This window comes from Aedes albopictus, chromosome 1, assembly GCF_035046485.1.
Source record: "Aedes albopictus strain Foshan chromosome 1, AalbF5, whole genome shotgun sequence".
Taxonomy (NCBI): domain Eukaryota; kingdom Metazoa; phylum Arthropoda; class Insecta; order Diptera; family Culicidae; genus Aedes; species Aedes albopictus.
This window is the reverse complement of record NC_085136.1, coordinates 28,240,352-28,519,492: the sequence shown is the minus strand read 5'-3', so window position 1 is coordinate 28,519,492 and position 279,141 is coordinate 28,240,352. Positions and strand designations below refer to the sequence as shown.

Below are 279,141 nucleotides of genomic sequence, written 5' to 3'. Positions count from 1 at the left end.
CGATACGAGAACCAATCGAAGTAAACAAAATAGTTACAGCAGCACACCAAAGGGATGCGTTGATTTTCTCGAAAAAGTTTTAAACGAAAAATTGTATGCGCCCTACACGCTAACCCTCAGTTACCCAGATTGATGTCAAAGCGACCCAAATCGAGCAAATCTGCAGTTACTCTAAAGTGGGTAAAGGTACCTTTACTCAAATCTGGGTTACCGGTATTGGGTTCAAAATCTGGGTAAAGGTTACCCTGATTTAGACGTTTCTCATCGGGGTATTTTCTACCCATTTTTTAATAAATGAGTAAGCATGCATTGAACGGACTCCCCTAGAATTGTTGTTTCGCCGGATGAAAAAAAGTCCCAAGATAAAACACATAGGATTTATTAAGCCTCAACGAATACAAGAACATGTTAAGTATGATATAATAATTAAATAATTCCTTACAAAACTTATCCTCCAATAACGAAAATGCTCCAGATTTGAACGGACAGCTGCACCTCACATGTAACGCCTCACCCACATTGCAATGTAAAATTGTGTACATTGTGTGTATTTCGTTCTGCACCGGTTCCTAAATTATTTGGAAAATGTAATTAGCTTAATTAGCTATTGAATTATTAGATTAGCAGGTAAACTAAAAACATACCAGTCATGTTATTACTATTACAGTAGGTAAGCCACAAGTTTTCGCTTCGCGCGTCTACATCGAAGTACTTTTCCAAACATGTTGTAGCCGGACTAATGGCAAGAATATCTGAATAGCAAAGTTTATGATAAATACAAGCATGATATTATGGAAAATATGAATTACTTACCAGTTTGTAACTTTCGAAATCCGAGATTTTCCGAAGTTTTTCAGAACCTCTAACGGACTAAGTGAAAATTTTGACAAATCCCACTTACCCAATTTTGACATCAACAAACCACCAGAAGGAACTGGGTACCGAGATTTTCGCAAAGACCCGTTTACCCACAATCAGGGTGAAGGTTACTCTTTTGATGTGAGATCGGTTACCCGTATTTTGACAGCTTCTAATAACATGCAAATCCGGGTAGAAACGACCCATTCGATGGGTAGTTTCAGGTAAGCGTGTACTAGTCAATTCGTTGGGCTACACGGAAAAAACAGATTACCTAAAAAATACGTTAAAAGAACGCAAAAATAAGTAAACCGCTTGCACGGTTGTTTGAGAAAACCCATCGATGGGTAAAAAAATACTCATTTTTGAAAAGCATGAAGATCTGTCAAAACATGGGTGAAAACACGAAAACGAAACGAGTAAAAATATACCCATTTTAAGGATGCGACCATCTACCCATTAATGGGTGAAAAAGTAGTTAGGGAAATTCGGAAAATCGAGGGATTCTTCAGAATCTGTTGTTCGAAAGGGAATTCCCTTGTTTTTTTCAAGATTTTTTCTGCTCCCGCTTGCTGCAGATTTCCTGTATCACCGTCTAGATTACAAGCGCTGTATTCTACGCACAAGGTAAGTAACGCACATTGTTTTTATTACTGTCTATCGTTGTCAAAGACGAGGTCAAAGATTAATGTTCACATTCTTAACAATTTTTAGGTTACGTTATGGAGTACACAGCCAGCATAGCTTTGGGATAGCTTCAGCTTTCGGCAAGGCTTCCGGATTCCAGCAAGAATTATAAAGTGAATATAAATAACAAATTATAGTGGCTAAGAAGTGTACTATTTTTTTAATAAAGTGTATTAGGAATGACTATTGAGGGATTTGCACAAAAGTGCACGCGGCCTATCGCTTCCGAAATGTACATCCGCGGGTTTCACTCCCAGTTTACTTAATCCTTATGGGAAATAACATTGCGGCGTTTCCTACGGTGCGGCTGTTCCTTTCGAAAACGATAGACCGCGTGAACTTTTGTGCAAAGCCCCTTTTTGAAACATTTCAACGACCGCGCGGTGTTTACGTTTCAAGAAATCTGACAATATTTTCTGTTTGTTTGATTTGAATGCATTTAAAATTTACAGCTTACAAACACCATTTCAAAAATGGGTATTTTTTCACCCATTTACGGCGCCGTCGCTTTTTCAAAATGGGTAAATATTTACCCATCATTTGACGTAAACTGTGTCTACCCATTAATGGGTAAACAGTCTTTTTACCCATTAAATGGGGAGAGGCACTTCTAGCGAAAATGGGTGTTTTTTCACCCATTAATGGGTTTTCACAAACGACCGTGTGAACTTTTTACCGAGCTTTTTACCCTGCAGTGGGTTGTTTCCACGCTCTCCCGCTCGCAATGTTGTCAAAAACAAAGCGAGAAGCAGCTACACTGAACGGCGGCTTGCGGTGAAAATTACTATTCTGAGGGTAATTTAAATGCACAACGCCACTAAATTTGTGCAGACTGAGTTTCGTTTTAATTCAACAGAGTTATGTTTTCAATTTTACCATGGACTCGATTTTCAATTAAAAAAAGTTTCTGTTGGCAACCGAATTCGAACAAAGAACCTTGACATCACCAGGCTTGCACGCTACCACTCAGCTATCGAACCGGTTGATGTGCGAAGAAACAAAACGCACACAAGAAGCGTTGGTGGGTCGATTATCATGTTTTGCCATGGTAAATTTAAAAACATTTGTACACGCTAAGATCAGTTCTGGAGTTCGATTTGATTAGGTCCTAAGTAACAAAATTACAAAAATTGAGCTTTTCCTAGCAACATAATCGTCTTGAGTTACTTTATTATTCACTTGAAACAATGTATTTAATTTAACTCCTAGCGAAAAAATATAAGCAAAACTTTTAATGACGTATGTGCTAAATTTTCATAGCATCTCGTTTTGTTACTTACGTCCTTATCAAATAGCCGTAAATCACATTCTCTACAACGAAAGTCGAATGTTTGTTGTGGTTATGAAAAACTCGTTGATTGCGCTAAAACTTAATAGATTTGCTATGTTTGCGATATTATCACAACCGCAGTGCATTATTCACTAAATAAAGTACTTACTTGCATGGATTTATTAATAATTATAACATTTTTAAATAGACAACCGGTGGGTCGAATGTCCATCACCCACGAGCAGAGGGTCGTAAGAAACAAGATCAATTTTACCTAGCACAAAACCCCACTGCCGCTGCTCAATTACTTCTTTTTGTGAATAGATACATCACCGGAACAGTATACTCTTCATCTGCACGTAATTCACTGAGAGAACTTAGTTTAATTGTTAAAAAACTATAGAAAAGTAAAATAACTTAAGTGCACAAACACCGTGCAAGAGGTCGAATGAGCCTGACGAATGTAAACAGGAATCGATAAAAAGTCTTATCAGATTCTAACCTCAAAGTCGTAAACAACCTGTCAAGCTGCAAAGGGTCTGATCAGCTAGGTCGAATGTAAATGACAGTTCGGAAGAAGGTCGGAAGTGGCATTGGTTCAGATGGTCGAAAAAGAAATCTCACCGATCAAAGAGACCTAAAATTTTATTTCCAATCGATCGCACGTTATTTCTGTATAATTTGCAAATGCATAGCAGTTAGTATATTTGTTGGGATCAAATGTGTGACATGGGAGATTTTATGTGAGTTTAGCAGTTGTAATGTTAAATGAGATTTGATTTTGCTTCTCATAACTTTGCCTGCCATTTTCTCAGTTTGCCGTACATGTTACATTCGACCTAATCAAATCGAGCTCCAGAGTTTACCTTTTTTCCAAAAAGTGCACGACCACAAATATGCGTTAATGATACTCATATATAGGTAAACAAAACTCAAATATGGGTAATGTGTACCCAAATATGGGTAATTGTAACCCGAATATGTGTAAATATCACCTATAAATGCGGTTGTGCACTTTTCCAAAATATGAGTTTTATTTACTCATATTTGCGTAAAGTTTACGCAAATATGAATAAAATTTACCCATATTTTAGAAAAATAGGTAAATCGATCTTAGCGTGTATGCTTGTCATTACTACACCCTGATAAAAAATATCATAAAAATACGATAAATTTTATTGTTACAACACCATTCTTTCGAAAAATATTCACCATTAAACGTATTGTAATTTACACGGCAGACTCGCCATCACCCCTATTGTTCTATACCATTCGGCGAATGGTAAATGGCACTTTTACAATAAAAAATGGTGGTCGTTATGTATCTTAACCATAAAATTTTGAGAAAATTTTCATACACTTTTTCGCGAAAAACAATAGAATGTATTGTGTTTTTATGATACATTTTTAGGGTAATTTTCAAAAGAAAACAATATATCCTAATGTTTTTTCATTGGTTTTACAATACAAATACAATTAATTGAATGGCGTCAAATGAATCGTTGTTACAATAAAAATACAATAACATTTGTTGTTATTTGCAAGCAGTTTTCGCTTTTGAAAATCCATAGAATTTATATGTCTCGCTAACATTTATATCCAGCATTTACGAGCACCAACGGCCGCCAGAATTATATGCACATTTTATGATAAGAATCAAACACTCTGATGTCTGTATGGTATGTATTGCTTGGCAGCTGTTGATTAGATCTATCATCAATCTTTTCAAATAACTGCCAAATATCACAAGTCAGACCTCAGGTCGTATGATCCATACCATAAATCGTTCACAATTCATGTGGCCATTAGTATCTGTAAATGCTGGAGAAAAATGTTACCGAGAAATATTAATTCCTTGGTTTTTCAAAGGCGAAATATGTTTACATAACAACAAATATTATTGCATGTTTATTTTACCATCGGTTCAATTGACCCCATTAAACTAATTGTATTTGTATAGTTATCAATGGTAGTTTACTATTTACTAGGTATCTTTAATTAATTGGAAAACATTAGAAAAATCATTGTTCATCTTTTTCTTGTCGTAACGTCCTCACTTGGCTAAAATCTGCTTTTCAGCTAGTTTTCTATAAGAACTTCCTCAGTTATTCATTGAGAGCTTCCTCTGCCAACACGGCTTGACGTCTGCCAGTCGTTGAAGTTTAAGCGAATAACATTCGATAAACGAAACATCTACTGTACTCAAATTTAAAACGAAAACTATAAAAAAATGTGTCAAGTGATTTTGTATTTGATTATACAAACATTATCCAAGCAACAATAATATTTTTTAGACTATCGGGCTTTCGTAGGAGATAAGGAAAAACTACGTCTGAACAGTAGAACGACTTGTTTAATAATGATAACAGTAACTAAGCGTAACTAAGACATCTAATGAATAGCAAAGTCAACAGTTCCTTTGATTAGCTTCAACACCCCCTCTTGTTGACGTGCTTGAAGACTCTTCTACAGCAAACCAATCCTTCTGCGAAAATCCTCGAATGTTTTAATAGTCAATGATTTTGTTAAAATGTCTGCTTCTTGATCACATGTTGGAACATAGTGAATCTTGATTTTTCCTTGTCCTACCGCATCACGAATAAAATGATGTTTCACATCTATATGCTTGACACGTTTTGTTTCTTCTGTTTTTGACATAGCTATAGCACCTTGGTTGTCCTCCAAAACTTGAATTGGAAATACATTCTCCAATGGCATTAGATCATTTAACAATCCACCCAGCCATATTGCTTCACTTGTACAAGAACTCATTGCTACATATTCCGCTTCTGTAGACGACATTGCAACGGTTTGTTGCTTCTTCGATGACCATATTACGGTATTCCCATAAACTTTCATTAGGTATCCGGATACGCACTTTCTATCTATCTCATCACTCGCATAATCGGCATCAGCAAATGCATGAACAGCAGGCAATAGACGATTTTTCTGGTATGTCAATTTCATAGTTTTTGTTCCCTGCAGATACCTTAGAACCCGCTTTGCTTGCTGCCAGTGCTGCTCACCAGCCGCATCTTGAAAACGGGCCAAATATCCAACAATGTAACACAAATCAGGTCTTGTTCCCATCATTATGTACATCAAACCTCCGATCAGCTCTCGATAGGGATTCTTGCATTCGCCACTAAATTTCTCCAAATGAAGGTTAGGTTCAGCTGGGGTTTTGACAGGGTTGCAGTGTTCCATTCCAAAATTGAGTAATAGCTTATCGATTTGTCCGGTTTGGGAAAGTGTCATCAGACCTTCTTCCATCTTACGTTCCACTTTGATTCCGAGGAAATGGTGTACCTCGCCCATATCAGCCATTTCAAATTCTTTCTTCAATTTCTCTTGAATATTTCTCACTACTCTTGCATCTTTTCCAGCGATTAGTAGATCATCGACGTAGATTACAAGGTACACGGAATTCTCCTTTTCTTCCTTCACATATAGGCAGTAATCGTGACGGGAACGTTGAAAACCAAGACTGACCAAAAATTCATTAAACCGTTTGTTCCAGCATCTTGAAGATTGTTTGAGGCCATACAAGGAACGCTTCAAAAGACACACTTCTCCATTTCCAGTTGGCAGCCCTTCTGGCATGGTCATGTACACCTTTTCCTGCAACTGGCCATTAAGGAAGGCTGTCCTGACATCCATTTGAAACACCAGCAAATCCTCCGTATTAGCTATCGCCAGTAATGTCCTAATAGTTGCCAATTTTGCCACTGGAGCGAAAGTTTCCTCGTACAGTCGGAACCCGCTCGTTGAGCCACAACCTGCACCCAACCAACGAATTCGATTCGCTAGTTGGGTGAAGTGACAGCAGCACAAGGGGCGTGCGCATTGTTTTTTTTAAATCATGTTTAGGTTGGAAGCAAAAAGGAAAATTTTTCAATTTGTTTTACATTTAGAGCAAAACTGATACGTTTTGCAAGATACATATATGTCCAATGCGAGAAATAATTATTTTCCCCCATTTTCAGTCGGTGAAGTGAAAATATAAATGTTTATGAAACCACCCGGACCAAAAGCAAACACAAAACACTTTCAATGATCGACAAAATAAAGATTGCCGATGTTTTGCATTTGTTTCGAAGTAATTGTACATTTTCTTTTTTTTAAGAAATATGAAATAGAAATTTTTCTCGATTATCAGTAAAGTTTAAGAAACTAAAAACTCATTAGCTCGCCCCTCGGAATTTCAGATTGGTTGTCATTTTCAGTTTGACATTGAATTATGACATCCAGGTACTTTTTAGTTGGCTGACAGCTCAACTAACGGGGCCCCAACTAAAAAGCCACCCAACTATTAAGCCCCCAACCAGCGAGTCATGACTGTAATCCACGTGTTTACGCTGCAGAAAACCTTTTGCCACTAGCCTCGCTTTGTACCTCACAGGATTTCCATCAGCATCCGTCTTGATGGTAAAAACCCACTTGCATGGCACCAACCGCACTGCCTCTGGTCGTTTAACGAATTCCCATGTTTGGTTTTTGATAAGAGATCTCAGTTCGTCATCCACAGCCTTTTGCCAATCTGTTTGATTAGGGTGCCCTTCTATATCCGAGTATTTTGATGGAATCTGTGAATCGTTGACAGCGACAGAAAATGCTCGATAGGAAGAAACAAAATCATGTAACCAACCTGGTCTCCTGCACTCCCGGCCACTAGACCTCGGAACATTCTCCTCTTGAGAGTTCCCATTTAATTGTGGCGGGAGTGCGACTTGTTCTTCTTCCTCGGTGGCTGAAGTGTAGTCCTCATCTGCACATTCTCCATCTACTTGTTCTGGTTGTTCGCAATTCATCACACTAGCTTCAATGTCTGCTACAGAATCAGTTGACGGTGCCTTCGCTTGCATTCTTGGGATTTCAGCAGAAACGGTGATCCCAGGCGGCTGCATCTTATCTTCTTTGTAAGGAAATACCAGTTCATTAAACTTCACATCTCGTGCAACAAACATTCTGCGCTTCTCACGATCCCATAATCGATATCCGTTTGGAGAGTATCCCAACATCATGCATCGCTGTCCAGTTGGATCCAGTTTTCCACGTTTGGGCTTTGGTATCCAGGAAAATCCCAGGCAACCGAAAATGCGTAACTTGCCAACATCAGGTTTCTCTTCATTCCAGAATTCTGCAGGTGTGGCTGAACCTGACAATGCTTCACAAGGACTTCTATTTGTAACATATACGGAATTCAAAATTGCTTCACCCCATAACATCTTTGGAGCACCAGAAGAAACTAACATTGCTCTCATTTTTTCTACTATAGTTCGATTGAACCTTTCGGCTACCCCATTTTGTTGAGGTGTATATCCAACCGTAGATTCTACTTGAATTCCTTTGCTTTCATAGAAAGCTAACTGCTCGTTCGAAAAGTATTCACGTCCCAAATCACACCTTAAATGCTCAATTTTCTTTCCAAATTTAGCTGTGACCATAGCTTCATACACTTTGAAATATTGGAAAACTTCATCTTTGTTGCGCATCAGAAATACAACAGCATAATGGGAAAAATCATCAATAAAGCTTACAAAATAATGTTTCCCGTCGTACGTGGGGGGTGAAATTTTTCCGCATACATCCGTGTGAACTCTTTCCAATACTCGTTTTGTCGCTGGCCTGGAACCATTGAACGGCAGCCTCACCAACTTGCTTTCAGCACAGGGTTCGCAGAAAATTTTCTCGCATTTCTTCAACGTGTCCAATCCTAGAACCATCTCCGATTGCTTCAATTTTTCCAGATTTTTTAATCCAAGATGTCCGTACCTTTGGTGCCACAGCATAGTTTCAGCCTCAGCATCATTTTTCGTCACCAGAGCAGCATCCTTCCTTTCATTCCACATACGCAAGTAGTACAAATTTCCTCGAACTTCAGCTTCTCCCACTATTCGGGTGCCTTGCAGTATTACCGCTCTCTCTGCTTGAAAATCCACCTTTATTCCAACCTTCACGAGCTTCCTCAGAGATTTGGGACATAAACCACTTCTCCTACTCTGAATGCCACAGCCTTCCCATTGACTACTGATCTTGCTGATACGGTTCCTCCTTTGGTTGCCCACATACTTTCTCCATCTTTAGCACACTCTATCTTCACAGGTTCCGGTAAATCTTCAAGCACCTCGAATAAATCTTCATCATTGACCATGTGCCGACTAGCACCACTATCTATTATCCATTCCAGTACATTTTCTCCCAAGTTTGTCCTGTCAGAGCTTCTCATCATCAACGCAACTTCCCGATCTATTGGTACTTCAGCAACATGTGCTCTGCCAGTCCTTTCCGAAACCTTCGGGCATTCGAACCGCCTGTGTCCAAATTCACCACAACTAAAGCATTTTCCGGAAAAAACTGATTTGATCCTGCCTCTGAACGCTCCCAATCTTGCTTCATTATTTGAGCTCATAAAACCTTCATCTCGTCCATTTCGTCCTGATCGTGCAGCTAGAACGGCTTCACCGTTTACTGTTCCACAAGAATCATCTCGTCCTGCTCTCTTCTGCTCCTCGGCCAGCAATCTTGCTTTAACGATATCGATCTTGAGTTCTTCGTCTTTCAAATTCTCCAAAGCGGTTGTTACAGTATCGTACGATGATGGTAGCGTCATGAACAGCTGACTAATAACATCCTTGTCACACATTTTGGATCCAGCATTCTTCAATTGGCGAACTAATTCATCGAACTTGCAGAAATGTTCCTTCAATGATCCTCCTTCCGGCATTTTGAGATTGTGCAGACAGCGGCGAATATAATTCAAAGCAGCAAATCCAGATTTTCCAAACGTGCGCTTCAAGCTATTCCACATTTCTTTGGCTGATTCCATATCTCGTACATGTTCCAAATGACTATCCGCAATGTATGATACGATCAACGCCTTAGCTTTTTCATTACGTTCTTCATAACTTGATTTCACGTCAGCCGTAGCTTCGTCCGCTGGTGGATCATCAACGATTGCCTTCTTTACTCCATGCGCTGCCAGTTGCGTTTCGACTCGGAACAGCCAAGTATCGAAACCTTCTCCAGAAAATTGCGTAATTCCTGCCTTCTGTGCCGTAGACGCCATCCGATAAACTTCTCATCAACTCTTTCTTTTCGCAAAAACGTAGAACCGGGCCCACAACCTTTAGACTATCGGGCTTTCGTAGGAGATAAGGAAAAACTACGTCTGAACAGTAGAACGACTTGTTTAATAATGATAACAGTAACTAAGCGTAACTAAGACATCTAATGAATAGCAAAGTCAACAGTTCCTATGATTAGCTTCAACATATTTATTGTTATTTATGTGCTACGAATTGTTTTTAAGTGTAATTGAGAAATAAACTCTTTTTTAATAAAAAGTTCATGAGAACTTTGCATGCACTTTTGCAACTATATAAAAACAACTTAAATTATTTTTTACTGATAGTAACTTTAAATTATTATAGAACTATTGAAAAACAATCGAATCAATTAGTCACTGATAAAGCTAATGTTGACTTATTGGAACTATATGGGCTTGTTTTCTATTGTAAAAAGTAACAATATATCTACTATGTGTTTTATTGTGAACAATAAAACCAGTCATATGTTAATAATATTTACCATGTAATGAATGGTAATTTTTTATCCGGGCAAGGCTCCTTTCAGTGTACCTAGCCGATAATATCCGTGCGAGAAGCCAAATTTGAGTTTTTTGCCGTTTACCCAAAAGTGGGTTTATTTCAACCCACTAGGGTACTTCGAAATTCAACGCTACACGGAGAAACTGAAAAACTCAAAATTAGGTACTTTTAAACTCAATTTTGAGTTCTTTTTCATCTACCTTTTCATGCGCTCTTTCTGTTGTTGTCAGAGAGTGAAGAGAGAAACAGCCCAACTTTTGCAGTTCCGTGCGTCAAGACAACACTGAGTTTCTAGCACAGTACTCAAATTTGAGTGAAAACAACCTACACTCAGAAACTGGGAAAGTCAGAAAATGACTATATTTTATTCATTTGTCAACTATGTTCAATTTATGCATATCAAATACTACAAATTATGCATTAAGAATCTGAATTTAAGACATGTTATGAATAACTTCTGTTAAGTTTTCAAAAATGAGTATTTTTTAGAACGAATACATAAGCCCCCAGCCATTGCGACTTAAGAAGTTTTTTCGTGGAAATAAACTGTTGCAAAGGTAAGTATTTAAGTTTTCTACATTTATGAACCGTTTCAGTAGTTAAAATAAAAATATTTTGATTATTCATCTCAGAATGGGGAACCAAGCTGTTGTTCGGAGAGCCAACGACGCCGTAATATTCGCTTCGAATGTCTGATGTTTGGATTTCCCCGACCGGATGGCACTACCGTGGTCTAAACAGAGCGCTAGCATCTATGATTGGACCGTGTTATCGTATTTCGTGACAATATTTATTCTCCATTCATTATTTTCAAACCTATGTGGTACATGAGAAATAAAAATCCTGAAAATACGATGTAAATAACATATAAAATAATTATTTACTAAGCTTTAAAACAAATGGATCATAAAAAATTCCAAATTCTAGAATTTAGTTAGAAAAATCTAAAAAATAGTCATTATTAAACTAAACGGAATTAAGTTTAGCTAAAACTTTTCCCGATTTAGTCATTTTATGCATGAACCCAGTCGAACCGTCATTTTGCATGAAAAATATGCATTAATGACTTCTTTTATTTCTGAGTGTAGTTAAAATTTCGGTTGGGTGGAAAAAACTTAAAATTTGGTATTTTTTTCACATGGAAGCAAGCGGGAACAACCCAACAAAAACATCGATTCCATCAACTCAAAATTGGTTTGACGCACGCAACCCCGAAGTTGGATGGAAAGAACTCACTTTTGGGTAGTTTCGTCTCTCCGTGTAGGTAGAAAGAACATTGCGATGGGTTGCAATTTTCTGCCGGCAAACGGAAACTACCCACTCAGAGCTTTAACGCGGTATAGCCAAATTTGGGTTCTCGCACGGAAGAGCCGATATGAGTGAAAAGAACCTATATTTGGGTTGATTTCTGGTTCCGTGTATGTTTAGGTGGGCTTCGTTTTAACTGGGCGCCCGTTAGGGGTCATGCACAAATTACGTCACGCTTTAAGGGGGGATGGGGGGGGTTTTGCATAACGTGACGACCCATGCAAAAATTTTTGAGGTCTCATACAAAAAGTGTGACATAGGGGGGGTTGAAAAATAGATGGGCTATATGGGGCTATAGCCCAATTAAAACGAAGACAAACGTCACTTTTTGACGTGAAGCGCGATTTGGCGAGGTTGGTAGCCCTGAATTTCTATGAGCCATTTTACGAGACGTTTCGGATCAGCTGATCGCTCTTTTCATGAATGAAAATTTGACAGGAGGTTGCGCCCAAGCCCGTGAGTGTTAATATCAATATCAACACTGTTGTCGTTTCGTAAAATAGACTATTGTTGGAGGTAGTTTGACAGCTGAAAATTCAGCCCAGTTAGTGAAAGTGTTTCACTAACTGGGCTAAGCCCTTAATGAAACGAGCGAAAGTTGAATGTATAAGCTTCACCAAGAGCTTCACGGTAAAAAATCTTCACGACAGGGATGGAAAATGATGTAGATTACAGCTGAGCATACACAAACCAAAACAAACCTACTCGTGAAGGAGTCCGAAAATATTCGCGCTTTAAACAAAGCTGGCAAACACTCGCCTGTCATTCGCGAGGCTTCTCTGAGTTTGTTTTTTTTTTGAATTTTGCTGAGAAACACATTTTCACGACTGGCAGTGTTGCTTTTCAGGAACAATGAAGCATAAATCATTAGTTTATGATGAATAATCACTAGATTTGCTATTAGGCGCTGTCCATAAACTACGTAGACTCATTTTGGGCAATCTCAGACCCTCCTCCCCCACCGTAGACTTTTGTTCATACAAAATTTTCGAAATTTGTATGGAGCGTAGACTTTCTATTTTACCGTCTACCCCCGTTGGTTTGACCTCATCTAATCTGAACACTTTTTAATTTGACCCCCTCTAATCTGCACATCGTTCAAACTAAAAATAGTTCAAACCGAGGTTCAAACGTCATTCTGCTCATGGAACGGGGTGAAACGGAACGCAGAATCAAAACAAAACAGCAAAAAGGGTTGCCATCAGCGTGTTTTTTGATGCCCACAGGGTTACTAGAAGTTCAAATTAAAAAATGAACCTCGTTGGTTTGCATGAGGTGTTGTTCAAACCAACGGGGGTAGACGGTATTTCATTCGATTTTACATAAAACAATTTCTTGCACGTAAAATTATAAGCAAGCACCATACACTGAGGAGATTTTCCGTATAACTATTATGTGTGAAACTACATAATTTTTTGCAATTTGGCATCACCTTTAAAAAGTATGTTCGGAATCATAAATTTTATAAATTTACTTACACATGAAATTAATGCATGAAATCAAATGAAATTTATAGCGTGATGAATAAAATTTATGTTTGAGGTTTATGACATTTATGTATGAGTGGTATATAAAAATTATGTATCAATTTTACATAAAAATCATGAATCGAACCATAAACACACGAAAACAAACAATTTTATCAAAATATTGATTTTTTATTGAAACAAAACTAAAAGCAATACAAACTACTTATAATTGTATCCATTTTCGCTTTTCCCGCTGCTGGTAACTGATAATGCCCACTGTATAAGTATCGAGTCAATCCGGTTTAGTTTCCGACCACGGAAAGAGGTAAGGAATGAGGGGATGCTGTCTCTCATCACCGTCGTTCCAGGAGATCCTGTTTCCCACGTAGTCTTCCACATCGTTGATCCTGTGATGTTGCCCCATTCTGACAATATGAATCTGAAAATCGATTAATGAAAACCGATTGAGAAATAACAGTTGCATCAATAGCAATTACCTTCAATTACCTGATTGATTAGAAATGCCCGGATACTGGGATCGTTCGCAGTGCGGTATACCACCCGTCGTCGAAATGCATACGCTGGTAGTTGTACTTCTTACCTCGCCACCCCTTGAATGACGAGTGTCCCCGATGGAGTAGGCAGCCGACGGCGGAGCCGGAGGAGATAACGCTTAAAAATCCCATAACTCGCTGATCTCCGGACTGGTGGTGCTTCCTCCGGATTCCGTTCTTGTTGTAGTGCCGCCGCTATGGATTGATCCTTGCTCCTCCCCCGGAGCTAGAGCAAGCTTGTCGGCCTCCGCATGGTGATTATCTGAAAATAAACGAAAGTGTTCATATACATATGGCATACAATTAATCAGAAATAAAATACCTTCGAAGCTGGCTGCAATGGCGTTTGCCGAATTTTTAGCCGTTGCAAACTTGATTGGAAATCGTGTCTAAACCAAACATTATTCTTATGTGTGAACTTCTATAATTTTTAGCTATAACGAAATCTGTTATAATTGTTATGTTTGCGCAAACATAAACGATATAGAGTCGAACATACTACTTATTGACCAACTCATACAATATAAAATGCTCGACATAGTGGTTATAGCCAACCACATAAAAGTAATCTTCCGGGAGTCTTATGAATTATAAGGTTGGCAACTACATAATATTTAAGTTTGAATTTTTTTCGGTGTACATGACCATACTTCAGATAACCTGTTATTTTACAATCCGATGGAGAATTGTGTTGAAAGCGATGGAGGTCAATTATTATTTTGTTACAGCGAACTCGATGTAACAAATTTAAACAGCGTGGTTCATCTCCGCCAGTTTGAGCGATACAATTTTCGGTAAAACATCTACACTGAACTACAAATCAACCCAAATTTAAGTTGTTTTGACGCAATCCCGGTCTTCCGTGGATTAACTCAAATTTGCGTTAAACAGCGAAAGTGGTGAGTGAGTAGTTCTCGTTTGAGAGCGGCAAAAAAATTAACCCAGTGGTAAGTTATTTTCACCTATAGATAGTAGAGTAAACATAGATCCGCGGACACCGCTGACTCAAATGTTTCAAGCGTGTAAGTAGTAATTTTCAAGAGTGCGACGATTGAATATGACGTCATGCGCTCCATTGATGTTAGCCAAATCGTGACGTCATGCTCGTTTGGATACAGATTTTGACAGTTCGTTTGGATACAACGGATTCATCTCACGCGGATCTATGTTTACTCTACTATCTATATTTTCACCCAACGGTGTTGAAAAATGTGAGAGAGTTAGTTGATGCCCGGACCGCCCGACCTGAACTTCTTGTAATTATTACTGTGGAAATCTCCACCAGACGTAATCATTACAAGTGCCTTTCTAGGCAACCAAGGTGGACATCAACGATCAGAGAATGGAACAAATATTGTGGAAACCTCCACCTGAAATATTTGTCCCAGGACCCTTTAGTGAAAAGGAGAGTTCTTTCAGAGAAAAACTCCCAACCAAAAATATTGTTCTCGATGTTTATTTCACTTACCAAATGTAAGCTGGCATAACAGCGTGAGCAGGGATGCCAGATGTGAAGACATGTCTTCAATTTGAAGACATTTGAACTTCTGTGAAGACATTTATTTTTGTGAAGACATATTGAAGACATTTCAAATTATGTGAAGACTTTTGAAGACATTTGAAAGCTGAAATTAATATTTATATTGTGGATCCAACCCAATAATTCAATTCTTGGGACAATTTCAGATGAAATGCGTTTCAATTTTTGTTGATAAAAACTTTCAGGCCGGGGCCCGTGGCGTAGTTGGTCACACGTTTGCTTCATATGCGGATGGTCATGGGTTTGATTCCCAGCCCCGGCCCTTGCAATTTTTCGTCAGTTGCTTTTCCCCCGAGAGCAACTGACACTGACCCTCTTCTGAGCCCCATGGCTCAAACGGACCCGGATACCTGGACATCGGCGAACCGCTACTCATAATGGACCCCCAATCGGACTGGAAAGGAACAACGGCCATCCATCATCATCCTTGTGCTCATCATTCTACTAGGTACAAAGTAGAAAAAGTGAAAGCAGAAAGGCAAACCAGTTCGATAAAGTAGAATAGAATATAGGCGCTGTACAAAAGTGCAGCTGTCAATTGAAATTGCTCACGTAGTGCCCCAGTGGACAATAGAGCTGTAAATTAGGTTAAGTGATTAAGAATAAAAAAAAAACTTTCAGATTCCTAATTTTTCGGTCTTTATATTGGTAGAAATTTGTAGCAGTTTTTAGTCAAAATACATTTGAAATTTATCGAACACAATTTCTTGGGAATTTTAGGATATATCCTGATCTATTGGAATAATTTTAAATCCGGAATTATAAAAAGAAAGCAAAATTTTCAGGAATCAACCAACACATTCCATGAGTGCTTCAAGATGTCTTCCAGAACACTCAAATTTTAGTAAATAATATTTTTAATTTCAATCAAGAGTCATCAAAGATTCTGAAAGAAGTTGTTTTTAGATTTCTTTTGAGTCTCCTCGAGGAATTCATCTGGATATTATCCCCTAGTTGTTTTTTAAATCCTCCAAAAGCAGAGGTACTTTTTAAAAGTATCACCGATGTTTTTTTCGGAAATTCTCATCAGAACTTCGTTTGAATTTCAAGCAGAGCTACGTCCAGAATTTTCCGCAGATTTTTCCGAAGATTTGTCCAAGAGAGCTTGTTAAGCTTTCTCCATGAGAATCCGTGGGAATCTCTCCAGAAGTTCCACAGAAATTCCTTCAGGATTTCATATGGAAATCCTCTTGAAACTCATTCAAGAGTTTTTCTGGAATTCTTCTAGGAACACCTCGGAAATTCCACCAGAAGCTGTTCACAAATTCCGCCTGGAGTTTTTCAGGAGATCGTCGGGAAATCCTACAGGAATGTTCTAGGAACTCCTGGAGGAATTCCTCTAGAAGATCCTCAGGAATTCCTCCAGGAGCTCCTAGAAAATTCCTGTAGGAGTTCCAAATTTCTCCAGAAATTTCTCGAGAACTACAGAAGTTCCTCATGAATTCATCCAGGATTTTCTCGGAAATGTATCCTCAGTGGCGATTCCCTAACCTCAAATCTACCTGTTCAACGAATGCAAATTCTTGATTTCTCACAATAAATTCGCTTGTGATTTGTAGAAAATGACAGTAATAGCCGTTTCCGCCCAATTTCAATTTGATTCTGATCCTGAATTCTCCGCAAATGCAACTTTTAGGGTCGTTGAACAGGTAAAAAGTGAGGTTACGAGACGCCACTGTTTATCCTGAAGTTCCTTGGAAATTCCTCCTGGAGTTCATTGGAAATTCCTCATTTCTCCAGGAGTTCTTCGGGAATTTCTCCAGAAGATCCCCAAGAAGTCTTTTAGGAGTTCCTTGGAAGCTTCTTTAGGGGTTTCTTGGGAATTCCTCCAGGAGTTTCTTGGGAATTCCTCCAGGAGTTTGCCAAAAAAATCTTCGGAAGTGCCTTGGGAATTCCTCTAGAATATCCTCTGGAATTCTAGCAGGAGTTCCTAGGAAATTCCTCCATGTATTCCTCGGAATTCCTCTAGAAGCTCATCGATAATTCCTCCTGAAGTTCCTCGGGAATTGCTCCAGAAGCTCTTCTGGAATTTCTCCAGGAGTTCCTCGAAAATTTCTCCACGAATTTCTCGGAGATTCTTCCAGGAGTACCTTGGAAATTTCTACAAAAGATTCTCTCGTATACATCTAGGAGTTCCTCGTAAAGTCCTCCGTAAAAATTCAGTAGTTCCTCTGAAATTCCTCCACGAATTCCTCGGAATTTCTCCAGAAGCTCCTCATGAATTCCTCCAGAAGTTCCTCGTGGATTCCTCTACAAGTTCCTCTTGAATTTCTTCTTTGAGGAATTCCCGAGGAAGTCCTGCAGGAACTCCAGAGAAACTGCTTGAGGAATCCCCGAGGATCTCAATGTGGAATTGCCGTAGATCTCCTGAAAGAATTCCTAAGATACTTTTGGAAGAGTTCCCGTAAAACTTCTGGAAAAATTTTCGAAGAACTTGTGGAAGCATTCCCGAGGGTCTCCTGGAGAATTCCAGAGATACTTCTGGAGGAATTTCCGATGATCTTCTAGAGGAATTACCAAGGAAAACCTGGAGAAATTTCCGAGAACTTCCTGTAGGAATTCTCGAATATCTTCTGGAGGAATTCCCGAATAACTCTTTGAGGAATTCCCTAGGAACTACAGGATGAATTCTCGAGGATCTTCTGGAGAAATTTCCGGATTATTGCTGGAGGAGTTTCTGGTAGACTTTGAAGTAAATTCCGTGGAAATTCTGGATGAGATGTCCGGATAATTTTTGCGGTTAATTAAAAAAAATCATTGAGAAATTCCATGGGAAATCCTGGAGGCATTCTACCACAATTGCTGCAGGAATTCTTCGGTTACTTCTAAGCGAAATCCCATTGTATTCGCAGGGAATCTATGAAAGGATTCTTGGGAGATTCCTGGAGAAATTCTCGGGGACTTGTGAATAAATTTCCATGAAACTTCTAAAGAAATTTCATGGAAGCTACAACATATACTCTCGGGAATTTCTGTAGAAATCGCTTAGAAACTCCTGCAAGAATTTCTAGAGAACTGATGGAAGAATTCCCGAGGGTTTCCTGTAAGAATTTCCCGGGATCTCTCAGAGGAATTCCCAAGGTGTTCCTGGAGGAATTCTTCAGGAACTCCAGAAGGAATTCCCAAGGATATCCTAGAGGAATTACCGAAGAACTCCTGGAGGAATTCCCGAGGTACTTCTGGACGAATTCCCGAAGAAATCCTGCAAGAATTCCCAAAGAACTACTAATTCCCGTGTATCTCTTGTAGTTATTCCCGAGAATCTCTGAGACGAATTCTTATGGATCTCTGGGAAGAAATCCCGAGATACACCTGGAGAAGTTCCTGTAGAACTCCTGGAAGCATTCCCGAAGAACTCCTGGAAGAATTCCCGAGGAAGCCCTGGAGAAATTCCCGAGAAACTTCTGGAGGAATTTCCAAGAATCTCCTGTACGAATTCCCGAGGAACACATGGAGGAATTTCTAAGGAACTTCAGGATGAATTCCCAAGGATTTTCGGAAGGAATTTCCGGATTTTTTGTGGAACTCTTGGAAATAAATCCAAATTCCATCTTCTTGAGGAATTTCGGAAAAATCCGGGAGCTATTCGAGGGAAATCCTGAGAGAACCATGCATTATTGCTGTGGGACTTCTTGAAGAACTCTCTATGTAACTTTCATGGAAGTTCTTGTAAGGAGAGCCTTTCAGCCCTTACCTGCTGTTACCCGGCAGGGCGGCCTAAAGCAGGGTACCTCCACTAAATTTCGGGCTTCGGATGGAATTTATTCGTAAAATAAATAGTTTTTCAATTTTAAATACTTATATTTTAATCTAACCTTTTGCCCCGTTCTCCCCAAGGCACTTTGGCTTCGGTCGACTCGTTGGGGCCCTTGCTGCAGTGGTGGTGGTGGTCGTCGTTGGCTCCTCCGCTCCCGCACGGACTATGCGGAGCTTCTTCTTCTTCTTCTTTCTTCTTCTGCTTTACTTTTGGGCACTTTTGGACTGTAAAACAGTCGTCCTTGACGTTTAGCTAGGGGGAAGAGCGGGCTCCTTTGTCGGATCCCCCCTAGCGACGGTGGTGTAAAAACACCGAACTGCCTACTCGCCGTAGACAGTTCCGGCAGAAACCGCAGTTTCCAACCCAAGAATAGCACGCCCCTTTGTGCTTTCTTGCTTCGTCTTCCTTGGCAATTAGCTACACGGGCGAGACAAAGCTCTATTGGCTGTGTAGCGAAGACGGTGGGATATTGGACACTTTGCGAACCGCAATGGCGGTGGTCCTCACCCTAGCACAGCACTTTCACTGCACTTCACTGTGCCCGAACCACGGGCCGGCACAAATGTTCGGGGGAATTACTGTTCACTTTCCACTCCCGACGAGGCTAGGAACAACCATCTAGCCTACGGACAACGCGAAAACGGCACTAAATTAATTACTTCGGCACGTATTCCGCGGAGTAAAAAGATGCGTCCGTCGCGATTCGTGGTTCGACACTTTCTCCTCTCGCTTGGCTCGACCAAAACAAAACACCACACACCACATATCCACCGTATGCAATTGTTCTGCTGCTTGTTGTTGCTGATGTGTGCCTTTGAGTGGGGTGGGAGATTGGGGTCAAATGCCTCACCGATACAATGTATGCGAATTAAATTCCCTACATTTGGACAAAACTAATTTCAAATAAAAATTTATAAAATAAACGAATTAAATGATACAAAACACAGTGGTGTACGTAAATGTAGAACAAAATTGTAACCGCGGGTTACATTCTGGAGGAAATCTTCGGGTAATTTATGGAGTTATTTCCTGTCAAATCAAGGAGAAATTGCCTGGGTAATCCTGGAGGAACTCTTCAGAAGCTTCCATGGTATTCGTGAGGAAGCCATGGATGAATTCCTGGGAAACTTCTGTAGAAATTCTCGGAGACTCCAGGAGATATTTACCTAGAAACTTTGAAAGCAATTCCCGAGGTTCTCTTGGAAGAATGTCTGAAGAGCACTTAGATTAATTTTTGAGAAACTTCACGAAGATTTCCCGGTGAATTGAGTTATTTCTTAAGAAGCTCCATGAGTAATCACAAAAAATGGATGAATCCCAGAAGAAAGTATTGAAGGTATTCCAGACTCCTGGAGGAATTACAAAAGAAAGTCTTAGATGAATACCATAAGCAACTCCTTGAAGAATTATAAAAGAAACTCCTTGTGGGATCCAAACAGGTATGAAAATAATATTAAAATGTTTAAGTATTTCCATAGAAATTTCCTTAAAATCAGAATATTCGAAATCCCCTACAGTTTCTTGAGGAATCTGTTAATAAATTTACATATTTACATAAATAAACATTTTCTGTAAGTTTACGCGCACCGTTATTGTTTTTTAAGTTCATGTACATAAACGGTAAACTACATCATGTCGGCGTAGTGTGAACGCCTCTCTTGATATAGGATGTCATTACCAAGGTCATCACGCTATATTACTTGATTTAATATAGAGCGCAGTGAAAAAATTGCATAAATTTTGATTTTAAGCATTAATTATAAACAAAGCCGCAATATAGACTGTGAAGACATGTGAAGACATTTTAGCGTGCCTTGGGAAGACATTTGAAAATTTAACCTGGCATCCCTGAGCGTGAGCGCCTGAATGGATGAATCAATCTGTCTGAAAACTGCATGAGCCATGCCCTACCACTAAATGCATGGCGACCTAACTACTCTATCGATGCATAAGCCTGGTCGCACATCAGTGCATTTGTGTGCGTGAGCACTCCTAACACTCCCGCCACCTCTCTGACAGTTGGCTCTTTAACTCCTGTAAACAACCCGGGCCACGTGGTCACTGCCAGCATGGCACGGCACTGACAGCATTTTCCTACACTGAGAATAAAATACTTTTGAAATTAAGAAATGCTAATTTCAACAAACGGAGGCCTCAAATGACGCAAATTTGGGTTAATTCAAGAAAACCCAAATTTGGCTTCTTCCACGGAAGAGCAGCGGATGCGTCCAGGGATGCCAGGTCAATTTTTGAAAAATCTGGAAGATTTTGGAAGATTTGTCTGGAAATGTCTGGATTCGTGTGAAAACCTTACAAATTCCGGGCAAAAACCTTACAAATTCCGCGCAAAACCTTACAAATTCGGAAAATAAATGTCTGGATCTTCCAGACTTTTGTTAAATGAGACCTCAAAAATCTGGATAAATCCAGATAAATCTGGAAGGTTGGCAACGCTGGATGCGTCGGTGCTTCTCTCTTTGTTTTCGACAACATTGATTGATGCACCAAGCGGTAAGAAGAAGAATTTTGACATCCAAGCGGTGTGCCGTTTACATCCATCGACCAATCAGCGACGAGGATCTAATCGACGGCACACCGCTTGGATGTCAAAACTTCTTCTTCTTTTCGCTTGGTGCATCAATCAATTGCGGTGGGGCGAGGGAGAAAACAACCCAACTTTGAGTTAAAACTTTAAGCAGTTTAGCCAAATTTGAGTTTTTAAAACTTATTCTTTGGGTTATAATATTTTTCCGTGTATGATCTCACACCGCCTTCTTTGAGCACAGCGGCACGGAATGCATTTTGCGAAGAAAAAAAATGCATCTTTGACATTTGCCCGGTTTCAGGGCTGCATAAAATTCAGCAATAACATTTGAAAATCACCTCCTCTCCTCTCTTCTTGGCGTAACGTCCTCACTGGGACAAAGCCTGCTTCTCAGCTTAGTGTTCTATGAGCACTTCCACAGTTTTTAACTGAGAGCTTCCTCTGCCAATGACCATTTTGCATGTGTATATCGTGTGGCAGGCACGAAGATACTCTTATGCCCAAGGAAGTCGAGGAAATTTCCTTTACGAAAAGATCCTGGACCGACCGGGAATCGAACCCGTCACCCTCAGCATGGTCATGCTGAATACCCATGCGTTTACCGCCTCGGCTATATGAAAATCACCTATATCTGTTTTATTTTTGTAAACCACACGTTCCTGTTCCCGTGGTATATAGGGCCAATCTGGTTCCATCCGGGTCATACACGCAAATCTCGCGCTCCATAGATAGCTGAAGATTGCTCTTTTCTGTTAAAAAACGTATAATAGGTCTTAATGTGGATGAATGGATACAGAGTGTGACGTTGTTTACATCAAGCAGATTGACCCTTTTCAAATGGTATGGCTGAATTTTTAAATTTTTGTTGATGTTGCGCGTCGTCGTCGGTGTTCCTTATCGGATTAATCCGCGTAATCGTAACGATTTAGTATTTATCGGAATGTAATAAGATAGTTTGTGAGTGCAAAGTTAATATATTAGACTTATATTATTAGTATTCGGATCTTTGAAAATGGAAAACCAAGGCATCGTCTACAACCAGTGCCGCTTCTGCCTGAAACTTATCGAAGAGTTCGCTTCATTCTCAATTTTTTCCGCGAAGCCTCGAGCGAACTCATTGTATCTCTTCGTCCAGCAGATGTTGCGCCTAGAGGTATGGATTACCACGATATTTCTCTATTTAGCTGATTTTATTTGCATGATTCTAGTTCACAGCGGAAAACTCACACGTCTGTCGCGATTGCTTCGCCGTGTGGCATATGATCCAGGATTACGTGCAGGCTTGCGCTTGTGCGAATCAGGTTCTGGCCCTGAGCACGGGACTGACGGTACGGAAGGCATGGTTGGACAACGGTGAAGAAACCCAGATGCTGATCGGGGTTTGCCAGCGGGTGAAGAAACTGTGCCATGAAATGGGGATCCTGCTGAAAACGGTGAAGAATCCACCAAAGAGGCGCAGGAAACGACGGCAGAGTGATCCAGTTGCTCAGCCTTCGGAGCAATCCGAAGCACTGACACGTAAGGATGCGACGACTACTGAGGAGACTGGCGTTAAAGCGGAGGAGGCGGTTGAGATCGACGACTCGGATGCATTCCAGACAGATGATCCGCTAGAAGCGCGGAGAAATGATATGGAAGATAGGCTGTCGATGGAATCGGCTCCAGCAAACGTAGAAGCAATAGATGATCCTTCTGGAGATGCAAATGAATCGATAGACGATTCGGTAACAATCATTGAAGCAACCGTGGATCACATCGATCTCGTTGATAGCAGTAGCGAGGAGGAACTTGATGAAGATGAAGATGATGAAACCGACCAGCAGGTGGAAGAGGACTACTCCGGTGACAGTCTTCCCGCGTGGCAAAAGAAGGACATTGATATCAATGTGCTGAAGACCGTGTGTCAAATTTGCGGCGCTACAACAAACGACATGGCCAGCCACCTGGAGAGTCACATAATTGATGATCCGCCAGTGCCCAGAAAACCTCCGGCACCAAAGGTGCAAACGGAATCGGACAGCAGCGCTAGTGATGGCAGTTTGAAACCCAAGAGGAAACGGAACGCTGCCGTTGAAGAACAGGGAAAACCAGCACCATCCCAGCAGCAGCAGCAGCAGAAGCAACCGTTGAAGTGCGACGTGTGTGGGACGGAATTTGTCAGCTTGCTGGCGGCGAAGTTGCATGCTCGATCGCACCCGCTGAATTGGACAATTGACAGCAGTAGTCGAGCGTACGATTCAGTTAAATCAAGACCCGTGGTAAGGAGGGCTTACCGATAAAGCAATTGGTTGAAACATACATAAGTGATTAGAGTTGTTCCTGTTATCGCCGGGAGTATGATAGAGAAAGCCATTCTTTCATATACAGGGTTGTTACAACAGCGCGGATTTTGCGGATTTCGCGGATTTCGCGATTTTCGCGGATTTGGCGCGGATTTGCCACTAGAATTCGACCCTCGCGCGGATTTGGCGCGGAATTGGTTTTGCTATTCCGTCATGCAATTTTTTTGCATAGCTAGCACTCTCTCACCTTTATAAATGATTATCTGACATAACATATTTTATCTATGTATTGGATTTACAGGAATGAACTAAACTTTGAGCTCTACTCCGAATACTTGTGAGAAATTCCATAACAAAATGATGATTTCAAGGGTCTTCTTCAAAGTGCATTCCAAGAATTTATCTAAGGATTTCTTCTGATAATGTACTTAAGACCTTTGTTAATGAACTTTTATCTTTTTTTCTTTTTTGGATTAATGCTTTCACCTTAAAAAATCTCAAATGAATTGTTTCGTAATACTTGAAAATTTTCTATAAAAAATCCTGTAGTAATATCGAAAGAAATTACTAAAGAAAATTCTCGAAAGAGTTTATCTGACAAAACTATAAGAATTTGAATTGAATTGTCATGTGAAGCATTTCTGAATTACTGGAATTTCTAATAAAATTGGATGAAACTCCACAAAATATTTCTCCGGAGAAATTCTGTAACAATTTCTCCAAGATGATCATGCGTGTAACTACAACGCATTTATCTCCCAAGTTGTGCACGCTTACTGTAGTGCATAACAAGCACGCTCAGCATTAGAGCAGAGGGGACAAATGCGCTGTAGTTACGCATTATGGATATGGTACGATTGATCCCTTGAATACAAGTTTCTTAAACATAAAAATTAAAACATTCAAATTTGTTTCTGAGATTTTTTTAACAAATATTTCTTAGGAATCCATGGCTATAGTAATCCATCCATCAGAAGCCACTAAAAGAGTTCCCGTAAGAATAGATTTAACAATGGCATTTTCACAGTGGTCCAACACATAGTTCTAGAGGCATTTCTAGTAGAAATCCTTAGATCATTTTAGGGAAATCTGTCGAGACACCATGAAGGAAATTACATGTAAATCCGGGTGAGAATTATAGCGAAAAAATTGAAAAATAACACCTGGCGAATCTTTAAAGGAATTATTGACATTAGTATAAAGCGTAGACTTTGACCAGGCCACTTCCTGCCCCTTAGAGTCTATCCACTTATCCGCGAGCGGTAATGGCGGCGGCGGGCATAATTAACCGATTCGAATTTTGACGTTTCTTGGGGATCGCAATCGGTTGGCGCCACCAAACGGTGGGTGAAGGGGTGAGGAGGAGAATTAAACTGTTTTGACTTTCCCCCATGAAACGTCAAAATCCGAACCGGTTGGCTTTGCCCAAAGTATTTAAATACCCAAGGTAAGAGATTCCCGCAAATGTCAATAATGAGACTCACCAACACATCTGCGTTAGTTATGAAAAGTTGGCGTTTTTACACTAAAATGTCATTATTTCAGCAAAGTTTGTGAAGTTTAATTAGTTTGGATGTTTCTAAATGCTGAAAAAATATGTTTAGAACAAATTAAAAAAATTTTGTCATCGATTTTCAAATGGCGATATTTTCTGTTTTATAGCATGGAGGTCATTTTTAATCCAGTGAGATGCAATTAAATAATTGCATCTATGATGGGAGTGCTTAATTTCTTAAGAAAGTTAGCTAAATAGTGATGCGCCCATACAAATCAGCGCAAACTTCATAACTATTTTTTGCTTTTTTCCTTTTCTCACTAATCCATGAATTTTAGCGGGAATCTCTTACCTTAGTATTTAGATACTTTGGGCTTTGCCCACCGCCGCCATTACCGCTCGCGGATAAGTGGATTCGCATTAGTGGCCGAGAATTATCACTTTGAAAATTCGAGCCACATATCCAACATGGCTGCCGATGCTGATGATGCCGTAAAAACCCTTAAAGTATTCTACTTAGAATACTTATCTAAAGTTTTTTTTTCCAGAATGTCTCACTGAGATTCTTCAGACATTACTAAAAAAATCGCAAAGTTAAGTTCTAAGAACTACCCCCACAATATCCTACTAGAATTCATGCTCATTATCTTAAAATTTTCCGAAAAGGTTTGTATCAGGCGTTGTATTTAAAAACTTCAGAATTTTTTTCCCGTTTCATTCAGGTATTTTCAAGAGTTTTTAGGGATATCTCCATGAAAAAAATATTAGCAGTTTGTTTTTTTTGTTTTAGTTCTCCAATGTTTTCTTTGCTATTTCTTTAATCTTTCAATTTCAGCACCCTTACTTCATGCACTATTCTAGAGTGTTCAAATTAAATTTTCAATATATACGTAATAGGGGGATTAGGGGCATAATGGACACCCGGGGCGAAATGGACACCCCTGTTTTTGCCGAAACCGTTGACTTTTATGTCAAGCTTTCAATTCATGAGTGGAAAGGAACAAGTCATTGTTCTATTTTTCACAAGTACCCTTTATATTCCTTCAAATTAACCAAAATATCATTAAAATTGAAGTTCGTTTTTCATATGGTGGATTTCTTATAATTTCTAAGCAGCAGCAAATAAAGTATTACGAGTGATTGAGTGTGTCCGCCATACAAACAAGTGAATTGTTAGCTTATCTACATGTATACGTAGATTTAGCAATGGATGAAGCATTATATTTTTGATCAGAACACACTGAAAATAACAATTTCAATGTTGTAGTCTATTCGGGGCGAAATGAACACTTGCATTTCTGAATGGATATCCGGGCGTTGCATACTGTTAGGCGTTTTAGAGAGTTTGAAAATATTCAATCCAATTATTTTAGCCTAAAATTTATTTAATTAACTTTGAAGTTATGTAAACTCATCTAAGATGGAGTATTATATCTGTGGTATTGATCTCCGTTGGCAAATTACTTAACTGGTCGATATTCCCAAAGATACAGCATAAAATATGCAGGGGTGTCCATTATGCCCCGATGGGTGTCCAGTTCGCCCCGTACCTTTGCTGCCAGCCCCAAAAAACACACGGTTTTCAATTCATTATTTCTTCACAATAATGACATTCTACAAGCTGTAAATGATTGAAATACGTAGGAAACAAGTTGTAAGCCAACTAATAATATGTTAAGTTTTTGACTGTTATACAGGCCTAACATACTCATTTGCTTAGGGTGTCCATTATGCCCCTAATCCCCCTATAGGTATCAGGTATCAGTAGGTCGGCTCTAGAGGCACGTTCTCCTCCATTCGGGAAATTTGTGCCATCGCCATGAACACGAGCCTATTCATCATTTACCTGACGGAGAAGGGAAGGAAAAAGGATAGGACATGGGAAAGGACAGGTAAGGGAATAGGATCGTCATACTCGCAAAAGCGTACCACAATGGGTTCACATAGCGTCCTGAAAAGGACACTGTAATAACGCATAAGCGTGCCACAATGGGTTCGAACAGCGCCCTGAGAAGGGCACTGTGATAATGCATAAAGCGTAAAGAGAGCCTATAGCTCTTTACCACAGCGGGTCAAGAACAACAGAACGTCCTGAAGATTCAGGTTTCTGAAGTCAGTTTCACTTAATAAGTGTTTCCCGAGTATTCGGAAACGCAATTGCGCAAAAACTGGACAGTTACATATTAAATGATACGAAGTTCCATAATCGGATTTACAGCTATCACAGGCAAATGAATCAGCTTGCTGAATATTCGCCATGTGATAACTGAGTCGGCAGTGGCCAGTCAATGCTTTGACCAGCATGCTGCAATTCTGCTTTGACAGATTTGTTAGATACTTTGCCACCCCTAGAGATGGCTCAGTACAATACAATTTTGTTTGACGACATGACTCCAAACTATTCCAGTATTGTTTGTGCTGAGTGGCAGCCCAGGTGTCAATCTGAAGCTTTACCCAACACTTGGATACTGGCTCAGGGCCAATGAAGTCATGTGATGCTCCAGTGCGAGCTAACTCATCAGCCAATTCATTTCCAGCGATGGAAGAATGGCCAGGTACCCATACAAGGTGAACAGCGTTTGCTGAATTCAGCTCCTCGATTTGAGTTCGACAAGCGATAACTATCTTCGACCTGGAGTTGGCCGAAGCAAGTGCTTTAATAGCAGCCTGGCTATCTGAACAGAAGTATATTACTTTGCCCATTACGTGCTGCTGAAGTGCTGATTGCACTCCGCACATAAGAGCAAAGATTTCGGCCTGAAAAACGGTGCAGTGTCTACCAAGTGAATAAGACTGATACAGCCTTAGCTCACGAGAGTAAACACCAGCACCTGCTCGACCTTCGAGAAGGGAGCCATCAGTGTAACATACGATGCCGTCTGAAATACTTCTTTCCAGATAACCACATGTCCACTCTTCCCGGGAAGGGAATTTCGTGGAAAATGTCCTATATGGAAAATTACAAGCAATTGTAAGATCACTTGGAGCAAGGACAACTTTGTCCCAATTCACCAAAAGTGGAAACAACGAGGTGTGTGTTGAACTGCGGTTCACAGGAGTTTCCTCTAGTAAACCGAGTACCCATAGACGGTAAGTGCAAGAAAGTGCTTCTTGTTTGAGATGAATGTGTAGTGGGGCAACGTCAAAGAGAACTTCAAGCGCTGCCGTAGGCGTTGAAGAGAACGCTCCAGACATCGCCATTAGGCACATCCTTTGGAGATGGCCTAATTTTGATTGGACCGTTCTCACTTCGCCCTTTTGCCACCACACAAGACATCCATAAGCCAATATTGGACGAACAACAGTTGTGTAAATCCATTTGATATACTTGGGTTTAAGACCCCAAGTTGTACCAAAGGTTCGCCGGCATTGTCCGAAGGCCATACAAGCTTTCTTGATTCTGAACTCAATGTGAGGTGTCCAGGAAAGCTTGGAATCAAGAATGACTCCAACGTACTTTACCTGTTCAGTCACATCGATTTCAGAATCAAAGAGACGTAAAGATCGAACACCATTACGGTTTCGCTTTTCCGTGAAAAGAACAATAGATGTTTTACTCGGATTTACCGAAAGGCCATATTGGCGACACCAACCCTCAACTACCTGAAGGGCGTTTTGCATCAGGTCGAAAAGGGTGCTGATGCACATACCAACTAACAATGTTAGGTAGTCGTCGGCAAAACCATAAGTAGGAAAACCGCTATTATTGAGTTGCCTCAATAGCGTATCTGCTACGAGATTCCACAAAAGCGGTGATAAGACTCCCCCTTGGGGGCATCCACAAACACTCAGTTTCCTAATCCCTGCTAGACGCAATGTCGAGAAGAGATATCGGTTTTGAGCATTTGGTGAATCCAATTGGAAATCATTGGAGATATACCATGACTCCGTGCGGCTTCCAATATGGCATCGAAAGGCACGTTGTCAAAGGCACCCTCGATATCTAAGAAAACACCCAAACAAGATTGCTTTTGAGCAAATGCTTTCTCGATATCGTAAACAACCTTGTGTAAAAGAGTCACAGTGGACTTACCAGATTGGTAGGCATGTTGGTTCACATGAAGAGGCACGTTGGCCAGATGAACATCACGGATGTGATGATCCACAATGCGTTCTAAGCATTTCAGAAGAAAAGAGGCCAAACTGATAGGTCTGAAACTCTTTGCTTCTTCATACGACGCACGACCCACTTTCGGAATAAACTTTACAGTAATATCCCTCCAGGATTTGGGAATATACCCTGTAGCAAAACTGCAAACAAGTAGTTTTTTAAAAACATGTTTGAAATAATCAAATCCCTTCTGAAGCAAAATAGGATAAATCCCATCTGCCCCAGGAGATTTGAAAGGAGCAAAGCTATTAAGAGCCCACTCAATCGATTCTATAGTTACAATACCACCGACGAACCGACGTGACAGTGGCGATTCAAAAGTGTCCCCCCCAAATTTAACGGTCGACCACTGAAGCGAGCGATCGCTTCTGTCAAATCAGCGCAGACGCGAACCGTTTCCTATATGAACACACGGGGGTTCGGTGTCGAGCTATCAAATCACCGCGAGCCGTTATAGAGGTGGCGATAGTGTTCGGCTATTTTTCATCATGGCGTCGCGGGCAACAAATTTGAATTTATTTGTTCTAGCTGTCACGTCGGTTCGTCGGTGACAATACTCCGAGCCGAAGCTAAAGAATCATAACTACAAGAAAAGACATCAGGATCATCCGAAGATGTAATATCCACACATCCAGGGAAGTGTGTGCTGAATAAGCATTCCAGAACTTCCTCATCAGAGGAAGTCAGATCGCCATTTGGCAAACGAAGTTCGTTCACCCGGAAATCCTTAGATTTCGCAAGGATTTTGTTTAACCGACTGACTTCACTCAAGCTGGAAACATTTGTACAAAGATTTTTCCAGCCGGATCGTTCAGCAGACCGGAGAGCTTTCCTGTAGGCCTTGCGAGCCGACCTGAAAGCCTCCGAACCAGCCGAACGTCGTCTGTTCCAACTCTTTCTACATTGTTTCCTGAGTTTCGCCAGATCAGAGTTCCACCAAGGGGTTCCTCTTGTGATCTTCACAGACCGTAGAGGGCATGCTTCTTCAAAAGCTTCCATGATGAAGGTCGTTGTAGTATCAACGGCATCATCTAAATCACTTGGAGTGTCAATGGATGGTGAATATCCATGAAATTTGGCTGCAACCAAATCAGTATAAAGATCCCAGTTTGTTGACCGAGGATTCCTGAAACGCAATGTTTGCGAAGTAACATTTAAATGTTCAAAAAAGATATAGCGATGGTCAGATAAAGATTCTTCATCTGACACATGCCAATTGGTCAGCTCGTGACTAATTCTGCTAGAGCAAAGCGTTATATCTAACACTTCCTCTCTAGCAGATACCATGAAGGTTGGGCGGTTGCCTATGTTAAGTAATGCAAGATCTGTACTACTTAAGTACTCCATCAAACTGGAGCCTCTCAAGTTAATGTCTGAGCTGCCCCAGATGATATGGTGAGCATTAGCATCACTGCCAACAATTAGCGGAAGGCCTTTTGAAGTGCAGTATGCGATGACTTGTTTGAAAGCATCCGTAGGGGATGGTTCATCATGTGGTAAATACACAGAACAATAGACGTATTTCCTGTTGAGGTTTCCAACAGATACATCAATTGTGATAGCACATACATCTCTGGTGGTTAGTTCAGAGATGAGTGTAGCAACTATTGCGTTGTTGACAAGCACACAGGCTCGAGGCATGACACGCGAGTTTGCCATTTCATGTTTACTGAAAGTGGCAAACACCGGGTTCACAAGGTTTCCTAGATAGAAATTTCCCTTACGAAAGTAAGGTTCTTGTACCAAGGCCACTTGGGCTGTACCATTTTGCATAAGTCTGCAAAGATTGATCGTTGCTGTTCTTTTATGCTGAAGATTGATCTGAGCTATCCTAACCGTAGCCACTACCCAAACTAGGTAAGATTAAACTCTTCGCAACAGCAGCACAACAAAGAACAGCAACAATAAAACCAAATCGGTATCGATTGGAAAACGCCAAAGGCGAGGATACACAGAATACACTGTGTAAATCGCATAATGCGAAACCATATAGGTGAAAATTTAAACTAATTAACAACATCTTCATAATCCCGCCCTTATTTAGCCTCAAGTGAGACTAAAGAAGGGCAGCTGATTGTCTCGGAGAAACACAAGGTCCACTGCACCATTGCTCCGGTTAGCGCAGTAAGGGCTACATACTGTGGAGGGCGCCCTGGTACTCCACAGGCTCCGTTAGCGGTTAGGTTTTTATTAGACCCCCCTAGCCATTCATTCCTAGGCACGGTAAGCATAAAGCCGCATCACACCATGAATTAGGGGTCACCTGTTGGTGGATTCTTACCACCGGAACAGGCGGTCCGTAGTGTTATTCTTAGCCAATTGAGACAATCGCTACCGACACTACACAGCTATCTAGGCTGATCGAGAAAAGAAGTTAATATTGATGATCAACTTCATACGGACTCGAACAGCCGGTGAAAAAATGAAAATTCATTCATTCGTTCTTTCATATATGAATGCTATTATAGTTATGATGCTATAGCATGTTTAGATCGTGTCCCTGCCGGCGTAAGAAAGGTATGGACCTTAAACGGAATCACCCAAGTAATTTCCGTGCAATGCATCATTTTTCCTTGATCGGAATGGTTAAATTTTCCGCAGCAAGCTTCTGGAATCAAGAAAAATCAAATGCTTGCTTATTTCGTGAGCGACTTCTTGCTTGAATTTTCCATGCATCAACATAGAACAAGAAATTTCTTGCGATTTGCGTACCCTTTTTTTTTCTCTATTCGTTTTTTGTTTAAGAGTGACAATTTTTGCCCTTATAGATCTTCGTCAAAAATGATCAAATATTGGTCAAATAAATGACATTGGTTAAATACTGAAATCCTAGCTTAACCCTTTGGAGCCGGAGGGGTCATATATGACCCCAACATAGAAACGGCTGTATAAATTCACCCATTCGATGAAACAAAATACTGTCTACGGCGAGGTTGTTGCAAATTGAGTCTTCTATTCGTAAAAAAATGTGAATATTTGTATTTGAAATTTCATTGATAACCTAGAACATCCTGAACACCATGAAATTTGGAAAAACGAAATAATTGACATACCAGTTGTTCTAAAAGCTGAACTTGGTTGTGGGTTACGTTTATATGTATTCATTCAGCCTTCGTCAAGAATATGCAAAGGTGTTTTATATTCTGGGATGTTCTAGGTGTTCCAACCTGTCCTATTAGTGAAGTCCTTCAAATCTACAAGAATATTTTTTTTGCATTTTTGCCACAAATAATAGCATTGCATACCCTACTGGGATCCGTGAAACTCTTGACATCTACAATGTCATTTTGGGACACTTAAGGGATATTCCAGGTCAGCCAAACTACCTTGGAGTTCAGAACTTCAGGTCTACACTCGTAACAGTAGCCATATCTGTTATACTGAGTAACGTTGCATAATCAACCGCAGTTAGCGGAGCAATCTGAAATCTACTAGCTTATTATAACTCTATGGGACATTCAGGGTCGTCAAAGCTGTTATATAGTGCAGTCCTTTGATTGTACAAGAAAAACCTTATCTGCATTCACAATAAATAATAGCATAGCATAATCTGGTGAGATCCGTGAAGCTCTTGAAATCTCAAATGTTATTTAGAGACACTGTGAATGTTCCAGATCAGCCAAACTATCTTTGAGTTCAGAACTTAAGGTCTACACTCGTAACACCAGCTATATCTGACATACTGAGTAACGCTTCATTATTAATTGCGATTACTGGACCAACATAAAGTCTGATATATATTATTATGAACCTTTGGGACATTGAAGGGTCGTCCAAACTATCCTGAAGTTTAGCTCATGACAGTAACAGTAGGTTTTCTCACAATGAACTTTATACTGTATTCGGTAATCCCTCTGGCATATCATGAGTAATTTTAAGATAGTTTTGAGATATTCCAGATCAATAACACTACTCCGGAGACCATAGCTTGTAACATAATCCACTGTACTTACAAAGAAGTTAAAGGAACAATAGGTGTTCAGTGGCGTAGCAAGGGGGGTGCGGAGGGAGCAGTCCGCACCAGGCCCCCGAATTTAGGGGGCCTCCAAATCGGGGAAAGTTGCTCCACTAGTTTCAATAGAGTTCTTTAAATAGCGAAAGTTTCCCATAAGTTCAATACTTCGCAGTTCTGCTGAGAGATATGTAGGGGCACATTCGTAATTATCAATAGTTATTGGAATGGAACAAACAGATGGCTTATTTAAAGTCCAACTGTTAACTATTGTAGATGTACACCTTGATGTACACACATTATTCAAATAGTTAAGTTAGTTTAGTTTTGATTAGTTTGATGATCACTCTTTGTAGGTACCTACTGGGGCACCAAAATTACAAGTAAAATTCATGAGCATTGTGAAAACGTCCCTGAAATCCTAACCACAGGACCAAACACAGCTATTGACTTAGCTTAAAGTAGCAGCTGAAATTCAGGGGCCCAATTTTTGAAAATTCAGATCTGAACATATGTCACGTCCACACATGGGTCTCCAGTTAGGGAAGATTCAAATATTACGTCCATCAATTTTTGGGATTTCTAGACCCCCCCTCCCCCCTCTGTCACGCATTTTCCCTATACCTAATACACGTAGTGTCACACTTTTGTAGACCCCTCCCCCCTCCCCCAAATGTTGGACGTAATTTTTGAACGTTCCCTTAGCCTAGTAATTAAAGCTATGGATCGCCAATCCGGCGACGGCGGGTTCGATTCCCGTTCCGGTCGGGAAAATTTTGTCGACTCCCAGGCAAAGGAAGCCCTTCAATTAATAACTGTGGAAGCGCTCGAAGAACACTAAGTTGAAGAGAGGCAGGCCAAGTCCCAGTGGGGACGTAGAGCCAAAAAGAAGAAGAAGAACATGTAACGTTAAAACAGTTTGTCGATTGTTTTTGCTCTCATATGAAAAACAAGTGCAATCAGCGTTACTTCAACAATTACTTCAAAAACTTCTACAAAAAATTCTCTATGAATTATTTCACAACTTTTCTCAGAGATAGCTTCAGAATTTCTTCTAAGCATTGATTTAGGAATACTTACAATGATCCTTCAGGATATCCTCCAAACTTTTCTTCAGGAATTTCATCAGAAATTCTCTGAAGGTATTTTTAGGAATTTCTTTAAGCATACCTTTAGGAAAACTTCTTTGGATTCCTTCATAAAGTCCTTCAAAGATTCCTTCAGATGAACCTTAAGGAATTTCTCCAAGGATTATCTTAGAGATTTCTCCAAGAAGGGATCTTGCTGGAGTTCCTTATGGAAAATATCTTCGATGAATGTATGTGATCAAGCTTGGAGCCAGATTAATTTTCAAAGAAATCAAATGCGGAAACCCCAAGAATTCCTGTCAAATTCTTTGGTTCAAACAAAAAAAAAATCATCAAAAAAATTCTTATAGACTCCCTTGGATAAATTTATGTAAGACCCCCTGATGTAGTTTGTGCTGGAATCCTTTGGGAACGAATATGTTCATTCTTGAAGGATTATCTGAAGGAATTCATGAAAAATCTGAGATATCCCTGGAGGAATCTTTGTAACGTAGCTTTAAAAAAAATCTTTGGAGAAAAAGATTAAATCCTTACTGGAATTTCTTAAAGGATTCTTTAACGAATTGTGAAAGAGGACTTTGGACGATTTCCTGCATCAATTATTGGAGGAATTTCTGAAAAAAATCCTTGCAGGTGTATCTGAAGAATTGCTTGAACAAATTCGTAAGAAATCCTTGAAAGGACTTTTTTGGGAAATCGCTAAAGGGATCATGTGGGGCAGCGCCAAAGGAAACGTACAGCTGTGTTCATAAAAGAGCAGTGAAAGCTGTTTTCCATACAAAAAGGTCAAATTTGGCATGCTGTAACTTTTTTCTCCTATGAGGGATTGAGCTGAAAATTTAACAGCGAACTACAAATATGGTGAATATTGTTATAGCAAAATCTGAGAATTTTCTAAGCACGTGGAAAAAAGTTAAACACTATGTGAAATTGTTCAAAATAATAGCAGTGTTTGTTCTAATTTTTTTAATTTGACAAACAATTTTAAAAATTTTAAATTTGAACATTAACTTGTAATCAAGGCGGAAACTGTTCGAATAGCGTGCGAAAATATTTCTTGCTTCTTCAAGGTAAAGCTACCTTTTAATTTATTTACACGCTCATAGGAGAACAAAGTTACAGCATGTCAAAGTTGGCCATTTTGTATGGAAAACGGCTTTCACTGCTATTTTTATGAACACAGCTGTATGTGGAAATCTTTAGGACACTCTATGGATTTTTTGGGATTACATATTACAGAAGAAATTCCTCCAGAAACGCTTGAAGGAGTTCCCGAAGAAATCGCTGTAGCAACTTTCGAAGGACATCTTGGAGGAATTTGTAAAGAAGTCCATTAAGTAATTCCTAGATGAATCGTAAAAGATATCCAAGAAAGAGTTCTTGGAGTTCCTCCTTTGGAAACCTTAAGAAAAATTTCTTAAAAGTTTCGTGAAGGAAATCCGAACAAAATTGGTGTTGTCGCTAAAGAAATCTTTAAAGGTATTAATAGAAAAAAAAATCCTGATGGTAACCTTGGACGAATACTTAAAGGATTCATTGAAGAAATTCCAGTAGAATTTCTTGGAGGAGAATGCTTTCATTTTTTTATTTGAATTGCCGAAGTATTTCTTCGGAAATTTCTTTTGGATCTTTTTCAGTAATAACTTTGGACATCCGTTCAGCAATTCGTTAAGGAATATCTTTGAAAATTTATTTGGAAATCCCTTCGACAATTACTGTAAAAATTTCCTTCGGAAATTCCTTAGGGGATTACACGAGCCGTTTTTTTCTGAATTCGTTATTGAAAAAAATCCATGGCAATTCTTTTGAAAATAATCTCAGCTATTAGCAATTCTTTCTGGCAAAACTCTTCTGGAAACTTCTTCCGGGAAATTCATACGGGAATTTCCTGTGAGTAACCATGTGAAAATCTTTTATATTACCTTCGGCGGAGTTTTTTCGACAAATTCTTTGGAAATTTTAATGAGGTTCTTTCAATTTCGAAATTGATTTGGCAGGAACTTTGAAAATTTCGTAGTCAATTCGTTTGTGAATTGAAGTGGCGATTTCTGAAAATTTCTCCGCGAATTCCTCAGAAAATTCCTCTGGAAGTTTCTATTGATAATTCCTTACGGAATTCAGTCTATTGTTATTGTTGAAGTTCTATGTGATGCAATCTCACGAAATTAAAAAAAATCCAATAATTTACAACGGAACAGTGGAAGCAAATCATTGAAGAATTACCTAAGGAATTTACAAAAAAGGTGATTACCAGAGAACTTCATAAACAATTTCCCGAAAAAAATCACAAAGTAATTCCTAAAAATGTTTGAAAGTATCCCAGTAGAATTTCTTGGAGGATTTTTTATTGAATTTCTTGAAAGATTTCTTAATATTTTTTTTTAATCTCTAAAATATTTATGTTCCTTTCAATTATTGGAGGAATTTCTAAGGCATTTCTATCAAAAACGCCTAAAGGAAACTCAGGCGGAATTCTTAAGGAATTTCTTGGAGCAATTTGTCTAAGAATGTTCGAAAAAATCTAAAAAGTAATTGCATAACTACTCTAAGAAATCCTTGCGTAAAAGAATTCCCGAGGGATTTCTTGTAAAAAAAAGTATTTGTAAAATACCTGGGAAAATCAGGAATTAGTGAAATCAATTGAAGTGAAATCAATTTATGAGAATACTTATATAATGAATACATTCTGAACGAATCTATAGAGAAATCTCAAGAGAACTAATTGAATTAACTACTAAAGAAATCTGTGGAAAAATCGTGAGGAAGCATGGGAGGAATTTCTCAATGGCTCTTTTCCTTTTGGAATTTTGAAGAAAACCTTAGTAGAATTCCTAAAGTGATCCCTGGAAAAATCCCAAAAGTAATTCTCGGTGAACAAATTATACAAGGAATGCTTTATCTGGTTGATGAAACCTTCGCAGGAGTTCTTAACAAGATCCTTGAAGAAATTCTGAAAGAATCTGGATGATTTTCAAGTGATTTTTTTAAGGAATATCTAAGAAATTCTTGGAAAAATTTCCTTCTGAAGTATTTCCGATGGATATCTTCTATGAATGTTTAGCCTTGCATAAATCACTTAAAGGATACTTCTATGAATTCCTAAAGAATTCCTGAAGAAAATTATTTAACTTGATAAGATTGGGTATCTGTTCCATGGGTGCATATAGCATCCATTTTCATCCTATACACAAAACAAAGGAATGAAGCACGTTTTGTTTCTTATTTTTGAATTTTCGTTAAAAATAAGCACGAATGCTAACAAAATTTACGTAATCAATCGACGCCGTGTAATCGCTTTGTTTTCTAATAGGATGAATTTGGGATCGTAAGATTACTAAGGACACGTTGATTCTACCACGGATCCTCAGAGAGTTTTTTGAACGATTCTTTGGATGAATTTCTGGAGGAATCATGTATAAATGTAGCAGAAATTCATGACTGAGTTGATGGAAACTTACAGTATTTTTTCAAAAGGTTTCTCGAAAGAATTTCGAATGAATCTTATTAAAAATCGCAATATAAATTTTTAGAAGAGTTCCAAGACAAATGCTAGCAAAAATTCCTGAAGGAATCATTGACGAAACTCCTAGAGTAGCCGAATATTAAAGAATTCGTTGGAAGAATTCCAGAAGGATTTTTCAAAATAATTCCTACAGAATTCCTACAGATGTTTCTCTAAGAATATTCTAAGAGGAACTTTTGTAGGGATTATTGAAGTTTTTTTTAATTATTATCCAATGGATTCTTTGGAAATTTCCTTGAGGATTTGTTTTTTTTTTCTCGTTTTTATTATTTCGCTTTGAAGGAAGTACTAAATCGAGTACTAAAATTCATTCGCATGCACTGAACCGAATAATCAATCACTATTTTCTATAAAGATATTATATCATAGTACTCAATTTTATTTTCTTGCACTGATGAAACAATATACCACATACAAACAGACGTAACATTTCAAACACTTTTCGATCCAAAATATAGTCACGGAAACATAATCACCCAATGCTAAAACAACTAAGTTTGGCCAACTATGACCTAGGTGGCGGTAGTATGTAAACGTCAAACTCGAACAAAACTGACGTGAGCGCCACGGGTGGCCAGTTGGCCAACTATCATTTTTTCAAATTGGCGGTTAAATCGATGTACGATGGGAATGATTAGAGTGTTACGTCTGTGCGCTTAGTATTATACAGGCGTATCTACAATGATCGATTTCTCTTCATCGATTTTCTCTTTGGTAAATAACTTGATCGGCAATTCATTTTCAGTTATTTTTATTGTTCTAGATGCTATTCCTAGTCGTCCTGCACCGAAAAACATCAAGAGTTGATCCGAACACTAATCGTATTCCCCGGAAAAAATCCAAAGAGAAAATCGATGAAGAGAAATCCATCATTGTAGATACGCCTGTATGATACTAAAAGCGAGAATTTGATTATTTCTTAAAATATTTATCAAATTTAAAATTTTATAATAAGTTTGAGCTAATTTCCTTCACGCGGTCAAATTTAGCCAAATGGCTCCCAAATTGGGTTCTTTAGGGGTATCCAGATTATTTTATTATCGTATTCTCCGCCCAAAAATTAATCGAAATCCAAAATTTCATAATTTTTTAAGTCTGGGAACTATTTTTAAAATGCATTTAAAGTTTGTATGGGGAAAATTTTTTGTTCGGGTCGAACTGTCACTTTATCGATTGAACTGTCATTCTATCCACGAAAATTAAAACTGTTTTGTTAATTTAACCATCAAAACAAAGGTATTGAAATCCAATAAAATCACGTTATACTCAGAAAAATGAGTTCTTTCGATTAGGCTATAGAAAATAGCAATATTTTATTCACTAAATAACCCAATTGTTGTAAAAGCTTTGTTTAGTACCAAAAAAAATTCCAGGCGTTGTTACTAATCCCCATTTTGCGTAAACCAAAACAAAAAATTCAAAATAAATTGGGTTTTTAAATTAAGAAAAATGTATTGATTTTTTGATTTTATACGAAAGAGTACCTTTTTCTGAACCACCATGATTTTTTTCAGATTTTTAGAACTTCATTTTGGTACCTAAAATCGATTTCGAAGAGATTTTTCAAAATCACCTTTTGACAGCTGGCCAACTGCTTGACAACTCCGCCCAGTACAAAATGCGACGAGGGGTGATTCGACAAATCGCTCCCATACAAACTTCAAACTGATTTTTAAATAGGTTCCCGGGCACCAAAATTCATAAAATTTTGGATTTCGGCTCAGTTTTGCATGCAGATTCTGAATATGGAATTATCTCAACACCGCTAAAGAAGCCAATTGGCTTTCAAGGGCAAAACAAAACATACTGTTACCCATCTTTGTTTCGGTAGCGCAACTACCGAACTGATGATGTTTACCTTTTTTTACATACCTGTCAACATAATCTGTTGGGGGAATTATTTTATTTTTCCTACTTACAACCAACATCCGACCATTTTTTTAAGTGGGAATGGTAGAACTTTCAATTCCCTCGGTCGCACGTTAGTCTTTAGTCGTTAGTTTTGCATTTTGTTCTACCTTTTCCGTGAAAAATGAGATCCGGCTTGTGCAAGTGAGGAGTTGAGGTTAGAATTGTAGGATATTCTAGGTTAGATTTGCTATCCACTTCGCCTGAACGATTTTCAGACCCAGAAATATCGTACTTCTACTTAGTTTTCACTGCCGTAAAAAATACTGTTATGCTCAGAATAAACAGTTATACCTTCGGATCACACTCATTTACTCGTAAATCTCAATCTGACTGTAAAATAATGAATTTCTTTCCAATGTTTTGAAACCCCGAACGAATTTGACATTGCTTTCGGGAAGCATCATCACGACGACGACAACACTCCCAAGCGGTCGAATCGTCGTTTTGGGGGCGAATGGGGTACGTTCGGTGTAGTACTATAAATAGTATTGTAGTAGATTTGTAGTAATGAGCTGAATTTTAGTATGGTGAGAAGGTCAGTTCTCTGTTTCTGCAATGAAATGGTACAAAAAGCGTGGGTATTATAATTCCTTGCCTAATTTGATGCTGTTTGAGCAAAACTTTGGATAACTATGTTGTTTATGTTGCAAGAAATGGAGAAAACAACAACACTGTTGCCAAAAGTTTTGCTCAAACAGCATAAAATTAGGCAAGGAATCATAATACCCACGCTTTTTGCACCATTTCATTGCAGAAACGGAGAATTGACCTTCTCACCATACTAAAATTCAGCTCATTACTACAAATCTAGTACTTCACCGATCTGTTCTATTGACCTTCTCACCATACTAAAATTCAGCTCATTACTACAAATCTAGTACTTCACCGATCTGTCCTATTGTTATTAGCGATCAAATGTGAGGTTAAGTAACGCAAAATTTTCAACTTTGGAAGCAAAAATAACATATTTCTGGCCAATACATTGCATGAAAGTTAGGAGATTCTGCAATTATTTCACTTTTCTTCCATTTGTAGCATTAGTAATTCAGTCTTACACTCAGCGAAAAAAACTAGCGAAATTCATCAAAATACCTTATGAAAATTTGCTAAAATTAATTCTTATGCATGACATAAGAATACCTTATGAAAATTGATCGTACTTACTATGACAAATTTCATAAGATAGACTTATGAAAAGAACAAAAAAATCTTAAAAAGATGCAGACTGGATTCGATCCATGAACGTCGGGATCACCGAGCCCGTGTTTTATCCACACGGCTATCGACGCTTGAGAATACCATCTTGCTAAACATGAATAAAAGCCAAGCTGTGAGACGATTTTACGTCATAGAGTGACCTTATGAAATTCATCCGAATCATTATGAATTATTTAAAGGCCGTTTCATAAGTTGGGCCTTATGGAAATCTTAAGGTTATTTGGCTGAGTGTAGGGTTGGTAATTTACTGTTTACTTGTTTTGCGTTTGATGGTCAATAAAACAGAAAAAAAAATACAAGCAGTAGGTGGCAATATAGTTGCCACTGCCTTATGAAGGGTTAACGGCACAGCTTTTATTTCTAAATAAAGCCTCCTGTAGAGTGACAGAGATAGCAAAGAAAAACAGAGTGCTTTTAGGGGAGCGTGACCAGTGACCACCAAGTACCGTCTACCCCCGTTGGTTTGAACGACACCTCATGCAAACCAACGGGGTTCATTTTTTAATTTGAACTTCTAGTAACCCTGTGGGCATCGAACAACACACTGATGGTAACCCTTTTCGCTGTTTTGTTTTGATTCTGCGTTCCGTTTCACCCCGTTCCATGAGCAGAATGACGCTTGAACCATTTTTAGTTTGAACGATGTGCAGATTAGAGGGGGTCAAATTAAAAAGTGTTCAGATTAGATGAGGTCAAACCAACGGGGGTAGACGGTAGAGTAATGTTTTCTTTAGATGATCGTAAAAAAACTGTGAGCGTGTGTGAGTTAACTTTTACACAAACACAAACACAGCTAGACGCCTTAACCATACGACATAAGCGGAGATATGAAACTTATAGACACTATTGGTTGATGCACCAAGCGAAAAGAAGAAGAAGTTTTGACATCCAAGCGGTGTGCCATCGATTAGATCCTCGTCGCTGATTGGTCGATGGATGTAAACGGCACACCGCTTGGATGTCAAAATTCTTCTTCTTACCGCTTGGTGCATCAATCAATAGATTCCATAGACTCGCGGAGGCGAAGACAACTGTAGCCAAACGAACTGTCAGTTCGTGTAGCCAAACGAGCATGACGTCACGATTTCAATAGCGACAATGGATTGCGTGACGTCATATTCGCTCGGTACACTCTAAATTCACGACAAAACACACTAAAATCGTATTGCTCAACCATGTCTCCGCGAGTCTATGGAATCTATAGTGTCTATAATGAAACTGCCCATTAATGCGCTACGCCCTAATCAGAATGGACTCGAGATTTCTGTCCACCCCTGAATACTTTTCAATTTTACCTCCCGTCTGGCTAAACACCCCTGTTCGGTAAAAAGCGTCGCAAAGAAACGATGACGCACATTTTCACGGTTGTTTCCAACCCCCCCACTACTTGACAGATGAGCTCAGTTTCGCGTACCTACTTGCAAATCGCAGATGTCGCTACTGTACGTAAACAACGGGTCCATCCTTCACTGACGCAACAATTTTCGTCCATGCGAAAACACCTTTCTGTTTCGTAGTGAGTGGATGCCCAACAAGCCCAACAAGAGGCTAGCGTTTCGTATCAAAAGGACGTATTCAACAGAAGCGCAAAAATAGTGTTAATTAAATTCAAATCATTTTTATTTGATGCTGTAAGAAATGTAACAGAAACACTTGTTTAAACGGTATTGCATATTAATTTGTAACTGCGCATGCTAGATTGAACCGAGGATCAAACTGAAAAAAAATCTGATCTGATAATTTTTAACTTCCATTTTGGATTTGCCACCAGATATGCAGCTGTAAAATGTTTGCATAAGTAGTAATTTATTACTGGCATGTGCATAATAACCGCACCAGAGAAAAACATGAGTTTCTGATTAATAGTATGAAAGTCGACTATTTTGCCTTCAGCCGTTTTATAGATATAATTTTCACTTCTAGTAATCAATTTCATCATACCGCACTTAAATTGCATTTTTCTGTGCCAGAGAAGCAGAAACAACACATTAAGATTCTTGTTTAATATTTTAATATGTTTTGTGCGGTTTGTTATTCTTGGTTTTCGTCACTTTCAAAAGTAGCGCTTGCCGCTTTGAATCTGACAGTACCACCCGGACCAAAATTTTTAGGTACGCTGACGTTGTTCGGCAGCTGTCAAGAAGCTCCCGGGTTGGTTGTTTCCAAGCAGACGGACAAAGACAGCAGATCAAGCCAACTCTTCGATTTCGTATCTCAACCAGTTGGCGAAAACGAGACAGCGCGCGAAATCCGATCCCACCGAAAGTGCCTTTCTCTGTCCTAGCGTTCCGCCGCAAGCAAATTCCGACCCCATCGTCAACGACCACAAAAAAGCAGCCGTCGTCGTCGTCTGTCTGTCAGTTGTCAACTAGTAGTGGAAGAGAACGGTTCAAAACAAGTGAAACTCCCGTGTCGGTCGGAACTCTGTTGGTGTATGGTGGAGATTTTCCTCGCCCCAAAACGGACATTTATCGCGTCCCGTCGCCCTCTGGACCCGGACCAATCGCTACTGGAGCCCAGGAGGAACCGGAAAAGTGTACCCCCGGACCGGAACGGACCCATCCGTGGCTAGGTATTGGCAAAAAAATGGAAATAATTTTTCATTCCCCTTCGGACGAACGCACACACTCTCTCACTGGTGGCGATCCCGTCTTCGTCGTCGTCCGTCACTTCTTTCTCACCGTGGTCTCGTAGCCGTCGTCGTCGTCGTTGACCGAACGCGCGGGACACGGGTCGTCTCGTTTGTTCTGCTGCGTACGGCAGGGGGCTGGCGGGTTTCGATTGCGAAACAGCATCACGGTTTCGGTGTCGGTGAGACGCGAAAGAAAACGGGTTGAAGTTGGTTGAACTGCACGCGAGCAGTGAGAAGATTTTGCAAAATGTGAGATGTGAGCGGGATGGTGGCGCCGCGATGCGACTGATCCGAAAAGGAAGTGTGCGGGGCTTTAAAATGTGACATTTCGACGACGGAGTGTGTGTGTGTGTGTGTGGTTTGCGTCCGGGGTGGGCGTGTTGATATCGGTTTGTTTTGGCTGGTTTTGGGAGGGCGCCCTTGGGTTTCATGGATTTTAGTGTTTTATACCTGATTGTTCATTCAATTTCAAGTGATATATTTATTTAAATGTATGCGAAGATTTTTTCCTAATTACTTTTTACAACAATTTAGGAAAACCTGGGTTGCAATAAAAGAGCTTCTTAAACTGTCAGTATTATGTGATTGAATGTAGGCCTAATCACTAAATTGAGAATTATATATTAAAACTACGACACCTCATTTCAGGTCAGTGCCCCTTATACCTATTTATTATCTTTTGGATTATCAAGTTTTTTGCTAACATTTCTAGATAGATAAGACCTAATCGTTCACTGATTTATTGCAGGATTAATATGTAAAAACTTTACAAACATTAGGGTCTTGAAAATGGCCTCAAAGATCGGTCCCAATTATACGTCGTTATCCTTGAGAAGTTGTTTATGAATTTATCTACAATTCGTAGTTGATATTGTCGGATTTGTTCAAGAGTTTTCATGAAAATTATGACATATTTTTTCAAACCTTTGCTTAAACGTGGAGTTGTTTTATAATCCATACCTTGGGAGTTTCAATAATGTAGAGATTTCTGCCAAGAACTCGTTTCCTATTATCGATTTTATGATTTACTTAGAGTAGACTAACCAAATAGGAGGCAATCAGTGAAGTACTAGATTGAAAGTAGTGAGCTGGATTTTTGTATGGTGAGATGATCAGTTCTCCATTTCTGCAATGAAATGATGCAAACAGCGTGGGTTATATGATTTCTTGACTAATTTGATGCTGTTTGAGCAAAAGTTTTGACAACCGTGTTGTTGAAGTTGCAAGAAATAAATAATACAACAACACAGTTACCCAAACTTTTGCTCAAATAGCATCAAATTAGTCAAGAAATCATATAACCCACGCTGTTTGTACCATTTCATTACAGAAATGGAGAACTGATCATCTCACCATACAAAAATCCAGCTCACTACTTTCAATCTAGTACTTCACTGATTGCCTCCTATTAAATGGAAATTACATTGTTGAAATGCTTTGACATCCATGTGCACAACAGAAATATGCGCTCGATCGACGAATTGAGTTTTAAATTGCGAAAAAAAATCCACGTGCTCCGGAGGAAATTGAACACACGACTGCCAATGGGGCACGTTCGGTGTAGTACTAGATTTGTAGTAATGAGCTGAATTTTAGTATGGTGAGAAGGTCAATTCTCCGTTTCTGTAATGAAATGGTGCAAAAAGCGTGGGTATTATGATTCATTGCCTAATTTGATGCTGTTTGAGCAAAACTTTGGATAACTATGTTGTTTATGTTGCAAGAAATGGAGAAAACAACAACACTGTTGCCCAAAGTTTTGCTCAAACAGCATCAAATTAGGCAAGGAATCATAATACCCACGCTTTTTGCACCATTTATTTGCAGGAACGGAGAATTGACCTTCTCACCATACTAAAATTCAGCTCATTACTACAAATCTAGTACTTCACCGATCTGTCCTATTCGCTAGACGGACGCTTCTATTCATACAAGCTACGGAACCACTTGATCGTCTCCGTTCCTAAATTCGATTTCACTATCGCACATGGTTTGCCTATTTTCAAAATCTAAACCTCCTTCGGAAGGGATTAGATCAATACCAATCACCTAACTGTTGTGCACATGTATGTCAAATCGGGAGAGGATTCATTTTGAAATAGGACATATCGGTGAAGTACTAGATTTGTAGTAATGAGCTGAATTTTAGTATGGTGAGAAGGTCAGTTCTCCGTTTCTGCAATGAAATGGTACAAAAAGCGTGGGTATTATGATTTCTTGCCTAATTTAATGCTGTTTGAGCAAAACTTTGGGCAACAGTGTTGTTGTTTTCTCCATTTCTTGCAACATAAACAACATAGTTATCCAAAGTTTTGCTCAAACAGCATCAAATTAGGCAAGGAATCATAATACCCACGCTTTTTGCACCATTTCATTGCAGAAACGGAGAATTGACATTCTCACCATACTAAAATTCAGCCCATTACTACAAATGGGATTAACACAAAAGGCCGAATCACAAAAGGCCGAAACCAGTATAACTACCACAAAAGGCCGAAAGCACAAAAGGCCGAATCACGAAAGGCCGAAGGTAACGAAAGGCCGAATGTAACAAAAGGCCGAAGGTAACGAAAGGCCGAATGTAACGAAAGGCCGAAGGTAACGAAAGGCCGAATGTAACAAAAGGCCGAACGTAACGAAAGGCCGAATTACGGAAAACGCATATTCACTCGGTTTCCGTTTAGTCAAATACTCTATTAATTAAAAGAATGTATGTATGTATGTATGTTATAACCTCAAATTGAATAGTTAACAAAAAACTCCCCACTCCAACGTAAAATGCACATAAATGTGAACCATGCGGCGTAGCCGCATGGAGGATAGAGGAACTGAGGCGGCAGAAGGCCGCCGAAGTATCCGATATCCGATGCACCGTAATTGCGTCGACTCGAATCCAAGGAAAACAGCAGTTCCAATAGTATGCTAGGTATAATGCGAACAGAAGTTGTTATCTTTTTTTAAGTCCGACGAGCGTTAGCGAGTTCGGACAGCAAGCGTTTCCCTATATAACAAACGTAGTTGTTCGGCCAGCTATTTCGCCTTTCTATCATTTATGTGCTGCTGTTATAAGCTTATTATGCCATGTTATGTATAATTATCTCTATACATGTCACATTTGTAGACAACAATTCAAACTTCCAAAAAGATTTGAGTATAATGAATTTATGTTGGACAATATGTATTTGCTTAAATGTTTTTTTTTCTTGTTATATGGTAAAAGTAATGGAAAGGAAAGGGTTAAGTAATAAAATGGCTACTTTTGTAATTCGGCCTTTCGTTACATTCGGCCTTTCGTTACATTCGGCCTTTCGTGCTTCGGCCTTTTGTTACCTTCGGCCTTTCGTGCTTTCGGCCTTTTGTGATTCGGCCTTTTGTGATTCGGCCTTTCGTGATTCGGCCTTCCGTAGTAGTCCCCTGCCGACTCAGCGATCACATGGCGAATATTCAGCAAGCTGATTCATTCGCCTGTGATAGCTGTGAATCCGATTATGGTACTTCGTATCATTTGATATGTAATTGTTCAGTTTTTGCGCAACTGCGTTTCCGAGTACTCGGTAAACACTTATTAAGTGAAACTGACTTCAGAAACCTGAATCTTCAGGACGTTTTGTTGTTCTTGACCCGCTGTGGTAAACAGCTAATAGCTCTCTACGCTTTATGCGTTATCACAATGCCCTTTTCAGGGCGCTGTTTGAACCCATTGTGGTACGCTTATGCGTGTATGACGATCCTATTCCCTTACCTGCCCTTTTCCCTGTCCCATCCTTTTTTCCTTCCCTTCTCCTTCAGATAAATGATGAATACAATCACGAAACGCGACGCGAGATAAGACACGACACTTATGGTTTTTACAATCGTCAAAATAATTAAAAAATTACCTTAATGCCGACCGGTTTCGGGCTCGATGCAGCCAGGGATTGGCGGCATGCACCGTGCGGTGCGAAAAAAGCGTGTGCTTCACACAATCGCAAGTGCTCGTCTCCCGTTTTGCCGAGAGACAAGAGACGTATGAGTGAGAGCTTTCGTAATTGTGCGAGAGACAATCGCAGCACTAGCTCTACGGCGTAGGGAGTAATGCACGGTGCTTGGGACTGCGCTCGTCTCCAAACAGAAAAAATCAATTAATAAATTAATTGAAGAGTTTGTGTTTTCGGCAAAGTTGTTAAGCTTGTCAAGGGTTGACAAGTGATGGGTCGTTTGATTCGAAATTTTTCCAATCATGCGTAGTATCAAGCCAAATGCAAAGCACGGAGACAAGCACCGAGAGAGTGCATACGACAGAGCGTGAGAGACAGGAGAGCTCCAGCGCGCGGCAAAGTAAACGAGCAACACACAACCGATTGCGCGTACTCGTCTCCTTCCAGTTTGTTGTGCTGTCTCGTAGCAGAGTGTGCGGCACGCAAAGAGTTTTGAGTCGCACCCTATCCCTGGATGCAGCCCATCTACGGGACCATGTCCGACTGATTGCGCTGGTCCAAGTTGAGAGAGAGAGAATGCTACTGCTGCTGGTGGTTCGTGTCGACGAGATCGAATAGACTCGACATGATGGGAGGATCGTCTTCATTCATCAGCGGTTTTTGGGCATTGCTGATAAACATTGACTCCCATGCGTCTAAGTGGGAAGCTTTTCTTACAGTTTTAACGATCTTCGCACTTCCCCAATCTATTTCGTGGTCGGTTTCCACCGTATGAGCCGCCACGCTCGATTCGTTGCTCTTCTTAGACACCACGGCGTTCTTATGTTCCCTTATGCGGACTTTGACTTTTCGGCGGGTTTGTCCAATGTAAACCACCGGACAGTCTTTGCAGGGAATCTGGTATATGCCAAACTGCTCGTCAGGTGGAACCTTGTCTTTGAGGTTGCAAAGCAGGTCACGCAGAGTGTTCTCGCTTTTGTGAACAACGTGTAACCCTTGTCGATGAAGTGTGGTTTTTATGGGGTTCGTTATTTTCGGGTAGAATGGCAGGCTGACTCTTTTTACTTCTTTGGTGTCCGGCTGTAGGGTAGTTATACTGTTGCGCTGTGTTTTTCGCTTATGTTTTCGGATGATTTTATCCACAAAAGGCTTGTCGTACCCATTTACTTCGGCTGCTGAATAAATACGGTCTTTCTCTTCTTCAAACTCTTCCTTCGCCATGGGTACGTTGAACAACCGGTGTGCCATAGAGTGGAAAGCGGCTTGCTTCTGGGCACCGAAGTGATTGGAATCCGAAGTGATGTATCTGTCGGTGGAGGTAGGCTTGCGGTAGATCCCGAATTTCAACGTGCTGTCTTCTTTTCTACTGATCAACAGATCGAGAAAGGGGAGTCTCCCTTCTACTTCCTTCTCTACGGTAAATTTTATCGTATTGTGTTGGGAGTTTAACATGCTCAACGTTTGATCCAGGTATCGTTCCTTAACCGGAGCAAAAACATCATCAACGTTTACAGGCAAACCTTTGGGCTCAGTATGGGTAGCATACTAGCGTCCCCATTGCTAGCGGATCTCTTCATGAGCGATTTTGAGAACGAAGCTCAAAAGAAGAAGTTGTTTCCCAGGATCTGGTGGCGCTACGTTGATGATGTTTTTGCTTCGGTTAAGGAACGATACCTGGATCAAACGTTGAGACTTGTCGGATCAGATCGTCAAAGATCTTAAGATGCTCTTGAGCAGACGTCCGGGCCTTTAGACATTTTCAGCTTCGCAAGTTGTTTCATGATCAACAATGTTTGGGATGATAGTGACTTATTGGCATAGACGATATCAAAGATGCTCCAAATTTCTTTTGTCGTGCCTTTCTACCAGATGATCAGATTCGTTGCCTTACAGTCCTGTTCATTGATTTTTGGTAATTCTGCTGCAGCTGCTGAGGCTGGCTTGGTGAGGACTTCCAACAGGCCGACGGACTTCAAAAACTTTTTAACCCGAAATATCCAATTCTCGTATCCGATACCCGAAAACTGAGGAACGCCGTATACTGCTTCTTTACCAGAATCGCCCAAAACATTTTAGCACTGAATAGAGCTTGAGGGTTAACAAGTAACGCCCTTTATTACCTTCCGTATAGGTTGAGAGGTTGAGAGTTGCGAAAAGAATAACAAGAACAAATTACATCATGAGTATCGTCAGCTTTCCACCGATTACTATGATCTTGACTATGATCGCCAACAAATATGTTTAAGGTGAAATGGGAGCGCGTCCAGGTGCATTTTTGACTCGCATTTTCGAAACAACCGATCTTGTCATCCACAAAATGCCCGATAACGAAAATGCTACTCAATGTTTACCATGAGTGAGCAAGGCCTGAGAAGCAAGGCTACTCATTGCTTTTTCAGCTATGTTTGTTTATGCGAGGTATGCATTTCAAACGGAATCGCTCAAATAATTTTCGTACAGTGCATTATTTTTCCGTGACCGGAATGGTCAACCGAACCCCATTTGATTTGACCTTTCGTTTCAGCTCCGTACTAGGATCAAAGCGGAATAAAGCGACGCTCTATTATTTCTTGAGCGATTCCTTGCCTGAATTTTCCACGTATCGAGATAGGCCAAGAAATTTCTTGCGATCTGCGTACTACCCATTAGATGACGAGATCCGTGTTTTCGGTATTTGCAAGGCAGTTATTGTGACGGCCATCTTTGGATTCGCTCATATATGTCCTTAAATTTAACAAATTTAAGCTAATCAAAGATCAAATCCGGATATTTATACTAAGGTATTTTATCAATCAACAGTTTGGTGAGTTTTCCAAAAAATAAGCAGTTTTCTCTCAAATATTACTATTCGGTTTTGAAAAACTGTCATCGTGTTTCCATGGATCAATGGAATTAACTGATCGTTTTTGGGATTTCGTTTTTCAGTTTGATATGTATGAAAAGATTCCATTTCAAGATCAACACTTGAAAAGGCCGCGTCAGCATTGCGTAAACAAACACGTTTCTGTCGACTCAGGGCCTTCTGGAGTCCACCCAAGCATCTCACCACCATTAACAGAAAGCTTGATGTTTGCGCTTTCTGTTAGTAGTGGTGAGGTGTTGATTGATTGATTTGTCTTTATTAGAGAGACTTTCAGCCCTTGGCAGTGGTGAGGTGTGTGAGTGGAGTTCAAAAGGCCTCAAGTCGACAGAAACATGTTTGTTTACAAAATGTTGATGTGGCCTTTTCAATTGTTGGTCTTGATTTTTGATTTTTGAGAATGCGCCAATTTGATTTGCTTTTTCTTCTTTGAAGTATAGATTGTTATTTCAAGTTTTGAATATAGGAACGGATTTGGAAGAACAATAAACAAAGTTTCGAGCAAAGTTGATTAAAATCGAAGACGGCTAATAACAAGACAGACATCTTCCCTCTTGCTCCATATACCTTGGGAGCTACAAGCACACTAGCGCCACGAACGACTTCAGGGAACAACATCATGAATGAGTGTGCATGCGATGCTACCATTTCCGTGTACGTATTTGCATGTACACGCACACAATCATATTTTAATGTTCCTGTGAATCGTTGAGGGCGTTTCGACCATGTCGCCTGCAACGGGGTGGGAGCTGACTGTCTTGTTATTAGCCGTCTTCGTTAAAATCGAACCCTGAAGAAAGTCCAATCCATGGACTGAAACGTCGGCGAAGATTAGCTAGAATCAACGCTTTCATGTAAGATTGTACAGCCGAAAAACAACATTTCATAATACCAACAGTCGTTCGCAACAATTAGGGGTCGTCCATAAATTGCCGTTCTACGCCCGATTGTCCAATGTTATATGGGAATCCCATATAACATGGGACAATTATGCGTATAACGGCAGTAAATGCGTTTAGGGGGGAGAGGGAGTCCCTGAAATTGCTACGATCCATGCTACGTCATTTATGTACAGCCCCTTAATAAAAAGTTGATGTGAAATTTTGCTACAGACTTCATCAGACTTTTTTATGATTCAGCCTTCTGTGAGTAATGTATTTGTCATTCTCCTGGCTACCACCTTGAATTTTTGAAACATCGAAAATGAACACTCATGCAAAGGAGGTCCATAATATATCATATGGAAAACCTCTGCGCCAACAAGTCAGCGTCGTTATCAGGCGCCGTCCACAAATTACGTAACGCTCTAGGGGGAGGGGGGGAGTATGGGCAAGCGTTACGGTCCATACAAAAATTTTAGGATTTTCATACAAAAAAGCGTTACGGAGGGGGGAGGGGGGGGTCAAAAAATGTCGATTTTAGCGTTACGTAATAAATGAATGCTGCCTCAGTGCAGCACAGGAAACCCCTCGCGAGATTAGTGTACGGCGGAGACGCGATGCAGCCACGTTCATCGGCCCTTCTAATTTCTCTGTGTTCTAATGTCGGTAGTTTCGTCGGTGGTGGGTATGTATAGCATTCCATTACATTGGCAGTGCAATTGATTAGTAAGCACAGCCAGCACAACAACGATTGTGTTTGCTCCAACTCTCTCTCTCTAGGTCGGTTGCCAATACATACCTATCACGTCAAGTGTGTGGCTTCAGCTTCACCATCATTCATTCAGTATAGGTAGGGCTAGGAGCCCAAAGGGAGGAATAGGCACGACCAAAGTCGGATTTGCGATGAGTGTGAAGAAGAATGAAATGTAACGTAAACAAACCCCTTGTCGTGTGAATCGCGAGGTAGATGGCATAGGTACTGACTAGGGTTCGGTGCAAGGAGGTGGAAGCTGTTGTACTGCATCATATAGCATTGATGAAGTACGTACTAAGTGAGAGCAGTGGTTTTCAAACTTTTTCATATCGTTCAGTTGTGATTCGTAATTATCGAAAATCTGAAACATTTCGGAAAACTAGAAAACATTCTTATACGCACTACCATTGAAAAATAGTTTTTCGACAAACATCACAACATTGAAAGGTTGAGACGAGCTTGGTGGTCTAGTGGCTACCGCTTCTGATTCATATGCAGAAGGTCCTGGGTTCAATCCCTGGCTCGTCCCTTTCCTCCTACTTTGTATCTTTCTATCTACATTCTCTCTCACTCTCTCTCTCCTACATATACATACATCTCATGTATATTTGTATGTATGTATGTTTGTAGCGATCGCTAAAACCAGAAACGGATTGAAAAAAGCCCTTCCTTCCAACTTTCATCACAGCACAGTGCCAATGCATGATCCATGTGCCAAAAATAAACATTTCCCACCAACACACCAACATCCGCATGACCTTGTGCAGGCGCAGAGGATTCAACGGCCTGATGTGGGCAAGCGAGTGCAATCATCACTTCCCTCCCCTTCCCCATTGACCTGCAACCTGACGCAGCAGGCGCCATTGTCGCCTAATAATACAAGACCACCAACGCTCACACACTGAAGATGCCTGTTAGTCCCAAGCAGCTATCTCATTGGTTCCTTGTGTGAGTGTAGCTGATTTGGCGATACTGGAGTAGCAACTGCGGGCGGTCAAGCTTAAGCTCAAGCAAACATCACTACATTGAAAGGTTGTATATCTGAGTCCTTCGTTTTAAAAAGCCTTATAAATGTGCTTCATTCGCGTATAACCCTAAAACCTTACAAATGTGTGAAATTTGTTGCTGAATATCGAAATAATTCGTTAATATCTCGCAACATTTTCTGTTTCTTGGGCATGCAACGCCAAGTGGATTGTGTATGTGATGCAAAGTTCCAAAGTTAAGCAAAGTTCCATAAGTAATTGGACTGAGAGTGTTGAACCGAATAAAATAACAGCTTCCACTATGCAATCTACGGATTACAGTCGGGCCTCCTATTGATGGCACAAATTTCCCAAATGGATGAGAACGTGCCTCTGGAGTGGACCTACTGATACCTGATACGGGCCCTCTATAAGACACTTTCACCCACTCCAAAACTTCTGTAAGAGAAAATAATCTTTCAAGATTTTAGAGTTCTTTCAGACTAGATGGACGGGGATCACTTAAGGTTCTAGATAATTTGTAGAAGCCTTCACGTCCAACTCACTTCGGTTGGAGCCAGCTGTACTAGAGAGACGCGCGGGTACATACTAGGTATCGCCGTTCACGAGACAAGAAAGGCAATGGCATTGAAGATGGAAACCTGCACGAGTACGCTCAGCTCACCTCATCCACAGAAAAAGCGAGTGAGTTTCTCGAGTTACAGAAGATATCTCGCTTATAGAGTGACATGTGCAATGTTGCTGCGTTTTTCGGGTGCTCTTCTGTGTCATTCCCTAGCCATTGGCGTAGCTAGGGGGGGTTCCAGGGGTGCCTGGCACCCCCTAGAACAAATTTGGCACCCCCTAGAATTTTTCCTTGACAATCACCTAAAATTTAAAAATACACACAATAATTCCAATATATATTAATTGCACATTTGAACAAAACTTAAGCACACCCGGAATCACTGTTGTACATTTTGGCGTTTTGGATATTGGTAAGAACAATAAACAGACTTCTCCATAGATTCCTCCAGAAATACCTCTATTTATTCATACGGTGATTTCTCTTATGGATTCATCCCGATATTTCTTCAATAAACTTTCCTTAGGACTCTCCAGGCAGTTTTGACGGGGTTATACATTCAAGAAATTTACGCAGAGATTGATCCAGCAATTTCCCTTAGGATACTCTCTTGGAATTCTTCTAGAGATTCCTCCAAAAATTTCTAATGGGATTCTTTCAGGAATTCCTGGAGAGGTTATTCAAGACAATCTTCCTCGAATTTCTTCGGGAGATTTTTCCAGAAATGTCTCATGGAATTCCTCCAGAATCTTATATTGGCCTTCCTACGGGAATTGTGGCTAGGATTCCTCAAGCAACTCCTGCTGCGATTCTTCCAGCAATTTCTCTTAGAACTCCTCTGAAAATTCTTACTGTGATACCTACAGGAATTCTTCTAAGGAAGTTCCTCCGAATTTTTTTTCCGGAAAATCTCCCTGGGATTTTTCTAAAAATCTCTTCGGCGATTCTTCCAGAGATTTCTTCAAGGATTTATCCAGGACTTCCTCCAGAGGTTCTTCCAGAAATTCCATAGGAGATTTCTCCAAGAACTTCTAGTGATGCTGCTCCATGAATTCTAGCTGGAATTCTGCAAGCAATTCCCATTAGGACTCCTTTTGAAATACTTCTAGAGATTTCTCCTGGCATACTTACTTGCTGCAATACTTTCGGGAACTCTTCCTGAGATTCCTCCAGAAATTCCACTTGCGATTCCATCTGAGATTCCTCCAGTATACTTCTACCGATTTTTTCAAAGAGAACTGTTGGTATTCCTCCAGGCAGTTGTTAGAGGAACTTCTCTTAGAGCTCCTGGCATTCCTGATTCTAGGATTTCCATAGAAATTACTTCTATGATACCTCCCGAAATTGTATGAATTTCTCCAGATATTCCAGCTGGGATTCCTCAAACAATTCTTGCGGTTCTTCCTCCAGAAATTCTAACTGTGGTACTTCAGGAATTATGCTACGGACTCTTCTAGAGCTTTCCCATGGCTTTTTTGCTGGGATATTTCCTGGCGATCTTCCTGGAATTCTTGCATAAATTGCTTTGGTTGTTCTACCAGGGATTTCTCCAAGGATTAATCCAGGAACTCATCCAGATATTTTATCCGAAGATTCCTCCAGAAATTCCTCATGGAACTTTTTTTTAACCTTCCTCCAAGAATACCTCAAACAACTCCTACGGGTTTTCCAGCAATTCCTCCAGAAATTATTACTATGATACGTCCAGAAATTCTTCTAGTGATTCCAATACGAATTTAACCGAGCATTATGGCTGGAATTCTTCCGGGAAATCCTCCTGAGATTGCTTCAGAAATACCTCCTGCGATTCCTTCTGGGCGTTCTCTCTAGATTCTTCCAGAATACCTCTACCGGTTGTAGCAGGGACTTCTCTGGGTATTCCAAGGATTTTTTCTTTGGATTCCCTCAGGCATTCCTGATGGGGTTTCTCTAGAAATCCCTGTATAGTTTCCTCCAGCAATTCCTCCTAGGATTTCTGCTGAGATTTCTACAATAATAATAATACATCCCAGAATCCTTCTTTGAGAACCTTCTGAAATTTTTAAGTGATTTTTTCATAAGCTCTCCGGTGATTCCTCGCGAAATTTTTACCCAAGATATTTTACCCGAAGATTCAGGCACAAATTTCTTATGGAATTTCTCCAGGAATTCCTCTTGGCCTTCTTCCAGGAATTTCAGCTGGATTTCTCAAGCTATTCCTACTGTGGTCCTACCAGCAATTCCTCCTAGGACTCCTCCAGAAATTCTTACTGTTATGCCTCTCGGAATACTTCTAGGGATTCTTCCACGAATTTCTCCAGGGATTCCATCAAAAACTTGCAGGGATTATTCAGAGCAATCTTCCTAGGAGCCTTGCAGAAGTACGTTCGGTGTTTCCTCCTGGAAATCCTAAGATTTTTTTCCTGGGATTTCTCCAAATATTTCTCATTAGATTCCTCCAGGAACTCCTCTTATTTTTCATCCAGCAACTCCTCCTGGAATTCCATAAGCAATTCCTGCTGCTTCTAATATTTCAGGAACGCCTCCTAGGTCTCCTCCAGAAATTCTTACTGTGATACCTGCAAGAATCCCTCTAGGGGTTTCTCCTGGCATTCTTGCTGGGATTCATCTAGGCAGTTTTCCTAGAATACTTCCAGAAATGCCTTTTTTTCAGGGTTTTTCCTTAATACTCATCCAGGAATTCCTCTTAAGTTTTTATTCACGGATAACTCTAGAAATTGATCATGGTTTACTCCTGGAACTCCTCTTGACCTTCTTCAAGCAATTCGAGCTGAAGGAATCCCAATAGAAACGAATTTCGGGGATAGTTGGAATTTCCTGAGAAATCCTAGGAGGTAATACTAGAGAAATCTTTAGTGAAATCCTATAACAATGTAACTTGTAATTTATTAAAAGGCACAGAATGTTACCAATTGACAAATTGAGAGATGAATTTGTAAAAAAAAAATACGTTTTGGTAGGTTTCGAACCCACTACTCCTTATTCGGAAGACTGCAGTTTAGCCATTTCTTTGAGGGTTCCTTCGGCATGGTTGTTTTTTTTTTGAAAATTTCTTTGGATTTTTGTCCTATAATTTCAATGGCTATTCCTCTGAAATTATTCCAGCGATTTCTTTGTCAGTTATTCTGCGCATTTCTCAGGCAGTTTTATCGTGATAACTTTTGTAATTTTCGACATCATCAAAGGAATTTCTGAAGAAAATTTAGATAGAATTCCAAAACTAATAGCCGTTGAAGGAAATCTCCAATGTCGAATGAATTACCAAATACTTAACTAAAAGAATTCCCAAAGGAATTGCCTGAAGAGTAATTGGAAAATTTTAAAAAGCAAGTATCTATAAAATTGCTGACATTAACAAAACAATGCCAAATTGGCGAAAAACTTTCCAATGAAATAAAACCCAAATAAACTGCTAATAAAATTGTCGAAGAAATTTTCAAAGGATGCGTGAAAGATGTTCCGTGAAATTCCAAACATTTTCACAAAATTATTGTCAAATAAATTGTTAAAACATTTTCATTAAATTATTATCAAATAAATTATTAAAGAAATTACCAAAGGGGATACAAAGATATTACAGAAGAAATTTGCCAAATTCAAAGGAATTACTGAGTGATTTACACACACAGTGGTACAATTTCCGAGATTCACACTTCTAATTAATTCCCTGAAAATTTATTCGTGAGGACCTGATTGTTTTCAATCCACAAAACAAAGAGGTTGTCGCGATGATTGTTAAGTTCAAACTGAAAATTCAAATTCCATGTATGATACGCAATTAAGTTATCAAGTTTTCAAACCGGGGCGGGGAAAGTGTTAAATCAGTACAACGGTTCGGATTAAAAAAAAACTGTTCTTTAAAATATAGCACGTTTAAATTTGCGAGCTAATTTTTCCCGCGTTACAGTATATCATACACTAAGAAATTGAGGGTGGATCGGGATTTCCTTTTTCAAAAAAAAAAAGGAAAACAACCTGGAAGCCACTGAAACTGGCACCCCCAGGCACCCCCTAGGAAAAAATCCTAGATACGCCAATGTCCCTAGCTGTGACGAAGAATCATCGAACACCCCCTGCTGGAGACAGCCAGCACCGGAATAAGGAGGTGAAGCAGAAATGCTAATTGTTTTGTTGCCTTATGTTATTAAATTGGGACAAATGGTGCTGGTTGGGGTTGGGGATGGATATGGCATGTACGTGCCTCTGTGACCCCCCTGTTCCCAGGCCCGGATTTAAGGGGGGGCAAAGGGGGCAAGTGCCCCGGGCCCCCCGATGAAGGGGGCCCCTCAAGAATCCGAAATACAATTTATATTTTTCAACGAAACCATATGAAATTCACGTGAATGAGCGTTTATATTTTATACAAAGCCCCTATAGCCACAGCTGTTAAGGTGTGGATATTCAGCATGACCATACTAAGGGTGACGCGTTCAATTCCCGGTCGTTCCAAGAACTTTTCGTAAAGGAAAATCCTTGACTTCCTTAGGAAAAGAGTGTCTTCGTGTCTGCCACACGGTATGCACATACGAAATGGTCATTGACAAAGGAAACTCTTTGTTAATAACAGTTCCACAGTTACTGTGGAAGTGCTCATAAAACACTAAGGTAAGAAGCAGTGTCCCAGTGAGGACGTCACACTAAAAAAAGAACTTATAATAGTGTTCCTAAAGTTATCTAAACTATGTTTGGCCATTTATGTGGATTTTCTCTTAAGAATAATTCGAAATCAAAAGTTTCATAATTTTTGGTGCAGTATTTGAAAATATGCGATTTTCTCTAAAACCCTTGAAAGTTCTTATCGAGTGGAAACACTTTTCCGTGACTTCAAGTTGCTACAAAAAGTGTCTCTAAGCAGAGTGCAAGAAAGATTAAGCTTTTGAGTAATTGTACATCAATATAAATTTCAATAGTTTCACAAATTGATGTATTATTTCACAATGATTATACAATTATACATACGTTTGTTGATTATGATTATATTTTGGAAACAAATGTCTTATATTTATTTGCATCAGTTCGCTGCTATCATGAAAAAGAGAAGATGATGAATTCTGGAGATGTTTGGGAATTGAGGCTAGTTTTGAGAACCGAGTGTCCTGGAAACTGTAACTTTCCATATCTTTATGTTTGGTTTTACTGAAGATATTAAGATTTATTGCTACAGTTGCTCCCAAGAGACTAATCTTTATATAATCTGAATTTTGAAATACTCGTCGATCCCGTGCAATCTCAAATAAAGTAGTTGCATGTTTTAGTAGATTTTTAACTGAACGCTAACTTCTTAAGCTTGTATAAATGTTATCAATTCGGATGAAAGTTCAAAATATATGTACTATCTGAACGAGATGTCATTTACGCTAGCATTTTGACATTTGAGTCAAATATCAAATTAAATGTTCGAATAATTTTCTATTTGTCGGAATTTTGGAGAAGTTCAGAAATCAGAAGCTTTCAATATTAGGTCTAAAATAAGACATAAGATTAAGAAAAAAAAACGTAATTGCCATCTTGATTAAACTGGTGATCGAACGACTGTAAGGTTTAATCTTATGATTTTCGGCAACGCAGTCTTTATTGAAGTGTCGAAACGTCGGGCAGATAGCTTAAATTTCCTTTAATTCAATAAAGACTGCGTTGCCGAAAATCATAAGAAAAAACGTAATTTATGGTTCATTTTTTTTCGAAATTTTGATTCTGGGGGCCCACTTTTTAGGGTTTGCCCAGGGCCCCCCGAGGCCTAAATCCGGCACTGCCTGTTCCTGCACTTTGTTTTTGCACTTTTCTCCTCCGGAGGTGAAAGATAGTGGAAGTAGAGCAACACGTGCAACGTATGGTTAGCGCGAATTGCCAATCAAAGAAGACACGATAAAACGATGAACAACGCGTGTGTATGCGGGAGAGGTTGTGGAAATATTTAAATGGCACACCACAGTGTGATAAAGAACGGGCGCTCGGTCAGTGCAGTCATCACTAGTCGGATGAGCGTAGTAGGTATCTCACGACCGATGACGATGATGGTAATTTTAGTGCCTGTGCGTGTGATCAGCATAGGCAGCCGTAGGGTTGCGAAGTAAAAGGTAGCGACGAGTCTTTAGGAGGCACGTTCAGAAATGATTGCAGGATGCCCCCTGAGGTTCCCAGTCCTAGGATCAAGCCTTGGATGATTTTTTTTATATTTTTAATCAATAGATAAACCAGATTCAATAGAATAGAATTGAATGGTGAAAGCAGCACTTTGATGAACGCATGAATTACGCGATTGATAAAAGTACTTAGGGTTCAAGGCGACAATGGGTATGAACCAATAGGACAGATCGGTGAAGTACTAGATTTGTAGTAATGAGCTGAATTTTAGTATAGTGAGAAGGTCATTTCTCCGTTTCTGCAATAAAATGGTGCAAAAAGCGTGGGTATTATGATGCCTTGCCTAATTTGATGCTGTTTGAGCAAAACTTTGGGCAACAGTGTTGTTGTTTTCTCCATTTCTTGCAACATAAACAACATAGCTATCCAAAGTTTTGCTCAAACAGCATCAAATTAGGTAAGGAATCATAATACCCACGCTTTTTGCACCATTTCATTGCAGAAACGGAGAAATGACCTTCTCACCATACTAAAATTCAGCTCATTACTACAAATCTAGTACTACACCGAACGTGCCCCATTCCCTTAGAAGCTGATGTCATTCAACAGCTTAAAAGCAGTGAGCGAACGGTTAAGGATGGTTTTTAGACTGATCTTAAAAGAAGCTCTTGAACATGTGGTTCTGTTTGTTATATGTTTCGAAGCGTAGAACATACACAACAAGCCCATACTCCCAGGAAGCATAGATAAAGACGCTGCTCAAGACATGACGTCACGGAGACATAAATGCTCAGATATACCAGGGATAGCAGTGCAGGTTGACAATTAGGAAGTTCAGCGTTCAACAGCTAACGAAAGGAAAATGATCTTTCGTAATACCTTCTTCTAACTGGAGCCTGGAGATTACCACAGTAGATATGTACGTAAATCGTTCTACTATCAAATTCGATTTTGTAAAACGAAATATTTTGCATGAGTCGCTAATGTACACGTTAATTGATCAATTTACCTTTTGCTTCTTTGAAAAAAATATTTCCATGCTTAATGGTTTGCAGTCAAAAAAATCCAAAATCGTATATTTTACCCTATAGATAGAGGAATAGCTCAAAGCTCATTGTGACGTGCTGGAAGAAATCTAAGCCCGGATTCAGATTCAGCGGCCCAAAATCCGTTGGAGACACATAAGTTTAGTCTTGAGACAGACCAATAGTTATGTTTTGCCCGATGTCTTTTTCATGAACACGCTGCCACCTTTTGGAAGAACCGCGCGAGACACTGTCGGCCATGATGGGTTGCGATTTGACATTTGCCTAACACTCACAATAACTTCGACCTGAAGCTGTTTGCGGAATCAATGCAGAGGCTGCATCAACTATTGCAGCTTGTGACGGTGTTCAGCAACGACATTCGGATGGAGTTTGGAATTGACAAATGCCGGTCAGTCCTTCTTCGCCGGGGTCAAGTAGTGGACGCCAGCTATTCCCGCGTCAACGAACAGGAGGAGATTCGGAATATGGTTGAAGGCGAAGCAACTTAGAGGCATTCCCCACACAGCGATCAAGAAGGAACTGCAGGACAAGTTCTTGCACCGTGTCATCTGTGTTCTGAGGACCTTTCTGTAGTCAGCAACAAAGTAAAGGCGATCAACACGTTTGCTGTGCCCCTGTTGATCAACAGCTTTGGGGTAGTAAAGTGGACCAAGACTGACCTCAAGGCGTTAGAACGAGCAGTACGAGTGGCGTTCACCAAGCATCGCATGCGTCATCCAAAGTCGTTCATCGAGAGAGTCACACGGCCACGCGCAGTCAGAGGGAGAGGCGTCACCAATATCCAGGCACTATGTGTCTCCCAGATCCAGCAGTTGCAGGCATATTTCGTATAGAAAGTCAGAAACTTTATTAAATGTACCGCAGTGTATGTGAAGCTGACCACGGTTACAGCGCCCTGCATCTGGCGCAGGAGGATTACCAGCTGAACTGCGACATCAAGACCGTTGACGAGATGATCGTAGCGTGGAAGCAGAAGGAGTTGCATGGGACGCACCCTCATTAACTGGGGCTCGAGCACATCGATAAGGTGGCGTCAAACACGTGGCTGGTGCGGGGTGACCTTTTCTCGGAAACAGAAGGTTTCATGGTAGCCATCCAGGACCGGGTAATTGCGACGAAGAACTATCGTCGGTACATTTTGCACGAAGACGTGGAGGGCCGCTGCAGGGAGTGCAATTCAGTAGGAGAAACGATCGAGCATGTCGTTGCAGGCTGTTCAGTGTTAGCTGGATCTGGCTACCTCGATCGTCACAACGAAGTTGCCAAGATTGTGCACCAACAGCTTACTTTAAAGCACAACTTGGTCTTGGTCGATAGGTTTATACCCTACTACAAGTACCAGCCGGACCCGGTTCTGGAAAATAGTTGCATAAAGCGTGTACTGGGAATTCGGCAATCTCAGACCCCCCTCCCCCCTCGTAAACTTTTGTCCATACAAAAATTTTGAAATTTGTATGAAGCGTAGACTTTGGCCACACCCCCCTCCCCTCTACGTGGTTTATGAACACCCCCTAACCAAGTACCACGACCTAGCGGAGGAGTTGACGCAGATGTGGCACCTGGAGGACGTCCGTATAGTTCCGGTTATCCTCTCGGTAACCGGAGTTGTTCCTAAATCTCTCCTATGGTCCCTAGATGAGTTGACATTGAAGAAGGACCTGAATAGCATCCTGAAAGCGGTGCTTCTTGAAACCTTTAGTATAGTTGGGTGGTTTCTGAATCATCACAACTAACGAGTACATCCGAAGCAGAATCATTAGGCTATAAACAAACCGGCTAATGAGATCCACAGAGCCTAATCCCCTTTGGCATTCCGATTGCCTGGGATAGACGAAAGTTTTCAGCATTTTTTGCTAAGTCATCCATACAAATTTCCGTTCCAAACGAGGAGAAGATCTGTCAAAATTGGAACATGACGCCAATCTCCAGTCACTCTACTTCTGTGATTTCTCTCGGGATTCCTTCAGGTTTTTCTTCCGGGCTTCCAATAGAGATTACTTTCAAAACTCCTTAATTGATACGTCCCTAAATTTCGTCATTTATTTCTCCATGATTTTCGCCTGGAATTCCTACATTATTTTTTTCTTCTGTTTCCTCCGGGGATTCCTCTAATGATTGCTCCAGTGATTTCTCTAGGATATCCAAAAGGAACGCTCGTAGATTCTTTAGGAACTTCTTCAAGGAATTTTGCCGGAGTTCTTTATGAATAATTCACGGATTTCCTGTAGGGATGTCACTCAGGATTCTTCTAGGAATTTATACCAAACTTCTTTCAGGCGATGTTTCTGAGATTCTTTGCATACAGTTTCTACAGGAATCCTTTCAAAATTCCTTCATGAAGAATCATTGGGACTCTTCCCCAGGTATCTTCTAGAATTTCTTCCAAGATATCCCCAGGATGCTGGCAAAGAGTCCAATTATATTTTCTTATCATAGATTACTCCCGGGATCTCTGCTGGGATGGGATTCCTGCTGGATTTTTTCAAGGATTTCTTCAAGGTTTTCTTCTGGGAATCTTTCCGGGATTCCTTCCGGGGTTCTTCCCGGCATTCTTTCTGGAATTTCTTCTGGGACTCGTTCAGGGATTTCTTTCAGAATTGAGGGGCCCAGAATCAAAGGGGTGTAAGTGACCATTTTGTCGATTTTGAGATGAGCATATCATCAAATTCTTCAGGTTTCAAGCTTTCAGGAACATTTTTAAGATTGTTTCTACGATGATTTAATATATTACAATAAATCAGAGAAAATTGGGTTGATTTTGAAACTTCATACACTTTGTATGGGATGAAAAATTAATGGAAAACTTTAAACTTCATTTACTCAAAAGTGGGTTTTTGTCACTTACACCCCTTTGCTTGTAACCCCCTCAATTCTTTGTAGGATTTCTCGATTTTTTTTTTCTGATACTAGATCCATTTAGTAAATATTATCTTACGAGACTACTTGAAAATAAATATCAGATTGAAGAATGTTGCTGATAAAAAATTCATTTATGTTGAACCGGAGGCAATACAAAGCATGCAAATAGCTTTTATTTATAACACAACTGTGCCACTCGTTTGACAACTAGTGTAGAATTAGCAAATAGTTGAAATACACATAAATAAAAATAATATAGGTGTAAAAATGACAACTAAACTCTTTTTATGAAAAACACTAGCACCTCGCCTACTGCGATTGCCTAGTTGCTTACGTTTTTGCTACACATTGTTGGACCACAGTTGGACGATACATTATGTTGTGCAAGATCAAGTTAGCCTTGGATTATACTATTTGACAGATAGTGAAAAATATGTTTATTCCGTTTCGAATCTCCGTACAATACAGTTTGATTTCCTGTGCTATCACGTACCTGCTCAACAGGTTATGGTGTTCAGAGTAGCAGGGAATTGAAAATAGTGCTAGAGTGTTGAATCTTGTTGGTGAAAGCTTTGAGTAGTAGTATCTGCGATTTGATACACCATTCAAAAGCATGGAGTTCACGAAAATGGGGTTTCAAAGGCTCGGCTACGACAACCGCGAAACGTGGAAATTGCGTGCACGGCAAGTTTTGACGCGTGAAGGGCTATGGAAGTACGTTGAGAACATTACTTGCCTGACATGGAGGTTAGATCATCGTAATGGAAAACGAAGAATGAACTGGCTCTGCAGACCATCGGTTTTCTAGTTGAAGACACCCAATTGCAATGGGGCACGTTCGGTGTAGTACTAGATTTGTAGTAATGAGCTGAACTTTAGTATGGTGAGAAGGTCAATCCTCCGTTTCTGCAATGAAATGAAGCAAAAAGCGTGGGTATTATGATTCTTTGCCTAATTTGATACTGTTTGAGCAAAACTTTAGATAAATTTGTTGTTTATGTTGCAAGAAATAGAGAAAACAACAACACTGTTGTCCAAAATTTTGCTCAAACAGCATCAAATTAGGCAAGGAATCATAATACCCACACTTTTTGCACCATTTCATTGCAGAAACGGAGAATTAACCTTCTCACCATACTAAAATTCAGCTCATTACTACAAATCTAGTACTTCACCGATCTGTCCTATTGATTCAGGACGCGATAACTGCCAAGGAAGCTTGGAGTAGGCTGCGGACCTATTACATCAAGGACTCATCGGTGGGGAAAGTTGCTCTGATGAAGAAATTATCGAAAACAGAACTTTCCGAGGTAGGTGATTTGCGTCAACATCTGATGGATTTGGAAAAACTTTTCGAGAAGATAGAGTACGCGGGGTGTCGCATGGATGCGGATATCAAGGCGGCTTTTATACTTGCTAGTCTTCCGGAATCATACGAAAACACGGTTGCTGCGATACAGGGAAGAATGGAAGTATTCACGATGAATTTTGTCAAGACGAAATTACTGGAAGAATATGATCGGCGTACTCAAAAGGGCAAACTCGAAGATTCCAAAGCGATGGCGGTGAAATCAGTCCGGAAGAACGAAAACAAGCGATTGTGCTACGCATGTGGAAGCCCGGAGCATTCGATTCGTGACTGTGACAAGCTGGAAAATATGCGCGAGAAGACTTCAAGGAGCACTACTGTAGGTAACAGAACGCAAACAGCACGGTCAGCTCAAAGTGATGTTCATTCGGATAGTCACATCTGCTTTGCCGCGCTCCAGGCGAAGACTGATGAGCATTGGTATCTTGATTCTGCTATCAACCCACATGACAGGAAACACAAATAATTTGGATTGGTACCTATCGCAAGACGAAGAAGCAACGAGTGATTCTGGCAAACGAAGATGTGCTGCATTCTACTGCTGTATGAGGAGTATTTCTACCCGCTGTTGGTCCTGGTGAAGGATCAGTTGATGTCAAGCTGAATAACGTCGTGGTTGTACCCGAACTCTCCGCAAATTTAGTTTCAGTAGAAGTAATAACTAGTCAAGGGTATGCAATATTATTTAACTCAGATGATTGTAAGATATTGAAGGATGGTGAGGTTGTAGGTAGTTGTAGAGGTCACTAACTTCATCTTGAGGAGAAGTGTTGGACCACAGTTGGACGATACATTATGTTGTGCAAGATCAGGTTAGCCTTGGATTATACTGTTTGACAGGTAGAATGAAAAATATATTTATTCCGTTTCGAATCTCCATACAAGACACTTGGATTCCCTGTGTTATCACGTATCTGCTCAACACACATATGCAGCAATTTGAAAATTCAAATTGTAATACATCTTAGCCGTTAACGGGTTTTCTTTGGTAGTGTTCTGGGCCCATAACCTCTTGTGAGTTTGAAGGTCTGGTTTGGTGGACGTTTGCAGTGAAAATCCTTACTAATTACACCTGCTAAACAATCAGCTGCCTAAGGCACACTTTTCCAGTGATATAGAAAGAAGGGTGCATATATTTGCTGAGGAAAAAGATTGAGGTTTAAAATTCTGAGAAATGGTTTTCGGGGGAAACGTTATAGAGCCCCCTGCCTAGATCTGCCCCTGTAGACACACGGCGCAAAGCGCGTTTTGCTTCAAGAAATGCTCGCTGCGTGTTTCTCTTTGCTGGGAAGCGTTATGCCTCTCTCTAGGTAGTCATATGCCGTTGTTTGTTATTTTACATTTTTTTCTTTGCTCGTGGCGCTCCCAATATGTTTCGATCGTTCCGTTGAGGCTTGCCAATTGTTTTCTATCAAATATATGAAATTTAAAAAAGATCTATAACTAATTCCTTCAGTTTCTTATTTTCCGTTTCCAGATTTTACCGCCACCGTTGGTCCGCAATCGAAGCAAGCGTCTGTAGAGTTTCGCGCCAAGTCGAGTTCCAAGGGACACACGCCTACCGAGATCGGTTCGTGTAGCACGTGTTCCCTGGTTATCCGCACATGTTCACGTTCGCCGGCAGCCGTGCCAGAGATTCGCGGAAGGAATGATTTTTAAATCACCCTGCGCCGTGCCTTCTTCTACTGTAACAGCAGCAGATCCCTGCCAAAGGAGACGACAAGAAACAACCGCAACAATAGAAGAATCTTTTGAATTGAAAGAAGAGGAGGAGGAAGAGGAAGCAATCGGAGTGACACGATCGACGACGTCGTGAAATGACCATCATCCTGTTTTTGGTGGACACGTCGGCGTCCATGTGCCAGAAAGCACACGTCAATGGGGTCCAGAAGAGCTATCTGGACATTGCCAAGGGGGCGGTGGAGACGTTTCTGAAGTACCGACAGCGGTCGCAGGACTGCATGGGCGATCGGTATATGCTGTTGACGTTCGAGGATCCCCCGAACAATGTGAAGGCCGGTTGGAAGGAGAACCATGCCACCTTCATGAACGAGCTGAAGAATCTGCAAAGCAATGGACTGACGTCGATGGGCGAAGCGCTGAAGAATGCCTTCGATCTGCTGAATCTGAACCGGATGCAGAGCGGTATCGATACGTACGGACAGGGACGGTGTCCGTTCTATCTGGAACCGTCGGTGATCATCGTACTCACCGATGGGGGGAAGTATTCGTTTAGGAATGGGGTCCATCAGGAGATTATCCTGCCACTGCATGCGCAAATCCCCGGAACGAAGCTCACGAAGGAACCATTTCGGTGGGATCAACGGCTGTTTTCGCTGGTGCTCCGGATGAGTGGGAACCGGGCGGACGAACGGGTAGATGGTAAGGTGCCGCATGACGAATCGATGATCGAGAAGATGTGCGAGGTAAGCTAAGGGGTTCATAAGAGGATGAACCGTGATCAAAATGTTCTAAATTTGTCTCATTTCAGGTCACCGGTGGACGATCGTACAAGATCCGATCGCAATACGTGTTGAACCAGTGCATCGAAAGTCTGGTCCAGAAGGTTCAGCCGGGAGTGGTGATCCACTTCGATCAACTGCTCACGACCAACAATGGAGAAAACGGCGGAGGAGGGGCTGACCTGCAGTTCCAATCGATCAAACGCATGATCTACGTCCAGAAGCACCCCCAGCAGAAGACGTTCCCGGTGGGTTTCTGGCCCATTCCGGAGCCCTATTGGCCGGATCCGAAAACGAGTAACCTCCCACCGCGAGACGCACATCCGAAGATCAAAATAATAACGCCCTGCTGTGATGAACCGGTTATGCTGCGAAACTTCCCAATCGATAAGTACGAGCTGGAACCGAGCCCACTGACGTTGCAGATCCTGTCCAAGAAGGAAACAAACAAGGTGTGGCCATTGATGGTATCCAGCGGGATGCACGGGATCGAGATGCCCTTTGGGTTTCTGAAGCCAAGCAGCACGATGACGGTGGTCAGTTTGTATGTATTGCCGTACAATTATCAGACTTTTCTACCGTTGATCAACGACCTGTTCCACAAGTATAACCTCAATCCACCGAATGACTGGATTTACAAGTTTAGCAACTACGTGAAATCGATCCCGCAGTACTATTGTCCGTTCCTGCGGCGAGCGCTGGCCTCAACGCCGAATGTACCTTACCAGCTGGTGCAATACATACTACCGGAGACCCTGGACAGCTATCTGAGCCCGGCGGTGGCGAATTATCTCAAACAGATGAAGAACACGGCCAAACAGGATCAGGAGAACCTATGCCTGAGGGTGTTCAAGCAGTTGAAGCAACCGAAGCCGGCCTACCATCAGCTGGAAACGGTGAAGCTGAATCCGGGGCTGGCGCTGAAGCGGGATCTGGTGTCCCATCCGATGCTGAAAGATGCCTTCAACAAGGTCCATGCGGACATTGCCAGTTTCGATAACTACACGATCGTGGTACCAACTGTGATGAGACCGGCTTCGACGAAGAACTACCGCAATCCGTTCGATATCCCCCGGCGGGATCTGATCGACGAGATTGCCCGGATGAGGGAAAACTTCTTCCGGCTGCCCACAAGTGGGATCACGGTGTTTACCAAGGACAGTGGGCACTGTTTGCCAATCGCGGACATGGGTAACTACCAGGAATATCTAAAGAACAAGGACGCACCCCTGCGGGAGCTGGAACCGACCAACGTACGGCAGCACATGTTCGGTAACCCGTACAAGAAGGACAAGAACATGGTCATGGTGGACGAGGCGGACCTGAACGAGATTGCCCCGATGAAGGGCGGACGAGGAGAGATGGCCGGAGGTGCCCTGAAGAGTAGAGTCGATCCAAACGCAAGACTGAGCCGGAAGCGGAAAGCGGGACCAATTAGAAAGGATTACGTCTTCAAGCGGCGGTGCTTCGGACTGAGCATAAGCTCTTCGTCCAGTGTGACGTCGGAAACGAGTTCCCTGGCGGATTTCACCTCCGATGACGATAGTGCTTCCGTGATGAGCAGCATGGGTTCGGAGGCGGATCTCGATGACGACCAAGACGGTCGATTAGTGGTGGACTTTGAATTCCCCAACGACAAGGACGAGGAGAGTCCCATCAACGCCCACGTCCGGGAGTTTATCGAAGGTCCGGATGAAGGCGGCACAGGGCCACCTGTTCCGGACTCTATAAACATCGCACTTCCGGAGTATCCACCCGCCCCCATCACGCCGATGCCCAGCTATCATCATCACCATCATCACCCGCAGCATCCACATCACCTCCACCTGCACCAGGCGGCCCCAGGTCCTCCGGTGAGTATCGCCGTACCCTCCACAAGCACCAGTTTACCACTGACCGGAACTAGCAGCAGCAGCAGCAGTAGCCCCGCTTCCAGCTCCATCAGTTTAGCATCCACTAGCGCAGCGTCCAACAACGACATGAACGACGTGTTGGAAATCTCCAACATTCTGAAAACCTGCCACAATGGCGGCAACAGTTACGCTACCCCAGAAGAACCACCTCCCGAGCCGGAGCCCAAAAAACCTCACAAACCATCGAAACAGAGCAAAGCGAGCGAACATTCGACCTCAACCAAAACGGAAAGCAAGACCACATCCGCCGCCGCGGCCTCTTCCGGTAGTGACCGGATATTGCTGAACGGTGGAGACCACCTTCCCCCATCGACCCCCTCCAAAGCGCCCGTTTCGTCGACGGATCGAAAAGCCCCCCGGCCCCTTACCGCAGCGGAGAAGGAACGCATTCGAGAGGAAAACTACTCCACCCGGACCATCGTCTTCAAGGATATCCGAAGGCCCGGTCGGAACTACTCGCAACTGCTGGAGCATCTCCACCTCATCAAGGGTGACCTTCAGATCAAACAGGAGTTCATCGAGATGTGCGTCCACGAGGCGTTACGGTTTCGACGGCGAAAAATGGCCGACAGCATCCAGGAGTGGTGGGACGGCCAGCTGGAAACCATGAAACAACAGGAGGAGAAACTGCTGAAAAAACAGCAGCAACAGCAGGCCAAGGCAAATTGTGTTAACAATAGCGCTTATTCGAATCACCTCCAAACATCGGGACGACATTCGCGGTTATCCGGCGCCACCGCCGCCGGAAGTGGTACTAGTTCTGTGAACAGTAGTTGTACTAGCTCTAGCTCCAGTAGTAGTAGCAGTAGTAGTAGTAATAGTAAAAGCAGTAGTATCCTTTTCTCCCATCAGTCCCATCCCCCCAACAAACAGCAACATCACCACCACAAGCAACATTCGAATCATCAAAGCAGCAGCAGTAGTAGCAGTAGCAGCAGTAGGCTATGAGAAACGGCAGCGACCGACGACCGGTGATGATGCACGTGCGATCGAGAGACGTGTTGAATTGTACATTTTTTTTTCTTAACCCGAACACAGTTAGTTTCTTCTTGGAAAATTTTATTTGATCAATTATTGTTCAAAGTGTAGTTAAAACAAAACGCGAAAGGACTGAGATCGAAATGTTTGTTTTTTACTTTCTTCTGGTTAGCCAAGGTGTAAAAGTAGTTCCAAACAAAAATCTGGAGTTCTGAGAAAGTAGACGATGTGGTTGAACATAGTGGTGGTTCGATTGTGAATGTGTGTGTATGTGAGAGAGCGTAACACAATTTGTTCTACCTACACGCGAAAAGTAGTTTTGTTAATGTTTTCCCTCTTTTTAATTTTAAAAATATATGCAAAAAATGGATCACGCAAGTATGAAAATTTAAAATCAAATTGAATCACTCTGATAGCAGGCAGAAAAAAAAAACAAAAAAGCTAGCGGTAAGGACAAGAGAAGTTGAGTGTAAATAGATAAATGTTAAATAAATTGCCTAAATGATAAGAATAGGTTGGGTTTGTGGAGTTTATTTGCTAAGTGATGATAACCTTGTGCCCACTTTGATGGGCTATTGATAGACGGTTGGTTGTATAGCTGACTTCTTGGCCGAAGTTTGAAGAAATCTATGTTAGTCTTTGATTGTAACTGTGGTGATTCCGAATATTACTCAGTAACACTCTTAGGAACTGCGAAATTTACTCGATTGAGAGAAAACGTAAACGTGAACAAAATTGAAACGTATCTTGTATGATGATGATGTACCAGGGCATGTTAGTGGAATACCTGTAGTAAAACAAAATCAAGCAAGTTTAGCATTTGCATTTCCAACTGAGGAGTTGGAATAAAAAGGAACAGTGCCTAACCCGAGTTTCTTTAACGTATCTTGTAACCGTTCGTAATGCCCCAAAACGTCCATCGATTCTTTCCAGGACTCTACTAAGGGTGGGGAAGATCCTTTGGTATACCGCCAAATTCTGCCCCGCAAGACACAATACAAAACAAAGGCGGAAAAACTGCCTGTGGACCATTAAAACAAACAAACAAACAGCTCAATGACTCAAAGAAGCATAAAGTTTATTCAAGAAAACCTTCATCACGCAAAGGCAGCTTCAGCAATCTTAAGTAAAACGATGTGGCGCTTTTACAAGAGCCATGGACAAGAAACCGTAAAATATTAGGAATACAAACAACAGGATGTAAGTTAGTTTACGATGATAATCAGCTCACTCCAAGAGTTGCAATTCTTGTAAACAGCAATGTCAAATATACACCTATTACAGAATTCATCGGAAGGGACATTGCTCCAATTTCACTAGAGGTAACAACTGCGAAAGGAAAAACATTAATTTATGTAGCGTCCGCTTATTTTCCTGGCGATGTTGAAGATGTATCTCCTCCGGAAGTTGCAGCGTTCGTGGCCCATTGCAGGAAACAAAACAAAGGGTTCATCATCGGCTGTGATGCGAACGCCCATCACACTATATGGAACAGTACAGGAATCAACAGTAGAGGTGAGTCTCTTTTTGATTTCATATCTCAAAATAATATTAACATTTGTAACAGGGGTAATTCTCCTACATTTATTAATGCTATAAGAGAAGAAGTATTAGATTTAACTCTCTGCAATTCAAAACTATCGAACAGTATAGAAAAATGGCAAGTATCTGATGAAATATTCATGTCAGATCATAGACAAATTCTATTCGAATTCGGTGCAAGGCATTTACAAGGGGAAACGTTTAGAGATCCCCGAAAAACAGATTGGGAACTTTACAGTACTCGATTACAACGTCAAAATGAATTAACTTCTTTCAACATTGATACACCTTATGAACTTGAAAAAGCAGCAGACTGCTTAACTGCATTAATAACAGAGGCTTACAGCGAAAGCTGTCCAGCAAAGGTGCGCTCTACCACTAGAGATGTTCCCTGGTGGAATGATAGACTCGAAAAACTTAGAAAAAATGCTCGGAAACAATTCAATCGAGCTAAACGTATTTCTGATTGGTCCATGTACAGAAAGGCCTTAACAAACTACAATATAGAAATAAGAAGATCAAAGCGGAAAAATTGGAGACATATGTGCGAAGGCACAGAAAGTACTCCTGAAACGGCAAGACTTCAAAAAGCGCTCTCTAAAGATCATACCAATGGTCTTGGAACACTCAAAAAGAAAGATGGTTCTTTCACTGTAAATTGAAAGGAAACACTGGAATTAATGATGAAAACTCATTTTCCAGGATCTCTTCCTACACTCTCTGTTCAAACCAGAGATCAAAATAACACTTTTTGTAGCTTACCAAACGGATCAGGAATGTCCGATTCGGAGGCCACAGATCTAGCAAATCATATATTTACATATACTAGAATTGAATGGGCATTAGATTCTTTTGATCCCTTCAAATCTCCTGGTTCAGACGGAATTTTACCTGTACATCTGCAAAAGAGCAAGGTAAAGATAATTCCAATTTTAATGAAGCTGTTTAAAGGCAGATTCCTCTTAAGGTATATTCCTACAAAATGGAGACAAGTTCGAGTTGTATGTATACCTAAGAATAACAAAAAAGACAAATCGTCGCCAAATCATTTCGGCCAATTAGTCTTACATCTGTTTTCTTAAAACTAATGGAAAAACGTATAGATGAGTACATTAAAGTGGAGATACTCAAGGACAAACCTTTAACTAGAGCTCATTTCGCCTATCAAACTGGCAAATCGATAATATCGGCTCTTCATTCATTAGTTACTAAGGTTGAAAAAACCTTCGACACGAAAGAAATACTCTTGGCAGCATTTTTGGATGTAGAAGGAGCATTCGACAATGCAAGTTTTGCATCAATGAAAACTGCAATGAGAAATCATGGGTTCTCCCAAAGTATTATTGATTGGATAGAAGAGATGCTGTCGAAAAGAGAAGTATCAGCACTTCTTGGAGATACAGTTGTAAAGGTAATAGCTGTTCAGGGCTGTCCCCAAGGGGGAGTAATCTCTCCCATCCTCTGGTCTCTAGTTGTTGATGATCTTCTTGTAAAACTACAGCATCAGCATCAAGGGTTCGAAGTAATTGGATTTGCGGATGATATTAACATTATTGTCCGTGGAAAATTTGATAAGATTATTTGTGATCGAATGCAAGAAGCGTTGAATTATACTTTGACGTGGTGTAAAAATGAGGGGCTAAATATCAATCCTACAAAAACAACAGTTGTACCGTTTACTAGACGACGCAAAATGGTTATGACAGAGCTAAATTAGGAGATACTATGCTGTCTCTTGCTACGGAGGTTAAATACTTAGGAGTAATTTTAGATAGCAAGCTTTGTTGGAACAAACATGTTGAACAACAGTTAGATAAAGCAAGAAATGCTTTCTAGGGCTGCAAGAGAACTTTTGGTAGAAAATGGGGTTTAAAACCACAGATGATACTTTGGATTTATACGGTCATTGTGAAACCGATTATTTCGTATGCATCTATTATTTGGTGGAAAAAAACCAAACAAGCCACTACTGAAACAAAGTTGAACAAGCTTCAAAGACTTGCTACTGCTTCACTATGTGGGGCAATGCGTAGCACTCCATCTAAAGCTTTAGACGCTATGTTAAATCTTTCTCAATTACATGAGTATATACAAATGGATGCGGTTAAAAGTGCTCTGAGGCTAAGAAGGTCCTGTAGATTCAGTGATCTAAAGGGACATATGAGCATATTAGAAACTTTCAAAATAAATCCAATATACTCAATGAATGAAGATTATATGTTGAAACGTAACTTTATCGATCATCTATTCTATGTTCCTGATGTGACTCGTCAGGATTGGGAAATAGGAGAACCACCGACAAACCGACGTGACACTCTGTTTCCAAGATTGGCGAGAAATTCTAACCTCAAACCGTTTAGAAATCGTAACTCGTTCTGTCATTTTCGTCTTTTGACAAAAGAAACCTTGAAGAAGATGTCATAAAACAGCGCAAAAATTTCCAGCTGATCAATGTAAACATCACATACACTCTTATTTCCATCTCACCAATAGAAGATACAATCAACCATGCAATGAAGCTATTCAAAGAAATCCTTCGATACAGGAAGCAAAATAGTCAATACGTCCGAAATAAAATTTCCCAAACATAAAAACTTTCACCGGATGAAATTTCATTCCAACGTTCATAACGAAATATCTTCTGATTGGGCAAAACATTGAATGCAGGTTATTACTTAAAAATGTGTAAAATATTATGACAAGGTAAAGTTCCTGTACGCACGCACACATAAAGAGGAAGCTGTGTAAATCATCGCACAGATGGAGCTAGTGATTAAAAGGAGAACTTATTTGCCAAGAAAAATTGGAAAAGTTGTATGAGCTGGCACGTCGGTTTGTCGGTGGGAGAACCACACTTTCGACCTGGCTCTACAATTTTCTTCACAGATGGGTCAAAACAGGATAACATGGTAGGGGCGGGAGTATTTGGCCCTGGAGTTAATCTGTCATTACCATTGGGAACCTGGCCAACAGTTTTCCAAGCTGAAATTTATGCAATTTTGGAATGTGCCGACATCTGTCTCAAAAGGCGCTACAGAAATGCAAACATTTGTATTTGTTCAGATAGTAAAGCAGCGCTAAATGCGTTGAAGTCCAAAGTGTATACGTCAAGTCTAGTGTGGGAATGTATTGTCAGATTTCTTGAAACGTAAACACCGCGCGGTCGTTGAAATGTTTCAAAAAGGGGCTTTGCACAAAAGTTCACGCGGTCTATCGTTTTCGAAAGGAACAGCCGCACCGTAGGAAACGCCGCAATGTTATTTCCCATAAGCATGAAGTAAACAGGGGGTGAAAACCGCGGTTGTACCTTTCGGAAACGATAGGCCGCGTGCACTTTTGTGCAAATCCCTCAATACCAAGCTGCTGCAGCAATTGTCCTGTCACAATAAGGTCAATCTTTATTGGGTTCCTGGTCATTGCGGAACAGAAGGAAATGAAAAAGCTGATCAGTTAGCAAAAAGTGGGTCATCCACTCAGTTTACTGGGCCCGAGACATTCTTTGGAATAGCCCCTTGTGCCCTTAAGGACATACTTGTTAGAATCCCAATATGGCCGCCACAATGGCCGACTTTGGCACCTACTCACGATTTTGTGGGCACAAATCTCATCGTAAACAAAACCAGCGCACCTGAGCTTCTTATTTTAAGCTTGTTACAAGTGAGCAAGAACAGAATAATGAAATCCTTTGTTGTTTGAAACTTGCTTCTTGAGATTTGTGCGTCGGAAGTTTTGATGCACTGCTGAACCGGGATTTCAAGACGTTTATCCTTAAAATGGAATTAAAGAACTTAGAAAGGGAAAAAGTGAAACTTACCTGGGCTGGTACACCGGATTGTCGTCAATCGAAACGATTCATATTGCCGGATGCTAATAGAACATTAAGGTTAACCCTTATGTGGCCGACAGGGTACCCGGGTACCCAGCACCCATTTAAAATACACGGTGTAGAAAAAAGCAAAAAATTTGTCGGGCACATAACGGTTAATAAACCTGAATAAACATGATTTAAGTACTTTTACTGGGTTAATTACAGGTCACTGTCCTTATAAATCTCACCTCAAAACAATTGGGAAAGTGCAAGATGATAAGTGCCGGTTTTGCAAATTAGAGAGCGAAAGCTCTGAGCATTTACTGTGCGAATGTGCTGCGCTTTATCGTAAGCGTTGCCAATACCTTGATAAGGGCCTGTTGGCGCCGTGGGAAATATGGGTCTGCAATCCCAAAAGGGTGCTGAATTTCATTAGAAATATAGTACAGTCATGACCCGCTGGTTGGGGGCCTAATAGTTGGGTGGCTTTTTAGTTGGGGCTCCGTTAGTTGAGCTGTCAGCCAACTAAAAAATACCTGGATGTCATTATTCAATGTCAAACTGAAAATGACAACCACTCTGTAATTCCGAGGGGCGAGCTAATGAGTTTTTGGTTTCTTAAACTTTACTGATAATCGAGAAGAATTTCTAATCCATATTTCTTAAAAAAAAACAATATGTACAATTACTTCGAAACAAATGCAAAACATCGACAATCTTTATTTTGTCGATCATTGAAAGCGTTTTGTGCTTGCATTTTGGTCCGGGTGGTTTCATGAACATCTATATTTTCACTTCACCGACTAAAAATGGGTGAAAATAATTATTTCTCGCATTGGCCATATATGTATCTTGCAAAACGTATCAGTTTTGCTCTAAATGTAAAACAAATTGAAAAAAAATACTTTTTGTTTCCAACTCAAACATGATCTAAAAAAACAATGCGCGCGCCCCTTGTGCAGCTGTCACTTCACCCAACTAGCGAATCGAATTCGTTGGTTGGGTGGAGGTTGTGGCTCAACGAGCGGGTTCCGACTGTACCTGATTGGGACACACGCCAACTACTGGGAGGATAATCCCTTCTAAATAGGGACCAATACTTCCAGTACGGCAAAAACAAAGAGGATCACACCACAATAGATCAAATAAATGGTCGCAGTGGTATCATGTCCCCAACTCAGGAAAAAAACCGTTCGTTAACCATTCGTAAGGATTTGATTAAGTACGGTAGCCACTCTCGAAGAGATACCACTGGCATTTTGCAGAGTAGCTAGAGACTATTTCATTTAGGGACTGTGAACGTTTCATTAGAAACCAATAGAATTTCTTCGAACGCAAACTGACCACCAACTCTTTCACAGATTAGAAGAATTCGAGGGCAACCAAATGGAAATTTTACTCATTCGAGCGAAATAACGGAACGAAAACGTAACGTGAGGTAAAGAGTATGTTAATGTGATAAACCGATGTGAAACGTAACGGAACTGAACTGAACTATATTCAATACTTTCTACAATTTTTTATTAGGAAATTCAGTCTTGTTGGACGAGGGTGAACTCTTAGCGGTTGATGAAATGGATATTCCTAGATCGGAAATTACGGCAGCCTACCTGTGGAAAAGCGCCATGAAATCCAACAAAGAGATAATGGCATTCGTATAGACTCAGAACGACATGGGCACGGACTCTTGGAGAGATCTATCTCCGATGGGAACGACGTCGAACTGTTTCGCGATGAACGAAAAATCCATGCAAAAAATAACGAGACATGGATTTCAAATCAACTACTTGTATCACATTGCAAAATTACGTCGGGTCAAGAAAGGCCGGATCGATAAGCAGGACAGCAGCACTGACTCTTGTGAGGTTCAGGATATGGCAATAATGGTGGAAACAAAAGTCGCCAGTATGACACCGTGTAAGAATCTAGGAAATCCGCTGTCGGGAGCTCGAGAGGACCAGCAATAACGAATTCTTGGACCAAGTCCGGTAAATAAATATTAATGGCGATAAATGTGGAAATTAGTTTGATACTGAATCCCAAGAATGAACTACTGAACTAAACCCAAAAATGGATGGTAATCGTGATGATAACTAGACTAGGTTAGTGGGAATGCAAAAGAAGGTCCTAGAAATCTCAAAAGAATTCACCACAAAAGACACAAAACCTAAGCCGACAATCCGCCAGTCGGAAGAAAGCGGATCGTCAACGCAATGACCATTCAGGCAAACCTACAGCATGCATCAGGGGCATCAGGCGTATACTTTTGCAAATGTTTTCCAAAGAGGACCTCGACTGGGCGTTAGTACAGGAATCGTGGATCAACAATCATACGGTGCCGGACCTTGCAACACCAAGATGTAAGTTACTCCATGGTGATAACCATCCTTCTTCAAATCCTAGTGAATGGAAGGATTCATTTTACCCCCATTACAGAATTTATCAAACGAGACTTCGTAGTCATCAAGATGGAGGTTCCAACAGCCAGGGACAAGTCTATCGTTAATATAGCATCAGTTTACTTTCCTGGTGATGAAGAAGAAGCTCTAGTTTTTGAATTTGTCATCAGCTGTAGACAACAAAATCAGGACTTTATTATCGGTTGCGGAGCAAACGCTCACCACACTGTATGGGAAAGCAACAAATGAGGTGAGCCCTTTTATGAATTCATTTCTGCTAAAAACAATGATAATAGAGGGGACCGTGATGACATCATTAGGTTCATTTTCTTACCAAACTCAAACAGATGAAATTGCCTCTTAAGAAGTATCTGATGATGTATCTCTCTCTGATCATAAGTAAAGCATACTACTTTCTTAACCCTCTCTTTCCCATGGTAGCACAGGTGATCCACTACTTTGCACTGTTCATACAAATAGAGGAAAAGTTAGATCATTTCCATTTTTTCGTTAGATGTTTATATACGTTTAATGAACTATTATGCCAAGTTTTGTCAAAATTTCTCTGCTCGTTTTTGTTCGAGAGCTAAATGATTTAGCGAAAGTCGGTATTTTTTCTATATTAATTCAAACAATATTTGAATATTCAATATTCCGAAACATAAACATTATTTTCAACGGAAAAAAATACTAGCATGCCCTACAGTATGTATATTAGCACAATAAAATACCGTTTCATGAACAAGTTGACGATAAAACACTAATTTTATGAACAAACATGTGGATCATCAGTGATCCATTGGGAACATAACGACATTTTTATCCTTCCTGATCTAACCTGTTCCTTGTTAGCATGTTTGTTTACATCCAAGACATTTGCCATTATTAATAGTGTTTCATGTAAAAATGTCATTGTTTCATATAATGTAATCTATTTAGCGCCGACAATGGCCCGTATGAATAAAAAGTAGTAATCCACAGTTTACTACAAATTTGTAGTAAATTCTACTTTTTTTGGTATGAATAAAAGTAAATAAAGCATTTACTACACTACAACTTTCGAACTTACTACTTTTGTGGAACATGTTCCACAATCGGTATGAATAAAAGTAGTATTTACTACAAGAAATTTGTAGTCTGCTCAAGAGGTTGCTACAAAGTCTGTGATGCGTATGTCTGAAATCACAACCTATATTTTAAACTATTTTAAACATCAGAACATGAGTAGTTAATCTATTCTTGCATTTCACTTTTAGTATTTCGATTGTTTTTTGTTTTCATCAAACCGGGAAATCCTCCACATATGATTTATATCAAATTAAGGCAACATTTAAATGCAAGTTCCGATGGACATAACCTTTCGAGGTACAAGCACTATGTTCCGGCATTGCTGCCGTGGTCCTGTAGACGGCTTTGACATAACCTGCCACAGATGATGTGGCGTAAGAGTGTTGCGTTTGTCTTCTATTTTGCCGGATTATAGTGGCTTTTATAAGTTGAGGATACTGGGGAAGTGTTCTGGAACTTATGCCTGTGGCGGCGCGGCGGCCGTGGGTTCGCCAGCACGGTGAAATGCAGATGCATATCACTCGTTTAAGACAAATACACATGTAGCGTACTAGCGTGACAAAAAACACTATTTTCCGATAATAATTTATTTGTTTTGAATTGCTTAGTGGTCCAAGAGCAATCATAAAATTAGCAATCAAAACAAAAACAAAGTACATTTTGACAAATGTTTAATGTAGTAAATACTATTGAAACTTTCGAAAGTAGTATCTACTACAATGTTCGAAAAATGGTTTTATTCATACCAAAGCTACTACTTTGGTGTGGATTATATTTCAAAGTAGTAACTACAAAGCACGAGTAGTTACTACTTTTTATTCATACGGGCCAATAAGTCGCAGATTAATTCAGGAGGGTTTATATGGTACGAGGGAAGGAGCCATAGATTCGAAGCGAACCATGTCCGAATACCTAACTACTCATGATAACTGCAAGAAGTCCCATAAGTTTCATTAAGTTTTACAGAAGGACTTGATAAGAATTTCGATATAAATTAAAGGTGTAATAGACTATTTATAAATATATAGTTTTGAACAAAAAAACAATACACAAAAAAAAACAAAATTTATATATGTGCATCCATCTTCCCAATGGATCACAGGTGATCCACTCTAAAAATCAAATTTTTCATTTCTAACGATATTTTGGAGTAAAACTATATATCTTTTGTTCTGGTGATTTGTTTGGAAACCATTTTATCTATTTTTAAATGTCAAAAAACCTTGTGGGAAAGAAAGGGTTAATACAGAGAGAAGACACCGTGAAGGAATTATTTCGAGACCCCAGGAATACCAACTGGAATCTCTACAAGCAAATTCTTGCGACCAAGCAATCACTGCTGGGTGAAAAAAATAGCGAAGCATTTAGAAGCAGCTTCTATTAACCTTTTTAGGAGCTGCCAGTCTTGTAAACATTCGACACTTTTCACTACCTTTATTTCGTTGCCGCAGTCGGGTGTCAGCTTGCTTTGTCACATTCGTGCGCTACCGTTACCGCTTACACCAGTGGTTCTCAGGTTGAAGCATACTGCGGGCCAAATTGCGATTTTGCGGATGAGTTGCGGGCCGCAGAACAAAAATCATCATTTGAAAAAAAAAAGAATCCTAAATAAACTCTTACACTTATTAAGGGTGTCATAATCTTTTCACTAATGCAATTTGAAACGAAAATCATACATATTTGGGAATTCTCGACTCTTGTCACTTAAATACTTTTCCCTAGAAAAATTTTGTTTGATCATTGAAAATATAACAGACATCGAAAATTTCATCTCTTTGGGAATTTTCATGAAGTTTTATTTGATTAATTTAAAATAGAGAACCAGAAGAAACTAATATTTAATATTTTCGGTGCTAATTTCGTATTAAGCCTGGAACACATAGCGTCCGTTCCGTCGAGGTTTGGGTTTTTTTTGATAGTTTTCCCATGGGAAATGCAAACGTATGCATTGTGTGGGGCACTTAACAAATAAAATTGATCAAGATGTTTATTTATACTAGTTACTACCCACTAATTATAAGAATTAGCAAAATTGACTTAGCTGTGGACAGTATTAAAAACTCTTCTAAAAAGTATTGGAGCGTCGTTCATAAAAACACTTTCAATCTCAGCTCAGTAAGACCTAAAGCTTCAATATAATGATTGGAATAAACTAAGTTATCTGCAGTCAATGTTTGTAAGAATGTTGATACTTTTTTAAAACTTCTTCATTAACCATAGAAAATTATTAAAAAGCATTGATATTTTCATTTTTAATCAATCTTTTCAAAAATTAACAACGAATGTTATGAAAGTTATAAGCATTATAAAAAAACAAAACATTTTGAACAATTAGTTAATTTTTTTTCCGAAGTACTCTGCGGGCCGCATTCAAGAGCTTCGAGGGCCGCATGCGGCTCGCGGGCCGCAGTTTGAGCACCACTGGCTTACACATAACATGAACGGTGGAACGAAGTTCAATAAACATAAGAAAGCGTCAAATCAATATCGTCTGACACGATGACATTTGTATAATTCAAGCTTTTCTCATAGATTTACAGCCAATTCCGATTATAAATGTTAGTATTAGTTTATTCTTGCATATTGCATTGAATACGACACACATTTGGTCAGCACAGCTCTCATTATGAAAGAAGACAGGAATAACTAAAGCCGAACTGTTTGCCGAAGACGCTATCGTGGTGAAGTGCATTCGTTTGACATTTTTGTTTCATACACTAAATCTTTTTTTTACACCACTTTTTTTTACGCGATTTTATTTTGCACGATTTTTTTACGCGATTTTGTCGAAGTTACGCGACTTTTTTTTACGCGATTTTGGTTATTTGCGGAGGGCAAATCGCGTAAAAAAGATTTCCCTTTGAATTTTTACGCGATTTCACGAAGTTACGCGAACTTTTTTTACACGATCTTTTTTTGCGCGGACGCATCCATCGCGTAAAAAAAAGGATTTAGTGTACAGTAGTTTGATTGCTTGTGTGGCGAATGTCGGCGACAAAGGAGGCCGAATACCGACGGACAGGCAGGCTTGACAGAAACTCCCTCGCGAGAAAATGAGGAAGCGATTTTAGCGATTTTCTGAGGAGTGAAAATAAAACTCAGAAATCACAACGCAAATCCTCAACAGCATCGAGCGTGAGCTTGCCGCGCAGCGAGGAGTTCGTCCAACACTCATAATTAGTTGTTGTGTTTCTCACGTCCACTCACACTCAAAAAGCTCTCGCGAGTTCCACTCCCATACAAAGAAAGACTCGAGGCGAAAATCGCACTCAAAAACCCACAATAATCATCGGCTCTTTTTTCGTTCCCCTCTTCCTCACTCAGTTTTTATTGCCTCTCTGTTTGGGGTTCGTTCGCTCCCTCGCGACGGGGGAAAAGCAAAACACCGCTCTAGAGCATGTTGCAAAACTCTTTTGATTTCGAGGAGGATTATCAAGCCTGCGGACAGGTTCAAAAGACTGCGATCTCTAACAAGACTGGGAGCTGCTTCTATTTGCTTCGCTTTTTTTCAAAGGGATAACATTGCAAACAGGAAAGTTATTTCTATAAAAAATAGATAGAAATTGAGGAAACTCTTCTATAGAAAAAGAAACTTCTGATTGGGGTCAATAGCACTGAAATAAGGAAAAGCAAACGGAGACATTGGAGATTTATGAGTGAAAACATTCAATATACTCCAGGAGCGGCCAGGCTACAAAAACTGCTTCCCAAGAAACACTTAGGGTAAAAGGGTATAATGCGCCCCACCGGGGCAAAACGCCCCCCTTCATTTTCTAGCGATTCAAGCGCTTTTCGCATTAAATATTGCAGAATAATTGCCATCAAGCTGGTTCGTTTTTTGATTGATACAGAAAAGCAATAAAAATATCCAAAAGTCTGAAATCGAGGCTTTTGGCGTAATATTTTACCTCTTGTAAACTGACTTCATTGTAAACGAAGCTACTTCTGTTCGCTTGTGTTATTTTGCAACTTTTATGCAGCTAAACCTCCTAGGATAAGCATGTGGTGGAATTATCTTTTGGGATAGTTTTTCACGGGGCTGAACGTTTTTCTTTTGATGGGGCGTATTGCCCCGTTTGTTTTGAAAAGGCAAATTTTCGAACGTTTTCGAAAAACGTTTTAAAGCTTCCATAACCGGTACTCCAAAGGCAAAGTTCACATGCAACACTTCACTGGCTTTAGGAACAACGATTTGCCGTGGACAAGAAATGGAATAAGGCGCCACCCGAATAAAACGGTATCATACATCAATTGTACAGTGTATAATTTAGTTATGATTCGTGCTATCATAATGTGGATTATAAATCGATGATAGGACAAATCACTTTGATGATAGCAGTTATCATTTTGGGAACCTTGATGATAGACCGAATGGGTTGTTAAGTATCGTTACCATTCAAAAATGCCAGATTTCTCGAACAAAATTTTTGCCGAATTATACATGTTATAATCACTTTATCATTAACCGTATTATAAGGCGAATAATAAAAATAAAACGGAAATATTTCACACATCTACTTTATCGACTGAAAAAAAGCACACCCCTGCGGGCACTTTTGTCGGACACTGTCAAGTTCAGCTACGATTTCGTGAATCATTGTTTACTTCCTTGGCGTTTTTTATTTAGAGGATCGGGAATCGAACCGTGAGATTGCCGTGATCAAGCTGTTTTGGTGCTTCTCGTGTGGTGTTGATGCACTACACCAAATAGAATCAGTGCTCGCGGTCGGCTGAAACCCAGTGATGTTCTAAAGGTGAGAAGAAAAAAGAAACTTTGGAGGCAGGAATATTCTTCTCGACGGATCGATTAAGAATGGATCCCCAGTGATAACCGATGCAGGTGCAGGTATTTAAAGACGGTTTAGTGACGACGAAGAGACGGAGGATGCACCCGGGAATGTATCTATCGCTCCACAAAATCTGCGACATACAATATTCCGATATTCTTCACAATACCGCGGTAGCGGTTCAGTGTGGGTGTTTCGGAATCGTTCGCCAGAAATATTTTACCAAGCACCTCCGGATGAGACTTGAATCACAAGGTACGTTTTCATAAGCTATATCATATTTACGTTTCGATTATGACTGTGGGATCTAAATGCAATGGAAAACACTAAAATGATTGATTGCGTACAGCACATTCATTGAAAATGGATGATTAAAAATCATTCAATAATCATAGAAGGAATCGTTATCATTAATAGTATGATAAATGAAAAGTATTAAATGATCTCATTTCAAAGACTTGAATCATTCAATTATAAATGTATTATTACGTCTATCGTTATTATTCCACAAATGAACATCTTATAATATGCACGATACCATGAACCATAATTTTCTATTCGGGCAGTTTTAGATATATCGCCATTTCTGCTTAGGGGGGGGGGGGGTGCATATTATACCTGTTTACCCTAAATGGCCTAGGCAACGTAATATAAGACAGGGCGTAGCCAGTTTCCCGATCATGACGGAGGGAGGTAGTGCGGGGACCATTAGCAAATTCATACCTACTAGCTTTTATAACTAGACGCAAGGTCGCGATCGTCATCAAGACGGAACAGTCCAAGTACTCGGACGTTTTGAAGACGATGCGATGCGACGCCTAGCTTGAGGGTCTTGGAGCCACGTACGCAGTATTAGACGTACTCGTACGGGCGAGATGATCCTGGAGCTGAAGCGCCAGAAGGAGCACAAGGGCGCCGCCTATAAGAGGCTGGCAGAAAAAGTCCTTGGTGAGGGTGTACAGTAGAGTGGGTCATCGTTCATATGGAGAAATTAAAAATTCAATGGTATCCCATCAGATCAAAGCTTTTTTGATCCCATTTCAGGACCCAAATAAGTGTGCAAAATTTGGGCACGATCGGTTATGTCTACGTTTTGCGCATCGCGTTTGAAGTTTGTATGGGGTTTTACATGGGAAAACACACTTTTTTGTATTTCTCTCATAACAAGCTCGAATTTTTCTAAAACCATGTAACGGATAAAGTGAAAACATAGCCTAGGGTGTCCTGAAAAACTTTGTTGAAGACCGCTAAGTGATCTGATGCCTCTGAAAAAAGTTATAGCGGTGGCATTGCTTGGCGAAACAGCATGATTTTGTTGCTATTGTTATTCCTTTACATGTTAAAACATAAACACATGCATGCGGTTCGTTGGTTATAACTATTTTCACAAGCATCGGATCGCTTTGCGGTCTTCAACAAAGTTTTTCAGAACATCCTAGGCTATCATTTTACAGTATCGGTGAAAAAGTTTCAGACAAACTTTTTCAACTTATGACAAAAATGCAAAAAAGTATGTTTTCCCATACAAAATCCCATACAAATTTCAATTGTAATGCGCACAGTGTAGACGCAACCAATCGTGCTCAAATTTTGCACAGATACTCAGGACCCGAAACGGAACCAAAAAAGCTTTGATCTGAAAAAAAAAAACGGTTCCGATGACCCACACTAGTGGGCAGGTGAGGGCTCTGACACATGAGGCGACTCTGAAGGTCAAGGACATTGATGAGATCACCGGAGTGAAAGAGCTCGTCACGGCACTGCGGCAACAGTGCGATGTGCAGGTGCCCGCTGCAGCCGTTAAGCCCCAGATAGCTTTGGTTCAGCTACCTGTGGCGGACGTCAAAAAGTCCGTTAAAGTAGGGAGCATAAAGGTGGGTTGGTGTGTATGTCACCTGACATTCCACGAGCCACCAGAGGTTTGCTTCAGGTGTCTGGAACCAGGACACAAGTCGTGGGACTGCAAAGGCCCCGACAGGCGCAAACTGTGCAGGCGATGCGGCGCTGAAGGTCATAAGGCCCAAAGCTGCACGAGTCCGCCCATCTACATGATCTGTACCGGGAAATCCTCGAACAACAGACATCCGATGGGTGGTTCAAGGTGCCCGGCCTTCAAGAAAGCCGCAGTGAACAACAACTCAAATCACAGTGCAGGTAACGCAGCTGAACCTGAACCACTGTGATGCGGCTCAGCAACTGCTTTGTCAGGCGGTTTCTGAGTGGGAGACGGATATTGCCATCATTTCGGACCCATACCGAGTACCCGCCGGTAACGGCAACTGGGTTGCGGATGGGACCAGAAAAATGGCGGCGATATGGACGACGTGTAAATACCCCGTCCAGGAGTTGGTGTCTACTACCTATGAGGGCTTCGTGGTCGCCAAAGTAAACGGGGTATTCTTGTGTAGCTGTTATGCGCCTCCGCGGTGACCGATCGAGCGGTTCACGCAAATGCTGGACCGCTTAACGACCGTGCTAACAGGGCGAAGGCCGGTGTTAATAGCTGGTGACTTTAATGCCTGGGCCGTGGAATGGGGAAGCCGTTTCACGAACCAGCGAGGTCAGATCCTACTGGAAACACTGGCCATTTTAGATGTCGACTTGGCTAATGTCGGTACCAAGAGTACCTATCATGGTACCTATAGTCGAAACGGAGCGGAGCCAATTATTGACGTGACCTTTTGTAGTCCTGGCTTAACAAGTAGTTCGAACTGGAGAGTACACGGAGAAATCAAACTACCTAATTTTTGGGTCGATTTTACTCAAAGCTGAGTATATCGAATAAACTAGTTACCCAAAATTAGGTTGTTTTCCCTCTTTTCCTCACCGATGTTGTCAAAAACAAACAGAGATGCATCTACCCAATGGGGGTCCTTGAGCCCAATAAGCCAATTTTGGGTAAATGCAGGTTTACTCAAATTTGGGTTGAATGAGGGGGGGGTCTTGGGTTGAATTTACCTACTCTTAAGTAAATGTTTTTGCTGGAGGTGAAGGCAATTTACCTAGTGTGAGTTTAATCGATTTACTCAAATTTGGCTTATTGGGCCGAACTATGGGATTGCGTCAAAAGAACTCAATTTTGGGTAGTTTGGCGGTTTCGTGTAGATGATGGCTACACTCACAGCGACCACCTGGTGGTTTGCTACAGTATCGATTACAACAACATCAGACAGCGGATAGAAGAAGAGGCGGCTAGGCCAAGGCCAAGCCCTCGCAGGTGGAAGACATCATACTTCGACGAAGGGGTATTTAGGGAGGCGCTCCGCCGTGAGCGAAACTTAATCGGTTTAGACGGCGACGAGCTGGTAGCGGTGCTCTCACGTGCGTGTGATGCGACCATGCCTAGGCGAGTCCACCCTAGAAATGGGAGGCCACCGGCTTACTGGTGGACCGACGCGATTGCGGACCTGTGCCGCGCCTGCCTACGGGCTAGGCGGCGGATGCAGCGAGCACGATCAGAGGAAGAGCGAAAAGAAACGGCGGGTGGTGCTCGCCGCTGCAAAAGCCGCGCTTGACCGAGATAAGAGCAAGCAAAAAGGCCTGCTTTGAGGGTCTCTGTCAGAGTGCCAATACGAACCCGTGGGGTGACGCCTACAGGATCGTTATGGCCAAGACGAGAGCTTTGATGGCTCCTACAGAGCAATCTCCAGAGATGTTGGAGGGGATCATTGGAGGACTTTTTCCGCGTCATGATCCTAGTCCTTGACCTCCTTTTGTAGGACAGCCGGGGACTGGGGCTGGCGATGAGGAGAGGGTCACCGATGTGGAACTTGCGGGGATAGCTAAGTCCCTTAGCGTACACTGCAAAAACTGCAAATATTTATTTTATGTTTCGTACACATATATTTTTGCGATTTGTCTAGACAAATACTGTTTATGTGTGACACACATAACGAACTGTTTTTTTGGTATTTATCGTTCTGATGTGCGATTACACATAAAAACAATACAGAATGACAAATGTAATCAATAGATGTGCTCAAATGATTTTGATATGAACGTATAGAAGTTTTACCGGGGATTAATAATCCAAATTTGATCCATAAAACTGTAGAATTGATCTTGGAATTGGTTTTAAAACAAATCCAAGAGATCATTTGAAAAGAGCCAAATATTGTATTGCACCGAAAAGTTGGTTGATTGTTAACCACCAGTGAGCGAACAATCGGTCAACTTTGCACCTCCGAGTAATGTTTCAAACTCGGTTTGGAAATTCTTAAAAATTCCCAAGTTTCCAATAATTTTTCGATTCCAAGCGATTGAGGACGACTTTTTCATGCTTCAGTGCACATAGCCGCTATGATTTTGGTCAAATTACTTCACTGAGAGCTGCAACTCCTGCCCCGTTTTTCCTTGTAAACTGAAACGCGTCGCCATTGTTTCACTTTGCAGATCGCGGACGGCTGACACAGACGCCATGCATTGTTATTATGTGTATACACACATATTTTTTTGCTATGGGTGTTAACACATACCAACTATTTGTGAAACTAATCATAAGCATAGATAACAAACATGTAGGTTATATTTTAGGTAATAAAATGTATGTGTGGGAAGGTCAATTGGATCAATGTGAATTTTCACATAGAATAAATATTTGTAGTTTTTGCAGTGTAAGAGGAGGGGAATTCGCTTCTGTGCGGTAGTGACTCTGGATGTAAGGAATGCGTTCTATAGCGCCAGCTGGTCTGCTATTGCCGATGCGCTCTTGCGTCTGGGCATACTGGGGTACCTGTACAAGATTCTCGAAAGCTACTTTCAGAATCGTGTACTAGTTTACGACACGGAGGTGGGTCGGTAGTGCTTTCACATAACCCCTGGGTCCGGTGTTATGAAATGTCATGTACGACGAGGTGTTGAGGTTAGAGTACCCAGTGGGAGTGGAGATTGTCGGATTTGCCGACGACATTACGCTCGAAGTCTACGGTGAAACGATCGAGGAGGTGAAGTTGACTAACGACCACTCGATCAAGGTTGTCGAGGCGTGGATGCGGTCCAGGAAACTGAAGCTGGCTCACCACAAGACAGATGTGACGATTGTTAACAACCGGAAGTCGGAGGAGCAGACGGAGATCAGTGTAGGAGAGTGTACTATCCTGTCAAGGCGCTCCGTCAAACACTTGGGCGTGATGATCGACGACAAGCTTACCTTCGGTAGCCACGTCGATTATGCCTGTAAAAGAGCCTCCACAGCTATTGCGGCACTGTCCCGGATGATGTCCAATAGCTCTGCGGTGTACGCCAGTAAGCGCAAGCTTCTGGCTAGTGTTGCTACGTCCATACTTAGGTATGGCGGCCCGGCGTGGGGCACCGCGCTAAGTACTAAATCCTACCGACGGAAGCTGGAAAGTACTTACAGGTTTATGTGTCTGAGGGTTGCAAGCGCGTACCGTACCGTGTCACACGACGCTCTCTGCGTCATTACTGGTATGGTGCCAATCAGCATTCTTATCAGTGAGGACATGGAGTGCTTCGAAATGCGCGGCACAAGAGGCATACGCAGGACTGCCAGGATGGCCTCTATGGTCAAATGGCAGCGCGCGTGGGACAGGAACTGTCAAAGTCCACCAAAGGAAGGTGGACCCATAGGTTAACACCGAGGGTAGATATTTGGATTAATAGGCGCCAAGGGGAAGTTACATTCCACCTGACACAGGTCCTTACAGGTTGCTTCCGACAGTATCTACACCGTTTCGGGTATGCGGATTCTCCCGAATGCCCAGTGTGCAATGGTTTAGAGGAAACGGCGGAACACGTTTTGTTCGTGTGCCCGCGTTTTCGCACAATGCGTGACCGCGTGCTTGCCACATGCAGGGAGGACACAAACCCGGACAACTTGGTCCAGAGGATGTGTAGGGATGAGTTTGGCTGGAACGCCGTTTCAACGGCTATCACCCATATCGTCTGGGAACTACAGAGGAGGTGGCGCGTGGACTCGGAGAGTGGCTAATCCAGATGCAGTACAAGAGGTGGTCCAGGGGTTCGGAGTCGGCTTCGTAGGTCATACCGGTGCCCTGCGGTCGAGATCGATCCTTACAACGATTAAGTGGCCGCGGAGAGGAAGTCCCGGTAGCGGTGCTGTCGTGGCGTCGGTCTACTGGGTTGGATCCGAGCCCGCGGTTGGAAAGGGGTCCCCGGCAAGGGTCGGGGTAGGTGAGGCCATGCGGTCTGCAACCTTCGGGTGCATCTGATAGGGCCTGAAGGGTAGTGATACCTTTCCTTTGCGGGCAGGTCAGATCGGGTTGCACGTGGGCATCAGTTCTTGATGTCTGCCAAGCAGTTGGGCGCGGGCGGGGTTGATCCTGCCCGCCTTCCGAGGACAAAGGGAGTAGCGAGGACCACTCGGGAAACTGGCCAAGCGCCAGCATGTTACCGTGATGGACTCTCCAGAGCGGGTCATCGATGTTCGTTGAGGGTTGCGATGTGCACTAGCCCCTCTCTGAAGCAATACCTTCTTGGTGGTTCCGGAGAGACGTAGGGTTTGGCGACCATAGGAATGGTTTACTAGGTCGAGAAGAGAGTAGTCCTGGCTATTACTATTGTAGTAGAAGACGACCTCAGCCCCACACTACCCTAACCTTCCTGTTGGGGTGTCTGTTGAGCAGATTATCCCCCTATGGTTTAGAAGGAAAAAAAAAATAAAAAAACACGCCCAGACATTTGCTCAGTTGGTCGAGCTGAGTTGATTAGTACATGAGAATCGGCCCTGCGGGCCTCGGATCCAAAGCCGTTTTTTCGAGCGGTATTTATACCCTTCTTGTAAGAAGGATAAAACGTTTTCCCATAGTTATCTCCATGCACACTTTGAAGGGCCTGTGCAGTCTCATTTTTCAACCAAATGAGCTCAAATTTTGGGTGAAGGCACAGGTGTGGTTACGAATCGAATAAGCGATGTGGAGCGTAGACCACAAACTCGCACTCCATTTCTCTGTCACTACAATGCACTGAGAAAATAACTTTGCAGCATTGCCATAATCAGAACCCCCGTCCCACGGCTAAAAGGCATCCCTCCAAAGTCCGGTCATAATCGTACCACGCAACTGAATGATTCAAAACAGCCGCGATGACGATTGTCTTCTTTTGCTCCACCATACCGCGAGTTCGCTGATGATGGCTAACCGACACTTCCTGATCCACGTGGGCGACACCGCGCTCAGTCGTGATTCACTTCGTCGCGTGGTGTCGCATTTTGAATCCATTTATAGGAGAAAAGTTCTCGACGAGCAGTACCCAGTACATAGTAGGCTTTGGTTCTGAAGCAGCATGAGCTAATGTTTCGTTCTAGAACCTACAGTGTTGAACACTTTTTCGTCGGGTCACCGTTTGGTGAGAGCGTTCCATTCGTGAGATTTTCTCTCGAATGCGCTCTCGCGCTCCTTTTGTCCATTCAAGTGAATGTGACCATTGAAATAAAAGCGATTGAATCACGCGGAGAGCCATTCAGTCGCAGAAGAGAGTTTATCGAGTCAAAACCAAGTCCAATCAGTTTCAAGTGAACGTCAAACTTTTGTTGTCCCTCTAGAGTGTGAATCTGGTGCAATAAAGAAAAAAATCGCAATCATCGGTTTACGTACAACGAAAAAAAAGGGTGGAAAGTGTGACCTTGCTCCTTGACAAAGAAGCACACGTTTGATTGCGCACTGATTGATACTCGGTTCGGGTGAGGTTGGTGAAAGTGAGAGTACCGACCGAAAACGGAAAGTGATTGATTTTTGACAGTCCTCAATCGAAGGGGTGATTGTTTATTGTTATCAGTGTGTTGTACTAGCAGCAAAGCAAGCCGGTGAAAAATGGCCGACAGTGCAAACAAGCGCAACATCCCAATCAAGCTCGGCGACTTCAGCGTGATCGACACGGAGTTTGCCAGCATCCGCGAGCGGTTCGACTCCGAGATGCGAAAGATGGAGGAGGAGATGTCCAAATTTAGATCGGAACTGATGAACCGCGAGTCCAACTTTTTCGAGACCACCTCGAGGTAAGTGAGGCTCACTCGTGTGAATGACATTCGATCTGCGATTTTCAAGCCAGTGCGTCTGGATGACGATGGTACAAACAATAGATGCGGTTACTTCGATTGATCCTTGTTTCGCTTTCTTTCGAAATTATTAAAATTCGGTCTCATTCTTCGCACCCAATCCAAATCAACGCGAGTGAAAGTGTCAGGATGAATGCGTAGAGGAGAACGTCTGTCGGTGTGTCAGGAATGTGAAATATCGGGAAAATTTTCGGGATTCTAAAATTAGAATCAAACTTGGGAGTTCTACAGTGTTTCTGTGTAAAACGTTTTGGCTATGCCAACGAATCGGCCAAACGTCGCCGTCGCCGGCCGGAGCATTTATAAGGGGGATCGTGGGGTAAAACGAATGACCCCAATGTATCCCTGATAATAACAGTTTTGCCGTTTTGGACAAAAAGTGACGTTTACAACGCGTTTCGAGGTCCAAAGACGCAAGCACCCTTTGGAACATGTTGCTATAGCACCACCTTGCGTCGGAACTTTATAACAGTCGTTGACATTTGAACTTTGACTGCAGTAACACAGAATAGAAAATCAGAACCTTTCAAATGTCCAATAATTCCTTTACCAAAAACCAAACTGAACAGTTTTAAAGTACTTCATGGCAAAAATCGTGTCATTTCTTTAAAGGGACGCGTGTGACTCCAATCTCCCCTGTATTTATTATGCAAATGTAGCCATATGAATAAGAGTCGAGTCGAAGTCGAGTGCTGTGCTGCGCGCGAGAAGTATAGTCGAGTCTCCTCGGGATGAGTTATGCCGTTCGTTGGTTGGCCTCTGGCTGACATCTGCGAGCACTTTTGACGAATTTTGCACGTCCCACTGGATGCTGACGGGCGGAAAGGGACTCAAGCGATCCGTCACGGAGGAAAGTTTCCGATGATGGTCGACATGACGTCATCCGGGAGAATTTGGACGAAGTTTGGAAGGGTTTGATTGGAAGCCGGTGCCGTTGGGCGCCATGCCATCATCGGGAAGAGCGAGTTGAGCCTGCTGCGAGTGTGAGTCATCGCATGTGCTCGCTCTCCCCTTTGGCTGCTTGAGCGAGCGAGGTCGCGTAGTGGAGCGGAGCGTTGGTTGGAGTGAAGTTTTTGCGTTCTGCATGCTTCTACCACCAGCTAGCTCCATCCAGCGCACACTTGGATCGAAACAATTGGTGCTTTGTTTTGACGCCGGAATTTGCGTCTGTCATTTTGCGACTGCGGTTATCGCGTGGTGCCTGTGGTTGCTGAGGTGCGACGTATGGAATGCGTATTGTGAATGGTGTTCTTATCTTGATGAAGTGGGATAATTAAGTTGAGTTGCGTTACAAGGGCTCGTCAAGCTTATTTTCACATAGTTAACGAGATTGTGATTGTGACGTTTGAGAACAATTTTGCATATTTTAAGCCACAATGTGGCGTGTGTGATATTACACATGAGACACATGTAAATAATTTTCCGTTCAATATCTATGTCTATTATCCCAATAATAAACATTTATTAATCGTTTATTTTGACGTAGGACTACACCTTACTCGAATTGCTTTACTTAAATTTCCAAATTTCAGAAAATTATCAGTAGAATACGTTTGATTTTTGACGAGAATTTTACTTTGGCTTTTAATAATAATGATTCAAGTACAAATCATTTTAAGATTTTAATAGAGATAACTTGTCTAAACTTTGCTGAAATGCTAAGTTTTAATCGAAAAAAATGTGGGCTTCTCTAACACAGACATCATAATCATAACCCCCGCTGTCAAACTGTTCTACCCCGTGAAGGCGTTTAAAAAATGAATGGGCTTTGAGTGATTCACAAGTGGAAGCTCAGGTTCAGCGGAGACTCCAGATCAGTGAGCGCAGAGAACTTTCTATACAAGCTGAGCAGAATCGTAATATTCTTCTACGGATGCCTTGGAAACCTTGGAAGGACGATCCGCTGTTGCCAAAGGTATTCAGTACACCGTCCAACACCCAACCAGGGAAACGCTCGTCGAGTCAATGAGGATCCCGAACCAATCAAGACAATTGCAGATTTTGAAGCTTTAAGACAAATCCATCTCATTCGGGTTAGTCTGACGAAATGTCCACACATTCGGATGAAGGTGTTCGAAACGGAAATAGACGCATTTTCAGACTCCGGGGAGGAATGGGCGTCATCAGCTCTTTGAGTTTAGCAGAGCAATACAGGTTGAAAGTTCAATCGGCAGCCGTACGAGTTAGTACCGTGGACGGGACAGAGTACAGGTGCTTGGGATACCTAAACATACCGTTTTCGTTCAAACGTATGACTGGGTTAGTTCCCATGATGATCGTTCCGTAAATCTCCAGATCGCTGATCCTTTTAGCAGTTTTCCGGGAATGCTTTGGTATTCAGCCAATGCACAATGGTCCGAATCCACGTTTTAGCAGGAAAAAAATCCGTATCTCTGTTTTCGTTAATTTTAGGCGTTTGGTGTCTTCAGAGAAGTTGTTTGCATTTGTTTGCTGCATCTTTTCCAAAAATTTTTGATTAGGGTGGTCCTCGTCTGGACTCATATCTGGAATAGCACTTTTAAATTTTAAGTCATACGCGTTCAAGTTCTTCAGCAAAGTTGTAGGCAATGCTATTTCGAGCAACTTTGCCGAATACGCCATTTACCTAGCTCTTAATTTGAACATAGTAGGTCAATTTTAAGTTTTGACTTAGGGTGAGTCATTCAAAAACGGTTTTTTCGCAATAACTTTTTTATTTGATTTTTTTTCGAAGATGTGAGCTTCGGAGCATTTGAAGAGCAAGTAAAGACGCATATTTGTTCTGAACATTGCATGTTGCTAGGTCTTATCATTCAAATGTTATGGGCAATTTTTACTTAAGAACAACGTGGTTTTAAATTCTTATATCTCATAGAGCTAGTAAAATAAAAAAAAGTTCTTAAAGCGGCATTTGGAAGGTCACATATAAAGCCAAATTTGGAGCAAAAATTACAAGAACGTTATTTTTTAAATTGGAATAAATCGACTCGAATCGCCTTAAAAAATCGAAAAACTACATAAAACTCATACAATTTTAAAGATAGAGTTAAACTGTCTTAGGAAAAAATGTGGGTTTTTACCATACCTAAAAGTTTCCCATACACGACTTTTTTGTAAAACGTGAAACAAAAACTTGAAATTGATAATTTGTTTTTAAAGATTATAATCGTTCTTATTTCCTAGAAAAACATAGCATGTACCCCTATGAATCAAATTATCAATTTCAAGCTTTTGTTTCACGTTTTACAAAAAAGTCGTGTAAGGAAAACTTGTGAGCATTGTGAAAACCTACATTTTTTCCAATGACAGTTTGACTCTATCAATAAAATTGTATGAGTAATATGTAGTTTTTTTAAATTTTTAAGGTGATTTTTGGAGTCGATTTATTCCAATTTAAAAAATAACGCTCTCGTAATTTTTGCTCCAAATTTGGCTTTATATGTGACCTTCCAAATGCCGCTTAAAGAACTTTTTTTATTTTACCAGCTCTATGAGATATAAGCATTTTAAAACATCATTTTTTTAAGTCAAAATTGCCCATAACATTTGAATGACAAGACCTAGCAACATGCAATGTTCAGAACAAATGTGCGTCATTTCTTGCTCTTTAAATGCTCCGAAGCTCACATCTTCGAAAAAAATCAAATAAAAAAGTTATTGCAAACAAACCGTTTTTGGGTGGCTCACCCTAAGTCAAAACTTAAAATTGACCTACTTTGTTCAAATTAAGAGCTAGATAAACAGCGTATTCGGCAAAGTTGCTCGAAATAGCATTGCCTACAACTTTGCTGAAGAACTCGATCGCGTATGACTTTAAATTAAAAAGTTCTATTCCAGATATGAGTTAAGACGAGGACCACCCTAATCAAAATTTTTTGGAAAAGATGCAGCAAACAAACTTAAACAACTTCTCTGAAGACAGCAAACGCCTAAAATTAACGAAAACAGAGATACGGATTTTTTTCCTGCTAAAACGTGGATTCGGACCATTGTGCAATGGTTGACTTAGGAAACGGAGCTGAACGGATTGAGACACCGAATAGCGTAGCAGTACCGTACCAGGGCTTCGACATCGAGCCAACCGGAGAACTACCAAAAGTGGAGAAGAGAGAACCGGATGAACCTCGGGATATGCCGACGTTTGAGGTCTCCGAAGACCCGGTGCCAGAAAGCATTCAAACGTCTGATCAATACTATAAAGAGGTCCGGTTTTACAGCACCAGCGAAGCTTGGGCAAACAGAGCTCATTCTTCACGCGATTGTGCTGAATAAGGACGCGCAACCGAAGAATTAACTGGTCTATAAATGCTCTCATTTTATCCAGACCAAGCGCTTCAAGAACTCGGAGTGATTGAAGAGTGCTACAGCGAGTTGACCAATCCGCTGGTCGCGGTGAAGCAATCAAACGGAAACATTCGTGTCTGCCTTGATTTCCGTAGGATCAACGCGATGACCGTCAAGGACGCGTATCCAGTGCAGAACATGCAGGACATCTTCCATACACTGGGACACGAGATATACTACTAGATTTGAACGATGCCTATTTTCAAATACCGTTAAAGGATCCTTCGTATCCTCAAGAAGGCCAAACTAACAAGGTGACGTACTTAGGGTACTTGTTGACCGAACGTGGAGTGTCTATTGACCGTTCCAGCATTGAACCAATTGTGGATTACGTTCTTCCTAAATCGGTGAAGGACATTTGAAGGCTGATGGGCCCGGCTGTTGGGCTAAAACTACAGCAGGGTGACGGCCCCGATCACGAATGTCCTGAAGAAGGACAAGAACAAATTCACCTGATCGGAAAAAGCGGAAGCAGCGTTCAACGAGTTGAAATCAGTACTGGTTTCGGCCCCGATTCTGGTAAACCTGGACTTCAAGAAGTCGTTCGCCATAGAGTCGGATGCCTCTGAAAAATTCGTCGGAGCTGCGCTACCTGTGCAAAGAGATAGATCAAAGAAGCAAATAACCATAAAACATGAGAGAATATGATGCCGTTTTAAAATATCCAACTTATTACGTATATTAGGGTGTTCCAGAACAAAATCTATCAAAAAATCAACTTTTTAAGTTTTTTCTGATTACAAATGTGATAATTACACATTTTTCATTCAATTTTATTGGCAAACGTTGTTCGGAGAACTTGTAGCAAACAAGTATAGCTTTCAATTTGTGCCGAAAGAATTAAGTTTTGACAAATTTTAGTGTAGTTATGATTTAAAAATAGTCGAAAAACACAAAATTGATTTGATGCACTTCCTTATTTCAGTGGATTTGGCTGAAATTTTGACCAGTTACTTCTTTTAGGATGCCAATCAAAATATAAGGGTGGAATTGTGAATCAGAGAACATTTTTGAAAAGGTGGACAGGCCTAATGCGTATGAAACTAACAATAATGTTTCGCGTCATTTTGCGAAGGTATAATTTTTTTCACAAGCGTCGGTAAAGTTGTTTGGCATATGAACTTGTCCACGATGACGTCAAACGCCAGTTTTCCAGTTTTCTCATACAAACTTCAAGCTCATTGAGCATCCCCTTAAACTTGAACCAACACCGAATGAGTGTAATCACCCCGCTTGCGGGGTGAATGCGATGACTTCTTCAGTGGATAACTTGACACGCAACACTGAAGTGTTCGTCGAAATACGCGTATCAGTCAAAAGATAAGCAAAATAGGGTGGAATCAAAAGGTAAAAAACTGATTACACTCATTCGGAGAGGGTATTCTGCTTAGAGGGTTCGAAAAGTCGGTACAAGGTTGAACCAACAGTTTACCAAAGCTTATAGGTGACAGTAGGAATACATTCAGAAGGTATGCTCGAGCTTTTTTCAAGTTTGTTTCTCCATTTGAAATTTGACCACCCTACTCTGTATACCCTTAAAGAACCCAATTATTCTGGTTTGTTCCGAAAGGGATATGAGCCCTTGCCATTAGATTCACCTTCGTTGGTCTCAGTAGTACCATTTGGGCAGTTGCTGCTATAACTCAGTCATTTTACAACCGATTGACAGTGAAAAAACGACCAAGGTACAGCAGCAAGTGCCCAAAATAGGTCTTCCTGCCCAAATAGTCCCAGATCCTATGACAGATGCGTTCCATTTGTTGCACAGGTATGTAAAATTGTAAAAATAGTTATTTCATCCTAAATGCAATCAATACAAAATTCATGGAGGATTTCCAGCAGGACTTGCCTGAGGAATCCCGACAAGAAACATTTTCTGCAGGAATACTAAGAGTTTCTGGAAGGGTCCTTTAGAAATCCCTGGATAGTATTTGTAGGAATTTCTGAAGAAATCGATCAGAAAAGCAGGAGTTGCTTGAGGAGTTCCATCAATAAATCCTCGAGGAATCCCAGCAGCTACAGCCAACACACGAAAGCATACGATGTTGAACAGGATGCTGAAGACAAGGTGATATATGTACTCGTTACACACAATTAAATGAAAGCATGTACGAATATGATCTCTACTTTTACATTCTGTTTAACATCATGTTCGATTTTGTCTTAGCAGGGGAGGAGTTTCAGGAGCAATGCTTGAAGAGTGAGTAAGTCCGTCTTTGAGAAATTCCAAGAGAAACTCCTTGAGGAATCCAACGAAACACCTCCTTGGAGAAATCTCAGTAGACATTGTTGTGAGAATTTTAAGAGGAATATCCACATCCGTGGATAAATGCCGTGGAAATCCTTTGTAGGAGGCAATATGCCCAACAAACATTTTTGCTGCATAAGAGTGGAACAAACCACTCTTAAGCAAACTTTAGCTTAAGAAACTGTTATTCAGCTACTTCTGTTTCTTGGGTGGTTTCCACTGCCTTACTAAAGATGCCACTTGGACAAAGCCTGCTTCTCCAGCTATAGGGCACTGCACACCGTGGTTCCTTCGCAATTTTTTCTATGTTTTGTGGCCTTGTTCCCGAGCTGGTTGCTTATGATTTGGACTTGGAAAAATTTCGTTGGTTTTGAATGGGTAGCGTGATTGCACTCAAAATGTGGGTTCGCGCGCATTGGAAAGTGTGTTAATGACTTGCTGATGGAATTCCATCAGAAGCTCCTTCTGGGATTCTTCCAGGTGTTCCTTCTGGAAATCCTCCGGGATTTATTTCTGGAATACCTTCCGCCACGAATTCGTTTTGTGATGTCTTCCAGGTTTTCTCCAGGAGTTTTTATTCTGGGATTCCTAAGGGAGCTCCTTATAAGATTCTTTGACGGATTCAATTAGGACACCTTCAGACGTTCGTGGAATCCATCCAGCAGTTTCTTTTTGAAATCCCTAAACAGGTTTGATCTGGAATTCCTCTAGGAGATCTTTGCGCGACTCTTTCAGAAATTCCTTCCCAGATTTCTCCAGGAATACGTTCCGAATTACTGTTGGAATTCTTTCTAGGATTTCTCAAGAAATTTCTTAAAAGTTCTTGGAATTTTTTCAGAAACCACATTCGTGTTCTTCAGAAATTCATTCTAAGATTTCCCAGGAGTTCCTACTGGGATTACCCCTTCTGATATTTTTCTAGAGGTTTATTCAAAGGTTTTTTTTTTTTTCAAAGTTCCCTCTGTGATTCTTGCAGGAGTATTCTTAGAGAGGGTTCACCTGGGATTCCACCAGAACTTCTTTCTGCGATTGCTTAAGGAACGTCTTACGGGATTCCTTCAAAAATTTCTTCCGGGATTTTTTTTGGATTACAAGAAGGAACTCCGATAAAAAGGCAATCTTAGAAAGAACTTTTGAAGGAAACCCAGGAGGAATTTCTAGAGGCTGCTGGAAATGTTCCATTAGAAATTCTTGAAGCCTGATTGGAGAGTTCTGTAAGAATATCGTTAGGAACTCATAGAAACAATTCAAACAGAACTCCTGGCATAATACCATAAGGATTTCCATAGAAACTCCTGGATGGATCCCGTGACAGGAGTTTTTCAATTTCAACATATGAGAGATTTCTAATACATATGGACTTTCGGAGGAATTCCAGAAAGAACTTCTGAAGGCATCCCACAAGGAGTTCCAGGTGTAACCCCAGCAGGAACTCTCAGAGGAATCTCGGAAGGAGTTCCTGGAGGAATCACTGATGGAACTCCTGGATGAGTCATCTCGGAAGCTATTTTCAAAAGAATCCTGGATGGAATTCCTGAGGGAAATTTCAGAATGAATATCCGAGTAAATCCGGGAAAGAGTTCTTGGAGAAATCTTGGAGGAGTCGCGAAAAAAGTTTCTGGAGGAATCATGGGAGAAATAAATCACAGTTTAAACACAGACAAACAGACGTAACACTCTGATAATTCTCATCGTACACCAGTTTAAAGGTCTTTTTCAAAATTTGATAGTTGGCCAACTGCCCAACCGTGGCGCTCGCATAGTTTTTATTCGAGTTTGACGTTTGCTCACTACCGCCACCTAGTTGATGGTCGGCCAAACTTAGTCCTTTTAGCATTGGGCGAATATGTTTCCGTGACTATGATTTGAATCGAAAAATGTTCGAAGTGTTACGTCTGTTTGTCTGTGGTTTAAATTTGAGATGGAAACTTAGTAGAAACTATAGGAATCTATAGAAACCTATAGGAATCCTAGAAGGAACATCTAGAGAATGCCGGAGAAAATCTCAGAAGTGATCCCAAAACGAACTCTTGGTGGAATCACAGAAGAAAGTCCTGTGGGAAATCCCCAAATGAATTCCGTGAAGAACCTGTGAAAGAACTACTCGAGGAATCGTGGAATCAATTTCACTTTCCATGAGAAGCCGACGAAATTTGTCTAAGTTCGAATCGAACACAACAAGGCCTAGAAACGTCCAAGACTTTCGCAGTACCTATGATCACTACCACAGTTTTTACCCGAGAGCCTCCTCTGCCAAAGACCATTTTGCATGCTTATATCGTGTGGCAGGTATGAAGATACTCTATGCCCAAGGAAGTCAAAGCAATTACCTTTACGAAAAGTTCCTGGACCGTACGGGAATCGAACCCGTCTCCTGGTCATACTGGATGCCCACGATTTTACAGCTGTGGGTATATGAACCCTGCAAAATAGCTATTTCAACCGCAAATTGGCTCTCAGTGTAATAACACATCTCGGCGTAGTCCTACGTCAACTATGTAGTTGTGTTATACGCACTAAATTTGACCCTCACTAATCTACACATCGTTAGAACTGAAAATAGTTCAAACGTCAATAAACCTGTAGAACGGAGTGATACGGAACGCAGAATCAAAACAGGACAACAAATAAAGTTATCAGATGTTAGTCTCTTTAGAAGTTTAAATTAAAAAATGATCCATGTAAAGGAATAATGACACTTTGTCTTCGAAAAAGTGGTTTGACATATAGTTTGACCTACAAGAGTCCCAAATATGTTATTTATTGAACGCTTACACAGCCACCTACAAGCAAAAATCTAAACCTTGCCATTTCAACATTCTAAGTTCAAGTTCGCTAAGCGTCCCTTAGATCTAATCGACATCGCTTCAATTTTCACCTGAGAATCCAAAATAACATGTTCAGATTCACAATCATTTCATTAATGTGAGTCACCCTAATGCGGGGCTTGCCAATAGAATCACTTTCGTTATAGGTAGGGTATGTGTTCCATCATTAATCTCACGCTCCCATATTCATCCTATTCGAAAACAAGCTATTACGGCACCGATTGATTCCGTTCTTTTTGTTTTCATGGGTGCTCACTTCTAACAAAAAATACAAAAATAAGAAACAAAACAAACAGCGCTTCAATCCTTTGTTTTTCGTCGGATGAAAATGGGAGCCACATGCTTAAGAAGGGAACCAATACCCTATATGAACAAGGGTATGACAGATGTATAACATTTGTTGCACGATTCAGTAAAATAGTGAAAACAGTCATTACTTCCTAAACGGAATCAAAACAAACGTGGTGCACCCCTTGAAAACAATTTGTCACGCATTTTCTTTTGGTTTGCTTCTGAAAGCGAGCCTCGAGAGAGGGCGGACAAGGATTAATAGGAAGAACAGCGTTGCACGTTGCTTCGCCCTTGAAACAATGTGGTAGGTTATGAACGTACAATTTAGGGGACAGAAAAATGGATGAGTCATCACTATACTGTCTGTCGGAGATCCCGAATCGCATTAATAGAAATAGAAGTCTTATGTTCATGGAACAAAGTACACTGAGAAAACCGAAATTATGATTTTCATAATGCCTTTCGTATGAAAAGGTAATTTGCAAGAAGAAAACAATTTCATACGACGCGTATGATTTCCATAAGCTTCTTATAGAAATCATACGATCAAGGTTTCATATCCATACGACGTGCGTTGAAGTTTTATACGACGCTCGTATGAAACATATACGAAGTCTTCTCGTGTGAAAAAAATCATACACACTCAGATTTGATTACCGAAGTCGGTAAAATTTTACTGGGTTTTTGAACAGCAGAGTTAAGTCGGTAAATGGTTGTGAGTACCGAAAAGTCGGTAACACACAATATTTCGATCTGTCAAACAAATACTGATTTAGTCAGTAATAGCTGATATACACGTTACTGAATTTTCGGTAATCTAAAATTTGATTGTATTGGTCTTGCTGAGTTTTTCAGTTCCGGAAAATATTCTGTTCCCTCCCAGACTGTCCCATTTTCGATGCATTTTGAATCCGTCCATATTACATAGGTGCTTCCGATTCATGTGCACCTGCCGGCTGCCGACCGCTTTTGGAAGTATTTAAAATCTACGACAACTCAGGCAGAACCGGAATGACCTCAGGGCAAAGCTCGATGCGCGGGAGTATCCAGTCGATGATCGAGTCCGAGTGTTGCTCCATCTGGAGATGCGGTCAAATGTATCCAATCTGATGGAGCACTTGCACAAACGAAGTCACCGAAGGATTGTCTGCACATGAGGCCATTCTAGTTCCCTGGTGCCGAGGATTTTCGAATACTTACCAAACATGCGGCAACGGAACAGGAATCGATGTTATTTAAAAATGTTACATTATTTATGATGAGAGCAGTTTCATGGCGATAGCGATCGGACAGCGAGGGCGACAGCTCTGATGATCAAAGCTTTTTTCTCTTTTTGACAGCTGGAAGCGCGCGCGGATTAATGTTTACATTTTACTTTAACGAAAGCTCAGTAAAAACGAAACCAATGCTGAAAAGTCAGTACTGCTTTTTACTGACATTTGAGTGAACTCAGTAAATCTTCAACTTTGCTGAACACTCGGCACAAACTATAACCGTGTTCAGTAAAATGTCAAAAAATATTACTGAACGTCAGTTACGTTGTACAAAAATGCTGAAAACTCAGTAACTTTTTTATTTTACGGTTCAAAACCCGTAAAATAAATTACCGAACAGAGAAATCGAAATTGAGTGTACGTATACGTCTCTCTTATGAACGTCGCCAAACTCTACCTCAGATAAAACAAGATGGCGTTTGAATAGAAGTTGCTCGCAAAGTTGCAAATTAGCTATTTTTAAAGGTAAATAATAAGAAAAATGTATTCCATTTTATAAATATTATCGCAAAAAATACTTCAAATAGAGTGTGGCGTGAAAACAGCGGCTCTCATTACATGGCTAAAACTGCAAATTTTCAACGCGTTGTCTCAGACGGAAGTACACTGGCGGTACGATGTGATCTGGGAGTCCTGAGAGTAAATTGCAGAATGGCGTAAACAAATCGTAAGTTTTATCGCGATATTTATGTAAACTTGTACTAAATTTTCAATTTGATTGTTTTATAGAATCTATCCAACATATTGGTTATGACAAATGAGATTCCGGAGCCGGTTGCAGAGATACTCGCCGAAGACAACAACATTTGCGCAAAGGAGTACGCCAATTAAAAATTCTCTTTTTTTATTAGTACTAACACAGACAAACAGACGTAACACTTCGAACATTTTTCGATTCAAATCATAGTCACGGAAACATATTCGCCCAATGCTAAAAGGCCTATGTTTGGCCGACCACCAACTAGGTGGCGGTAGTGAGCAAACGTCAAACTCGAACAAAAACGATGCGAGCGCCACGGTTGGGCAGTTGGCCAACTATCAAATTTTGAAAAAAACCGTTAAATCGGTGTACGATGTGAATTATCAGAGTGTTACGTCTGTTTGTCTGTGGTACTAATATAATGATAGTAATTAACCACAATCAATTTGGAAAACAAATTATGCCAACAGGAGCTCGTTTCATTAGTGGGGTTAGGTGACACTGCGCGGCTTTTATATCGACAAGTGAAAAGGACATGATTGAAATAACTTCAATGTAATTTACACTGCGATTCATCTCATTCGAGTGGACTTTTCACTTTGATGTACGAGACGGTCGGTCACCTCATTTCACTATTAAAACCAAAAAATATAAATATCACAACCACAGACAAACAGACGTAACACTTCGAACATTTTTCGATTCAAATCATAGTCACGGAAACATATTCGCCCAATGCTAAAAGGACTAAGTTTGGCCGACCATCAACTAGGTGGCGGTAGTGAGCAAACGTCAAACTCGAATAAAAACTATGCGAGCGCCACGGTTGGGCAGTTGGCCAACTATCAAATTTTGAAAAAGACCTTTAAACTGGTGTACGATGAGAATTATCAGAGTGTTACGTCTGTTTGTCTGTGTCACAACTAAATATAATAAAAATTATTCTAAAATGGTATGAAAGTCATAATAAAAATAAATCATACGATTTTAAATTGAAGCTTTATAATAGATATTTATGAATTTCATACGATGCCTTTATGAAAACCATACGAGCTTATTATGAGGTTCATACGATCATAGTTTGAGGTCTATAGCAAATATGTATAAATTTCATACGACGCCTTTATGAAAACCATACGAATAGAATGTGGAACTCATACTACTCTCCTGGCTGAATTTTTCATAGTGCTGTCGTATGAAATGCATAATAAATTCTTCTGGTTAAATTTCACAGTCGTTTCTTATGGAATTCGAACTTTATTTTTCCTCAGTGTAGGCGAAGCAGGTTCTGTTAATGCGATGTTGTCATTATGTTCCCAACTATTTGATGCAGTATCTGTTGTTGGTAGTCATAGAACTGACAAACAAAAGCGGGAGTTCGAGCAACGTGATATGATATGCGAGACGTGTGCGCCTGACCTAGATTCTGCCAGATTCGTTAGGATTGTTGGCGTCATTCAGTCGGGGTGTGGGAGTAGACTTATCATTTTGTTTTTCTGATACATACCAATATTGAGTTAGGTTTTAGATTACCGTGTTGGACAATATGCACTGAAGTCCATTAAAGTTTTAATCGGATTTTATTCAGCAATTAAAACCCAATAGAAATGTTGAAGTTTTTTTTCGCATAGATGTTCATAAATTTAATAAGATAAATCTTAGTTCGTCAGGAAAATTTTACCAAGTTTCTGTAAACTAATATATGTTTCTAAATTTCTACAAATAACATAGATTTAAAAGTGATATTAGGACAAGTTTAAAACGTTTTGATGACGGTGTAAAGGTACTTCTTCTGTGCAGATTGACGTTAATGCAACCGGGCTGCGGTGGAACGTGGCCACTCGAAAACAAAATAGATAAGTGAAACACTTGGTTTGATTGTGTTTCTCTGTGAGTAAATAAATATAATAATCCGCTTGCTGCGACTGATTACATGCCATGGCAGTACAGATAAAAAATCACTCACGACAGTCACCGCAGTCACCACGCCTGCTACGATGATTGTTAGACGCCATCTATTCAATTCATTTCATTGAATTATCTTGGCTCCTGCCGTGGTAGCCGCATGCATGGATTGCCTCGACTTCGACGAATGCGCGACGGTCAGGGTCACTAGCGCCGTCAGTATAGTGATTCCGTTGCAATAATTAAGTTAGGTTATAGATCTCGACATCTTGTTGCCCGGCGTCGCATTTCATCTCGCCGCAGCTCCATCTAAAGATCGCGCCGCCAGTTGTGACTGACAATCTGATGGAGTGACAAATTCTTGTCGATCTCCAAATAGGAATCCGTTTAACGAACTTTTGACATTATGTCGTCGGATTGAATCGACCAAAGCAAGCGGCGGCCAACTAGTTGCCGGCTAGTCGTCGCTAATGAGTGTCGGTCCTTATATTTTAGCTTCTTGAAACGAAACTTGCATGTTTCGTAATCGTGACACGCACGCATTCTTATTGCCATATTTGCGCTGAAATGAAACGATCGTCGCCGCAACGCGAAGCTTCAACAACAAGCTTCCCTAGATGGTTTGAGTGGTGTCGGACTCCGTCCGGTCCTGATGGACCGCACCGAAACCAAATGCAACGCTAACTTTGATTTTGAACAATACTTGGACAAACTAAGGAGGCGTGCGCACATGATGTCATACGTGTGTTCCATTCATCCAACCAAGAAGATCGATGAACGCGCATATTATGAGAGTTTATTGACAGAACGTAGTAGGCGCTGATGCTGCTTTGCGTGGGCGTATTTGGTAATATGCATTGATTTGAATATGGAGGCAAATAGGGAGTAATACGAAGTCGCCTGCTTGATTGAGAGATGTGTGGATGTGTGAGTGTGAGCGTCAGTCTTTTGGATCGCGAATTTTCCATGATTTGGCTTTTCATCATTTATATTAACTTCGCAGTCACTGTAGATTACAGTAGCGCAACTAATTCCAAATACTGTTTTTCTTTTATATTTTGTTGTAGGAAATCTGACCCAACTAACAATTGGATTTTTCTTCTCTTTTCTCTTCATATTTTCGCTCCCGCCAATAAATCTAATATAAACCGAATAATCCCCCTGTCAACGAACCTTAAAACCAATCATCCAAATAAATGGCGCATGCGCTTAACCTAAAAATTTAAACCGCAAAAATCTGTCGCGCGTTCCGGTCTGCCTTCCGCTGCCCACCTATCGACTAAAACAGTTTTTCCACCAAAAAGACGGCGACGTCCAGCAGGTATTTACCATCGAAAACAAAAATCGAATGAGATTATACGTTCTTTCATTCTCGCTCTCTAGTATAGTATCAATCTAGTCTCTGTTTTTTCTATTAATAGTCAGCCACACACCCAAGTATCTGTTCTATTTTTTCGTGTTTCCTCAATATTATTTATCGCTCGCCTGTTGAATGTGTAGTTTTTGATATACACGGCATCGCCGCCCACCCGTTACTAAAATTAAAGGAATGATTGTTCGTTCGTTACTTTTTCCCGCTAAATCCTAACCTCTCAAGACCTGTCATCGTCTCAATTGCTCACACAAATTCACCATCAACTCTAAAACAAAGCAATCCATACCAAAGCATGCGCATATCCTCCTAGTTATTTAGTGCGATCGCTTCGTAAACAACGCTCTCATCAATCAATCGCTCGATTACATCACGATCAATTAATCCCTTTTAACCCTCTCGCATCTCTTGCAAACAATCCACACCACACAGAAAAACACGTTCCGTCACCATACGGTTTGTCGTCCGTCAGTAAACCACCGTCCGCCATATTGCCAGTGTTTGCTTGGATGATCTAGTCAGCTCATACAACAATAGCTCTACGACGTGTAAAAAACTAGTAAAAAGTCAATATTTATCACCCCGACCACGCAGGCTAGATAGGTGTATTGGCAACAGCCATGTGTCAATGGTGTTATTTGTCTTCGCTCTCCGTCGACGGACACTGCTCGGTCGTCATCGTTTCTGTTAGACTTCAGCACATTGGTAAACAAACCCACCACCACGATCCGTTCGAATCCGAAATGGGGAACCGTCATCATTGAAATTTTCAAAAATACACAACTCCATCTTTTATATTACATCTTCGTCCATTTTTTATTCGGTGTGTAACTTGTCACCTGTCAACCATCAGGGTGCGCACACACTGAAGCGAATGCGTTGCTTGTTTTCACTTGCTCTCGCCGGACAAGAAATTTCCTTGCGGTGTCATTATTTATTGCTTTTTAATTATTAATAGGTATTACAGTATGGCGTGATGATATCATCGTTTTCTACATCCAACGAGGAAGCAGTCTGTCTCGTTTCCATTTTTTTTCCTCTACCTCCCCCGTTCTTATTCTAGTGTTACGACCTGATCGAGAAAATTAACACATTAGACCACTTGTAGCCTGCAGTGCATTTGAGGAAATGAAAAAAAGTATGGTGGAAAGAACTCTTTCGCCGCGGATGGGAGTTACATCATCGGCGCAATGCAACTAATGCATTTATAACGTCATTATGCGGTCATATGGGTAGTAGTGGAAAGTATGGATCTCTTGCTAATGGATTGCACAGACAGCCGGATGGAAGGAAATGCGTTGAGAATGAACCACGTGGGTTTATTTTTATCTGTATCGGACTGAATTGAATCGTTGCGATGGCAACGAATGGGTTCCTCGATGATGAGACACACCAATCTGAATAGAGTGGGTGATGTAAAACTGCTCTCGTGGGTGGTTTGTCTAGGTTTTTCATCATTGACAATGAATTTCATCGAATACGACTGATAACAGGACAGACAGCTCGATGATCTGCATTTGGACCTCTCTAGGGGTGCTGCTTGAGCCCTGGAAGTTTAGCTGACCGAGCTGAGCCTTTCCTCGATGCTAATCTTCCACCGAATATGGCGGAACGATTGTCAGCTTTCAGCCATGCAATCATTGCATACTGCCGGTCCTTGACGGCTTCATCAGCACCCGTACACATGTGAAGTTGTAGGAATTTAGTGATGTAATTGTAAAATGATGATTATATGATTTTTTTCGGTGTACCGATTAATGCCAACGTTGTTTAGAGCAACTAGCAGAAAATAACGTAGTAGTCGGGAAGCATGTGAAATAATAATTACTGACATATCCACATACAAGCTCTGATCCACTGTCTGTACTTCTGAAGAACCCTTGAAGAAACTCCTTGAGGATTTTCTGAAGGATCTCCTAGATAAATCTCTAAAGGGATGTCGTAGCAGGCTGTGCGCGCGAGCGGCTGCGTTTTCGAAACTGTCACGCGTTTTCTTTGCTCCACGTGATTTTGGGTATGGCCGGACGAATTGAGAAACGACTGGTGTTGCAAATGCTGCCTCGGAAGGTGCTTGTAAATTGATCTCCGGATAATTCGCGATTGTTATGGGAATTTGTCTTAGTCCCATCGGTGTGCCTGAGTTCGTTTTCATTTTCGCGTGATTCGCCTGTAATTTTTGGTGATATTGCTGCTTGATTTCCGGAACACGCAAATGAAAGTCACCAATTTTGTCTCGAGAGTACTGGAATTCATATAATTTGGTGAGTCTGTTCCTGTACACCGTTGTTAAGCCTAAACGTTGACCAAACGTACCCCTTTGGACTTAACCATGTCACTAACAATGCCCGAATTCCAGTGACACATCCCAGGTCTGAGAGGACATAGAGATCTCTGCATACCTTTCCTCTGTGTTCAACTAATCTTTCTTTCCCATCTCCTAGCTGTCGCAAGGACGTGGCCAGGACAGCTCTCGGTCGTTGGAGGATTGCATCATTCCAAGTTTGGAGTCAGTGATTAGCCTCAAATCTCTGTGCTTTGGTAACGGACGGAAAGGAGGCAATTCTCATAACAGCGGTCTGAGTACCGCCTACGAATTTGTGCGAATTCTGGGTAAATCTCTGAAGGAACTGTTGGTGGAATTTCCTGTGAAGTACGAAGGAATCCGTGGAGGCACTCCTGAAGGAATCTCTAAAAGAATTCCAGGAAGAAACCCTGAAGAAAAAAACTGAAAAAACTCCTAAAGGTACCCCTGAAGAAACCTAAGAATCGTTGTAAATAGGAACTATTGACCGAACTACTGGATTAATTCCTCAAGGGAATCCTAGAAAAATCTCTGAAATAAATTTTTAGAAAATCTTTGGATGAGTTCCTTAAAGAATTCCTCTTTGTGGATTAGCTGAAGAAACTCCTGGACGAATCCCTGAAGGAAAATCCTAGAAGACTCTCTGAAAAAACTTCTGGAGAATTCCTTAAGAAGTTCCTAGAAGAACACCTGATAAATTCCTAATTAAAATTTCAACCTGGTAAGGTGAAATTTACGGAATTCCTCAAGAATTTCTTTCAGAGATTCCCTTTCGAGTTTATCTGGAGATTCCTCCAGGAATTCTATAATAGATTCTTTGAGGAATTCCCTTAGAAATTTGTCCAAGAATTTCCTTAGGAGTTGGTATAGAAGCTCCCTCAAGAACTTTAGCAAGAATTTTCCCTAGATTTTCCTCAGAAATTCCTCTAGTAATTTTCTCAGGAACTTCTTAACAAAACTTCTGCAGTAATTCCTTTCTCTCAGATGTTTTTCAAGTCCTTCCAAGATTCCTTCACAATTTTATTCTTGGATTCCTTCAGAGCCCTCAGAGATTCCACTAAGAATTTTAGCTGGGAATCCTCCAGAAATTTATATTTCTTGAAATCCTTGAATGAATTCTAGGAATGATGATTTCCTTCATCAGGAGAAAGGATTGCTTTCAGGAATTCTATAAGAGATTCTTCCAAAAATTCCTGCAAGAATTTCTTCGGGAAATTCCTTCATAACTTCCTCCAGCAATTCTTACAGAGATTTTCCCAGGAATTCATCAAGAAATTTCTTCAGTGATTCCCACAAGCACTTCTTCAGAGATTACTTCGTAGATTGCTCGAGGATTCACTACAGATTTTTCCAGAAATTCTTCCAGGAACTTTCTCAGAGTATGAGAAACCATTTCAGGGATTCCTCTAGAAACTTCTCTTGGAATAAATTTGCAGAAACTTACTCAGGAGTTTATCTAAATAATCATTCAGGTAGGGTCTGGGACCATTTGGGCAGGAGGACTTATTTTGGGCACTTGCTGCTATAACTCAGTCAACCGATTGGCTTGAATTTTTGAACATGGCTAGATACTGTACCCATCTGATCGTATCTACATAATGAACCCAATCGGTTCAAACTTGACTGAGTTATAGCACCAAGTGCCCAAAAAAGGATACCCCTGCCCAAACGTTCCCAGACCCCACTCCTCCAAAAATTCTCTCAGGGAATCTTCTAAGACTTTTTTCAGGGATTTCTTCCGCAATTTCCCCAGAGATTTATTCAGGAATTAGCTCAAGGAATTGTACAGGAATTCTCTCAGGGGTTTTCCAGGGTTTTTCAAGGGCTTTCTCCAGGAATTATCTCAAAGACACCCCTGGGAGTTCTCTTAAGAAATTCTTTCGAGGTTTCATCTAAAGATTACCTCGGGAATTCTACAGGATATTTTCTCAGACAGTCCTCCAAGAATTTTCTTAAGAATCCCTCCGTTTTTTTTTTAGTTTTTATTAATGTGTATTTTAACTTAAATGCTAATTCTACACTCAGAATCCCTCCATGATTTTTCCCACGGATTGCTTCCGGAATACCCTCTGGGATTTTTCCAGAGATTATTTCAGGGATTCCTCCAGAAATTTCCTCAGAGAATCGGAGATTCCTTAAGAAACTCTCTCAAGGGATTTCTCTAAAAAATCCCTCGATGATTTCTCCAGGCGTTCCATCAATGATTTTCTGGATTTTTATCAGGGATTTCTTTAGTAATTTCCTCATTGTCTACCTTCAGAGCTTCAGTTAAAAGTTCCCCCATAGATACTACTTGGAATTCTCTCAGGGATTTCTCCTGGAACTTCCTTAGCAATTCCTTCGAAAATTTTCTCAGGAATTACTCCGGAAATATCTTCAAGGATTTCTTCATGAATTTCTGCACTGATTCCTTCTGTGATTAAGTCATGTATTCGCTCAAGAGCTGCCACAGAAGTTCCCTCAGTCAGGGATTCAGGCATTTGCTCTTGAAATTAATGATGATGATGATGACTGTGTACCCACCATCAGCGCAAGGATTACCTATGGCTGCAGAGTCATACCGGAACGGAATGATCTACCTGATGGTTTGTTGTAGCAGGGTTAGCTTAATTCACTGGAGACCTGCCGGAATACAACATGGTGGTTGTTATCTCGTGACAAAGTCTGGCCACCCCACGAACATTTGCCCGGAAACCAGATCATTTAGCTACCTCAGGCTACACCGCCCCCCCCCCCCCGTGGTTTGTGTCCAGCCTTGATTGGCCGGAATGTCCTTAAGATATTTCGACTCAAGAAGAACTTCGGTCAGTTCATACCTTGGTTCATACACACTGGTCGGTAGTCCCGCTGATTGAAGCTACCAGATTCAGTCGTTACAAGAGGATGCCGCGGGCAATGACCTGTGCTTTACGTTTCGTAGACAAGCTTTGTCATAAACGGAGGGGTTCAGCTCTACAGCTGAGCGGTTTCATCCAAACTGAATTGTAGCGTACAGAAAAAACCTTGTGAACAGAAGCCCAAGCTGATTGCCTTATCGAAGAAATAACGGTTATGGTTCTCCGACTCAGGGATCACTGGATATGTGGCATCAGACGCGCGTGTTCAAGTCAAGAGAGGTCTTCAAAATGTGGATATATCTGGATGACCAAACGGTTTGAAGCGCCAAATCAGCGGAGTTCCTGAAGAAACTTCTGGATGAATCTAAAAGAACTCCTCTGGAGGCCTCACTGAATCCTCGAGGGAAAAATCTCCGAAAGAACTCCAGGAGCGATCCTTGAAAGAACTACTGGAAGAATCCCTAAAGGAACTTCTGGATGAATACCTGAATGAACTCCTGAAGGAATCCTTGAAGAAACTTCTGAGGAATCCTTGAATTCTCCAGGGGGGGGGGTATTCTTGGACCCCCCTGTGAGAATATCTGAAGGAAATTCCGGAAAGATCTCTGGTAGAACATCTGGAGAGATCTCTGAAGGAATCCCTGAAGGAATTTCAGGAGGAATCTCTGAAGAAACATTTACACGAATCCCTGAAACTTCTGTAGGAATTCCTGAGGACACTTCCGGACTAATCCCTGTAGGCAAACCTGTAGGAATTCCTGAAAGAACTTCTGAAATAATCCCTAGAGGAACTCCTAATATCTGAAGGACGTCCTGGATTAATCCATGAAGGAACTTCTGTAGGAATACCGAAAGGAACTCCTAGAGATATTTCTAAAAGAACACCAGAATGAATATCTGAAAAATCTCCAAGAGGGATCCCGAAAGAATTTCAAGTTGAATCTCTACTGGAATTTCAGAAGGGATCCCTGCCCAAGCAACTATTTGATGCATCATTTGCTTTCAAGGGGTTTGGAGAGCTGTCCAGCCATGTGCAACATAGTTGTCCCATGGTCTATGGAAATTTCTATTTACATGAAACAAAGATAATGCACACAGTAACACCAAGTTGATTATATTTTGGCTAATGATGGTGTTCGTAACCTCTTGGAATCTATTCGACTTAAAAAATGTTAATTGGGTGAAAAAATTCCAGGAGAAATCAGTAAAGAAATTCCTATAGGGATCTTTGAAGAAATTTCTAGAAGCATCTTCAATGAAATTCCCTAAGGATCCTCTATAGGAAACTTGGATGTAAATCCTGCGGAGAGATCCCTGAAAGAACTCCTGAAGCGAACGCTGCTAGGAGAACTACCTGATTGGAATTCTAGAGGAATTCCTGCAGGAACTTCAGAAGGAATTTCGGCTTGCAGTCTAACAAATTGCGTTGATTAATTACATATCATCGCCGACGTTTCGGTCCGGCTATTGGACCATCTTCAGGGCTCGATATACAAATCAACAGGTCACACAATTTCGTATAATTTGTAAACCGTCGGGTTGAAAAGGGTCACGCCGTCTGGTACACTTTTGGGCCATTCGTTCCGGTTGAGTTTGGGAATTCCCTAGCTAGTACACGGACACTACCTGCCGGTGCAGACTATGCGTGAGGCGATAGTCTGCACCGGCAGGTAGTGTCCGTGTACTAGCTAGGGAATTCCCAAACTCAACCGGAACGAATGGCCCAAAAGTGTACCAGACGGCGTGACCCTTTTCAACCCGACGGTTTACAAATTATACGAAATTGTGTGACCTGTTGATTTGTATATCGAGCCCTGAAGATGGTCCAATAGCCGGACCGAAACGTCGGCGATGATATGTAATTAATCAACGCAATTTGTTAGACTGCAAGCCGAAATTTTTCCAAAAAAACTTCAGAAGGAACCTCTGAAGGAACTCCTGGTCAAATTCCTGAAGGAACTCCTAGGCTAATTCTTCAAGGACCTCCAAATAGAATGCCTGAAGAGATCCTAGAGATCTAGATAAATCACTTATGAATCTCCTGACTGCATCTTCGAATCCTCCTGAAAGAATATCTGAAGGAACTCCTGGAGTAATCCCTGAAGGAACTCCTGTCGGAATACCTTAGTGATCTTCTGAAAGAAGAAAAATCCATGACGTAACTTCTAGAACATCCCTGAATTCTCCCGGATGTATCTCTGAAGGAACTATTGATAACTTCTGCTGAAATCCCTGTTTGGAATTTTGGAAGAATCTTTGAAGGAATCCTGTATGAATCTCTAATGAAACAGGCATAGCAGATCATAGATTACTCTATCGGCGTCAGCGTGTGACAAAAAGTGTCGGCACCGGCGGTATGGCGCGGCGGTCTTCGTCCAGGGTACAATCAATGACATAAAGAAGCAACGCAAGACGAACGAAGCTTTCCGGCGTCGTACTTCACAAGTACCAAAATAAAATGGTATGTTTATACCTCCGGTATTGCCCCACATGGGCGGAGCCTGGGAGCTTCTTGTTCGCTCTGAGAAATTCGCAACTGGAGTGATTGCGGACACTTCTCGAAAACCAGACCCAGAAACACTTGAAATAGTCCTGTTGGAAGCCGAGTTCACCATTAATTCCAGGCCTCTCACCGGAACAAGAATTGCTCACGTCTAACTACCTGTTGTTGGGCAACTCCAGTCAGTGGCCTGAAGGTTCTGTCATCCGAGCCAATAATGGTACAGAGAGAGGATCTACGGAGTAGGGCACTGTCCATAAACTACGTAGACTCATTTTTGGCAATCTCACTCTTCGTAGAATTTTTGAAATTTGTATGGACAGAATTTTTGAAATTTGTATGGACCGTAGGCTTTGACCAGACCCTCAATCTCCCTAAGAGTCAACGTAGTTTATGGACAGCGCCTAGCTGGAAACTGGCTCATTCGTTTTGCGAAGAGCTCTGGTGTAGATGGATCTCCATCAGACGGGGCGCCATCAGTGAGTTAATGGATATTTAGAACAGGATAAATCCGAGAGATAGAGGGATGAGTAGGTAAAGCACAAGTGCGCTCAGCACTAGAAGCATTCCGCAAGCCTGCGGTAAAGCTAGTAGAACTAGACATCGTAGAGACCGGTAAACCTGTACATTATGATGGTGGCTCCAGAGAGGAGCCTTTGGACGTCATACAGGTTCACGGATGGGAGGATGTTACAATGAGCCTCCCCGTCGTTCGAATGATACGAGAAAACGATAGCAACGGTACCGAAAACCCGAGGTATAAACAAATAGGACTGAGATGAGCTAGAAATGTAGCACAATAGGAACCAAAAGTGAGATTATGGCATAGTCCGACTGCAGCGATCGACACCTTCGGTTGTGCTCACAGAACGTAAACTTCACCAGAGTATAAACAATGGTGAACTGGCAATATAGCGATGTACACATGCAAAACGATCATTGGTAGATGAAGCTCTCAGCTAATTACTATGGAAGAGTTCATAGCTGAGAAGTAGGTTTTGTCTCAGTGGGGACGCTACGCCTAGAAGAAGACGAAGAAGAAAAAGGACAAGAAGAAGCAGTCTGTTCACTGTAGGGCACTGCACGAAATTCTTTCCTTCTCTTTCACTCTTATAGAAATTTTGTAAACAACAAGGCCAAGAAACGTCAAAGCCCCATACAAAATCAAAACAGTGCAGTGCCCTGTAGTCGTGTCTCGCACGTTGAAGTTATCGAACTTTGTTTTTTTAAGGCTCCCACAAACCAATGCGTCATTTATGGGCGGCATAGGGCAGTGCATGAAATTATCTCTTTCTCTTTCACTCTTACAGAAATTTTGTAAACAACAAGGCCACAAAACGTCAAAATCCCATACAAAATCATAACAGTGCAGTGCCCTATTGATCAAATCATCAAACCCCTTCAAATGTCGAATGTCTTGATTGATTTCTATCAGTAACTGACATTTCATTATTCGACAATTTTCGAACAAAAATGTGTTTCTAATCGGTAGAAAAGTGCACATCACTGTTATTTACTTCTTGTTCACCCAGTGTCCTTGACTTGTCACTTGTTATACAATACTGTTTACTCGCACATATTTCGGGCTACTGCGATTTTTCTGTGCACCTAGCGTGAGAAACATTCCGAAAATATCCGTTCTTGAATGATACCCGTGCCCGAAATCCACGAATCCATCAGTGGACAGACACATAGCCCGTAAACTGCATTCGTGACAGGATTTGAGTAAATACACCTATTTTTCTTTTTTGCGAACACACGCTGCCTGTCTGTCGGTCAACTTTGTTCGTCCGTTTTCCAAATTCGACAAACGCCGCGTATTTTCTCGATCCGTTATAATAATATATTATGTATACCTAGGTGTGTGTGTATATACGTGATGAGCCGGTTGTTTTACGACCGCAAATCGAATTTATACATTCATCCGCCGTATGCATCTCGCTGCGGCAGCGACGGCGATCGTTGACGCCGTCAACACCGTCCGTCATCATCAGCGGTTCAATATGCACACTACAGGAATGAAGACGATAATGATGTCATACCGATTCAAATAGAATGGCGGGCGATTCAATAAACACGTACAGCGATTATCACCGTCGCGTTACCGACACCGACGTTTATTCCTAATCACATTTTGTCCTATTCAAAAGATATTGCAGAATTTGCGACGAAGCGGATCGGAGCGGAGCGGAATTCAAATTGCATTGCGATCGAGTCGATCTGCATTCACCGACACTTTTCGATTTCGATACCCGTCACACCTGTTCGTATGTCACCGATCACACGATTCTGTGTGTGTGCGTGGGTGGCGCCAACGTGAGCGATTGAGAAAGAGCGATCAAAGCAAGCGCGGAGCGCGGGTGAGTAATGCGCATCGATCACTCATCAGCTCAACACGCTCACGCACGCACTATGGATGAACGCGTTATCGACTGTTGAGGTTGATCGTAGGAGGCGACGCGTGCGATTTTATTTTTTCATGCGTGCGTGGCTTGCTGCTGGTGATGTTATGGCGTCATATTACATACAATCGCCGCGACGCGTCGTCGTCAACAACAACGAACGAACGCGACACTTCGATCGATGACAACATTGTGTAAGTAGGCGTCATATTCAGTCTCCCGTAGCCGTAGTCAGTGAGACCGAGATTTTACGACTCTTTCAAGAAGTCATTTTACCATATTCGTACCGCATCTTGGAAACCCGTTCAAGGCTGGTGAGGTACTTTTGTAAGGCCTCTTTAGGTTATTTCTACATACATACCTGTGTGACTTCAGTCCAGAGGCGAAATGTGGGCGCGGGTGGATTGGTGTGAGGACGATGAAGTCATCAATTACGACGTTCGTGGTATGCACGATGAGGGGAAACCTTCTCGCGGAAGTGACCGCACCAAATTGGTTTGCAGTCAGCCGTGAAGCAAGAGTGTGGGGTGTGGGTGGCCTTGCGATACTGGACTGGACCGATGCGATGAATATGGCTACAGTAGAGGACGAGTGAAAGGTTACAGGAAAAACTTATATTTCTTCTATTACATGGTATACCTCTGGATCCTGGGATTCTATCTGGAAGAATCTGGGATTCCAACCTGGAAGAATCTGGGATTCCAACCTGGAAGAATCTGGGATACCAACCTGGAAGAATCTGGGATTCCAACCTGGAAGAATCTGGGATTCCAACCTGGAAGAATCTGGGATTCCAACCTGGAAGAATCTGCGATTCCAACCTGGAAGAATCTGCGATTCCAACCTGGAAGAATCTGGGATTCCAACCTGGAAGAATCTGCGATTCCAACCTGGAAGAATCTGGGATTCCAACCTGGAAGAATCTGGGATTCCAACCTGGAAGAATCTGGGATTCCAACCTGGAAGAATCTGCGATTCCAACCTGGAAGAACCCGGGATTCCAACGTGGAAGAATCTGGGATTCCAACCTGGAAGAATCTGCGATTCCAACCTGGAAGAATCTGGGATTCCAACCTGGAAGAATCTGGGATTCCAACCTGGAAGAATCTGGGATTCCAACCTGGAAGAATCTGGGATTCCAACCTGGAAGAATCTGGGATTCCAACCTGGAAGAATCTGGGATTCCAACCTGGAAGAATCCGGGATTCCGACCTGGAAGAATCGGGGATTTCAACCTGGAAGAATCTGGGATTCCAACCTGGAAGAATCTGGGATTCCAACCTGGAAGAATCTGGGATTCCAACCTGGAAGAATCTGGGATTCCAACCTGGAAGAATCTGGGATTCCAACCTGGAAGAATCTGGGATTCCAACCTGGAAGAATCTGGGATTCCAACCTGGAAGAATCTGGGATTCCAACCTGGAAGAATCTGGGATTCCAACCTGGAAGAATCTGGGATTCCAACCTGGAAGAATCTGGGATTCCAACCTGGAAGAATCTGGGATTCCAACCTGGAAGAATCTGGGATTCCAACCTGGAAGAATCTGGGATTCCAACCTGGAAGAATCTGGGATTCCAACCTGGAAGAATCTGGGATTCCAACCTGGAAGAATCCGGGATTCCGACCTGGAAGAATCGGGGATTCCAACCTGGAAGAATCTGGGATTCCAACCTGGAAGAATCTGGGATTCCAACCTGGAAGAATCTGGGATTCCAACCTGGAAGAATCTGGGATTCCAACCTGGAAGAATCTGGGATTCCAACCTGGAAGAATCTGGGATTCCAACCTGGAAGAATCTGGGATTCCAACCTGGAAGAATCTGGGATTCCAACCTGGAAGAATCTGGGATTCCAACCTGGAAGAATCTGGGATTCCAACCTGGAAGAATCTGGGATTCCAACCTGGAAGAATCTGGGATTCCAACCTGGAAGAATCTGGGATTCCAACCTGGAAGAATCTGGGATTCCAACCTGGAGGAATCTGGGATTCCAACCTGGAAGAATCTGGGCTTCCATCTGGATAAATCTGTACAGCGCACTGAAGTTCCTCATCCGCTGTCCTTCACTGTATCCAGCGCGAAAAAGAAATAAACGACCTACTACGATTGTGATATACAGGCAGAGAAAATTCTTCACTTCCTGTTCTTCTTTCCACTTTTCAATCCGTTACCTTGTGGTAAGGCGTATACGTATAGGGCACTGCACTGTTTTGATTTTGTATGGGATTTTGAAGTTTCGTGGCCTTGTTGTTTACAAAATTTCTGTAAGAGTGAAAGAGAAGGAGACAATTTCATGCACTGCCCTATACCTACGACACGATGACGCGACGGGGGGCTTGAAACTAGTCGGAATGATTGCCGACCAGTTTTCCTCACGTTCCGTTTTTTTTTTTTCACGCTCTCCTCTATTTCGTCAGCTAGGTATGTATACCACACTTGGTCGGCGCGGTGGCATCAAAATAACACTGCTGACCCAATTTTTCTCTGGTTCTGGGCCTGTACGTCTATATTCTAAATTGTACCTGCGACGAGGGGTGACGAAATGGACGGGCGCGGTTGGTATAGAACACAAGCTAGAAGAGAGCTAATGACCTCTTGTCGCCACGAGGGCTGAACGAAATAATTGGTTGCACGCGACACGGTTTTGCCTTTCAGGGTGTTGCTGTAATCTGATGGTCTGTTTTTGTCGTGAGTGATTTTGACGTTGATTTCGAGGGGAATGACACCTGAATTGTACACTGATTTGAAATCCAGAGGAAAATGGCAAAACTTACACTTGGGCTTGCAAAATCGTGCTTGTTTTTTTTCAATTCTATAGAATGTGTCACTCCCCTTGTTGACGTTGTTTGTTTTCATGCTATCCAGACAGGCATTCGGCAACTAGATACAAAATGTCATGACATTTTCAGCGCGTTTGGCTCATTTCATTCCCAAATGGTCGAAAGCGTATATTTTAATTGGTGCTTTAGTCGAGCAAACCGACACCTTCTAGAATTCCTCTCATAATGCTTCCCAAGCAACCATTTCCACTTCATATCTTCTCCGAGGAATATGGTTTTCCCTACGAACGGATCGTTTGCCAGCTACCAACAGTCAACAGTCGGTGGTCGGGGTTACGCTTTTCACCTCTTATTCCGCTGCTCGGTGTCGTTATTTATAGTCCACACAGCGCGCCGGTTCCGTAAATTCCACGCCTAAAACGCGGCCCATATTGGCGTCGTACACTTCTTCGTTCACATATTTCATTCATGTTTCATCATTTTGTTTTGGGAGTGATTTGAAATTAAGCACCGCCAACTATGATCCGACGCTCCCACGCGAACACACTCATCACATCACGGAGGTCGTTGAAGCATCTTTTGACTGACACTAGTCTAGTGTGGCGACTGTGTTTACACATTCACTCATCAGCCATCACACGATTTCACTCAGTGCATTTGCAACGTTGCGGTTTTTGGTCACCGGCCAAAATCGAACTTATCGCTCGTTTGTTATACTAAAAGGCTTCAGGATTATTAACTCCTACTGCTCACGAACACGTTCCATACACATCTTGCTCTCGCGTTACATATTTATTGCTCATCCATATTTTAGCGAACTTTATATGACGTATATCGACATTATGATAGCCTCGAACCGTTGCATCCAATCCAGCGTGCTTATGACGCTGAAGGCCAACTCATCGACGACTAGTGAGTGAGACTACATCGTAGTTGGCTTTGGAATTCAGCGTCAGAAAATGGCGGCGACGACGAGGCGGTTCGGGGTGCAATCTCTCACTCTGAATCTAATCCATCCCGTTTCTCTTTTCTCCATTTCTCCGGGTAACTTTAGCACCACCACATCGAATGCAGCATCGGCCCTGCGACCACAGACCAGCAGCAGCAGCACACAGGTTCAGGACATCAACTCCCCGCTGATACAGGTTAGTAAATAGATAGTAGGCGGAATCTACCGCACCGTTGTTCAGCTTCAGATTCTTCATTGCAACGTAACTCACAAAATTTTGAAAATCTCATGACACCATGGACATCTTGTGTCTTTAGGGCTTTCTTCTCAGACTTACAAACGTCCTTGTTGTCCGGGTTCAATTCCCGGATACGGCTTAGTGCAATGAAGAATTTGTCTTCGATTCCACGGGCTACTTCGTTTCCATTTCATCTGTCAATGTCAGCTGCTGGGCTATCATTTGGTAAACAGAATGTCAAAACAATGTTCATCAATAGTTTTCAAGGTTGCTTGCGTCTGTCTGGAATTATATCATTCGGGGGCTGTTCACGACCATATACATTCTAGTTTTAGGCTAAATCAATGGGTAGAGGAAATAGTACAGTTAACGCTCACTTGGTGCAAACGCTTTAACTGCCATTGAGGGGGTTAAAAACAAAGGGATGTCAGTGAAAAAATCCCACGTAAATGACGTTTACAGTTTGTATGGAGTTTCAAAATCGACCCAATTTTCTCAGATTTATTGTATTTTTATAGTCATGGTAGAAATAATCTTAGCAAAAATCCTGAGCTTGAATTCTGATATGATATGCTTACCTCAAAATCGATAAAATGGTCACTTACACCCCCCTTTGCATCTGGGCCCCTCAATTCCTTTATACTGAAAAAGCCCTTATAGTGTAACAGTTTTGCAGTTATCGCACCGCTTTCCGTCAAAGTGAAACGTCACCAGTAATTCGATGTTTGTTTTGCGTGCACTTTTATTGCAGTGCGATATATTTCCAACGCATTTTGCCAAGGAAGTGGCATCCCTATCCCACCAATGCAATGTTTTCGTAGCCAACATAACTGCGGCTCAAGCTGACAACCTATCTTTCAGCACTGCAGTATAGTTTTAATGCGGGATAAGAAAACAAGAAGACCATAACAGTCCCCTGCATTTTGCAGAAACTGACAGTTCTTTGACGTCTGACAGTTGTTGCAGTTATCGCATTCGATAAGAGAAATGTAAACATGTTGCACTAATCGAACGTTTACTGTAGCGTCACCTAGTTGTGTATTCTTCTTATTAATATTTGTGTTTCCAAAGATCTATTTTGCTGTTTCAACACGTTTATTGTGGATAGCATCAGATTTGCTATAGTGGTTTCTGCCTTTAGTAGTGTTGCGTGTACGTACACGCTGCATTACACAAACACCAATTGAGTTACTGGTTGAAAATAGTAAACAAAGATCAGCTGTTGCCAGCAGAATCAAATGGGCATATTTTCAACCAGTAGATTTGCATTAGTGTTCGTGACACCGCGCTGCGAAACCACTATACAGCGCACTACTTCCGACGTTATGTTTAACGCATAAGAAAAGCAGCGGAAGTCAATGAAGTTATTTCCGACACCAATTTGGTGCTAAATCCACAGTATCATTAACGGCATTGTCAACATCGTAGTATGGAGGAAGCACGGGGGTGAATCTTGGTCACGAAAAGCACTGCCCGTTTGATAGCTCAACACTAGCGAACCTGGTGGTGGAAGTCAAGCTTTAGCCTGCAGTGAGCATAGGGAGGCGGCGTAGCACGCTTTGATGATTTTTTATTTTCCCATGGAAATTCATTCCAATCTAGTTTTCCAAGTGAAAATTTCACGACTTCCACCTCGAAACTTCACATTTGTTCGAAGATACACATCTGTTCTGTGGAGGAAGGTTAGATGTATATTCCGTAACTTCAGCAAGTTTAAAGCACGTCCATGGCATGCTTTGGTTTTCACGGCTGGCATTTTATGTTTTTCATTCGTTCATTAGGCTGTGAGTACACTGTTTAGCATGTCATTTAGGAACATTTGACCACTTTTGACGTAAAAAGGTGGCGTTTTGTTTGGCTCTGTTTGTGCCTATTTAGCTGTTAGTACACAGGGTCAAATATTTGTCCAAAAAGAAACCAATGCTCAAACATCTTGTTTGACTCGATCGAATTTTCATTAGTGTCAAACTGATGTTGTTTCTTGATTTCTTTCCTTGTCAAATATATGACCCTGTGTATTTTAGGCCTTTGTTTTTCGAGACTGGTTTCGAAACCTTGGTTAAAATTTATCTGTCAATAGTGGTCAAATGTTTGACAAGGGACAAGCTAGGTACTAATGCATAATCCTACTGTTTTGTTGGATAACGGTGGCTTGCTGTTCGGGAATTGGCATTGTTGCATTTCACGTTGTATCGTCATCGAGGTAGAGTGTTCATCCATCCGTGGTGAAAGGTTTAATTTCAAAAAAGGCAAAATTCTCATAATTTTCAAATTACTTTAGGACAGCGCTTCCCAATTTACCTCCACTACTGGTCGTGAGCCGATACAAGAAACGGTCGAACAAGTAGTAAGTATGAATTGGTTTTATCTCTTGATGGTATGCTTCGAACAGCTAGAGTAGACAAGTTTTAAAATGTTCAGCAAATATACAAAAAAATAGTATGCTGAACAACATAAGTCATCAATAAATAATAACGGAAATACAAGTTAGAACACCAAATTAAAATTAATCTTTTCAAAAAAAAAAAAAAAATAGAAGAATAGAGCGCCTTGTAAGGAAATGTACAAAAAGTCACTGAAGATGTCTTTCACTTCTGTCTCCAACAGCAACCAGGTACCTACTTTTGTCAATCTGATTCTCATCGTATCAAATCTTCATGTGTTGTTCATATGGAGGACCTCCATTGTGACTGTGTAGGAGATATACACGATGCTTTTCAATAAACTCGATGTATTCCGCCCTGTTGAATAGCATACTCGTATCAACCTAATCAGTTTCGTCGGAATACCATAGCCGTTCAGCAACGATATGGTCAGATGGGCAGTGAACTACGCTCCTTGTGGGTTTGCTGCAGAAACTCCTAGAGAAATGCGTTAGAAAATCTAGGATATATATCTTTAGGACTCCTCGAGGAATCTCTTAAGGAAAACCTAGAAGAAACTTTGAAGAAATGCCTGTGGAAATTCCTGAAGAAATTCCTAGAAGAATACCTGAAAAAGGGGGCAGCCTGAATAGGTGAAAATTAACAGTTACGGATTGTTGGAATTTCTCAAGCAATTCCTTCAGAGATTCCCTCTCGAGTTAATTCGGAGATTCCTGTAGGAATTCTCTAAGAGACTTTTCGAGGAATTCCCTAGGAAATTTGTCATAAACTTGGACACCAAAGATTTTCCTCAGGAATTGCTTCAGTAATCTTCACAGGAATTCCTTCTTCTGATGATTTTTTCAAGAAATTCATCATCATTTTATTCATGGATGCCTTCAGAGCCCTCAGATTCTTTTTTGAGATTTTTCCAAAAATGTCCCTATGAATTCCTTCATGGGGAGAATCGATTGTTTCCGGAATTGAATGGGAGATTCCTTAAGAGATTCCTGCACGAATTCCTTCAGAAATTCCTTCATAGCTTCCTCCAGCATTTCCTGCAGAGATTCCTCCAGGAGTTGCTCAAGAAGTTTCTTCAGAGATTACTACGGAGATTCCTCGAGGATTTACTACTGATTCCTCCTTAAATCCTCATCCTAAAATCTTACAGGAATTTAATCACAGTATCCTTGAGAAGCCGTTTCTGGCATTCATCTTGAAATTTCTCTTGGAATTCCCTGAAAAAATCTACAGAAACTCTCTCAGGGGCTCTTTTAACCCTTCAGGACACGCGCTGTTGTAAAAAGTACAACACTACCAAAAAACTTCACTCGTCGTATGTAGCGCGAGCATGGCGCGTCCTGAAAGGTTAAGAATTACTTCAGGGATTACTCCAGAAATCCTCCCGGAATTGCCTCAGTGATTTCTTCAGATTATTAGCTCAAGAAATTGTGAAGAATTCCCTCAGTGATTTTATCAGGATTTTTATCGAGGTTTCCTCCAGGGATAACCGCAGGAATTCCTTCATAAATTGCCCCAGGAATTTGATCAGAGATTCATTAAGAAACTCTCTCGGGGATTCCTGCAAGAATGCCCTCGATGATTCCTCCAAGTATTTCGTCTACAATTTGGTGGATTTTTATCAGGAATTTCTTTAGGAATATCCCCAAGGGTTACCTTCTGACCTTCACACGCATTACCTTTGGAGTTCTCTCAGGGATTTCTTCTGGAACTACCTTTCTCTCTCGTTTCGGGTGAAGATCACTGCGTCCAGATTTTAGAACTATTGTGATATACCCTTTTGCTGTGAGGTACGCAAGTTATCTCAGTAACATGTTTGTCACTGAGATACCTTGGTATCGACTGAACTCAAGACCATCTATTATTGATGAATAGAGATCCTGAGTTACAGTATGTGACTCCCCCATTCTGGCGAGACTATAGCTTTATAAAGCCAACCACGTCCTTGGGAGATAAGATCCATATGTCAGCAGGCCCTAAAAAGGGCTTGCTGAGAACTTTGAACCTACGTTGGGTGAGTGCACTGCAATAGCAGAGGATGTGTTCTGATGTTTCTCTCTCCTCGTCACAGAAGCGGTAATTTGAGGTTTGGATTGCTCAGATCTTTTGTATACCATCTACAGGGGCAGTGTCCAGTTATTAGACCGGTGTAGATGTTGAGATCCTTTTTGTTGAGACCTAATAGTTGTTGGGTTTTCTTGGGGTTAATCGTTACGAGCCTTTTGGATTGGCTTTCCCCACTACCTTAGCAATTCCTCCAAAAATTTCCCCAGGGATTTTTTCATGAATTTCTGCACTGATTCCTCCTGTGATTAACTCATGCATTCTCCCGAGAGCTGTAAGGAATATAAACAGATAACTTTTCCGAAGTTCACTTAAGGTTTTCTTCAGCCATTCGTCTTAGATTTTCCTCAGGTTGTTTTTTTCTGAAATTTTCGCATGGATTCCTCCAAAAGCTTTCTCAGATTGCTCGTGGATATTTTAAGCGATTCTTTTAGGAGTTTCTCGTGACACTGAATGTGCAGGGATAAGGACGGAGCACCTTGACGGACGGACGTGTGGTGATCGAAAGGTGGAAGCACCACTACGACGAACACCTGAATGATGCGCAGAGCGCAGATACGGATGACCAATGCAGCGGAAGAAATGACTACGTCGAAACAGCAGGGAGCCAACTCCCACATTGAGGGAAGTTAAGGGCGCTATCCAGCAGCTGAAGAACAATAAGTCAGCTGGTAAGGATAGGTAAGGTATAGGAGCTGAACTCATTAAGATGGGGCTGGAAATGTTAGTCACCTGCCTGCACCGGCTAATAGTCCGGATTTGGGAGACCCAACAGCTACCGGAGGTTTTGAAGAAAGCTGTCATATGCCCCATCTGCAAGAAAAGCGATGAGTTGGAGTGTGAGACCTTGCAAGCGGTCACAAAGTGCTATCTCAGATCATCTACCGTCGTCTTTCACCCAAAGAAAATGAGTTCGTGGGAGGTTATCAAGTCAGCTTCGTCGATGTTCGCTCGACAACGGACGAGATCTCCAGCGTGCGGTAAATCCTCAAAAATGCCGCGAATACCAGGTCCTAACGCACCACCTGTTCATTGACTTCAAGGTGGCGTACGACAGTATCGACCGCACAGAGCTATGGAAAATCATGGACGATGATGGCTTCTCCGGGAAGCTTACTAGACTGATGAAAGCGACTTTGGACGGTGTAACAAACAACGTAAGGGTTTCGAGAGATTTGTCTAGTTGATTCGAATCTCGCCGTTGACTGCGACGAAGTGAGCGGCTTTCATGCCTGCTGTTCAATATCGCCCTGGAAAGTGTTATGCGACGAGAAGGGCTCAACAGCCGCCGTACGATTGTTACGCCAATTTGTCTGTTTTGCGGATGACATGTTTTGCTAGAACATTTGAAACGGTGGCAGAACTGTACAGTGTACACTCGCCTGAAACGTGAAGCAGCAAAAGTCGGACTGAAGGTAAACGCACAGACAAACAGACGAAACACTCTTCAAAACGACTCGGCACATGCATTTAGCGGATAATTCAAATTTCATTTGATTTGCGCGATCCTTCCACCAGATGCGCGAGTATTCGATCGCTTTGACGTTTTTCAGCGTAGGGGAGACTAAGGAGACTTGATCCCTGGGGAGACTTGTTCCCCCCATATTTGCTCGGAATCAAAAACATTTTTCTTCTAGTATATTTTTTTCCAAAACTACTCCTGGACAAACGACTATGTTTTGGCTACAAGTGATTTTGATTGTACATTGCATTATTTTTTAACGGCTGATGGTTTGTTTTCAGTCCTTCAAAAATCTTTTAGGCGATTCCGAAAAATCTCAATAACATTGTGAAAATTGAACCAAATCGTGTCAAAATTTCATAGCACATAGTTTAAATAAAATACTTTCAAACTTATTTATCCAAATAAGGCTGTTGTTACCATATTTTAATTAATTCAGCTTAGTATACACAACAGTGACATGGGGAGACTTGATCCCTCGAGGATTACACACACATTATACATGTGAAAAATGAAATTCTATTCGGAAGTCCCTATTTACTTGGAATTCTAGTCTATTCAACGATAAAATGTGTCAGATAATTATAATTTTAGTACAAACAAAGATTTTTAAGTACAAGATAACCCACTCCTTCCATTTCCCATACCATCGATCGGCGAACAGATTCGTCCGACAAGAGCACCTACTTGCGGCAGGAAATCGAACTATTCAAACAAAGATAATCTATTATATTTGGTACAAACCAAGAAAAGGGGGATCAAGTCTCCCCATTTTGAAAATACGGCATATCCTTAAAAATTTAAGGAAATCTTACAATTTCAAAAACTCCATATTCATCGAAAATACAAGAAAACTCGAAAAGAAAATGAATAGGAAGACTCTGGAATTATTTTCCCTTTAAATAAACCATGTGCTCAAAGGGGGATCAAGTGTCACCCATTTTTGAAAAATACATCATAAGACATGCCTCCATAAAAACACAGTTTTGAAAACTTTAACAATAATTTAAAGGCCTTTTGTTGTGTATTAACTTGCAATAGATGTTTTCCTGCCATTTTGTACGGAAATCGGATCTAGTTTTGTGTTTTTTCTTAAAGTTTCAGGTAAATTAAGAAAAAGGGATCAAGTCTCCCCAGTCTCCCTTACACATTGCTGAATGATGCATACGAAAATTACATGCCTTTTTTTTAGTAGTGTGCGTGTTAGATAAGCGTCAAATCGAAATCCATCATGGCCGCAGTGTCGCGCGCGGTTCTACCAACTGCACGCTAAGAAAAAGTTACTCTAAAATGAGTAAGATTTACACAAAAACTGAGCTTAACTGGAACAGCTCAAAAAATGAGTAAATTGCATTTCCAGCGATAGTGCAAAAATCCAACCAATTTAAGCCGTATAATATTTTTCAAACGTCGTTATCAATCACAGCAATCCTGCTTCTCTGACTTTCGCTTTTTCATGTTATTCTCAAGTCAATTGTTCAATAAACCACACGTTGTTCAACCAAGTTCTGCGTTTATAAAAGGTTATGGTCCACTGCACGAATTTATGGAGAAACTTCAAAGAATACAAACATGGCTGCCACAATGGCCCCTACTCACGTTTTCAAGAGCACAAATCTTGAAAATTTGTAAACAAATGCTATCGATTTGTAAAAGCTGCCTCTTTTTGCAAATGAGCAAAACCAGGAAAAACAAGTACGGCTTGGCTTGATGCTTTGTTCGTCAGAATTGTGCCTCCAAAGTTTGTATGAAAAATTGCAATGGGATTTCTTGATGTTTCACCTTATGCTGACCTACTTAAGGTGCCATTAGACTGTTTGCTATGATGACAAATGTTTGGGCAAACAAGCCCAACAAATGACCAACACTACACAGATCGAAAAAATAATGTAATATTCTGTGACATATGATGCACATGATTGGAGCGTGGGATATCACAGAAGTTTACATGACATATCATGTAAAAGTCATGAATTATCATGTAAACTTCCATTATATGTCATGTAATTCATCATGACTCTGAGTATTTACATGACATATAACTCAAATTTACATGATATATCATGTAAACCATCGTAACACTAAGTTTACATGGCTAAAATTAAGTTTACATTACGTGTAAATATCATTATTTTTATCTGTGTACGTGAATCATGGCAGCCTTGGATAAATGTCGAACTACAATGACAAATATATTTGCTCGTCTAATTGGCTCTTTACTCTCAGAGAAAATTTGACGTTTGAGAGGTGCCGATACCGCTCAAACTTCAAATTTCGTGTGAGAGTAGGCAAGCTAGTACAAATTCGTGCAGTAATCCATGGGCACCTCTACGAGAGAAGCTGTGTGTGATGTTCCACAATTCGAAGGTGGTACAGGTTTCCAGCACTATAGCTTCAGAGTCAAAATATTCTTGGACTCCGTGGGCGTTTTGAACACGAAAACGAAGGATGCACCCGAAGCACCCGGCTGGAAAGATCGGAAGGCCAAGTCGTTTATCGTCAGTTTCTTGATAAACGAATGTCTGGCGATTGTCTGTGAGAAGCGAACGGCAAAGGAAATGTGGAAAACGCTCGAGAACACTTTTGCGAAGTGGTCGATCAAAACCTGGTGAGGAAGCAACTGAATCGTTTGAAGCTCAAGGACTGTTGTTGTTGTTCTGTGAAAGTGCTTCTCCTGGTTTTTTAAGACCTGATCCGGCAATTGAAGACTGCACGCGCAAGAATCGAGGAAGCTGACCAGGTCATTCTGCTTTTTTAAACTCTTCCGAATACGTTTGATCCCTCGGTGACAACACTTCACTTGAAAACATTCCTGAGGAAGAGATGAGTTTGGAAATCGTCAAGTAACGCTTATTAGAGGAGCAGCTAAAACGAACCGAACGTCACGAAGTCTCGGGCGATGTCAAGTTGGCAACGTTTTCTGGAGAAAAGAATCGAAAGCTAGCGCAGTTTCAAGGCAAGTGCCACAAGTGCGGTAAACGAGGACATCTGAAGGAAACTCTGAAGAAAGATTGTCGACAGAAAGGCAGTGAAGAAAATTCGATAGATCAACGGAAGCCGGTAAGTTTCGTAGGAAATCGCAAGATGGAGAAACCACGAACTGATAAGCTGGTGTTCAAGCTCGATTCAGGTTCATGCTGTTCGAAGCTAGTCCACTATTGCCACATAGGCCATAGCGAGGCTAGTCCCGTCGATGACCGTTTCTTAATAATAAATAAAAAGAACGCTGTAGTCACCTTCCATCAAACTAGACGGCTGCTAAGTCATTACAGCACTGATCCCACCGGGAGGTAATTAATCAGAACGTTCACATGAACCATGAAAACGCAGATCGTTCACACAAAATGCCTCTTCGACAAGAGACCACTTTCACCACAATTTCTTCTCGAAACCGGGGTCCATTACCTGTTGGTTTACCGTCCCGGGATTTGCGTTCTTTTTATTTATTATTAAGAAACGGTCACCGACGGAGCTAGCCTCGCTATGGCCTGCGTGGCCATGGTAGACTAGCTCCAATAGGTTATGGGCCCAGTTGAAATCATTCAACCGATCGAATGTTATCTTCGCCTTGGCCATGTTCAACACTTTAAACTCGTACCTGAAGGTTCAACGCTACCCGAGCTACCTATCTTCCAACACTCCTCCTTAGCGTCGCAACCTTCGAACCACGATTACCTCCTCCTGGCTCGAAGCTCCTGCTCACTTCAACACTTGGCAAGTGGCCCAACTCCGACGCTTGCACCAGCCAGTTCCAGTTCCAAGCTCCGACCAGTTCCATTTCGAGCTCCACCTTCATGTTGTCTTCCGGATCAGTGTTGAAAAATTCATTTCGTCGTATCTAAATTCAATCACCTACAGCTCATTTTAGAAGCTGAACCTGAGAATATGATATATAAAAAACTTGTGCAGCTAGATCAGTTCTGTAAGAAAGTCACGGAAAAAACGATGTTTTTCGAATATTTAAGGTAAATGTCACGGACTACCTCCGAAAAATGCAAATGATATTCACGGTGAATATCATTTGGCATTTTTCAAAGGTAGGTCGTGACATTTACCTTAAATATTCAAATAATAACTGTTTTTCCGTGACTTTCTTGCAGAACTGGTCTAGCCGCACAAGTTTTTCATATACCATATTCTCAGGTTCAGCTTCTAAAATGAGCTGTAGGTGATTGAATTTAGATATGACGAAATGAAATTTTCAGCACTGTTCCGGATCACTCCTCCTGTCGTCAACCTCTTCGTTCAGGTGCGACCACCGAGCTGCATCCGATCCAACTCAACAATCCTCGAGCTCCGTCCGGTGACCAGCCAGCAGTCATCCAGTTGACCCGTATCGCCAACAATCCCATGGATCCTGTTCTCCGTTGCAGCCAATCCATCCGCCCAAGGATCCCGTGCTGTGACTCCGCGGCTTATGCAGCCGATCCTTCTTCCGGTCGATACGTGCTGTGGAACACGCTCCTGGGCCCATAACCTGTTGGTTTACTCAGTCGGCAGCCGTCTAGTTTGATGGAAGGTGTCTTGCGTTTTTTTTATTTATTATTAAGAAACGGTCACCTACGGAGCTAGCCTCGCTATGGCCTGCGTGGCCATGGTGGACTAGCTTGAACACAAGCGATGTAGCTGTATTCTTCGAAAGCCGCCGACTGAAGCAACCAATCGAAATTCTAGTTGCAAAAGACATAAAAACGTTGATGTCCAAGTTTATGAGAACTATCTTTGGAAGCACTAAATAACAAGAACACCCTGCTGATCATGAAGGGAGTACTGAATGTTCCTGGTTTACGAGACAACCTGATGTTAGTGAAGAAACTGGTGAAGGCGGGCGTTGTGGCCATCTTCTGCGGTTCCGTAGCGATTTTCATAAAGACAATGAGGTCATTGCTATTGCGAATTTGAGAGGGAATCTTTACGAGATCGAGGTGGACATCCCAGTACCTTCGGCGAGTATGTGTCGAGCCGTCAAGCAACAACTTTCAACCGTTTTCTGTATGACCGACTGCGGGGAGGTACGCCATTTCCATGGGATGAATGTCGCATACAATCGGGAATCTGTAACTCTTCAACTTTCGTAGTATGCGCATGTGGCAAAGATCGTGTAGACTTTTGGGTTGGCTGAATGTAATCCAGTACAGTCACCAATGGAGGAAGGACTGCAACTACAACGAGATGGAATACCTACAAGACAACCGTACAGGGAGCTCAATGTATATCATGCTGTGTGTCGAACCGGATATGTGCTTTCCACTCGGGTATCTAGGTCGGTATCAACAAAATCCAGTGGAATAGCACTCCCAAAGTTTGAAGAGAGTCGTCCGATATCTGAAGGCAAATTCCAACGCCGTACTTGAGTTTCGACTACAAGACCGGGCAGCTGATAATGAAGGCCGGAAATCGGTGTCCGGATATGTATTCTAAGTTCCACTGTTTCATGGTGCAGCAAGAAGCAAACTACGGTAGCCATATCTTCAATGTTTCCGAAGACAATAGAGGTTGCATCGGCATGGTCAGCAATTTGGAAACCAAACGAAGCAAGCAACACCGTTTCATTAGGGATCATGTTGCTGCAGGACGAATTCAAGTGAAGGCTGTTGATGCACAAGAACAATTAGTCAAGTCCCTGGACCCAGGATGACATCACGATATGTGAAGGAATCTAGGAGGTAATCAGATTCAAGCTGGACTCCGCAGCAACCAAACATCTGGCGAGCTCGAAGAGGTATAGACTGTTTCAGAAATTATAAATACACTACCGATTGACTGCCATTTCAATTTGAACATAATATCCAAAAAAGTTTTTTCTAGCTCTTATAGTAAACAATCTAACGAAGCAAATAATGTCAACTTTGTTGATGTTTCTTGTAAAAGTTAGAAGATAGAGCTCTGAAAACTAAATGATTAAAATTTGAAGTTGCACAAAGTGGTAAAAAAAATATAGCATAGTAGAAAAGGGAAAAATCTCACAAATAAAATATTCAAGTTTCAAACACAATGAAAGTTACTGTGTCGATAAGAAAAGATATTTCTCGATTGGTAAAAGTAACTTTCATTGGAATATTTGATCAAAAACCGTGATTACGGACCTTCTCAATGCAAAAATTTTTGTTGCAAATTTCTCAACAACACAGGTAGCGACAAACGTTAAGCAAACGAATGTGTTCATTACTGCTTACTGCATTCTTTTTTTATGGTATGACAAACTATGCCATTTGGAGGATCGAATGAGCTGAAAAAATAAATTTATTTCAATGAAATGTGTTCAGAACAGCTAAGAAACTGTGTGGTATTTCTTATATTCCGAAGAAATCCTCAAAAAATAAGAAACTTGATGACAGAAAAAATGTTGTGGAAATGCCTTCATCGATTTTTCCCAGGTTTTGATAAAGGCATTTCTTATGCAACTTGTTAAGAAAGCGAATGTGATAAAAGTTAGATAATTTTAGACATTTAATGATAAGTAATGTTGAGATCATTAAAAAACACCTTTGTGCAAATTCAAATTTGGAGAATGAAGTAAATTGTTCGATAACTAGACTGTTCTTCAAAATATCATGACAATTGAAAGGAAATACAAAAATCTAGGCACAATATGCTGTATTCTGAAGAAAGATGGTGGAAATCATCAAAATGGTTCGTTTTATTGAATAAACAAAGTGTATTCATAATTTCTGAAACAGTCTATATTTGAAGGCATTGGGAAGCTAGACGAAGCCTGTAGTTGTCCACGATGCCAAGAAAAGGTCAAGCATTGCTATCAGCGTATCAAGCTAGAGTCGTTGACGAGATGAGTTGTCAAGGAGTGGCCCCACCAGTACAGAACGTGAAAGTTGTCGAAAGTCTACGGGAAAACCTCATATCGGTAAGTAAGCTAACCAAGGCAGGCGTAGAAGTATCGTCGAAGAAGGACGGACAATTGATCGCCACGGCCTATCTCTAGGGTAACTTGTACGAGCTGGAGATCGAGTTACTTCCGGTCTACGAGCCTACGGCGGAGACCAGAAATAATGATAATTCCTAGTTTACGTAATCAAGAGGGGGGAAAACTCAAGCTTGAGGACGGGGCAGAGGATGTTCATATCGAAGAATCGATGAGCCATATCCATTAAGAGGCAAGCTTTGAAGATGGTGATCATTCAAATACTGGTAGGTTCCCAGCAGAACTAGACCGTTCCGATTGATGATGTGATGATATTGCTGTAAGTAGAAGCTTCTACGAATGTCGTTATGGAATAAGGGCGTCGTTATAGTTACGCGTGAGAACAACAGCAAATCCACACGGAGACAAATTTCGTTCGTTTGAAACAAAAATATTCATGTTAATTCGGTAAACTGCCCAGGTGACCACTAAGCATTTGAATAAGCCGTGTATCAGCCCGTATTACGCATTTAAACTGCTTGCTGCCCTACATAAGCAGTTCGAATGCATAGCTGCCTTGAGTTAGCATAAGCTGTGCTGCTCAAAAGCTTTCGGCTGTTAATTAGCATTTCAACTGCTTGAAGTGGTTACACTTGTTAGCATACAGAATGCTTTTCAACTGCTCTTTTAATGCTAGGAGCAAAAAGGTTGGGAGATATGTTACGCATTTGACAACACATTTTGTCTCTCTCTTACAGAGCCTATGCTTCTGTTTACAAATTTGTGCATCTTATTTGTTTCTTCATTTTCCTCATCCTCATCCTCCACTCATCCAAAAGCACAAAAGAAAACATTACTGCAGCTGGATTGGATTGGGAACTTGTCCATCAAAAAACACCAATTATTTATCATTTCGTCGGAAAATATGTGCCGAATAGGTGGATGCTTTGGTGGATCATAGGATTGTTTGAAAGAGGGAAGAAACAATCATATTCCACAGATATTTAAAAGAAGAGATCGTAATGCTCTACCACAATGAAATATCTCAATGAAAACAAGTTTTGGATGTTGAATCTGAAGCTGTTATCGAATCATTCTTTATATTGGCGATTAAATCAACGCACGCTACCGGGACAGCTTTAGCATCGTGGATCAGGAGCAGCAGAATCCGAAGAAGATATGATTAATCAATCTCCGGATCGTAAGTTCAAACCTACATCACTACAAAAATCAGCAAAAAAGTACCACCTAGCACCGGCTGGAATATGGAAGGACGATGAAGCGGGGAAGCAGGCTGAGAAAACGAGAAGCGGACGTCAATCTATTTTTGTTTTTTTTTTTGCTCGACGAGGCGTTACGCTTCTTTGACATTTCGTCACGACGTTCCTGAAGGGATAGCACTAAGACAGCCCGTTATTTTGCCAAAACCTGCTGTGAGGTAGCACTATAGGCGCATATACGGCTAATTAGCATTGAACGCCTTGTCGTAAAGGCTACTATAATGCTGAATGAATGCTTTTTTAAATGCTGACTGGTTACTTGGGTAGGCAGTGCCCTATAGAGCTTGCTGACGTTTATTCACCTTTCTCTTTCAAACATGCAGGCGAAATAGAATTTGTTGTCATCAGGAAAGGTTTCCCGATGAAAACAAATCCTATCCCGCCTGCATGCATGAAAGAGAGAGGTGAATAAACGTCAGCAAGCTCTATGACAATTTTTGTTTCTAAAAACATTCATAGGTTGCTATGATGTACCGATTTATATTTAAAGATCAATCGATTGCTTCGATTGAGCTGTTTCGGTGTCTCAGCACAGCTACCACAGAGAAACAGACACAACACTTAAAAGAAAATTCATAAAAAACATCGTCACGAAAACTTAATCGCCCAATACTAAATTTATTTTGTTTGGCCGGGCCATCACTAGGTGGCGATAGTGAGCAAACGTCAAACATGAACGAAAATGATGCCAGCGCCGCGAGTGGTCAATCGACCTACTACGGAATATTTGAATCAACCGTTAAAAAAAGGTGATCGATGGGAGACAAGCAGAGTATGACGTCTGTTTCTCTGTGGACATAGTTTTATCAAATGGTAGTCCGATTCAATCAAGTCGCCCAATCCTACAGCTTATTGAAAAGTCCTTGTTGGAAAATTATTATTCTAAATGGTCTTATTCCGCCTTATTTCAGGAGGATGGCGATAACAAGGTGCTGAAGCTGCGCTTCGACGTCAGTCAGTATGCCCCAGAGGAAATTGTCGTCAAGACTGTGGACAACAAGCTGCTGGTAAGAGAGCTGGGAATCTTCCTAAGACAAGAACATATCTAATCAATTGTCCCGATCTCCCTCCGTAGGTCCACGCCAAGCACGAGGAAAAGTCCGACACCAAGTCCGTCTACAGGGAGTACAACCGGGAGTTCCTGCTCCCGAAGGGCTGCAACCCGGAGATGATCAAGTCCTCGCTCAGCAAGGACGGTGTCCTAACGGTGGACGCTCCGCTGCCGCCACAGGCCCTCACCGCCGGCGAAACCATGATTCCAATTGCCCATTAAAAAAAAAAGTTTAACAGCCCCTCTACATAGTAGTTTCATCCGCATCCGCAATCTTAATCAATGTACTCGAGGGATGGGGAAGGCAGTGTTGTGTGCATTCGGTGTAACATGCGCATTGCTTTCTCGTTGAAAGCCATAATTACCAGTGAGCCGATAACCAATTAATTAGAGACATCACCACCACCACCACCACCAGATAGTGAGAGACGCGAGATACATAATTCAACAACACAGTAGGCGTGCGCTTTTCGATGATATTTTTGTTTCGATATTAGATCTTTTACGAGCAACGATTGCTTTGATCACACCAATTTCAGGGGGAAGTTTGGAAAAGAGATCAGATCCAATTAAGGGATTGGAAGGTTATGGCTAGCTGTTAGGCCCTTAACAATGTTCGACTCATTCTACTCATTAGTAAGCGAAAAACGGAAGATATTTTACACACTTGTGATAACCCCTTTCTGACGAACATCGTGAACGTAATTACTTACTATTCGACATGAACCATCACACATAATTAAAACATCTTTATGGATTAAATTGTGAGCTAGAATCATCAGTAACAGTTTTAACCGTGGCCTTTGTACCTATACACTGAAAACAAGTCATAGAAAATCTGTGTAGGACTTTAACATGTGCAAAAATGTAAAGTTTTCGTGCAGAGTATCGATACACCATGGTTCTTCCTGAAAATAAAAAAAAAAAACAAACATCGCACGTCGAAACTAAAAAAAAACACTCCAGTGTCATTCAATAAACTTCATGAGCAAACTTCATTTCAGAGACAAAACATAATGCAAGTGTAACCATTAGCACTATATTTCGCCTTTTTGGCTTTATAGGGCTATTATTCGGCTAATAAAGAGCATGCCAGCTTGCGCCCTACTAGCATTGTAGTAGGGCACAAGCTGAATGATAGTGCTACCAGATTACTTGGGATATTTGTTAAAGTGAACGAAATGATGAATAAAATGCTGATTTTCTGAGAACTTGTCAAGTATCTTATTCAGCTTGCGAGTTTCGCGCTGTTGCCGTATTTCAGCATGGGAGTGTGTGCTTTCTGTGAAATGTCTGGTTTTCCGTAACTTGGGGACCTCATGCAATTCTGCTTGAAAGCTTTTCATTTTTGCACACGTATTTCGAAGGTTTCTATTCACGATTTTGTAACGATTAGATGATTTGGATTTTCTTTTCTACCAAACTCACGCAAATCCTCAAAAAACACCGGAATGGTTCAGGAATTTTAACACTCGTAACAACGACGTAACTTTTACCAACAACAGCTTAGAGGCAGCTACACATCGATACTACCTATATTGTAAACAACGCGTCGCGTCGCAAAGGCTTTCGAAGAACAACAATTCTTAGAAGATGATGCTGAATTAGTGAGAAGCAAGAACAAGACAACACACAGTCGACTACTTAGACCTAATATTACAGGCCTGCACTACCGTAACAGCATGCAACAACCGTTTGTGTATTTGTGCTTTATTTATTTTATATAATGTAAAATCTGAGAACCGTTCTAAGGAATTAAATCAGGACTTGACTAGGATTGGCGCGGTGGTTCTCGATGAGGAAAGAAATCCCTGTAATACACGTGTGTTTTTCTGGAGTTAAACGGATTTGAGGAGCTCATAGAAGCCACCATAAAACCTAAACCAAAACAATTTGGTTTTATGACAGTTCTCAGACCCGGTGATTGCTCAGACCTAGATTGGTGAATAATTGTCAAATTGGCTAATTCGTTTGCAACACTTCGGTTTCTCTCAAATCGTCAACGAAGCTATTTAGCTTTTAGACCTCCTTCAGGGGAGCCCAGGTGAAATCGGCCTGGTAGGTGTAGTAGCACAACCAGTACATCACGTTGAAGAAGGTGAACGACGCCGGAAAGAGCACCCGGGCGGCCTGGTCGATCAGCGATACACTGTTGACGTGACGGCTGGCGCCTCCTGGTGTGGAAAAAAGGGAAGACAGCATTAATAGGTTAATTTTTCAGTGCCGAATAACATTTCCGTGACCAATTTGTCTTGTAGAGGTTTTGAGAACCGTCGTAAAACCATATACCATTTATTTTGGTTTTATGATGATTCTGAGAACCTTTTCTAGTCTATTTGACTAGAAAATGTTAATTGGGAAGTGTGTTGAAGTTTTTTTTTTTCGAATTTCCAGGTTTTTTTCATGGATTCAGCTCGGAATTCTTTCCTAAATTTCTCGTTGGATTGCTTCATGGATTTTTCCAATGATTCCTCGAGAACTCTATCTGGGATTACATTTGAGTTTCTTTCAGGGAATTCTGCTAAGATTCCTGATGGTTTGTTTCAGGGCTTCCTTCAGCGATCACTTACGGGAAAGAGCTCGAGATTCCCCCAGTGACTTTTTTGGAATTCCTTCAGGAATTCTTACCATAATTCTTTGAAAGATTTTTCGAGGATTTTTTTTCCTGGGATCGAATTCATATCATATCATATAATTTTCACAGTCTTGTGCAAAAATGTATGAAATTTGGGAAATATCATACAAAGAGCAGGATTACAAACATTGACAAAAGAAAGGATAACGTCACCCTGTGTAAAAATCACGATTATTATTATTATATTTTATTTAATATCGAACTTTCAGAGATTTCTCCACAAATTCTTTAGAGAATTCCCCCCAGGAACTCCTCCAAGAGTTCCCACAGAAATAGCCTTATCCAGCATTTTACGACCGTTAATGGTCGCCAGAATTTTGCTCACTTTCTGGTAGGGATCAGCCAATTTGACGCTTGACTTGTGTCGTTTGGCAGCTGATTGATAAGATATCAATCATCAATCTTATCGATTAACTGGTAAACGACACAGACCAGACGTCAGATCGGCCGATTCCTACCAGATAGTGAGCGAAATAATCGTGGCGGCCATTAGCGCTCGCAAAATGCTGCTAGTCCTCCCGAAATTCCTTCTCGAGTACCCTTAAAAATTATGACGAAGACTTTTCCAGGAATTCTTTTATTAATTCTCTTAGGAATCCCTTCACGGATTCCTCCAGCAAATTCTTTAATCATTCAAGAATCACCACACCAATTCTTCAAGAATGACCTCAAGAATCTCTAAAGTTTTCTTCCAGCAATTCATCCACGAATCCCCCCCAGAGATTCTGTCAAGGATCACTCCACGAATTCCTTCATGGATCATCCAGAAATCTTTTTAATAATGGATCATTGAAGCCGACTTTTCCGCTACTCACTGCATCAAAACAAAAGCGCCACCGTATATGGACGATAACGCAGTGACAGCAGTCGAGTTACGTCAAATACACAAGGCTACTGTGCCGTTATCTGTTCATTTCATAGCGGCCGTTTTAATTACTTAAGTGATCCATTCATTCAAAAAATTCTTCAAAGATGTTATCAGTACCGTCTACCCCCGTTGGTTTGACCGCATCTAATCTGGATACTTTTCAATTGGACCCCCCCTAATCTGCACATCGTTAAAAACTAAAAATGGTCCAAACGTCATTCTGCTAATGGAACAGGGTGAAACGGAACGCAGAATCAAAACAAAACAGCAAAAAGGGTTGCCATCAGTATGTTTTTCAATGCCCACAGGGTTACTAGAAGTTCAAATAAAAAAAAAAGAACCCCATTGGTTTGCATGAGGTGTCGTTCAAACCAACGGGGGTACACGGTAATTCCTTCCAGAACTTTTCCAGTAATTCCTTAAATGATTGCTCCAGAAATTTCCAAAAAGAATTCTTCCAGTCATTGCTCCAAGAGTTCATCCAGTAATTCCCGAAAGGATCCCTTCTAGCCATTCCTTAAAGGATTCTTTCGGGAATACCGTCAAGTATTCCTACAAAAAGTCTACCAAGAATTTCTCCAGAAATTCCTTCAAATATTCCTTTAAATATTCCTTCAAGGATTCCTCCAATAATTCCTTCAATAATTCTTGCAAGGACTTCTCAACAAATTCTCTCGATAATTTCTCCAGAAATTCCTTTCAGGAGAAGGTACGTGATTGCCCAGCAGTAAAGGAGCTGAAAGTTGCTGCGTTGATCGAAATTGTCTGAGGATGGCTGAAGAGAAACAGTTACAAAGTTGAATCAGAAGTTTTCATTGGCTCACCGAGAAACACAAAAAACGATAAAAATTACCCAGAATTTGCCTAAAAAATCCTCCAGAAATTCCTTCTCGAGTATCCCGTGAGCATTTTCGAGTATTTTGTCAAAAATTGCTCCCGGAATTATTTCAATAATTTCGCTGGAATCCTTTCACGGAGGTCCCTTTAATTATTTCTCCAGTAATTCGTTAAAGAACAATTTCTACAAGGATTTCTAAACGAGTAACTTCAAGAATTCCAAAAGTAGATCCTTCTAAACATTATCAAGCAATTGCTCCTCGAATTTCTCCAGAAACTCTGTCAAGCATTACTCCACGATTACCTTTGTGGATTCTTTGAGGAATTACTTCAAAGGTGTCTTCAGGAATTCCTCCAAGGACTTCTCCAGTAATTCTTTCAATGATTGCTCAAGACATTTCTATAAGGCATTCTTCTAGTCGTTGCAACAAGGGATCATCAAGTAATTCCTAAAAAGATTCCTCTCGTCATTCCTTTAAGGGTTCCTACAGGAATTCCAGGATTCTATCAGAAATTTGTTTAAGGATACCTCCAGGAATTCTGTCAAGAATTCCTTCAAAAATTCCTTCAAGGATTCATCAAGTACTTCCTTCGTGATTCTTCCAGCAAATCATCCAAGGATTTTTTTTTACAAATTTTTTCGAGAATTACTCCAGGAAATCCTTTCAGAGTTTCCCCAGAAATTGCTTAAAAAATCCTCCAGAAATTCCTTCTCGAGTACCCCCAAAAATTATGTGAAAGATTTCTCCAGGAATTCTTTCATTAATTCCCTCAGGTTTTCCTTCGCGGATTCCTCCAGCTATTCTTTAATAATTTCTCCAGTATCTCATTCAAGAACTCCTCCAACATTTTTCTCAAGGATTTCACCACGAACGACTTCAAGAATTCCCAAAGCAGTTCCTTCCAAAATTCGTCCAGAAATTCATTCATTCTGGAGGAATACCAGAAATTTGGTGAAGCATTACTTCACGAATTGTTTCATGTACTCATTCAGGATTTTATTCAAAGATTCCTCTAACATTTTTTTTTTTTCAAAAATGTCATCAGAAATTCATCCAAGGACTTCTCCAGGAATTCCTTCAATGATTGTTCCAGACATTTCTAAAAGGATTCTTCTAGTCCTTGCTCTTTATCCAAGAATTATTTCATTAATTCCTCCAGGAATCCCTTCACGCTATACTCCAGGAATTCTTTCAAGGGCTAGTTAAGGAATTATTTCAAGGATTCCTCCAGCAATTCCGTCAATAATTTCTCCAGTAATTCATTCACGAATCCATTTAACAATTTCTTCTAGAGTTTCTCCACGACTGACGTTAAGAATTCTTCCAGAAATTCCTTCCTAAATTCCTCCAGCAATTCGTCCACACATTTCCCCATAAATTCGCAAAGAATTTCTTCACGAAATTCTTTATGAATTCATCCAGGAATTTCTTCAAGGACTCTTTCGGGGGTTCCATCAATGATGTTATCTGGAATCTTTCAAGGTTATCCCAGTAATTCCTTCAAGGATTTCTCCAGGAATTTTTACACGGATTCTTCCAGTCATTAATCCAAAGGCTCATCTAGTAATTTATAAAAGGATTCCTTCAAAGATTGCTCCAGGAATGCCTTCCAGGATTCTACCAGGAATTCTTTCAAGGATTCCTTCAGAAATCCAACAATCTCTTCAAGGAATTCTCCAAGACTGACTTCAATAATTCCTCCATGAATTCCTTCCAAAATTTCTCCGGAAATTTTGTCAAGGATTTCTTTAGGAATTTATTCATGGATTCATCCAGTAATTTTTTTTAAGGACTGCTTCAGGGATTCCTTCAAATATCCCTTCAGATTTCTTCAAGGACTTATTCAGTAATTCCTTCAATGATTGCTCCAGAAATTTCTAAAGGGATTCTTCCAGTCATTGCTCAAACGGTTCGTTCAGTAATTACTAAAAAGATCCCTCCCGCCATTTCTTCAAGGGTTCCTCCAAGAATTCTTCCAGAAATCTATTCGAGGATTTCTAAAAAAATCTACCAAGAATTTCACCATGAATTGCTCCACCCACTCCCCCCCACCAGATTTTTTCTCATTATTATCTCCTGGAATTCCTTCAAAGAATCCTCCAGTTATTCATTCAAGAATTCCTCCAGAAATTTATTTGAGAATTTCTCCAGTAATTTATTGAAGGACGCCTCCAATAATCTCTTCAAAGATGTTTCCACGCACAATTTCAAGAATTCCTTCCAAAATGCCTCCCGACATCCTGACATGGGTTTATCCAAGAATTTCTCCAAGGATACCTTCAGGGATTCCTTCAAAGATGTTTTTATGAATTCCATCAAAGACTCCTTCAGTAATTTTCTTTAAAACTTCTTAAAAGGATTGCTCCAGTCATTCCTTCACGGACTCTTCCAGGAATGTTTTTCAGGATTCTTCAGAAATCCGTTCAAAATTTCTGTAGGAATCCTCAAATAAATTCCTGGAAAAATCTTCAAGAAAAAATCTTCAAGATATTCTGAAATGAATTAGCAGTGGAATCCTGGAAAGTATTTCCAGGAATTCTGCGAGCTAACATTCAAAAAGTTCCAGGTCAAACTTTTGAGCAATACCTGAAAGAAACCATAAAGGAGTTCTTGAAGGTATACTGGAATAAATTCCTGATGCCTTGGAAAGTGTTGCTGGATAGATTCTTGAAGGGATTTATGAAGGAATTGTTGAACGAAATCTTCGAGGAAACTTTGATGTAGTTGCTGAAATCTTCGAAAAAAAATCAAGAGAAACTTTTGGGAATTCTGAAAGAAATTCTTGAAAAAATAATTTAAGGAATTCCAAAAAGATTCTTTCATGGAATTTAGGGAGTAATCCTCGAATAAATTCTAGAGGAATGCTAAAGGAGCTTCTGGAGGAATATTAAAAAAAAAAACTTCACGAATCATTAAAAGATTTTTTGGAGGGATCCTAGAAATAATTCTTGGTTAAGTCCTGAAAAAAGAACGTCGAAGAATGACGGAAATCCCATAGGAATCCATAGAGAAATTTACGTTGATTTTTTTTAATAATCTCTTGGAGGAATGCTTGATTAAATTCCTGGGGAAGTTATTGAGGGTATTCGTGATGTAATTCATAAGGTAAAGTAATTCAAAGAGTATCTTTGGAAGAATTTATACTCGAATCTCTGAAGGAACTTCAGAAGTAATCCTTGAAGAATTCTTTGAATGTATTTCAAGAAAAAAAAAACTTCTCAGAAAATTCTTTTGATCAATTCCATTCGGACCCCAAATTCGTTCTTCTGTATCGCATCCTGATTTATTAGAACATCGGTGACTTCAGTAAAGTTGTTGGGTTGGGCATGGACTTACAGATGCTGGATCGTTTAATAGGAAGCAATCAGTGAAGTACTAGATTGAAAGTAGTGAGCTGGATTTTTGTATGGTGAGATGATCAATTCTCCATTTCTGCAATAAAACGGTGCAAACAGCGTGGGTTATACGATTTCTTGCCTAATTTGATGATGTTTGAGCAAAAGTTTGGGTAACTGTGTTGTTGTATTATTGATTTCTTGCAACTTGAACAACACAGTTACTCAAACTTTTGCTCAAACATCATCAAATTAGGCAAGAAATCGTATAACCCACGCTGTTTGCACCGTTTTATTGCAGAAATGGAAAATTGATCATCTCACCATACAAAAATCCAGCTCACTACTTTCAATCTAGTACTTCACTGATTGCTTCCTATTCGGAATTTCATATATAGGTGGCGCTAGTGAGCCTGTAAGTATTCAGTATTTGAGCACATATATATCAAGATCCTGACCACATAGAATTACTCATGATGCACCGTTTGTTTGAAAATTTCACACATAGATGGCGCAACTAATCGTGCAAATTTTATATTTCATATAAGGAGTGTATCGTAAAGTAGTTGAAAATGTTTAAAATAGCCTCAAAAATAGTTTAATACTACTTTTAGGTAATATAATTTTTGGAGATACTGTATAAATCCTTGAAAAAAGAAATGGCTTTTATGATTTTCTAAAAATGTTCTTTTAACTGGATTTTTAACCCAGATTACTGAACGCATGTTTTTAAATTTTTGCACACATTCTAAAAAAATAAAATTGCGAAAAAAGTTTGATAATGTTCGAAAATTGTTAACTTTTTTGTGCAAATATAATAAGCTCCAGAATCCTCATGATATGGACAAAATATTTTTTTCAAGAAAAATCTCCACTGCATTTAAGCGCAATTCTTAAAAATGAAAAAAGGCCTTTTTTTGAGGAATGCATTTTTTCTATGCTCCTTCAAATCATGTTTACGCAAATAAAAATACATAAAATGAAAAATTCCCTTTTTTTTAAATAGGGTATGTTTTTTAATTTATGGACGAGTAAGTTAGAGCAAAAAATAAAATTTTATAACCTTTTAAGATATTAAAAGCAGAACTTCAAAGTTTGATATGAATTTTGAAAGTCGGTGTTGAATGATATGTTATGTGTACATAACTGTTAACAAGCATCAATGTTTTCCAGATTTTTAACGTACAAGTTTTATTCGCTGCAGATTTTTGAAATGTTGAAAAATCTTAACAAAATTGCATTTTGTGCAGATTTTTATTTTGTGAGGTGTATTCATTTAACCATATTTGCAATAATACTAAACATTTTCCAAATGTTTTCAAGCTGTTCTTAACCTAACCATATTGTGAAAATTTCATAGAAGATCGAAATGAAAAGATCAACCCAGTTTCGAGATATAGTATCCTGAACATTTTCAACTACTTTCCGATACACTCCTTATCAGGATCTTGAGCACTCTTTCTATGGCATAGTTGTTGGGTACGTCAAGGACTTACAGGTGATGTAGCGTTTGATTTGGAACTCCACGTATAGGTGGCGTTACTGAGCACGCATATTTCATATATCTCATATATCGCGGGATTCTGATCACTTGGAAAGATGGAGTCTTCGGAAAAGTTGTTGCGTAGGCCAAGTTCTTACTGACCATGGGCCGCTAAATTTGGAAATTTGCCATACGTAGATGGCATTGGTCAGCATCCAAATTGTATACAGTGTCGGACAAAACAATAAGACCACCAAACATTTTTCATACAAAATGACCAAGTTTGACGATGGGATGCTCAGTTTCTGGTGAACCGATTTGGCTGAATTTTTGACAGTCGCCATGGAGTTGCGTGAATTTTGATTTGTATTTAATTGATTGAGTTCTGTTCACTACATCAAAAGTTACAGATATGCGAAACGACAAAATAATAGGACCACTTTCAGATTGCCATCATCAAAGGATATATTTATGTATCTGATACTTGATGATTGATAAACAAGTACTAAAATTAAGGATGCCTTGGGGACATTTTTAATGAATTACATAACCACAAATAACCATTATACAAATCTGGTGTTGGAATTCTGTCGCACCGTATATCTGTAACTTTTGATGTAGTGAACAGAATTCAATCAGTTTTATACAAATCAGAATTCCCGTCATTCCATGTCAGCTGTCAAAATTTCAGCCAAATCGGTTAACTAGAAACCGAGTACCATATCGTCAAACTTGGTCATTTTGTATGAAATAAGACCGGTGATCCTATTGTTTTGTCCGACACTGTATGTCATATATTTCAGGATTCTGAGCTCAAAGAAACGTGGAGTCTTCGGCAAAGTTGTTGGGTAGATCAACGACTTACAGTTAATCGACCGTATAATTCGGAACTGCACATATAGGTGGCGGTACCGAGCATGCATATTTTATATCTAATTTATCTCAGGATTCATTGCCATGACTTTCAGGTTTACCCATTTTGTTGAACACGTTACTTTTTGCGTCGTGGCTCACGCTGTACAACATAGTGACAATGAGTACCATTTATGTGTGGGTATATGTTTGTTCTGCTTACTTGGCAAACTTGTGGCCGTACGGATAGCATCGTCAAACATACTCGATGGTGTGTGCAAGAGAGAAAGAGAGAGAGCATCGCTGGAGTCGTAGTGGATTGGAAATTCTATTGTTGAATGAATTTTAAGAGATTTTAGTCATTTGCAACCTATTTGTTACCTATTTGTGACTAAATTTGTAACTAGCACCGCCTAGAGATGAAATTTTGCATCATCAAACTGTAGGCTCTTAACTCACCAAACAGTTTTGCCGTGGAAACCATCTTTCTAAGTAACCAGCGTCCTAAGATTAAAAAAATATAGGCTCTTTAGCGCCACCTATTAGTGAAATTTCGAATCAAACGGCCCATCAACTGTTAGTCCTCGACCAGCTTAACATTATTGCCGAGCACATCAACACTCCAACTAATTAAAACACTGAGAAATATTAGTGAGAAATTGTGTTATTGTTGTGTCTGTTTGTCTCTGATATCACAAGATGTGATGTCTCTTAGCTTTTTCTGGGATCCACTGGTATGCGTTGGGTTCATCAAAATATTGTAACAGTCCCCTGTGAACACTATGCATGTGCACTGAGTGGTGTTTTTTTCTGAGTGCGCGCAGAAATTGTGCACTGGGATAATGACTTGCAGGCTATTGTGCTATATGAGATATACAAATTGCATGCCCACTGACGCCATCTATGAGCAAAATTCAGAGTAAAACGACTCATAATTTATAAGCTGCTTAATAGGCCTTTTCATTTGACGTCTTAAATCAGCTGATTGTTCGGGCGTTTGACAGTTCTTCTATGAAGATGACACGTTCTTGTTAGCAGCTGTTGTTCAAGCTTTGTAAACAAATGCATGCACGGATCTGTCACATGAAAAGGCCTATTGCAGAATCTTCAATTTTACTAAATAATCTGAATCCTTGTATGCTCACTAGCGTCATCTAATGACAGAGGTTCGAATCAAACGGTCCATTATGTATACCATTATCTTACCAAACATCTTTAATAAATATAATAGAAACGGTAAGAGAGTTATTATGACCTTGGGATATTTGAAGTATAAAATTTGCATACTCAGTGGGGCCACCTATGTGTGGATTTCCAAATCAAATTTTGCATCATCTGTAAGTTCTTGACCTATGAAACAACTTTGCCGAACACACCATCTTTCTATGTGATCAGGATCTTGAGATATATGAGATGTAAAATTTATATGCGCCACCTATGTGTGGAGTTTCAAATCAAACGGCTCATCATCTGAAAGTAATTGACAAACACAACAACTTTCTCGAAGGCGTCATCTTTCCAAGTGATAAGGATCTAGTGATATATGAGATAAAAAATTTACATGCTCACTAGCACCACCTAGTAGTGAAATTTCGAATCAATCGGTGCATTATATGTAAGAACTCGACTTACTGAACAACTTTCCCGCAGACGTGACGCTTCTACAAGCTCTAGATCTTCCGATAATTTCGTTTGAAGACATTATACTACTTAATTGTTTATATCAAAAAGCGCCATCTAGTGAGGAAATTTCGAATTAATCAGTTCACCGCCAGATGGTGCACGACTTACCGAACAAATTTGCCGAAGACATGAATATTCTATAACATCAGAATCAAAAGATAAAGAGAATTCAATTTGGGGTCCAAATGGACCCCAGGTATCCATTAGAGGGTTAAGGGAACTTATTGCAATAATTTCTGGAGGATCCATAAAAGGAAGCGGCAGATTCTATTATGACTGATCACCGATAACTCACCCCTTCCGGTAGCCTCCCGCTGCCTCCTCCTGCGAAACTGATCATCTCCCAAGAAGCACAACCACAGCTGCTTCCAGCGTGGTTCCTTCGGCGGCTCGGTCTGCGTCGTCCGCTCCATCGTCGACAGATGCGACGTGGTCGCCTTGAACATGTGCTGCGGATCGTTGTAGATCGGACAGATCAACGAACTGCGCCTCCGGGCCGCCATCAACCGTTGCGGCGAGTCGTGGATCGAGGCAGTCCGCGATCGAATCATGCCTCCACCGACGCCAGCGCCGCCAGCTCCGCTGTTGCTTCCCCCGCTGCCGATGATGTTCAACCCGATCTCCACCACGTTGTCGATGTCCTCCCATTCGTCTTCGTCCAGCGGGATCTCGCCACTGCCGACCTTGAATGGAGATTAATTGTAGTGTTGAGTTGTTATTAATGGAACGGGGCGATAAGGTATCGCGTCGCGTGTAGATAATGCATCACGAGGAATGCGTACGATCGCTAGAGTCGTCAGTCATCACAATGAAGTCATTGGCGGTGGTTTGTCTCTTGATCGGAGTGATCGTTCCGGCGATTTTCAGCGGAACAGTGGTGAGTTTTATCCGTTAGAATTGTCGAAGATCGTTTGATTTGAAGATATAATACTTCCAGCGTCCCTTCAGACCGCGCAAAGGCAATGCGATCAGCAAGAAGGGCTGCGATCTAGATGACGCCGCATGTCTGTTTCCAATGAGGGATTACGGAGCCATGGTAACACCTTTGACGCCTACTATGGTTCCGTTGGTTCGTACAAGTATAGTGCCACCGATCGAAGATACTACGAGAAAGCGATCCAAAAGTAGGACCAAATATCGGAAACAGCGGGTTCAGGTTGCTAGCGCGCCAAATCAAGACGTATGAAGCATTTTTGCGATATTTGTAGACACTATCTTTAGCAGTTTGTAAAATAAATTAGATTCAGATTATTTGTACAGCTTTTGTGACTGAAATGACGTCCCATTTGATGCAATCTAAGCCTAATATTCTCTTGGGAAACTACCAGGACTTCTCAATGGAAGGCTTCTTTGACAAACTCACCAGATCTCTACTACAGAAGTCCCAAAGGCTTCTCCATGGAAGCCACTGAGGCCTCCCATGGAAATCACATTGGCTTCTTCACGGGTGCTGCCAAGGCTTCTCTGCACAAGCCGCCAAGGCTGCTTTGCGCAAGCCGCTAGGGCTTCTCTGCGGAAACCGCCAGGGCTTCTCTGCGGAAGCCGCTAGGGCTTCTCTGCGAAAGCCGCCTGGGCTTCTCTGCGAAAGCCGCCTGGGCTTCTCTGCGGAAGCCGCCAGGGCTTCTATGCGGAAGCCGCTAGGGCTTCTCTGCGAAAGCCGCCAGGGCTTCTCTGCGAAAGCCGCCAGAGCTTCTCTGCGAAGCCGCCAGAGCTTCTTTGCAGAAGCCGCCAGGGCTTCTTTGCAGAAGCCGCCAGGGCTTCTGTGCGGAAGCCGCCAGGGCTTCTGTGCGGAAGCCGCCAGGGCTTCTCTGCGGTAGTCGCCAGGGCTTCTCTGCGGTAGCCGCCAGGGCTTCTCTGCGGTAGCCGCCAGGGCTTCTCTACGGAAGCTGCCAGGGTTTCTCTGCGGAACCCGCAAGGGCTTCTCTGCGGAAGCCGCAAAGGCTTCTCTGCGGTAGCCGCCAGGGCTTCTCTGCGGAAGCCGCCAGGGCTTCTGTGCGGAAGCCGCCAGGGCTTCTGTGCGGAAGCCGCCAGGGCTTTTCTACGGAAGCCGCCAGGGCTTCTCTGCGGAAGTTGCCAGGTCTGCTCTGCCAAAGCCGCCAGGGCTTCTCTGCGGAAGCCGGCAGGGTTTCTCTGCGGAAGCCGCCAGGGATTCTCTGCGGAAGCTGTCAGGACTTCTCTGCGAAAGGCACCAGGGCTTCTCTGCGGAAATTGTCAGGACTTCTCTGCTGAAGCTACCAAGACTTATCTGCGGAAGCCGCCAGGGCTTCTCTGCGGAAGCCGCGAGGGCTTCTCTGCGGAAGCCGCCAGGGCTTCTCAGCGGAAGCCGCCAGGGCTTCTCTACGGAAGCCGCCAGGGCTTCTCAGCGGAAGCCGCCAGGGCTTCTCTACGGAAGCCGCCAGGGCTTCTCTACGGAAACGGCTTTTCTGCGGAAGCCGCCAGGGCTTCTCTGCGGAAGCCGACAGGGCTTCTCTGCGGAAGCCGCCAGGGCTTCTCTGCGGAAGCCGCCAGGGCTTCTCTGCGGAAGCCGCCAGGGCTTCTCTGCGGAAGCCGCCAGGGCTTCTCTGCGGAAGCCGCCAGGGCTTCTCTGCGGAAGCCGCCAGGGCTTCTCTGCGGAAGCCGCCAGGGCTTCTCTGCGGAAGCCGCCAGGGCTTCTCTGCGGAAGCCGCCAGGGCTTCTCTGCGGAAGCCGCCAGGGCTTCTCTGCGGAAGCCGCCAGGGCTTCTCTGCGGAAGCCGCCAGGGCTTCTCTGCGGAAGCCGCCAGGGCTTCTCTGCGGAAGCCGCCAGGGCTTCTCTGCGGAAGCCGCCAGGGCTTCTCTGCGGAAGCCGCCAGGGCTTCTCTGCGGAAGCCGCCAGGGCTTCTCTGCGGAAGCCGCCAGGGCTTCTCAGCGGAAGCCGCCAGGGCTTCTCTGCGGAAGCCGATAGGGCTTCTCTACGGAAGCTGTCAGGGCTTCTCTGCGGAAGCCGCCAGGGCTTCTCTGCGGAAGCCGCCAGGGCTTCTCTGCGGAGGCCGCCAGGGCTTCTCTGCGGAAGCCGCCAGGGCTTCTCTGCGGAAGCCGATAGGGCTTCTCTACGGAAGCTGTCAGGGCTTCTCTGCGGAAGCCGCCAGGGCTTCTCTGCGGAAGCCGCCAGGGCTTCTCTGCGGAAGCCGCCAGGGCTTCTCTACGGAAACGGCTTTTCTGCGGAAGCCGCCAGGGCTTCTCTGCGGAAGCCGCCAGGGCTTCTCTGCGGAAGCCGCCAGGGCTTCTCTGCGGAAGCCGCCAGGACTTCTCTGCGGAAGCCGCCAGGGCTTCTCTGCGGAAGCCGCCAGGGCTTCTCTGCGGAAGCCGCCAGGGCTTCTCTGCGGAAGCCGCCAGGGCTTCTCTGCGGAAGCCGCCAGGGCTTCTCTGCGGAAGCCGCCAGGGCTTCTCTGCGGAAGCCGCCAGGGCTTCTCTGCGGAAGCCGCCAGGGCTTCTCTGCGGAAGCCGCCAGGGCTTCTCTGCGGAAGCCGCCAGGGCTTCTCTGCGGAAGCCGCCAGGGCTTCTCTGCGGAAGCCGCCAGGGCTTCTCAGCGGAAGCCGCCAGGGCTTCTCAGCGGAAGCCGCCAGGGCTTCTCTGCGGAAGCCGATAGGGCTTCTCTACGGAAGCTGTCAGGGCTTCTCTGCGGAAGCCGCCAGGGCTTCTCTGCGGAAGCCGCCAGGGCTTCTCTGCGGAGGCCGCCAGGGCTTCTCTGCGGAAGTCGTCAGGGCTTCTCTGCGGAAGCCGATAGGGCTTCTCTACGGAAGCTGTCAGGGCTTCTCTGCGGAAGCCGCCAGGGCTTCTCTGCGGAAGCCGCCAGGGCTTCTCTGCGGAAGCCGCCAGGGCTTCTCTGCGGAAGCCGCCAGGGCTTCTCTGCGGAGGCCGCCAGGGCTTCTCTGCGGAAGCCGCCAGGGCTTCTCTGCGGAAGCCGCCAGGGCTTCTCTGCGGAAGCCGCCAGGGCTTCTCTGCGGAAGCCGCCAGGGCTTCTCTGCGGAAGCCGCCAGGGCTTCTCTGCGGAAGCCGCCAGGGCTTCTCTGCGGAAGCCGCCAGGGCTTCTCTGCGGAAGCCGCCAGGGCTTCTCTGCGGAAGCCGCCAGGGCTTCTCTGCGGAAGCCGCCAGGGCTTCTCTGCGGAAGCCGCCAGGGCTTCTCTACGGAAGCCGCCAGGGCTTCTCTACGGAAGCCGCCAGGGCTTCTCTACGGAAGCCGCCAGGGCTTCTCTGCGGAAGCCGCCAGGGCTTCTCTGCGGAAGCCGCCAGGGCTTCTCTGCGGAAGCCGCCAGGGCTTCTCTGCGGAAGCCGCCAGGGCTTCTCTGCGGAAGCCGCCAGGGCTTCTCTGCGGAAGCCGCCAGGGCTTCTCTGCGGAAGCCGCCAGGGCTTCTCTGTGGAAGCCGCCAGGGCTTCTCTGCGGAAGCCGCCAGGGCTTCTCTGCGGAAGCCGCCAGGACTCTCTGCGGAAGCCGCCAGGGCTTTTCTACGGAAGCCGCCAGAGCTTCTCTGCGGAAGTTGCCTGGTCTGCTCTGCCAAAGCCGCCAGGGTTTCTCTGCGGAAGCCGGCAGGGCTTCTCTGCGGAAGCCGGCAGGGCTTCTCTGCGGAAGCCGCCAGGGCTTCTCTGCGGAAGCCGCCAGGGCTTCTCTGCGGAAGCCGCCAGGGCATCTCTGCGGAAGCCGCCAGGGCTTCTCTGCGGAAGCCGCCAGGGCTTCTCTGTGGAAGCCGCCAGGGCTTCTCTGCGGAAGCCGCCAGGGCTTCTCTGCGGAAGCCGCCAGGGCTTCTCTGCGGAAGCCGCCAGGGCTTCTCTGCGGAAGCCGCCACGGCTTCTCTGCGGAAGCCGCCAGGGCTTCTCTGCGGAAGCCGCCAGGGCTTCTCTGCGGAAGCCGCCAGGGCTTCTCTGCGGAAGCCGCCAGGGCTTCTCTGCGGAAGCCGCCAGGGCTTCTCTGCGGAAGCCGCCAGGGCTTCTCTGTGGAAGCCGCCAGGGCTTCTCTGTGGAAGCCGCCAGAGCTGTTCTGTAGAAGCCACCATGGCTCTACGTAAATGACACCCCAGCTTACTTACCTTCGTGAAGTAGTGCACCCCGGCAAACTCCAGCAACGTGGCAATACAGTAGATAAAGTTCATCAGTAGAAACCAATCCAGCGCGGTGGCGTACCGCACCTTTGGCAGATCCGTCCGCGAGTCCAAACTGATCGTCGACAGAGTCAGCACGGTTGTGATCCCCAGCCCAACCCGATCGCTGGTCGCCTCTCGATGGATCCAGAACGAGACCCAGGACAGAACCACGATCAGAATGCACGGCACGTACACCTGGATCAGGAAGTAGCCGGTGTGCCGCTGCAGGTTGAACGACACATGCAGCACGGAGAACTCGCCTTCCCGCCGGGCGAAGGTGTAGTTCTTCTGGTGGAAGCTCATCAGGTCGAACTGCGAGAGGGTCATGCCGGGCACGAAGTTGACCGAGTCGTCGTCCTTCCACTGGTAGATGAGTTGCTGACGGGAGTAGGCGTAGCTGCCGAGGACAAGGGGACACGACTGGCGATCCATGGGGAAGCTGCGTAGCTGCATCAGACAGGACGCCTTGATGGTCAGGCGCATGGAGTAGAGGATTTCGCCGTCCTGACTCAGACGGAGCAGTTTGTTCGGTACGGTGATGGTGTGGACGTGCGAGTGCTTCCCGTTGTAGAAGTACGTGTCCGGGCGCCAGATACGCTCCAGCATTTTGATGCTGAGGGAGAGGCTTTTGATCGGGCCGTGGAAGCTGAGCCGTTTGTCGCGCCAGTACTGCCGGAAGTAGCAATCCATCGAGTAGTCCTTGAAAATAGAAGAATGATGATTAGTTGGATTTCGGCTTGCTTTGATTACGCTTACCATATCGAGTTCAGACACAGGTCCCATACTACGTATCAGAATGTTTGTTTTGACAATCGTGGGTATGCCTAAAATTTCAAACAGGTATTCTTTGAATTGATTCACAGACAAATGATCTTAGAAATACCTTGACCGTGCGTCGGCATCTGAGAGTTCTCGTAACTCTTCAGTAGGTTTTCCAAAATCAGAGTAATATTCTTGCTGAGCATGTCATCGGCGGCCGATCGTTTCCGAACCTTTCGCAGCATGGCGTCCTCGAAGCGGTCGTCGTTGAGTGAGCCGTTGGCCAGCTGCGTCGCCGACGATGACGGCCGTGTACCCGTTTTGAAGAGTTGCTCTTTGTCGGCCATATAGCCATCGATTTCCGCCGACGGTGGAAGGTTTCGCCGTCGCGGAGCCATGTTGTAGATGTAGTAGCGTTGGAATTTCTGCTGTTGCGGGTGTTCAATCTGCGGTGATGATGGTGGAGGGGGTGGTTGCGGTTGCGGCGCTTGATCTAGTAGGCCTCCGGTTGGTATGGAGATATGACGCAGTCGACGGGGCTCCAGGGGCAAAGGTCGGCTGCTGCGCTGATTGTCGGCATCGTAGTCGGCCTTGGCGTAAGTTGAGGAGTTACGCTGTTTGCGGTTGTGAGGTGAATTACTGATTCTGGAACAATACAGAAAAGTAAAGAAATCCAAGTAAAGCACAAAACTCCACTGACTGAATTAAATTACCGTGGAATGTAATAGAAATATTTGTGCTTCCGTAAATGCCCGACAGAAACGTTGGCTGCAATCAGCAGTCCGTTCTCGAGGGTGTTGTGTTGCTGCACGTGGCCGGCTTTTACCGAATAACCCGCGACGAACGTGATTAATCTGTTGGGAGATGAAGTAAGAACATAAAGTAGGTTAAATGGATGGGATTCCAATCGATTTTTCTTTTTAGCGGCTCTTGATCACTGTCTGTCATGAAAGATGCACAATTCAGAGAAAAACTTCCATCTTCGATTCAATAAAACATTGTTTAAATATTTGAAATGATGAACAATGTCATTATTTTTCGATTTTATTGCTCTAGAGCAGCTTTATAACTGGAATTACTGTCGAGCACAGTAGGCGTGCATCCGTACACACCCCAAAGTCGTCAACCATCATAGCAGTCAAGATCTGTAAACCTTCGTTCTGTACGCGAAACAGACAAATCGACTGGTTTCACAAACTGACTTCACAACTACAATCTCTTCATTATCAATTCCACTTTGGCTGGGGTTTACTCGGTTTAATCGAATCTGAAAATGCAAGTACCTTAATCACCTTGTAATTGTTTTCCCGTTGAAAATTCTTTCTGTGTTTCAATCTTCGCATTCCCAGTTCATCCGTAGCAACAAATCTCTTCGGAGAAGATAAAAAAACAGAACCAAAACTTTCCCCCATCCTAAAACTATAAGTCCCTGAACGGAACCAGGTTTCCAGCTGGGATTTTTTTTTTCAATTGTCGACGACTGTCGTCGCTTACTAACATGAAAAGGGAAATTTGCCAGACGGTCTTCATTTCGCTTGGCGCTTGCCTGTTTTGGACATTCTATCAGTTTGTGATTTTGAAAAACTCCCAATCCAATAGGTACCGATACAATTCTAGGAATGGGCCTTTTCATTTGACGTCTTAAATCAGCTGATTGTTCGGGCGTTTGACAGTTCTTCTATGAAGATGACACGTTCTTGTTAGCAGCTGTTGTTCAAGCTTTGTAAACAAATGCATGCATGGATCTGTCACATGAAAAGGCCTATTGCTTTTCTCTAACCTCTACGTCCACGTTTAATGGAGATCACGTGTGTGATATACAGTTTAAAAACCCGAGCTGATACGGTTCGGTTTGAAATTGATTTTCTTTGTATTCGAAGAAGGAAATGATGAGAACGAATACCCGTTTTAATAGTGCCTGCCTGTGCCGTTTGTTTTAGATTTTAGCAGCGAGAAGGGTTTGGCTAGACGTACATCTAATTAAGGCATGGGTTGATACAAATAGTATACATTAACATATAAAATCTTGGTTGGTCGTATGGATGTGAAATTTTATGATTGATAAGCAGATTGTGTAAGATAAGGAAGGCTTTTCCCTTACGTTTTAAATAAAATTGTCTTTTGGCTAGGATATTAGTTCCATTTCTTCGCACTTCGCTTCTTCCAGGCGGCACTTTTTCTCCCGAAAGAGGCGGGTCTGCTATTTCCGCTTCTGTTTGTAACGTTCCACGTTCTGTCGAGTCCCTTGCTGCAGCATTACCGCTTTCGCTGCATTCTTCTCCTCCAAAACCGTTCTGCACTCTTCGTCGAACCAATCGTTCCGTCGATTCCGTTCCACGTACCCGATGGTGCTTTCGGCTGCGTCGTTGATGGCCACTGTATTCCAGCAGTCCTCTAGAGTGGCCTCATCGAGCTGACCTTCGTCTGGCAACATGGCCTCGAGATTCTACGCGTATGCTGAGGTGACATCCGGTTGCTTCAGACGCTCTAGCCCGCGCAGAAGGGCATACCCTACAAATACCATGCGATGAGCAACATGTGCTCTAATACCTAAAATCGTTATTGCTGAGTTATTCTACGAAATGTTATGAGAACATCACAGTAACAGTTGGGGGTATTTGAGCAGAGTTCGGTATTGATGTAGTATTTGTTGGTTTAGCAGTGAAAATAACCGAAGAGCAAAATTTTCTATTACAACAAGAAGTCATCGAACAAATGAAACATTTAATAACAAGAAATGTTATTAGTTTGTTATTCAATAACTTTGGAATAACAAATACAGCACTTGAAATTTTAGGTATGCATTCATTATTGAAATAACAAGACTTGTTATTTTCTAGGTGTTATTCATACAATACTTTGGAATTCATTTTTGTTATTTTGCCTCTTATTACCACCTAATGAAGGGCATATCATGGTATGGTAGTATTAAGATAAATACCTTGATATGTTATTCACTTGATATTTTCTTCTGCTCGGGAGGTTGTACCGTGGCGGTCGCCGGTACCGTACATCGTTGATGACGGAGAGTTTTAGGCGCATTTTGACCATCACCAGATAGTGGTCGGAGCCCAAGTACTACAGAAAACATCTTGGAAAATGAAATTTGTAAAAGATGTTATAATTTAGTGCTATAATCGTATCTGAACACATCTTGTGTTGAAATCTTGTTGTATCTATGTTTGACAAAAAGAAGTGTTAAAAAATCTTATCAAAATCACCAGTTAGAATAACATAAATTTAACGTTGATTTAACAAGATTTTTGTATCATCGTCTGCTTCAATTAACCTTCGTCGTGCATTAGGGTCATTATGACCCAAAACGCGATTTCAATCATTAATATCTCTTTTGTAAGTTAACTTATCGTAATGAAACTTCTTGACTTTTAATATTTTGCAGAAACGAGTCTTTTGAAAAAAAAAATTTTCTTAAGGTGAAACCAAAATGGCGCCACAAAAAAAGTTACGAATAATGCATTGGGGTCATTATGACCCAGAAAATCAAACTCTTATAGAATGATGATTTTTTCACCAATTCAAATGGCCAAAGTCTTATTTGATAGATGATTACGTCAAGAATGTGTTGATATGTTGAAATAGTGGTTCCGGGATCATTGGCCACCGGGAATCTGCTACACAGGGCACCATGTCGGACATGTGGGATAGCACTACATTTTGCCAGTAGTTGTGGAATATCTCGCATTCTGGACCACTTAGAAGGATACTGTCTTCGGCAAAGTTGCTCAGAAGACTAAGAGCTTTCACATAGGAAACAATTTAGTTCGAGAATCACTCACTGCGTGGCGCTAGTGTTCCTATAAGCTTCCAGTTCAGTCTGAACGTCGTATATCTCGCGTTCTGGACCACCTAGAAGGATACTGTCTTCGGCAAAGTTGCTCAGAAGACTAAGAGCTTTCACATAGGAAACAATTTAGTTCGAGAATCACTCACTGCGTGGCGCTAGTGTTCCTATAAGCTTCCAGTTCAGTCTGAAATTCGTATATCTCGCATTCTGGACCACATAGAAGGATAATGTCTTCGGCAAAGTTGCTCAGAAGTCTAAGAGCTTTCATATAGTAAACAATTTAGTTCGAGAATCACTCACTGCGTGGCGCTAGTATTCTTAGGTGTTTCCAGTTCAGTCTGAACGTCGTATATCTCGTAATCTGGACCACTTAGAAGGATACTGTCTTCGGTAAAGTAACTCAGAGGACTAAAAGCTTTTACATAGAAAAAAATTTAGTTCGAGAATCACTCACTGCGGGGCGCTAGTGTTCTTAGGTGCTTCCAGTTCAGTCTGAACATCGTATATCTCGTGTTCTGGACCACCTAGAAAGATACTGTCTTCGGCAAAGTTCCTCAGAAGACTAAGAGCTTTCACATAATAAACAATTTAGTTCGAGAATCACTCACTGCGTGGCGCTATTGTTCTTAGGAGTTTCCAATTCAGTCTACATGCCGTATATCTCGTGATCTGGACCACTTAGAAAGATACTGTCTTCGGCAAAGTTGCTCAGAAGACTAAGAGCTTTTACATAGGAAAAAAAATAGTTCAAAAATTACTCACTGCGTGGTGCTAGTGTTCTTAGAAGCTTCTAGTTCAGTCTGAACGTCGTATATCTCGCGCTCTCTACCACTTAGAAGGATACTGTTTTCGACCAAGTTACTCAGAAGACTAAGAGTTTTCATGATGTGATGCTACACACCAAGACGCTTACAGCCAAATTTTGTTGAGCTGAAAGATTAAGCTTTTTCGGCAAAATTTGCTGAGTTACAGCAAAACGTTGATGGTGATCAGTAGATTTGACTGAACAAATCAGCAAACCTTGCTAAAACTTTTAACTCGGCAAATTTTAGTTAAAATTTTTGGGGTGTATTGTTCTTAGTAGCTGAAAGCTTGATATAATCGTTGTGTATCCGTGTTACTATGTTTGTAAAACCTTCCAAGAAGAAAAGAAGCTTTTACATTGAAAGTTTATTTCAAAATTTTCTCACAACGTGATACTTGTGTTCTTTGGAGCTGTCAGTTTAATTTCGGGTCATGCAGTTTATTCGGATTTTTTTTTCAGTTACGACCTTGGATATCTGTGCAGCAATTCCTGAGGTCAGATTTGAGCTGCACGAAATTCTCCGGGTCCGAGGAAAACAACAGAAACCCGTTAGAGAAGTGTTGGCAGGACTTGATTTGGAATACATGAACCTGATTTACCAGCTTTTGTAACGTGTTGTTGTCAGAGTTTGATGTATTATGTACCTTGTTTTCGTTGTCCGCCTTTTGGTTTTGTTGTTCGCCCCTGTCTGTCGTCGCCCGCCTTCCGTGTGTCCCCTTCTTGTCGTTGTCTTCCGATAAAGTCCTTTCTTTTTGGTTCCGTTACAGATATGGACAATTGGTCCCATCAATGTTTTTAGAATAAGTAAGCAAAAAATTTTGTTTTAAACCCATAAATCCATCCTTCCCAATTTTATTTTATTTTATTTTATTTTCAATCCTTAACCTCGAAACAGCCGCGAGTACTTCGGCTTCCCAAACTAACATAGTTTTAAGGCAGTAATAAATTGAAAAATGTAAAATCAATGTAATAACAAAAGATTTCGGCTCAGTTATGCCCATGTGGCGCTTGAGCCTTCCAAATATACGAATAGATAAAAAAAATTCTTTGGTGAAATTTTTCAAGATTTTTTAGGAACTTATGTAACATATGCTTCGGCAATGGCTTTGTGGAATTTTTCAAAAAATTTCTTCTACGGAAATTTCTTTGGGAATCCCGTCTGAAAGTTCTTTTTGTTTTTTTTTTACAATTCAATTGGAAAACCCTATGCTTATTACTTTGGGAATATTTGTAACATTCTTTTGGAAACATATGTGCCAATTCTTACTGATTCGGTATATCTTTTGCAAATCGTTTTGGCGAATTCCGTAAAAGTAACCCTGCGAAAATATTTCGAATTTCCTTTTGGCGGAATTTCTTCAGCAAATTCTTTGAAAATCCTTTAGCAATATTTAGTGGATTTGATCCAAAACTTCATGTAAGTTTTTTTTTGGGTTTTCTATTTCGGCAATTCTTTGAAATTTTGTTCGATAAATCTTTTGGAAATTTCTCAGCAGTAATATTGGAAATTGATTGAAGTTATTATATTTGAAAATACCTACAGCATAACTGTGGGGTTCGTGATTGTACTGTTAGTAACGCCAGCCTTTTAGGCGTATTGTAAGCCACGAATTGTGGGTTCGATTCCCATCCCGGTCGGGAGAACATTTTCACCAAACGGAAAATTCTTCATTGAGCCACTGGATATTTTACAGTCTTACATGTAATCCGTTGTCTAGTGTAAGTTATATACAGTCTGTGGTCTTTGGCTCAAGAAGGTGTGCAAATTTATCAGGCAACTCTTACGGGATTTCCTTTATCAATTTCTTTGGAAGTTTTCTTTTATCTGTTTATTCGGGAATTTTCTGCCGTAGGCAGGTTCATACCGGCTTTCTTTGGAAGTTTTATCTGCAATCCCTTTGGAAATTTAGCTGACAATTACTTTTGTTATTCTTTCAACAGCTCTTTGCAAAATTGAATTTTTAAAAATTTCTTCAGTATTCTTTCAGCATTGGAAACTCCTTTAGAAAATCCTTACAGAATTTCGTTTGTTATTACTTTGGAAATTCAATTAGATACTCCTCACAAAATGAAAAAACACAATGGCATGGCCGGAGAAAACCTCATCGGAATTACCTTAAGAATTTCCAAAAATCAAGGTATTTTCAAGAAGACGTTTTCTATGCGGAAGCTCTTAGTCTTTCGATCATTTTTTCCCAAGACAGTATCCTTCTAAGTGGTTCAGATCGCGAGATATACGACGTTCAGACTAAACTGGAATATCCCAAGAGCACTAGCGCCACATAGCGAGTGATTCTCGAACTAAATTGTATTCTATGTGAAAGCTCTCAATCTTCTGAGTAACTTTTCCCAACTTACTTTTCTAAGTGGTCCAGATCGCAAGATAAACGACGTTCAGACTAAACTGGAAGCAACCAAGAGCACTAGCGCTACGCAGTGAGTGATTCTCGAACTAAATTGTATTCTATTTGAAAGCTCTGAGTCTGCCGAGTAACTTTTCGCAAGGCAGTATCCTTCTAAGATGTTCAAAATGTGAGATATAAGACGTTCAGACTGAACTGGAAGCTGCTAAGAACACTAGCGCCACGCAGTGACTAAATTATTTGTTCTGAGCAACTTTGCCGAAGGCAGTATCCTTCTAAGTGGTTCAGAACACGAGATATAGGACGTTCAGATTGAACTGAACGCTCCTAAGAACACTAGCGCCACGCAGTGAGTGATTCTCGAACTAAATTGTTTACTATGTGAAAGCTCTTAGACTTCTGAGCAACTTTGCCGAAGACAGTATCCTTCTAGGTGGTCCAGAACGCGAGATATACGACGTTCAGACTGAAGTGGAAGCTCATAGGAACACTAGCGCCATGCAGTGAGTGATTTTCGAACTAAATTGTTTCCTATGTGAAAGCTCTTAGTCTTCTGAGCAACTTTGCCGAAGACAGTATATTTCTAGGTGGTCTAGAACGCGAGATATACGACGTTCAGACTGAACTGGAAGCTTATAGGAACACTAGCGCCACGCAGTGAGTGATTCTCGAACTAAATTGTTTCCTATGGGAAAGCTCTTAGAATTCTGAGCAACTTTGCCAAAGACAGTATCCTTCTAGGTGGTCCAGAACGCGAGATATACGACGTTTAGACTGAACTGGAAGCTTATAGGAACACTAGCGCCACGCAGTGAGTGGTTCTCGAACTAAATTATTTCCTATGTGAATGCTCTTAGTCGTCTGAGCAACTTTGCCGAAGACAGTATCCTTCTAGGTGGTCCAGAACACGAGATATACGACGTTCAGACTGAACTGGAAGCTTATAGGAACACTAGCGCCACGCAGTGAGTGATTCTCGAACTGAATTATTTCCTGTGTGAAAGCTCTTAGTCTTCTGAGGAACTTTGCCGAAGACAGTATCTCTCTAGGTGGTCTAGAACGCGAGATATACGACGTTCAGACTGAACTGGAAGCTTATAGGAACACTAGCGCCACGCAGTGAGTGATTCTCGAACTAAATTATTTCCTATGTGAAAGCTCTTAGTCTTCTGAGGAACTTTGCCGAAGACAGTATCCTTCTAGGTGGTCCAGAACGCGAGATATACAACGTTCAGACTGAACTTGAAGCTTATAGGAACACTAGCGCCACGCAGTGAGTGATTTTCGAACTAAATTGTTTCCTATGTGAAAGCTCTTAGTCTTCTGAGCAACTTTGCCGAAGACAGTATCCTTCTAGGTGGTCCAGAACGCGAGATATACGACGTTCAGACTGAACTGGAAACTTATAGGAACACTAGCGCCACGCAGTGAGTGATTCTCGAACTAAATTGTTATCTATGTGAAAGCTCTTAGTCTTCTGAGCAACTTTGCCAAAGACAGTATCCTTCTAGGTGGTCCAGAACGCGAGATATACGACGTTCAGACTGAACTGGAAGCTTATAGGAACACTAGCGCCACGCAGTGATTCTCAGAGTGATTCTCGAACTAAATTGTTTCCTATGTGGAAGCTCTTAGACTTCTGAGCAACTTTGCCGAAGACAGTATCCTTCTAGGTGGTCCAGAACGCGAGATATACGACGTTCGGACTGAAATGGAAGCTCATAGGAACACTAGCGCCATGCAGTGAGTGATTTTCGAACTAAATTGTTTCCTATGTGAAAGCTCTTAGTCTTCTGAGCAACTTTGCCGAAGACAGTATCCTTCTAGGTGGTCTAGAACGCGAGATATACGACATTCAGACTGAACTGGAAGCTTATAGGAACACTAGCACCACGCAGTGAGTGATTCTCGAACTAAATTGTTATCTATGTGAAAGCTCTTAGTCTTCTGAGGAACTTTGCCGAAGACAGTATCTCTCTAGGTGGTCTAGAACGCGAGATATACGACGTTCAGACTGAACTTGAAGCTTATAGGAACACTAGCGCCACGCAGTGAATGATTTTCGAACTAAATTGTTATCTATGTGAAAGCTCTTAGTCTTCTGAGCAACTTTGCCGAAGACAGTATCCTTCTAAGTGGTCCAGAATGCGAGATATTCCACAACTACTGGCAAAATGTAGTGCTATCCCACATGTCCGACATGGTGCCCTGTGTAGCAGATTCCCGGTGGCCAATGATCCCGGAACCACTATTTCAACATATCAACACATTCTTGACGTAATTATCTATCAAATAAGACTTTGGTCATTTGAATTGGTGAAAAAATCATCATTCTATAAGAGTTCGATTTTCTGGGTCATAATGACCCCAATGCATTATTCGTAACTTTTTTTTAATGCCCGAAGAAGGTTAGATGTTTTGTAGTACATAGTTAAAACCTTCGGTTCAAAATATGTTATCAATACGTTATTTTAAAGTATTGAGTACGTCAATATACAAATATCCTTTCACAGTCTTGTCATGAAAATCACTGTCTTGAGCATTATGAATGAAACAACTTTTACAAATAAAAACACAGAAATTGAACCATAGTAGCATCGGCATTCATCTGTATTGCTTTGTCACTTGTTTAAAGGTAAACACAGGTACATAAATACTATTTACAATGGTTGGCGAAACCCTTTAAAGCCTGAATAGATCCGAAGAAGGAAGCCACCACTTCTAACTTCACCTAAATGTCCTATTATCACCTTATAATCACTTTAGATACTTACGTGGCGGCTTAATTCCAATGTAAATCCCAGTTTAAAAACACTATAAATGATCCCGCGAAACATTGAAAGTTAATTTATTGATATTGGCTCTGTAAACTGCGAACTGTGATAGTTATTGTTATATTTATGTTCAAAACAGGTATCCAAAAAACAAAAATCCCTTCCGTGTATGCTATTTGCAAATGGTTGTTGGAAATACGTTGAAATGACGTTTTTTCAATGTATTATTGAAGGTATTTGAGAAACATGTTACTGAGATGCTCATAAAATGTAATTTGAACGTATTTCTAATATTTTGAAATTTTTCATATCAGGCCAGATGAATTACAGTGCCTGCTAAAAAGTTTCACAATGTAACACTTCAGCCGTTGATTTATCTACATTTTTTTTTTCAAAATAATAATTTATCTGGGAGAGTTAAAAAATTGATTGAAATAATATATTTTCCTTATCCTTGTTGCACATTCTAAAAACACATGTATTGAAAAACATCTTTAGTAACATCGAAGATGTTTTATAAGCCGTGATTAAGGCTATGGATTGCCAATCCAGAAACGGCGGGTTCGATTCCCGTTCCGGTCGGGAAAAAATTCTCTACTCCATGGGCATAGTGTATCATTGTACTTGCCTCACAATATACAAATTCATGCAATGGCAGGCAAAGAAAGCCCTTCAATTAATAACTGTGGAAGTGCTCAAAGAACACTAAGTTGAAGCGAGGCAGGCCAAGTCTTAGTGGGGACGTAGAGCCATAAAGAAGAAGAAGAAGATGTTTTATAAGCCGCCATTTTTTGCGCTTTTTCGGTGATATAAGTGTACTAAAATACGTTTCCGAAATTTGGAACAAAACATCGGCGTTTGTATGAATTATGTATTACAGGCGTACCTCGATAGTACGTACCCTCGATAGTACGTACATTTTGCCTCGATAGTACGTACACCAAAATTTAGTTAAATTTTAATCTACAAAAATGAGTTCGAATCATTAGTAGACGTATAGCAGAGACTGCGATACTATAAATTTGTGTTATGCAGACTCCTATAACACGGATTTTCATTAATCAGTTTTAAAATATAGCGAAATGAAAGGCATGAACGAATACGTTTCATGTAATGATTGCAGTATTCTTCGCTTTCTGCCAGTCATAATATTTGGCATCATCATTCTGGCGTTAAATCCCAACTGGAGAGGACTGCTTCTCAGCTTAGTGGTTGATAAGCACTTGCACAGTTATTAACTAAACGTTTTCTTTACCAATAAAACGTTGTAATAAAATAAAAAAGCACATGATGGTTCTATTTTGTGTGGTAATAAACTAAATTTCTCGGCGAAGAATGCTCTCCAAAACATAAATCAAACCCATCAAGTTACTTATCCAAACCATTGATTTCAGTTCACTTACTTGTTATTTTTTTCGTTTTCCAACAATCAACTGTTTTTTTTGCGATAAGTATACAATATTTTACAGTTTTCCATGAGTTTTGAAATTTGAACAACTTTGAGTACCGTAGGGTACTGCAAGCCGCGGTTGCTAAGGAAAATGTTTTTAGTTTTTGACGTTTCTTGGCTTTGTTGTTTACGATTCGGATTTAAAAAAATCGTCAGCTTATGAGTGGTTGGATTTCATTCAAAAAGGGGGGTATGTGTGCGTGTGTTGTTTTATAACTTGATGGTGGCATGGTGGCTCACCTCATGAAATTCCTTCTGGGATTCCACAAGAACTCCCCTCGGGACTCCCCTCGTGATTTGTCTACAAATTTGTTCCAGAACTTTCTTCTGGGATTCCGTAAGCCCTTATTGAGATTCTCCCGGAAGTTTGTTTAGGATTCCTTCAGAAGTTCCCTCTGCGGTTTTCGAGAAGTATTTTTTTCTGAGAATCCTTAAGAGATTCCGTCTGGAGTTCCGTCAAAAGCTCTTGCCAGGATTGTTCCAGGAAGTTCCCCGAGATTCTTCCAGAGTTTCCTAGATTTCTGTATAAATTAATTCCGAGATTCTTTCAGCATTACTCCTTCTTGGATTACCTTAGTAATTTTTCCTGTAACTCTTCCAGGTATTCCTCCCGTTGCTTCTCCACAAACTTATTCTAGAATCCCTCTGATTCTTCAGGGAGCTATAGATAAGTTGCTTTTTCCTGTGTTTATTCAAGGAAATCCTACAGGAACTACATGAGGAATTCCATAAACAAAATACTCCAAAAAGTTCATAATAAACTCCAGGAGGATTTCCATTACAAACATCTGAAAGAATTCCAGAAGGGTCTGCAGGAATTCCTGACGGAGCTCTTGGTAGACACCAAAAAAGAGTCCCTAGATGATTCCTGGAAAGAGTTCTCGAAGATATCCCGGAATGAGTTTCTGAAAGAATTCTTAGAAGAAGCTCTAAGAATCCCGAAAGAAGTTCCTGAAAAGTAATTCCCCAGAAGTAATTCCCGTAGGAATCCCGGAAGGAATTTCCGAAAGAATCCTGGAAAAATCTCAGAAAGATTTCTCTCTTCTCTTCTTGGCGTAACGTCCTCATTGGGACAAAGCCTGCTTCTCAGCTTATTAACTGAGAGCTTCCTCTGCCAATGACCATTTTGCATACGTATATCGTGTGGCAGGCACGAAGATACTCTATGCCCAAGGAAGTCAAGGAAATTTCCTTTACGAAAAGATCCTGGACCGACTGGGAATCGAACCCGTCACCCTCAGCATGGTCATGCTGAATACCCGTGCGTTTACCGCCTCGGCTATATGGGCCCTACTTCTCAGAAAGATTACCTGGTGAAATTATTGTAGGAATCTCAGAAGGAATACTTGAATCAGAAGTAGCTCCCGAAAAAAAAACGGAAGAAGTTCCTGGGGGTTCTCGGAAAAGCATTTAGAGGAACACTGAATGAAGTTCTTGACAGGGATCTTGTAGGATTTCTGGAAGGGTTTCAGAAGGAATTCCTGAAGAATTCCCAGATCATACTCCGGGAAGAATCTCGTATGAAATTCCAGGAATAAATCCTTACGGATTGCTGCAAGGAGTTTTTGAAGAAATCTCGGTAAGAATTTCTGATACCATTTCCGAAAGAACTCCTAGAGAAATTCTTGGTGAAGTTGCTAGAATTTCCAGGAATACCATCTGGAAGCCCAAAAAAAAATCCAGAGACATCCTAAAATAAACTATTCGGATAATCCCGGATGAAATTCCTGGAGGATTCCAGTGACTCCTTGAGAAATTCTGGAGGAAAGCTCTTGAAGTCCGAAGCGTAAACAAGATGTGACCTTCTATAATAACGTCATATAACGGCATATAACGTCAAAAACTTTAGCAACGGCGACTTGCATTGCCATATAGGCTGTACCAATTCAATTGTTTCGCTTTCTGGTTTGCTTTAGAGATTTCTTCAAGTTTCAAGTTTCTTTCAGTTCCGAAATTCCTTCCGAGATTTCTCCAGGAATTCTTTCTGGAATTCCTTAGAGAAGTCCCAAAAAAATGACCACGTGGTTTATGGACAGCCCCTAAGTTCCCAGAGACGAGATGCTTCTACGAAGCATCCCCAGAGCACAAGAAGATTTTTCCAATGAAGATAGCATCCTAAACAAGCTGAATTACGTAATTAATAAACGTACCCTTAGGCCACATGTAATTTTTTGACAATCCTGACGTTCTAGAGATAACATTCTTTGATTTGAAAATGAAATCTATCTATATATATAAAAATGAGTTTGCAGTTCCTTTGAGACAACAAAACTCAAGAACGGGCGGACCGATCAGCATGAGTCTTGCATGGTTCGATTCGTATTCGTGGTGGCTGTGTTTATATGTACAAAAAGTTACGAAAATCAATCAGAAAAGTAAAAAAAATGATAAAGTACTGATTTTTCATGAGCTGAGAAGGAAATCAACACGATCGAAATAAACCAATCTAGAGTGCGGTGCTACTTTGAGCTCAACAAGTGTCAAACCACAACAAAACGGCAAGACAAAGTTTGCCGGGACAGCTAGTTTTAAATAAAAATTTGTGATTCGACAGTACGTACGTTTCGATAGTACGTACACTAAACGAAGCGGTGGTGTACGTACTATCAAGGTATGCCTGTATTTACATTATTATAACAAGTTGTGTTACTTGGGAGTCGATGTTGGCGCCACGATAGGTCCTGACGTCGATAATGTCGGAGAAGTGCCGTCCGTCAATCAGAACGTGGTCGATTTGAGATTCCGTCTGCTGTGGTGATCTCCAGGTGTAACGATAAGGGAGGCTGTGTTGGAAAAAGGTGCTACGTATGGCCATATTTTTGGAGGCGGCGAAATCAATGAGTCGTAGGCCGTTTTCGTTCGTTTGCTGGTGGGCGCTGAACTTACCAATCGTCGGTCTGAATTCCTCCTCCTGGCCTACCTGTGCTTTTAAATCTCCTTTGATGATCTTGACGTCGTGGCTTTGGGCAGCGATCGTACTCGCGTTCGAGCTGCGCGTAAAATGCGTCCTTGTCATCATCAGTGCTTCCGGAGTGTGGACTGTGCACGTTTATTATGCTGAAGTTGAAGAATCGGCCTTTGATCCTTAACCTGCACATACTTTCGTCGATCGGCCACCAACCGATCACGCGCCTCTGCATATCACCCATCACGATGAAAGCTGTTCCCAGCTCGCGTGTGTTGCCGCAGCTCTGGTAGATGGTATGATTACCTCTAAACGTTCGCACCATGGATCCTGTCCAACACACCTCCTGCAGCGCTACGATGCCGAACCCGCGGTCCTTCAGTAGATCGGCGAGTATGCGGGTGCTCCCAATGAAGTTGAAAGATCGGCAGTGCCACATACCGAATTTCCAATCGCAAGTCCTTTTTGTTCGCTGAACTTTTTCTAGTGTTGGCAGTATATGTTGCAGTTGCCAGATTTTCTGTTCGCCAGACCGTATATATTAGACCTGTTCACTTTTTTTGACCTACCCGTGTCACATCAAATTATCAATCCACATGCAAAAACAAGGCTTCAGTCCAAAATTGAGCCAAATTGAAAAAGGTTTAGAGGTGTATCAAATCGATTTTGTGTTTTTTCGAGCATTTTCACGAAAATGTACTTCAATATCCAGAAAATTGCACCAAAAAGGTATCAAAAATACCGTTAAAATATAGTTAGAACAATACTCTACAGCTTTGCCGAAGACACTACGGTGTTTAAATTGCGTATTTCAAAGTTATTCAACAATTTTCGTTAAAAAGTCACAAAAAATACAATATTTTTACGATTTTTCATGTAAAAGTCATGTAATTTTACATTGTTTTAAGTGACTTATTTTATGAGCTATTGCTCCTATGTGTTACGAACATTTCGTCCATACATCATTTTAGTGTAGAAATTCGTTTTCATTGACTAATTATCAAAAGTTTGTCACGTTGATACTAAAAATTGTACAGAGTTGCCAGCATAAAATAAAACAAAGTTACTCATGATTAAAACGTCATTACATTTCTTTGTCGCATCTGCATCAGTTTCAATTTGGTGCAGTTGGTTGAGCATGAGATTGTGGATTCGAAGATTCAAAGTACGAGTCCTAGAATAGCATTTTTTTGCGTCTCGATCCTGCTATAAGTTGATGAAACTACGCACTGCATCTCATTGCAATTTGGCATCATAGCATGGTCCAATGCACGAATTTATGCTGGCCTGCTTACCCTCACGCGAAATTTGACGTTTGAGCGGTGCCGACACCGCTCAAACGTCAAATTTCGCTTGAGAGTAAGCAGGCCAGAATAAATTCGTGCAGTGGACCATTGTTTCGAAACCGTAGAGTGCATAGTAAGAATGAAGTTTTCCGTCATCGTGTAGTTGTGCTGATTTGTGGGTAGATAGATAACAAGTAAGCTGCACCCACAGTTGTCTGTAAAATGTTGCATCCAGAAGCAGTTCCTTCATCGTATTGAATTGTTTTAGCTAAATTGATCATTATCAAACAGATGCTCAATATTTCGCCCAGCTGATCTCGTTGACACGATTTATTATCAACAAGTATAAGCTACATATCTAGCTAGTCCTTGAATGGGCTTAATTGGCAGGTCCTGGTCATTATTATTTGGGAGATTGCGTGTAAGTCATGGCAGATTCATCATCCTAACTGCTACAAAGAAAGAAAAAAAAGTTTATCATGTATTTGAGCTTGAACCTGGGACCTTCTGATCCGCAGGCTCGAGCCTTACCATCTGCACCATTTCTGATACTTAAATCAAAAGACACAAGAATACGATGGCATGACGTCTTAATCATGGGTAACTTTGTTTTAATTCGTGCTGGTAACTCTGTGCGATTTTTAGTATCAACGAGACATACTTTTGATAATCAGTCAATGAAAACGAATTCCTACACAAAAACGATGTATGGACGAAATGTTCGTTACACAAAAGAGTAATCGCTAATTAATTTAGTCACTTAAAACAATGTAAAATTACATGACTTTTATATGTAAAATCGTAAAAATATCGTGTTTTTTCGTGATTTTTTAACTAAAATTGTTGAATAACTTCGAAATACGCAATTAAAACACCGTAGTGTCTTCGGCAAAGTTGTAGAGTATTGTTCTAACTATATCCTAACGGTATCTCCGGCATCTTTTCGGAGTAATTTTGTGAATTTCTGAGTAAATTTCTGTGAAAACGGCTAAAAAACACAAAATTGATTTGATACACCTTTAAATCTTCATCAATTTGGCTCAATTTTGGACTGAAGACTTAGTTTTACATGTGGATTGATAATTTGATGTGTCACGGAGAATCGGAGAAAAAAAGTTTCAAAGTGAACAGGTCTAGTATATATAGTGACTGTAGCCAACCTCTCCACACGCTCGCGGTTGTACCTTCTAATCGTACAAGCGAGAGCGAATTGTCTTTACAGCACCGAGACTAACTCTCGCATTCCACATACCTAGGCACCGAACCATATGTCTTAAGGAAAAGTGGGGTAATATGTCATTTTTCAAACTTTCATCGTTTTCAATGACATTTAGCCTCACTTGTTTGTCTTTGGGGGCGTCCATATATGACGTAGCTTTTTTTGAGCGATTTTTAACACCCCCCCAGTTCATTTTGGAATTCCTTCTTCTTCTTCTTCTTGGCATAACGTCCTCATTGGGACAAAGCCTGCTTCTCAGCTAGTGTTCTATGAGCACTTCCACAGTTATTAACTGAGAGCTTCCTCTGCCAATGACCATTTTGCATGCGTATATCGTGTGGCAGGCACGAAGACACTCTATGCCCAAGGAAGTCAAGGAAATTTCCTTTACGAAAAGATCCTGGACCGACCGGGAATCGAACCCGTCACCCTCAGCATGGTCGTGCTGAATACCCGTGCGTTTACCGCCTCGGCTATATGGGCCTCTATTCTCTTTCTCTATTCTCTTTCTCTTCTCTTTTGGAATTCCTAGAGAAGATTATTTTGGGATTCCCATTATTGAGAATGTCTCCCCTTTTGGTTCCTCCAGCACTTCCTTCTGGGATTTCTCCATGGATTTTTTTTGATTCCATTAGAGAATTCCTCCTTATTGTATTCCTTCAGGGGTTCCTTCAAAGATCCCTCCAATAATTATTTCTGGAGTTCCTTCTTAGATTCCTCCAAAAGCTCCTCCCGAGATTTCTCCAGGAGTTTTTTTTTTCTAAGGTTTTTCTAAAAGTTTATCCATGGTTTCCTTCAGGAGTTCATTCATGGTTTTTTTCTCCTCTCTTCTACCAGCAGTTTCTTTTGACATCTCTACAGGGATTTTAATCGGAATTTCTTTTGAGATTCCATCAAAACTTCTTTCTGTGTTTCCTAAAAAAGTTTCTTTCGGTAGTCCTCCAGGAGTTCCTTCTTGGCTTCCTTCAGGAATTCACTCAGATATACATTCCAAGATCTCGGCAGGTAACCCCTCCGGTATTCTTTCAAAACCCTCCCAGGAGTTGCTTCTGGGATACCTTCAGGTGTTCCTTTTTGGGTTCCTTCAGGAATTCCTTCCTGGATTCTTCTGGAATTCCTCGAGGACTTCCTTCTAGGATTTAAACAGGGTTTTCTTCCCGGGACTCCTTCCTGTTTCCGGCATCTCTCCATTCACTCCATCCAGAATATCTTAGAATTCTGCGAGGAATCCCTTTACGGATCCCTTTACAGCTTCTGGGATTCCTCCAGGATTTTCTTTCTTAGATTTCACCAGGAGTTATATCCAGATAATCTTTTGTGATTCCCCAAAAGTTATTTTCGGGATTGCATCAGAAATTCCTTACGGGATTCTTACAATTATTTTTTCCGTGCTTTCTTCAGAAATTAAACCAGGAGTTCCTTCTGACAATCTACAAATATCTCCATCTAAGATTCTTCCCGAAGTTTATTCAAAGTTTCTCCGAAAGCTTTAGATGCTCCAGGTACTCCTCACGGAATTTCTTTTGAAATTTCTCTATTTCTTTCCATGATTGTTCCAGGAGTTCCTTCTGAAATTATTCTGGAAGTTCCTTCAAGGATTCCTTCTGAGATTCCTCTAGATCCTTTTAAAATGTTTTCAGAAGTTTTTTTTTCTGGAATTCCCAGTGGGAATTCTTGTGGAAATGTTATCCTTCTCCTGTTCGGGAAACATATAAAGAACACAAAGAGAAATTCCTTACAAAGTTGTTAGAGGAGTTCCTTAAGAAATTGTTGGATGAATTCTTCGAGGAAGTCCTGTAGAAACTATATAATGACCTCCTGGAATCTTGCCGTAATGCCAAAAGCTTAGAAAATTTTTCCTTTGTAACCTTAGCGGCGTACAGTGCCCTCTATAGCAAGCAGCAAACTATTGGTCTTGAGAAGCATTTGAGCGAAATTGATTTTTGTCTGCAAACACAATATATTATTCTTTACGCAGGATTTCAAAACCACTTTCTCAGATACAGTTGTTGTGTCCGATAGCTGCATGTCTTATGAAATGAAGCTGGCATTTATTTCCATTTTTTGTTATTTACTTTATTGTGAATGGAAAAAATCATGCATTTTTTTTTTAACTTACTGGATAATAATACTTAGTGCAAGTAAAAATTTATTAAATATGATTTTTTTTCCAATAGGCCTAGTAGAAAGGGTTCCGGGTCATTTGGCCGAACGCCATTTGGCCGAATGCCGTTTGGCCGAACGCCATTTGGCCGAAAGGATCATTTGGCCGAACGGCATTTGGCAGAATGCCATTTGGCCGAAAAAGGATGATGAACTTAAGTGATCTTGCCACTGTTGCCTATATCAGTATAGCTCGAAAGCACAGCCTTTGATTCAAAGAAGGAAAAATCTCTGACAAAAATAGTCCCAGTTTCAACGCCAACTAATCTCTTGATGGTAAAACTTGAAAGAATAGCCTATAATTAAAAGAAGGAAATATTTCTGATGATCATATTGGCAGCTAGAATGTTATCCAGAGTTTGCACACGCCTCCAAAACCTTTTGATAATAATTCGGCCAAACGGCGTTCGGCCAAACGACCCTTTCGGCCAAATGGCATTCGGCCAAATGGCGTTCGGCCAAACGACATTCGGCCAAACGGCATTCGGCCAAATGGCCGGACACCAGTAGAAAGCTACGTAGCATATCATAAACCCCTTCCCCCCCTATCGTCACACTTCGTCACAAAATCACAAACACCCCCCTCCCCCCCAAAAAGCTACGTCATTTATGGACGACCCCTTTCAAAGTGGTAACAGCAACTAGACAATATTTGGTCGATGCTTCAGCAAAAATATTCACTATTTTATTGCATTTTCATCGATTTTTAGCGATTTCAAAATCTGGTTTGTAAAACAGAAGTGGTGCAAAAAGGCCATCTGCTATGGGGTAAGATGCCACTTCATGAAAATATTTAAAAATTACGTTCATTAGTTTTCTGGCATTTTCGACTCTTTAACACCCCTGCACACATGGAAAAAATCACCGACTTCGGTAATATTTTACCGAAATCTCAACCGTTAAGTTTTTTATCGGAAAAACTCGGTGACGTTTACCGAACTTCGTTAAATTTGACAGATAAACGATAATATTTTACCGAAATTTGGTATTTTTTACAGAATTTCGGTAAAAAACCATTACCGAACGCTCAGCTGTTGAGATTTCGGTAAAAATTACCGAACGCGACTAGCTGTGTGTGTCACGTTTTTTTTTTTCGTATACTCAATACATGGAGTGTCATCAACAACCATGCGCCTCCATGGGTGCCTCAATCTCCTTGGAAACACTTGGCTGGTAATAAAATCACCCGAAAACCTTAATTGCAAGCATGAAAAACCGAAAGCTGCCAATTTTTATTGGGAAATCAAAAGATTTCGGCGTAGCTTCTAGAAGAATGTTTAATGCAAACATATCTTGACACCATTCACCTATAGCAATGATCAAGTCCCACTCAGGATTGATTTTATGAGTTGGGTCATTTTACCCCATCTTGGCATTTTGGGCTCTGTTCCCCTACCGGTGTCTATTCAGTGTGTGTCAAGAGCTCGGTTCGCATGATCGAGCGAACAACTGCGCCTATGACACGCAACCAGGGCATACATGCCTATGTAGCCAGGGTGTTTTTAACCGTTGTGTCCGACAAACTTTTTGCTTTTTTCTACACCAGACTTTTCAAATGGGCGCTTGGTCTGGGTATTAGCGTGGTTCAAAAAATCGCTTTTGCTCCACACCGCTTATTCGATTCGTAACCAGATTCTATGCCTTCTCTCAAAAATTGAGCTCATTTGGTTGAAAATTGAGACTGCACAAGCCTTTCAAAGTTTGTATGGGAATTACTATGAGAAAACGATGTTTTTCATTCAATCGACCATAGCATTTCCCCAAGTGCCCTAGAGGATTAGTTGACCCTTGGTACTCCTAGATTACTCTATCAGCTACAACTTTGCCGAAGACCGCATTCAAATCGGACGCCTCATTAATTAGCTATCGATTTGTATCCAACTGGGCAAACTTTAACAGTGATCATCCAGCTTCCCAGCAGGCAACATTGCTGCACATGGCGCCAAAGATAGCACACTGAAATCATGGCTACTATGTTTCACTGCAAAATGCAGTGATGCCCACCGAATAGTTTAACCATCATGAGTAAAGATTTCGATTCTGGATAAAAATCGATAACTAATTAATGAGGTGTTCGATTTGAATGCGGTCTTTGGCAAAGTTGTAGTTGATAAAGTAACCTAGAATAACCAAGGGTCGACTAACTCACTAGGGCACTTGGGGAAATGCTACGGTGGATTGAATGAAAAACATCGTTGGGAGCGGACCTGGTGTGATGGTTAGAAAACTTGACCATCACGCCGAGGACCTGGGATCGAATCCCACTCTCGACAAACTCGCAAAATGTGAGTTCTTCCCCCGGAAGGGAAGTAAAGTGTGCGTCCCGAGATGAACTAGCCTAGGGCTGAAAATCTCATTAATACAGAGAAAAAAAACATCGTTTTCCCATAGTAATTCGCATACAAACTTTGAAGGACAGTCTCAACTTTCAACCAAATCAGGCCAAACATTTCAATAGGTCCTATCTGCATTTGAGAGGCTCTCTTTGTTCACTTTCTCTTTCAATTTTTGCAATGTAATGGTACACTTTTCAACTACTTTTGCAGTACAAACCAAAAGACGATTATTTTGACCATCGTTCAATGCAAGGAGACAATCATAATACAAATAAACAGCTGAGATATTAACGAAAGAGAGAGAAACTAAAGAGAGCCTCTCTTCTGCAGATAGGACCTTTAGACATGTTTGGCCTGAAATGAGCTCAAATTTTGGGAGAAGGCATATAACCTGGATAGCAATCGAATAAGCGGTGTGGAGCAAAAACGATTTTTTGAACCACGCTACTGGGTACCCGGGTACCCTGTCGGCCACATAAGGGTTAAGGGACAGCAGGGACGGACGTCCAGGGGCTTGACGGAGCCCTCCTTCTGCGAGTCAAGTGAGAGCCTAGGATTCTTTCCTAAGCAAACCATATCCACGCACCACTGTGGACCTACCACCTTTGACACCGGGAGGCCGGGAGGTAATCGAGCTATCCTCGTAGCAGGGTCCGGTGACACTGACCTGAAACGGTGGATGGGCTAATGTCGGCGCTGTGTTCTGTCCCATAAAACCGTGGCGTGGCCTTAAAGTACGTTCCTGATCTGTGTTCAGCTTAGGCTACTAACTGGGTGAAAGTAGGTTCAGATGAACACTCCTGATTAGCGCTGATTAGGCTCTGAGCCCAGTCCCCATAAGGGCCTGGGCCAACCAGGATCATTATTGGCGACTACTTTATTTGCAGTGAGGGATAGCGGCTCTAAGGGGGACCCAACGTAAATGATGACTACTTAATCCATGAACAATAACAATGTCATCGAGAGTGGAGAGGCAGAGGGAACGGCATTGACGAGAAGGCTGGTGTACCCATCAGCGAACAGATGGCAGGAGGTTCAACAGGAGGAGTACGAGGCGGCGCAGCACCGGCCGAGGAAGCGCGGATGATGGGCGCGGACCTCACACGGGCGCTAAACCGTAACAGGAGCGGACTACCAAAGATGTTGATTAGTTACCGAAAAGCTGGACGAGCTGTTCGGCTAAACGAGTGGGCGGACTACCATCATCAAGGACCTGAAACAGGGCCTGCTGAAGCTCTGCAAATCGCTGGCTCTAGCCAAGAAGGAACGATGCAGCACGAAACCATACAGCACACCGGAACCGTGGTGAAGAGGTCAAACCACCCTATGGATTGAGCTGCATGGTCAAAACAAAACCTGCTGATGAGACGCGGCCCAAGAAGCGTCCAGCTGAGGTGGGCGAAAAGCCGAAGAGGAATAAAGGGACGGCCACCGCGAGCAATCAGGCTCCCAATTCAGTTGCGAAATACGCAAGGGGCAGGGGAACAAAGCGCTAGCAGGCCAAACCTAAGAGAAACGAGGGGCTTACTGGACCAAGGGAAGTAGAACCCTTGGATTACAATTGGAAATAAAAAGAAGAAGTTTAGAAAAGTGAAACCAGCCCTCAAGCGCGAACGGAGTGATGCGCTCTTATCTTCAAAATTGAGGAGGATAAATACGCCGAGGTGCTGAGGGTCATTCGAGGCGAAAATTGTCTCTCACCGCTGGGCGCGGATGTAAAAAGCATCCGGCGCACCAGGACAGGAGAGATAATGCTGAAGCAGGAGGCGGCCAAGGCGGCCTCCTACAAAGAACTAGCTCAAGAGGTACTGGGCGAAAAAGTGCAGGTGAGAGCCCTGGCGGCGGAGGTGACTCTCCAGTGTAAAAAACTGGACGAGATCACCGACGCTGAGGAGCTCGCAGCCGCCCTCAAACAGCAGTGCGAGGTAGATGCATCAAGTGCATAGATCTGGCTGCGCGAAGGCCCAGCCGGCACGCAGATCGCCATGGCGTGCCACGATCAAGCTCCCCCTAGGGGAGGTGGACAAGTCGGTTGCAGTCTGCAAGATCAGTGTTGGCTAGTCAGTGTTCCCGATCAGCATTCACGAGCGGCCAGAGGCGTACTTCAAGTGCTTTGTGGTCGTGTAAAGGCCCTGATAGGAGCAAACTCTGAAGAAAATGCGGAGTAGAAGGTCACATCGACAGGGAGTGCAACTCGCCACTAAAATGCCTGATTTGCATGGAGAACAAGGGACACGTGACGCGCGCGCCTAATTGTCCAGGCAGGACGAACAGGTGGCCGAAACACCAGTTTTCGTCTATCAAGCGCCTGGACGTTCGAGTGGGGTAGCCACTCGACTATCGCGAGAGAATGGGCCCTACCCGAAGCTATGGCTAGGGGTTGTTCATAAATCACGTAGACCAAAATTTGGCCATCTCAGACCCCCCTCCCCCCCGTAGACTTTTTTCCATACAAAAATTTTGAAATTTGTATGGAACATAGATTTTGGGAGGGGGGGGGTTCCCCCCAACAAGTTTACGTGGTTTATGAACGGCCCCCTAGACTAAACGTGAATGTAGCGAACGTAGGCGACAAAAAATGTTTAGTGGGAATATGGTGCAAAGTCCATCATCGATGTGACCTTCTGGAGCCCGGGTCTAAACCCTAGCTTAGACAGATTTAGACGGGAGGATCGACGATAGGTAGGTATACACGCACAGCGTCCACTTAGAGATTCGATACAGGGCGGAACACGGAGGAAGACAGTCATCGGGGATGGCTGAGGCTGATCTCGCACTTCTATAACCTGGCATTTGTGGAGCGATTGTTCACAGAGGGTACCACTGACGATCTGTCTAGCGATAATCTAGTTGAAACCCTGAGCCGTGCATGCGCTGCGCAGCCACAATGCCAAGGCGATCCCTACCCAAAAATGGACGCCGGTATACTGGTGGTGTCGATAAATCGCAGAATTTCGCGCATCCTGTTTAAGAGCTATAAGAGGAGGATGCAAAGAGCTCGCAACAATGAGGGTAGAATATGGAGCGAAGTGAGACATACAGGGCGGCTAAACTTCCACAGAACAAAGAGATTAAGGCGCGTAAGCGCTTAGCGATGCGATACGACTACCCAAGCAACACGACTTGTTTCAAAGCCAGTACCAGCAACATCAGTGCAATTTATTCACTGTTCAAATTAGGACAACAGAACACAATTGGTTCTTCTTTGAAACGCAAAAAGCACAAATTTTAAATCGTTGTGCAACTTGAGCTTGGGGGAATGATAAAAACAATGAAAAAAATATTTTTGTAATTACGATGTGAAAAGTTGAACATTTCAGTTGGCTGAAGTATGCTGAAATGGCCTACTTTTCACCCCTAATGCAAAAGTGCCGAAAAGTACTACTTTTCGGCACTCTTAAAAGTGCTGAAAAGTAGCACTTTTCGGCACTTTTGCTCGTACGCACTTTTGACTTACCATCATGCCTTCCGTAGATTCAGCCTCTGCCTCTACATCTACTGAGCAGCTCGAATCCGAATCAGGACGATTTCAATTCGGATTCCAACTACAAATCAAGTGTAGAGGCAGCTGCTGAATCAGCTTTTGCTTTTGCTCGCGCACAACTGTTTGACAACGGGAGCTCGATCATTGGTGACGCCTACTATACCAGAGCCTACCTGATCAAACGAAAAACTACGCCGACAAGCATGAGCGCGCGAACGTGGTTCCTACTGATACATGTTTGTGTAGCTAGAAAAGATCGCACTAAATGGGTGATTTTTGTAATTACAAAAAACTTTGTATGCAACTCGTTGCAAAACTCGATTTTTTCAGCACTCGTCGTATTTATCCAACTCGGCAAGCCTCGTTGGATAAATGTACGACTCGTGCTGAAAAAATCATCATTTTGCAACTTGTTGCATAAATAACTATTTCAGACTCGAACCATGGACACCAGGAGTATTAACCACTCACCTTACACACTACACCAGAAGCTCTGTGAAAGATTGGCTGCTCAATGCACCATAAAAGCTACTGAAATTACGCGTTACTTCATTGTACCGTCTTTGCCACAAGTTAGAAAGCTGTCAAAATGAGAAGACGCGCAAGTTTTCCGCAACACATTTGGAACCTAATCTGAACAAACAAACCAGAGTAAGATGTTTCATGTGTGTTACATAGCACATTTAATGCAAGCTGACTGTATTGCCACTTGTGAGGAATATGTAAGCTCCGCCTCCATAAATCAATGTTAAATACGATGTTATTTGTTATTCCTATGAAACAAAGCTGCAACTTAACGGTATTCGGAATTTAAATGCAACTCAACTAACAAGATGGAAGTTGCGTGCGCTTTTATTGCAACTCTTTTAGACCAAAGCATAGAATACCACATTTTGGATGATGTTGCAGGTGCTGCTTGGGTAGAGACTCTCAATACAAAGGTTAAGGTTACAATTCTCGTTCGTTTAGGAAGTTTTTGTCATAACATTTTCCACTTTAATCAGCGCATGAGACGAAGCTCATGAGGCACACCTTGAGAAAAATGAGGCGCACAACTTTGAGTCTCAAAATATAATGTACAGTGCTCCTGGGAGCCCGCTTGCAATGTGTTTCCCGTACATATACACGTGTGTATCAACTTTGCTTCCAACAACGTTACCGCTGGGCTGGTAACTGAATGCTATAAAAGATCTTGTCCACACTGGCGCCAACTGGAAGCATTCAATGGAAAAGTGAACAGAAATTGCCTTATTTGACGCAATATTTTTATTTCCCCAGCAGCGGGGCAGGAAGAAAGATATTCATGATACTCCCTAGGCCTGTATTCCCTCGATCCAGTTGAAATCTTTCGAAACTCTCGGAAACGCTCATCAATCCCGTGAAATCCTTTGAAGTCCCCTAAAACGCTCTTGAAACTCCCTGAGACCTTCTGCGATCCTCTGAGACTAAATCTCCTGAACTCTCTGAAACGTCACTAAAACCTTTTCTGAAACTCATTGAGATCTCCTGACAAGCCTCTGGCACTCCCTGAAGTTCCCTGAAGTTCCCATGAGACACTCTGAGACCCCCTTAAACACCCTAAAAAGGTTTGGATACAGCCTTGAATCCCTTTAAGCCACTTTGAAGTGACCATGAAAAACCCTAAAACGCCTCTAAAAACACTTTTGAAACTCTGTGGAACCCCTGACGTCCCTAAAAACCTTCTGAAACCTCCTGAGACATACTCGAAACCTGCCCTATATTACCCGAAACGTCCGTAAAATCCCCTAAAACCCTCTGTTTTTGGTTTGCAAACGTTTCTATTGTTAGATCTTACGAATCCGTACAGAGTTCGTCCCTGTCCCTTCATAGCTTAGGCCACATTCATAGCTGTAACGATCTTGCGTGTTCCGTGTAGGCCACAGCTCAGCCCCACGGATTACATGCTCCAAGATCACCTTCAGAACACTTCGTAGATCGGATCGGAGATATACTTTACACTACCTGTGCGAGCCTATAAAGAACAGCCAATGCTCAAAAGAAGAACGAAGCTCCCAAAAATGTTTTTGATCAAAATGTCTTTCGGCCCCACTGCACTGTCATTCGGTCATCTATCGAAAGTTTTGCTCAGGAAATCTTTCACTTCAATGCTCTTAAAGTACCGTCAACCGAATCAATATCATCCGAACCTAATCAAAGTCCGTGAAAGTTCGTCACCTCAGGAAAAGTTGTTACAAATTAATTTCAATCCTAATTCGTGGGAAGACGGTAATTATCCAGATTACATCCCAAAGACTCCTCAGGCAGCTTACCTCGTCTTTATCCCCGATCCATAACCAAACACCCATTCAATGGGATCAACCTCCTGAGCAGCGGTGAATTCTTGGGACAACATTTTTCACAGTTGGGCTAACTTTGGCACATTCTTTTGACCGTCATCCCCACCCCCCTTCCCTTTGCTGATCCTTTGACGAAGAAAAATTGACGCTGAAAAGTTTCCCGGTGGGGAAGATGTAAATGTCGGCTCATCGAAGTTGACGGTCACATTCCAACATCCCCACCGGATGAGAACCAAGTAGGCGAGCTGTTGGCTGCTGTGTGGAAACTCATACGACAAAAATAGGGGCCTGCTTGTTGCGCGCGCCCCTAGCGGATATTGTTTCCAGTTTCGTTTCTGGCCGTCGCTGTTGGTTTTTTTTGAGGAATGTGTGGCAAGCCATCGAAAGGATTGGCGAATATTAATGTGGAGCACGTTTTGCCAGTGCATCGCACGTGACTCCAGTGTCTTTCATTGTTATTCATGAGCAACCGTTTACCGATGGATGTCGTGGTGTCATTGCCATACGAACCGGTACCAGAGGCAGATTCAACGCCTACTCCATTCAGATGTTCAAGTTGAAACTGTGGCAGTCGCGGTTTTCGCGCAATGTAATCCAATGTAAACAAAATTTCGAAGGTTCTTCTTCCGAAATATATGTGGTGGGGTGAATTGTGGGCAGAACATTTCCCGAGATGATTAAGTGTACCGCGCTGATACTGCCGTATCGTGTTCAATATTGAATTGCGGTGGGGAATCCCCTCATTTGAATAACGTTGTGCCAAACGGACCGACTGAAAATGGGGTGGAGACGCATGGTAGGCCATGAGTTTTAAAATGTTCGATGTTTGCAAACGGAGAATCTTTCGCATTCTCCATCAGACTCAAGCATACACTGACACGAAAATGCGAATCATTTCCGAATGCTTTTCCGGCAAAGCATCCGGTTGAAAGCAATGGACGATACAAGATGCGCCTTATGGGAAACCCTTCCGAGCTTACCGCGCGCGCCATGTGTCCAGTCCATGCAAATTAGAATAATTTCAAAACTAATTAAAACAGACTTCCCTGAGAATCCGCTTGAGTTTCCGCTGGGGATCTAAGTAGGTGTATGTGTTTGTGTGTGTCTGCAGGGGTGACACGTGAATGCGGGTGGGAAAGTATTTTCCGCAAAATAGTTTTGTTTTCCGCCAGCGCGCTTGAGCTTGTTTATGAATAAATCTCATCTGGCTTCTGTGCGGATCGTTGGTCTCGTTCCATAATGTTGTTTAGGTTTGTTTTTTCTTCACTTTTAGTTGACTTTGCCCCACCACCTACATACTTTGCATTACATAACAAAAATAAATGTTTCATAATTGAATGAAGCCATTTTTGTTGTTAACAAATGAAATAAAGATGTCTCGGTCGCCCTTTCGGCATTTGTAATGCTCTAGCAAAAATGAAGCTTCAATGTGATTGCCTACTTGCAGGAAATTTCGTACAATTACTAAAAGACATGCAAACCGTTCCCTAACAGGGACATCGAACTGTAGACGGTTCATTTTGAATACAGATTCAGAAGGCCTCTTTTTGGATGAGAATTTCTATACAGAAACAAGCTATGAACACAACAAAAAAATATTGTTAACGAAAACGCAATGAGCCAAATAAAACAATGTACCAGAATAGATAGACTGGAGGACACAAAACAATAAATGAAACCTTGTCTTTTTGTGAATGGAATTTATTATCCATTATGATGCACATGTGTTATGTTAATTTAGGACGTTTTGTTTTATCGTGAATTTGTAATGTTCTGTTTAATTTTTCGTTACATTATGCCCAATGTGGGACCTGAAGTGTAAAATATAATAGAGCATTTGAAGAACTCCATTTTATTTACGTCATTTCGAATCACCACGAAGACTTAGAATTGAGGTTTTAAGAGATTTTGACTATAAAGGGAAGTGAAATGACACAGGTGGGTGGTATTAGTAATCACATTTAGTATTTCAGATGGGAATTAAAAAAAAACTGGATTTAGAATAGAGCTTATCTCTCAGCGATTAACCGCGACTAAGGAGGATGATAGGGCTGCGTCTTATTCTCAAATTCCTCCAGCGTGGTTTTCTAAGGGTTTATTCAGATATTAGTCTATAGTTTCCACAAGCATTTCCAGCAGATTTTTATTCCTAAAATTGTTTCAGGGATTAATTCCAATGATTTCTTTGGGAATTCTTCTACATAAGGGTTCCTGGACATATTTTCCAAAAGGAATATAGTATTGAATCTTCCATGAATTGCTTAAATGAATTCCCACATGACTTTCTTTAGAAGTTTACTGCAGTATCCTTCAGAAATGTCAAGAGAGATTAAACCAAAATTCATTTAAAGATTCTATCAGAAACATTTCCATAGATATCTTTATGAATTTCTTCAAAAAAATATCCAGAGATTAATTAAGGAATGTTTCCAGAATTCCCAAGAAAATTTTTCTCCATAGTTTCCTAGTTGCTTTAGTTTCCTTCCTCCATAGTTTTCTAGTTCCTTTGGAAAGTTCTGAAGAGATTTTTGTAGAAATTTTTACAGGAATCTGCACAGAGGATTACCTTGGTGTCTTTCCAGGGCTTCCTTCAGAAATACGTCCACGGCAGTCCTCCAGGAATTCTATAAGGTATAAGAAATCCGCTCAGGGATTTTATAAGAAAGTCATTCATCCGTTATAAATATCTCCAGCCAGAGACTCCTCCTGTATTCAAAAGTTTATTTTAGACATTGCAGACAGCGGAGCGGACCTAGTGTGGTGTTTAGAAAGCCCAGAACTCCATTGAACAGCCACCATATTGAAATTGGAGCCGTCATCTTGGATTTTTAATCGCGATCCTGGATATTCTGCACACCATTTTTTGGAGTCCAGAATTCGTCTCTATATCAAGTAAACCCATATGATATGGATTTAGAGCTTAAAACACCATTAAACAGCCACCATCTTGAATTTGGAGCCGCCACCTTGGTGTTTGGACCACCATTTTGCATATTGAAGTCGCCATTTTTGGACTCCACACATCTTCCCTGTACCAAATGTACCCATACTATATGCATTTAGGGAATGAATTTGGAGCTGCCATTTTGGATTTTAGATCGCCCTCTTGGAAATTGTGGTCGCCATTTTTGGACTTTGGATATCTTCCTTATACCAAATATACCCATTTTTTCGTAGTTTCAAGGCCTAAAACTCCATTGAACAGCTGCCATCTTGAATTTTAGACCACCATATTGGGTATTCAGAACGCCATTTTTGGACTCCAGATATTTTCCCCATGCAAAATATACCCTTATTGCATGGTTTTAGGGTCTAAAACTCTGTTATACAGCCGCCATCTTGAATTTGAACCGCCATTTTGGATTTGAGACCACCATCTTGGATATTCAGGTTGCCATTTTTGGACTCCGGACATCTTACCCGTATAAAATATACCCTCATTGCATGGTTTTAGAGCCAAAAACTCCACTAAACAACCGCCATCTTGGATTTGGAACCGTCATCTTGGATTTTAAATCGCCATCTTGGATATTCTGGTCGCCATTTTTGGACTCCAGACATCTTCTTCATACCAAATGTACCCATATTGCATGGTTTTAGGGACTAAAACTCCTTTAAACAGTTTCCATCTTGAATTTAAAGCCGCCATCTTGAATTTTAGAACGCCATCTTGAATGTTCAGGTCGCCATTTTTGGACATCCCATACAAAATATACCCTTATTGCATGGTTTAGTGGCTAAAACTCCGTTATAAAGCCGCCATATTTTATTTGGAGCCGCCATTTTGGATTTTAGACCACCATTCAGGTCACCATTTTTGCACTCCGGACATCTTGATCAAATAAAATATACCCTCATTGCATGGTTTTAGAGCCAAAAACTCCACTAAACAATCGCCATCTTGGATTTTAGACTGCCATATTGGATATTCAGGTCGCCATTTTTGGAATCCAGACACCTTTCTCATACCAAATATACCCATATTACATGGTTTTAGTGCCTAAAACTCCATTAAACAGCCGCCATCTTGAATTTGGAGCCGCCATCTTGAATTTGAGACCACCATCTTGGATTTTTAGATCGCCATTTATGGACTCCTCCAGACATCTTCCCTATACAAAATATACGCATATTGCATGGTTTTTGGGCCTAAAACTCCATTAAAAGCCGCCATCTTGAAATTGGAGGCGCTATCTTGGATTTTAGAACGCCATCTAGGATATTCTGGTCGCCATTTTTGGACTCCAGACATCTTTCATATACAAAATATACCCTTATTGCATGTTTCAGGGCCTAAAACTTCGTTATACAGCCACCATATTGAATTTTGAGCCGCCATCTTGGATTTCAGACCGCCATATTGGATATTCTGGTCGCCATTATTGGACTCCAAACATCTTTCGCATACAAAATATACCCATATTGCATGGTTTAGGGCTTAAAAATCCATTATACAGCCGCCATCTTGCATCTGGAGCCGCCATTTTGGATTTTAGACCGCCATCTTGAATTTTGGACCGAAATCGTAGAATTTTCGTTCTCCTGTGTTGATATCTGCACAAAATTTGTCAACCATGCTGAAGGTAACAAAAATCGCCGCAGTTTGATGTGTCGCATGATGGAGCTTGGTTCAGTTTTATATGTGGCCAGTTCTACCGGTGCTGGTCCGGATCACTCAAATGGCCATAACTCCAGAACACGTTGATCGATCCGGACCTTTTTTAATAGCAAACAATGCGGTAAAATTCTGGTCCGATTCGAGTTATAATCCGAAAAATCGGCAAATGGGAAGTGCCTTAAAAGTGAGTGACCTTTTTGTACACAGACATACATACACACACACATACATATACACACACACACATACATATACATATACATACATCACCTCAATTAGTCGAACAGAGTTGATTGGTATATTGGACTTGACAATCCGAGCCTTCTATCGAAAACTCGTTTTTTGAGTGATTTCAGTACGCTTTGGTGTATGAGAAAGGCAAAAAACATTGCAGTCAAAGTTTCTACATTCAGAAACTCTTTCACTGATTTTCCGGAAATGGCCTAGGGATTCCTATAAAAAAACAATCATCCGTAGATTTTTCCGGAAATTCTTCCAAAACCTCTTCAGGAAATTTCTAAGATCTTTCCTACGGATATTCCTACAGCGATTTTTTTTCGTAGTTGTTCCAGGTATTAGACTAGAAATATGAAAATATCTATTAAAATTGTTTTTTTTTGGCAAAGATTATTTTCTCTGAAAGCCTTGCCTGTTCTTTTCAAGGTTTTGCCACTACACGGCGCGAGTGCGTAGGCAATTTTCATAACCTATGTATCGCAGAATCCTGACTAATTAGAGGAGTTGTGGGTAAAATGAACAGGGTCATGTTTAACAACAATTAGCGTATTTCTGCATGTTGTAACGATTGGATTCTGTTTGATAACGTAAATTTTTGTACTTTTGCAGATCTTGAACTTAAAATTAAATAAACCACTTGTAAATGATCAGAATTGTTCGAAAAGTATTCAAAAGGTGCTAACGTTTTTTTTGTTCGATTTTGAATCTCGATATTTAAATGGTTATTCAGACAAGGAAATTGAAACACTGCTACATCTAAGAACTTGTGAAAATGTATCTATTAATAGGGTTGTCCGAATTTTTAAATGGGGAGGGGCAGGAAGAGCGAGTCCTGCATTTTTTTTATTACGTGGAACGCCGCGGTAGGGTACCCGGGTACCCTCGAAATTGTAGTGATAATATGTCCCTCAATTCATAATCGATTCTAGGATGTTTCAGCTCATTGAACTCAGAAACTCATTATATATCGAGAAAATGTTCAGATGGACCGATCTGATCACCGTAGTTTCCGTAAAGTCCCTATTTTTGGGAGCATGTCGTGGAGATTATCTCTAGAATATTATGGAAATTCTCCCAGAAATCTCGTGGAGATTCCTCCTGAAATCTCGTGTAGATTCTCCAAGACAGCTCGTGGAGATTCCATCAATAATCCCGTGAAGATTCCTCCAGAAATCTCGTGGAGATTCTTTCTAGAATCTCATGAAAATTCCCCTAGAAATCTCGTGCAGATTCACCAAGAAATCTCGTGGGGATTCCCCTGGAATATCGTGGAGATTCCCCCTGCAATTTCGTGGAGATTCTCCTGGAATCTCGTGGAGATTCCCCTGGGATTTCGTGGAGATTACCCTGGAATTTCGTGGAGATTCCCCTGGAATATCGTTTAGATTCTCCTGGAATATCATGGAAATTCTTCTGGAATCTTGTGGTGGAGATTTCCTTGGAACATCGTGGAGATTCCCCTTGAATCTCGTGGAGATTCTCTCTAGAAACTCATGGAGATTCCCCTAGAAATCTCGTGTAGATTCACCAAGGAATCTCATGGAGATTCCCCCTGGAATTTCGTTAAGATTCCCCCTGGACATTCTCTCTAGAATCTCGTTGAGATATTCTCTGGAATATCGTTGAGATTTTCTCTGGAATCTCGTGGAGATTCCCCTGGAATTTCGTTGGGATTCTCCCTGGAATCTCGTGGAGATTCTCTCTAGAATCTCGTGGAGATTGTCCTAGAAATCTCGTGCTGATTCACCAAGAATTCTCGTGGAGATTCCCCTGGAATATCGTGCAGATTCCCCCTGGAATTTCGTAGAGATTCTCCTGGAATCTCGTGGAGATTTCTCTGGTGGAAATTTCCCTGAAATGTTGTGGAGATTTCCCTGGAATCTCGTGGAGATTTCCCTGGAATCTCGTAGGGATTTCCCTGGAATCTCGTAGGGATTTCTCTGGAATCTCGTGGAGATTTCCCTGGAATCTCGTGGAGATTTCCCTGGAATCTCGTGGAGATTTCCCTGGAATCTCGTGGAGATTTCCCTGGAATCTCGTGGAGATTTCCCTGGAATCTCGTGGAGATTTTCCTGGAATCTCGTGGAGATTTCCTTGGAATCTCGTGGAGATTTCCTTGGAATCTCGTGGAGATTTCCTTGGAATCTCGTGGAGATTTCCCTGGAATCTCGTGGAGATTTCCCTGGAATCTCGTGGAGATTTCCCTGGAATCTCGTGGAGATTTCCCTGGAATCTCGTGGAGATTTCCCTGGAATCTCGTGGAGAATTCCCTGGAATCTCGTGGAGAATTCCCTGGAATCTCGTGGAGATTTCCCTGGAATCTCGTGGAGATTCCCCTGGAATCTCGTGGAGATTTCCCTGGAATCTCGTGGAGATTTCCCTGGAATCTCGTGGAGATTTCCCTGGAATCTCGTGGAGATTTCCCTGGAATCTCGTGGAGATTTCCCTGGAATCTCGTGGAGATTTCCCTGGAGTCTCGTGGAGATTTCCCTGGAATCTCGTGGTGATTTCCCTGGAATCTCGTGGAGATTTCCCTGGAATCTCATGGAGACTCCTTTGGAATCTGATAGAGATCTTCTCTGGAATCTCGTGGAGATTCCCCCAGAGATATCGTGGAGATTCTCCAAGACATCTCGTGGAGAATACCTAAGAAATTTCGTGGAGATTGCCCCAGATATCTCGTAGAGATTTGCCCAGAAACCTCGTGGAGATTTCCCTTGAAAAATCTCGTAGAGATTTTCCTTGAAATCACGTGGAGTTTCTCTAGAAATCTCGTGGAGATTCGCCAAAAAATCTCGTGGAGATTCCTCTAGAATACCGTGGAGATTCCTACTGGATTCGTGGAGATTCCCTTGGAATCTCATGGAGATTTCCCTGGAATCTCGTGAAGATTGTCCTGGAATCTCTTGGAGATTTCCCTGGAATCTCGTGGAGATTTCCCTGGAATCTCGTGGAGATTTCCCTGAAATCTCGTGGAGATTTCCCTGGAATCTCGTGGAGATTTCCCTGGAAACTCGTGGAGATTTCCCTGGAATCTCGTGGAGATTTCCCTGAAATCTCGTGGAGATTTCCCTGAAATCTCGTGGAGATTTCCCTGAAATCTCGTGGAGATTTCCCTGAAATCTCGTGGAGATTTCCCTGGAATCTCGTAGAGATTTCCCTGGAATCTCGTGGAGATTTCCCAGGAATCTCGTGGAGATTCCCCTGGAATCTCGTGGAGATTGCCCTTGAATCTTTCTCTGGAATTCCCCTGGAATTTCGTTGGGATTCTCTCTGGAATCTCGTGGAGATACCCCCTGAAATCTCGTGGAGATTCTCTCTAGAATCTCGTGGAGATTGTCCTAGAAATCTCGTGCTGGTTCACCAAGAATTCTCGTGGAGATTCCCCTGGAATATCGTGCAGATTCCCCCTGGAATTTCGTAGAGATTCTCCTGGAATCTCGTGGAGATTTCTCTGGTGGAAATTTCCCTGGAATCTCGTGGAGATTTCCCTGGAATCTCGTGGAGATTTCCCTGGAATCTCGTAGGGATTTCCCTGGAATCTCGTAGGGATTTCTCTGGAATCTCGTGGAGATTTCCCTGGAATCTCGTGGAGATTTCCCTGGAATCTCGTGGAGATTTCCCTGGAATCTCGTGGAGATTTCCCTGGAATCTCGTGGAGATTTCCCTGGAATCTCGTGGAGATTTCCCTGGAATCTCGTGGAGATTTCCCTGGAATCTCGTGGAGATTTCCCTGGAATCTCGTGGAGATTTCCCTGGAATCTCGTGGAGATTTCCCTGGAATCTCGTGGAGATTTCCCTGGAATCTCGTGGAGATTTCCCTGGAATCTCGTGGAGATTTCCCTGGAATCTCGTGGAGATTTCCCTGGAATCTCGTGGAGATTTCCCTGGAATCTCGTGGAGATTTCCCTGGAATCTCGTGGAGATTTCCCTGGAATCTCGTGGAGATTTCCCTGGAATCTCGTGGAGATTTCCCTGGAATCTCGTGGAGATTTCCCTGGAATCTCGTGGAGATTTCCCTGGAATCTCGTGGAGATTTCCCTGGAATCTCGTGGAGAATTCCCTGGAATCTCGTGGAGAATTCCCTGGAATCTCGTGGAGAATTCCCTGGAATCTCGTGGAGATTCCCCTGGAATCTCGTGGAGATTTCCCTGGAATCTCGTGGAGATTTCCCTGGAATCTCGTGGAGATTTCCCTGGAATCTCGTGGAGATTTCCCTGGAATCTCGTGGAGATTTCCCTGGAATCTCGTGGAGATTTCCCTGGAATCTCGTGGTGATTTCCCTGGAATCTCGTGGAGATTTCCCTGGAATCTCGTGGAGATTTCCCTGGAATCTCATGGAGACTCCCTTGGAATCTGATAGAGATCTTCTCTGGAATCTCGTGGAGATTCCCCCAGAGATATCGTGGAGATTCTCCAAGACATCTCGTGGAGAATACCTAAGAAATTTCGTGGAGATTGCCCCAGATATCTCGTAGAGATTTGCCCAGAAACCTCGTGGAGATTTCCCTTGAAAAATCTCGTAGAGATTTTCCTTGAAATCACGTGGAGTTCCTCTAGAAATCTCGTGGAGATTCGCCAAAAAATCTCGTGGAGATTCGCCAAAAAATCTCGTGGAGATTCCTCTAGAATACCGTGGAGATTCCTACTGGATTCGTGGAGATTCCCTTGGAATCTCATGGAGATTTCCCTGGAATCTCGTGAAGATTGTCCTGGAATCTCGTGGAGATTTTCCTGGAATCTCGTGGAGATTTCCCTGGAATCTCGTGGAGATTTCCCTGGAATCTCGTGGAGATTTCCCTGAAATCTCGTGGAGATTTCCCTGGAATCTCGTAGAGATTTCCCTGGAATCTCGTGGAGATTTCCCAGGAATCTCGTGGAGATTCCCCTGGAATCTCGTGGAGATTGCCCTTGAATCTCATGCAGACTCCACTGGAATCTCATGGAGATTCCCCTGGAATCTGATAGAGATCTTCTCTGGAATCTCGTGGAGATTTCCCTGGAATCTCGTGGAGATTTCCCTGGAATCTCGTGGAGATTTCCCTGGAATCTCGTGGAGATTTCCCTGGAATCTCGTGGAGATTTCCCTGGAATCTCGTGGAGATTTCCCTGGAATCTCGTGGAGATTTCCCTGGAATCTCGTGGAGATTTCCCTGGAATCTCGTGGAGATTTCCCTGGAATCTCGTGGAGATTTCCCTGGAATCTCGTGGAGATTTCCCTGGAATCTCGTGGAGATTTCCCTGGAATCTCGTGGAGATTTCCCTGGAATCTCGTGGAGATTTCCCTGGAATCTCGTGGAGATTTCCCTGGAATCTCGTGGAGATTTCCCTGGAATCTCGTGGAGATTTCCCTGGAATCTCGTGGAGATTTCCCTGGAATCTCGTGGAGATTTCCCTGGAATCTCGTGGAGATTTCCCTGGAATCTCGTAGAGATTTCCCTGGAATCTCGTGGAGATTTCCCTGGAATCTCGTGGAGATTTCCCTGGAATCTCGTGGAGATTTCCCTGGAATCTCGTGGAGATTTCCCTGGAATCTCGTGGAGATTTCCCTGGAATCTCGTGGAGATTTCCCTGGAATCTCGTGGAGATTTCCCTGGAATCTCGTGGAGATTTCCCTGGAATCTCGTGGAGATTTCCCTGGAATCTCGTAGAGATTTCCCTGGAATCTCGTGGAGATTTCCCTGAAATCTCGTGGAGATTTCCCTGGAATCTCATAGAGATTTCCCTGGAATCTCGTGGAGATTTCCCTGAAATCTCGTGGAGATTTCCCTGAAATCTCGTGGAGATTTCCCTGAAATCTCGTGGAGATTTCCCTGAAATCTCGTGGAGATTTCCCTGAAATCTCGTGGAGATTTCCCTGAAATCTCGTGGAGATTTCCCTGAAATCTCGTGGAGATTTCCCTGAAATCTCGTGGAGATTTCCCTGAAATCTCGTGGAGATTTCCCTGAAATCTCGTGGAGATTTCCCTGAAATCTCGTGGAGATTTCCCTGAAATCTCGTGGAGATTTCCCTGAAATCTCGTGGAGATTTCCCTGAAATCTCGTGGAGATTTCCCTGGAATCTCGTAGAGATTTCCCTGGAATCTCGTAGAGATTTCCCTGGAATCTCGTAGAGATTTCCCTGGAATCTCGTAGAGATTTCCCTGGAATCTCGTGGAGATTTCCCTGGAATCTCGTGGAGATTTCCCTGGAATCTCGTGGAGATTTCCCTGGAAACTCGTGGAGATTTCCCTGGAATCTCGTAGAGATTTCCCTGGAATCTGATAGAGATCTTCTCTGGAATCTCGTGGAGATTTCCCCAGAGATATCTTGGAGATTCTCCAAGACATCTCGTGGAGAATACCTAAGAATCTCGTAGATATTCCCCCAGGAATCCCGTGGAGATTCCCCTAGTAATCTCGAGGAGTTTCCTCCAGAAATTCTCCCTGGAATACCGTGGAGATTCTCTTTGGAATCCTGTGGAGACTTTCTCTGGAATATCGTGAAGATTTTCTCTGGAATATTGTGGAGATTTTCTCTGGAATATTGTGGAGATTTGCTCTGGAATCTCGTTGAGATTCTCCCTGAAAGCCTTTGGAGATTCTCTCTGGATAGCCTAGTGTTTAGAGTTGATAGACCGTTGATTTCAAGTTTTTGCCACTAGACTATGCTGGTCAGTACGCACTTACAACTCTCGCGTTAAGTATCATATGGGCGTATCTACAATGATCGATTTCTCTTTATCGATTTTCTCTTCGGATTATTCCGAGAAATACAACACCAATGTTCGGATGATCTCTCGGTGTGTTTCGGTGAATGACAACTAGGACTAGCATCTTAAACAACAAGCACAACCGGCAATTATTTGCTGGCCAAGTTATTAACCAAAGAAAAAATCGATGAAGAGAAATCGATCATTGTAGATACGCCCGTATGATACTAAGCGCGAGAACTTAAATGTCTCAGGATTCTGACTACCCAGCAAGATGGTTTCTTCGGCAAAATTGTTTGGTGATGTCAGGCTCTTACAGTTGATGGGTCATTTGATGTGAAATTTCGCCACCACTTTGAAAGTCACTTCAAAGTGGTCGCAAAAAATATTTGGAGTAAATCCGGACGTTGACGTCCGGAGTCAGCAAATCTTCCCCATATGGCATGTCTTGTGATGATGATGATGATATGTTCGATTTTTTTCGACTGAGAGAGTTACAGCGGTAATTTCTTTCTGGCTTGAAGTCTTATGTGTTGTCTCACGAAACAATTATTTTTGTTCCAACGTTTCGATCCCGGTTTGGATCTTCATCAGGGTATAAATAATTATTCGTCACTGTCCATAAGCTTTTAGCCTGTACTGCTGTATATGCATGTCGGACGAGTATGAAGTGTTTTAGAGAAATAGTAGGGGAAACATAGTAGAGTGGAGGCGTAAATTTTTATCCACCTTCTTGGATTTTCGGGTCACCATTTATGGACTACGAGCAAAGTTCGTCAACCATGAGCGCAGGCAAGACTGCACAAGTTGGCGTGATTTGATATGTCGCATGATAGGGTTTGGTGCAGTTTCACATTCGGCCACCTTCGCCTGCCATAACTCCAGAACGCGTAGACCAATTCTTTCAATAGCAAACAATGGGGCAAAAATCCGTTTTGATACGTGCAAAAAAAATTAAATCGGCCATTGTGAAGTGCCTTAAGTGTGAGTGACCTTATCTACAAACATACAGAGGTGGTTCAAAAATCGTTTTTGCTCCATTCCGCTTCTTCAATTCGTAACCATATTCTATGCCTTCTCCCAAAATTTTAGCTCAGTGACACTGAGGAAGATTACAAGTAGTAGTCGATCTATCGCGTATCTATCAAAGGATAAGCAAAATAGGGCGGAATTAAAAGGTACGAAACTGATTACACTCATTCGAATAGGATATTCTGCTTACAGGGTTTAAAAAGTCGGTACAAAGATCATATGGTAATTAAAACTGTACAGCTTGTATGGAAATCACTATGGGAAAACAATGTTTTTCATTCAATCAACCGCAGCATTTCCCCAAGTGCCTTAGATGGTTAGTTGATTCCTGCCCGAGTAGGTGGAAAAATCTGATGAGTTGCATATTCAGTTATGATTTATTGAATTACTGAAGAGCAAAAACTGATATTGGTTTGATTGATATAATAGGGAAAAGGACAGAAATAATAGCAAAATCTAATATGGTGAACTACTCAATAATAGCTCGTTAAGATATTACAAGATAAAAACAATAACAGACAACATTTGTCACTTTTTTCTAGAAAAAAAAATAAAAAAAAATGTTAGCATCCAGTATCGAACCTACGACCTTAGGATTCACAGGCGGCGATGCTTACCACTCAACTGTGGCTCGCTGTTGTAAATAACATGGGAATAAGAACATGCGGCTCTTCATTTCCACAGCTCAGAAAGGGGCACATGGCATTTCACTAACATTGAGCCATCTCTATGGGTGTATGTGTTCCATTTCGTGCAGAAGAGCTAAACTTGTTCTTATGTAGAAATTTTAAGCTATTTCGACAAGAACAAAAACTGATAACATATCAATTTGAGCAATTCGTGCGATATTCATTAGATTTTTGAATAACTTATCAAAATCACTTCGAGCTATGACAGCAAAAAGTGTTCGATTTGAGATATGATTTAGATATTCTCGTCTACCCGGGTGGTACTTCTAGGCTACAGTGATAGACATTCGTTTAGCCGAGGCCAAAAAAAATTCAAAAAAGTGTCAGGAAACTAGTACAAAAGATTTTATGAAAAACTTTTTTATCGTAGTGATATCTAGTACTGTTTTATAAAAATGTGATACATCCCACTTACATATACACTGAAACAAAAACGAGGGTAAAAACCATTAAAATGTCATTTTTTGCCTAGACATTCGTTTAGCCGAATTGTACAATTTTTGGAATTAAATAATAAAAAATTACAAACTTTGAAAAATATCCAACAAAATCATGACGAGTGCAGGTTGAAAATTTATGAAAAACAATGTTTTTAACAGAAAAATAATAACGCAAGCCATCAAAAATAATGTATTTAAGTATTGTTTTCATGAAATATGATGGTTTCACTTGCATGAATCACAGCGTTTACTACTATTACGTCTTCTAATAGCTCCCAATATCTTCTAGACTGTATTCTGGCTGAAATAACATACATTGGAAGGCTCACATTTCGAGAAATGGCACCGAAAGTATTCAAATTTCTAGCATGAACTACTTGTTTCATAATTTAGACGTTCTTTTCAAATAAATTATGTTAAAAATGAATGTGGTTCAAAACTAAGACTCATTTACAATATATTTCTTCAGATTGAATGAAATAAGCCAATTGTTTGACCATATCTTGCATTTTTGTATGAACATCTGCTTTTAAATAAACAGGGTACAAAAATTCTGACACTTCTTGCAGTTCTTTCACTTAGCAATCTTCTAACTCATTGAGTAATGCTAGTATCAAACAGGTATACTCCACAGGCATTAGGGCACGTCCTTATTTCAGCGCAGAACTATTTGTTTTAGCTTTAATCAATCCCATTTTAAGGTTTAACCAACCAAAAATCAATATACTTAATTTTTTCATGACATTTTATGCAATAATTTGAAAATTTCTAACAATAATGCTGTGCCATGTTTTTAAAACTGCTAATCTAGCTTACGTTTGAGTGTTTACTAAAATCATTTCTCTTAAGGACATAGTTGCAGAAGTTCAAAAATGGCAGCCAGTATGGCCGTCACACTCTGCCTTACCGCTCTCTCCCCACACCATAGTACCCGCCGAGAGCGGAGGGTGGTGGAAAAATATCTCAAATTATGATGTCTTACCTGTTCAAATCACACTAAGATTACTACTTATGGTAGGATACTAAATTTGAAGTGCGATAGAATGTAATCCTTCGAAGTAACTGCAGCTTATCAACAAATTCGTGCAAAATTGTAGCTCTCACATCACTTTTTTCATCGACGGGCACGACACATTTTCTTTTTTGGATCATATTTTTATGCACTTCCGAGTTCCTCAGCACTATAAAAACTTGATCGTATGCAGGAAACCGCTCCTGCTATCACCTAATTAACTTTGTTTCGCAGAAAAACTACTGGATTTACACTGTTTGGTCGAAAAGGCAAAGTAGTACCGAACGCGGCTCGCTGGAACTGGAAATCGTACCGTTGAACTGAGTGTTGTTGTTCAGCGGTGCGTGAAAATGGTCAAACAGCAGCCCTCATTCATCACAAAATAAGGACAGATTATCTGCCAATCATTGTTAATAAGTGAAATGTTTTGTTTAAAATGCATGAAATCGTGATGTAAATATATCAGGCCAAACATTTCAATAGGTCCTATCTGCATTTGAGAGGCTCTCTTTGTTCACTTTCTCTTTCAATTATTGCAATATAATGGTACACTTTTCAACTATTTTTGCAGTACAAATCAAAAGACGATTGTTTTGACCATCGTTCAATGCAAGGAGACAATCATAATACAAATAAACAGTTGAGATATTAACGAAAGTGAGCGAAACCAAAGAGAGCCTCTCTTCTGCAGATTGGACCTTTAGACATGTTTGGCCTGATATAGCAAAATAATTTTTACTGCTAATGAATTGTGATTACATTGACTAATGTCACCCCGTGTAAGGGTAGTTGGTTGTAATCAGAGAGAAAAAGTGCGAGAGAAGAGAGGAGAGTTCTGTCAAATAAAACGTAAATAAACCGACGCATGGTGTGATAAACGTTGAAAATAGTGGACAAAAAGGAAATTATATAAAGATGTGACAATTTATTTGAGAACAAATTGTGTCGATTATCTAACAAGATCAATAATGAGTATGCCAAAATTCAAAAGTAACAATAATGAACTGCTTTATTTGAAATTGAAATTATTTTGTTCCTTTTCTTAGACCAACTTTTATTGCACTGTTCACCATCCGGTTTGTTTGGTTTGCGTGGGTGGTTGGGTGGACGATTCGAGGGAAAATAGTCTGATTGTTATGATTTCAAGCAACCTTCACCTTAAATAAACTTGTTTATCATCGCTTCTCCTTATCGGGACGTTTTTTATAATATTTCTCTAAATTTCACAAATAAATAAACTTTTAAGGTTAATTATCTTGCTAACACGTCATAAACTAAATGCCTTGGGATACATCCTCGAAATATACTCACGAAATTGCAAAAAATCTATTGAAAACCAATTTTTTATTTACCTCGGCTAAACGAATGTCTAGGCAATAAATGACATTTGAAGGGTTTTTACCCTCGCTTTTGTTTCAGTGTATATGTAAGTGTGATGTATCACGTTTTTACAAAACAGTACTAGATATACTATCACTATGATAAAAAAGTTTTATCATAAAATCTTTTGTGTGAGTTTCCTGACACTTTTTTGAAATTTTTTTGGTCTCGGCTAAACGAATGTCTATCACTGTATCAGCTCTAATTTCACCAAAGACCGCATTCAAATCAGACGCTCCATCACTGCAACACTGCTTTAGAATCCCAGTAGGCTACATTGCTGCATATGAAGCTAAAGATAGCACACAGAAATCATGGTTTACTATCATCTCAAATTATCCAATTGATTGACCTCCGAGCCTTCTTTCAAAAATTCGTTTTCTGAATGAACATATATAAGTACAAAATGTACAAGAAAGACAAAAGCTTTGGAATTATTTAACGCCTCAATCAGTAATGAAAACCTCCTTGGTCCAACAACACAATTAAGCTACCAATATTCACTTGAGCAGCATTGATCCTTTTTTTTTTTATCCATTTATTTATTTTGTAGGCACCCTGTGCACCTAGGCCTCTACTGTGCCGATTACCATAGTTTATCTATATCTTTCCTAAGCTCCTACACTTTGATACAGAGTCTATTTTTAGTTCTATTGACAATTGCTTGTGTCTCTATATCTACCGTCCTCGCAGTAGGTAGGAGAGAGATCTCATGCCGTACTTGTCGCTACTGTTGTGCTACAGCAGCGTGTGGTTCCAATACATTTCCATCCAGTCCATTGTGTGGGCCGCGGGTTCGTTTGCCGTGAATCGTATATCAGGCTTGTTGCCGTCGAAGAGGGTCAGTTGTCTCAGTCACCATCCAATGCTGACGGAGGATGGATGTGCCCTCCCAATGCACTGTCCTCCGTGCGGCGTCTTTTTGTGGCTGGACGAAGTGTTTTTTGAAGGGGTTGGGAATTTCACCCATGACGATCCGCTTTACTAAGCGAAACTGTACCTCAAAGCTACAGGCCCCGACAGCAGCATTGATCCTGTTAAACATCATAAACCCAATCAAAACACACTCCAATTCACTCGCCGTCGTAATGCCAATAATGGCCAATGGCCAGCCCAAAATTAGCCGCGCCACGGTCAATAAATAAAATCCAATCAATTAGAAGATTGTCACATGTTCTTCCCACGCCATTCCGGCTCGAGCTCTATTGAGTTTGGGATAGTAGCAAGCCATGCTTCTCAGAATGTAACTCCCGAAAAAGCATAGCGTAGCAGGCGAATGCAATAATCCATACACTTTGGCGGCATTTTCGGCTCATAGCCGTAGGTACATATTGTGGGATGCACACCATACATATCTACGTGACACGTGGAAAAATTCCGTTTCCGGTTCGATCAACTTTCGCTCGAAAACTAAAGCTAAACAGAATACATTCAGGCTAATAAAATGTGCAATAAGAGCGTTCTTGCTCTTCTCGCTCGTCGTCGTTCGTCTCTTGCAAGCTGGTTTGTACGGTTTCCTAGAACAGCACGAAATTCGAGGAGGAGAAAAACCGAGGAAAGTGGTGTAATATATGCAGCATGTCGTCGGTTTCATCTGGCAAACGGTTTGCACCTTCCCGCCCGATACATTTACTGCGGCTATAGTGCAACAGCTCACCTGGCGGCGGCGTTTGGTGGACGACACACTTCCAAGACCGCCTATTTGTTTGGTCGTGTCATCGTATCCGTGTCCATCCAGCAGGAGCAGCAGACCATCATGAGATCCCAGCAGGCTACGACGAAGACGACAACTACAACCAACCGCTAGGACAAGAATGCAAAAGTTCAGCGTTATTTACCCGCTTTATAGGGTGCATCAACAGAAAGTTGGTCTGTCTGTCTGTCGTTTCTGCCGTGCATCCCATGTCACGTGCCCGGAGAGATGAAAGCAAACAGTTGTTGTTGTTGGATTGTTGGCGTGTTGGTTAAGAAAATACAGAAAGTGTGGCTGCTTAGTGGCGAAGACGTGACACGAAAAGTAGACCTCACGGTACCACGGCGGGAATGAGAAAATGTTTGAGATGTGCCACAGTAGGCCGGTACTATAGATAGTAGAGTAAACATAGATCCGTGTTGATGAATCCGTTGTATCCAAACGAACTGTCAAAATCTGTATCCAAACGAGCATGACGTCACGATTTGAACAGCATCAATGGAACGCATGACGTCATATTCAACCGTCGCACTCTTGAAAATTATTACTTACACGCTTGAAACATTTTAGTCAGCGGTGTCCGCGGATCTATGTTTACTCTACTATCTATAGCCGGTACCAACGACTCGTGCCTATATCAATATCGCGTGGTCACACGTGTTTCAGCGAGTTTTAGTTTGAAAACTTGCAATCGACATCGGGCCGTAAATTTCTATTGAGAATTCAGGTGGGGATATGCCTCTCAGCTAATAGTAGGTCAATTGTTTCCACTATATTCTAATGAAATTACACCGTAGGTACCGTAGGTTGTAGAGAGCTGCGCACGAAGTGCCAGCGTTGGCAGCCCGATCTGCTCCCCGGCTAGTTTGTCGAATGAGGTAGTGGACGGAGCGTGGTTGATGACGACCAACCCCAGCCAGGTGTTCCGGAAATACGAGGGGTGGGCCTGAAAAGGCCGGCTTGTCCCGGATCGAAAGGAACAGGGAATTACGAGCACTGAATGGTGCTCACCAGTCACAAGTTGGGACGAGTCAAGGGGAGGACGCCCCTCGGGCTATAGTTGAGCAGTAGAAGAAGAAACCGCAGGAAATGCAGGAGCGCAGGCACATCAGGCCTAAGGAACGTAGGAGGATCTGTCCCAGAAAGGTGACGCGCTCGTCATGAAGACTGAAGAGTCTAAGTACTCGCAAGTCTTCAAGACGATGAGGAGCGACGCTAAACTCGGGGTTTTTTTTTTGTATAGAATGAGAAAATCTGCTGATCAGATACCCAACAGGTGGTTTCTCGGTTATGTGGGCATCGACCCACTAAAAACTCATTCACTCTTTTCCTTACCTACGCGATACGCCCGTTAGGCTTGACTTCGAGAAGGGGGGACTGTATTTGAATACTCTCTATTGGTAAGCGAACCAATTGAACCAACAGTCTAGCTGTTAACAGCTACCGTCTTAAGTTGTCCTCTCTCAACTGGAGGCTTGGGTCCTGGCTAGTACTGTAGACTACACGTTGGATTCATGCTCCTGGATTGGAAGGGGTACCTGTGGTAACCAGTCACTGCCTACTGTTCAGACTTGCGGTTGTTTGCAACCACCACCTCCGTTTTGTCGTGCGCGAGTGTCAACTGTCTCGACCACCTCCAGTCCGCAATGCCGACCAGCTTTAGGTCTGGTGGAACGCTGCGTTCCATGGTACTGGATCCAGCATGGAGCCCTGAGGTATCCCCGCGATGCTCTTGTAGCTCCTATCGCCTTCCTCGGTGATATAGTTTAGCACCCTACTCTGGAAGTGGCTCTCCAGTATCCGGCATAGGCTAACCGGGACTCCTAGCTGTGGTATGGCACACTCGATGGCTGACGCTGTTGGAAGCATTCTTTACGTCTAGTGTGACGACCGCGCAATAGCAGAGTTTCGTTCGCTTCTTTTGAAGCGCTATTTTGGCCTATAGTGTGCTCCGTCGATCGACCCTTCCGGAAGCCGAACTGGTTATCCGAGACGCCACAAACATCGGGTTTCTCGGTATAGACCATCAGCCTCGACAAAATGATTCGTTCCAACAGTTTCCCGGGCGGTGTCGAGAAGGCAGATAGATCTGTATGCCGACGGGTCGCTAGGTGGCTTCCCGAGTTTGGGCAGTAGAACCAATCTTTGCCTTTTCCACCTCTCCGGAAATTCACCTCTGTCTAGGCACACTGCCTAGCCATTCAGAATATGTCAGGGCTAGCTTTGATGGCCGTCTTGATGGCTCCTGTTGGGATACCGTCCGGACCTGGAGTCTTGTTCAACTTAAGCGACTTTGCTATTGCAATGAGCTCGTCATTCGTCACCGGGGCGACCTCGTTTTGGCCGGTTTGGCTATAGAGGACGGAGACCCATAGTCTTGTATCGTGGCGCGGGAACAACATTTCCACGATCTTTTGCAGCATCTCAGTGGAGCGTTCTGCACCCTCACGCGTCCTTCGTTTTGATCATGACTACTCTGAAGGCATCGTCCCAAGGGGTTCTGTTGGCTGCCTGGCAGAGATTTTCGAAGAACGCCCGCTTACGTACCTTAATTTCTTTGTTCAGTTCCAGTTTAGCCGCCCTGTAGACCTCACTTTGTTCCATTCTACCCTCATCGGTGCGAGCTCTTTGCATCCTCTTTCTAGCTCTTGGGCAGGATGCGTGGAGTTCTGCGATTTCTGGATACCACCAGTATACCAATTTGCGTCCATTTCAGGGTAGGCATCGCCTTGGCATTGCGGCGTCACATGCACGGTTAAGGGTTCTGACTAGATCATCGCTGGATAGATTGTCGGTGTTACCCTCCATATGAAATCGCTTCTTATCGAAGCACGAGGTCAGTCATCCCCGATAACGGTCGATGACCTTCGGCTGTGGCCGTCTTTCTCCGTGTTCCACCCTGAATCGAATCGCCAGATGGTCACTGTGCGTTCAACCAACATCGACCCTCCAGCCCGAGCTAGGGTTTGGACCTGGGCTCCAGAAGGTCACGTCAATGATGTGGACTTCCACTCCGCACTTCCTGCAGAGTTTGTCCCTGTCGAGGCCTTTACACGCCCACGACCTGTGTCCTTGCTCGAAGCACTTGAAACACACACCACTGGCGGCTCGTATATGCTGAGAGGGCACACTGACCAGCCTATCCTGATCTTGCCGACTGCAGTCGCGTCGGTCACCTCCCCTACATGGAGTTTGATCGTAGTGATCTGCGTGCCTGCCGGGCCTTTTCGTAGGCAACCTTCTTCTTTCCGACCGTAGTCCAAGGGTTGTCTTTTCCTTGATCCGGTTGGCCACCGTTCCTCTTAGGGTTGGGTCTCTTGGGGCTTGGTTTTCCTGACACTTGCACGCTTTCGCAACCGACTCAACAGCCTGGTTACTCACGCTGGCCGTTCCCTTCTTCCTCTTTGGCTTAACGCCCGTTTCTGTCGGACGCTTCTTGGACCGCGTCTCCTTTGCAGGTTTCGAGCTTGAGCTGTAGGGCGGTTTAACCTCTCCGAGCTACGGCTCCAGCGTCGCGTTGCCATTTAGTAGTCTGTCTGTTTTGTCTGTCTGTCTGTCTGTCTGTCTGTCTGTCTGTCTGTCTGTCTGTCTGTCTGTCTGTCTGTCTGTCTGTCTGTCTGTCTGTCTGTCTGTCTGTCTGTCTGTCTGTCTGTCTGTCTGTCTGTCTGTCTGTCTGTCTGTCTGTCTGTCTGTCTGTCTGTCTGTCTGTCTGTCTGTCTGTCTGTCTGTCTGTCTGTCTGTCTGTCTGTCTGTCTGTCTGTCTGTCTGTCTGTCTGTCTGTCTGTCTGTCTGTCTGTCTGTCTGTCTGTCTGTCTGTCTGTCTGTCTGTCTGTCTGTCTGTCTGTCTGTCTGTCTGTCTGTCTGTCTGTCTGTCTGTCTGTTTTTTTTTTTTTTTTTTTATTCTAGGAGTCCAAAAATCTTCTAAAGACGCTGTGTGGGATTCGAATGTGCGCCTACCCACTAAAAACACTCTCCTAGTTTACCTCCACCTTAAATTCCCCTCCGGTACCACCATGCAGTATTTCTTCGGAGGGGAGGCGTTATGTGCCTTGTGCACCATCACCAATTTGTTATCCTAGTCTTCTTCATGCTATGCGCACCGCTTCGTTAGTTGCTGTTAATATTCCAGTATCGCCACTAAGCGACATACATGCTATTTTTCAAATTTGTTATTCTAATCGTTCTTAGCCTTTCGGCTCCGGTTAGCTTGTTATTTGCTTAATGTGCCGCCATTGAGCGGTAAACTCTATGTTAGTACCACTTTCATCAAATTTGTTATTCTAAAGCCATGCTGAGTTCATCGGCTGCTACTAATTTGCTCCGAGAACGTTGCCCTCCCGGTGCTGCCCGAGTGCCAATCAGCACTCGAGGTTTCCGCGCACGACTCGGATAGTCCCCGACGGAGGATATATCCTACCCGACGAAGAGTTTCCCGACACTGAAACTTCTCCCGCAACCGACTTCCCGGGCAGATGCCAAGGTCGGTCCTGCGATTCCGGTTGGAGACGGCTTCCGGTTCACAGGCGCCCTGACGACCATGCTCCGGTGCTTCTTCCCGATCGCTCTACTCTGACAGTCCCCGGCGGTGGATCTGTATTACTCCGACAGAGAAGTCCCCGACGAAAGACGTTCTCCCGTTACCGCCCGTGTGCCATTGAGCACAATGACTTCACGCGCACTACTCGGATACTCCCCGGCAGTGGATCTATCCTACTCCGACAGAGAGTTCCCCGACGTAGGAAGTTCTCCCGAATACCGACCGAGAGCCAGTAAGCTCCACACCTTAATCGCTCACGGCACCGGTAGTCCCCGACGGCGGATCTACCACACGCGGACGGAACTACTACGCTTGCCCCGGATTGTCTCTACGATCATTCATTTGCTGCTCTCGCCATTTCCGCTGGAGAAACGACATTATCTTTATCACCGCAGCATTCACCGCGTTCCAGCAGGCTTCGTCACGGCACATTCTAGTCACAATGTTGTCGGCCCTTATACCAGCACCGCAGATTGCTGTCATCTCGCTGCGTTCCACAGTGAAACGTGGACACTCGAAGACAACGTGTTCCGGCGATTCCTCGACATCTCCGCACTCAGGGCAGAACGGCGACCCTGCGTGTCCGAACCGGTGCAGATATTTCTTGAAGCAGCCACCCAAGCAACCAAAAGTTCGGATAAAATAGCATGTTTGGGCTTAATCAGCTATTCGAAGGAAGATGAATAGCATTCTATTCAGCTCACTTTTTAAGTAATTAACCGAACTTTAGTTCACAAAAAGTTCACTTGTGTCGCTGAAAGGAACGCAATTCAGCTTAAAAATAAGCTTCGAAAAAATGAAAAAAAATGCGCTTAGTCCTCAAAAGTATTTTTTTATTATGAGACATTAGTACATGTGTAATCCAAATTGGCTAATACCTTGAAATAATTTTGGATGTTTTTTACTTACTGAGAATTGAACCACATTGAACTCAGGTTCTCCTCGTTGAAAGCCGGCGCCTAACCACTACTCCATGTATGTGTTGTTAGGCACTGCGGGATTTTACTCAATGTGTTGATATCATTTAGTAGAGCTCAATCAGGTTCGCGTGTGAACTTTCTCTGAACCTGAAGCCGAAGGTTCGAAAGAAGTTTACGTGGAACTTCTTGTGAACTTACATAGTTTGACATTTTCAGTTTGTTTTGGTTCGTAATCGAAATAAGTGCAAAGCAATAAATTAGTGCCAGTGCCAATCAATCAGAAAAGTTTATTATAGTTTAGTTGAGTTTTCAGTGACAACGATCGCGTCGATTACCGGCACGCTGGTGCGACAAGTGAGACAAGTGAGCAAATCTGGAAGACTTTTATCCGCAGCCGAAAAAAACTCCGGCGGAATCCTGGGCAGAACAGTTTTCCGCTGCGGGGGCAGCCTTTGAGCCACACAATACGGGTGCTTTGGGTTGATTACAAGTAAGTACGTTGAAATATTATAGTGAAACAAAGTGTACTTGTGAAATTAACACAAGCTGTGGCTGCTGCGCTCGATTTCCGAGTGATTTAATTGAATGAGAAATTCTCCCCGGCCCCGCTGTCGCCGAAGTTCAAATGAAGTTCACTTTTGGTACGGTTAATATTTATCCGAACTTTGAGTAGTAAGTTCAAAACAAGTCCGAAACAAGTTCGGAACGGAACATTTCAAGTTGTTGGAATATGTCCAAATGAACTATATTTGAGTTTTGAAGGCACGAAAAAGTTCAACATGAGTTCGATTAATATTTGATTGAACTCAGTTTTAAAGTTCAACATAAGTTCTTTCTGAACCTTTTTTCGACTTTAATGTCGTTTTGAAGAGATGTCAAAAGCTTGTACATGTACTTTCAAGTTCATAACTAATACGTAAGGAACTTTTTGGAGATTTAAGTTCAACGAAACTTGAATTGAACCAAAATTAAACTTCTGAGTTCGTTCTTCAAGTGGTATCCGAACTTTTGGTTGCTTGGGCATGACCTGACAAGAACTGCGTCAAATGGAAATTGACTTCTCCGTGAGCTCTGTTCACCCATTTCGTCAGATTTGGAATAAGCCGGTGGGTCCACCTTCCCTTCGCTGTGGTATTCCACTCGTGTTGCCACTTCGCCATAGTGACGACTCGCGCTGCCTTCGAAGACGATAGGGACCATTCCGGCGATCACGCACACTGCATCCGATGATATCGTGCGATAGGCGCTCGCCACTCTCATGGCCATCAGTCTGTGCGTGCTGCAGAGCTGAACGCGATTCCTCCTAGTTTTTGTTGCGGTCGCCCAAGCCGGACCAGCGTACCTTAGGATCGATGTGGACACGCTAGCTAGTAACCGCCTCTTGCTACTGCTGATTGCCGAGTTGTTCGGCATGATCCTCGACAATGCTGTGATCGCCTTTGCTGCTTTTCCGCAGGCATAATCGACGTGGCTATTGAAATTTAACCGGTCGTCGATCATAACGCCGAGATGCTTCAATTCCCGCTTGGAGTCTATGGCATGTTCCCCGACTATGATTGCAGCCTTCTGCACCACCTTGCAGTTGCTGATCAGCACCAGCTCCGTTTTCTGGTGGGCTATGGATAGTTTCTTCCTCTGCATCCAGTTCTCAACAGCATCTACCGCCTCCGTAGCAAGTATCTCTACTGCTTCTAGGGACTCGCCAACTACCACCAACGTGATATCGTCCGCGAATCCGACGATTTTGACGCCTGTCGGTAGCTGCAGTGTCAGCACCCCGTTGTACATTGCGTTCCACAACGTCGGACCTAGGATAGACCCCTGTGGGACGCCTGCACTTATCGTGACGTTCTTTTGCCCTGCACTAGTATGGTAGCACAGAGTCCGGTTTTCGAAGTAGCTACTGAGAATCCTGCAGAGGTAGTCCGGAACCTTCATCTCGTGCAGCGCTGTAGCGATGGCTTCCCAGCTTGCGCTGTTAAATGCATTCTTCACATCGATCGTGACGACGGCACAGAAGCGGTTACCCCGTCGTTTTTTCGTCCTTGCTTTGTCGGCTGTAGCAACAACCGCCTGGATAGCATCTATCGTTGACTTCCCTCTTCGGAATCCGAATTGCATCCCCGACAGACCATGCTCTCCTTCCGTGAAAGTTGTCAGCCTATTGAGGATGACTCTTTCTAGCAGCTTGCCGAGCGTATCCAGCAAGCATATCGGCCGGAATGAACCTGGTTCACCGGGGGGCTTGCCTGGTTTCGGTAGCAGTACCAGTTTTTGCCTTTTCCACTGAGACGGGAAACAACCCTCATCTAGGCAGATCTGCAGAGATGTCCGGAACATATCTGGGTTGGCCTCGACAGCTGTTCTCAACGCTATGTTGGGGATACCATCCGGGCCGGGCGCTTTCTTCGCTTTCATTTTCTTGGCCGCTGCTATCAGCTCGTCGTTGGTGATACTCACTCTCTCCTCGCCTGTATGGCCGTATGGAGTCGGTGGCCATATCGTAGGTTCGTGTTGAGGGAACAACCCTTCGACGATAACTTGCAGCTTCTCTGGGCATGTCTCAGCGGGTACCGCTGGGCCTCTGATTTTGGCCATCGCCACTCTGTATGCATCTCCCCATGAGTTTGCATCAGCATCCCGGCACAACTCCTTAAAGCTTGTTTTCTTGCTCCGCTTGATCTCCTCCTTCAGAGCAGCTTTTGCGGCTCGCAGCACTACTCTACGTTCTTCTCTCTCACCGTCGGTTCTAGCTCTTTGCATTCGTCTCCTGGCTTTGAGGCAGGCTTTCCGGAGGTCCCGAAGCGCTTCATTCCACCAGTATGCCGGACGACGTCTATGGTTTGGCTCGAACTTTCTAGGCATGGTTGTGTCGCACGCACGCACCAGCGCTGCCGTTAGCTCCTCCGGCCTTAGATTAGACCCCGGATCTTCTCTTCTGAGAGCTTCGACGAACAGCTCCTTGTTGAACTGCTTCGTCTTCCACATTCGATCGCGAGGTTGACTGCCAGTTAGTGTACTCCCTGGCCGTGATCCAATACTATACCGGACCTCCTGGTGGTCGCTGTGAGTGTATCCGTCGCAAACCCTCCAGTTCATGTTTCGCGCCAGCACGGGACTACAGAAGGTGATGTCGATTATTGATTCTCGACCATCCCTTCGGTAGGTGCTGGTGCTTCCTACGTTGGCCAAGTCCACGTCGAGCTGTGCTAGCGCTTCTAGCAGAACACGCCCTCTTGGGTTGGTGAGGCGGCTGCCCCACTCAATCGCCCAGGCATTAAAGTCACCGGCGATTACGACCGGTCTCCGGTCGGCTAGCTTGTCGGTTATCTCGTCTAGCATCTGGTTGAACCGTTCTGTAGTCCACCGAGGAGGTGCGTAGCAGCTACAAACAAAAACTCCGTTAATTTTGGCGATCACGAAGCCTTCGTTTGCCTGGTACACTACTTCCTGGATGGGATACTTCCCCATCGTCCATATAGCAGCTGTCTTCGCCTTATCTGCGATCCAGTTACCGTCTCCAGCTGGTATACGATACGGCTCAGAAAGGATAGCCACATTGTCTGTCTGTCTGTCTGTCTGTCTGTCTGTCTGTCTGTCTGTCTGTCTGTCTGTCTGTCTGTCTGTCTGTCTGTCTGTCTGTCTGTCTGTCTGTCTGTCTGTCTGTCTGTCTGTCTGTCTGTCTGTCTGTCTGTCTGTCTGTCTGTCTGTCTGTCTGTCTGTCTGTCTGTCTGTCTGTCTGTCTGTCTGTCTGTCTGTCTGTCTGTCTGTCTGTCTGTCTGTCTGTCTGTCTGTCTGTCTGTCTGTCTGTCTGTCTGTCTGTCTGTCTGTCTGTCTGTCTGTCTGTCTGTCTGTCTGTCTGTCTGTCTGTCTGTCTGTCTGTCTGTCTGTCTGTCTGTCTGTCTGTCTGTCTGTCTGTCTGTCTGTCTGTCTGTCTGTCTGTCTGTCTGTCTGTCTGTCTGTCTGTCTGTCTGTCTGTCTGTCTGTCTGTCTGTCTGTCTGTCTGTCTGTCTGTCTGTCTGTCTGTCTGTCTGTCTGTCTGTCTGTCTGTCTGTCTGTCTGTCTGTCTGTCTGTCTGTCTGTCTGTCTGTCTGTCTGTCTGTCTGTCTGTCTGTCTGTCTGTCTGTCTGTCTGTCTGTCTGTCTGTCTGTCTGTCTGTCTGTCTGTCTGTCTGTCTGTCTGTCTGTCTGTCTGTCTGTCTGTCTGTCTGTCTGTCTGTCTGTCTGTCTGTCTGTCTGTCTGTCTGTCTGTCTGTCTGTCTGTCTGTCTGTCTGTCTGTCTGTCTGTCTGTCTGTCTGTCTGTCTGTCTGTCTGTCTGTCTGTCTGTCTGTCTGTCTGTCTGTCTGTCTGTCTGTCTGTCTGTCTGTCTGTCTGTCTGTCTGTCTGTCTGTCTGTCTGTCTGTCTGTCTGTCTGTCTGTCTGTCTGTCTGTCTGTCTGTCTGTCTGTCTGTCTGTCTGTCTGTCTGTCTGTCTGTCTGTCTGTCTGTCTGTCTGTCTGTCTGTCTGTCTGTCTGTCTGTCTGTCTGTCTGTCTGTCTGTCTGTCTGTCTGTCTGTCTGTCTGTCTGTCTGTCTGTCTGTCTGTCTGTCTGTCTGTCTGTCTGTCTGTCTGTCTGTCTGTCTGTCTGTCTGTCTGTCTGTCTGTCTGTCTGTCTGTCTGTCTGTCTGTCTGTCTGTCTGTCTGTCTGTCTGTCTGTCTGTCTGTCTGTCTGTCTGTCTGTCTGTCTGTCTGTCTGTCTGTCTGTCTGTCTGTCTGTCTGTCTGTCTGTCTGTCTGTCTGTCTGTCTGTCTGTCTGTCTGTCTGTCTGTCTGTCTGTCTGTCTGTCTGTCTGTCTGTCTGTCTGTCTGTCTGTCTGTCTGTCTGTCTGTCTGTCTGTCTGTCTGTCTGTCTGTCTGTCTGTCTGTCTGTCTGTCTGTCTGTCTGTCTGTCTGTCTGTCTGTCTGTCTGTCTGTCTGTCTGTCTGTCTGTCTGTCTGTCTGTCTGTCTGTCTGTCTGTCTGTCTGTCTGTCTGTCTGTCTGTCTGTCTGTCTGTCTGTCTGTCTGTCTGTCTGTCTGTCTGTCTGTCTGTCTGTCTGTCTGTCTGTCTGTCTGTCTGTCTGTCTGTCTGTCTGTCTGTCTGTCTGTCTGTCTGTCTGTCTGTCTGTCTGTCTGTCTGTCTGTCTGTCTGTCTGTCTGTCTGTCTGTCTGTCTGTCTGTCTGTCTGTCTGTCTGTCTGTCTGTCTGTCTGTCTGTCTGTCTGTCTGTCTGTCTGTCTGTCTGTCTGTCTGTCTGTCTGTCTGTCTGTCTGTCTGTCTGTCTGTCTGTCTGTCTGTCTGTCTGTCTGTCTGTCTGTCTGTCTGTCTGTCTGTCTGTCTGTCTGTCTGTCTGTCTGTCTGTCTGTCTGTCTGGGGAGGTCAGAAATGACGATTTTAGCGTTACGTAATAAATGGATGCTGTCTAAGTTAACAGGCAGAATAAACATACCAAATTGACCTATCAATTGCTTCTGCTTCATTATCTGTTCAGCATATTGAGAAGCTAATATCTATCTGGGCGTGTTACTCACTAGCTGTTTCAACATCTCAGCTGATGCACAGCTTTAGCTCCGCCTGTCATATTATCGCTACTTTTTTGCACCATTTCGCACTTGTTTTCTCGAGGACTTCCGTCCGGTTCGCGTCTACCACTCTCACTCACCAGCATACCGGAAAAAGCAACAAAAGGAAGTGGCTGTCTGCGGTAAATTAAGCACGCGAGAAGGACTTATTCCCGCTCTTCCCCCCTCTTGGGTGCACCATCCGGCAAACTTTAAAGACCATCATCATCATTGTCATCTCAGTACTTAAAGGCCAGCCAAAGCTTATCCCCTTCATCGTCCTTTCCGCGCTTGAGGAGGGGTTGAACATAGTGGAGCACCAAACATGGAGCAACCACTACTGGCGACAAAGACTGCGGAGGATCCGTGGGTAGTGCATGGAACGTATGAGTCGGACGGATTGCAGCATAAGTAGAGCAGAAAGGTACTCCTCCGTCGTCATCGTCGTCATCAGAATAAACGGATTGCAAACAAGCAAGAGCAATTAAAACTGTTGTCAACGGCTAAATGCGGATGAGTCAAGAATCGTTTAAGGTGGGACACTAGGTATAGGTATCCGCCGCACTACTGTCACTTCATCTGGGTCTCATTTTTCGTCCAGATGACGAAGATGGATGGAATCAGGGAAGACGGGATAAGTAGGGGAACAGAGCCCAAAATGCCAAGATGGGGTAAAATGGCCCAACTCATAAAATCATTCCTGAATGGGACTTGATCATTGATAAAGGTGAATGGTGTCAAGATATGTTTGCATTGAACATTCCTCTAGATGCTAGGCCGCCAAACCCACGGAAAATCTTTTGATTTCCCAATGAAAATTGGCAACTTCCGGTTTTCCGTGCTTCCAATTAAGGTTTTCTGGTGATTTTATTATCAGCCAAGTGTTTCCAACGAGATTGAGGCACGCATGGAGTCGCATGGTTGTTGATGTCTACGCTTTTCATGTTAGGGGTCATTCAAATATTACGATCATCGTTTTGCGGGGAGGGGGTAACACTCCATGTATTGAGTAAACAAAAAAACGTGACGAAAAGGTGAAAGTGAGTCGAAAATGCCAGAAAACTGAAGGACGTAATTTTTGAATGTTTTCATGAAGTGGCATCTTACCCCATGGCAGATGACCTTTTTGCACCACTTCCGTTTTACGAACCAGTTTTTGAAATCGCTAAAAATCAATGAAAATGCAATAATTTCGTGAATATTTTTGCTGAAGCATCGAGCAAATATTGTCTAGTTGCTGTTACCACTTTGAAAGCCTAACAAATGAGGCTATATATCATTGAAAACGATGAAAGTTTGAAAAATGGCATATTGCCCCACTTTCCCCTACTTGACTCGCGAACGATGCTGTCGGTGGTGCAGCAGCAGCAGAGTGCATCGCATCGCAGTGGGCTGCGGCCTTGGAGCAGCTTGCGAAGCATGAATCTAGTTGACATTGGCGTGCGATACCGGCCTACTGTGCTGTACTGTGTGGCGCTATGACCCCCGCAAGATTGACTTGTTTTACCGGGCCGGGCAGGACTTACTGGGATTGATGTGCACAATGCCAAGAGTTACGACCAAGAGCAAACAAGCGGAAAGCTGCATAAAAAGTCACTTGAATTTGAATTTTGATGAGTAGGGATGAGAAGCAACCGTAATCCGCGGCGATAATGAAGTGTGTTGTATCTTTTTAAGGCAAATCCGTCATGGGCCGGAAATAAGGAATTGTGTCTGAATGAATTACATTAGGCAGCACCCTCAAATGAATCTTATACATTCAAGTAAATTGAATTGTGTCATCTTTCATAGAGCATGATATCTCAAACTTGGCCTCAATTTGTCACATAATAATATAATCATACTCACGGTCCCGGCAACGAGCCAATCAATAGCAGTAGAAGAATCATTTCTGTACGAGCACGACCAAGTGCACTTCTCAACTGGTGTATGTCCCTGTATTCTTCCAATTAAGTATCTTCCTTTCGGGTTCAACTCGTTACAATGCGGCTTCCGTTAGAGATGATGGTGGTTCATTGGAATTGCATTACATTCGTTCGTTATTCAAATTCATTGCTGCGAAACGCTTTGCGATGAATGTCATTTTGAAGAAGGCGTACACCTGAAATGATAAGAATGGTTTTAGTAGTACATAAGTAGTTTGTTCTGAAGGCAAAGCGCAAAACATTTAAGATTTCTGTCATAAAACACCTAGATTCAAAATCGATGCCGACGTAACACGCTTACCAACGATCAAAATCTCATTAAGTGTCATGAAAACGCACCCTAAAATCTCGCACATATTACGCACCGCACCATTTTTAAGGGTTCCCATGCGGTTTTTACCATAAGGATCAGAATCCCGACCATCAAACCGCGCGTGTTTTGCGACACCGCCTTTCATTGAAATCTTTTATTCATGACCAACAACAACCGCACAGGAAGGGGAACGAGGAAGAAGGAAAACTTCCATTGTGTTTTCCCTTGGAGGTTGCTAAATTTTCCGATACTTACCATGGAGAATAAAGGCAAGCAAGCTTGGGAGGGAGGACAACAGTTCGCGAACATAAACTACTCGGTTCAGTCTAAGCGGTGGAAAATGTGTCTTAGAAAATGTAATGATGCAAAACAAGTTGGGAAGGTTGTGGAGAAATGCTCGTTATACCTATTTCCGCTGAATACGAAGTGTGAAGTTTACATCCGTCAAAGGTGAGCCAGCTATCTATGTATTATGTTGTAGTATATATAACCTAGTAAAAGAGTAATCATAAACATATGTGTAAAAAAACAAGCGACAAAATCACGGTTTGGATTTGTTGTTTTGTTTCAGTGCATACTGATAGTCGACATAACAGTAGATTGACAGATGTGCTGAATTAAAATAAATCGACTAAGCAGGCGAAGCTCAGGCTTGTTCGGCTTTGGCTTGGTCGGTCTTCTTTTGGCAGATTTGGAAACGAACGGACGTGTTCGTGTTGCGCTCCGTATCGTGGTCGGAGGTTTGATTCGCGGAAAGATCGAAAGTTTGGCTACATTTGTAGGACGGTGTCCCGCGGAACCGATATTTACGACAATGGCGCAGCGGCTCCCAGTGATTGGTATGTATTGTAAATGGATCGGTGTTTGAAGACAATCAGATTTTCATGAATGGATTTTCCGAAACATGGCATCGAAAAGTTCGGCGGCCATTGTATATTTTCTGCAGTGTAACGATACGGTAGGGGGATTAGGGGCATAATGGACACCCGGGGCGAAATGGACACCCCTGTTTTTGCTGAAACCGTTGACTTTTATGTAAACCTTTTTATGCATAAGTGTAAAGGAACTAGTCATTGTTCTTTTTTTCACAAGTACCATTAATATTGCTCCAATATAACCAAAATATCATTGAAATTGAAATATGTTTTTTCATATGGTGAAATTCTTATAATTTCGAAGCAGCATCAAATAAGGTATTACGAGTGTTGGAGTGTGTCCACCATAAAAACAAGTGAATTGTTACCTTATCTACATGTATACGAAGATTTAACAATGGATGAAGTATTTTATTTTTGATCAGAATTTACTTAAAATAGCAATTTTAATGTTGTAGTCAATTCGGGGCGAAATGAACACAGGCAATTTCGAATGGATGTACGCGAATTGCATACTGTTAGGCGTTTTAGAGAGGTTGGAAAAAATCAATCCGATTATTTTAGCCTAAAGTTTATTTAATTAACTTGGATGTAATGTAAACTCGTCTAAGATGGAGTATTATATCTGTGGTATTGATCTCCGTCGGCAAATTACTTAACTGGTCGATGTAACCAAAGAATTGGCCTAAAATATGCAGGGGTGTCCATTATGCCCCGATGGGTGTCCATTTCTCCCCGTACCTTTGCTGCCAGCCCCGAAAAACACACGGTTTACAATTCATTATTTCTTCACAAAAAAGACATTCTACCAGCTGTAAATGATTGAAAGACGTAGGAAACAAGTTAAACTTGTAAGTCAACTGATAATATGTTAAGTTTTACTCTGTTATACAGGCCTAACGTACTCATTTGCTTAGGGTGTCCATTATGCCCCTAATCCCCCTACAGAGTTCTAATCGTGGATGAAGCCACACAAACTGCATCGCTTGTGAATATGGACAGATTTGGAGCGGTGAATCGAATGAGATTCAATATTTGTTATGAAACGAGCAAATTGTGTGAACTTTTTGGAATTTGTTTGAAAAGAAATGGATGAGAATGGTTTTCTACAGAGTCGTGCGAGAGGATGCGGCTCGGAAAGGTTATGTTTTGTGCGATAGCATGTGAATCGAAAAGGTTATGTTTTAGATTCGTGCGAAAGGACGCGAATCAAGAAAAAGCTTGTGTTTGGATTTGCGCGAGAGGAAACGGATCAAGAAAAAGGTTATGTGTGGGTACGTGCGCGAAGACGCGGATCGATAAGGTTATATTTTGGATTCTTAAGAGAGGACGCGAATCAAGAAAACGGTTATGTGGCTATTCGTGTGAGTGGACGCGAATCGAAAAGGTTATGTTTGGAGGACTCAAATAAAACTTGTATTGTTAGAAGTCGCGTGAGAGAACGTTTCTCAGGGTGTATTTGAATTTGGAAAGTTGTAGAGCAGTGGTAAAGGTTGTGCATACTAATTAGAAGGTTGGAAGTTCGAATCCGGTTGTGTCCGCTAGATCGGCGCTTTAACCAACTAAGTCACAGAACAAACTATTAGGATGACAGCCACTATCGCCCCTGTCGTAAATATCGGTTTCGCGGGACACCGTCCTAGAAATGTAGCCAAACTTTCGATCTTTCCGCGAATCAAACCTCCGTCAACGGTACGGAGCGCAACACGAACACGTCCGTTCGTTTCCAAATCTGCCAAAAGAAGACCGACCAAGCCAAAGCCGAGCAAGCCTGAAGCTTCGCCTGCTTAGTCGATTTATTTTAATTCAGCACATCTGTCAATCTACTGTTATGTCGACTATCAGTATGCACTGAAATAAAACAACAAATCCAAACCGTGGTTTTGCCGCTTGTCTTTTTACACAAATGTTTATGATTACTCTTCTACTAGGTTATATAGGTAGGTTGATGGTTTCTCATGAACCCTTGAGGTGTTAGAGTACCGATACACCAGTCAAACGGTTGGTCAAACCTCATGTGGCCAACCAGCAATGTTTGTTACAATCATAAACGATCACTACCTATCAACAAAATTTAACAGCAGCGGTCGTCTCTTCTTCTTGAAACACACGGAAAACACAAAGCTCTGACTGCTTCATATTTTTTGTTTTGTTTTACGCTTCATATGCATATTCATATTCGTATTCGGCCTGCTATGTTTGTGTTTGTTGCGCCATGCAATACAACTAAACCAATTAACATTCATCCGAGCTTAATAGTCATATTGATTGTATTAGGCGATTTAATGTAAAATTAGGTAACGTAAGACTTCTAAATTTGGAAGTAAAAATGACATATTTGGCATTAATACATTGTGTAAAAGGTCACCTGAATCTGCAATAAAAATGTACTTTTATTCCTTTTATATTAGTCACTAGCTGTCCCGGCAAACGTCGTACTGCCTGCCTACTAAGTTTTTTGACATACAGCTCTGTAGACAAATGCCCCGCAAAATGGATTTTAAGACTTTCTCGTTTTCGTTGCGTTCCCGGTCGATTTTTTCATTTTTTTTTTCGTACGAACACGTCGGAGCCCTGGCGGAATGCAACAGTGAAAGAATGATGTTGATCCGTTGGCCCGTTTCCGAGCCTATTCGTGACATACAAACACCATTCTTTTTTTATTTATATATATCATTTATTAGGTCTGTGGTGCGTAAATAGTTGTTTTAGAAAAGCGCCACCTGCGCTTTTTAGCTTTGCGTAGAATTGCCTATGTAGCAGTAAGTGACCTAATTCTGCAATGGAGCGACCGGTACCGTGCGTGGTACTGCTCAGGAGATTTTCGAAGGAAGAGCGTGGTGAGAGATCGCATCTTAGAGCACTTGCGCTTTTATATCCCGTTTAGCAGCTCTCTATCATTGCAGCAAACTTTACCGGTCGCTGCTAGATGCGCTCGCAAAATAGTAGCGCTATGGGTGGGTGACCAAATATAGTAGCGCGACAGTTGCGCTGCTAAAAATGCAATGGCAATATGACAGCCCTCCCGATACGAATCAGGGTGACTAATTTTATTGCTACCGGTGTGGAAAAGGGTGGTTAAGTCAAACTGGCAGCGCTGCTCGAATAGTAACCGCCGTTAAGGTTGCTCTTAGCAATGCGTTCTTCGCCGCGAATGTGTTCGTTGGTAGCATAGAGCCGATCGGCAGTAGCCTCGATGGAGGCCCCTGGCTGTCAAAATGGGATATAAAGAAATATATAGTTATGACATTATTAATGTTTTAAAAAAAATACAACAAAAAATTCTTGGTGGCTTATGCTTAAAAAAAGCATAAGAATAAGCAATTTTGTGCATAAATTATATTATTTGGCCGTTTATAAGGAAACTTAGTTCGCAAGAACAGGTATTGCTTCTGGATATTTGACATGGGCCAAGGGAGTTTCCAGGAAATTCCCTGAGAGCCAAGAAAAAGACGGTTGCAAGGGGCTTCAGGGGCGTTTCATGGGATTTTAGGAGCCGTTTAAGAGCGTTTTGACAGGTTTCATTGGCACTTCAGCGGGATATAGGGGTAATGACGGTATAGGAGCAAACGGAGGTTGCAGGGTCAATGAGGGAGGTCCAGAAGGGTTTCAGAGGGGTACCTGGAGGTCTCAGGAGTGTTTCAGGTAATTTTACGGGGTTCCAGGGGGTGTAGTGGGCGTTTTGGTAGTTCCTGGGGCAACAAGGAAGAATTAATTTGCCTGAGGGAATTCCGTGGTTGTTCCAGAGAGTCCAGAGGTGTTTTTGGGTGGTACCAGGAGATGTCGAGGGCGTTTTAAGAGGTCCCAGGGCACAATGTGGTTTCAGAGTTGTTCAAAGGAGGCTCAGGGTAGTCTCAAGGGGTTCATGGAGTCTCAGAGGCGATTCAGGGGGTACTAGATAGGCTCAGGGGCGGTTCAAAGGGTCCCAGGAGATTGTTAGAGGTCTCAGCATTTCAGGGGCTTCAGGGGAATTTCAGGGGGTTGCAGGGAGTGTTGCGGAAGATGTCAGAGGCGTTTCAAAGAAGTCCTAAGGACTGTCGAGGGCTCAAGGGGTTCGGGCGCTGGGACGCTCAAAAAGATCTCAGGAGTTACAGGGATGTTTCAGAGGGACTCAGTGATGTTTCAGAGGAGCTCGAAGGCGTTTTTCCAGGGGATTTCAGAGGATGAGGTCTCAGGAGCGTTTTAGGATCATGAAATCTCCTGCCCTAGTAACATTTGGATTACCAATTAGTCTTGTAGAGGGTTTGAGTACCGTTATAAAACCTTCTACTTATTATTTTATTTTTATAATGGTTGTATGAACCTCTTCTAGTTCTTCTTCTTCTTTATGGCTCTACGTCCCCACTTGGACTTGGCCTGCCTTCTCCGCCGTATCCGTATTGGCGATCCCTAGCCTTAACCACTAGGCTAACTGGAGACCTCCAACCTCTTCTAGTCTGTTTAACTTAAAATTGTTACTTGGGTGGTAGCCTCTTGAGACCCCTTGGGTCCCCCCTGAGACCTCTTGACTGCTGAAACGCCCCTATAGACCCTGATACCCCGTTTGAACTCCCCTGAGATCACATGGTATCCCTTGAATCTCCGTTTAAACGCTCTGAGATGTCATGGTGCCCCTGAAACTCTCTGAAACAACCATTAAAATCCCCTTTATGCGCCCCTGAGATCCTATTGAACGCCACTTATATATCCTGGTACCCCTTAAAACTCACTGAAATGTCCATGAAACGCCCCTGAGACCGTTTGAAACTCCCCTGAAAACTACTGGGACCTATTGCAGTGCCCCAAAGATCAACTGTAAACAATTAATGCCTTGGACAGACTTGTTAGAATCCCAAAATGGCCGCCACAATGGCCGACTTTGGCACCTACTCACGATTTCGGGCGCACAAATCTCTTCGTAAACAAAACCAGTGCACCTGAGCTTTTTATTTTAAGCTTTTCACAAGTGGGCAAGAACAGAATAATAAAATGTACTATTGTTTGAAGCTTATTTCTTGAAATTTGTGCGTCGGAAGTTCTGATGCACGGTTGAAGCGGGATTTCAAGACGTTTGTCCTTAAGCAAATGTTATATATTTTTTTCAAATAAAGCCTTTCTTATAAAGATTATCCAAAATAATTTCAAATTACGAAAGGAGTGTTTTAGATTGCAGGGGGGAGGGCAAAAGGGAATCATGGATTTATAGGAGATTGAAAAGGAAATTATGCAGCATCCATTTATTACGTAACGCTAGAATTGACATTTTTTGACCCCCCCCTCCTCCCTCCGTAACGCTTTTTTGTATGAAAATCCTAATATTTTTGTATGGACCGTAACGCTCGGCCATACTCGGCCATAAAATGTAGGGGGAATGGGAGTATAAGGGGTGGAAAATCAGTTTCAGGGGAATTTGCTGAGTGTTTCACCATACACTAATTTCAAGACCTCAATGTGCCAAAGAAAACCATTACATTTTGTGTGTCCAGTCCGGTACCCAATAATATTGATTACCGTGTATATTTTCCGTGTGAATTACTTGACTGCGGAAATTTTTTTTTATATATATAGATGATAGATGATGACTACATCGTAGTAAACGATTTTCTGATGTTTTATTACGACAAACTTTACTTATACGCATAAACATGCAAGCAAATTCCCAAAGTGTCAAATGAATTCGCATAGTTGCCTAGGCCTACTGCTATAATTATACATAAGACTTACTTGGTGTTGTACACGGAGAAATCAAACTACCTAATTTTTGGGTCGATTTTACTCAAAGCTGAGTATATCGAATAAACTAGTTACCCAAAATTAGGTTGTTTTCCCTCTTTCCCTCACCGATGTTGTCAAAAACAAACAGAGATGCATCTACCCAACGGGGGTCCTTGAGCCCAATAAGCCAATTTTGGGTATATGCAGGTTTACTCAAATTTGGGTTGAATGAGGGGGGGTCTTGGGTTGAATTTACCTACTCTTAAGTAAATGTTTTTGCTGGAGGTGAAGGCAATTTACCTAGTGTGAGTTTAATCGATTTACTCAAATTTGGCTTATTGGGCCGAACTATGGGATTGCGTCAAAATAACTCAATTTTGGGAAGGCGGCTCCGTGTACCGATTTTTCGAACCCTCTAAGTAGAATGCCCTCTTCGATAAAGTGTAATCCATGGTGTAATCAGTTTTGTACTTTTCAATTCCACCAGTTTGCCTAGTGGTTAAGGCTATGGATCGCCAATCCGGTGACGGCGGGTTCGATTCCCGTTCCGGTCGGGACAATTCAGTAGGGACGTAGAGCCATAAAGAAGAAGAAGCACCTTTTAATTCCGCGCTGTTATGCTCTTCCTTTGACGATAACTGACACTGAGAAAGATAACAAGTGGTAGTCAAAACACTCGTTAACGGACGCGTCAAAAGTCAAAGGATAAGAAGCAAAACAGGGCAGAATTAATAGGTACTAAACTGATTTCACTCATTCTCAACTTAATAATTTTCTTATAATGCCAGTTTTTCTTGCATTGGCGTACAAATAAAATCACATAAATGTAAACATAAACTCGTTAACGTGTATAAGCTAGAATCGTTTATGATGAAATAATGCGATTTGATATGTGATAACATTGAAAGTGGTGCTGTTTGAATACGTTTAACTCAGTGCCTAAAAGCTACAAGAAAATGAACAACCATTATTCTGGTTATAAAGTCATCATTTTTTTTTTATTTGTGACCCTGATAATCAACAATGGCTGGCGCTTGTCAGAGAGAAGGGTTTAAAAAAGTACGGGAAAACATTAAGATGAGTTAAAATGTCATGACAATTAATCAGCTTGTTTCATACAGGGGATAGACAAAATGATCGGGACAGGCAAAATTTTCACTTTTCAAAAAATGTCCATTTAGCTGTAACTTTTCGAAAAGTGCATCAAATGTTCTCAAATTTTCACTGTAAGTTGATCAACTAGTTGTGTATTAGTGGACAAAATTGGAAATTGGAAAAGATCTAGCTATTCTGCACGAAATTATAAGCATTTTAGAAAAAGGTAGAATTATCCGATAGCCAACTTTGAGCTGTTATATCTCCGAATTCAATGAACCGAATGACACGAAATTTTGACTATTTATGACTTACATAATGAGCTCTGAAAAACGTTTGACTCAACTTGAAATTATTAACAAGAGAAAAAGTAATAGCGATTTCATTTATTTTATGATTTTTTAGTAAATTGGTCTATTTTTAATATGCATCCCATTACTTTTCCAATGAATTGCCGCCTATGTTGTTACATTCTTTCAAAACATATCTGTTATCAAGACAAATAGAGGGAATTTAAATGAACTATTATTAGCATCTTGAATTTTGAAACGATGTTGAAATTTAAGGAAATTTGGTGTTTTATTAGAAACATAATCTAATCGTTATAATTTTCTTCCGTGTTAAAAATTAAATATTAGGTCAAAAGTTTTTCAAAGCTCATTATATAAGGCACAAATAGTCAAAATTTCATTGCATTCGGTTCATTGAATCCGGAGATATAACAGCTCAAAGTTGGCTATCGGATAATTATATCTCTTTTTAGAATGTTTATAACTTTGTGCAGAATAGTCCGATCTTTTCCAAATTTTGTCCACTGATACACAAATTGTTGATCAACTTACAGTGAAAATTTGAGAATATTTGATGCACTTTTCGAAAAGTTACAGCTATTTAAAATTTTTTTTGAGAAGGGAAAATTTTGCCTGTCCCGATCATTTTGTCTATCCCCTGTAAGTAGCTCAGTGTTGGGAGGTAGTAAGTGTAAAGTGTGGCTCGATGATCCAAAGTCATTAGTTTGACACTGAGGTGACAAGATTTTTTTTTTCGAATATTATAAAGTCGCATAAGATACTATATTTCGTCGAAATAGTGCACACCGTACATTGCATAAGATGTCGCTTCTAGTTGTATAGCGTTATTATTGGCTCTCAAATGCACGTATATCGCTTCCACTTTTGTGCGCATAATACACTTTTGCCGCATCCTATACGATGTAGTTTTATCACATAACAGTACGCATAACATAGTCAAAATAGTAGTTTACGCAACACCGAGTTCCGTTCAACGTTTTTTTGCAATTTCATAAATTACCGCTTGAGGATAGTTTTCAACAAAACTTTTTCGCCAAACTGTACACTGATGTTCATAGCCATGTTTAAGATAGTCTGATCATAGTAGGTTCTGCTGTACTGCCGTGAATCGCATATCTGTCCCATTTGCATAGGAAATCCAGCAAAGATGGGACTGGTATGCGATTCACGGCAGTGTAGTTGTCACAATTTTTCAAAACTGCGTCCATAAAGCATCATGAAGTTGATCAAAACTGAAAACAGTGCTGTAATGGTTCATTACGCAACGCAAATCAGTGCTGTAATTGACCATTACAGTACTGATAATTTGGGGTGGGAAAGTAGGCCTTTTTCTGGCAGATTTGCTTGAGGTGTAGCAGCCTATTACGATGAGAAATTGCAAAAACGTCAATATACGTTCAAATTAGTTGTCTGGGTGCGGTCATGTTCTTGTGATGATGATTTTGGTCACAATTCGTTCTATTTAACATCACGAAGCAATATCACAGGCATGATTTTTATCAAAGTTCTTTTAGAATTTCGAGCAGCGTGCTCAAAAATTAGCTTGAATAGGGTAACGCTGGGTATCATCGACAGGTTTGTTCTTTTCGTCATGGGGAGTTTTTGACGGCCAAATTTCCTGAAATTTAGCCGTATAATTCAGCTTGGTTGGGAAGGATTTGAGGTCAACTCTGAGTTTAACAGCTTTAAAAAAACCCGAATGAGTAAGTTATTATCTAAAACTTTAAGTACTTTAAATACTGAAAAAAAACCAAAGGATTCTCGCCATGACGGGAATCGAACCCACTGACAAACAGACGCCTTTGTACACAAGGCTAACTGATGGCATTAAATAAAAGTATAATCATGATTGATTGGCGAATCGTAGAATCAAATCGAATCGTAAATTCTACATTGTTTTTCTCAATAGACCAAGTCAATTTTTCGTTCGACATTGATCCGATGAAATTGGATCTGAACGTTTACTCCTCTAGAGAAAACCTCAATCGTTAAAAAAGAGTCGTTTAAAAGTCTAATGTGGTGCTTCTATGCACGAGTGGTTGCTGGGCTGCTGCAAGTGAAAGTGTGAATAAAAGACTCCATATAAAAGAGAAAACAAGAAAGAATCTAGAGTAGAAGGCTGCTTGTTGGCTTTCAAGGAAAAGATTTCTGGTTTTTTCTTTCTTCTTGTAGGTAAACCGTCGTCCTTCATCCTAATTCATCACCCTCACACACATGAAGCGATACATTGGATCGGGAACAAACCGATGATGACTGGATGCCGCACCGGCCGGAAACAAGAAGGGGTAAGTAGCCAGGAGCCGTTTTTTAAGAAGCATTGATGCCTGCTAGGAACGTGCTTAAATGGCTTTTAATTCAGTCTTCAAGAGAGTGTGGTATGGTAGGCATGGGTCCCATTCTGAAGCCGGTGGTTGAGGGGTGTGGGATGAGAGAAGTGTGATGCATCACATGAGTTGAGAGGTGGTGATGCGAGTAGTGAACCGATTTGTTTCCGGCTGATTTAACATCACTCACTTTTGGGATTGGTAGCACGGTAGATGCACTGCAATACGAGAAATGAACTATTCTTGTCGACTTTGCTTGGTTTTGGACTGTTCTTTGAATGGATCATAATTCTCCTAGCAACAAAGTTTGGTTATTAGACAAGGGACTGTGTGCGGTCTGTTTGCTTTTGGGAAGTTTCGATTGAGAACCAATTGGGCTGCATTGGAGACAGAGGTTTGTCTGAACAAGATTTCGTTCGTTTCGAGGTCATTGACTTTCATGAGATAGCCACAATGTGGTTTGCCCAAAGTTTGGTGGTTTATCATTCTGTAGAAAGGGGCTTGGTTTCGACTGTGAGAAGGGATTGAAGTTTTAAGATTGAGAAAGATTGTAAAACTTACCAATTTAAAGTAGCGTTTGCGGTTACAATCCACATTACGAGATTAGGTCGATTGATAATAACTTGAGTTGAATGTCATTAGATGAAAAAGTAACATGTCTTAGGCAAATACATTCCTGGAGGTAATATGTCACAGAACGAAAATAAAAGAATGCTGTTTTGAGATGGTTCTCAAAAAATCTCATCAAAAATAATAGTAAATCGTATGTAGACTTCTGAGCAGTTTATATTGTAAACAGTTATATGAACTTCAGCGATTCCGCTGACGGTTTGTCCGGTGCTACGCCATCCGGATGGCTCTTCCGCGGGAGAGAAAGTGTCAATGATTGATTTTGCGAGGATTTGTGAGTGATTCGGCGGGTGCTACGCCTCAAGTATTGAAAATTTTGACTCCAGTCCATGTTTTAAGATAGAAAGTGCTAAATATTTTGATTGCGAAAATGAAAGTGTGTGCTAATAAAAAGTTTTCTCCGCTGCCCTTTTTTTTTCGCGATTCCGCTCGTGGCGTGACAGCCGGTACTACGTGTTCCGGAGAGTTCAGTAGTTTCGTGTCGTAGAATTAGTCGGGACCAGGAAAAGTCAATAGTGCCGAAACTCGTCGTTGTTCTCGCGTTTAGTCGTGTACCACTACCACTACCAATTGTCTGGCAGACGCAGATTGGAAATTTATAATCATGGGGATCATCAAGAATAACTTCGGACCGCACAAGCTAAATGGGCGAGAGCTTTCCAATAATCACCATATTCCATTCAGTATTTTCCTTATTTACATATTCCTATATTTCTCAATCATATTTAACACATATTTGGAGCGTTTGGTATGGTATGTCCACGCATCCCTCCTCCCCTGCAGATTCTAGAATTGCTTCGACGGAAAACAATCGTTTAAGAGACATTTCGGAGGATCATCTTTGCGGCAAATACAACGCAGTAGGCCTGGCCGCTTTGACGCTTGCACCATATTATTGATATTGACAAGAAAAGTAATTGGGTCTGCGTTTGTATTAGATTAGATTAGATTAGATAACTTTTCAACCGTTGATTCTTGCGTTATAGTTTTTTCGGAGACGTTTCTACATAAGAAAAGGGCATCTCTTGATACGATGAGCTGGATGATGAATCTACCGAGAAGAAAAACATATTTTTAAAAAGACAATTATACCGTCCTCGACCTTGCAGCCTCTACAGCCTCAACCCAGTGGAGAATGTCTACGCTCCATACAAATTTTCATTTTTTTGTACGGACAAAAGTTTTAAACGGGGGGAAGGTGAGGGAGATTTGAGATGGCCTAAAATGAGTCTACGTAGTTTATGGAGAGCGCCTAATGACAGTTTCGCAGCTCATGAGAGCTTCCTTATTGAAATATAATTTTATTTAATATTCTTTATCAAAATATTTGTTTGTTGAAGTTAGATCCTCTAGGGGCCGGACACAGGCTAAATACCTGTGTCCCATCCCAAGAAGAGCAGCATCAGTGACGGAGTGTGTATTAACCTTCTTAGCAACGTCACTCCCAACGAATCCGTCTATAATCCCCTTCATGGATGGGAACACCCATTTGCACTCACTTGCTATTTTCTAGGAGGCTAATGCGAGGTATGTACTTCAAACGGAATCGCTCAAGTAATTTTCGTTCAGTGCATTATTTTTCCGTGACCGGAATGGTCAAGAAATTTAACACAGCAAGCCCCATTTGATTTGACGTATTGTTTCAGCACCATACTAGGATCCGGAATAAAGCGACGCCTGCTCATTTCTTGAGCGATTCCTTGACTGAATTTTTCACGCATCGGGAGAGACGAACGAGCCAAGGGCTGAAAGTCTCTGAAATAAAGACAAATCAATCAATTACACGCATCGAGATAGCCCAAGAGATTTCTTGCAATCTGCGTACTGCCTATAAGACGCGTGTACTATCAAGGAGCCGTGTATGGAGCTGTAGTTTTATCTAACAGTTTGCCGAAAAAAGTAAGGATCGCACACGTATGCCAAGGTACCTGCCAAACGATATACACATGCAAAATGGTCATTGATAGAAGAAGTTTTCAGTTAAAAACTACGGAAATGCTCATAGAACACTATGCTGGGAAGCAGGCTTCGCCCTAGATGGGACGTTACGACAAGCAGAAGAAGCAGAAGAAGAACGAGAAGAAGAAAAAGAAGAAGAAGAAGCAGAAGAAGAAGAAAGTATCAGTCTCATTCAATTATTGTTGCCATTCATATCGTCCACTTGAATTTCAGGAATGTATCTAATATTTGAACATATACAGGTCGGACTCGATTATCCGGAGTCCCAGGAGTCCGAACGTACAGATTTGCCACGTAGTCCAAAAGACACATACGACACCTAGTGGCCCAATGGAGAATTTTCCGTTTGACGAAAACTTTTCCCCGACTGGAGCGGGAATCGAACCCACACTCCGAGGGTTACGAGACAGCTAAACGACTGACGCCGCTAACCGCTCGGCCACGAAGCCCACAAAGTCTAAACAGATGAAACAAATATGTAAACCTGTTATAGCTCACCAGCACAATTGTGCTGTTTCGTCACGGAAGGGATATATGAAATTTGGTGTTTAATTGAAAAAAAAAATCAGAGTCGCCTAATTTTCCGGAAAACTCCAGTGGAAAACAAACATTTTCCACAGACACCATCTACTTTGAAAAATCATAACATCATAAGCATCGTAGACACATTTTTTTCCCAGCAATAAAAAAACACAAAATGATAATTGTGATGTGGTTTTACTTCGTTCGTTATGACCAATTTTGTGAAAATTGTCCAGATATGCTACATGAGCCATTTGTTTAAAAAATCATAACTTAAGAATGAAGCATCGTAGACACAAAGTTTTTTTTTTATGAAATCGTAAGCAAAGAAAATAGTTTTCCATAAAATTTTCCACTATTGAGGATAATTAGTTGGAAAAATCTGAATATATCCGGTTACTCAAACTAGAAGAAACGGTTGAAAAGCGTTCATTAGAATTTCACAATTAAAGTTTAAGTTGAAGATACCCAAGTAATCCAATTGCAATTCCATTGCTGATTGGTTTTGTTTGATTTTTATTGGGGTTTTATTGCAGCAATAACCAAAACTCAGTTTTACTGAGTACTACTTTTATGGAAACCATTGAGGAAATGTTTTATAGTATACATGTAGACATTCACAAAGCCAAATTTTAAGAGTAAACAAAACTACAATATGTAATCCTTCTGGCATTCATTAGGATCACAATAAAACTGTTCAAACTCTCATCAGATGGCGATCTGTACGATTAGTTGGTGTAAAAGCACAAACTATGACACTACTAGGTTTATTGTGGTCAAAGTAAACATGCTTTCGTTTCATTTTCGCAAATTGGGTTTTTAAATTAAGAAAAAATAATGATTTCATATTTTTAAATGAAAGAGCACCTTTTTCTGACCCACTATGTTTTTTTTCAGATTTTTTGAACTTTATTTTGATACCTAAAATCAATTTCGAAGAGATTTTTTTCAAATCACCTTATGACAGCTGGGTAACTGTTTGACAGCTCCGCCCAGTACAAATTCCGTCGAGGGGTGATTCATCAAATCGCTCCCATACAAACTTCAAATTGATTTTTAATTAGGTTCCCGGGCACCAAAATTCTCGAAAAGTTGGATTTCGGCTCAGTTTGGCATGCAGATTCAGAATATGGAATTATCTCAACACCGCTAAAGAAGCCAATTATGGTCGTCATCATATTGAAGAATTAGATAACGTGAACGGAAAATAGTTATTTTTTCTCAAATTAGCAATGAATTCATAATTTGCCGTCATTTTCATAGCATGCTCACATAAATAAACTCTTTCAGCTGAGTTTTTTGTTTGTAATTCGAGATAGTTTTACAAAATTAACAAATTCATTTATTTTATTTCAAGATTCACTATTTCCAAAGCACATTAATTTTATGTTTCTACAAACCTAATATTCACGGTAAAATTTAATGCGCATAAGCCCAGCAAAATAATAACTGCTAAAATATCACTTTGAAATGATCGCTTTCTACTTGCGAATAATGTCTCCTCCTGAACTTTACGTGCCATTGAATGAGCTTCTCTGAATATTGAGCTGTCAAAGTTTTTGTTGAAAAAAAAACAACAACAATCATTTTAATCGCTTTTCAAGTATGGAAAATGTTTCAACTAGGTTTTAAAACAGTTTTATTGCCACTCCTAACCCTCCTAAGATGTTAGGATTTTCGCACCACGATGGTGTAGTGCACGTTCGGCGTGACTGTCTGGGTCATATTGACCCCATCATCCTACTGAGGTTAATACGGTTTGCAAAACCGTTCCGAGAGTGGTCCACTTAGCCGGAAGATGCTCTTAAAGAGGTTATCAAGAGGTTTTGATGTATGAATCAGTTTTATTACAAGTTTTATAAAATTGGTCGCGAATATCTCTTATAGAGCCGAACAAAATTAAAAATGTTACTTGGTTATGACGAAGCCACACTGCGAATTTTCAAGAGCATTTGTGATTTGTGAGATTTATCTGACGGACCAAATAACGGTTTTCGGCTGAAAAGTGGATCGATCGGTCATCACCAGCGGGTAACCAATCGATCAACTTTTCAGCGCATATTGATATTTCGTATTTTAGATTTGTGATTTTAAAAATTCGATGCGTGGCTTCGTCATATTTTCATCTTAATTGGTGATTGAAAACGTTTGTGATAAAAATTAACATTGCTTACCTTCTACAAGTATACCATTAAATCTCAACCTAACTTATCACAACTCACATTCCAACTAGATCAAATTGTTTCACCAATCGTTTTCTGGATCACCGAGCAACCAACCGCTTGTCAATCAACTCCTCCGAGCCCGAACCCCAAAACCACGTGAAGAGGAACCGGGAGCTCCCAATCGCACGCACTCGCACCGCACCAGACCACACAATTCCGCTTGGAATCCTATCCTAGAAAAAAAAAGAACTCTTCCAACGGACCACGCGTCAAACGCACTCTGGATTTGGCAAAAGGACCCGAAAAACCACAACTCGATCCCCGTGACGGAAGAGCAAGGAACCTTCCCGCGTCCCGACCAACAACGATGTGGCCCGTTCGATTCGCCGTTACGTTATGATTAGGCTGTCCGTTTTTATTTCGTCTCGAGTCGAGCGTGTACGGGCGGTGATTCCTTGAGCAGTCAAAAAGTCGACGGCGATGCCGATGCTTTTGCGTTTGTTCCAGTAGTGCACAAGACGACGACGACGGGCGATCAGAGTAGGCGCGAGCTAGCGCCATCTGCCATCGCACATTGCCGGGATTTTTCCCGCCTTTTCGGAGTGTGCTCCCTTCGGCAATGAGCAGCGGTTTGGCTCTCTTACGGTGTTCTGTGTGGATGGGAAAGAGTTTTTCTCCGGCGCAGTTTTTCCGGCAGCACATTTCCGTCGGGCCCCGAACGAGAAGATGTAACAATTTGATTTGGTTGCAAAACGCCAAATGGTTTTTGGGGAAGCCAAAATTACATTGGGGCAGGACATAATGACATTGGAGAAATCTAGGATCCTCTGGAAGAATGCCTGATGGAAGGCTAGGAATTTCTTCAGGAATTCCCCAAGAGTTTCATCTATAAATTTATTCAGAAATTCCTCAAAAAATTCTCCAGGAAAACTTCCAGGTAGCCCCTTGAAGAATTTCTTAAGAAATTCTTTAAAGAATTCCTCTAAAAATACCTCCAGGAATTCCTTCGGGGATTCCTCCACAAAATCCTCCAGAGATTCTACCAGGTATTCCTCCAGAAATCCATCCAAAGACTCCTCCAGGAAACCTTGCAGGACATCCTCCAGGAATTCCTCCTGGGATTTCTCCAGGAATTTATTCAGGAATTTCTCAAGTGATTCCTCCAGGGATTGCTTCAGGAATCCTTCTTCAAGAATTTCTTCAGGAACTTCCCCAGGGACTGCTCCAAGAGTTCCTCCACTGATTTCAGCACAAAATCCTGAAGGAATATCTCCCGAAACTCTTCCAGGAATTCCTTGAGGAATTCTTTCATGGATTACTCCAAGAATTTCTATAGAAATTTCTCCCGGATTTTCTCCAGCAATTCCTGAAGGGTTTCATCAATAATTTTCTTCAGATATTCTTAAAAAATCCTCCAGGAATTCCTCCAGGAATCCTCAATTTTTTCCTAGAAAATCTTCAAAGAATTCCTCCAAAAAATCCTCCAGGAAGACCTACAGGATTCCTCCAGGGATTCGTGAAAGAATTCCTTTAGAAACTCCTCAAGGAGTTCCTCCAGCAACTCTACCTGGTACACCAGAGATTTATCCAAAGATTCCAGGGCATCCAGGGCCAGAAACAATTCCTCCATGAAGCCTAACATATTTTTCCAGAAATTAATCAAAGAATTCCTAAAGGAATTTCTTCAGGAAATCCTTTATGAATTTCTCCAAAATTTCCTTCAGAAATTCCTCCAGAAATACCTCCAGGAATTCCTACAGGGACTCCTCCGGAAAATTCTCTAGGAATTTCTTCAGAAATTTCTTCAGAAATGATTGTACGACATTTCCCCGAAAACCAGTTCCCCGAAAGTTTTTTCCCCGAAAAACAGTTCCCCGAACGAACCGTTTCCCCGAATGGATCGTTTCCCTGAAATATTTATAATACTATTTCTAGAACTAGTTTCTAATCATTTTCTTGATTATTTCCACTGTTTGACCTAGTTGTTGGAATGAAGTTGCGGAAAGTTAGCCTGAGTACAAAGAGGGCTGATAAGCAGGCTTTAGAAAGACTGTTCAATAATGTTTACCTCCTCAGATTTGAGAAAATTTACGAATGGATGAAGACATCAAGTTCATGGAAACTTTCACACCTCATTGCTCATTGATGTTGTGCATTCCCTCCATGAATTTAACGAAATAAAATATTATTCATAAGGTTTGTTCTTCTTTTAAATATGAGTCGTTCTTTTCTGTTGCACTGATTGAAAATGATGTGGCACTCAACTAAGAACACGTTCATCATAATTTTGCCTTCTTTTATTCATAGGCTGTTCTTTCGTGTTATTTTTTAATATTCAATCGATGAAAACACCCTTTAGAAACAATAATACCTTTAAAACGAGTAGTCGTAATTTTAGTAATCTAATAACGTTCATTATCAGCATAGAAGTTGTATACTAAGTATAACACACGCGATCGCAATAATGTAAAGTATGCTTGCTTACGAAAGAAGTCTATGGGCTCAAGTGATGTGCCATCAGTCCGATTATGTTTAATGTCATAAACTAGTGGAATAATTTGAAAAAAATATATGAATAAACGTCAAAAAGCCGCCTATTTAAAAAAATGGAACCATCTGGAATAGAATAGCTGTTATGAAAAGCAGAATAAAAAAAAAACAATTTGACCGACAATAAAACCCAATACACAAAAGAATAGCCTACTTCTCAAAGAAGGTGAATCTGCCATGAATTAGTAAGTAGTTTAATAAACTACTACTAATAAACTATGCAATAGTAAAACTCGAAACAACTGAGTGTTATAAAAAAGGAAAATCTCATATAGTATGTTGGAATTATGGAATTGATCATTAATATTTCCGTAACATTATAACATCAACATCAAGGAGTCATCTATGACAGAAAAGGGAAAATGATAAAAGAATTTCATAAAATCATGTAAGTATATCCCAGTATCCATCCATATAATGCGCTAGATTCGAGGAATGTTAAAAAAAACTCAAGGGACTCAAAACATCTTCTAGGACTTCAAAACCAAATTTGAACATCGTTTATAAAGAAAATTAGGAAAATAGCCTACTGACCCATTCGGCCTTATGAACTTCAGGTGAACAACTCATTCGGCGATTGTACGACATTTCCCCGAAAACCAGTTCCCCGAATAAAGTTTTCCCGAAAGTTTTTTCCCCGAAAAACGATTCCCCGAATGAACCATTTCCCCGAATGGACCGTTTCCCCGAAATATTTATTATACCAATTTTAGTACTGGTTTCTCAACTTTCTTGATTAAAACCGATTGGAACGAAGTTGCGGAAAGTTAGCCTGAGTACAAAAACGGCTGATGTGTAGGCTTTAGAAAGACTAATCAATAATTTTTACCACCTCAGAATTTTTATGATTTGAGAAAATTTACGAATGGACGGAGACATCAATATCATGGAAACTTTCACCATTCATTGATTTTGTACATACCCTTTTATAATGGGTTTGATGCTTCAATAAGGTTCGCCCTTCTTTCAAATATGGGTCGTTCTTTTCATTTGTACTGATTAAAAATGATATGGAACTCAACTAGGAACATGCTCATCATAATTTTCCCTTCTTTTATTCAAAGGCTGTTCTTTTGTATTATTTTTCAATGTTCAATCGATGAAAACGCCTTCAAAACGCATAATACCTTGGAAACGAGTCATCCTAATCTACTATCGTTCATTATCTGCATAAAGGTTGTATACTAGGTGTAACACACGTGGTCAGGATAATGTAAAGTATGCTTGCTTTTGCTTACGAAGGAATTCTATGAACTCAATTTTAATGTTTTTAACAGGATTTGAAATGAAAAGTCAAAACACTCTTCTGAATTTTTGTAAATCAATGGATTTTATGGAAAATTTTTCGTGAACGCCATGGTGAAGGGGGCAAAGAACAAAGTGATATGCTGCATGAGGTGCATTCTCCGCCGAACACAAAAGAACGAAGACCGTCCAGAAAATTGAGTGACGCTCCCGTCGCGGTTTCTTAATGTAAAGATGAATGAAAAAATAGCTCAGCCGCGACGAATCTAGTTGTGTCCTTATGAAAGGCTTTCGGAAATGTAGTGTGCGGGAAGGGGGGGGGGGGGCTAAGTGTTTGTCGCTGCCGTAAGATAGGATCTCGTGTCGGATTGTGCCTGGCCACTGCCACAGTAGTAGTGTGGGTGATGGCGGTGTCCGGAATCTTGTTTCTTGATCGCCGTTCTTCGGCCAATCCTTTTTTGCATTCAGGTTTCCTATGCCTACAACTAGCGTCGTTTCGCGATATCCAACCAAATTATTCTTGCGGGGATATTAAAAAAAGCATTGTCCATCGTGAAAAAGTGGTATTTGTAATAATTGTGCAACTTCCGTCATCTCGGTGAACCTCGTTAGTAATGGAATGTAGTGCGCTGCTGTCTGTTGAGTGAAAATAATCGAAGTGCTGATTCTATACAACCCTGGATCATGTGGCGCTTCCGTTTCCTTATTGATTGCGTTCTAGATTTTAAGCAGATCAATGCAGGTGCAGTGCTGGAACTAGGTGAGATCTTTCTGATTACACTCTTTATATCCTATATAAATACAAAAAAATTGAAAATTCGCTATTTTCAATGTCCGTTCATCTATTGGAAGCTGCTTCAGTTCTGGGCTCTTTCTAAGTTGATGATTGGACTAATGACTAATGCTTGCAAGGACTTGGCCAGGTGTGTGGAGCTGAGTGGGTCTATAACATTGTTGATAGTAGCGACATCAGCAATGTCAATGGATATATTCAGCTTTGCAACTCCATCCAAGATTTGTGCAAGTATTCATGCTATGCTATGCTATGCTATCAATGGATTTAAGGTAATCATGACCGAAGTAAATTTTGAAATTGAATTTTTTTCTGAAAATATTACTAGTTAGACTGCCGAAAATATTTTAACAACATATTTTGAAAGAACAGTATATGAATAAAGAAGGGAGAATTTATAATGCAGATTTCTACTACATATAACGCCTACAGATACGAGAACAGTTAGACACGAGAACAAAAAAAAATACAAAAATAAATATAGCAGCAGCTAAATTACTGATGATTAAGCCAAGGGCTGAAAGTCTCTTAAATAAAGACAAACCAATCAACTGATGGTTAATTGAACAGGTAATTTTGAAAGAACAGTCTATGTTTGAAAAAAAGGGAAATTTCATTATGGAAATGTTATCAATCAGGCCAAATAGACGGTCATTAAGTTGAAGTATGTCGGGTAAAACTCAGTTCTTAAAAGAATAGCCGACTTCTCAAAAAAGGCAGTTCTGTCATGAGTTCTGTCATGAGACAGTCAGTAGTTTAATAAACTACAACCATACTACCATAAATAACCCAGACAACCAGTCATCGTATAAGATGTTACATAACATGATAAAGTGGAGGTCATATGCGTGCATGCCTCCATTTAGGCGCATGTAAAATGTACGCATATCGCCTCCACTTTAACATCTTATACAACATCTTATACGATGACTGGTTGACTGGGAAACTATGCAATAGTACAACTCGAAACAACTGCGTGTTAAAAAAAGATGAAAAAATCTTAGAAAGAATGTTGGCAGATTGATCATCAATATTTCCGTAACAGTAGGTATAACATCAACATCAAGATATCATCTATCAGAGAAAAGGGAAAATAATAAAAGAATTTCATTAATTCATGGAAGTATATCCCAGTAAGTAAGGGACTCAAAACATTTTCTAGGACTATGAAAAGAAATTTAAGAATCATTTATGAAAAAAATAGGAAGACAGGCCGACCCATTCGACCTTATGAGCTTCAGCTCAACAACCCATTCGGCTTTACTTTGACTAAGCGTACTTCGGCCTAATGACTGGACCCCTAGTTGCGCATTTGGGTCATTACGGCCCACGTGTACTACGTCAGCGTGATGAGCATCATCTGATGCACGAAGAATGTTAAATGGCAGATGTAATACTCTTTTCGGGGAAACTGTACATTCGGGAAAACATTTTTCGGGGAAACGGTACATTCGGGGAAAAAACTTTCGGGAAAACTGCATTCGGGGAACTGGTTTTCGGGGAAATGTCGTACAATCCATTCGGCTTAACGTACTTCAACCTGACATACTTTGGCTAAGCGTACTTCGGCCTAATACCCAAACCCCTAGTTGTGCATTGAGGTCATTACGGCCCACGTGTACTACGTCAGCGTGGTGAGCGTCAGCTGCTGTTTGAAGAATGTTAAATGGCAGATGCGTTACTCTTTTCGGGGAAACGGTATATTCGGGGAATCATTTTTCGGGGAGTCATTTTTCGGGGAAATGGAACATTCGGGGAAAAAACTTTCGGGGAAACTTCATTCGGGGAACTGGTTTTCGGGGAAATGTCGTACAATCTCAGAAATTCCTCAAAAAAATCCTCCAGAAAAAAATCCTCCAGGAATTCCTACGGGGATTCACTAGTAACTCCTCCAGGAAATCCTCCAGGATTCCTTCAGGAATTCGTGCATGAATTCCTTTAGAAACTCCTCAAGGAGTTCCTCCAGATATTCTACCAATTATTCCTCCAGAGATTTATCCAAAGATTCCAGGAATCTTTCTAGGGCATCCTCCAGGAATTCCTCCAGAGCTTACTCCAGAAAATCCTCTACAAATTTCTGCCAGGAAGAATTCCTCCAGGAAGCCTTACATATTTTTCCAGAAATAATCAAAGAATTCCTAAAAGAAATTCCTCAGGAAATCCCCCATTAATTTCTCCAAAATTTCCTTCAGAAATTCCTTCAGAAATACCTCCAGGAATTCCTACAAGGACTCCTCCGGAAAATTCTCTAGGACTTTCTTCAGAAATCTCTCAAAATATTCCTCCAGAAATTCCTCTGGGAATTCCTTCAGAAATTCTTCGAAGAATCCCCCAGAAATACCTCAAGGAATTTCTACAGGGGTTCCTCCAGGAATTTCTCCAGGATTCGTCTAGGAATTCCTCCAGGGATTCGTGCATGAAATCCTCCAGAAATTGCTCCAGGAGTTCCTTCAGAATTTTCTCCAGGTTACCTCCAGTGATTTTATCAGGGACTCCTTCAGAAATTATACCAGGTGTTCCTTCAAAACTTCATCAATGAATTCCTCCAGAAATCCTCCAGGAAATCTTCCTTGGATTCTTCCAGGAAATCCTCTAGGATTTTTTGTCAGAATTCTTCAAAGATTTCCTTCACGGATTCCTCCAAGAATTTGTATAGGAATTTCCCCCGTAATTTGTTCAGGAATTCCTCAAGGGTTTCGTCAATAAATTTCTTCAGATATTCTTAAAAAATCCTTTAGAAATTCCTCCAAGAAACCTCAATTTTTTCTAAAGAAAATCTTCATAGGATTCCTCCAAAAAATCCTCCAGGAATTCCTACAGGGGTTCATCAGTAATTCCTCCAGGGATTCGTGCATGAATTCCTTCAAAAACTCCTCAAGGAGTTCTTCCAGAAATTCTACCAGGTATTCCAGAGATTTATCCAAAGATTCCCGGAACCTTTCCAGGGCATCATCCAGGAATTCCTCCAGAAAATCCTCTACAAATTTATGCCAAGCAGAATTCCTCCAGGAAGCCTTACATATTTTTTCAGAAATTTATCAAAGAATTCTTAAATGAATTTCTTCAGGAAATCCTCCATGAAATTCTCCAAAGTTTCCTTTAGAAATTCCTCTAGAAATACCACCAGGAATTCCTACAGGGACTCCTCCGGAAAGTTCTCTAGGAATTTCTTTGGAAATTTCTTTAGAAATTCCTCAAAAAATTCCTCCAGAAATTCTTCTAAGAATTGTTTCAGAAATTCTTCGAGGAATCCCTCCAGAAATACCTCCAGGAATTTCTACAGGGGTTCCTCAAGGATTCGTCCAGGAATTCCTCCAGGTATTCGTGCATGAAATTCACCTGAAATTGCTCAAAGAATTCCTCCATAAATTCTTCCAGGAGTTCCTTCAGAAATTTCTCCAGGATACCTCCAGTGATTTCACCAGGAACTCCTTCAGAAATTCTACCAGGTGTTCCTTCAAAAATTCATCAATGAATTCTTCCAGGATTCCTTCCAGGGAATCCTCCAGGAATTCCGTCATGGGTTCCTCCTGAATATCCTCTAGGATATTTTTGCCAGAGTTCCTCCAAGATTTCTTCCTTGATTCCCCCAGGATTTCCTTCACGGATTCCTCCAGAAAATCCTAAAGGAATTTCAAAATTCTTCCAGGAATTCCTCCAGAAAATTCTCCAGGAATTACTGCCAGCATTCCCCCTGGGAATCATTCAAAATTTGCTCGAAAAATTCTCAAGAAATTCCTTTAAGAGTTCCTTTAGAAATTCCTCTAGGAGGTCCTCCAAGAATTCTTTTAGGAATTCACAAATACTTCTCCAGAAATTCCTCAAAGAATTCCCCTAGGATTTCCACCATAAATTCCTCCAAAAAATCTTTTAGGAATTCCTATAGAAATATCTTCCTAAGCAAATTCCTCCATGGATTCCTCCAGGAATTTCACCATGAATTTCTTCAAAAATCCCTCAAAGAATTCCTCCAGACATTCCTTCCGAAATTTTTTCAGAAATTCCACGAGGAGTACCTCCAGACATTCCTCCAGGAAGCCTCAAATATTTCTCCAGAAATTCCTCAAGGAATTAATCCAGGAATTTCTTCAGGGATTCTTCCAGAAAGTCCTCTAGAAATTCCTCGCAGAATTACTCCATGGACTCCTCCAAGAATTTCTTCAGGAATTTGTCAAGTGCTTCATCTATGAATTTCTTTTGAAATTCCTCAAAAAATCATCCAGGAATTCTTCCATGAAGCCTGAATTATTTTTAAGAAATTCTTCAAAGAATGCCTTCAAAAATTCCTCCAGGAATTCCTGTAGACATACCCCCAGGAATTCCTACAGGGGTTCATCCAGTAATGCCTGCAGGATTCCTCCAGGGATTTGTGCATGTGTTCCTCCAAAAACTTCCCTCAAGGAATTCCTCCAGAAATCTTTCAAAAATCCTCCAGGAATCCTTCCAAGGCATCCTTCAGGAATTCCACCAAGGATTTCTCCAGAAAATCCTCTAGAAATTTTTGCCACGAGGAATTATTTTTCTCTCCAGAAATTTATCAAACAATTCCTGAAAGAATTTCTTCAGGAAATCCTCCTTGAATGCCTCCAAAAATTCCTACAGGAATTTCTCCAGGGATTTCTCCAGGGATTCTCCCAGGAATCCCTTATGGAATTCCTGCTGAGAAAATTCTCAAGAAATTTCCTCCAATATTTCCAAAATTCCTCCAGAAAATCCGAAAGGAATTTCTCCCGGAACTCTACCAGGAATTCTGGAGGAATTCCTCTAGGGATTCCTCCATGGATTTCTCCAGGAATATCTTCAGAAATTTCTCAAGGAATTTCTTCAAGAATTCCCTCAGGGAATCATCCAAGAATTTCTTCAGAAATTTCTCAATAAAAAAATCCTCCAGGATTTCCATCAGAAATTTCTCAAAAAAATCCTCCAGGATTTCCATCAGAAATTCCTCGAGGAGTTCGTCCAGACATTCCTCCAGGAATTCTTCCAGAAAGCCTCAAATACATCACTATGTGCAAAGAAGAATCCCAGAAGGAATCCTTGGAAGCATCCTTGTTGAACTCTCTGGAAAAATCCTGGGAGAGATCTTGATTGGTATCCGTGAAAGAATACCTGGAGTATTTGCTGAAGGAATCTCCCTGGAGGAAACGTAGGGAATACCTCGACAGGAATCTCAGGAGGGATTCTTGGTAGAATTCCAAGAAGAATTTCGGAAGAAATGTTGGTAGGGACACCGAAAAGAATCCGGGAAAAAATCGTTGAGGGTATTTTGTAGGAATCCTTGAAGGAATCTCGGGTGAGATTTTTGAAGACACCCCGGAAGGAATATCTGAAGGAATCGCAGGAAAAATAGTAAATATCTTGGTAGAGGCGTCTAAAAGAATTTCGGCAGAAAATCTTGATGGAATGTGACTGAAATTTCTGAAAAAATCCCAGAAGAAACTTCGGAAGGGTTTCTCGAAAGAATCTGGGAAATAACCTCGAAAGGAATTCCGGTATAATCACTACAAGATTCCTGAAGCTATCTCGGAAAGAATTTCTAAAGAAGGAGAAAATATCAGAAAGGATTCCTTTGCAAATCCGGGGAAAATCCTCGGAGGAATCCCGGAAAAAATTAAGAGTAATCCAGGAAGAAATACCGGGAATTTAGGATCTTTGAAAGAATCTCGGGAGGAATTCCGGGAGAAATCTCCAGAAGAATTTCTGGAAGATTTCACGGAAAAATCTTTGTATGAGTGTCTGAAAGAATCCTAAGTGAAAAGCCGGCAAAAATCCCTGATCGAATCTCAGGAGGAATCGTTGGTGGAATCTTTGAAAGAATCCCGCGAGAAATTTCTGAAGGAGTTCTTAAGAGAATGCGGGAAAGAATCACTCTTGACATTCCGGGAGGAATCTCTTAAGGATGTATGTCTTAAGACGATTCCCGGGAGAATTCCGGCAAGGATCCCTGGAAGAATCTCGACGAGAATATTGGGAATTATCCTGGCATCCCTGAAAGAACTCCTTAGAGGAGTACCAGGAAAACTACTGAAAGAAATTTTGATAGAAATTGAAAAAATCCCGAAAGACTTCTCTCGAGGAACGCCCGAAAGAACTCCTGGAAGAATCCCAAAAGAAATCTTAATAAGGATCTCCACAAGAAATGCCAAAGAAAAACCCAGGAAGAATTCCTAGTGGAATCCCTGGAAGAATCCCGGGAGAAATACCAGTAGGGTTCCCTGGTTCCCCGTAGAAATCCCTGACAGAATCTCTGCAGGAATCCTAGGAGAAACCCAATAAGGAATCTCGGGAGAAATCTCCCAGGGAATCCAAAGGGGAATCCAGAGGAAAATTTCAATAACGGTATCTGAAAAAAATCTTTCGAGGTTCTGGTTCATTAGGTAGATCCTGTGGAGGAATCTTTGAAGAAATCCCGGGAGGTATCCCTGAAGGAAATCTGGGAGGAATGCCTAAAGTGAAATTTCTTCAAGGAATCCCCAAAAAAATCCTTGCAGAAACTTCGGTTGGGGGTCTTATTTAGAAGTAGGGTAGGAAATTCCGGAAGAATCCTGAGGAAACTTCGAGGGAAATCCCATTAGGAATTCTATGAAGAATCCTAAGGGGATCCTTTGAAAGAGCCTGGTGAGGAACTCCTGGTAGACTCTCGAGAGGAATATATCCTGGGAGGTGTCCCTAAACAAACCTGTGAAAGAATTCCTGGAAATATCTTGGGAGAACATTTTGGAAGAATTTCCGGCTGGAATCGCAAGACGAATTCCTGACGGAATCCTTGGAGTAATCCCTGGAAAAGGCCCGGGAGAATTCTTGGTAGGAATCTGCAAAAGAATCCCCGTGAATAACCCCTGGTAAAATCTCAGGAGAAATCACTGGAGGAAACCCAGGAGAAATTTTGGTAGGGTCCATAAAGGATTCGAGGATGAATTCCTGGAGAAGGAATCTTAGGGAGTCCCGGGAAAAGAAATACTGAGAGAAATCTCTGAAGGAATCCCAGTAGGAATCTACGAACGAGCCCAAGGTGGAGCCCGTAGAAGAATCCCAAAAATGTGTTTGGTAGAGATTCCTGAAGGGATTTTTGGAGGTATCACTGGAGAAATACCAGGAGGCAAATCAGGAGGAAATCCCGGTAGATAGTAGAATCCTAAGAGAATCCCCAGAAGGAACCCCGGGAGGAATCCCTTAAAAAACTTCAGGAGGAATACCAGGAAGAATCTCTACAGTAATCCCGAAAAGAATATTGGTAGTAATTCGAAACACTTGGAGGAATCCAAGAGATACTCACATGAGGTGTTCTTGATTGAATCTCTTGAAGAATCGTGGGAAAAAAATTAGAAAGGATTCCCGGTTGTAATCTCAAGACGAATCCCTGAATGCTAGGAAGAATCTCTGGAAGATCTCTGGAAGAATTCTTGGTAGGAATCTCCGAAAGAATCCCCATAATAACTCTGGGGAGAATCTCAGAAGAAATCGCTAGAGAGAGACATTGTTGTTAGGTCCATGAAAGATTTGGAGAATGAATCCGGGAATGCCGGTACTAATTTCTGAAGAAAGTCCGGACTGAATCACTGATGAAACCCCGGGAAACTCCCAGAAGGAATCCTTGATGAAACACTGGGAGAAATCTCTGAAGGAATCCCAATAGGAATCTACGAAGGAATGCAAGGTAGCACCCGTAGAAAAATCTCAGAAATGTTTTGGTAGGGGTTTCTGAACAGATCTTTGGAGGAATCGCTGGAAACCCCAGAAGGAATATCAGGAAGAATACCAGGAGATTCCTGTAGAGAGTCTCTGAAAAAATCCCGGGCCCTGGGCAGAATACCTAAAGGAGCCTCAGGAGGAACCCCTAAATGAATTATAGGAAGGATGCCTGAGGGAATCGATAGCCCGATCCTGATAGAAATTTTGGCAGGATCCCCTATTTCTCCTGGTTGAAATTCATGAAATATCCTGAGAGGATCCAGCTAAAATATTGGTACTTACTGTAGCAGTGTTTACTTGCAGGGAACCAAGACAGATTCACATGAGGTATTCTTGATGGAACCCCTGGAATAATCCTGGGAGACATTTTGAAAGGGATTCCTGATGAATTCCGGGGTAGATCCCTTAAGAAATCCCACGAGGAATACTATGCATAATCTCTAAAGAAACCCAGAAAAGAATCCCAGGAAAAATGGGAATCTCGGCAAGAACTCCAAGAGAAATCCATGGAGGAATCCTTGGAGGAACGCCTAAAAGAGTTCTGGAAAAAATCTTTATAGGAATTTCCAAAAGAATCCTTATAAAAAACACCTGGGAGATTCTTAGAAGACAGCACTGGAAAAAACATCTGCGAGAAACTTTTGTAGACGTTATGAAGGATTCGAGGAAAATTCCCTGTAGAAGGAATCCCGGGGAATTTCGAGATGAATATCCCGGGAGAAATTCCAGAAGTAATTCCATTGAAAAGCATTAGTGGAGTCTTATGCTGAATTCCAAAAGAAATTTTAGTAGAGAACCCTGATGGAATCCCGAGAGGATTCCTTAAGGAATCTTGGAATAAATCTTGGTAAAATTTCGAGAAAAATCTTGACAGGAATGGGGAATCTCTGAAGAAACCCCTGGAGTAATCCTTGGAAGAATCCAGGGCGAAATCTGAGTAGGAATCTTCTAAAGAATTTCGGGAGAAATCCTGGGATGAATCTCTGCAGGAATCCCATAAGAAATCCCTAGTAGAAACTTGATAAAAATTTCGGTAGGACTCCTAAACAAATGCCTTGAGGAGACTCTGATGGAACCCTGGGAAAATTCTGAAAGAATCCTTGTAGAAATCTAGGAAGGAACTCCCAGAAGAATCCCGGGAGATATTTTTGGTAGGGCCCTGAAGAGACCGTCCTGAAATTCGTGGAAGAATACTAGGAAGAATGTCCAAACCTCTGCAGATAACTTTGGAGGAGTTCCATTAGACATTCCGAGAAGAATCTCTGCAGGGACCACAGAAGAAATCTTTAGCGTAAGCTCAAGAAGACTTCCAAGAAAAATATTGGTAGGTATCCTTGTAGGCTGGATGTCTATCCGAAAGAATCTCTGGGAAAATACCTGAATTTTTGAATTCTCAGAAGGAATCAGTTGAAATTTACGAATGAATCTCAGTTGTAATTGCGGTAGTGGCTCCCGAAGGGATCTCTAGAGGAATCCAAGAGATCCTCAAGAGAAACCTGGAGATACCTCGTGAGGAATCTATGTAGGTAACTCAGAAATAATTTCTGAAGACATCCTGAAATAAGCCCTGGAGAAACTCTGGAGGATGTCCATAAGGGAAAGCTGAAGAAACAATTCCTGAGGAAATTCCGGAAGCAATTCCTGTAAGAATCCTGGGAAGAATCTCAAGAGTAATCCCGGTGAAATCCCGGGAGAAACCCCAAGAGAGAGAAATCACTGGAAGAACCCCCGGAAGAATCTTGGTATAAATGTCTAACAGAATCCCGGGATAAATCCTTGATGGATTTCCAGAAGAAAGTCTTCGTAAAATCTCAGAAATATTGCACGTGAAATTTCGGAAGGAATGCCTGGGAAGCTGCGTGAAAGAATACCCTAGAAGAACCCTGACAATATCTGGAAATGAATCCCTGTACGAACCCCAGGGTTTATCAGGAGGAACCAGGAATCTCTGGAGGAATATCAGGAGGAAAGTCTGAAGAAATTCCGAACTTCTGAAGGAGTTTTGGGAGGCATCTAGGTATCAGAAGGCCGGCTCCAGAGGCACGTTATCCTTCATTTGGGACATTTGTGCCATCAGTTTTGGGAGGCATCTAGGGAGTAGAAGAATACCGGGAAAAGTTTTCGGTTGGAGTTCCTAAGGTAACCTCTGTTGAAATCCATGGAAGAATACTAGGAAAAACTCCTAAACGAATCTCAGAAGATAACCACGGAGGAATCCAGAAAAGGAAAACCGGAAGTAATCTCTAAAAGAATCTTGGGCGGAAAGCTTGAAAGAATCTCATGAGTCAACCTTGGTGTATTCTCAGAAGAATTGTGAGAGAAATAGTGGTAGGAATCCTTAGGGAATTGCTGGAAGAGTCTTTGAACGAATTCCTGGAAAAATCCTTCAAGGAATCCTACAAGGAAATTCTGGGAGAATGCTGATAGAAAGCTTTGGAAGAATTCCCTGCGGAAATGTCTACATTAGTTTCGGAAAACCATTTTCTGAAGGAATCTCGGGGAAAAGTTCCGGAAGAACCGCGGAAGGAGTCTCTGGAGGGAACCCTAAGGCGAAGAAATGAATAAAAAAAATAAAAAAAAATCCTGGAGTATATCATGAAGGAATCACTACCATTACTCAGCAATTATCCCCCTTAAATCCCGAGAGAAGACATGTGCGCAGCTATTGTGAACAACTTCTCTGGAAACAGTATGCATAAACAGAGGTAAGTCTAAATGGCTTAGATGCTGTCCATTCATTACGTAAAAGCTTATAGGGAGCGGGTAGGTATCAGAAATCTTACGCGCCATACAGAAAGATGAAAATTGCATTTCTTAACAAATGGACAGTCCCTTAGAGAGAAGAGCTTAAAAGAAAATCAGACGGGATTTACGGTTTCACACGTATTAAATCAAAATGGTTTTGTGATAAATCAAAATGGATTTGGAAAAAGGTTGAAAGGTAAAATGGTTTTGGTAAAATGACAGAGAAAAGCAAATATTCATGTGTTTGCGAAAAGCTACCAAAATGTTTCTTTTTGAAAAAGTCAAAAAGGCTTTGGAAAAGGCCAAAATGACTTTGGGCTGCCAAAAATGGCTTTGGGGAGAGTCACAACGGAGAAAGGATGAAACTGTTTCCCAGAGTGGGCATTGGAAATAATCAAAAATCGGATTTAGGGAATCCGGTTTTTGGAAAAAAAAAGGTTTTTACTACAAGTCAGAACGGTTTTAATAAAAAAAAACAGAAAGGCTTTTACTAAAGCAAACAAAAAAAATGAATAAAACAAGATTGCTTTGAAAAAGTCAAAACAGCTATGGGACCGTGAAAAGTTTTAAAATACTTGATGATTTTCAAAAAAAAGAGAGGAAAAAGGGCTTCCAAAAATCGGAAAAAGCTCCAGAAATTTAGCGATAATGGATGCAGAAAACTAACAATAGTGCTTAGAAGATGAGGTGATATCGGTCTCTAGTAGCAACGTTTATGCCTCTCAAGAAAAATCAGAATATGGCGATTATCTGCCTCTGGCTTCTGATATTAGCCTGACAGCCACTAATCATAACAGCGTCACCAGATTTAAAAGTATATAATTCCATTATATAGGGTTTGATAGCAAGAACACTCATTCCACTGAGCCACTCTTGCCGTTCGTCACAAATACATTCAAAAACATCTGTCACTTCGCGAAATCCACGTGCTTTTGTTTTTGGCGGGAACACTTTTTCTTTTGTTTTGCCTTGCGACTGTCATGCGGCGGTATGCCTTGCGAGCGTACGACCGCCGCAGGACTCTAATAAAAGATAAGCGCGACAATACGTCACACTCACATACCTTCCCTTCCACGATGATCGTAAGGACGTGGCCGGCGCCGTTATTGACTAATTAAGTTTGGAATTCTCGAACTGCGCACATTGAGAGCGGTAGCTACTCCCAAGTTCCGTTTGTTGGTTCCTTGTGCAATTTCGATTGTTCTGGTCAATCACGGAGTAGCAACTATGAATTGTACGGTCATCTATGCTCATTGCTCATGCTCATGCTCATGCTCAAGTCCGAAATGACTAAAATGAAGCAATTCCGACGAATCATCATACAGTGAACAGAAGCCTAATTTTAATCTCATTAGGTCATTTCCTGTTTTCCAGGTTTTCTGAAAAATGAAACAACCCGAAAGTAACACGTGGTTTGCTTCGATGTAACAACAACTCTCTCGGAGCAATAAAAAATGCTCTTGTTCTCTTCACTTTTCGACTTTTGAACAAGTTATTTTTTTACAAGAAACTTGTACTTGAATGCGCTTCTTCGAGTTTCTGATAAAGATGCTAATCTTTATGATGATGAAAGACGTAAAATCTTCGCAAATACAGTCAAAAAAGTCATAAAATGGTTCAAAAATTGGCTGACCAATCGCTTCGTCGGTTCCAAATGGCTGGCAGCACTGTTTCCACCAATTCGCTCCCAAGAGCAAAAGATGGTCGCTCTCGCAAGCTCCCAATCCAGCAATGGACCATCCAGCATCCCGCGGTGGACCGACTGGTCCATCCATCAGTCATCAGTGTGGCTTCGCGCGCGCTCCCAATTTGTCGTGTCCTGGAATGTGTCCCTCGTATCGTTCTGCATCTTCGTCCCACACGATAGCGACGACGGCGGTGTCGTTTGAGAAGAAGCTGGTCTGTGGTGAGGCTATTTGGCCACGTAGGCCATAGTGCCGTTCCGGCTGTTCCAGTGAAGGGTTCTTCAGCGCCGAACTGCCAGCTGTCGTCGGTGGTTGTGGATTGTAAGGGATGACGAAGGACGGAAATGCAAGACGAGCGCCGTAATTCTCGAGGACCGCTAATAAGATGACTGCACGGCTGGTGCAGCAGGACCGTGTAGGCAGTTGACATTCATGATGGTTCCGGGAAGAAGAAGAAGAAGAACAACAACGTGATTCGGTTCGCATCGAGCGAGTGCAGCAGTAGGCGGGGTAAAACCGGAATTCCTCAGTCGCATAGTTTTCCGCGTGTGTTTTGTACTAGCTACCGTATCCTGTAGGGAGAGTGAGGTGCATAGTAGGCGATGCCAATCCCCGCGTGGATTAGGTAGTTATAGTGATGGAACCGTTTGAGATTGGAGGATGGAATAGTTTTCTTACGATGACATGTTACAACGGTTGAGCGAAGACGGCGATGGCGGTCGGAGTCGCGTTCCGCCGTATTTTGCACGCTTGGTGAGACATTGTTCATCGATCAATCCAGCCGGCAACGATAGGACGAGTGGAAGTTAATTTTAGTCGTAAGTTTGATGTGGAAGCTGTTGTATGATGATGATTACATAATAGAGTTAGCGTAAATGGGGAGAGTGTAGTGAAGCCGGAAAACTATTTTGGTTCGCTTATTGGGCATTTGAAATGGCATGCTTGGATGCTTGAGTACTGTGGGACGTCCTTAAACGATGACAGTAGTTTATAATTCTGAACCCAGCAAGTCCGAGGTCAGTCCCAATATGAAATAGTGAACTGAGACCATTTCGGATAGTTTGTCACTATGCAGTGATCTCTATGATGAAAGTAGACACTATGAATGAATAGTTTGTGGTTGAACCATTGCGAAGAGCAATGATAAGTTATATTTATTGTAATAGTAAAGCGGCAGATAACAGGTAGGTATAATACTGACTTTGTTAGACCGGCAGCTGCCCAAAATGGGACCCCTGCCCAAATGGTCCCAAATTTGTGAAGCATTTTCCTCGGAGTTTATGGAAGAGTAGAAATCTTGTTGTTTAAATATGTCAAAAATTTTCGAAGGTTTATTTAAATAAATATGACACGGATTATTTAGAAAAAATTACGAGAATTTCTATTTGATTTAAGATACATTTATTGAATTTCATATATTGATTTGAATTTTCCTTAGCAAACTTATGACCTATTCAAATTGAATCCCAGAATTTGAAAAGCAAAGCAAATATAACCGTACACATCGTAGTTGCTACTCCGTGAGTGAACCTTGGATTGAACAGAACAATCAAAGTTGCACAGAAAACCAATGAATGGTGCTTGGGACTAGCTACAAACTCTCAATCTGCACAATTCGAGAGTTCAATATTTTAAAGTCAAAAACGGCGCCGGCCACGTCCTTACGGTCATCGGGAAAGGGAAGGAATGTTAGTTTGACAACCGTTGTTACTAGAAACCTAGGCTTTGCAGCAACACCACAACTTAGGTGAATTTTCAATTCCCAAAATTACTTAAAGTTGAAGTTTCTTAGAAGACGAGCAACCTCTAACAAGTTGCATAGCTCATAAAGTACCCTCTTATCCGAACTTTCTGTACTTGGGTAGGCCGAAACGTTATGCAAAAACAATATGGAAAACCCTTTTTTTTCAACGAAACATATTTCTTAAATTAGACATATCTAGAATAGTGTACCGCTCACCGCGGTTGCTAAGGTATGTTCTTCTAAACCATTGATTTTTCATGGTCTGTTGCTTACGATCAGTCATTGAAATCTTTTTGTCGATATTCGGCCTCCTTTGTCTCCGACATTCGCAACACTAGCAATCAAACTACCCTACGAAACAAAAATGTCAAACGAATGCACTTCACCACGATAGCGTCTTCGGGAGACGGTTCGGCTTTTGTTATTCCTGTCTTCTTCGATAATAAGACCTGTGTTGGCCAAATGTGTGTCGTATTCAATGCAACATGCAAGAATGAACTAATAATAACATTTATAATCGGAATTGGCTAACCTATGCGAAAAGCTAGAATTAGACAAATGTCATCGTGTCAGACGACATTGATTTGACATTTTGTTATGATTATTGATCTTCGTTCTACCGCTCGTGTTGTGTGTAAGAGGTAACGGTAGCGCACGAGTATAACAAAGCAAGCTGACACACGACTAAGGCAACGAAATGAAGGCAGGGAAAAGTGTCGAATGTTTACAAGACTGCTTACGATTTAAAATAAGAACAAAAATCATCAGCTTTCGGACTTGGAAAAGTTTTTCTAGTTTTTCATGGGTGGTCTGATCCAATTCGAAATATTGGATTCCTGTGCGTGCGTGCGAAAGCGTGCTGATTTATGACTTGATGATGGCATGGTGGCACCCGGGATTCCACCCGGGATTCCTCCAAGAAATCTTTCGCAGTTTTTTTTTTCCACAAATGTGTTCCAGAACTCCTCCGGAAGTGTCTTTTGGAATTTTCAAGGAATTCTTGATGAGATTTTTCCGGGGATTTATTTAAGATTTCTTCAAAAGTTCCCTCTGTGGTTCTTCCAGACACTACTGTTTGGACTGTCTTCGTTTTTTTCAAGAGCTCTTGCCAGGATTTTTCCAGGAAGTACACCCTAGACTCTTCCATAGAATTTTTACTCGGATTTCTTAAGGAATACCTTCTGAGATACAGGGGATAGACAAAATGATCGGGACAGGCAACATTTTCACTTTTCAAAAAATGTTCAACTCGCAGTAACTTTTCGAAAAGTGTATCAAATATTCTCAATTTTTTACTGTAAGTTCACCAACTAGTTGTGTATCGGTGGTCCAAATTTGGGAAAGATCGGCCCATTTTCCACGGAGTTATAAAGATGCTTGAAAAAGGTGAAATTATCCGATTGTCAACTTTGAGCTGCTACATCTCCGGATTCAATGAACCGATTGCAATGAAATTTTGACCATTCATGACTTATATAATGATCTCGGAAAAACATTTAACTTAACTTGAAATTTTTAACAAGAGAAAAAGTTATAGCGATTTTATTTTTTTCACGATTTTTTAGCAAATTGGTCTATTTTTAATATGTATTCCATTACTTTTTCAATTTATTGGAGGCTATGTTGTTACTTCCCTTCAAAACACATTTATATATAAGTCAATTAGAGGGAAATTAAATGAACTAGAATTTGCATCTTGAATTTTGAAACGATGTTGAAATTTTGGATAATTTGATGTTTTATTAGAAAAATATTCTAATCGCTATAATTTTCTTCCGTGTTGAGAATTTTAAGTTGCGTCAACGGTTTTTCATAGCTCATTATACAAGTCATAAATGGTCAAAATTTCATTGCGTTCGGCTCATTGAATCCGGAGATATAACAGCTCAAAGTTGGCTATTGGATAATTTTACTTTTTCCAATAATCTTTATAACTTCGTGGAGAATGGGCCGAGCTTTCCCAAATTTGGACCACTGATACACAACTAGTTGATGAACTTACAGTAAAAATTTGTCAATATTTGATGCACTTTTCGAAAAGTTACAGCTAGTTGAACATTTTTTGAAAAGTGAAAATGTTGCCTGTCCCGATCATTTTGTCTATCCCCTGTAACTCTAGAAGTTTCTAGATTCATTCAAAATTCGTTCTGAAATTGTTCTAGAAATTATTTCTTAGATTTATTTAGGAATTCCTGCTAGGATTACCACAGTGATTTCTTCTGAGATTCCTTCAGGAGTTTCTTCCGTGGTTCCTCAAAGGTTCCCCCAGAAAATCCTTATGGGATCCTTCAGAGATTTCTTCTGGGACTTAAAGAGATTTCTTCCGGGATTTTTCTAGGAGTTCCGGGAGTCTTTAGGTATTCCATCAGAATTCCGGGATTTCTACAGGAAGTCTTTCTAAGATGCTCCCAAGAATACTACAAGAACTTCTTTCAGTATTACTCCACAAACTTCTCCGGGATTCTTTCAGGAACTCCTTCCGGGAACTTCATCTGGGCTTCGGTCAGGAATTGCTTCTGGAATTTCTTCAGGATTCCTTCGGGAACTTCTTCCGGGATATATCAAGAAACTCTTTTTCCGGTTTCCTTCAAGAGTGCATGAAAACCAATAGTTAATTATTTAGGAAACATTTTGAGGAATTCCTCCAGCAGTTTTTGTTTATGGAATTCCTCATGAAGTTTATACAGGATTTCCAGGAAGCCTTTAGGAGTATCGCGAGTGGAATTCCTGAAGGATTTTCGGAACTCAATGAGAAATCCAATGAATTCCCAGAAGGAATCGCAGAAGGAATTCCGGAAGGAGTTCCTGGAGCAATCTCAGATGAAAGCTTTTAGGAATCGCAGAAAAAATCTCTTGGAAGTACCCCATGGGGAATTTCTGAGAGAATTCCAAAAAGAATCTTAGATATGACTCCCAAAGGAGTCACAGAACGAAATCTATGGGGGTTCACAGAATAAATTTGTGGAGCAGGTATGGAAGGAATTCCTGAAAGATTCCCAGAAAATATGCGGGGTTTATCCTAAAAGGAGTAATCCTGGAGGAATCTCAAAAACATTTTCTAGAGAAATTTTGGAAAAAAAGTTGAAGAATAGAGGAACTTCAAAGTTATTCCTTGGAAATAATCGCTGTAAGAATCTCGGGAGTAATTCCTGGAGGAGTCCTGGAATAAATTTGTGGGAAAACCCAGAAGGATTTCCTGGTGGAATCTCGGATGGAATGCCCTGGGCGCTGCACGCCGCGGTTGCTAAAGTATTTTTTTTCTAAGTCTTTGACGTTTTGTCGCCTTGTTGTTTACGATTCCAGCTTAGAAAATGTTCGTTGGCTTCTTCGGGTAGTGTGATTGAAATTGGAATGTATGGTTGGCGCTCATCTGGTGAATATACCAACAGGGCCCTAAAATTAAAGACGAAATTTCGTTTTATTGAATAATACGATCAACCATGATATTATAATCGGAATTGTACTTAACTCGAACTCAAAAAATTGAAGGAATAATGAGAAAATTCGAAATAAGCAAAATGGTAAAGAGTTGTAGTTTGACATTTGAGGTCGACCTGAAAAACTGAGGTCGGTGATACAACTCGACTCGACTTTTTCGTACTGGGGTTTCAAAAATGTTCCTATGTGACCTACACGGTAAAAAAAATCACTTAAAGTATGTGTTATAAGCTAGGGGCGGTACAGAAGATTTAAAAATTAAAAATTATGTATTTTCGACCACGGTAATTAAAAACGTCAAAAAATGAGTAATAACGCACTCTTGGATTATATTTTATGGTTTGAACCAAGAATTGTTAGATATTACTTTCTTGGGCCATCCTACACTTCCCATTTGAAGACATGGTGGCAGATCTAGTAACAAAACAAAAGCTCGTGCCGCGATTGCTCTACTTGTTGACGAGAGCCAACATCCTCTCATCAGAAACTGCAATACGTCGGGTGAGACAGGGCTAGTTCTGGAAGGCCATCACCGAAAACCACGATGTGCACCAGGGTTTCCGTACTGAAGGAACTCTGCAAGGCGGAGTATCTGGACGATGGAGACATGGAAGGCCACCTCTTCCGGATAGACGAACTCTTCGCAAGCGTCTGGGCGCAACGCTGGACAGGAGCTGGAATGAAGCCTCAAAGTTGCGATGGTGTTGAAGAGCACTCCGGAGACCTTCGACACGTGAACGACGGTACCGGAGAGCAAGTCCGATCCAGAACTAGCGATGAAGCTAGTGAACCGGAAGCTGCTTAACGAGGCTCAGAAACGAGCAGAGAAGTCCCATCCTGGAGAAGCCATTTTGCGAGTGGAAGGTCGGTGGTTTATTCCAAGGTTTATTCTACCTAAAGATCGTCAAAGCGCAAGGAATGTGAGCGGCGGCAGCGAGTCATTAGAAGTGCGCTGGCTGCCACAGTGACGCGTTTGCGGGTGCGAACGCGTTCCGTTCAAAGGAATTCCTATTATTGATATTCTGCTTTGCGGGTATCGCACACGCGCACGCTTCACTTGCCGCGTCACTATGGCAGCGCTCGACGGATTGTGTCCACATGTGGCACAAAAGGCTCGGGTATCGAGATTCTGAAGCGATCCAGCGAGTGGAGAGAAAACATGGCTGCGATGGCTACCGGCGTGGCCATACGTAAATGCAACATCTCTGCGAGTGCTGTTGGCTGATAAGTTACCACGACAACCGTTTCCTAAGAAGGCAGCTCGACAGTCATCGGCGGTTCTGGATCTCGTCCATACAGACATTTGTGGTCCAATAAACACGACATCGCCTGGAGGGTCAAGATACTTTCTCACGATGATCGATGATTACAGTCGATACATCGTGGTATACTTCCTCAAGCGGAAGTCAGAAGCCGTTAAGGAAATCGAGGATTACGTCAACATGGTGCGAAATCGTTTTGAAATGAATCCCTTGATCATTCGCTCTGACCAAGGGGGCGAATATAAGGCGAAGCGCTTGGGCCAGTTCTACATGGAATCGTCCCACAATCACTGCAAGCTACACACCGCAGCAGAATGTAAAAATGGACTACCGTTTCTGGGCAGAGACAGTCAACTCGGCGGTACATTTGCAGAACATGCTGCCCTCTTGTTCGGTAGAATAGACTCCTCATCTAGCTCCTCATGAACTCTGGTTCGGCAAGAAACCAGACTACGGAGATCTCCAGAGGTTCGGATGTGCCGCGTTTGTCCATGTTCCCAAAGTTCAGCGAACGCAGCTGGAACCGAAAGCAATGAAGCTATCGTTTGTCGGTTACTCGGATCACCACAAAGCCTTCCGGTTCATCAATCAAGTTACAAACGACATCGTGATCAGCTGATATACACTTTTCGTCGAAGAAGCAGCTACAAAGAAAGGTCAACTATCTCCGACAGCCGTGGAGAACGAGCCAGTAATACCGCAAGAGACACTCGAAGAAGCCGAAGAACTTGAAGATGAAAGCGATGATGAAGGTACGTTTGAGGATGAGGCTACGTCAGCGGATTTCGATTCAAGTGTGTATGATTCAACCTGTGAAGTAAAAGACTAGGTGAATGACGATGAAGTGGTAACGCCCCGGAGATCAAGTAGGAGCACGATAGGCAAAGCGCCCCAGGGATACCGTGAAACGACGGGTATGGTACGAAATGTGGATCCGGAGCCGAGAACCTACAGGGAAGCCATCGAGAGCCCTGAAGCGGAACGATGGATAGCGGCAATGAATGAAGACATGAAGTTGCACGCCGAGAACCGTACCTGGACATTTACAACTTTGCCCGCAAACCAGACTACGTATACGTGTTCCTGCTTGGTGGAGGTCCAATATTCTGGGGATCATGCAAGCAAACCTGCGTTGCACGTAGCAGTACCGAAGCAGAATTTGTTACACTCGCTGAATGTTGTCAGGAGCTCACGTGGATCGTCCGGATGCTTCGAGATATCTCCGTTGATGTCACGTTACTTGTTTTGATACACGAGGACAACCAATCATGCATCAAACAGATAAAGTCAACGAAGATCAACAACCGCTCCAAGCATGTGGATACAAAATACCATTTTGTACGCAAGCTACACTAAGAAAACCTTATCCATGTTCGCTACTGTCCCACCGATCAAATGGTAGCGGCCCTACAGAAGCTGACAGGATTCAGAGAAGCAATAGGTGTTTATCATTCGAAGAGGAGTGTCGAAGAGTAGGCGCTTGATAAACAAGGAGGCCATGATATTTTGTAGTTTGACATACAATAAAATGATTTCGTTAGTTAGTTTCCAAGGTTCCCAACCTTTGAACAGAATACTTACTTGATACTTGATGGACTACAACTCGTAGCGGTGAGTCTACGCCGAATGAAGTATCCGCCTCCACTGGCCTCGGTCCTGGGCCAATCGCTTCCAGTCGCCCTGAACGTTTAGAGTCCTTAGGTCCTCCTCAACTGCGAAAAGCCAACGTGTGCGCGACCTTCCACGAAGCCGACGACCCCTTCCTGGTTCTCTGCTGAGTATAATTTTAGCTTGTCGTACCTCCGGCATACGAGCTACATGTCCAGCCCACCGAAGCCTGCCGTGTTGTATTCGCTTCACTATATCCATCTCTTTATATACCTGGTACAATTCGTAGTTCATGCGACGCCGCCAGATGCCGTCCTCCAGTTTACCGCCGAGTATTGTTCGCAGCACTTTACGTTCGAAGACTCCAAAGGCTTTCCGATCAACTTCTTTTAACGTCCACGTTTCATGACCGTATAAAGCGACCGGGAGAATCAGAGACTTGTACAACACGAGTTTTATCTTCGTTTGCAGCCCGCGGGACCTCAGCTGGTTTCGCAGACCGTAAAAGGCCCGATTTGCAGTCGCAATCCGTTTTTTCACCTCGCGGGTAACATCATTATCGCACGTCACTAGAGTACCAAGATAAACAAATTCATCCACAACTTCAAACTTTTCCCCACCTAGCACCACTTCGTCACCACTACCACGGCCGGACCGACGTTGAACACCAGCAATCATGTACTTAGTCTTTGTGGTGTTAATAGTAAGTCCAATCCTGGCAGTCTCCCTCTTAAAATGTACGAACGCCTCTTCCACGGGCCGACGGTCGATTGCGATGATGTCGATATCGTCCGCGAAGCCCAGGAATATATGCGACTTCGTGACAATGGTCCCGCTCCTGTGCACACCAGCTCTCCTTATTGCTTCTTCCAGTGCTATGTTGAACAGTGTAGATGTTTCTTGACGGTGGCCTGGTCCTATCGTATGACAGTTGAACAGGTGGTATATTAAACTTGGGAAATTCTCCTGAATTATTCAATGCTCGTATTTCTCCTGGCTGCAATTTGCTTTGGTCCTCCGGCACAATCGAAGGAATAATCGGTACATTCAAACCAAGTTTCAAAACACTGTATCGGATTGCAGTATTTCTCCCCAATAAAGCCCTTCCGTTATCGACAGCATAAAACTTTTCCATTAACCGAGGCCGATCTTCAGAAATAAACAGTTCGGTAATAAATGTTGCAATCACAGGAATCTCTCCATCTAATGCATATGCTTTCAACTGCTTATCAGAACCTGATTTTAGGCCATATATGGAATCCGGACAACTTTCTTTCAGAGCAACAAATGTTTCTTTGTCAACGGTGTTAACTTCCGCCCCTGAATCGATCAAGAACGTTACACGTAATCCTGCTAACAATCCGATTATTTCTCCTCGACTAGATCGCTGTGAAGCATTTTCCACTTGACGAACAAGTTGCTGTAGGCAACAGAAAAGTTTTCAAATAAAATGTTAATTAATAATCAACAAGTAATATTTATTTGAAACAAAATAACGGACAAGATGATAACAACAGTTCTATTCAGAAACTGGATCACTTACAGCCTCACTTTCTCGGTCATCACCTTCATATTCCCGCTTGGAAATCATCGCAATTTTCCTTACTTTGGGAGGAGTAGAATCGTTGTGTTCCGAAAGTACACGCTTGAACGGTCTGGCTGATCGACATGCACGCTGAATGTGTCCTTTTATTCCACAAATTCGGCAGACTTTCTCGATGACATGACATTGCGAAGCCGTATGATACGTACTGGTACATCTCCAACATGCTTTATTATCAGCCGAGCTCCTCGATGATGAATGGTTCCTCGAAAATCCTCTTCCTTGAAAATGTTGCCTTCCTTCATTTGAACGGTACTGATGGCTGAATTCTCCTCGCAGGGGTCGTTGCGAACGAAACTGTGGCCTTGGTGAATCCTGAGAGACTATTCTATCCTGATGAATAGCGACGGCTGCAACTTCCTTAACGTTTGAATGGCTTTTTGCATACATTTCCTCGTTGATACTTTCGATTTCAGCAGCTCTGACCTTGTCCAGAAGATAAACAACAGATTCACCCTTTCTCAAGACCTTTCTACTGATAGCTCTTATCTTCGAATCGTTAGCATGTGATTGGATTGTTAAAGCAACATTCTCTGCTAGTTGATCCTCACCAAAATCGCATAACTTTCCAGCTTCAATAACACGTTTGACGTAAGCAGAATTGGATTCTCCTGAAGTTTGTGTTAAAGAACGAAGTTTCTGTCTTTGCATCAATGTGTAGCTTCTTGAGCCAAAATAGTTGTCCAACCGTTTCATGGCATTGGAATACGGCTTTATTGGGGAGAAATACTGCAATCCGATACAGTGTTTTGAAACTTGGTTTGAATGTACCGATTATTCCTTCGATTGTGCCGGAGGACCAAAGCAAATTGCAGCCAGGAGAAATACGAGCATTGAATAATTCAGGAGAATTTCCCAAGTTTAATATACCACCTGTTCAACTGTCATACGATAGGACCAGGCCACCGTCAAGAAACATCTACACCAATATTCCGCCAGTATTCAAAGAAGAAACGGAACGACGGCTTAAAGACTTGCTATCAATGGGTATCATTGAACCAGTTGATGACACAATGGATAAATCATTTTGTTCTTCGCTATTAGAAGTACCAAAAGGAAAAAATGATATCAGGCTTGTTGTAGATCTTAGAGGCCCAAACAAAAGCATAATTCGAACGCCGTTTCCAATGCCTACATTGGAAGGCATTTTGTCAGATTTGGATGGAGCAACTTATTTTTCTACTATCGATCTTACAAGTGCATTCTTCCATGTCGAACTGCACGAGAACTCAAGACATTTAACCAATTTTTTTGCCGGAAATGGAATGGTATAAAAGGCTTCCCTTCGGATTGACTAATGCACCCGATATATTTCAAGAAACTCTTCAAACTGTTGTACTAAAAGGATGCAAGGGTTGTCGGAACTACCTGGATGACATTTTCGTATTCGGCAAAACAAAACGTGAACATGATGAGAATCTCAAGGTGGCATCAAAACTATTCAAGTAAAAACCGTATTGTTAGTTGTTATTTTATTTTGTTTTTCTTCAGAATGTTCTTCGCTGTCTCAATGAACATGGAGTCAGGATAAATGAAGCTAAATGTGCGTTCGGCAAACAAACGGTAAAATTTTTGGGATTCTCGGTATCCGATGACGGTTTAAGAGCTGATAAGGAAAAATTAGACGCAATCGAAAATTTCCGTCAACCTGAGAACCAGTCTGAAGTCAAAAGCTTTCTCGGTTTGATGAATTTTATGGAGAGATTCGTCTTAATGCGAGCAGATTGTACGGAGCATTTAAGGAATCTAGCAAAAGCTGACAGGTTCTATTGGGGACAAAATGAAGAGGAAGAATTTGTCTATCTAAAAACACAAGCATTGAAATCGATAAAGAGACTTGGATACTTTCGCAACGAGGATAGAACTGAATTATTTGTGGATGCTTCTCCTATTGGATTGGGGGCGGTATTAGTCCAATATGATACACACGGCGTTCCAAGGGTAATTTCCTGTGCTTCAAAAGCTTTAACAGATTCGGAGAAGAAATACCCACAAACACAAAAAGAATCTCTGGCGATGGTGTGGGCAGTTGAGAGATTTTCTTTTTATCTTATGAGCAAATTCTTCACAATCAAAACAGATTCGGAAGCAAATGAATTCATTTTTGGAAAAGGAAATAAGATCGGAAAACGTGCAGTATCGCGTGCTGAAGCATGGGCTTTGAGACTCCAAGCTTATGACTTCGATGTTAAACATGTTCCTGGAGATTCTAACGTAGCAGACGCGTTATCTCGACTAATTCAAAGCTCTCAGCGCGACGAACCGTTCGACGAAGATAACGACAAGCACATTTTGTTCGCGTTAGAAGCAGGATCTATGGAGATTACATGGAAAGACATAGACAAGTTTTCGGAGGAAGATCGCGAGCTGTCTGCCATTGGTTTAGCATTAAGGAGCAATCATTGGCCAGATAATTTGAAGAAATTCGAAGCCCATTCCAAGGAGCTCCGAGCACTAGGTCCCAAAATTTTTAGAGAGGACAAAATTGTTTTGCCAAACTTATTGCGTAAGAAGGCGCTGCAAACTTCCCATCAAGGTCATATTGGGATAGCAGCAATGAAACGCATAATGCGCGAATTCTTTTGGTGGCCGGGTATGAGCAAGGATGTCGAAAAATTTGTCAAAAGTTGTGAAACATGTCTCGTCATTTCAAGAAAAAACCCTCCAATTCCATTAGTTAGCCGGCAACTACCTGACGGCCCTTGGGAAATCTTACAAGTGGATTTCTTGTCTATTCCTCATTGTGGGTCTGGAGAATTTTTGGTATTAGTAGATACCTATTCAAGATATTTGTCAGTTGCGGAAATGAAATCGACGGATGCTGCTAGTACTAACCAAGCTTTGTATAAAATATTTTTCACATGGGGACTTCCCTTGGTTCTCCAGAGTGATAACGGCCCTCCGTTCCAGAGCAAGCAGTTTATTGAATACTGGCAAAACAAAGGAGTTTTGGTAAGAAAATCGATTCCTCTTTGTCCCCAGTCCAACGGTGCAGTTGAACGTCAAAACCAAGGTTTGATTAAAGCAGTAGCTGCCGCAAGACATGAGAATGGAAACTGTAAGAATGCGCTTCAAAATTATGTTCACATTCACAATACCATGAAACAGCACTCGAGATTAGGAATAACGCCCTTCGAGCTCCTTGTTGGGTGGAAACATAGAGGTTTTTTTCCTGCTCTGTGGGAAGCTAAATCAGGAAGCTCGGACAGGGAAGAGATCAGAGATAAAGATGCCGTTGCGAAGCTAATCAGTAAACAATATGCCGATAAGCATAGAGGAGCCAAGGATTCAGAAATAAAAGTTGGGGACAGAGTTGTTGTGGCGGTTCAAAAGAAAATCAAAACGGATCCATCGTTTTCTGATGAGAGATACACAGTTTTATCCAGAGAAGGAGGAAAACTCATCGTTCGTTCCGAACATGGAGTTCAATACGCGAGGAAAATTCAAGACGTGAAGTTAGTACCAGACGAAATCGAAGAAGAGAAAGCAGAGGAATCAAGACTGACTGATAATTCAAAGGAAGCAGGTTATGATGAAGAAATGGGTAAAATTTTGTATCAAACAATGTAGTTAGTTATTGTTTTAAAATGATAATATATGTTTTTTTTTATATAAACAGATGAAAATTACACCGGTCAGAGTACGAGGTTGGAGAATAACGGTTTTGGCTGCTTACCGGCGAGTGAGAAAAGTCGCGAGGCAAATTACGAAGCAATAGGAGCCAAGGAGGATCAGTCCAAGGATCATGATGATGAAGAACGGCAACAAGTGAGGATGGAGAGACCCAGGAGAAATATTATCAAGCCAAATAAATTTAAAGAAATGATAATGTATAGAATTTACGAATAGAGAGTAGGCAAATAGGCGAATGTAGAGAATAGGATTAATAGATTAAAAAAAACAACTAGTTCATGCATGGAGTCAATTTAGTTATCGTAGTAGCCAATAAATTAAAAATCATAGGAGACCTGCGTAGGAAAAATTTATAATAAAATTAGTCTTAACAGTGAATTTGGAGAGACAAGTCGAAAAAAAAAACCTCTCATTAATTACCAGATCTACAAGAAAATCCCTTTGCCTCGTGTGGTTCCCATTATCTGCCCGTTTGTCGTCAAAATCATCGTTCAAGTGTCCGGTCCTCGTCCCGATTCATCTGGTGGTGGAGCAAATCCTGTCCCTGTTCGTCAAGGTTGCGACCCTGCCAGGTATTGTTCCTGTCGATCAAGTCTGCTGTCCTGTCCGGTATTCGTCCCTTTCCGTCCAACGATCAACCATCTCGTGTCGTCGATCAAGCCCGCTGTCCTGCCAGGTCGCCTATCTATCCGGCGGTCATCTGCCGGAAACCAAGCCTGTCCAGTAGATCCGGCCTCAGATCCTGCCAATCCGGCAGTTACTTGTCCGACGTTCGGTGAGTCCGCTGACCGTCTAACTCTCTGGCTATGGAGAGTCACCACAAACAGTAAGTTCGAAAGAGCATCGCCCTGCTTCAGTCCGTCAAAGGTTACGAACGATGACGAAATTTCATCCGCAAACCGTACACTTGATTTCGATCCGTCAAGGGTCGCACGAATCAGTTTAATCAGCTTCGCCTGAAATCCATGTTCGAACATAATCTGCCATAACTCGTTTCTCTTCACTGAATCGTACGCCGCCTTGAAATCAATAAACAGATGATGGGTCTGTAAGTTGTACTCCCGAAATTTATCGAAAATCTGCCGCAGGGTGAACATATGATCCGTCGTTGATCGGCCCTCACGATATCCTGCCTGATATTCGCCGACGAAGAACTCCTCAATCGGCCTCAGCCTGTGGAACGGAACTCCGGACAAAATTTTGTACGCTGAATTGAGGAGTGTTATTCCTGTGTAATTTGCGCACTCCAGTCGATGCCATTTCTTGAAAAGAGGGCAAATGAGACCATCCAACCAACTAGCAGGCAGTTCTTCCTCCTCCCAAATCTTCAATATAATACGGTGTAAGAGTTGATACAGCTGCTCACTACCGTGCTTGAGAAGCTCTGTCGGGAGTTCGTCCTTCCCAGCAGCCTTGTTGTTCTTCAGTCCCCTAATGGCTGTCTTGACCTCGTCTAGCGTTGGAGGTTCCACAGCTTGTCCGTTGTCGTCGATTCGAATTCTGTCCGTCGCTCTTCCCCTCCCACCGTTCAACAATACAACAATCGAAGTGCTCTCTCCACCTGGCAGCCACCATTGTCCTGTCTGTCAGCAGGTTCCATTACGGTCGTTGCACATGACGGGAGAAGATGCTGTTTTTCTCCGCACGCCATTGACAGTTTCGTAAAATCTCCGCATATCATTCTGTTGCATACTCTCTTGCGCCTGAGCAATCACATTTTCCTCGTGCTCTTTTTTCTTTTTGCGGTGGATTCGTTTTTCGGCTACTCTTGCTTCCCTATATCGCTCCCTGCTCTGCCGGGTCCCCGACACCAACATCTGGCTTCTGGCAATATTCTTCTCGTCCGTTACTCTCTGGCACTCCTCGTCGAACAACCCGTTTCTAGGTCGTCTTTGAGCAATACCTAAAACCTCCCGCGCTGCTGTACTAATCGCTCCGTGGATAGACTCCCATAGAGTGTTGAGATTACCGCTCTCGTTGATCTCACTTATCCGCTCGTCCAGCTTCTGGTGATAATCAGCTACCGTACCGTCTGCTGAAAACAGCTGTATGTTGAAACGCATCGATCGCCGGTTCCTAGAGTCCGACACGGTTGATAACCGAGCTCGAATCTTACTAACTACGAGATAGTGATCTGAGTCGATGTTGGGACCTCGAAAAGTTCTAACATCAATCACGTCCGAGAAATGTCGGCCATCTACCAGCACATGGTCGATTTGGTTGCAAGTCTCGCCGTTTGGGTGTCTCCAGGTGTGCTTGCGGATTAGACCGGCCCACATTTGTATGACGCGAGATAAAAGTTTTCAAAATTCACGGGGCACCCTCTAGAATCGTGCCTTCGGAAGAGAAGAACAATCTGTGAAAGATTTAGCTCAATCGGTTGAAAACTGAGCTAGCGCAAATGAGTTCAAGGTTTGTATGGGATGTTTAGTCCAAATATATGGAAAATTGGATGACCTCCAGTCTCTCATACAACACGCCGGTTTGGCGAGTTCGATTTGACTCAGAATTGAAAGAATAGAAGTTGATACCCTAATGAACAACTTTGTAGAAGACCATATCATGATAAAACTTAAATTAGTTGCGGTTTCAGCCAACGAAAGCAGGATGAGCATATCTTCCCCTGTTTAATCTCGGTTGTTACATGCAGCACGTGTTTGCCGTCCGAAACTTGCGCACTACATCATAGGCGGCTATGCCCTAGTATCATTTTTTAGTCAAATAGACTAGAAGAGGTTCTTAGAACCATAGTAAAACCGAAATAAAAGGTATTCGGCTTTATGACGGTTCTAAAAACCTCTACAAGACTAATTGGCCATCAAAATGTTACTTGGGGTTGTCCTTCATTTCCATTGCTGACGCACGTGGGTGAGTATCGAGACAGTGAAGAATTACATAGCTGCCTATGATGTAGCGCGCAAGCTACGGCCGACCAACACGTGAGGCATATAATAACCGAGAGTAAACGGGGGAAGATGTCCTAATCCTGCTTTCGTTGGCTAAAACCACAACTATATTAAGTTTTAGCATGATATGGTCTTCTACAAAGTTGTTCATTTGAGTATCAACTACTATTCTTTCAATAGACCATTCCCGTCTGACCTACCCTGATAAAAAATATCATAAAAATACGATAAATTTTATTGTTACAACACCATTTTTTCGAAAAATATTCACCATTGAACGTATTGTAATTTGCACTGCACACTCACCATCACCCCTATTGTTCTATACCATTCGGCGAATGGTAAATGGAACTTTTACAATAAAAAATGGTGGTCGTTATGTATCTTAACCATAAAATTTTGAGAAAATTTTCACACACTTTTTCGCGAAAAACAATAGTATGTATTGTGTTTTTATGAGACATTTTTAGGGCAATTTTCAAAAGAAAACAATATATCTTAATGTTTTTTCATTGTTCTTACAATACAAATACAATTAATTGAATGGCGTCAAATGAATCGTTGTTACAATAAAAATACAATAATATTTGTTGTTATTTGTAAGCAGTTTTCGCTTTTGAAAATCCATAGAATTTATATTTCCCGCTAACATTTATATCCAGCATTTACGAGCACTAACGGCCGCCAGAATGATATGCACATTTCACGATAATAGTCAAACACTCTGATGTCTGTCTGGTATGTGTTGCTTGGCGGCTGTTGATAAGATCTATCATCAATCTTTTCAAATAACTGCCAAATATCACAAGTCAGACCTCAGGTCGTATGATCCATACCATAAATCGTTCACAATTCATGTGGCCATTAGTATCTGTAAATGCTGAAGAAAAATGATACCGAGAAATATGAATTCTTTGTTTTTAAAAGACGAAATCTGTTTACATAACAACAAATATTATTGCATGTTTATTTTAACATCGGTACAATTGACCCCATTAAACAATTTGTATTTGTATTGTTATCAATGGTAGTTTACTATTTACTAGATTCCTTTAATTTATTGGAAAACATTATAAAAATCATTGTTCATCTTTTTCTTGTCGTAACGTCCTCACTAGGCTAAAACCTGCTTTTCAGCTAGTTTTCTATAAGTACTTCCTCAGTTATTCATTGAGAGCTTCCTCTGCCAACACGGCTTGACGTCTGTTAGTCGTTGAAGTTTTAGCGAACAACATTCGATAACCGAAACATCTACTGTACTCAAATTTAAAACGAAAACTATAAAAAAATATGTCAAGTGATTTTCTATTTGATTATACAAACATGATCCAAGCAACAATAATATTTATTGTTATTTATTTGTTACGGATTGTTTTTAAATGTAATTGAGAAATAAACTCTTTTTTCATAAAAAGTCCATGAGAACTTTGCAGGCACTTTTGTAACTATATAAAAACAACTTAAATTAATTTTTACTGATAGTAACTTTAAAATATTATAGAACTATTGAAAAACAATCGAATCAATTAGTCACTAATAAAGCTAATGTTCACTTATTGTATGAATTATATGGGCTTGATTTCTATTGTAAAAAGTAACAATATATCTACTATGTGTTTTATTGTGAACAATAAAACCAGACATAAGTTAATAATATTTACCATGTAATAAATGGTAACTTTTTATCCGGGTAGCCCCCCTTTTTTATATTTTTCTTCGAAAGATACGTGTTTTTAATGACCATTACCGTTTTCAGATTTTTTTTATATGCACTCCTGATTTTCATACAAATTTTTAAAAACGGGGAAATTCACCACATTTTGAAATAAAAATTACCATGCGAAGTAATTTTTAGCTGTTTTTGGCAACTCTGAAATGGTGATCTTTTTTTTTCACCTCAAAAAATGAGCAACGTCTGGGACCCCTTCTTATGTTTACATTCAGAAATGTCAAACTACTCAAGTGAGTTCCGAGCCGCGGATAACAATCGTAGTGGATCGAATACTTCGAGGATGCGGACAAACCGACGGCAGAGATTCCAAACCCAGGGCAGACTTTCGAGCAGGCTTTACGTGAATGGAGGAAATCGAGAAGCAAGGCTCCGCAAGACCTTCCCCGTTTCAGGCCAAGGCTTGGCCGGCGCTACTCAAGGGCGAAGATCTGATCGGAATTCGTCAAACTGGAAGCCGGAGAACGTTGGCTTTCCTATTGCCTGCGTTTATTCACATCGAGGCCCAAACGGTTCCGCGAAGTCCGGGGCGAACCGAACGTTCTAGTGATGCCACCAATTCTTAAACTGGCCCTGCAAATCGAGGATGTATTCAAGTACCATTGGGGACATCAATGCAATTTTATCTGTACGGTGATGGCGGTCAACGTCATCGATATTATCATCATCATTACCTATTTGGATATTGGACGAGGTGGATCATATGCTGGATATGGGCTTCGAGCCGCAAATTCGAAAACTCCTGCTGGACATCCGGCCCGATTGGCAGACTATCATGGCGAGTGCGACGTGGCCACTGGTTGGTCCAAAGCTACATGAACAATCCGGTCCTGGTGTACGTCGGAACGCTGGATCTGCCCACAACGCACACCGTCACAGAATAAATATATGCGGGTGATGAACTTCGTGATCAACATAGAGCCCAAGGACAAAATCATCATCTTTTGCGGCCGGAAGACGAGGGCCGATGATCTGTCTAGTGAACTTGTTCTGTGCGGCATAAATTGTACTAGCTTACACGGCGATCGGGAACAGGCTGACTGTGAACAGACCCTGGAGAACATCAAATCCGGCGATGTGTGGGTCCTTTTCGCGACGGATGTGATCTCACGAGGGACATCGATCACATTTCCCGTGGTATATTAAAGAGTACGTGCACCGATTGAACCAGACAAGTCGCGCCGACGGAAGTGTAGTTTTCCAGAGCTTCTTCACGCGAAGCGACTGGGCGGTGGCTTCGGACCTGATAAAAATTTTGGAGGAAGCCGAGCAGGAAGTGCCGGACGAAATTCGCCAGATGGCTGACCGGTTCGCGGCTAAGGAGCGAGAAGGCCGAGAAAAAGTGCCTTTGGTCGACGGCGGTGGTGGTCGATGGTAATTATTTAATTTTCAGATCCTTACCAAATTGTTGCATTCTATGACAATATTCATGTTGTATATTGAATAAAAATATGAATTTTATCAACTTTTTTTTTCCTTTTAATCCTGGAGGTTAGTTTGAATGATCATCAGTATCTTACTTTATCGATTACTGACTTAATTATAGGCGGATACTTTTAAATCCGGTCGGTCGATTGATTTAAATCATTTCAGAATACCTATTTCACAACATTTTTCGAAGACAATTGCTAATATTTACAGGAAATAATGTACAAAGGGCCCATATAGCCGAGGCGGTAAACGCACGGGTATTCAGCATGACCATGCTGAGGGTGACGGGTTCGATTCCCGGTCGGTCCAGGATCTTTTCGTTAAGGAAATTTCCTTGACTTCCTTGGGCATAGAGTATCTTCGTGCCTGCCACACGATATACACATGCAAAATGGTCATTGGCAGAGGAAGCTCTCAGTTAATAACTGTGGAAGTGCTCATAGAACACTAAGCTGAGAAGCAGGCTTTGTCCCAGTGAGGACGTTACGCCAAGAAGAGGAGGAATGTACAAAGCAAATAGATCTAATTTTAAAGCAGACGTATTGTGTGTCACCAAACAACTTCGGAGGACTTGGTGAACCTTTTTCTCTATGTTCTGATGACTAGGGCGAATGACTACAAAGCAAATTGATCCAATTTTAAAGCAGACGTATTGTGTGTAACCAATCAACTTTAGAGGACTTGGTGAAGTTTAGGTAAAAGCTACCAGTTTCAAACGAAGATTTCTTGCATCACCTCGTAAATTAAGAGGACATGGTGATTACTTTTTCTCCTGTTGCTTTAAGCGTCATGTGTTTGCTGCAGTTTTTGCTGAATGCTCAAATATCTAGGAACAGAGAGCTCATGAGATGTTTTTCTTTCCAAAGCGCTATGGAAGTTGCCGTCCCTAACGATACGTTATTCACTTGGGTTAATTCGGATGTTTTGCAGTTTCCGGCGAAACTGCCCGCTGACGACATTATCGTCCCCCTCCCCAAACTTTTTATTTATTGAATACTCAAACATAATTGACATATTGCGGATTTTTTGAAAAATTTCCACTCTGCGGTAGCCGCCGAGTTCTACCGCAGCTGTCAAAGTCCTACCGCAGCCCTGAAAATCATCATATCATTGAAACAGATGGTTTAATCAAAGTGTGCTTGCAATGTGAATTGCTCTGGGAAGCAACAACAAACAATGATCATAGGCGTCGTATCCAAGGTATCTTTGACCCGATTGATGATAACTTGGTGAAAATCAGTAGTCTGACAGCTGCGGTAGCTTTCTCAATCTTCCGTAAAACGGAAATTTTTCTCTAAATTAGCAATACATGTAACGATTTCATGGTATGACGGTTGTTTACCAGCTGGTTTAGTCCCCGGTGCTAACTGTGATGGTTGGCAGGAACAGCTGAAATAAATTTAAAAACGGTTTATTCCTTGACTAGAAAAATAGTTCTGTAACTACCACGTTTACGTTATCACTCATAGAATTAAAAATCGAGACTAGGAGGAACAGAAGAAGCAGAAATTCTCAATAGTTGTTACACCTTTTTCAAATGTTAGTCTAGAAATTTGTTCATGCTTGTGTTTGCTGGAATATTGATCAAAATTTTATCTATCTATCAATATAAAGAAAAATGGAATGGTGTTTGTATGTCACGATTTACCGGAAAAACGGATCATCAGATTTACAACATTCTTTCATCGTTGCATTCGTGCAGGGCTCCAACGTGTTCGTACGAAGAAATAATTGTGAAACTCGACCGTGAAAGTAACGAAAACAGAGAATTTGAAATTCCGCTTTGCGGGCCATTTCTCTTCAGAACTGCAGCATGTCAAAAAAACGCAGTAGGAATCGCGCTACTTGGGCGGTGGCTTCTATATTCGTCTGTTTTCCACTATAACTCAGTCAATCTTGAACCAATTGACACAATTCTTGGAATGCGGTGAGATAGGTATAGTATCTACCCGTGTACAAAATTTCAAGTCAATCGGTTCAAAATTGACCGAGTTACAGTGGATACTGGTATACTGGTAGGTAGGCAGTACGACGTTTGCCTCGACAGCTAGTTATAAATAATTTAAAGGATTTTGGACGAACTTGATTAGAGAGATAGAAGGTTCGATTTCGGATCGTTGATTTGGACATTTAGGTGCAACAGTAAATGAGTTCCTGAAGAAGTTGACAATGTCACAATGACCGAGAAACGTTGGATAAGAAAAATCAATTCAGAGGTTGCCAAATTAGAGGCGAAAACAAAACTATCTTCTTCTTTTTTTCTGACTAATTAGCACCGTTCGACGCCAGTTGTGTTTTTATGTCGGCTGGGTCAAGGAGCTAAGCCTTAAATTCCAACGCCCAGGGAGACAGCCACCACACCTGGGACCCTACATATCAAACCCATCAGCACTTGGGACCTACGACTTTACTTCCCATCCGAGGGGAGGCGAGACCGACCGAAATACCGACGGCGTTGACTAGGATTGAACCTAGACCGACTGGGGTGAGAAAACAACACATAAATTAATGTGGTAGAAGCAAAGCAATTCACCTGTGTCTATCCGGTCGCTTCTTCTTGATCGAGGATATTTTTGATCTCAACCCATTAAACATCCCTCCTACATTTCCCTCGATTAAGGATAAGCCGATTCCGTTGCTGGTTAATCGGTTGATTGTTGCACCGACCGGTTGATGCCTGTGTTAACTGGCGTGAATCGCATATTAGTCCCATGTTTGCTGGATTCCCAGTCAACCAGTGATCGTATAAGATGTTGCATAAGATGATAAAGTGGAGGCAAATGGGACCAAGGGGGAGGACAGCCCGATCTGGTATCAAACTAATGATAAATATCAAAAATATTAAACCTTTTATCAAAAATATCATCAGGTGGGCATTGATTTTTCGCATCCTTTGTAGTTGACACTTTCACGTTAGCTAGATTAGGAATTCAGTGTTTTGGAAACTTAAAAAATTTGGGGATAATTATTATTACATTGTTTCGAATTGTAATTCGTTTAAATATTGGGTAGCTGTAGATCGGTACAATGGCATACGATTTCTATAATTTTGGAAGGGACATGCTAATAGTAAATTTATAATCCATTTTAATGAGAATATTATCTATTTTATGAAAATTAATGGAGGCATATCAAGAGGCATATCGATTATTGCGCTCGATGTGTTATCTGTACCTATATTGTTTACTATATTGTTCGAACTACCTAATGAGATATGATATGATCCCCCTCGGAATACTAAACATATGGAGCTAATTATCTTGACCACATGTACGAATTTACCGTTCTTCGGTCATTAGCTTGCGCGCACCTCGCTGACCTAGTGTACGTTTAGGGGTCATAATTACTCCAATGCGCGACTAGGGCTTAGTCTTAACTATCACGTTGTAAGCAAGGTATATTCCTATTTTCAATCAGAGCTACGCCATGTGCACAAGAAGAACTCAACTCTGGCCTTTTCAATAAAGTGAAGTGAATGACCACCACTGAAACAGGACTTCAGTGAAAAAAACAGCACCAGATAACTATGTATTGCTGGAAGTGGCATTCCTAGTTTCTTCTACAAATACAAGCCAGCCTCGAGTTGCATTTAACTGGTGATAATTAGAATAGTAATCCTTTAGTTTACTCGCTCGGTTCCGAAGTAAATCAATCTTAAGCCAAACGATTATTTCGAATAAGACACATGTTTTTAATTAAACAAATCAATGATTTTTATTAAAATTCAATGGCTCCGTTCTCGCTGAGCAAATCTTCTAATTCTATCGGAAGATAAACGATATTGCCCTTCCGTCATCATCCAAATAAGTGTTGACTTTTTGATGTTTTTGATTGCTCCAGATGAATCAGCTATTTTGAAGGTATGTTTGTTCCCAACTGTGGTGCTTTTAAGGTTCAATTTTCCTTCAAAATTGGGGAAAATAGTATCAGCATCAAAAACTTCTTCATTGATTTCTGTACGGTTTGTGACAGTTTCCAGTACCTCCTCCATCTCATTCCGTACGTCGATTTCGTTGACTTCGTTTATAAATGCTTCGTCTCCATCATCACTTTCCATCTCATCAATTGTGACAAATTCCACGTCCACGTTACCGCCAGTTTCTTCATCACTATCCGAATCCTCATTGCATTCGAATTCATAGTATCCTTTACCAGATTGAACATTTATCGACGGTTGAAAATTGACTTCGTCACCTTCAATGCCAACCGATAACAACTCTGATCGAGCAGAATCCATCGCCTTTTTAACTGTGTTCTTGATTTCTTCGATAGTTGGCAAAGAGACTACCGGTACTCGCGGGCCATGATGACGAGCCATTGCTGGAAAATTTATCGAGTTACTGTGCCTGTACATAATATTCGTTTTCATTTGCAGTCGTTTCAGTTTCTCCGAGAGTTCCTTTATGTTAAAGTTCACAATAGTCTGTTCAACCGGCGCCATTGACCTTAGTTGTCTAAAGAGGTCTTCGCATGGTTGGCTGGATAGACAAGATATCAGAAATTGTTCAGGAGTGTTATTGTCAATACAATATTTCATGAATGCCAACAGAGCATGAGCATTTAATTCTAATGACATATACGCGTTTGTCGTTATGCAGCTTTTCAGGTTTCCGTGCCGACGTTTGCACCAGTTCCTCCACGCTCGAATTATGAAATTTGCAGTCCTGTTAGAAAATATATACTGTGGATAATACAAAACTTTGTCGACAAAAAATTCGACGTAATATTGCTAATAACATATGTAACTGAATAACAGTTTTTAACTTTTATACAGATACGTGTATATTGCTAACATGAACAACATTTCTACCTACCATACATCATGAACGCGATCGAGCGGAACAAAATTCTCATCAACAAAAGAGTTGTGCATTAGCCGCATCACATTTAACAGTAATACCGTGCCACTGCTTTGTCGTACGTGTTGTTTTAAATAATTTATCATGTCTTTGTCAATCATTTTCAGACTTGGTCCGAACTTCATTTTGTCTTTCAAATCAATGTCGCTCATTGAGAGACGATGCTTGTCTTTACTATGGTTTTGAATTAGTTCTTTGAGGTGGGATGTCGATACTTTGAACTTTCCTAGAATATAAAAATAATAATGTTGACCAAAAATTAAACGTTGACTAAACTCATATACCTATTTTAAGATCACCACGCATTAAGCGGTTTCGGATCTTATTGATGCCGTGAATCATATCTTGTACGTTCAATACAGAATTGTTTTCATCTTCAATCGAGTACCACCAGCCCCAAGTAGATTTACTGTAATTGTTTCTCAGGCAAGAACGTTCCTTCATTGCCTTCATCAGTCTAGGATCGCCATCTGAAGCATTTGCAACCACGTTTATTCCCTGCTCCCTCAAAACCATTTCGGTGTATCTCCATCGGTTTAGGACATCCGTGGCATCGAACTTGTTATCCGAACAGGCATGATATAGAACGAAAGGAGCTGCACCGGCTGCTAATGGTAGAGCCATTTGAACATACACATGGTTTCCGGTAGGGTAATCTTTGATCATTTGTGCAATCTTGTAAGGACTAGAGGCCGTGAATAAACCCGTTTGTGGTAAACCATTTTCATTCAGCGGAGCTACCAGCCCTCGCAATGAATCAGTGGTGTAATCGTATTGAACTCCGGCAGTGATTCTTGTTCCATCTTCACACAGGCAAACCGCAAGTGGAAACTCATTGTCGATCAAATACTTTTTCAAACCGAACACATCTACAGATCCTTCCACTACGTTTTTAGTATTCTGCTTCAAATGTCGCTGGATTGTTTTTACACTCATTATTGTTGAATTTCTACCATGATAAGTGAAATGACTTTTGCCTGCCGCTAGAAATTCGTAAGTACCAATATCCTTGTCTGAATTTGTGAATCTACGTGCCTGAGGCTTGATATCCTTCGATTTATTATGAATATTGATCAGTGATTCAAGAACGGGGGCGTTCTGAGTACTGGTTGAGCAATTTGCCAATGATTGTCTTGAACAACCTAAAAATTGTATTCAACGTTTCATACAATAATTAAAATATGTTGTAAAACATTCAACAAATAATATTATCACCTTCACAAATATGATTGCATGCCAAACTATCAACGACTGAGCCTCCCAGAGCATTTGACACAAGATTTGCAGGCGATGGTCTTCCTTGGCTTAGGCGAGGGCTTGAATGATCTGAAGTTAAATGTATTCTTATAAAACACGTACTTAGATAAATAAACAAGCGCCTGACCTCTTTGAGCAATACCGAGAGTGTTTGGTGAGCGATTTACAAGGCGATTTACTTGTGATGTTTTTTCTTGGCTTGAGTTATCTGAAGTTTAATGAAATAATATATCATTTTAATTAACATTAAAAAAAACTGTTCTCTAATCTCGAGTATAGATCTCTAAAACAAATAAATAGAAAACTATTCTAAGAAAATTAATTTAAATTTATAAAATTATGTTATCACCTTCGGAGGAACTAGGTCGAATTGAACCACCAAGACCTGGAGCACCTGGAGCAAGGCCAAGATCATCTGAGGAACGGTTTTTCGTTGATGTTCTTTCTTCGCTTGAGTGATCTGAAGTTAAAGTTTGAATTTACACAATCAGTCGTCCAAACTGCTCTCAAAATGTGCCACAATAAAGTAACACTTAAAAGTCGAAGAAAAATCTGATAAAAATTTGTAAGTTTGCCTTCAAGTATTATTTTCATTAAGGAACATCCAAGATATAGATAAACAGCACAGTAATTCGAACATAATCACCTTCACAAAAGCCACTCAATTCAGAATTTTCAAGGCACGGCCCATCCATGGAAAGATTGAGATGAATTGATATACGGTTTGTAGACAATGTTCTTTCTTGGCTTGAGTAATCTGGAAAATATTTCACGTTTAATGTAGATATTAACATTAAATGCAATTTTATAACAGCAATGGTAATGGAGACGTTTATTATATAATAGAACAAATAAATGGCAAATTAAATCAAATATTATCACCTTCCCAACAGCTATTGCAGATTTCATTGCATTCTGCATCTGTTTCATCTCTGGCTTCAGCCGAATCCAAGAAAAGATGTGATTCGCTCATATTAGTAGTGTTGCTCTCTGATATTGTCGACGCATCAGTTTCCATCAAACTCGGTTCCTTATTTTTTTTCTTTGGAGTAGAGGTCACGATCTCTGCTGAATTTCTTTTCATGTTCGGTTTCGAATTTCGAACGCAGTAGTGGTATTGGGAACTATGTTTTACAAAATTTCCAAGCAACCATGTTCCCATTGGGGTTTTCTTCAGCTTGACGGTTTTCTCTGGTTTACACATTTTGCAAGTGACCATGCCGATCGCCGATCCATCTTCTTGTATGCTCACGGTAGCTGTCAAGCCGTCCAGCTTTGCAAAAAAGCATGCGAAGTCGATGGTGTCCACACGTCTGAGAACAAATGAGATAGATTCAGCATTCAAAGTTACATATGCTTAATAGGACTCACCTGGATTCATAATATGTTTTTATTTTTCGGAGCAATACATCGGCCAGGTCACTGCTTTTTGCTGATGGTCTAAAATCTGTGCATGCCTTACCACTGGTTCCAGGTAGGAAGTGATGAATGCCATACTTCCGCACAACTTCTGCAATTTTTAAAATTGCTTTCCTTTCGCCATTTAAAAAAATAAACGATTCTGGAGACGTCGCAAATTGTCCGTACAGATTTCGCATTTCGTCCGTCCCAAGACACGCTTTTTTTACCGGAGCAAGCAGCCTCATATCGCTTTGGATTTGGGTAACGTCGGAATCCTTCACTTCTGCCAAAGCATCGCATGACGAGTATCCTTGCAGATTCAGGATGCGCATCAGATGTTTTGGTAATACGCCGACTGCCTCTTGCATTCGCTCCCAAAAGTAAGAATGGATATCCTAAAATAAAGAAAAAAAAAATGACAATGTTACGTGCTACTTGAAAATAAAAAGAAAAGAAGACTTACTTTATCTGATTCCATGGCCGTTGTTTACCATGAAACTTCAAATTTGTTCGTATATCAAAAGCCACGGCTTGCTTGATGACTACAACTAATATTAACAAATTAATATTTTATCATTCATATCAACCCGTATTAATCCCAATATTACTGATGTGACCTCCCCCTTGAATGGGACACATATGCGATTCACGGCAGTTAAGCTCTTATAAGCGTCAGTGCAACCGATTTGTCGGTTATTTCGGAAAAAAAAATCGTCTGTTACCTACCTAAATGGCAAATGGGGCATCTGAAGACGGCATGCATTCAATAACTTCAATAAATAAATAAACTAACAAGCGAAAAGAACCCAGCATATAGTTCAATTGACATCATATATTACTCACCTATGATGGATCCGCTTCTTTGACGATTTCCGGCCGTCCACGTAATGATCCTTGTTGTGCGGTGCGATAGTAGAATAAATAGCCACAGAAGTTCATTGTCGTGACTGTTCGTGTGACTAACATCTAGTTTGCTACGCCCTTACAGCGCCAGCAGCGGTACTAGAAGTGTCAAGTTAATTTTGTTTACCAAAACAAAAGGTCCTCTACAAGAAGACACTTAAAAATAGTAAATTATTGCAATTAAAGTTATTAAAATAATTAAATGAGAAAAGTGACTACAGCGCCATTGGAGTTCTAGTGTATTTCTATTGGTGCGATCCTCCTCGGCAGCCTCTCGTTCTAGATCGGACCAATCAATAGAAATACACTAGAACTCTAATGGCGTTGTAGTCACTTTTCTCAATTAATTATTTCAATAACTTTAATTACAATAATTCACTATTTTCAAGTGTCCTTCTTGTAGAGGATCTTTTGTTTTGGTAAACAAAATTAACTTGACACTTATAGTACCGCTGCTGACGCTGTAAGGGCGTGGCAAACTAGATGTTAGTCACACGAACAGTCCCGACATTGAACTTCTGTGGCTAGTTATTCTACTGACCAATCCTTGCCCATCTTCAAATCTACAAATAACAACGGCAGTTTGAAAAACCTATTGTTTTCTCACGCCAACAAAGCAACCATCGTACCATCACTGCCACTACCGTCCCTGTCGGACGCTTCCGAGAACTCCACCGAATAAAATTCATCTTCAATTTTGGTCGGTTCGTAAGCGTCATCCTCTTTGTCCTCGGTATCGTCGTTGGGTTTGCCTTTGCCGTCCGATTCCGGATCCAAGAACGTCCAGCCACCGTTGTCGAAGAAGCCATCCGGGCCTTTCGTCATGATTTTCATAATGTTGGCCCAGTTCAGTGATTGGACACCTTCGGAGTACCGGATGTCATAGGACCTTCAGAAAAAAGGTAACTATAGAACGTAAACTTACCCAATTTCTCAAAAGTGAACACGAACATCATAACGAAGTTCCGTATATGGACTTGGGCACACTTAATGTGCACCAATTCGACGTCCTCCTGCGGAATGACAAATGGCAATCACCAACGAGCCGGATCAGGTCTGCAAAAATACTGTACTACGGAATGGAGCACCGGAAAAGGCCAGATCCCGAAATGAAACGAACAAAATCGTACCGTAGATATTGTTTACGCGGATTTTTTGGTTAGAAAGCAAAAAAATAACAATAACAAACCTCTGACAGTTCGCATCAGAAACTCACCACATCGCTGCGGTCGAGCCATAGAGGAGAAAGGGGTTTAACGGGATTTGGGGTGAAATAAAATATAGGAGACGGTAGGGCTAAAGTGCTACTTCGCAGCTTTTTCATTGTTTTTCAATAGTTAGAGCCTTCAAAACATATGGGTTCCTTGGGAAAGTTTGCTCAATAAATTGTCGGAAAGCCGTAGAGCACATAAAAAGTTTTGACGGGAATGGTCTATTCTGAGCCAACTCGAACTCACCAAACCGGCGAGCTGTATGAGAGACTGGAGGTGATCCAATTTTCCATATATTTGGACTGAACATCCCATACAAATCTTCAACTCATTTGCGCCAGCTCAGTTTTCAACCGATTGAGCTGAATCTTTCACAGATTGTTCTTCTCATCCAAAGGCACGATTCTAGAGGGTGCCCTGTGCAAATTTTCGACATTTTTGTATTTGGGCCAGTCTATTGCGGATATCCTTGCGTGCAAAGTAGGTGCTCCTAATGGCCATCCCCCTGGCGGCAGCAAAGTTGACTAATTTCTGGCCGTTGTCATCAGTGACGGAGTGAAAGCTCTCCGTACCGATGATTGAACGGAAAAAGTCTTCTCTTCCGACCTGTGCATTGACGTCACCGATGACAATCTTAACGTCGTGTTTTGGGCATTCTCCATAGGTCTTGTCAAGAGTCAATACATTCATAAAACGCATCCTTCACATCATCGGTTTCTCGTTTGTCTGCGCATAGACATTGATCAGGCTGTGGTTAAAGAATTTGCCCTGGATCCTCAATACGCAGATTCGCTCGTTGATCGGCTTCCACCTCATAGCTCGCTTCATCTGTTTTCCGATCACTATGAATCCGACCCCATGTTCTGCTTTATCGCTGCCGCTGTGGTAGATGTTATATTTGAACGATGTGTTGGCGACGGGATCCACCGCCCTGAATTCACGTTCACCAGTTTTGGGCCACCGCACTTCCTGTATAGCAGCCACGCACACACCAACTTTCTGCAATTCACGAGCCAAAAGGCTCACTCGTCCTTGAACCTTTAAGGTCCTGACGTTCCAGGTACCGAGTTTCCAATCATAGTCCTTATTTCGTTGCCGGGTCGGTTTCCGAGAGTATCGTTCGCATATTCTATTTCTTGCTTCATTTTTCGTAGTGTTGAAAGGCTTCGACAGGCTACCTTACCGGGGTCGCGCTGCCTACATCGCGTTGGTGGGGCTGCCACCTTAGGTATAGCTGACGCGATACAGCGTTTCATATTCAGCCGCTGGATGCCAGAACAGACGCTGTTTGAGCCGCACCTCTTTGGTGAACAGACGCTCGGGGCGTACCTCCTCAACCTAGCTGAAGTCAGAAGGACAACAGTGCCCAGGCTGCACTACCAGCTAAGCACACAACTCTTAGCTGGCGGTCTTTGTCATCCGTCCGACAATCATTGTTCGATTAAACAACACTGGACGAAAAATCGGCAATAATTGAGTCCCTGAGGAAGGTCCTAAATGAGACCGAAACGTCGGACAAGATTAAATAGCTGTATTTGATTTTTGTCAAGACTGGAAGAGCCATTTTCGAGCTAGGAACTTGTGAGGACCAGAGCTATGTTGGACGCTCTCCTTATTGACTCACCGTTTTGCAGCCCCTCGAACAGAATAGGACACTGAATAGTTTCGATTTTGTATGGGAATTTGACATTTCGTGGCTTGTTGTTTACAAAATATCTGTATGAGTGAAAGAGAAGGAGAGAATTTCATGCAGTAGTCTATAGTTGCTCTTATTTAATTATCCGACCTACGGAAGTTTTCAATATAATCAATAATCACATACAAGTATCATTTTATGTGGTAACTTTGTTTACACACAGCGAAACAGACGTAACACTTGGAACGAGTTGCGTTTAAAACAACGTCATTAAAACGCAACCGCCCAATGTTAATCGTACTGTGTTTGGCCGCGACTTTACTAGATTCATCGGTATGCGATGAACAGACCACAATAAAGCTTTCCCCGCCAGCACCCGGCGCGCCGGTTGCCCAGTGGAGTCTCTTCCGACCCCCATCCTGTCACAATCCATCGCATCATCGTCTTACAAATATGCTAAGACCTAAGAAGACGACGTCCATCGCGCGCGCCCCGAAATACGAAACTGCACAACGAGCGCCCGTTCGTGGCGAAGGATGGGTGGAGAGGGGGAGAGGGTCAAATGAAAAATTTCAAACTATGAACCGGTGTTGGAGGGTGTGGCCGTGAGGCGGCAGCGAAATGAACTTGGCATCCTTTCCACTTTCTTTGAGCATGACACGGAAATGCCCGAGATTTTGCGAGGGAGAGTGCCATCATTATCCCCTCGTCCCGCGGCCCCGATCTTCCAGCCACCTGAACCCCGAAGACCGAGGGAGGAGCAATGCACTCGGGCGGCGGAGCAGGAACAGGAGGAAGTGCAAACACAAAGCATTTAGCTGGTCCACTTCATTAATGGCGCGCTGCTTATAATAAGGGATTGTGGGGGAGAGGGGAGGGGCAGCACTTCCGGACAGCAAGCTTCATTTTGATGGTCCGGCTTTCTGATCGACCGACCCTTCCCGCCGTGCGTTGCAGAATGTGCATTTGAAGTCACCACAGATTGTCACACGGCACGACGGTACATATTCCACAAAGGGGAGGAAGAGGATGATTGATGTGGAGCGCGGGAAGCACGACGACGGGAAGAAGGATTGCCAAGTATCCCTTCCTTCTGGCTGGGAGCAGTGCACTTGGTCGTTCGCTGCTTTTCAAGATGGATGAGTGGCTTCCTTTGCATGTAGGGCCTGGTCTTCTGAAGGCGGACGGCGGTGACGTTAGGAATGACAAACAAAACGGGAATGTGGGTTGTGTGTATGCATCCCATTCTCCGTTACAAAAGCGCAGCAAAACTCCGGCAGGCAGGGACACAACAACAACGGAATGCTTTCAAACTCAGGCTATAATTCGTTACTGTTGTTGGTTGCTACTCTTTGGGCTAGCAGGTTTATTGTAGGTTATAAAGGTGAAACCATCGGTTGATCTGATGGCCTTACATGTCAACTCCACAAAAAAGGCATAGTATGGTATGGAAAGATAAAAACAGAATTGGAAGCAGTAGACACACTTCTTCAGATGATATAACACCACAAAGAATGCCGGGGTTTGTGGCGCAAGTGGTTACATGTTTGCTTTATAAGCAGATGGTCATGGGTTCGATCCCAGCCCCGGCACTTTCATCAGTTGCTTATTCCCCCCCTCCCCCCCATCAGCGAACGGAAACTCAATGGACCCTCAATCGGGCTGGAAAAAGGAAAAACCAACAGCCACACATCAACATCCTCGTACTCATCATTCTACCATGACCGGGTAGAAAGTGAAAGCAGCGAAGCAGTAGAACAAGAACAGAATGCATAGGCGCTGTACAATAGTTTAAATGTAGCTGCCAATTTTGAGTCGATAAAAAAGAGCTGTAAATGAGGTTAAATGGATAATAATAACAATAAACACTACAAAGAAGATGAAGAAGCGAAGTGAAAGGTTATGGAACTGCTGTGCTGTTCTCAAGAAATACAAAAGCTCTGCTGAAGCTCAACGCTTCTCTTAACGGCTTGGTGCCACGAGCTGATTAGTACGGAGATATGGACGGACGGCCATAAGGTGATTGAAAGGTGGAAGCAGCATTTCGACAAGGAACTAAAACGCCCGTTGACCGTAAGCATGGGGAACTACGATTGTGGAGGAAACAACTACGTAAATGTAGCAGAGAATAGCAACCAACTTCCACGCTAAGGGACGTACCAGACTGATCGAATCAACAACAAGGTGTAATATGAGAGGGGGAAGTGGGAAGCTCAGGTACAAGATTATCTCCTGGCCGCCCATCAAAAAACACCAACCCCGACGATGACTAGCATTTGATGTAGGTGGAGGAATTGCCAATGCAGAACCCGTAGCTTTCGGGAAGGTAAGCTTAGTTCCCTGTGTCCCTGCAATTCAGTCGTAAAACGACAAGCATCGGAAACAAGAGAACAATGCGAACCGATATCAATGGCGGCAACTACAGTGAGTGACGTAAAGGGAGCTCAGTACGTGGAACTGTATAGATCTCTCAACTTCATTGGGGTCACCGGCATACTCGTTGATATACGGAAGTACCACGGTTTCGGAATCGTAGTGCTGCAGGAAGTGTTTTGGTCAGAATCTATGGTGCGATCGTTTAGACGTAATCATACCATCTATCAGAGCAATCTGCAACACACATGAGCTGGGAACAGCTTTTATCGTAATGGGCGGCATGCACAAGTGCGTGATCAATTGGTGGCCGAGTGACGAAAGAATGTGCAAATTAAGGATCAAGGACCGATTCTTCATCATCAGTATAGTAAACGTGCACAGCCCTCACTTCGGAAGCTCTGATGATGAAAAGGACGCATTTTACGCGCAGCTCGAACGCAAGTACGACCGCTCAAGACCGTTAGAAGACCTAAACGACCAGGTAGGCCAGAAAGAAGAATTCAGACCGACGAACGGAAAGTTAATTGCTCACCAGCTGAGAACGAAAGCGGCTTACGCCTAATTGATTGCGCTGCCTCAAATAACATGACCATTCGTAGCACTTTCTTCCAGGACTGCCTGTCTTGTCGTTACACCTGGAGATCATCACAGCAAACGGCACTTCTCCGACGTAATCGACTTAAGAACCTATCGTGGAGCTAACATCGACTCTGACAACTACCTGATGATGGTCAAATTGCGCTCAAAACTCTTCGTGATTAATAATGTACGGTACCGACGGCCGCCTCGGTACGATCTAGTTCTAGAGAGTGACTGAAGCAACAGGATTCGCTACCGTATAGTACGTATTTCAGCAGGACTGCTGGAATACAGTCAAAGCAGCCATCAACAACGCAGCCTGGAGCACTATCGGATACGTGTAACGGAAACGTGGAACGGAACGATTGGTTCGACGAGGAGTGCAGAGCGGTTATGGAGGGGAAGAACGCACAACGAGCGGTAAGGCTGCAGCATTGCACTCGACAGAATGCGAAGCGACACAGACAAATCGCAAGCAGAAGACCCGTCTCTTCCGGGCGAGAAAGCGCTGCTTGGAAGAAGCGGAGTGCGAGTGAGTTGCTGTGCCGTTCACAAGAAATACGGAAGTTCTACCAGGCTTCGTGCCGCAAGCCGAAATCTGCAGGGATAAGAACGGAGGCCTCCTGGCGGATAAAAGTGAGGTGCTCGAAAGGTGGAACCAGAACTTCGACGAGCACCTGAATCACAAAGAACAGACGTCTATCTTTGCTTTCTGCCTTGTGTAAAACTTTGTAACGGTCATATCAAAGTATGTGGTTATGCTCCCGTTGCGTGGCGCTAGCGTCCCATCACTTACATTGTTGTGTTGTCATTTTTGTTTCCAGTGCTCGCCGGTTTTGGCCGTTCGGCGCTCGTGTCGTTTTGTGGGCTAGTGTATTTTAACGATGAACACTGCCATCGTGGGTTCAAATCGACTTTATATGTGGGGCAGTCTCCGTTGGTGGCGTTGAGGTGCATTTATAGATCCTTTACACACGATTTCGACGTATTTTTGTTCGAGCTTAAACGTCTGTTCTCTGTGGTGCAACATCAGTAGTCAACTGACAGGACTGATATTCCGCAGCTCTGTAGATAAAATTACACCGCTCAAAAGTCAAACGAGTCCATAGGCCAGGAAAAGTGGTTCACCTAGGATGAACCAAACGTCAAATTCTTTCCATTCCCTTTTCCCAAGACGAAAAAGTGGAATAGATATTTGGTTCACTCAAAGCGCTCTACTATTAACCTCAGTGACGAGGATGGAAGCAGTGACAGTTCAGCCTGCAAACTCGCCGGTTAACCAATATTGACTAATACTTTACGTTTTCCTTCAATATAAACTGTTTCTATGGAATTAATCCACTAGGATTATGCCTAACAATGGTTCAGATGCAGAATCCTGGTGGTTTCTGAAGCAGAATCCCGGTGAATTCTAAAGCAGAACCAAGGTGGATTCTGAAGTAGAATCCTGGTAGGTTCTTAAATAGAATCCTGGCGGATTCTGAAGCAGAATCCCGGTGGATTCTGAAGCACAGTCCAGGTGGATTCTGAAGCAATATCCAGGTGTCCAGGTGGATTCTGAAGTAGAATCCTGATGAATTTTGAAACC

The 279,141-nt window shown here is 41.8% G+C and overlaps 9 protein-coding genes, 1 long non-coding RNA gene and 1 pseudogene across 13 annotated transcripts; 6 read left to right on the top strand and 5 right to left on the bottom strand.

Moving 5' to 3' along the window:
* Positions 1-13,370: 13,370 nt before the first annotated feature.
* LOC115262550 (uncharacterized) lies at positions 13,371-20,637 on the bottom strand. Its single transcript, XR_009995976.1, has 3 exons — positions 19,112-20,637; positions 13,710-14,018; positions 13,371-13,641 (listed from the first exon to the last, which is right to left on the bottom strand). It is a non-coding gene; the product is annotated as an uncharacterized LOC115262550 (long non-coding RNA).
* A 1,790-nt stretch (positions 20,638-22,427) lies between these two features.
* LOC109428429 (uncharacterized) lies at positions 22,428-23,910 on the top strand. The gene is made up of 2 exons (XM_019704185.3): positions 22,428-22,751; positions 22,807-23,910. The coding sequence occupies exons 1-2, from the start codon at positions 22,611-22,613 to the stop codon at positions 23,875-23,877; spliced, it is 1,212 nt and encodes a 403-aa protein (XP_019559730.3). The 5' UTR covers positions 22,428-22,610; the 3' UTR covers positions 23,878-23,910.
* Positions 23,911-43,467: 19,557 nt separating this feature from the next.
* Positions 43,468-71,000, top strand: LOC109428428 (integrator complex subunit 6). The gene is made up of 3 exons (XM_019704184.3): positions 43,468-43,750; positions 66,612-67,560; positions 67,626-71,000. Exons 2-3 carry the CDS (start codon positions 66,952-66,954, stop codon positions 70,455-70,457), a joined length of 3,441 nt encoding a protein of 1,146 aa, XP_019559729.3. The 5' UTR covers positions 43,468-43,750; positions 66,612-66,951; the 3' UTR covers positions 70,458-71,000.
* On the bottom strand, positions 43,845-49,179 carry LOC134288193 (uncharacterized). Its single transcript, XM_062852200.1, has 2 exons — positions 48,465-49,179; positions 43,845-44,026 (listed from the first exon to the last, which is right to left on the bottom strand). Exons 1-2 carry the CDS (start codon positions 49,177-49,179, stop codon positions 43,845-43,847), a joined length of 897 nt encoding a protein of 298 aa, XP_062708184.1.
* Positions 71,001-91,517: 20,517 nt separating the features above from the next.
* On the top strand, positions 91,518-137,951 carry LOC109428427 (heat shock protein beta-1). Of its 4 annotated transcripts, XM_062844283.1 has the most exons (6): positions 91,518-92,066; positions 106,984-107,016; positions 120,942-121,032; positions 123,356-123,421; positions 136,035-136,130; positions 136,199-137,951. In XM_062844283.1, exons 1-6 carry the CDS (start codon positions 91,882-91,884, stop codon positions 136,394-136,396), a joined length of 669 nt encoding a protein of 222 aa, XP_062700267.1. In that variant the 5' UTR covers positions 91,518-91,881; the 3' UTR covers positions 136,397-137,951. The 4 variants fall into 4 exon arrangements, with proteins under 4 accessions (XP_062700267.1, XP_062700268.1, XP_019559727.1 ...); XM_062844284.1 differs by lacking the exon at positions 106,984-107,016 and having other exon boundaries at positions 91,519-92,066; XM_019704182.3 differs by lacking the exon at positions 123,356-123,421 and having other exon boundaries at positions 91,519-92,066.
* Positions 137,723-227,903, bottom strand: LOC109428426 (gamma-aminobutyric acid receptor subunit alpha-6). Its single transcript, XM_062844282.1, has 8 exons — positions 227,277-227,903; positions 211,303-211,555; positions 154,437-154,577; positions 153,848-154,368; positions 153,721-153,788; positions 152,911-153,663; positions 148,165-148,552; positions 137,723-138,348 (listed from the first exon to the last, which is right to left on the bottom strand). The coding sequence occupies exons 2-8, from the start codon at positions 211,341-211,343 to the stop codon at positions 138,194-138,196; spliced, it is 2,067 nt and encodes a 688-aa protein (XP_062700266.1). The 5' UTR covers positions 211,344-211,555; positions 227,277-227,903; the 3' UTR covers positions 137,723-138,193.
* On the top strand, positions 148,594-149,129 carry LOC109428424 (uncharacterized). The gene is made up of 2 exons (XM_019704177.3): positions 148,594-148,746; positions 148,807-149,129. The coding sequence occupies exons 1-2, from the start codon at positions 148,630-148,632 to the stop codon at positions 149,053-149,055; spliced, it is 366 nt and encodes a 121-aa protein (XP_019559722.3). The 5' UTR covers positions 148,594-148,629; the 3' UTR covers positions 149,056-149,129.
* Positions 227,904-254,914: 27,011 nt separating the features above from the next.
* LOC134291875 (uncharacterized protein K02A2.6-like) lies at positions 254,915-258,053 on the top strand. The gene is made up of 2 exons (XM_062860237.1): positions 254,915-257,176; positions 257,252-258,053. Exons 1-2 carry the CDS (start codon positions 255,319-255,321, stop codon positions 257,479-257,481), a joined length of 2,088 nt encoding a protein of 695 aa, XP_062716221.1. The 5' UTR covers positions 254,915-255,318; the 3' UTR covers positions 257,482-258,053.
* A 4,022-nt stretch (positions 258,054-262,075) lies between these two features.
* LOC134288192 (probable ATP-dependent RNA helicase DDX43) lies at positions 262,076-263,551 on the top strand (annotated as a pseudogene).
* Positions 263,552-266,119: 2,568 nt separating this feature from the next.
* Positions 266,120-269,941, bottom strand: LOC134291845 (uncharacterized). The gene is made up of 3 exons (XM_062860180.1): positions 269,406-269,941; positions 268,475-269,332; positions 266,120-268,416 (listed from the first exon to the last, which is right to left on the bottom strand). The coding sequence occupies exons 2-3, from the start codon at positions 269,124-269,126 to the stop codon at positions 268,142-268,144; spliced, it is 927 nt and encodes a 308-aa protein (XP_062716164.1). The 5' UTR covers positions 269,127-269,332; positions 269,406-269,941; the 3' UTR covers positions 266,120-268,141.
* Positions 269,942-272,279: 2,338 nt separating this feature from the next.
* On the bottom strand, positions 272,280-273,183 carry LOC134288189 (FACT complex subunit spt16-like). The gene is made up of 3 exons (XM_062852193.1): positions 272,677-273,183; positions 272,381-272,614; positions 272,280-272,314 (listed from the first exon to the last, which is right to left on the bottom strand). The coding sequence occupies exons 1-3, from the start codon at positions 272,705-272,707 to the stop codon at positions 272,280-272,282; spliced, it is 300 nt and encodes a 99-aa protein (XP_062708177.1). The 5' UTR covers positions 272,708-273,183.
* Positions 273,184-279,141: the final 5,958 nt, after the last annotated feature.

What these genes read in the sequence shown, in the direction of transcription:
- LOC109428426 (XM_062844282.1), bottom strand. Translation starts at nt 211,343, where the DNA reads ATGATTCTTCTACTGCTATTGATTGGCTCGTTGCCGGGACC. An exon ending in CTGTGTCTGAACTCGATATG is followed by an intron (nt 153,664 to 153,720) that starts GTAAGCGTAATC and finishes TCTATTTTCAAG; the next exon opens with GACTACTCGATGGATTGCTA. An exon ending in GCGGGAGGCTACCGGAAGGG is followed by an intron (nt 138,349 to 148,164) that starts GTGAGTTATCGG and finishes TTTCCACACCAG; the next exon opens with GAGGCGCCAGCCGTCACGTC.
- LOC134291845 (XM_062860180.1), bottom strand. Translation starts at nt 269,126, where the DNA reads ATGAGTGTAAAAACAATCCAGCGACATTTGAAGCAGAATACTAAAAAC. An exon ending in GCGTGGTGATCTTAAAATAG is followed by an intron (nt 268,417 to 268,474) that starts GTATATGAGTTT and finishes TTTATATTCTAG; the next exon opens with GAAAGTTCAAAGTATCGACA.
- LOC109428428 (XM_019704184.3), top strand. Translation starts at nt 66,952, where the DNA reads ATGACCATCATCCTGTTTTTGGTGGACACGTCGGCGTCCATGTGCCAG. An exon ending in TGATCGAGAAGATGTGCGAG is followed by an intron (nt 67,561 to 67,625) that starts GTAAGCTAAGGG and finishes GTCTCATTTCAG; the next exon opens with GTCACCGGTGGACGATCGTA.
- LOC134288193 (XM_062852200.1), bottom strand. Translation starts at nt 49,179, where the DNA reads ATGTTAAACTCCCAACACAATACGATAAAATTTACCGTAGAGAAGGAA. An exon ending in CCACGAAATAGATTGGGGAA is followed by an intron (nt 44,027 to 48,464) that starts GTGCGAAGATCG and finishes GCTCGCGTGCAG; the next exon opens with TTCAACCAACTTCAACCCGT.
- LOC109428424 (XM_019704177.3), top strand. Translation starts at nt 148,630, where the DNA reads ATGCATCACGAGGAATGCGTACGATCGCTAGAGTCGTCAGTCATCACA. An exon ending in CGATTTTCAGCGGAACAGTG is followed by an intron (nt 148,747 to 148,806) that starts GTGAGTTTTATC and finishes TAATACTTCCAG; the next exon opens with CGTCCCTTCAGACCGCGCAA.
- LOC134291875 (XM_062860237.1), top strand. Translation starts at nt 255,319, where the DNA reads ATGAATTTTATGGAGAGATTCGTCTTAATGCGAGCAGATTGTACGGAG. An exon ending in AGGTTATGATGAAGAAATGG is followed by an intron (nt 257,177 to 257,251) that starts GTAAAATTTTGT and finishes TTATATAAACAG; the next exon opens with ATGAAAATTACACCGGTCAG.
- LOC109428427 (XM_062844283.1), top strand. Translation starts at nt 91,882, where the DNA reads ATGGCCGACAGTGCAAACAAGCGCAACATCCCAATCAAGCTCGGCGAC. An exon ending in TTTTTCGAGACCACCTCGAG is followed by an intron (nt 92,067 to 106,983) that starts GTAAGTGAGGCT and finishes CGACTAAAACAG; the next exon opens with TTTTTCCACCAAAAAGACGG. An exon ending in CTGTGGACAACAAGCTGCTG is followed by an intron (nt 136,131 to 136,198) that starts GTAAGAGAGCTG and finishes CTCCCTCCGTAG; the next exon opens with GTCCACGCCAAGCACGAGGA.
- LOC109428429 (XM_019704185.3), top strand. Translation starts at nt 22,611, where the DNA reads ATGGAAAACCAAGGCATCGTCTACAACCAGTGCCGCTTCTGCCTGAAA. An exon ending in AGCAGATGTTGCGCCTAGAG is followed by an intron (nt 22,752 to 22,806) that starts GTATGGATTACC and finishes GCATGATTCTAG; the next exon opens with TTCACAGCGGAAAACTCACA.
- LOC134288189 (XM_062852193.1), bottom strand. Translation starts at nt 272,707, where the DNA reads ATGATGTTCGTGTTCACTTTTGAGAAATTGG. An exon ending in GTTCACTTTTGAGAAATTGG is followed by an intron (nt 272,615 to 272,676) that starts GTAAGTTTACGT and finishes GGTACTCCGAAG; the next exon opens with GTGTCCAATCACTGAACTGG. An exon ending in GGACGGTAGTGGCAGTGATG is followed by an intron (nt 272,315 to 272,380) that starts GTACGATGGTTG and finishes TGTTATTTGTAG; the next exon opens with ATTTGAAGATGGGCAAGGAT.